Genomic DNA, 288358 nt, shown 5'->3' on the forward strand with positions numbered 1-288358 from the left:
TGAATGTTCAAAGACTGAAAACAACAAAGGAGGGAGTGAAAAAGGAAAGTGAATCAGTATTGATTGAATTTGAAGAAGAAAGAGTGCCAAGGAAGGTGTTCCTGGGTTTCATGAGTTACCCAGTAAGGGTGTATGTGCCAAAGCCACCGAGGTGCTATAATTGTCAACGGTTTGGACGCATAGCTTAAAAACTGCAAGAGGCAGAGGAGATGTGCTAGATGTGGGGGTGATCATGAATATGGAAAGTGCGGAACAGGAGTGCAACCAAAATGCTGCAATTGTGGAGGAGCTCATAATGTGGCATATAGTGGGTGTGAGGTTATGAGATGGGAGAATAAAATTCAAGAAATAAGAGTGAAAAGAGAGATCACTTATGCAGAAGCTGTAAGAATGTCAAGAGAACAGAATAATGCTCCTAATGAACAGGGAACAATAGGGATATGAGAGATGCAACGAAGGACAAATGACAGGATTTATGTAGACAAAAAGGCTATAGTAACATTCAGTGCAGGAGTGATTAATAGTACGGCTGAGGTAAAGTCAAAAAGTGACAAAATTCAGCTGGTGGTAAAAGCAGCAGTAAACCATTTAGGGTTAGTAGGACTGACATGGGAGGAAGTGAGGGAGAACCTCACTAATCAGTCAAGCCAGGAAGTGCCATGTGTTAGTTAATACTAATTATGGTGATTCTTTTACAATGGAATGCAAGGAGCTTACTGGCCAATAGCCAGGAATTCAAGCACTTTATTAAAGAAATGGTTGTAAAACCAGATGTAGTGTGTATTCAGGAAACCTGTTGAAACCAACTTTAGACTTTGTAGTATTTGGGTATACAATGATAAGGAAAGATAGAAATCTAGGGGGAGGAGGGGGTTGTGCTATGTTAATCAAGCAAGGTATACCATATAGGCGACTGGAGAAAGGAGATGATCAGGAATACATAGTGGTGGAAGTGTGGGGGAGAGGGGAGGGAGTGATTATAATTAATTACTACAATCCATGTAAAAGGTTGGATTTGGACAGCCTATTAAGGATACAAGGACAAAACAGACATTAAGTAGTGTGGTGTGCAGATTTCAATGCTCATAGCACAATATGGGGGGATCAGATTACAGATCCAAATGGAAAGGTAATTGAAGATTTGATGGAAGAAAGGGATTTGGTGTGTATGAATGATGGTAGCGGCACAAGGATAGATATAACAACAGGAACTGAGTCAGTGTTAGATATTACGTTAGTGTCTAATACCTTGGCTGGAGTTAGTAACTGGGGAGTTTGGACTGCTTCAACAGTTGGCAGTGATCACTACCCAGTTTTATGTTCAGTGGGTGAAAGAGTTGAAGTAAGACAAGGTGGCGGAATCCCAAAGTGGGTGTTTGGAAAAGCAGATTGGGGTAAGTTCCAGAAGTTGAGTGAAGAAGCATTGACAAAGATTAACATTTCTGGAAATATAGATGAATTAAACAGTCAGGTGACTTCAGCAATTATTATGGCAGCAGAAGGATCTATACCCAGGAGTAAAAATAGAATGAATAGGAAACTGGTACCATGGTGGACAGAGGAATGTTGTCAGGCTGTTAATAAATATAAAAAAAACACAACAGAAATAGAGCATTCAGGCTAGTTAAAAGAACCCACAATATGCAGCATTTGGTTCAATATAAGAAAGCACAGGCAGTGGTGAGAAGAACTATACGTCAAGCTAAAAGGGCAAGTTGAAGGAGTTTTTGCAACAAAATAGGAAGAACAACACCTGTGGGAGAGGTATGGGGAATGATTAAGAGGATGGGAGGAGATAGAAGGGAATGGGAATATCCAGTAATGATATCTGAGGAGGAAATGGCAGTCTCCAGTAGGGATAAGGCTGAGATCATGGTCAAGTCATTTGTACAGATACGCAGTTCAGAAAATTTGTCTGAAGAAGGGAGAAGGAGAAGGGAAAGAACAATGAGTCAACACCCAGGTGTGTTGAACAGGAGGGAAGGTACAGATGATATAATTGATGATCCATTTATGTTAGCAGAAATGGTGAGAGCAATAAAGAGGTCGAGACCAACCTCCCCAGGGAAAGATCTGATATGCTCTGTGATGCTAAAAAATCTAGGAGAAGGAGTGCTCTTGAAGTTGCTGCATTTTTATAACAGAGTGTGGGAGGAGGGAAGATTACCAAGTGCATGGAAAGAAGCAGTAGTAATTCCGGTAAGGAAACCTGGCAAGGATCCATCAAAACCCACTAGCTACAGACCAATAGCATTAACATCAAATATATGTAAGATAATGGAAAGCATGATAACAGAAAGGTTGTCATATGAGTTTGAGAAGAGGGGAATGCTGGCAAGCTATCAGAGTGGTTTTAGAAAGGGAAGGAATTCCATGGACTCAGTGATAATGTTAGAGACTGAAATAAGGAAGGCCCAGGCAAATAAAGAATCGGTAGTTGCAGTGTTTTTTGACATTTGAAAAGCCTATGATACGATGTGGAAGGAAGGATTGTTAATTAAACTGCACAAGATGGGGGGTGGTGGGAGAGTTTTTAATTGGATTAAAGATTTTTTGTTTGGTAGAAAAATTCAAGTTTGGATTGGATCAGAATTATCAAAACAGTACATAGTGGGAAATGGCACACCTCAAGGTAGTGTGATTAGCCCGTTACTTTTCATCATTATGATCAATGATATCTTCACAAAGGTACCAGTGGATATAGGTAGGTCACTGTTTGCGGATGTTGGGGCCTTGTGGAAAAGAGGCAGGAACATGGAGCATATAATCAGGAAACTACAAGAAGCAATTGACGAAGTGGTGGAGTGGGGTTATGATTGGGGATGTAGATTTTCAGTAGAAAAAACTCAAACTGTATTTTTTACCAGGAAAGAATTGAGGTAGGGAAGAAGTTAAGGATGTATGGGATTGAATTAGAAAGGGTTGGATCATTTAAATTTCTGGGAGTTATATTTGATTCACGATTAACATGGGCAGACCATATCAGGAAAGTTGAGGAGAAGTGTAAAAAAGTAATAAATGTGATGAGATGTTTGACTGGTAGGGAACGGGGAGCAAGTTGTTCAGCGTTGAAGAGAATGTATGTGGCTTTAGTGAGATCTGTGTTGGACTATGGAAATATAGTATATGGATCAGCAGCTCGGTCTCTTATAAGGAAACTGGATGTGATTCAGGCTCAGGCTTTGAGAGTGTGCAGTGGGGCTTTTAAAACGTCACCAGTGTCAGCCCTACAGGTAGAAATGGGAGTAATGCCTTTTGAACTAAGAAGGATGCAATTGATGGCAAACTACTGGGCTAACTTGCAGGGGCACAATGATTCCCACCCTACTAAAGGAGTGTTGCAGGAGTGCTGGGAAAATGGGAGGTTTCAGAGGGATACCTTTAGTCAGGTAGGGAATGATATTGCTAAAGAATGTGGAGTGTTTGATCTAAGGATAAGTCCTTCAGTAGCTTATCTGGTTGTAGCTCCATGGAAGCTTGTATGGCCTGACATAGACTGGCATTTGTTAGAAGTAAAAGGGAAAGGAGGATATAAAACTGATTTGGTAAATGCATTTAACTGTCATGTGATGGAAAAGTATAGTGATTATACTCACATTTATACGGATGGTGCGAAAGAACCTGAAACAGGAGTGACAGGGTTTGGGGTGGTTATACCAGCAAAAGAAATTGGAATCAGCAGAAGAACATCTAATAAGTTAGGGGTGTTTACAGTGGAGATGTTGGCAGTGTTGGTTGTGTTGCAATGGGTGCAGAAAGCTAGACAAGTCAAAGCATTGATATGCTCAGATTCATCCTCAGTTCTAGCAAGTTTAAGGTCTTTTCACACAAACAGTCGGCAAGATGTACTTTATGAAGTCCTTCAGTTAGTTGCAAGAATTGCAAATCCGGGAGGTCAGGTAAAATTTCTATGGGTTCCAGCACATGTAGGGGTGAAGGGGAATGAGAGGGTGGATGAGTTGGCAAAGAGGGTGTTAAAGAAAGAAAACATAGAAACGCACATTAGTATCAGTAAAGCAGAGGTTAAGTGTGTAATCTGGGGAAAAAAATCAACCAAATGTGGCAAGAAAGATGGGACAGGGAGGGGAAAGGGAGGCATTTATATCAAATACAAAAGAGTGTTGCAGTTACTAGGGTAGGTAATGGAAACAGAAGAGAGGAAATTGTGTGGACTAGGTTAAGGCTGGGGCACTGTGCATTAAACAAAACATTGAAAATGATAGGGAAACACCAGGCAGGATTGTGTGAGGAATGTCAGGAAGCGGAGTCAGTAGAACATGTAGTTTTGTGTTGCAGGAAGTATGGGAGACAGAGAGAGATGATGAGAATTAAACTAAGGGAATTGGGGGTGCAGGAATTCACATTAAAAGGGTTGCTGGGCATGGGTGAGAGAGCACAGGTTAGGGTATTTTTAGCTTTCTTAAGGGGTACAGGGGTTTTTTATAGGATATGACGGATAAACAGGAATAGGGTACTAGGATGGCCAAAGATGGGAGGATGAAGTATAGGTTAGTGTGTGTGTGTGTGTGTGTGTGTGTGTGTGTGTGTGTGTGTGTGTGTGTACGTACTTAGAATGTATGACTATTGCACACTCTGGAGCAGAAGGTGGCGGTAATGTACCATTAAGCTGGGTGCCAACCACCGTAAAACAAGACACAGACAGACAGCTTTGGCTGCTGGACTGTTCCCTTCCCCTTCTGCCTGAAGCTGGGTCTGCACCCCTGTCAAGTTCAACTGCTGGTGTGAGACTGGAGCCTTGCCATGCCAAGGTAAGGAACTATCTATTGTTGAGTTTGGAACTATCTCTTTGTGTCCCTGTGTTTAGTGTCTGTGTCAAAGAAGAGTCCTGGCCTGAGGTCCTGTTTCCAAGGAGGGGTCCTGACTCTGTGTTCTAGGTTTCTGTGCCTTGGTCCATGGCTGGGTGTTCCTGCGCCCCTCATTCAGTTCTGGTGCCTCTTCCAGTCCATGTTCCTTGCCCAGCCTGGTGTTGGGGAACCTCGTCCCATCCTTGCCAAGATCCATGTCTTGTCCTCGCATAGATCTGGGGTCTGAGCCTGAGTCAAGACCCAGGTTCTGGGTCCCTGTCCAGTCTTAGTTCCAAGTTCTTTGCCCTGGTCCTGCTTTCCTAGTCTTAGTCCTAGCCCAGGCCTGTTGTCCTTGTCTTGTCCAGGGCCTGTGTCCATGTCCAGTGTTTCTTCCTTACTCACCTTGGTATCTTGATAAACCTAGTCCTGTTCCTAGTACTTCAGCGTCTGTCTTGCATTTGGGTCTGCCACCAGTGCCCCCTTGCAACATTCTAAGGGATTGTATGAGGCTGAGTTTATTTTTCATTCAATATGGTTTGATTTGATTTGATTCAGAAATTTGGCTTGGAATTGTGTTCTGGTTTTTATTTTTAATTTGTCACTAAGCTGGTGATGTGAGAACTCACAAGATGCTGGAGGAACTCGGTGGCTCAGACAGCATTTATAGAGGGAAATAAATACGGCTCGACCCACTGACTTCCTCCAGCACCTGTCAGCAGTCTCTTGTGGCTCCTTGATGACGTGACGGTCATAATCAGGAAATTGAGGTGAATGGAGGAGATGATGATTGAGGAATTAGGGTGAAAGTTACTTCAAGATTCAGATTCATTTGTCACATGCAGTGAAGTGCATTTTGTTTGTCTTAACAACCAACCAACACGCCCAATGATGCACTGGGGTAGCCTGCAAGTGTCACCGTACATTCCAGAGCCAACACAGCATGCCCTCGATGCTCTGTAATAGCACTGGGATAATTGAGAGACCCAACAGAGCAGGACTCATCCATTTTTCCCTCTGGCTCCTCTTCTTTCTCTGCTACTAGCTCATTCAATGTTGTGTACCATGTCCTATGATGTAGCCGATCATGGCCTTTCCATGACCTTGATTGTTCTTGACAAATTTTTCTGCATAAACAGTTTGCCATTGCCTCCTCCTGGGAAGTGTCTTTACAAGACGGTGACCCCAGCCATTATCCATACTCTGTGGAGGTGGTCTTCCAGGTGTCAGTGTTCGCGTAGGGGGGGGGGAAACTTGTGATGTGCGCCAGCTGCTCATGTGACCACCCCCTCCCCCACCTGCTCCCATGGCTTCACATGACCTTGATCGGCACCTTAGCAGGTGCTACACCTTGCCCAAGTGGGACCTGCGGACTAGCGGAGGGAAGGAGGACCTTGCGCCTCCTTTGGTAGAGACTTATCTCCACCCCATCACCCATTCTTGATAGTAGTGCTCCCTTATAATACCAAGGATGCAATACGAATGCCCACAGACTTTACACCTATGTTACCAAGAACTACAGGGCAAGTAACATTTCAAAGTCAATGTCAAAAGTAAATTCATTATCAAAGTACATCTGTGGTACCATATACTACCTTGATTTACTTTCTTAGAGGAAAATAAAGAAATCCAATAGAATTTATGAAAAACTATACATAAACTGTAGACAAAAAACCAGTGTGCAAAAGAAGACAACTTATGCAAATAAAAAATAAATAATACTGAGAACATGAATAGTAGAGTCCTTGAAAGCTGTGGAATCAGTTCAGAGTTGGGGTGAGTGAAGTTATCCACACCAGTTCAGGAGCCTGATGTTGAGTAATAACTGTTCCTGAACCTGGTGGTGTGGGAACATTTGCACCTCAAAGTGTTAGCTAATGATAATCTGCAATGAGAGAGACCCTTATCACCTAGCATTTAATGACCCTACCATTGCAAATTCTGCAGCATCTGCTCACTGTGGTGCATACCATCTACAAAATATAATCCTTTATCTATTCCCTCAGCACCCCCCAAACTCATGGTCACTACCACAGTAAAGGAAGAGAGCAGCTGCCATCTTGGGATATCATCACCTGAGGGACTTCAGCATTTCAATGGGCTGGCTCATCACAGCCTTCAGGGCAATGCTCAGCAGCCAGTAGCCACCTTTTGTGTGACAGGACAGGACAGAATACAACAAAATGGATACGTAATGCTTATTATACCACGATGTTTTACACTCAATTATATGATGCATTGCCTATGGCGCACTGAGAGGGTGAAATCTCATTCCAATCTGCTGTTTTGGCAGAGTTGGCATGTGCCAATATTATAGACTAGGCCTGAGTTGACGTAGTAATATTATATCAGCAGCCAAACTGTAAAGAGCCGATAATCCTTCTGACCTCAGTGGTGGAGCAGACGCTCACTCTGCTTAAAGTACTTTCAGCTGCAGTCGTCTGCGCCAATTCTGCATGTCATCAAATTTCTATAGACGCACAGTGCTGATGGAAACACCAATTCCCAAGAATGGGAAAAGCCTACAAAAAGAGGTGGATACAGCCCAGTACATAAGAGAAAAAAAGTCCTCCCCTCCATAGAACACAGCTGTAAAGAGCGCAGACACAAGAAATAGCATGTATCACCAAGGAACCCACCGTCCAGGCCATGCTCTCTTCTTAGTGTTGCCATTGAGAAGGGGGTATAGAGACTTTAGGTTCTACACCACCAGGTTCAGGAACAGTTATTACCCTGCAACCATCAGGCTGCTGAACCAGTGTGGATAATTTCACTCACTCCAACTCTAAATGGATTCCACAACTTTGTACAAATCATGTTCTCAGTGTTATTTATTGTTTTTTTTTGTACTTGCACAGTTTGTCTTTTGTACAGTGGTTGCTTATCAGTCTGTTGCCATGTATAGTTTTTCACTGATTTCACTGATTGCATTTCTTTATTCAACTGTGAATGCCTGCAAGAAAATGAATCTTGAGAGTAGTTTGCTGTGACATGTACTTTGATTATTAATATACTTTGAACTTTGGAGTGTGGAGCTCAAAAAAGATGATCGGGTTGGAGGCTAAACAGCAGAGCATGACATTAAAGCCATGTGGATCTGTATGGTAATCCCAGTACTAATATGGGATTTAACCAGAGACGTTGGTTCATAACACACCTGCCATTTTGAATCTCTGAACCCATTCAAAGCAGCTGTCTGTGTGTGGAGTTTGCAAATTTGCCCTGGGTTTGCCCTCGTTTCCTCCCACACACCACATCCCTTGATTGGTTAATTAAATTTCCGCAGTAAATTACCCGCGGTGTGCAGATGAGCAGTACAACCTTGAGGTAGATGATGGAAATGTGGTACGAATAGGTTCTAGGGAAAATTATGGAAGTGCTGTGTGGCAGCATAAACTCGACGGGCTGAAAGGGACCTTCTTCGCGGTTGAGGGGAAATGTGAAGGAATGATTAATGGCCTTGGCAACATTACCCACATCCTGGAAATGAATTAAAGAAAGAAAGGAGAGACCTTTACCAGACAGCAACCTTCATGTGTTGGATGGAAATTTAAAAATCTTTACTCCAGTGAAATAAAAGTTGGAGAGAGCAGTGCAAACGTACTAGTAGCAACTCACAGATAGCGTGCCGAGTGGAACTCTACTCCAGAATGAAAGAAGGTCGATTTACTTTAGAAAGTGAACTGGAGCATATTGCTTCTGTAAATGGGTTGGTTCCTTTAGAGAATATATCTACTGATGCTGTAAAACTGCGTAACTCATACAGAGAGACATAGATGTAAATTTGAACATGATGTTACCAATAGGAGAAATTTGGAGGAGTCTTTTGAAAGACAAGAAGGTGATTGTGAAGTGTTCCAAAGCTGTTTTTGCTCTGCTATGTATGAATGTGAATTCAACAAGTGCCTACACAAGACCAGAGAAATTTGCAGTCTTCACCCAGAAAACAAAAAGGATGATTATACTGCATAAAGAGCTGCAAATTCTTTGGCAATGGACTCCTTTTTTTTTGTGGTGTTTATGTAAAATGTATGATTTTAAGATATGTCCCACACACACTGCAGCTGACTAATGGTCTGAAAACACTTTAATCTCACTACAGAGGAAATGCATCAAATGAATAAACAGCGAGGAAAAGTTTAAGGAAAAGGCACATTATCATGTTCACTAGGGCACCAAATAAGAAATGGACGGAATTCTGCAGACACAGTTATCAAAAGATACATGATCAATTATTATACCCTTTGAACAATCACGGGTTAGTTGCTCAACATTGAACACAAGTGGCATTATTTGTTTCTGAGAAATGGATGAGCCATAATCTTGGCAGGCAGTGTTCATGCTAATTGGATTCCAGTAGAATCTGGACTGGTACAGTCACAGAAAAACAGAAGTTCAGCTATTCAGCTTTACCAGCTGAGTAAGGCCACCTATTTTGCTCAAGAAATTAGAACTCTTCCAGATAAACATTTATACCAGAAACTTCTGGATAAAGAATTACTTTTGAGAATGATTCTTGACCTTGTATAATCACACAACTGAAGAGATATTTATATTCAGATTAATATTAGAGATAAATTATTAATAAAACGGGAAGCTTGCTTTCTTATTCTACAGAATCTAAACTATGGTACATTCTCATAATGCTGGAGGAACTCAGCAGGTCAGGCAGCATCTATGGAGAGGAATAAACAGTCGCCATTTCGAGCTGAGATCCTTCTCCAGGACTAAGCAGCCCTCTTGATTGGCTTCATATTGGGTACCTAAACAATTTCTTGGTTTTCCCAACACCAGTGTGAAACATTAGGTTAGAGTTACCGCAGCATTCCTATTCCTGTCCTGATGAAGAGTCTTGGCCCGAAACATCGACTGTTTCCTCTTTCCCATAGATGCTGCCTGACCTGCTGAGTTCCTCTTGCATTTTGTTTGTGCTGCTTTGGATTTCCAGCATCTGCTTGTGTTTCTCTTACAGTTAATTATCTGGGTATTAAGTTTCTCTTATCTAATTGCAGCTCTCCAATACATGTATGATAATTCTATTGAAAGATTATCAGTCCAAGGTGTTAATTGTTAATCTCTCCAGAAATGCTGCCTAACCTGTTGAGCAGTTACAGTATTTTGTATTTTATATCAGAGTTTCCAACAATACAGCTTTTTTCCCCCCTTTTAACTTGGTTTTGCCCATTAGACCAAAGAATCATCCAGAAAAATGAGGCCTACAACCTAACTCATTGATGACTTAGGTCATAGTTATTTGGCTTGGGGGGTGGGAGAAGAAAGAACATCACATAAAAGCTGTAATGGGAAATTTATTTTTAGTTAGAAACATTCTTTGAAAATTTGCCGTTACTGAGCACCTATGTCAGTACCATGGTCTTATGATGCAAATTATCCTAGTAGAAGGGGACTGAGTGATGTTAGATCTAAGAGATCACTATTACTGGACCACCAAATAGGTTCTACCAATTAGGGAAATATAAGAGAAGTAACCACAGTAAAGATCATCCTGATCTAAACCCCAGTAAGGTCTCAGTCTACTTCTGTAACAGTGCCAAACAGCCTACCGCTGCCTGTAAGGAGTTTGTACGTTCCCCCCGTGACCACATGGGTTTTCTCGGAGTGCTCCGGTTTCCTCCACAATCCAAAGATGTACCGTTGGTAGGTTAGTTGGTCATTGTAAATTGTCCCATGATTAGGCTAGGATTGAATTGGAGGATTGCTGGGCAGCGGGGCCTATTCTGCACTGTATTTCAATAAATAAAGGAGCAAACCATTGGCACATTTATCAGCTGGACTTGCTCATTAACTCATGCAATGAAAATAATAATCTCAAATTCTCAATGAGTTAAATCCTCGTCACTTTGCCCTAAGAAAAATATAATTTTGTTACTATGGTTTAATGAAGCCTGGTTGATTTAAAATGCTTCCTTCCCTGAGAATGAAATGTACTTTCATAACAAAGAACTCACATTGACAAAGGGATTGGTGAACCATTAGATTGCACAGGGTAATTCAAGAACAATACATTTGAGACTTCAATATTTCACACTTTGTGTGATCGCCTCTATGGTAAATGGTCACACACAAGGAACACAGTTTGACGCTGTACTCGGTGCTTTGCTAAACTCAATAATGTTGCCTGGTAATAATTCAGATGTTAATAGTTGGTTTTAAATGTTTCTTTGGTTCACAAATATTAATATCTCATTTATTTTATTTTCACTCAGGCTTTTTCACTGACTTTGATGAAAAAGTGGAAAAAGATTCCAAGATGTTAATGTGAAATTCAAATCTTAATTCATAGTCCTTCCAACCTACAGCTGAATTACACAGAATATAGGAACAGGCCTTTTGACCCACAAGTTCAGCACTGAACATGACAACAAATTAAACTAAATATTTTCTACCTGCATATGATCTATATCGCTCCACTCCCGGCATATTCGTACTCCATGTCTATTGGCAGTGTTTATAGATGCACTCCGGAAAGTTTTGCTCCTATAACCTGTCTCTTCTAATCATTCTATATCCTCATTTTGGCTAATGGTCTAACTATAGATTATTCTTTGTGATGAATATCTTATACTAAATATAGACTGAATCTCAATTTCCCATAAATCTAAATTTGGACAAGGTCAGGCGTTAAGTACAAAAATCTGAACTGGTAGTTCAAATACAATATGCTTCAAAGTCAGTTGTTCCAATTTTGTGGGTTTGGAAAGCAATGTATTTGCAGGTGAAACTTATAAATTGTGGAGCTTTCCACCTCCTTGAGATCTTCAGCTGCTAGCCCTAGGACCACTGTTTCCTGAGCACGGATGTCCACTAGAAGTCTGTCTCTCAGTGTGTTGGAGAAGTTTGGCACAGCTCAGTGCAGTGTAACACCAAACGTTCTCCCACAACATTATTAAATTTGCATGTCTAAAGTATCTACGTATCTTTAAAAGAACTAGCTTTTTTATTTCCTTATTGCTTGTTATGCTACTGGCATTTAGGGTAGCAATGAAGGTCCTCCATCTCTTTCTGTCCTTGGCACCAGTTTTGGTCTTGGTCTTGATAGAAGCTTCATCTCGGTTTTCACTATTGTCGGTCATGCAAGTCCCAGGTGGAGACTGCACACAGGCGTAGAAGAATTCTTCATTAATGCTTCCGTAACAATTGTTTTTGACCATTCACTGTTGTTAGCCCTGAGCTGAATCCCCAACCTGGAGGACCGGTGGATCATTCTTAGCCTGGCCTCTACCCTTTGACCTTTTTGGCACAGGTGACCCTATCAAGAGCCAAAGCACAAGGCCTTGACTCCAGCCAGGATGGCTCTCCAGGCCTTTGAGGCATACAAATCTCCAAACCACAACAAAGTTGTGGTCTTTTTGGAGGCTCCTCTCTCTCTACACTTTCAGTAATTGATCTTTCATATCAGTCCTATGTCCTTTTGATGCCATTCATTTTAATACTGTGGAGCTATGAATTTTCAGTATTTCCATCTTAAGGAAAAGACAAACTTATGGACATAAATCGCAATTTGTTCATTACTCAGGGTCACCCTGTGGCTCTGTTCCACTACACTTGACTTGAAAGTGTCCACTTCAGTGGTTTTGTCCATAATGAATTGTTCAAAGTTCAAAGTTGGAATCCATTTTCTGCACTTATCCCACAACAATGTGTTTGTGAGTTGGATTTTCCCAAACTATATGGTGATTAAAATCATCCAGAGTTAATGTATTAACCTTCATTTCTTTATAAACACGCAATTCACCGTTTGTGGGGGTGGCAGGTTAGATATTGATAAATTGGTTTATTATTGTCAAATGTACCAAGCTACAGCGAAAACCTTTGTTTTGCATGCCATCGATACAGATCATTTCAGTATGGATGTGTATCGAGGTTGTACAAGGGAAAACAATAACAACAAGCAGAGTGAAGTGTTATATTATAGAGAAAGTGAAGGGCAGCCAGATATTAAGGAGCAATGCTGCATTGAGATAGATTGTGAAGTCAAGAGGCCATCTGATCATACTAGGGGACTATTCAATAGATTTAGAACAGGTTGGCAGAAAGTGTCCTTGGGCTCAGTGGTAAGTGCTTTCAGGCTATTGTATCAATGGGACATGGGAGAAGATAGAATGCTTAGGGTGGGGTGGGGTCTTTGATTACACTTGCTGCTTTACCAAAGCAGCAAGAAAGGCAGATGGAGTCCATGGAGAAAGGCTGTTTTCTGCGACGTGTTGAGCTGTGTCCACGACTCTTTGCAGTTTCTTCCCGTCACGGGCAGAGCAGTCGCTGTACCAAATCATGCTGCGTCTTTCCATGGTGAGTATCAAAGGGGACATGCAACATTTCTTTAGCCTCCTGAGGAAGAAGAGGTGCTGTTGATCTTCATCAGCCTGATTTTTTTTTTAAATTTCCTATCTCTACTCAAACAGATTGCACATCGATTTTCTAAGCGAAGATCAGTTCTCACACGGACCCATTGATATCCTTATTAATTCTGCTGACGCCTCCACAATGTTATGTACTCTGAAAGATTTCTTTTCCAGGCATCACCGCCTTGTCCGTATAGTGACTCTTGGATCACATCCATTTACCTCTCTCTCTACAGCATTTGTGCAGTGATTTCATCCATCCTGTTATAATACTTCATGCATTTACATAACCAACACACAAAATGCCAGAGGAACTCAGCAGGCCGGGCAGTATCTATGGGGGGGAAAAGAAAGTAAACGGTCAATGTTTTCTTCATCAGAACTGGAGAAAAAAGATAAGTTCAGAAGGTGGGGGTAGGGGAAGAAGAAGTACAACGTGGTAGGTGATAGGTGAAACCGGGGGAGGGAGAGGGGTGAAGTAAAGAGCTGGGATGTCGATTGGTGAAAGAGATAAAGGGCTGGAGAAAGGGGATTCTGACAGGAGGGGACAGAAGGCCATAGAAGAAAGGGAAGGGGAAGGAGCACCAGAGGGAGGTGATGGGAAGGTAAGGAGATAAGGTGAGAGAGGGCAATGGGAATGGAGAAGAAGGGGGAGTCATTACTGGAAGTTTGAGAAATCATTGTTCGTGCCATTAGGTTGGAGGCTTCCCAGTCGGAATATAAGATGTTGCTCTTCCAACTTGAGTGTTGCCTCACCTGGAAGGACTGTTTGAGGCCCTGAATGGTAGTGACGGAGAAGGTGTAGAGGCAGGTGTAGCACTTGTTCCACTTGCAAGGGTTAAGTGCCAAAAGGGAGATGAGTGAGGAGGGATGAATGCAAGGGAGTTGCGTAGGGTGTTACCCCTGTGGAATGCAGAAAGTGCGGGGGGATGGAAAGATGTACTTGGTGGTGGGATCCTGTTGGAGATGGCAGAAGTTACAGAGAATTTTTCAACACCTCCCTCCCCTTTCTTGATTTCTTTGTCTCTATCTCTGGAGATAGCTTATCTACTGATCTTTTATAAACCCACTGATTCTCACAGCTACCTGGATCACTCACCAACTTTTCCTATACTACATTGATGACTGCATTAGAGCTGCTTTTTGGCACTCATGCAGAGCTCGTTGACTCTATCTACTTTAACTTCCACCCTGTCCTCAAATTTACCTGGTCCATTTCTGTCACCTCCTTCCCCTTTCTTGATCTTTTTGTCTCAATCTCTGGAGACAGTTTATCTACTAATATCTTTTATAAACCTACAGATTCTCACAGCAATCTGGACTATACTTTTTCCCACCCTGTTACTTGTAAAAATGCCATCCCACTCTCTCAATTTGTGAGGGACACACCTATGACGTGGTGGCATAATGACGTATGCCATTCACATACTTTTATATACGCATTACATATGCACTGTACCACACAGCTACAAATACGCTTGGTTCCAGAAGATCCAAGTGTAAATGCAAGAAACCAGCCAGGAACAGCATAGATGGTGAATTGTTAGTGGAGTGTGCTGTACTGCGACGTGCAAGAAGGACGTTAGTGAGCTCCTGATTCAGTGTTAGTGTAGTGTGTTCCACTGATATTGCTTGCAATGCATTCTTTAGAAACTGGACTAACCTTTGCACCAAGTAATTTGTAGCCAGGTGGTACAGCACAGAGATATATAATGTGTGTGAAAGTGCTTGTATTGAATTATGTAAACAAAGAATGCTTAATCAGACAATATATTTACAATATTACTCAAATTACTCAAATATTACTGAAATACTAAATACACCACACTCCTCCCTGCTTAGGTCTAAACTCCAAATCAATATAAAATGCATCTCAACTCAAATATGTAATGTATTACTCTATAGTCACCTTTGTATACACAGTATACTATATAATACAACACTACATAGACATCCACAGCATAGTAAATTTTAAATTGTCCCATTCCAGCCTAAAGATCTAATTGCTGTGGACAGTTTCTTACTCTAGAGGGATAACATCTTTCCTGACAAGGGGCGTTACTCTGCTTGGCAGGTGAGACTCGTGGCTATGAAGCAATCTCAGGTTCTGGGCCTCCTCTATGGTTGTAGGTGTTGACTCTAGGGCTGAAGGAAGTCGGTCTGACAGCTCCAACAATTTCTTCTCTAACTATTGGCTCTGCTCTCCTCAGGTGATCGAAATGCCATCTCCAGATGATATCAGATGCAATCTTCACTGTGTAAGACAGCGGTCCAGTTCTGTCCTTCACCTTTCCAAATACCCAATTTTGATCACCTCTGTAGGCCTTCATCAGGATTTCTTGTCTAGGAGAGAAACATCAAACCTCCTTGTTTGAGGGGGTCTTAATTTGTCTCAGCTGTTTGTCCTGCATATTACTTCTGAGATTGGGCTTGAGCAGATCCAAGCGTAAATGCAAGGGAGTAGCTAGAAACAACATAGCTGGTGAGCTGTTAGTTGTGGAGTGTATGAAGATACCCGTTATCTTGGAGAGGATGTGCTGAAACTGGGAAGAGTTCAAAGGAAGTTCACAAAAACGATTCCAGGATTAAAAGGCTTGTCATATGAAGAGTGTTTGATAGCTCTGGGCCTATATTCACTAGAATTCAGAAGAATGAGGGGTGATCTCATTGAAACCTGGTGAAAGGCCTTGGTAGAATATGTGCAGGGGATGTTTTCTGTGGTGGAGGAGTCTAAGACCAGAGGACACAGCCTCAGAATAGAGGGGTGTCCTTTTAGATGAGGAGGAATTTCTTTTTTTGTGGAATTCTTTGCCACAGACAGTGTGGAGGCCAAGCTTTTATGTATATTTAAGGCAGAGGTGGATAGATTCTTGATTGGTCAGGGCATGAGGGATACAGGGAGAAGGCAGAAGATTGGGGCTGAGAGGGAAATTGGATCAGCCATGATGAAATGCGAAGCAAACTCGATGGCCCAAATGGCCTATTTCAAATGGCGTTTTCTGGATGTGTCGCCATCCCAAACAGAGCATAGCAAGCTGCTCAGGCTGCTGATCTATCCCAAGCCACCAGCCAAAACTTTGAGCAAACACTTTCATTGTGACGGCACCTAGATGACCAGGATGTAGCTCCTCCAACAATGTATTGTTCAGGTTGTGTGGTACAGCATCTCCCAATTCCCGCATAATGCAACCCCCATTAAGGGCAAGTTCATCCCAGCACTGGTAAAAATGGGGGAGCTAGAATTTCTACTGCAGGTTCCAGACATTTTGAGTTGCCATGTAGACCTGAGACAGTGCAGGGTCTTTTCTCGTTTACCTTTGGATCATGTCTGCCATAACAGGAGGCGTTTGATTTCCATTGGAGAGAATACATTGAGAGGAGTGTTTGCTTTTGTAAATGTTGCAGATATTTCCATTTCCAAGGGTAAACAGGACAATCCTTCAGCAGTTCCATGATTAGTCATCCTTTTGAATTCGGTCTTGTAATGGTGTGCTCTAGGAAACCCATCTCTGCATTCCTGCTGCTGTTGGTTGTGGAACACCTTTCTGAAGATTGAAAATGAACACTGGTGGTTGACGACCGGCAATGAGGGTAAAGTCTCCCATAAAAGTATTGGTTGAAACATTTTACACCCCAAACCAGACTCTGTCAATTGGTGTGTAATTTTTCTCTGCAGTGGTAAGGGAAGGTGATGCAATATCTCTGGGGCTTTCACTTCCATCACTCATAACATGTGACATATCTGCATCTATTCCATATGGTGAGGCATTACAGGCAAGCTTCACTGGATGATGAGGATCATAAATATGCATGCAATCCTGGACATCACCATTTCCTTTGCCTTACACTACTTTGTCCATTGTCATTTCTTCCCAATCTGTAGAAATGAGTTCAAGGGGCAGAGTACAGTAGCCAGTTTGGCAGAAACTTGTTATAGTGATTAACAAATACAAAAAACAACACCACAACTGACACATCCTTTCACCATGGAGCATCCACCACAGCTTGAATTTTCTCAGCACACTTGTGTAAACTTGTGTGTCAATGGTGTGACTACAGTAAGTGATCTTTGGTTTAAAGAATTCACACTTGTTCCATCATGCTCCCACCCCATAATCTTCTAATCTTTCAAGCAGTCTTGAGATTTTGGAGATGTTCCTTGTCATCTTCGCCTATGACAATGATGTCATCCAGATAACACTGAGTGCTTGGACAACCTCGCAGCACCTGGGTCGCAGCTTTCTGCCAGAGAGCAGGTGTGGATGTTCCTCCAAAAATAAACCTCATAGCAATGAAGTCCTTTGTGAGTGATTATGGTGAGAAACACTTCTGCCTCTTCTTCCATCTCCATCTGTAGTTTGCAAGGATATCCTCCATCTTGGGCATAGGGCATTGATCTACTTTCAGTACTGCGTCGATGATCTTAAAATCTCCACAGATCCTGAATCAACAGCCATTTTTTTGGCTATTGGGAACAATGGTATTGCCTATGGGCTCTTTGTAACGTTGGAAAACATTCAATCAGTCTCCAGGCAATCTAGCTCACTGGCTGCTTTATCACGGTTGGTATGAGGAACCAGATGGGCTTTGGAGAGCTTGGGTATGGCATTTTTTAAAGGTAGTTTACCCTCGATATTTTTGAGTTTTACAATGCCACCCTTGAACACTGCTGTAGCATCAACCAGTAACTTTCTTAATTCACTTTCAGTTGACTCTATTGCAGGGGATGTGGCTTGCAAATGGTGGCTGGATCTTCAATCAAGTTGCAGTTGTCTCAGCCAATCATGGCCCGAAATACTGGCTTTCCTGTTTTGATCACATACTAGCCCAATGTGGCTTATTGGTTGTCACATTTCATTGTTACAAATGTCATTCCTGCAGGAGTTATCTTTTCTCTTGGGTAAGTTCTTAGTTGGATACCTGCAGGTTCTGCTCTGCATCTTAGAAATGCTATTCAAACACATTGTGGAATGACTGAAACAGCTGAATCAGAGCTCAATTCCATTATAATTAATTTGCTGTTCACTTTTGGTGGAAGCCATAATGCTTTTCAATTGTTAGTTTTCACATTGTAAATCTTAAGGCTCCTCAGTCCTGTATCACTCATTATTTTCAAATTTTTCTTCAACAGCATGCAGATTAGTTTTCTTTTTGAAACTGCCACTTGACTTTTTATCTTTATCTCTTCCCTGTGCAGTCCATTTATTTTTGTCTTCCCAGCTCTGTGTGTGTCCTACTTTTTTTGCAGTTTCTGTAAGTTTCACCTTTAAATCTGTGTTGGTGTGTTGTGTATGAGCCCCTGCCAAAATGGTAGCACAATTTGTTCAGCCAGGCAGGTTTCTGTTTAGACTTACAATTTTGTTCGCACTCGTTTTCCTTCCTGACCGCAGCTCAACTGTGTCTCTGTCTGTTGTTTCAATGGATACAGCAATTTCAACTGCTGTTTTAAATGTGAGCTGTGCTTTAGTTAGGAGCCATTTTTGAATGTTTTCTTTTAAGATTCCACAAAATAAACAACCTCTCATTAAGTCCATCACTGAACCGAAAATGCTCAAACAATTTCTTCAATTCAGCCATGTAAGCTGAAACGGACCCGGCCCTTCTTTTTTTTTATTCTGCTTATGGAGAAAGCTTTCTGCAATCATGGTTTTGGTTCTAAATGTTCCAACATTACTGACAGAGGTGGAAAGAAGTTATGTTTCAGGTGGTGGTTTTCAAAGCAAATTTTAATGTAAATGAAACAAGGTGACAAACCTAACCAAACACTATTAGTAAAAAGTAACATACATCAAAGTTGCTGGTGAACGCAGCAGGCCAAGCAGCATCTATAGGAAGAGGCGCAGTCGACGTTTCAGGCCGAGACCCTTCGTCCTGATGTAGGGTCTCGGCCTGAAACGTCGACTGCGCCTCTTCCTATAGATGCTGCTTGGCCTGCTGCGTTCACCAGCAACTTTGATGTATGTTGCTTGAATTTCCAGCATCTGCAGAATTCCTGTTGTTTTAGTAAAAAGTAAATTGATTTACTCTCAGTTTTCTATAAGAAGTTACTGGTCATCCTGAGTCATTGTCTGAGAACATGGCTTTGTAGAAGCAGGTCCTTGGGAAAGCAGACTAACTATTCAACTGATTTGGAATAAGGTTTATGAGGGGCGTAAGCAAAGCATTTTTAGTTGTTTCCCTGGAAACTTGAACAAAGGATAATGTTTTGTATCAGACAATAATTGCATTGGAATAATGCTATTGCCATAAGTTCTAAATATAGTTATATCTAAAAAACAATGTTAATTTTCATTCTTCTGTAAACCTTTAAGATGCCTTTAAAGCATCTAACCAAATGAGATCAAACTCAAATTGAGCTCTTGGAGCATTGTTGAAGAAACTTTGGTATTAACCCATTAACCACCACACCACCCACCTCCCCCCCCCATCACCACCACAGACACTTCTGCCACTCCACTCCACAGTCCCTCAGCAGCCTTCACCGCGCCCCCCCCCCCCATGCACTGCCATCTTACACTTACACTCCACATCTCATAGTTGGCCGATAGTGTAATGGCATCCGCCCCGGATTTCAAGGTGAGTAGTCCAGGGTTCGAATCTGGCTGGCTCCTTCCACGCTTTCCATCCGTGCTGGATTGAACATCGGGCTAGCAACTCAGCCTTGTGAAAAGCAGACAAATGCTAAGGAAATGGCAAGGTTGCCACCCGATGCGCCACAAGGCGTGGAGGGGAACAACAACAACAATTCCACACCTCAAACTTCCACTAACCCTGTCACTATCCTATTGTGCTTTTATATGCTCCAGTGCTACCTAGAAGAACTCCTCTTGCCCAGAGTCACTTTGTCACTTTATTATTTCCTGTCAGTTACCTTGTGTATGGATAATCCTGCACTAAGTGTCACTTTATGTACATAAAATCACTGGAGCGCCGCAGGAGGGGTCTGGGACAGGTGGCAGATATATAATCTATATAGTCCAATGTAGGCTAATCTTAATTTTATATACCACCACACTCAAACAGTTACTTGTACATTGTGTTTTATAGGATTTCTTTTATATTTATATATTTTTTGGGTTTTTTTGTTTTTGTTATACTTGTGTTTTCTTCTATTCTATCAAATCTGGAATAGCATTTATTTTATTCTCATTTACACTTGTGTATGCTGAAATATGTACGTGGTGTACAAAGGCTATAATAAATCTAGTCAAGAAGAAAAGAAAAGCTTACAAAAGGTTCAGAGAGCTAGGTAATGTTAGAGATCTAGAAGATTATAAGGCTAACAGGAAGGAGCTTAAGAAGGAAATTAGGAGAGCCAGAAGAGGCCATGAGAAGGCCTTGACGGACAGGATTAAGGAAAACCCCAAGGTATTCTACAAGTATGTGAAGAGCAAGAGGATAAGACGTGAAAGAATAGGACCTATCAAGTGTGGCAGTGGGGAAAGTGTGTATGGAACCGGAGGAAATAGCAGAGGTACTTAATGAATACTTTGCTTCAGTATTCACTATGGAAAAGAATCTTGGTGATTGTAGTTGTGACTTGCAGTGGACTGAAAAGCTTGAGCATGTAGATATTAAGAAAGAGGATGTGCTGGAGCTTTTGGAAAGCATAAAGTCAGATAACTCACTGGGACCAGATGAGCTGTATCCCAGCCTTACTGTGAGAAGCAAGGGAGGAGATTGCTGAGCCTCTGGCGATGATCTTTGAATCATTAATGAGGACAGGAGAGGTTCTGGAGGATTGGATGGTTGCGGATGTTGTTCAAGAAAGGGAGTAGAGATAGCCCAGGAAATTATAGACCAGTAAGTCTTACTTCAGTGGTTGGTAAATTGATGGAGAAGATCTTTATGAACATTTGGAGAGGTATAGGAATATTCAGCATAGCTTTGTCAAGGGCAGGTCGTGCCTTACGAGCCTGATTGAATTTTTTGAGGATGTGACTAAACACATTAATGAAGGAAGAGCAGTAGATGTAGTGTATATGGATTTCAGCAAGGCATTTGACAAGGTACCCCATACAAGACTTATTGAGAAAGTAAAGAGGCATGGGATCCAAGGGGATATTGCTTTGTGGATCCAGAACTGGCTTGCCCACAGAAGGCAAAGAGTGTTTGTAGACAGGTCATATTCTACATGGAGGTCGATGACCAGTGGTGTGCCTCAGGGATCTGTTCTGGGACCTTTACTCTTTGTGATTTTTATAATTGACCTGGATGAGGAAGTGGAGGGATGGGTTAGTAAGTTTGCTGATGACACAAAGGTTGAGGGTGTTGATAGTGTGGAGGGCTGTCAGAGGTTAGAGCGGGACATTGATAGGATGCAAAACTGGGCTAAGAAGTGGCAGATGGAGTTCAACCCAGATAAGTGTGAAGTAGTTCATTTTGGTAGGTCAAATATAATGGCAGAATATAGTACTAATAGTACGACTTTTGGCAGTGTGGAGGATCAGAGGGACCTTGGGGTCCGACTCTATAGGACGCTCAAAGCAGCTGCGTAGGTTGATTCTGTGGTTAAGAAGGCATATGATGCATTGGCCTACATTAATCATGGAATTGAGATTAGGAGCTGAGAGGTAATGTTGCAGCTATATAGGACCCTGGTCAGACCCCACTTGGAGTACTGTGCTCAGTTCTGGTCGCCTCACTACGGGAAGGATGTGGAAGCTGTAGAAAGCGTGTAGAGGAGATTTACAAGGATGTTGCCTGGATTGGGGAGCATGCCTTATGAAAACAGATTGCGTGAACTCGGCCTTTTCTCCTTGGAGCGACGGAGGATGAGAGGTGTATAAGCTAATGAGAGGCATTGATCGTGAGGATAGTCAGAGGCTTTTTCCCAGGGCTGAAATGGTTGCCACAAGAGGACAGAGGTTTAAGGTGCTTGGGAGTAGGTACAGAGGAGATGTCAGGGGTAAGTTTTTTACACAGAGAGTGGTGAGTGTGTGGAATGGGCTGCCAGCAACAGTGGTGGAGGCAGATACAATAGGGTCTTTTAAGAGACTTTTGGATAGGTACATGGAGCTTAGTGAAATAGAGGGCTATGGGTAAGCCTAGTAATTTCTAAGGTAGGGACATGTTCGGCACAACTTTGTGGGCCGAAGGGACTGTATTTTGCTGTAGGTTTTCTATGTTTCTATGAAATGAACCTCCCCCTTTCATTTTGAAGAGTGACAATAATCAATCTTGAAGCTCGAATCTTGAATCATTCAGATAATGATCTGGAACATTACCTTGGACCTGTGTTTGAAATGTGTCCGTGCTCTCTGCTCACTTGAAGATGAGCTACATAGGACACAAATATTCTCAGCATTCCTGCTGGAAAGCACAAGTCTTTCAATATAATGGTGAATCTATATTGGCCCTAATTCCTCTTGTGTCTGCTCTCCATTGCCCTCAATTCTGTGATCTTTCAAATAATTATCCATCTCTAGCTAATATATTTCCAGTTATCCTGCTTTCACCAGCCTCCGAGGCAGAGAATTTCACAGATATGCTTCAACCACCACCTACACCCCCACTGAGAGAAGAAATGTTTTCGCACCTCAGTTTTAAACACCTGGCCCTTATTTTGTAACTGTCTCCTTGCTCATGACTGTCAGTAAAATTGCTCTTGTCTGCTTACAACCCCTCTTCTCTCCCTTCTGCAGTCTGCACATCAACGACTGTCGACAATTTGCCAAGAGTGGTACAACCAATTGCAAAACTTTGAGCTGCAATTTGTGCATGTTTCTTTAAGCTTTTGAGAAGCGAAAGTACAAAATAAAGGATTAGTTTCCAGTACAGTTAAGCCATAGTAGGTCACACCAATCCATGGTTTTACATTAGTGGGTGAGGAAAAAGCCTGTTTTTGGTTTCACCTATGCTTTAGTGTACCACAGAGACATCAACATCCTTGAGACAGAAGATTAAAAACGCTATTCAGTTTTGAAATGTTCTGGACTATAGTATCAACTTTTAAAGCTTAGCACCTGTTTCAAAATGCATTATTAATTGACAGACACTAGCAATATCAAGTATCTTTCCAAGAATCCCTGCTTGTTTAACTGCATGGCACAAAATTCCAGTTCTGACCTTTAGCCTTTGATGTCATTTCTCCTTAGATTGTCCTTTGTTTATTTCCCAGTGGGATCCCCAGCCATAACTCACTCCATCCCTTTTCCCCAGTTATTAAACTTTGGGTCTGTCCTACTCCAGACCTATAATTTAATGACTGACGAGAAGTAATATATTAAGAGGCTGTTAATATTGAAGAAAGATGCATCTGTGGTGAGGTATTTACAAACGGTACTTCTGAGTCATGAGTGGTGGAAGGAAAAACAATCACCAGATTCAGAACATAGGGTGCAAGGTGATATAATGGTTACAGAAAAAGCTGGAGAAATGCTAAACATTTGCTGAACAAGGATGAAAATTTTCTAGTCAATGATTTAGGTTTAATGTTTTGGAAAGCTGGACTTTCTGAATTATGGAACATGCACTCAGTGGCCACTTTATTTGGTACGTCTGCTTGCTAATGCAAATGTCCAGTCAGCCAATCATGTGGCAGCAAGTCAATGCCAAAAAGCATGCCGACATGGTCAAGAGGTTCAGTTGTTGTTCAGACTAAGCATCAGAATGGGGAAGAAATGTGATCTAAGTGACTTTGGCCGTGGAATGATTGCTTGTGCCAGTTGGGATGGTTTGAGTATCTCAGAAACTGCAGATCTCCAGGGATTTTCACATACAACAATCTCTATAGTTAACAGAAGATGGCGCGAGAAACAAAAATATATTCAGTGAGCGGCAGTTCTGTGTGCAAAAGCACCTTGTCAATGAGAGAGGTCAGAGGAGAATGGCCAGACTGGTTCAAGTTGACTGGAAGGTGACAGTAACTCAAATAACAATGTATTACAGCAGTGATGTGCAGAAGAGCATCTCTGAACACACATCTCGAACCTTGAAATGGATGGGCTACAGCAGCAGAAGACCACAAACATACAGTCAGTAGCCACTTTACTAGGAAGAGGAGTTACCTAATAAAGTGGCCACTAAGAGTATAGAGACTCCAAAGGAAAGCATTGAAGAAAGTGAATAAGGTGTGGTTAAAAGATTGTGGAAGCCCTCTACATTTACTCTTTACTTTAGTTATTTGTATATCTCTTTCCTACTTTTGTAACTGCAAGCTCCAATACCACTTTTATGTAGATACTGGTCTATGTATAAAAGTGCTGTCAGAGACTACTAATCCTTTCAACTATGGTAGTGTTTCCATTGCCTCCTTCGAGCCGAGTCTGCACACAAAGGGAACAGCAAGTCTGCACTTCACAGGCATTCTCCCTGAACACAAGACCAAAGGTTTATTCACAGCTAAGCTATTAAAGGATTTTTCAATTAAAGGCACTTTTATTTATTTTAGCAAATAATACAAAGCAGCTTTTGGACTTAAGGACAGTAAGATATGAAAGCTTGCGTGGGATGTGGGCTATTCAGTATGTACTCATAATTGTGCAACAATCCACAATTGAAAAGTCCCTAGAAGATTATTGTAAGAATTCCAAAAGGCAAAACGTTTTGCAGCGTTGTATGTGATTCAGTGGGATGGAGACTCACCTCTGACTCACAAGCTTGTGAGTTCACATCCCACTCTAGATTCTTGGATGCTGATCCTTCAGTTCAAGTTATGAGTGGGTGATGTCGGAGATTATAGATGTAGATGACACTGAATATTCTCTCGGTTGATCCATCTCACCCAGGAGAGAAGCTGATTGGTGCATGGGTGAAGCACAGCTGTTGCTGGCCTGATGGCCCGGGGCAAAGTGGCGTTTAGTTTGGCTCAAATGCTCAGCTGGTTAAGGTTTGCGTGTGATAGCTGTTGAAGAGTGACTCTGGACCAAGGGAAAGGCAGCATTCCTGAGCAGCCTTACCGCAGGTGGAGAATGAGTGAGAAGGGAACAGAGGACTGCATTACAAAGTTCAAAATTCAAAGTAAAATTTATTATCAGAGTACATACAAGCTTCAAAGGTACATTTAATGTCAGAACTTTATACATCCCGAAATTCTTTTTCTTCTCAACCCTCCTTGGGTCTCTGTCACCACATACAACCCAGAGATTATTTCTCTGCAAGTATACTTAGCAAATCTATAGAACTGTAACTGTAAACAGGATCTGTAAACTGTAAGCAAACTGTGCAAATGCAGATAATAAATAGCAATAAATAACGAGCTTGAAATATCATCTCGGATCGCAAGACCCTGCAGCAGATAGTGAGGTCAGCTGAGAAGATCATCGGGGTCTCTCTTCCCGCCATCGCAGACATTTACCACCACACGCTGTATCCGTAAAGCAAACAGCATTATGAAGGACCCCACGCACCCCTCATATAAACTCTTCTCCCTCCTGCCATCTGGAAAAAGGCACCGAAGCATTCGGGCTCTCACGACCAGACTATGTAACAGCTTCTTCCCCCAAGCCATCAGACTCAATACCCAGAGCCTGGACTGACGCTAACCTACTGCCCTCTACTGTGCCTACTGTCTTGTTTATTATTTATTGCCATGCCTGTACTGTTTTGTACACCGTATGCAGTCCTGGATTGGTCTGTAGTCTAGTGTAGTTTTTGTGTTTTTCCTTACGTAGTTCAGTGTAGTTTTTGTATTGTTTCATGTAGCACCATGGTCCTGGAAAACGTTGTCTCATTTTTACTACGTTCTGCACCAGCAGTTATGGTTGAAATGACAATAAAAAGTGACTTGACTTGACTTGATCAAGATAAAAGAGTCCTTAAAGAGTGTAAGTCATCCCTTTTTGTTCAAGGGCCTGATGGTTGAGGGTTAGTAACTGTTCTTGAACCTGGTAGTGCAAGTCCTGAGGCACGTCTGCGTTCTACCTGATGGCAGCAGAGAGAAAAGAGCATGGCTAAGGGCAAGAGAACATGAGGGCAGAACCAGAAGTGTACATGCAGGACTGCCAGGAGTTGTGTTGCCTAGGACTTCCTTACCATTTGGTCAAGCTCTCTCTCTGTCAGATCCTTCCAGTACTGGTGTGCAGCTGCCACTCTACATTGAAATAAATCATGAACAAGCATTTCCAGTACGTGGAACCAAGTCAATCCCAAATCTAAAATTTATTCTTCAATTGTTCAGCAATGTGGCCACCTGTTGAAGTTTGTTCTGGCAGTGGCAGGTTGCCTACATTACTGTTTGTGTGTGTGTGTGTGTGTTTGTGTGTCATTTCTACTTACGGAATTGAAACTCCTGTAAACTCACGAGCATGAGTAGGCTCCTTAGAAAAATGGGACAAATAGTCTTTACCTTGGAATGTATCCATCTGTACCCCAAATCCACTGGATATTCGCACCCTGGGGCAAATTGCTCCCTTGATTGTGATCATTGCAGTGGGAACCTGACCACCAATATGTCACTGGGTCAAAATATGGTGTGAGCCCTTCCTCCGTACACTGGAAGGGACTGGCTAGCAGAGACATTAGTTTTGGCAAGGCTCTCCTCCACCATGGCTTGATGAGTCTTTGACATTTACAAGCATTCACAGTAACTCAGGACTCATTAAAATTTACAAATAATTTCAAAAATCACACATGAGCACCAATAAGGGCATACACACATACACACACAATACACATACATACACATGCATGTACAAATATTAGAATATTGGAGAGGATTAGAACCTCCAGAGGTGGTTCACGAGAATGATCCCAGGAACAAAAGGGTTAATGTACAACGTGTGTTTGATGGCTCTGGGCCTGTGCTCAGGGTGGGGTGGATCTTACTGAAACCTATGAATATTGAAAGACCTAGATAGAGTGAACATGGTGAGGACGTTTCCTGTAGTGAGGGAGTCCAGGACCAGAGGGTGTAGCCTCAGATTGAAAGGATGTCCCTTTAGAACATTTTTGAGGAAGAATTTCTTTAGTCAGAAGGTGGTGAATCTGTGGAATTCATTGCCACAGATGGCCGTGGAGGCCAAACCATTGTGCATATTTAAAGCAGAGGATAACAGGGTCTTAATTAGTAAAGATATCAAAGGTTACACAGGGAGAAGGCAGGAGAATGTGTTTGAGAGGGGGAATAAATATGCCAAGATGCAATGGCAGAGTAGGCCCGATTGGCTGAATGGCGTAATTCTGCTCCTATGTCTTATTGTTTTATTAGAATATAAGGAATAGGAGCAGAAATTGGCCAGAAGTTCTTTGAGCTTGCTCCATCAATTGCAAAGATGAAAAACCTGTAAGCCTGATCTCCTACCTCTGAGCCATATTCCAGCACCATCCCGCACTACTTAAATTCCATCATGCCCCGATACATACCAAACTCTGTCCTGAAGGAATATAATGACTCAGCCTTCCCCCTCCACAGCCAACTGGAGTACTGAATTCTATAGGTTCACCCTCAGAATGAAGAAATTTCTCCTCATCTCAGGCCGAAATAGCTTTCATTCTCAAAATCTGCCCCTGGTCCCAGCTCTTCAGTCAGGGGAAACAGCCTCCCTATATCTTGCCATTTAAGAATTGAGTACTATACTGTACTGAAATTCAAACAATTTAAAGGCAGTGCACAGGTGAGTTGACCAGCAATTATTATGAGTTCAATATTCACTATTTTCTGCATCTACCCATTAAATTTTCTTATGCAAAGCGACATTATGCTAGATATATTCTTTATTATGCTGATAGCCTTTTTTTACGAATGATCTTCATTCCATTCAAAGCTAGAACATTAACCTGCTTAGGTGTATGTGTGTATATATAATGCCCAAGATTTTTGCACAGTATTTTAGTAGTTTTATATATTGCACTATACTGCTGCCACAAAAGAAACAAATTTCATGATATCTGTGAGTGGTGATAAACCTGGTTCTGTTCTGATACGGGTTTCTATTGTAGACTGAGAGTGGGAAGGGGGCAGGGAGAGGGGTATCATGGTTGGGAAAAGGGGAAGGGAGAGGGGAGGGAGCAGGAAGCATCAAAGAGACATTCTGTAATGAACAAAGAACCAACTGTTTGGAATTAAATGACCTTGCCTAGTGTCTTAGGGCTGGTGTGTCTGCACCTGTGCACAGCCTACCCCCAGAACTCCCCCTCTGCCACCTGTCCTACACCCCTTCTACAGTGCTCCACGCTCACCATTGCTAATGTCCTTTGCTCCTGCCAGATTTACAAACTCGCTCTCTACTCCATGTTGAAAGATACAGTGCTGTGCAAAAGTCTTAGGCACCCTAGCTACAGTACATATTTGTGCCTGAGCACAGGATTATAAATGTTTAGTTCATCTCTCAAACCCCATATTGCTCCTCCAGGTATTAGACTGTAATGCCACTGGTAAGCTTCACAATCATTTAATGAGATCACAAAGTGAAAGAAGCTCAAATTTGAATCAAATTTCATTAGTAGTCAAAATAATTACTCCCAGGATTCAGAGACGAAGTAATATAGACAAAATTCAGTTTGCTTGTAAGAGTTTAAGCTTTCTTTCAAACACACTGAACATGGTTAATCTTTGAGTCACTATTCACTTTCAGTTGGCAGAGAGGAACAATCTTGAGATGGGAGTGATTTTAGGAATAACCAACAAATATCATGAAATGTAGTCTGATCAGTCCATCCAGGGTGGACTTCAAAGCCGCAGCCAATATGTCAGATATTTAAATTTGTTTTTATCGCATTTGGTCTTATTTTGGTTGCACTATTTTGTCATGTGAATGCTACACTCCATTATCAGAGAGACAGCTATAAAATTCCACAGTAAACGAAACTCTGTAGACTCTAAAGACTGTGCATTTCCCTGTGGGAACTGACATTCACCAATTTATGTGGCTTCACCTTCTGTCAAAACAAGGAAAAATCTTGGCTTCTCTAACTTTTGATAGATTTTTCCCAGTAGGAAATTGGAAATTCACTTCCCATGAGACGCAGCTACATGCAGAGGTAAATATTTATACAGTATTTTTTTTTTGATGACACTGAAGGACCCCTCATGTTCCATCAATTTCTCAGGGGATCCATTCTTTCACATTTTCATGTGGCCTAATTCCCATCACAAACCAATTAACACCACCCACCCCCAGCACAACATTTCTCCGACTATTCACTAATGCTAGGGGCAGTTCACTGTAGGCAATATGTCAACTTTATCGACTGAATATTGGAAGGCCTGGATAGGGTGGACGTGGAGAGGATGTTTCAGGTAGTGGGAGACCTAACATCAGAGGGCGCAGCCCCAGAATAAAAGCAAGTCCCTTTGGAACAGAGATGTGGAAGAATTTCTTTAGCTAGAGGATGGTAAAACTGTGGAATTCATTGCCACAGGAGACTCTTGAACCCAAGTGTTTGGGTATATTTAGATTGATAGTGGAGATCAATGGGTTCTTGATTACTAATGGTGTCAAAGATTATGGTGAGAAGTCACGAGATTTGGATTGAGAGGGGAAATAAATCTGCCATGATGGAGTGGTTGAACAAACCCAATGCTAAATGGCCTAATTCTGCTCCTATGTTTTATGTTCCTATGGTTCTTTCAAGACGGGGACAGTCAGGAGAATCAGCAGGAAACTCATGGTGAACATGCAAGGAGACAGCTCTGGAGATCTGCCTGAAATGCAGGAACTGTGAGGCAGCTCCACTACCTGCTGTGCCAGGTTACCTCAGTATGAACAGGATATAGTCAGATAGTTAAACTGAACTTGCATTTGCACCTGCAGGATCACCTACTGACCCCTTTTTTATTGCACTCAAGTGTACCACTGAATATATTCATTAGATTAAAATTTGCCATTTCCCAATGCTGATGAATAAATAACCAGAAAATGCACTTCTTTTCGAGAGGCTGAATATGAAGCATGCAGCCTTGAGCAGCCTCTTAAACACTTGGCCTTTCAAAGCTGCCAAACAAGAAAGGCTGTTTACTTTGGCAATGATGCTTTATACAAATAACTGCTCAAAGTTAAGCTTCAAAGGCAGCTCCCACTAACCATATCTCAAGATCATACTCTTTGTTATTGATAACTGGTGCCCCTGAAATAACTGAAATAGGTAAGTATTCCACTGCCCTTAAGAGATGAAACCAATCTAACACCACATCATATTGCATTCAGGGAAAAGGAGAAGAACATTTCCCTGATTTTTACATACACATTTATTATTTGTTTTTGCATTTGAGTTGATCCAGTTAGCATATAAAAAATATAGCTTGAGTTCCTCCATCATGTTGTGTGTGTTGCTTTGGATTTCCAGCATCTGCAGGTTTTATTGTGTTTGTGCATGCTGCTCCCCATTAATCCCAACCTCACCATCAAATCTGCAGATGTGGGGTGGTGGGGGGTGGGGGTCTGCTCTAGTAGTCTGGCCACTGACCTCTACTTATTTGAGGCCAGACGGCAACTCTTGGACACCTCCTCTTACTTACCCTTTGAGCAGGACCCCACTAGGGAGCACCAGGCCATTTCCTCCCGTACCATCTCTGACCTCGTGAGCTCTGGGGATCTCGCATCCACTGCCACCAAACTCATTACCACCAACCCTTACCCTGCACCTCCTGTTTCTACCTCCTACCCAAGATCATAAACCTGACTGTCCAGGTGGACCCATTGTTTCTGCCTTCTCTTGCCCCACTGAACTTGTGTCTGTATACCTCAACTGTTTTATACCCCTTGGTTCTGTCCCTTCCTATCCACGTACATCTGTGATACTTCACCTGCTCTTGATCTTTTCAATGTTTAAATTCCTGGTCCCAATCATCTCATTTTTACCATAGATGTCAAGTCCCTATACACTTACTATCCCCCATCAGGAGGGCCTTTAAGCTCTCCATTTCTTTCTGGACAACAGACCCAACCAGTTCCCCTCCACCACCACTCTCTTCTGTATGGCAGAACTGGTCCTCACCCTTAATTTTTCCTTTAGCTCCTCCCACTTCCTTCAAACCAAAAATGTAGCCATGGGCACTCGCATGAGTAACCAGCTATGACTACCTTTTCATTGGCTGCATAGAACAGTCCATGTTCCAACTCTAGACTAGTATTGCCCCCCAACTCTTCCTTTGCTACACCATAATGGCATTGGCACTGCTTCCTGCACCCATGCTGAGCTCATCAATTTCATCAACTTTGCCTCCAGCCTCCACCGTTCCCTCATATTTACTTGGTCCATTTCTGACACCTCTCTCCCCTTTCTCAATCTCTCTGTTTCCATCTCTGCAGACAGTCTATCTACCAATATCTTTTGTAAACCCACTGACTCTCACAGCTATCTGAACTAACCTCTTCTCACCCAGTCACTTGTAAAAGTGCCATTCCCTTCTCTCAGTTCCTCCATCTCGGCCGCATCTGCTCGTCCTTCTTCAAAGAAAGAAACTTCATTTCCTCCACCATCAACGCTACCCTCACCCGCATCTCTTCCTTTGCACACACGTCTGCACATCATCCTCCCACTGCCACACCAGGGATAGGATTTCTCTTGTCCTCACCTACCACCCGACAAGTCTCCATTTCCAGCACATAATTCTCCGTAACTTCCACCATCTCCAACGAGATCGCATCATCTTTCCCTCCCACGTGCCCACGCCCCCCCCATGTTCCACTTTCCGCAGGGATCGCTCCCTACGTGACTCCCTTGTCCACTTGTCCCTACCCACTGATCTCCCTTCTGGTCCTTATTCTTGCAAGTGGAACAAGTGCTGCACCTGCCTGAAAGCCTCCTCCCTCACTACCATTCCAGGTGAGGCACCACTTCACCTGCAAGTCCCCTGGGGTCATCTACTGTATCCAGTGCCCCCAGTGCGGCCTCCTGTATATTGATGAGGCCTGACGTAGATTGGGAAACTGCTTCATCGAGCACCTCGCTCCGTCGGGCAGAAAAAGCGAGATCTCCTGGAGGCCGCCCATTTCAATTCTACTTCCCATTCCCATTCCCATTCTGACACGCCAGTCCATGGCCTCCCCTACAGCTGCGACGAGACCACACTCAAGTTGGAGGAGCAACACCTTATACTCTGTCTGGGCAGCCTCTACCTGATGGTATGAGCATCGATTTCTCGAACTGGTAATTGCCCTTCCCCCACTTTGTCCTGTTCTGCTTTCCTTCACCATTCCCCATTCCTGTCCCCCCCCTCACACCTTCTCTTCTTATCTGCCCATCGCCTCCCTCTAAGGCTCCTTACCCTTCCCTTTCTCTATGGTCTTCGGACCTCTCCTATCAGATTCCCCCTTGTCCAGCCCTTTATCTCTTTCCAGCTCTTTACTTTACCCTCACCCTCTCCCTCTCCCTCTCCCCTGGTTTCACCTACCACCTTGCATTTCTTCCTTCCCTCCCATCTTCTTCGTCTGACTTCTTCCCCCTTCTTTTCCAGTCCTTCTCTTCTTAGCCCAAAATGTCAACTGTTTACTCTTTTCCATAGATGCTGCCTGGCCTGCTGAGTTCCTCCAGCATTTTGTGTGTTTTGCTAAAAAAAAGTCACTGATGAATTTAAAAAAGCATCAAATTAATTGGGACTCTCTGCTAGTGTTCATTTGGTTGTTGCGTTGCTTCAATTATGGCACTGGTACTCATCTGCTGCCTGAAACCACAGTGTGGGGTGGGAGAGGAGAAAGGGTGGTGGAGGGTGGGGTTGAAGAGAGGTAGTATATGAATGTGGGGAAGGGAAGAGAGTGGGAAAGGGGAGAAAGAGTGAGGGAGGAGGAGGAGATAGGGGAGTGAAACAAGTAAGGAAAGGGAATGGAATGAGTTATCTTCTCCCCTCCTTTATCATCTTAGTAAGTTCAACAAGGCAGATGATACTTCCAGTCCACTTCCATGGATTCTGGGGTGACTGATGAGCCCGTGTGGGTCCATGGACATTGCCCCAGGTAGGGGTAGCTAAGGAGTTGCTGCACCTCTTCTGCTGTATTCACTTAGCTCTGACCTGCTAATCATGTGGCATGGTAGCATGGCGGTCAGCATAACAGTATTACAGTGCTAGCGACCTGGGTTCCATTCTGCCACTGCCTGTAATGACTTTCTTTGTTCTCCCCATGACCGCGTGGGTTTCCTCCGGGTGCTCTGGTTTCCTCCCACATTCTAAAGGCATACAGGTCAGTAGCTGAACTGGTCACACAGGGTGGTTTGGGCTCCTTCAATCCAGTAATAAAGCTGAGTGGATGGAAGGAGCCCACAGTCAGGGTGGCATGTCTCCCTGTTGATAGCAATCAGTAGTGCCACCTTCTTGTTGAGTATCATGTTAATGTCCATATTTTTTACTGTTCAGCTGGTTGGTTGGTGCTTTGAACCAAACAGCTGACCTCCTTCTCTCTCATGCCAGCCTTTCCTTCTTTTTAACTCCTCAGTTTAGAACATAGGCAATCAGTCCCACATTACAAGTGTTATTTTTGGGTTAGTCTGAAATCCCACTGTAAGTGATGCAAACCTCTTTTAATAGTTTAATACTGAGAAGTGCTGATAGTCTTCCCCACCATATCTCAAGGATCCCAGTCCATTTTCTTTTTAAGAAATGGTTTCATCTTGGCGTTGCTTTTACATGCAATGTTACACTGAACATTATCTGCATGACCCTCAGCAAAACTTCAGATACACTCTAAATGTTTCCTCACTCATCTAAAACAGATAGTTGCTTTGCCTTGGACTCCAAACCTTATGCGTCATCAAAACGTTTTGATTTTTTTTTAAGAGTTGAATAGTAACGTGTTCCTTTATTTTTAGGAACAAAGTTCAGGATAGATCCATTGCTGTCTCTATCCGTTCACATTTCTGCTTCTTCTACAGTTTAGTCTCTTGAATTTTTCACTAAAAACTCCCTATCTGTACACAATATTGTGTCTACTTGTAATGTGCCAACCACAGTCCTAACCTTTAGCCTGCTCAGTCTGGATTCATGTTGCCACACTCAATTAGGCTTTCAGCTAACAAATAGACCCTCTTTTCTTAAGTTTAAAAGGCTACTCTTCTGAAGCAAACTTTCATTCATTTATCTTTGCAACTATAGAAGGCCAGTTGGAGTAAAATCAAAAGTCACTGCTCCAAAGCAACACTTGCTAATTAGCAGGTAATGCTGGGTGGATTTGGAGAAGCTGCTGGAACCTGGAGCACAACACAAACTGCTGGAGGAACTCAGTAGGTCAGCGAACATCTGTGCAAGGACAGTAACAGTCAATGCCTCAGGTTGATCCCAGATGAAGGGTCTCAATACTCAAAACTTTGACTGTCCATTTCCCTCCACAGATGCTGCCTGATCCACTGATCCAATGCTTTGAGATATACTGGGCCTGCAGCAAAGAAAATGCCACACTATCCACCTTGATATAAAGCCAAGTAAATGTACCACATGGGCCTCTGCCAACTCTGTTCAACCAACATTATCTAGGCCTCAATCATTATCCATAATTAAGTAATATTTAGATCTGTTTACGTACAACTTGGAGATGCAGGTGTATGAGGAGGTCAAATATTGAAGAAGTTCTAGCCATGCTGGTTGTTAACAGCTCAAATTTTACTGGAACCTGGTGACTGTTGCATCGACCGAAGTTAGCCTTTCATTTTGTATGACCTCAAGATTTCAGATATTTTGATTAGGATGATCTGAAAATGCTTCACCTGTTCAATAGACAGGACCCTAGAGCTTGATGTCACTGCGGTGAGATTAAGGGATCACATTTAAAGAACCATTTCCTAATACTTGTTCAAAATTAACAACATCCTAAGCAAATTGATTTTCTATTAATTTTTGAAAAAGATTATTTGAATTAAAACTTTCAATCAGCATAAATATTGACTCCTTACAGAAAATATGAAAAAAAACCTACATAAAAATCTGTAGTTCATTTATCGGTTTTGTTTCCATCGACAAAACTGGTGTTTGGCTACAAGCTAAATTAGAAATTCTTCAGATGATGGAAACTTTGAGCAACACAGACAAAATGCTGGAGGAACTCAGCAGGTCAGGCATCATTTACACAGGGGAATAAAAAGTTGACGTTTCTGGTGAAGAAATGGAAAGGAAGGGGGAAGAAGCCAGAATAAGGATGTTGGGGGACAGGAAGAAGTACAAGCTGACAGTTGATAGGTGTCAAAGTGTGAAGAAGAAATAGACAAGAAGGTAAAAAAGGTAAAATACGAATTCTAAATTGAGATTATAAGGGATGGTATTTGAAGAGAAACATTATTGTGCATCCCATGATATCAACAGAAAATGCTAGAAACACACAGCAGGTCAAGCAACATTAGTTGGGGATCTGTAGGTCTTTGACATGAATCATGAATGTCTTCTCTCTCCACGGATACTGCCTGACCTGTTGAGTATTTCCAGTATGTTCTATTTTTGTTTTGGATTTCCAGCTTCTTCAGTTTTTTCCAGTTTACTTGCAGATTATGTTAACAGAGAAATGCAAGGATGTCGTCAGTATAATAGAAGATTACTCCAGTATATTCTCAGGAATACTGGAAAATATTACCAGGAAGATGTAATTGGTGGAGCTGGGATAGTGTACAAGACTGGCAAAAAAAAAATACAGCATGATATAGATCAGTTGCAGATATGGGCAGAGAAATGGCATATGGAGATTATCCCAGATAAATGTGAGGTGTTGCATCTCGGTAGGGCAGTACACAGTTAAGGGCAAGATCCTTAACAGTGTTGCTTAGCAGAGAGATCTTGAGATTCAAGTTTATAGTTCCTTGAAAGTGGCTATACAGGTTGGTAAGATGGTTAAGAAGGCTTATGGAATGCTTGCTTTTATGAGTAGAAGCATTGAGTTCAACAGACAGGAGGTTATGTTGCTAGATTAGTATTTAAATGGTTAAAAATTGCAGCATGCTGCTGTGCAGAAGGATTTGGGAGTGCTTGTGCATGAATCGCAAAAGGTTGGTTTGCAGGTGCAGTAGGCTATCAAGAAGGCAAATGGAATGTTGGCCTTCATTGCCAGAGGGACTGAACTTAATAGCAGGGAGGTTATGCAGCAACTGTACAGGGTACTGGTGAGGCCGCACCTGGAGTACTGCATGCAGTTCTGGTCTCCTTACTTGAGGAAGGATATACTGGCCTTGGAGGCGGTACAGAGGAGGTTCACCAGGTTGATTCCAGAGATGAGGAGGTTAGACTATGAGAAGAGATTGAGTTGCCTGGGACTGTACTCACTGGAATTCAGAAGAATGAGAGGAGATCTTATAGAAACATATAAAATTATGAAAGGGACAGATAAGATAGTGGCAGGATAGTTGTTTCCACTGGTAGGTGAGACTAGAACTAGGGGACATAGCCTCAAGATTCAGGGGAGTAAATTTAGGACAGAGATGAGGAGGAACTGCTTTTCCCAGAGAGTGGAGAATCTGTGGAATTATCTGCCCAATGAAGCAGTGGAGGCTACCTCAATAAATATAACTAAGACAATAGATTTTTGCACAGTAGGAGAATCAAGGATTATGGGAAAAGGCAGATAGGTGGAGATGAATCTGTGGCCAGATCAGCCATGATTTTATTCATTGGCAGAACAGGCTCGATGGGCCAGATGGCCTACTCCTGTTCCTATTTCTTATGTTCTTATAACCTGATAAAACTCTGGTTAGGCCACATCTGGATTATTGTGTACAGTTCTGGTCACCCCACTATAAGAAGGATGTTGAAGCTTTGGAGAGGGTGCAGAAAATGTTTACTGGGACACTGCTTGGTTTAGGGGGCATGTGCTATCACGAGAGGCTGGAGAAGCTTGGGTTGTTTTGATCTTGGATGTGGAAAGGGTACAGAGGAGATTTACCAGGATGCTGCCTGGTTTAGAGAGTATGGATTACGATCAGAGATTAAGGGAGCTAGCGCTTTACTCTTTGGAGAGAAGAAGGATGAGAGGAGACATGATAGAGGTATACAAGATATTAAGAGGAATAGATAGAGGGGACAGCCAGCGCCTCTTCCCCAGGGCAGCACTGCTCAATACAAGGGGACATGGCTTTAAGGTAAGGGGTGGGAAGTTCAAGGGGGATATTAGAGGAAGGTTTTTTACTCAGAGAGTGGTTGGTGCGTGGAATACACTGCCTGAGTCAGTGGTGGAGGCAGATACACTAGTGAAGTTTAAGAGACTACTAGACAGGTATATGGAGGAATTTAAGGTGGGGGATTATATGGGAGGCAGGGTTTGAGGGTCAGCACAACAATGTGGGCCGAAGGGCCTGTACTGTGCTGTACTATTCTATGTTTCCTCTGGAGTGCCAGAGGCTGAGGGGAGATCTGATACAGGTTTACAAGATTGAGAGGCATCGATAGTGGACAGAGAGTATCTGTTTCCCAGGGTTGGAATGTCTAATACCAGAGGGCATACATTGAAGGTGAGAGGAGGTAGGTTCAAGGGGGACGTGCGGGGTAAGTTTTTACTTAGGGAGCTGTGGATGCCTGGAATGGTGATAGAGGCAACCACACTAATGGCTTTCAAGAGACGATTGGATAGGCACATGGACAACAGGAAGATGGAGGGATATGGGCATGGTGTAGGTAGAAGGGATTAGTCTTTGGGTGTTCTTAATTTGTGTTTTTAGCTGGGTCGGCACAATGGGCTGTTCCTGTGCTGCACTGTTCTATGTTACGTTCGGAGCAAATACTTGTCTCAAGCATAATCCTTAATTCCCCTTTTGGAATATGGAACCACAGTATATCGCTGACTGTTAAAAGTCTAGGCTGCCCTCTCAACAATGGACGCAAGCCTGAGTCTAGATACTGAGCGCTACGCCTGTCACTTCCACATCAGGCATGGCATGAATGAAATGTATATGACTAATCTCAAAATCAGCCTCCAACTACAGTCACTGTGCAGAAAAGGGCGCTGCTGCATATAAAGCAAATGCCAGTGTAAAGTGGTCAGAGGGACTGGTTTCGAATATTGTGCGAGTTTGTCAGCTCTGGCACTCAAAAGCATTTCTCTGGAGGATTTTTATTTCATTTTCAGAATCCAATCTCTCCCTCTCTCTTGCTCTCGGAGGCTGGGTGCGGACATGACTCGCCAGAGGGGCCAGTCCGCTTCGGTGAGTGCGAAGGTGCTGATCTCGGGGACCTTGTTGGTCACCCTGTTAAACTGCGCGGGGCTGGTGTACCTCTTCTTGCAATCCAGCAACCTGAGGTCCCAGATGGAAACTTTGGCGAACCGCTTGGACGTACTATCGGGGACACGGCCCCTGGGGATTATCGCCGAGGACGCCAGTTACCTGGTTGAGCAGAAAAACCGGAACAGGCGAAGCCATCACGAGCCCCTCGTTCGGGAAGAGCCCGAAGACTCCTTCGTGATGATGACGTACTCGATGATCCCGGTAAGTGCCTGGAGTTTCAACTCACGGGACCAAATACCAAATATCTGCAAAGGAATCACATCCTTCAAAGTGAGTATCTCGTAGTTTAACCGAGGGATAGAAGACTGAACTCTGACTGTCATTTGAACTGAATAGGGTATGAAATACCTGTTGTGATACTCTATTTGGAATCCTAGATGCGACGCAGGATTTGAAGAGTCAAGTTAGGAGATAAGAAGGTTTTACTTCCGCTATGAAATGTGGGTCTTACTGACAAACACAGCGTGAAATGCCCATCCCTGATAGTCCTTCAATGGAATGGCTTGCTTGATCATTTCAAAGGGCAGTTACTGTGGATAGAGGCACCAACCAGACTCGGGAAACAGATAAGATTTCCTTCCATGAAGTGCAATAGTGAGCTAGATGGGGATTTGCAAGAGAGTTTCATGGCAATACCACAGGCTTTTATTCCATTATTTAGTTAATGAACTGAATTGAATAATTGACTATTGGTGTGAAAGTTTCTCTGATAAAATGCCCATGTTATTTAAATGGCCTGGGTGGGTTGGGAGATTACAAGATTACAGTACTGTGCAAACGTTTTGGGCACCCTAGATTTTGATATGGTTTCTGTGGTATAGCCTCCACAGAGCCCTGATTCAAACATCAAGGCTGTCTGGGATTACCTGGAGAGACAGAAGCAAGTTCTCCAAGATGCTTAGAACAACCTACCAGCCGATTTTTCTAATAAAACTGCATGACAGTATGGTAATTGATACAATTATAAAGGGGGTTACACCAAATATTGATTTAATTTAGTTTTTTCCTGTTTACTGCTCTTTATAGTAATTTTTGATATTTAGAAACTTTTCATTTCTATTATTTTTGAAAGCATTCCTGCTTTACAGAATCTCTTGCACCTAAGACTTTCACACAGTACTGTAGAAAAAGATAAAAACATAGAAATGGCTTGCATTATGACTGATTCAGATTTAAATATGTTAGTCCACACTTGATTGTTAATCAACCAAGTGATCTCCTGGATGGCATGTCAGAATGGTGTGCCAGGTACCATGGAAAGTCAGGTCTCACGCAGGCAGTGCAGATTGCAAGTTCAGCCTGCGGCAAGCGGAATATGAATTCTTGTCCTCTGTGTGGCAGCGTACCCCTCAGGGACAGTCCGGTCAATGCTGACAAAAAGTTTCTCAGTAGGTACTTGCCAAGGTTCATGAGGCACTTGCATTAGAGATTAATAGATGTCAGCACCATCAAGGAAGGGTGCAGGTGTTGGTACCCAGACAAATATGAAGATGCAACAAAGAAGAAAGCCTCACATAGAGCATTGGATGACTTCCACGAGAGCATCAAAGAGCTGCAATTTTATTTATTTAAAGATGGCAAAGCAGCAGAGAAGAAAAAAGAAAAATTCACCTCGAAAACGGTGACGTCAAAGAAGGGAGCCAAAACCACGGCACTGACTAGGTCGCTGAGAAAGCTTTCCCAACAAACCTTAAACACCCATGCCCATGTTATTTAAACAAAATTGGCAAGTTGGTTTGTTATTGTCACGTGTGCCAAGGTACAGTGAAAAACTTTGTTTAACATGCCATCCATACCAATAATTTCAACGCAAGACTGTACTGAGGTAGTACAAGGGAGGACAATAACAAAAAGCAGAATGGAGTGTTAAATCCAAATAACATTCGAATGCAGTGACAGAGAGAACCAGGAACTCTCTGGAATTGGACAACTGAAGTAGGGAAAGCTTCGTTCCAGGGGATGCTGCCACTTGCTGTCCATACTTTATCGTCCTTGAGGAGGTGGTGGGAGGTGCATTCATGAATCACAGCCGTACCACGGTAGCATAGTGGTTAGCCTGACGCTATTACCACTCAGGGCAGTTTGGGGTTCAATTATGACATCCTCTGTAGGCAAGGTTGCATATTCCTTCCCCTTGCACGTGGGTTTTCTTCACGTGCTCTGGTTTCCTTCGGCGGTCCAAAGATATACCTGATAGTAGGTTAATTGCTCGTTGTAAATTGACCCATGATTAGGCTAGGGTTAAACTGGTGTATTGCAGGGCAGCGCGACTCAAAGGGCTGGAAAATCTTGCTCCGCGCTATATTTCCAAATAAATAAGATATTAACACAGTATTGTCGAGAAGGCGTTCCAGGACTTAGAACCATGACGGTGAAGGACTGGCAATGTTATTGTGCCAGTCAGAATCTGCAGGTGATAGTATTTGATTTGTCTGACTCCCCTTATAGGTGGGATAGACCACAGATTTGCTGTCAGACAGCCTTGGGAGAATTGCTGCAACGCTTTTGCATGCAGGTGGTAAAGCCACGGGTATTTAGGCAGGTGGGTGGGCTGCTTTGCCCCGGATGGTGCTGGTGTCGACGTTCTTGACTGTTGGAGCCACACTCATCCAGCACTATGGAGGAAGAATTCTCCTTGGGCGGGAAAGGCTTTGGGGTGTCACTTCTGACATCTCAACTGAGTATCAGAGGAGCGGCCTGAAGGTGCAGCAGGTAGTGGGGCTACTGCTTGTCCCCAGCCGCCCAGTTCAATTGTGACCTCAGGCACTGTCTGTGAGGAGGTTTCACATTCTCCCTGTGACTTTCTGGGTGTTCTGGTTTCAGCACGGTACACACCTTTCGGCCCACAATGTTGTGCTGACCTTTTAACCTGCTCCACAGTTAGTCTCCCCGCTTCCTGCTACATAACCCATAGCCCTCCATTTTTCTATCCATGTGCCAATCTAAGATCCTCTTAAAGTCTTTAATGTGTCTACCTCTAACACCACCTCCAGCAGTGCATTCCAGACACTCACTACTCTGTGTATATATAAAAAAAATCTACATCTGAGGTCTCCCCTAAGCCTTCCCACACTTACCTGAAAAGGATATCCTCTGGTACTAGTCCTGAGAAAAAGGGACTTGCTGTCCACTCATAGTCTTATACAAAAGGCTCTCATCCTCCTTCCTCTCACATTGCAAGGACAAGAAGGTAGGTCGGTAGGCAGCTGTAAGTTACCCCTAGTGTAGGTGAATTGTGCGATGTTAAGGTGGAGTTCAAAGGCATGCGAGAGGGAATAGATAACAGGGAAATCCAGGGGATTGGGCTGATGAGAATGCTTTGAGATCTGTCATGGACTTCACGAGCTAAACGGCTCCCTTCCGTGTCGTGATGAAAATCCTACAGAATACGAAAGGGGAAAAGTTGAAGGGGAACATGAGGGGAATCTTCTTCACTCAGAGGGTGGTGAGAGTGTGGAATGAGCTGCCAGTTCAAGTGGTGCAGGAAAACTCGATCTTTAAGTTTGGATAGCTACGTGGGTGGTAGGGGTATGGAGGGCTATAGTCTCAGTGCAAGTTGATGGGAGTTGGTAACTTAAATGGTTTCAGCATGAACTAGATGGGCCAAAGGGCCTGTTTCTCTGCTGTACTTCTCTATGACTCTAATAGAGCTGCCCTTGTTATCTGAATGGTCTTGTTAGGTTTCTGGTCAATGGTGACACCCCCTCCCCTGACTGTTATCCATCATCAAGATCAGTGTTAGAATTGATTGTCTAGGGGAGGTGGTAAGTTTTCTCTTTTTGCAGGTGAGCCAAAGAGAAGAGATAAAAGGAGAGCCAGAATGGGGAATGGAAAAGGAGAGTGTGTGTGTTGGGGGGGGGGGCGGAGGGGAGGGGAAGGGGGGTGATGAGAAATTACCAGAAGTCAGAGAAAATCAATGTTCATACCGTCGGGTGGGAGGCTACCCAGATGGAAGAAAAACAAAATGGGAATTATCTTGTTACTCATGAAGGCCAGGAGCTGGCAGGATAAAGTGATAGCTGTGGGGGTGATGCAAGCGAACTCACCTTTCAGTCACAAGGATTTTGTTCAAATGTCCTGGCGCCTTCCTTGGCACCTAATCAATTCCTCCAAACACTGTGTTGGTCATTGATGCAAATGACACATTTCACAGTATGTTTCGATGTACGGGTGGCAAGTAAAGCTAATGTAAACTAATCGAGGCACAGTGCTGAGTGAGGGCCACATCGTCAGCGGTACGGTAACGTAACAGTATTACAGTGCCAGTGACCTACGTTCAAATCCGCTACTGTCTGTAAGGAGTTTGTACGTTCTCCCTGTGACTGTGTGTGTTTCCTCCGGGTGCTCTGGTTTCCTCTCACATTCCAAAGAATGTATGTGTAGGGCTAGTAAGTTGTGGGCACGCTACGTTGGCAGTGGAAACGTGGCAAGACATGCAGACTGCCCCCAGCACACTGTATGAGTAATGGACACAATTATTACGCTTCACTGTATGTTTTGATGTGCGTGTGAGAAATGAAACTTATCCAGGGATCCCAGCCTTTTCTAAGCCGTTAAACAAGGGGTTAGTGGGTCCCAGGTTGGGAACCCCTGAGCTAATTTAATCTGTGCAGTGTTGAGAGGGAGCGACATTGTCAGCGATATCACCTTTTAGGTGCGATGTTAACCATGGGTCCTGTGTGCTCTCAGGTGAAAATTAAAAGCCCCAATACACAACTTTGAAGAAGTAAAAGATTCATATGCAGTATGTTCTGGCCATTGTGTATCCCTCACCTGGTGTTATCCAGTCATTATCTCATTACAGTTTGCTCACACATTTCCTGCACAAGTGGCAGCACTTAAAAATTACCTCGCTGGCTGTCAAGCACTTTGGAACATTCTAGAAGGGATATGAAAGATCCTATGTAAATGAAGCTTATGCAGATGTTAATTACCTTTCATTTTCTTATTAAATGACAAACAATACACTTATTATTTAACAACATGCATAGTTTATCAGTGAGAATCTTAAGCTTTATAAAGTGGGTAGTCTAATTGGATGTTGAGATGAAAATAGATCCTTGAAAACATTTGAACACTATCAACAAACAGCAGCAATTGTAACAGCCAAGCACAACTAAAAGAAAATGCTTTTTATGTCTACCTGCTTGATTAAAGATTAATTATTTTTCATCTCATTTTATTAACAAGTCATAACCAAATTATCACGTGTCTTAAACAAGATGCCCAAGGAGAAATGACATAAATTTTATCATTTTGATTTTAGAGTTTTAAACACAAATGTTGAAACTGTTCAAAGTTGAAAGTTACCATATACTACCCTGAGATTCATTTTCCATCGCAGAAGAACAAAGAAAGATAACCGAATCAATGAAAAACTACATACAAAGACTGACAATCAATGTGCAAAAGAAGACAAACTGTGCAAATACAAAACAAATCAATAAATAAATAACGCTGCAAACATGCTTTGTAGAGTTCTTGAAAGTAAGTCAGTAGGGTGTGGAAGTAGTTTAGATTTGAGGTGTGGTTCAGGAGCCTGTTGGTTGAAGGGTCATGAATGTTCCTGAACATGGAGGTGTGGGACCTAAGACGACTCTACCTGTGGAAATTTTGTTAAACAAAACAGATTTTTTTAAAATTGTAGTATCAAGAAAAATTTGCATCTGGAGAAGGCAGCCATGAACAATTAGTTGTGACATTGGTGTAAGTGTCCATCACACAGTTCCCACAACAGACAGATTGACAATCAGAAACATTAATTCTTCTTAAATTATTGATAATATATGAACTAGGAATTTCCATGTGACAATGATTTATGGACTTTTAATTCAACTGGGAATACTTTGAAGTGCAGTGTGGTTTATAAAGAATGAATTATTCATAAGAATACTTTAAATTCATGTAAATCACTGTAGGATAAGACCCAAAAAGAATAATTTTATTGGGTTGCATTTCATCATACATTTTAAGGAAATATCTTGCATACATTTGAAGAATACACTTTATTTATAATATTTAAAGCATTACGATTCACATATCTGAAATGTTGCAATTGAAAACAAAATGTAAATCAGAATAATGCATCAAACAGTTGGTAATTATTAAAGAAAACTTGTCTGACTAAAACAAAAGGTTCATTAAAAGAGCAGCTGTGATGGCTTACATGAATTGTATTATTTAAGGTAGAAAGCAAATTTAACTGGATAAGGTACAGGTCAAACAAAAGCTACAAAGTGAGGGATCTTCAACTTTGTGTATTATCCTCCATCCAAGGCAAGGCATCACAATTTAGGAAAAATATCAAGACCTGAAAGAGAAGGTTTAGGTTCATAGGTCAGAGAAGCCCATGTTGTTCATTAAGGAGCAAGGAGATTTAGGGCCCTGAGGGACAGTAACAGGGTAGAAGAGGAGAGACTCTTCCTAATGGGTGAAGTTCCATGCAAGCAGGATATGAAGATATCATGCAATTGGCTAGAAGTCATATAAAGGAAAATATTTTTAAAGTAGTGAAATATTATGATTTGGCATATGTTAATTGAAAGGCTGGTTGAAACACATTCAATAATTATGTTCAGAACAAATTGGGTAAGTAATGCCGGGAGCAATATTATGGTCATTAAATTATCAATTAGGGGATACAGATTCATACTTAGATTCTTGGTCTGAAGATTGAAAGCAGAAAGTTCACAAGCCTAACAAGCAGCTGGAGAATTTAAAATTAGTTAATTAATCTGGAATGGGAAACAATTATTTTGAGTAATTGTGACTATGAAACTATTAAAATATCATTTAAAATCTGGTTTATTAATATTCCTCAGGGAGAAAATTTGTAATCTTCCAGTAGCCTGACCTATATCTGAATTCAGATCCTCAATGTGGCTGAGATGGACTGAAGTTATATCAGAACTATTACATCAAAAATGGATCCACATGTTGCTTATTCATAAAGGAAGATTGCACTAACTTTGTGCAGATCTCTATATCAAAGCATTCTGCTTGGAAAAAGAAATCTGCATGGGGTGAGGAATCTTGAAGCTGGAAGCTGGGGAAGGGTTCAAAGTAAGTCCTACCCAGACATAATAAAGAAATTGAAACCTGGCTAAACCACTCCCATTTTAGCTGACTCTCAGTGCTACCATAACATAAATGTTTCTGACATTCAGAAGCATTCTGGTTTTTAAAACTAATAAAACCAACAGCATAACACAAACAGTAAAAATAAATTATAAACTATCAAGAAGTTTAATTGATGAGTTTGTTTGAAGTTTAAAATAAATTCTAAATGTACCCTAATTGTTCACAGTCATTCTTCCCTATTGAATCCTGCCTGGTCTAACCCGGTATAAGCTCTTTGGGCAGGTGGAAGAACAGGGTAAATGATGCAATTCCGCACTCCCTTCCCTGCAAAATCTATTAATAATGGGACAGGTCATCTTCTTGGCAGAGTGCTGATCCCAGGACACCTGACTTTATCAGAGCAGCACCAACCTTCACGTGGCCCAGACACCTACACCCACATCTCATGGAAGGCTAAAGGCTGGTAACTGGGAAGTTCAATGCTATGCTGATGTAGGGGAATCACACCAAGAAAACCAAGAGGAATCTCCTATCCTATTTACATTTGAATGCCTTTGATACTGTAAGGAAGTGACAAATTGATTCACAAGCAAATCATTTCTTTTTTATTTGACAAAGAAGTGCTGCAGTAAAATTTCTATTTGAAGAAAGATCCCAAAGATATGTGCAAAATACACGATCAGTTGATCTGCTTTATTGATGTGGAAAAGTTATTCTACATTTACTGTGCATATATGCAAATTGTGCTCGGCAACTAGATTCTTCCCCTGAGATTTTCATTGTTTGGTGTCTGAAATTCGTTACTGTGTGGGATAATGTAAACCTTACATGTGGAAATGCTTGTGGACTTTAACCTTTCTAAATGTAAACTTTTCTTCAGCCCAGGGTTATTTTTTTTTAACAGCTGCAATAGGCAATAATTTCTCAGATCAAAATATATTAAATTTATACCACATTTAATATTTAAATATGATGATTTTGGAAATAGAATTTGTTCTTCATTCTGCATGAGATTGAATAACCATATGTGAATAATATTATTTAAGCTCTTTATACTGAGTAAAGCCAATCCATCAAATATTATTAAACTCACTGCCTGTTACGCCACTGGCAATTAGGGCAGCAGTGAAGGTACTCCATCTCTGGTGATGTTCATCATTCCTTCATCGTGTCAGTAGCTTCCTCTCAGTTTTCACTACTGTCCGTCATGCAAGTCCCGGGTGGAGATTCAGGATTACTGTTACACTCAGATGTAGGAAAAAATCTTCATTGTTGTTTCCGTAACAATTTTGTTATACCAGTCAGGGTTGTTAGCCCAGAGCTGAACCCCCGAACCTGGAGGATCGGTGGACCACTCTTAGTCTGGCTTCTACCCTTTGACCTGTTTGGCATGGGTGACCCTTCCGAAAGACAAAGCATAAAGCTCTGACCCCAGCCAGCATAGCTCTCCAGGTCATTGAAGCACACAAGCCTCCAAACCCAATAACAAGGTTGTGGTCCTCTTGGAGAAAATACTAGTAAAAGGCAGCACAATATCATTATATTGTCATAGAGTATCATAGATCTGTATCACTAGTAAACAGATGCTTCGGCCCATCGAGTTAATGCTGAGCCATTTACACTATTCACATATATACCTATCACCTTCTTCCATATCTTACCACCTACGTACATACTAGGGTGATTTGTAGTGGTCCAATTAATCTAGAAACCAGCATGTCTTTGGATTGTAAACCCATGCAGTGACAAGGAAAACATGCAAATTCCATACAGATAGCACCTGAGGTCAGAATTGAACTGGGGTTGCTGGAGCTGAGACCCAGCAGCTGTACCACTTGTGCTACTCCTTTAGTAGAGGGTTCAGTGTAGTTTTAAGGAGTAGTAAGGGTCAAGAAACATGGGCTTGTTTCCACTGAACTTGAATAGTTGTTTTGTCCATTACCTCTAGTGGTTCACTCAGACAAAGAACTAAATTGTCTTTGAAGTCAAATATTAAATGCGAGAAGGGTTCAAAATAGTGACCTCACTACACCATTGTTCAGTTTACTTTGAATCTGAATATTGACACTATCAAGTGAAATAAAAGGGGTGTTAACACGTCATATTCGAGGGGACATAAGATTAGAGCCACAGCCTTCAACACCAAATGTATTATCATATAAATTTTAATGTTTGTATGGGTTAGAGGACCGTGCATTAGCAATGTAGATGTAAATGTCAGTAATGTACTTGGATGGTGGGGTGGAGATAATGATAATGATGAATGTACTTAAAGTAACATGCTGTAGGGGTTCATTTATTTTATAAACCATTTAAATAATTAAGGAGCAAAAGGTACCAATATAACTACCTCTAGAACATTTGATAAGATTGTAGAAATGTCTGGAGAAACATTGTGTCATTTCTTAATGCATGTATGCATTTCTAAATGACAATAAAAGAGGACTGAGTGTTCTCATAATCTAAGATTATCTTGGAACCAGAATCTTAAATTTTAATGATTGTTATCCGAAACCTTCTCCAAGTTCCCTTCTTGTACCAATTAGTAGCTGTGCAGTCTTATTTTACCTTAATTTTTGCGTGTAGCTATCTAACTGAGATAGCTACTACAATTATATTCTGAAGAATAGCAGGTGTTCCTTGCAACCAAACCTTAGTTAATTTCCAACAATGGAAATAGAACATAGAACAGTACTGCACAGAACAGGGCTCTTTAGTCTACAATGGTATGCCAAACATTTAACCTAGTCCAAGGTCCCTCTGACATAGCCCTCTAGTTTTCTTTCATCCATGTACGTAATGAAGAGTTTCTTAAATCTTCCTAATGCAGCTGCCTCTAGCACCACACCCAGAAGCTCTTCCATGCACCCACCTCTCTGTGTGTTAAAAAACACCTCTGACATCCCTCTATACTTCCCTCCAAACACCTTAAAATTATGTCCTCTCATGATAGTCATTTCCACCCTGGGAAAAAGGTGCTGGCTGTCCACTCTCTCTTTGTCTCTTATTATCTTATGCACCTCTATCAGAGATGCCGACTATCTTTAATGCCACATGGAAAGTTTTGCAAAATTGTGTCTTCTTCCAGGCTGCAGCAGATGCCTTCCACTGCTGAAATCATAGAAAGTCATGTTCTTGTATTAATGGATTTATTCTGCATTCTGATCTATTCCTTCCACCCCAAGTTCTTCCCTCTGAACCATCAGATCTGATCAGGTTAAGCACTCATTAATTTTAATCTATTACTCTTTCTGCTTACTTTGATGACTGTCAGTCTTTCTATTAATCAACGCCGGTCCACAATTTTTGAACGTCACTTGTAACTCTGGTAACTTTGCAGAAATAAAATTTCCTTCTCTGTCAAGTTTGGCCAATAAAAAAAGATAATCAGATCATTACAGAGAGAGGAGGTCCTGGAGGTTGCCCACACATCTCAGCAAGTCTGTAGTTATGTGGTCCCCATGAATTTAAAGAAGTGCTTAGTGTGGTTCATCCCAGATGTCCACTGACAGAGGGCTGTTGGCCTGCTGTAGCTCCCGCTAGTTTCACTCCCTCCCACCCAATTGTGGTGCCTGTTGTATTCTGAGCCATTTTGATGTCTCAGGTAAATCTCAGCTGCTGAAATGAGAGCAATTCCAAAGGGACATGGCAGTGCAGCCATTACTGTTAATGTCTTCCAGCTCCAGTGACCGGGGTTCAATCCCCCCTCAGGTGCTGTCTGGGCAGAGCTCTCTCCGTGACTGCGTAGGTTTCAGCCGTGTGCTTTGCTGTCCTCTCATCCTAAAGGGGAGGTGGTTGGTCACTGTAAATTAACCCCTTGATGTAAATGGGTGGCAAAATAATTGAGGGAGCATTGCAGTGCAAGAAAGGGGAAGATCTAGGGTGACAGGGAGCAAGAGAATGGGATTGATAGGATCGCTCTGATGAGAGCTGGCTTGGACATGATGAGCCGAATGCCTTCCTTCCATGTCATAGTAAGTAAGTTGCATCAGTTTTTTGAAGGACATTTTAAATATAACCATGATTACATTTTTCTACAGGTTCGGATACTAGTGGACCTATGCAACAGCACTAAAGGGATATGCTTGACAGGTATGTTTTCGGAGAAGTTTCCCACTTCTTCTGGAATCTTGGAACAGAAATCCAAATTATATTAAATAGCTCTTATCTATAAATGCTCTTCATTGTTATGAATATAGTGTGTCATTCTTAGAAAAAGTTTAGAAAATTTGCTGATGTTAATTAGATTTTGTGAGTTGTGTGTGAGGCTTCTTGTAGAACTAAGTATAAATTGGCTGCTCAGTGACCGAGTATTAAAAGGAGTACTGTGTATGGGTGCCATAACAACCTGCAAGATTGCATGTTTGTGTTGCCATGTCTTGGCTGATGTGAACTTGGAGAGATCGCTAACTGTTAACGATACCGAGGCATGGAAGTTCTGATATGCCCTGCATGGCTCATGATGCTTATTTCAATCATTCACTTGCTATGTAGTAATCATCATGGAAATCCTTATATCAGTTTCAGTTTTGCTTCTGTGGAGATGGACACGTTTAGAGGTAATGCAAGCAGAAATAGACATCCATCCAGTTGCAACAAGGATAGTTGTGGGTGGTTTTCTAAAGGGATCTTCCCAGGTGGTTTTATGAGTAAGTCCTGCTTTGTAAGTCACACAAAGGATGGTTTTTGGAACAATCCTTTTGCTGATTTTGAAAATCCATTATCTTTGGTTGGACGTGCTCCTACTGAGGGTGTCACGGTAGTGTAGCAGTTGGTGCGACGCTGTTGCAGCTCATGGTGTTCTGGAGTTCAGAGTTCAACTCTGGCGCTGTTCTGGAAGGAGTCTCTGTATGTCCTCCACTTGGAATGTATGGATTTTCACCCAGTGCTCCGGTTGGTTAACTTGTCATTAAACATTGTCCCATGATTAGGTGAGGGTTTATCGGGGTTCTGGCATTGCTGGGGCAGCATTGCTCAGAGGACTGGAATGGCTTACTCCACGCTGTATCACTAAATAAATTCTTCTAATGGTACTTCCATTGTGGGGGGTGTATTATACTTAATCCTGCATTCATGACTTCAGTGTTGTGAGATTTCCCAGACATCATCTTATAACCATATAACCATATAACAATTACAGCATGGAAACAGGCCATCTCAACCCTTCTAGTCCATGCCGAACTCTTACTCTCACCTAGTCCTACCGACCTGCACTCAGCCCATAACCCTCCATTCCTTTCCTGTCCATATATCTATCCAATTTAACTTTAAACAACAACATCGAACCTGCCTCAACCACTTCTGCTGGAAGCTCATTCCACACAGCTACCACTCTCTGAGTAAAGAAGTTCCCCCTCATGTTACCCCTAAACTTTTGCCCTTTAACTCTCAACTCATGTCCTCTTGTTTGAATCTCCCCTATTCTCAATGGAAAAAAAAGTCTTGGTCCTAGTCAGGAGATGAGGAGTGAAAAAAGCCAGTAACTAGTACAAACACGAGGAATTCTGCAGATGCTGAAATTCAAGCAACACATATCAAAGTTGCTGGTGAACGCAGCAGGCCAGGCAGCATCTCTAGGAAGAGGTACAGTTGACGTTTCGGGCCGAGACCCTTCGTCAGGACTTCGTCTGAAAGACCATAAGACCATAAGACCATAAGATATAGGAGCAGAAGTAGGCCATTTGGCCCATCAAGTCTGCTCCGCCATTCAATCATGGCTGATCCAATTCTTCCAGTCATCCCCACTCTCCTGCCCTCTCCCCATACCCTTTGATGCCCTGGCTAATTAAGAACCTATCTATCTCTGCTTTAAATGCACCCAGTCATTTGGCCTCCACAGCTGCTCGTGGCAACAAATTCCACAGATTTACCACTCTCTGACTAAAGTAATTTCTCTGCCTCTGTTCTAAATGGATGTCCTTTAATCCTCAAGTTGTGCCCTCTTGTCCTAGACTTCCCTACCATGGGAAATGGGAAATAACTTTGCCATATCTAATTTGTTCAGGCCTTTTAACATTTGGAATGTTTCTATGAGAACCCCCCCCACCCCCATTTTCCTGAATTCCAGGGAATACAGCCCAAGAGCTGCCACACGTTCCTCATACGGAAACCCTTTCGTTCCTGGTATCATTCTTGTGAATCTTCTCTGAACCCTCTCCAATGTCAGTATATCCTTTCTAAAATAAGGAACCCAAAACTGCACACAATACTCCAAGCGTGGTCTCACAAATGTGTTATAGAGCCTCAACATCACATCCCTGCTCTTATATTCTATACCTCTAGAAATGAATGCCAACATTGCATTTGCCTTCTGCACCACCGACTCAACCTGCAGGTTAACCTTTAGGGTATCTTGCACAAGGACTCCCAAGTCCCTTTGCATCTGTGTTTTGAATTCTCTCCTCATCTAAATAATAGTCTGCCCATTTATTTCTTACACCAAAGTGCATGACCATACACTTTCCAACATTGGATTTCATTTGTCATTTCTTTGCCCATTCCCCTAAACTATCTAAGTCTCTCTGCAGGCTCTCTGTTTCCACAACACTACCCGCTCCTCTACCTATCTTTGTATCATCAGCAAATTTAGCCACAAATCCATTAATCCCATAGTCCAAATCATGGACCTGCGTCGTAAAAAGCCGCAGTCCCAACACCGACCCCTGTAGAACTCCACTGGTAACCGGCAACCAGCCAGAATAGGATCCCTTTATTCCCACTCTCTGTTTTCTGCCGATCAGCCAATGCTCCACCAATGCTAGTAACTCCCCTGTAATTCCATGGGCTCTTATCTTGCTAAGCAGCCTCGTGCAGCACCTTATCAAAGGCCTTCCGAAAATCCAAGTACATCACATCCACTGCATCTCCTTTGTCTACCCTGCTTGTAATTTCCTCAAAAAATTGCAGTAGGTTAGTCAGGCAGGATTTTCCTTTCAGGAAACCATACTGGCTTTGGCCTATCTTGTCATGTGCCTCCAGGTACTCTGTAATGTCATCCCTAACAAACGGTTCCAACAACTTCCCAACCACTGATGTCAGGCTAACAGGTCTATAGTTTCCTTTCTGCTGCCTCCCACCCTTCTTAAATAGCAGGGTAACATTTGCAATTTTCCAGTCATCCGGTACAATACCAGAATCTATCGATTCTTGAAAGATCATTGTTAGTGCCTCTGCAATCTCTCCAGCGACTTCCCTCAGAACCCAAGGGTGCATTCCATCAGGTCCAGGAGATTTATCCACCCTCAGACCATTAAGGTTCCTGAGCACCTTCTCAGTCGTAATTTTCACTGAACATACTTCACTCCCCGGCGCTCTTGAATGTCCGGTTTACTGCAGATGTCTTCCACTGTGAAAACTGATGCAAAATATGCATTCAGTTCCTCTGCCATCTCTGCGTCTCTCATTACGAGCAGACAGACAAACAAGGCAGAGGAGGAAGGGCAGCCTTACTTAATCCAGATGTATTGAAAAAGTCTTCTGCTTCCCACCCTATTGATCAGCTGATCGCGGACAGGTTCTCCTGTTCCATAATTAGCAGTGAAATGGCTGAACAATTTTCAATTTCCTCCTTTGGAAATGCCTGTCCCAATGAGGATTTCGTCAGGAAATGTGTGTAAATGCTGCCAAACATGCACAGAAATGCATGCAATTAATGCAAAGAAAAATGGTGCAAATAGATCTTATTTGTTTGGAAATAGTTCAGAAGCGATGCAGCAGACACTGCACTTTGAGGGAGAAGTAATGTGCAGAATGAATCTCAGTAAACCTTGCATGCATACTTGCAAACTATCCTAAAATTCATCAGAATCATCCTCCAACCTGTAAACAATTAATCTTAATGTTACCTTCTATCATATTTAGAATTTGATAGAAGGACATTTGGAAGTGGGGAGTGAAGATAGCATGACAGTTACCATGACGCTTGGAGCGCTGGAGTTTAAAGTTCAATTCCGACACCACCTGTAAGAAGTTGGTACATCCTACCTGCGAAATGAGTGGGTTTCCGCCGGGTGCTCTGGTTTCCTCCCACGTTCCAAAAATATACCAGTTAGTAGGTTAATTAGTCATTGTAAATTGCCCTGAGATTAGGCAAGGGTTAAATAGGTGGGTTGCCGCGGGGTGCAGCCCCTTGGGGCGGAAGGGCCTGTTGTATGCATTTACCTCTCAACAAACAAATAAAATAAATAAGTATTTGCAAGCCTTTAATTTGTTGAACATGTATTGAAATGTGTTTGTTTTAAAAATTAATTTTATATTGCTCATGGGGAAAAGGGAATGGGTGCTTGAGAGGTTTTATTTAGTGACTGGCCTTTGAAGTATTGGCTGCACCCACAATCTGAAAAAAAAAAGCAATCTAAAAATATTCTGAAAAATTGTTGTGTGCATGAAAAAGTGGTTGTGTGAGAGAGAAACTGTGAATGTACGAGGGAGCGTGTGAGATTGAATTTGAGTTTCGACAATGCTGTCTGATTGTTTCAATTGTCATTTGACATTTTACTGAATTTGAGAGGTCAGGTCATCAAAGATCAGTGTCGCAGAATCTATATTTGAAAGCTGTTCTGTCAAATCAGGAGCGGCATGGGGGAGGCGCTGTTAGAAAATCTCACAGGAGATCGCTGGAAATCACAATACAGTCGGTAACACCTGATGCAGTGCTCTATTGGAAAAGGAAAAACACTTGAATCCTTTTAAATTGCTGCTGTTTATTCGTGCCTCAGTAGAATGTTGTCATAGAGTTGTGTGACACAGAAACAGATTCACCATTTGGTGGCTGGGTCACAAACAAGAGAAAATCTGCAGATGCTGGAAATCCAAGCAACACACACACAAAATGCTGGAGGAACTCAACAGGCCAGGCAGTATCCATGGAAAAAAGAAGTACAGTACAGTTGACGTTTCGGGCTGAGACCATTCGGCAGGACTGGAGAAAAAAAAAACTGAGGAGGAAATTTAAAAGGTGGGGGTAGGGGAGAGAGAAACACAAGGTGATAGATGAAACCGGGAGGGGAAGGATGAAGTAAAGAACTGGGAAGTTGATTGGTGAAAGAGACAGAAGGCCATGGAAGAAAGAAAAGGGAGGTGGGGGAGGAGCACCAGAGGGAGGCGATGGGTGGGCAAGGAGATGAAGTGAAAGAGGGAAAAGGGATGGGAAATGGTGAAGGAGAGGTGGGAGGCATTAACAGAACTTTGAGAAATCGATGTTCATGCCATTAGATTGGAGGCTACCCAAATGGAATATAAGGTGTTGTTCCTCCAACCTGAGTGTGGCCTCATCACAACAGCGGAGGAGGCCATGGCTGCACATATCGGGATGGGAACGGGGACTGGAATCAAAATGGGTGGCCACTAGGAGATCCCGCTCTTACAGGCGGACGGAGCGTAGATGCTCGGCAAAGTGGTCTCCCAGTCTACGTCGGGTCTCACCGATGTACAGGAGGCCACACCGGGAGCACCAAACACAGTAGCTGACTCCCAGCAGACTCACAGGTGCAGGTCAGCTGTTTTTGTTGTCGGTGTAAAGTTACCGCTGCAGGCTGGTCATCCCGTGCCTGAGCTAAAGGAGCGGATGTCTGTTAGTGGGCATGCTACTTTGGAACTGGAATGTGTGTGACACTTGCAAGCTGGCCCCAGCACGTCCTTGGGTGTGTTGCTCATTAATGCAAAAGATACGTTTTACTGTATGTTTCAATGTGCACATGATAAATAAACCTGATATCCTCACACGAATAGATCACGTACTGTCCCACTACCAGGACCACATGGTCACTTTACACCTACAAATCAAGGTATTCTGATGTGATTAAGATATGACTGCATTTTAGTGATGTGAATGTTCTATTAGAGTGGCCAGTAACCTACTGAATCTGGTCGGAGCCACTTTGAAGCCCTGCCCCCACATTTCCACCACCAGCAGCCTGAGCAAGCATTCCAAAAAAGCCTTCTGCCTGTCAGCTGATCCTTGTGCGTGGTTTTGTCTCGAAAGGTCAGTAGTTACTTTCCATCCACAGATGCTGCTTCAGTCCCTGAGATCTACCAGCAGGTTATCTGCTGTTCAAGATTACAGCATCTGTAATCACTTGTGTATCCATGTGGGGAGAGTATAGTTTACAGTTGGCTTTGTGGTATTACTAAAAGACAAGGTTAGCTACTTCTGCAGGGCCAGGAACAAGATCTGGGAATTTTTTTTTTGAAAGGGCATTATCTATCATTCCATCTGGCACGTGCACTTTTCTGAAGGTCTATAGCACAATACCAATTAACATTTTTAATCAGGGTCCTCTGCTACCTTAAATAAGTAGATTTATTGGATATGTTGGACTGGATATGTTAACTGTCCTTAAGCAATCCATGCCTCTGAAGGGTACATTAACTTTATACAGAATTGTGGCCTCTGGGTGATTATGCACAAGTAGTGCAGAACTAATTAATTTAAATGAATGACTCTAATGAGGTTTCACTGTGTGTTTGAACTCACTAAATTACCTCAATAATAGAATATCTTTCGCACCTTCCCAAACCACTTTGCAATTACCATCAGTTTTAATAAGATTCCACCATTGGGCGTATCTTCCCTCCCCTCCCTTTTTAATGTTTTGAAAGGGGCACCCTGTTTGTGACTTGCAGACTCCCTGGACCACTCTACTGTCCTCACCAACCACCTCCCTTCAGAAACCCAAGAGATGCTGCAGATGCTGGAAATCCAGAGCAACACACACCCACACACACACACACACACACACACACACACACACACGGCCTGAAACATCGACTCTTTATTTCTCTCTATAGAGTGTTCCTCGAGCATTTCGTGGGCGTGCCTTCCATCATATAGTATTTTCCCCGTACAACTGCAGGACCTGACACCTTGTCCTTTTACCGCTTCCCTTCCCACCACCAACGAACCCAAGCAATGTTTCCAGGTGAGGCAGAGATTCGCTTTCACGTGTTCTTCTGTGGTGTACCGACTGCACTCCCTGCTCACTGGTGTTCTTTACACAGAAGAAATTACACACAGATCTGGGGATGTTTTGTGCAGTGCCTGTATTCAATCTGGAGTTAGCACTGACCTGCCGTTTTAATTCCCTACCCCTCTGCCACTCTGAGCTGTCTGTTGCCTCCCACACTGTAACAATGAGACCCAATTTAGGTTTGAGGAACAAGCATATGTTGTCTGGGCAAATTGCAGTTTGCAACACTCAGTACTTCAGGCAGTCAGAAATGGGCCAGGACACCCACCTGTGATATTGTCTGAGTTTTTCTCTCATAAACTGGGTACATCCTGTGCCCCTGTATTTTGCAACTCTTATATTTTATAGCTTTTATCCAGAAAAAAAAGCCTCCCTCCCTCCCTCCCTAACTGCCACCCGCCCTCTACTGACCAGATGACATCATTTACACGTCCCCAGGGCAATCCTGGCCTCACCCCATTAAAGACTCTCCCTATCAATCTATTCTTCCCCAACCTCAACGCAGCTTGTGGTGTTCTCACGTTTTATCTGGTAACTAAGGTACATTTTAATCTCTTTTTTTCCCCTAATTTTTGCAAAATAGGGCCACCAGGACCAGTTGGACCTTCAGGTAGGAAAAATAATTTATACTAACAGTGTTCTTTAAAACTTAAAAGAATTCTGACAAACTTTGGTTCACAGTTTAATTTGGGCTAATAGATTGGCTTATTTCTGTAGGCCCTCCCGGTCTGGATGGGTTACCTGGACTAAATGGTTCAGATGGACTCATGGGGCTTCCTGGACCACCTGGAAAGGAAGGCAAGCGAGCTCGAAAAGGTAGTAAATCTTCTAAGCCTCAGCAGTTTTCCACAGAAACTTCTTCCTTTTCATTTATAATGGATTAATATCGCTAAGGAAAGGGCAGGCAGATGAGTACTGTGGTACATTTTCTCAAACTATTATTAGGGTACCTGTTAGTACAAAAAGTACCTTTTTTTTACAGAATTTCTCTTCAAAACTCAAGTTGAAAATAACCTTCAGCCTCATGCCTACTTAAGGTTGTCATAGCCGGGGGAGATACTGGGGATAAGCTCGCACTACCTATTAATTGCTGCCAATAGCGTGCATCTCAAATGACCTCTTGACAACTGAGTCCAGCTCCTGGTTTTCATACTTGGCTTAGCTACTAAGCCCAGCAGAACTGTTTCTACTGTCAGGAGAAGGGGCAAAGGCGTGTTACTGGCACCCTAAAACCAGTCGCTCCTGGAAGATGGGGCTCGTCAGTCATGGCTGGCAGCTTGTCTAGGAGAAGGGAAACTCTAATCTCAAACCTCCGCTGCCTTGTGGCTGCACCCATTCTTGGGGAAGGCTTCAGGAGTAAACCATAAAGAAAAATCCAGAGCTGGGGACCCAAAGTAAGACCTACATTGCGTTCAATGCTGACTGGCAACTCGGGCGACGTTGCTGGTGCCAGACTGTATTGGTCTCTGCTGTTAGTTTGGAATCATCAGCTGCATGGGGAGGGGGAGCCTGCTCCCTAGCAACAGTTTGGTCTCCATATCGTACTGACCTAGCTTGTGTAACACATAGACAGGTAGGATGCAACATCCATACTTGACCCCAACCAATGGAGGGCCTCTCATGCCTACTAAAGGACACTTTCAGAATCCAGTACAAGTCTGTAACTGTGCAACTAAGATAGTTATGGGTGACTTGTGACATAATGTCCCTCAAATGGTTCAGAATGCCAATGTTTGGAAACAGTGGGCAGAATATTTTCTTTGAAAAGCCAAGCAGAAAAACACAGCAGTTGCTGGAAATCTAAAATGGAAGCAGAGAGGACTGGAAACTCTCAGCAAGTCAAGCAGCATCCATGGGACGAGAAACAGAGTTAATATTTCAAGCCCATCTTCTGACTAAGTCTCATGGACCCGAAAGGTTAACTTTGCTTCTCTGCATGCAAACACTGCCTGGTCTGCTGAGTGTTCCTAGTTCTTTTCTTGGTTAATTTGGCTGGGAAAAATTTAGCATGAAATAAATTTCAAAAATTATATCGTATCAAGAGTTGGACAGCTTTGAATACTAAAGCATCGGTTGGCAAATGTGGATTTTATAAGCATACTATCTTATTTTATATATCCATAAATATTGTGTTTTCACAACAAAGTAATCAACTGATTAGCATTTGAATTAAAGCAAAACTACTTTTTCAAATCACAGCTCCCCCTGGCCCAAAAGGGGATCCTGGAGAGCCAGGGCCAAAAGGTGACAAAGGAGAACCAGGTCCACCTGGATTAGATGGATTACCAGGTCCAAGAGGTGCACCAGGACCAAAAGGTGATAAAGGAGAGCCTCACAACGAGATCATTTTAGAAGGTAATCCAGAAAGTTTAAAGTTTGCTACTCAATGTGAAGTATCCATTATTCCCTTGGATTTAATAATGATAGTTACAATTTTGCTAGCTCCACTTACAGAATATACTCCTTTCTGGATATGGCAGGAGTTTGGGGAAATTGATGTCAATGTAACAAAAAGTGCCTTTGACTGGTTGTACCTTTCAATTGCTGGGCATCCACTTTGGCCACTGCAAAAGCACCGGAGATCCAGCCTGAGGGTTGTCATTCTTGGGTGCAAATGGACAAATGTTTGCCCCATTCTTCATCCTACCAGTTGACTGTAGTCCAGAAAGGGAAGCCCTATAGAAAGGACTCAAGGTTCAAAAACTTCAAAGTAAATTTATTATCAAAGTACATATGTCACCATTTACTACTTTTGGATACAGTTTCTAGAAGGTGTTAACAGTAGAGCAAAGAAATACAACAGAATTAGTTTAGATTAGATTATGAGGACACTCAGTCCTCGTTGATTGTCATTTAGAAATGCATGCATTAAAAAATGATACAATGTTCCTCCAGAAAGATATCACAGAAACACAGGACAAACCAAGACTAAAACTGACAAAACCACATAATTATAACATATAGTTACAACAGTGCAAAGCAATACCATAATTTGATAAAGAGCAGACCATGGGCATGATTAAAAAAAGCCTCAAGTCCCGATAGCCCCATCATCTCACGCAGACGGTAGAAGGGAGAAACTCTCCCTGCCACGATCCCCCAAGCGCTGCAAACTTGCCAATGCATTGGAAGCACCCGACTGCAGTCGACTCTGAGTCCGTCCGAAAACTTCGAGCCTCCGACCAGCCCGCCAACACCGAGCACTGAGCACCATCTCTGCCGAGCGCTTCGACCCCGGCCCCAGCAACAGGCAACAGGCAACAGGCAAAGCCGAGGATTTTGGGCCTTCCCCTCCAGGGATTCTGGATCACACAGTAGTAGCGGCAGCGAAACAGGCATTTCAGAAGTTTCACCAGATGTTCCTCCGTGCTCTCACGTCTGTCTCCATCAAATCAGGATTGTGCACGGCACCCTACTTGACAGATAAAAGATATCATCATCGGAGTGGCCGCTGCAGGCTGCATCATGCTGTCATCTTCTCCCGCCTACCGAGCTTCACACAAAGACTGACAAATAGCCAATGTGCCAAAGGAGATATATATCGCAAATATAAAAAATAATGATAATAATAAACAAGTAAATGATTCTGAAAACATGAGTTGTAGAGTCCATGAATGTGAGTCCATAGGTTGTGGAATCAGTTTAGAGTAGAGGTGAGTAAAGTTATCTAACTCCACCAACTGATTTTTTTTTTGAGTGGGCCGACAAGAAGGTAGTACATGGTAACATGCACATAGAACATAGAACCATAGAACATTTCAGCACAGAAACAGGCCTTTTGGCCCTTCTTGGCTGTGCTGAACCATTTTTCTGCCTAGTCCCACTGACTTGCACCTGGACCATACCCCTCCATACACTTCTCATCCATGTACCTGTCCAAGTTTTTCTTAAATGTTAAAAGTGAGCCTGTATTTACCACTTCATCTGGCAGCTCATTCCACACTCCCACCACTCTCTGTGTGAAGCTGCCCCCCCCCAATGTTCCCTTTAAACTTTTCCCCCTTCACCCTTAACCCATGTCCTCTGGTTTTTTTTCTCCCCTTGCCTCAGAGGAAAAAACCTGCTTGCATTCACTCTATCTGTACCCATCATAATTTTATATACCTTGATCTAATCTCCCCTCATTCTTTTACGCTCCAGGGAATAAAGTCCTAACTTATTCAATCTTTCTCTGTAACTGAGTTTCTCAAGTCCTGGCAACATCCTTGTAAACTTTCTCTGCACTCTTTCAACCTCATTAATATCCTTCCTGTAACTTGGTGACCAAAACTGCACATAATCCTCCAAATTCGGCCTCACCAATGCCTTATACAACCTCACCATAACATTCCAACTCTTATACTCAGTACTCTGATTTATAAAGGCTAATGTACCAAAAGCTCTCTTTACGACCCTATCTACTTGTGACGCCACTTTTGGGGAATTTTGTATCTGTATTCCCAGATCCCTCTGTTCTACTGCACTCCTCAGTGCCCTACCATTGACCTTGTATGTTCTACCTTGTTTTTCCTTCCAAAGTGCAATACCTCACACTTGGCTGTATTAAACTCCATCTGCCATTTTTCAGCCCATTTTTCCAGCTGGTCCAAATCCCTCTGCAAGCTTTGAAAACCTTCCTCACTGTCCACTACACCTCCAATCTTTGTATCATCAGCAAATTTGCTGATCCAATTTACCACATTTTCATCCAGATCATTGATATAGATGACAAATAACAATGGACCCAGCACTGATCCCTGTGGCACACCACTAGTCACAGGCCTCCACTCAGAGAAGCAATCCTCCCCTACCAGTCTGGCTTCTTCCATTGAGCCAATGCCTGATCCAATTTACCACCTCTCCATGTATACCTAGCGACTGAATCTTCCTAACTAACCTCCCATGCGGGACCTGGTCAAAGGCCTTACTGAAGTCCATGTAGACAACATCCACTGCCTTTCCTTCATCCAATTTCCTGGTAAACTCCTCAAAAAACTCTAATAGATTGGTTAAACGTGACCTACCACACACAAAGCCATGTTGACTCTCCCTAATAAGTCCCTGTCTATCCAAATACTTGTAGATCCTATCTCTTAATACTCCTTCCAATAATTTACCTACTACCGACATCAAACTTACTGGCCTGTAATTTTCCAGATAACTTTTAGAGCCTTTTTTAAACAACGGAATAACATGAGCTATCCTCCAATCCTCCGGTATCTCACTCGTAGATACCGACATTTTAAATACATCTGCCAGGGCCCTTGCAATTTCAAAACTAGTCTCCTTCAAGGTCCGAGGGAGTACCCTGTCAGGTCAGGTACTTTGATAATAAATTTACTTTAATTTTGCAATGGGTCACTACTCAGTATCTATTGATACTCAGCATCATGTCAATGAGTCCTGATTTTCATAGTCTTTTTGACTCCCATCTTTCCCTTGTTTTAGTAACAGCCTTTGTGGGTGCTATGGAAAGAGCTGTCTAATAGTAATCTCATGAACAGTGTGGATGTTATTTGAAAATCTTTTTTAGTGCATCATAGAGAATGACGCCTCTCACAAGTTCATGATGAGGTATACTCTATTCTGTAGTGTTCTGCTTGTTGGGCTATGTAGGAGAGGAGTATATCCTAGTGCATGCATGGAAAAGTTTTGTTCAAGTTTAGTGTCATTCAACTGTGCCCATGTACACTGCTAAACCAAACAATGTCCCTCGAACCAAGTTACATAACACAGTACATACATCTCACACACAACACATCAAATCCTGATTAAGGGTCTCAGCCTGAAATGTCAACTGTTGATTTGTTTCCATGGATGCTGACTGGCCTGCTGAGTTCTTTCAGCATTTTGTGTGTTGCATAAAATATTACCATATTAATATTTGTGTTGACTTTGCACGTGTTTACAGTAAGTATTGAATAAAACTACTTGAGGAGCCATATTTTATATTTCTCAGGCATTCTGCTGTAAACATTATACTGCCCTTTACAAATTTTTTTAGACCTTATCAGAATTGAGAAATGTTATCTGTCATTTCAAAAACCAAGAGCTAGTATAATAAAAGATGAATGATGCAGGGGTGAGACACTATGGGTTATTATGATAAAGGCAACAAAAGTTAGTTTTTTTTGAGAAAATAGTAGATTCAAAGTCAAGCAATGTAATAACATAATTGCTACTTCAAATATTCAATGGGTTTTTACAGTATATCCATCACATTCTCAGTTCCCAAAGCATTTCAGTAAAATCCATTTTGAAGTGTCATCACTATTACGATTTGGGCAAGTTTGGTGGCAAGGGTATACCGGGAATTTCTTTGTGATTTTCCACTAGAATATTACAGAAACCTTGAGCAAGAAAAAAGTCTTCAACCAGTTTTGTCATGGTTCCCATTGACTGAAGATTAGGAAAGCACCCATTGATTTTCTCTTTTTTTTGTGTAGGTAGATCTGTTACAGTCTGTAGAAATGTTGTGTAATAGAAAGTCATGTATAGAAGACACTGTGGTTGCCTTCAAAGCACAGATTTGAACAGAATTTCCTGATCACATTTTCAATGTGGCCCATGAAATGCCAAGTATTCCCTAATCCATCAATTGTGTTATAACCAATTTGCATTGTCAAAAAAGGCATTATAGTAGAACTACCTGCATGAGATTTATGTTAATACTCACAACACGCTGGAGGAACTCAGCAGGTTGGGCAGCATCCGTGGAAAAGATCGGTCGACGTTTCGGGCCGGAACCCTTGGTCATGTTTTAGCTTCTGTTATCCAGTGGTTCACATGATATGGTGTTAATCTTAACTTGGCTACACTGATATCATAAAGATTTCAATTAGCTCTAAATGGTATCATTAACACTAGAAATACAGACTTTGAGCTGCTATAATATAAAAACTAAGTGGTGCTCAAACAGTATGGGCAGAACGAGAAGGACTGTATCCTCCGTTCAGGTCACCTGATGGTTTAGTTAAAGAGTGCTATGGAAGGTTACAAATGATAAACGTGAGAAATGCTGTGGATGCTGGAAGTGCAAAACAATAACCACACACAAAATGCTGGAGGAACTCAGGAGGTTGGGCAGCATCCATGGAAGTGAACACACAGTTGACGTTTCAGGCTGAGACCCTGCTTCAGGACTGAGAAGGATGGAGGCAGGTGCAAGAATAAAAGTAGGGAGAGGGGAAGGAGGTTAGCTGTAAGGTGATAGATGAAGTCAGGTGTGTGGGAAAGGTCAAGGGCTGGAGAAGAAGGAATCTGATAGGAAAGGAGAGTGGACCATAGGAGAAAGGGAGGGAAAAGTTAGCTTTTATTTCTGGTAACATGTTACATGGGACTCTTCATTAATCACATCACTACTCGTCTCTACTACATGATTGCCTAGAATTTCACAGGCTTGAATCTGCTGAACTGGGGGAGTTCAACTTGTCAGTTCGGTCTAATTGAAGTTTGTGCCTTGAAATTACTGCAACCTCATGACCTGCAGTTGTTGTGGACTTTCACTTCTGAGTCACAAATGTAATGGCTGATGACTCCAGCATTGAGGGCATCTGCTCTCTCAGAGGTGCTGCCAAAGAATCAGGTGTGAACTGAGACCCCAGTTTACTCTCCCAGATCAAGGTGAGAGATCCCACAGTGTCATTTTGATAAAGGCCAGGGAGGATTTTACTTATCCTTCAATGAACACTAGATGGTATGGTCATCATCATATTGCTGATTGTAGGAGCTAGTTGCACATAAATTAGCGACTGTTTCTGATACTCAGAGTAGCAACACTTTTATTTAGTTAGAGATAGTGTATCTTTCTAACCCTTCAAGCAATATCACCCAGCAATCCCTGACAACCACAATTCAACTGTAACCTAATACTGTAATGAGACCATTTACAATGATCAATTAACCTACCCAGTATTTCTGTGGACTGTGGGAGGAAACTGGAGGACCTGGAGAAAACCCACACGTTCCACAGAGAGGACATATGGAGACTCCTTATAAAGGCCACCAGGATTGAACTTGAAAATCTGATACCCCGAGCAGTAATAGTGTCGCACTAACCGCTATGCTACCGTGGTGCCCAATGACACTTTAAGACATTTCAGTCGAATTTTAACTACAGTGAGATATCTTTAACTTGTTAAGGGTGCTGTATAAATATGACACCTTCCTTTTGTTAATATCAGTCTCTTTTTGGGGAGCGAGTCCAATGAAAAGTCCTACAGATTTAATAAGCGAGTTTCATCACTTATGCAGAAAACTGCTTCAGGTCGTAGGTTGCCTAAATGATCACATTTCTAGGTACTGTTTCTTTGTAGTTCGTACCCGTGCTCAGTGAACTGTTACTAACAGATTTACATTTCAATATTCAATTCCTCCTCCCTCAGGTCAGAGAGGTCCTTCAGGTCCACCGGGCCCAGCCGGACCACCGGGATCTCCAGGACCACCAGGTCCCCCTGGTCCACCAGGTTCCAGAGGAAAGTCCAGGAAACAACAGAACTTGGTTAGCTATGGTAATGGGCCTTTACATTTGAACCTTCCATGGAAATGTGGCAGTCCTGGTTGAGAAGGTCTTGTCTCACTATTGTGTTCAAACTTAGGTGAAGTCCATGCTGAACCTAATGACGACACTTTAATCAGAAGGATGTCCGCACAGAAAATACAGACCTCATTTTCAAAGAAAGCCGGTATTATTTCATCTCATTTTGGCCTTAATTATGGTATTGGAGTAATCGCTTTCACATTAACTTTTAAGCAATCTCTCTCAACAGGACGCATCATAAAGTCAGTGGATGACCCTGATAACGTGACAAAGATAGATAACACATTTGGAGCATGGATGGAAGACCCTGCACTGAAGCATAATGAACAGATTTGGATTGTTGAACACTTCTCAGGTTTGCTATTAATATGCTTGGCTGCAAACTTATCAAATATCTAAACATAATCAAATTTTCTTATTATCAAAACACTGAAAAGCAAATTATATACACACTACTATGGTAATGCTACCCTAATGCTACTATGGTAATACTGGTTAGCACTCTTTATTATAATCTCTATTAGCAGTGAACAACAGAGCATGGATTAATCCTTCAAGGACTAATCACAGCCACCACGTGCACTTGCATTACTCATGTGGTCATTGAGCACGGTCCATTTGCAAATATATCATTAACTATTTCACTGAAAACAAAGGACGAGTTTTGGTTAAGGACTTGGCTACTTCTAGTTCTAGATACTTTGAGTGAAGGAATGCTTCTGCAGGCCACCATCCTCAAGTTCTAGGTCCCAGGGATATCCAAGTCCTAGGTCCCGGGTCCCAGGGATATCCAAGTCCTAGGTCCCGGGTCCCAGGGATATCCAAGTCCTAGGTCCCGGGTCCCAGGGATATCCAAGTCCTAGGTCCCGGGTCCCGGGTCCCAGGGATATCCAAGTCCTAGGTCCTGGGTCCCAGGGATATCCAAGTCCTAGGTCCTAGGTCCCAGCGATATCCAAGGCACCGATTCAGAAGGTTCTTGGGCCCAAGGACTTGGTCTAATGCTCAGTCCTCTTCCCCACTTCCACCTCAACTTGACCCACCTCCAGGACAATCTGATTTGCAAAGAAAGATGCAATGGATAGCCGGCCAGGCCCACTTAGGTGTGACTGAGTTTTCCTGTGGCAGGCTCCAACTATAGTTTGGCCTGTTATTCTTCAACTGTTCATTATACCTCGCCATGTGTTGATGTATTTCTGTGTTAATTTTGTCTTCATTCTTTTGGAACCTCACTGCCCTGCTTTCTTCAGTTTGGTTTACAAGTTGTACACGTCAGATACCATTTAGGCTATCACATTGAGGCAAACCATGAAGAAATTAGGGTTTGTGTGTTCAGTTTACTTTGAACATTATCATTCAGGCAGTTTGACCATAGTATGTTTATGAAGGACTATTATTTAACTCTGCATTTTGTTGATAGGACTCACAGTTAAAGAATATGAAAATTTGGAAGCACTTAGGAATGGAACTAACTTCAAAACTATAACATTGCCATACTTTTTCCATGGCTGTGGTCATGCAATATATAATGGTTCGATTTATTACCACAAAGGAGGATCTGACAATATTATAAAGTGAGTACATTTAATTGTATTTTGTAGAACAATGAGTACAAAATGATCAATAAATATTTTTATTGACGTCTGGATTCCTATAGTCTACTGCAGATTATTTTATTTCAAAAGGAATACTTTCCAGATTACCTTTGTGGGCTCTATATTCTGATGATGTTAACAAATCCAAAATTTTAGTCATCATAAATTTAAATATATTGTTTAGATATAGATGAGTAAGTTATTTAAATTGCTTTAGTCCCACTTTTAATTTTAAATACAAGATATTTCACTGATTGCTTAAAATAATTTATTTAAAATTATAGCTTCAATTAAAAGGCACTACTTCGGCAAGTATTTTTAAATATAGTTTTATACATTGAACTACATCTAGGATCTATGTTTGATAATAGGCATGCAGAACACAAGGCAGAATGCATCTGCTAAACTTCCTTCTGATGCAATCACAGAGAGAAAAAAAAACCACTTTATGATTATGTCTATCATCTCAAATTTGAACTGTAATGTTCTAAAAATACAATAGCCTTGTCTTTTATAGGAGATATTTGAACCAAGGTCACAAGTGCTCCAATGCTATGACTACTATTTCTCAAAGTTCAAAATAAATTTATTATTAAAGAACATATGTCACCATATACTACCCAGAGATTCATTTTTTTGCAGGCATTCACAGTAAGTATAAAGAAAGACAATAAATCAATGAAAAAGGTCACACAACAATATGGTTAACCAACCAATGTGCAAAAGACAACACATTGTGCAAATACAAAAAAAAAAGTAATAGATATAGAAAACGTAAGTAGAGGCCTTGAGAGCAAGTCTATAGCTTGTGGAATCAGTTCAGTGTTGAGGTGAGTGAAGTTATCAGGGCTGGTTCAGGAGCCTGATGTTTGAGGGGTGATAACTGTTTCTGAACCTGGTCGTGTGGTAACCAAGGCTCCTGTGCCTCCTTCCTCATGACAGTAGCAAGAGCATGGTCTGGATGGGGGCGGGGTTGGTCCTTGATGATGGAACAAGTGTGGGTGAATTACCCAATCTATCCTCCCCAGTTGCTGCCAATGTAATTTCTCAATTCACAAACAAAATAGACATTGGCCTTAATATACAGAAGTTGGCTTTATCATCACATCAATTTTATACAAAGTTAACCACAGACTACAATCTCTATATCATTAAGGATATACAAACTGATACATTTCCTGCAATTTGATGCACATAGGAACTGCATTAATCCAGAAAATGAAATGGAATCTTGATTTGAGAGGACTGTTCATCGGATCACAATATGAAACTAATTAAATTTATTATTGGAATTTTCAATATCTGTTTTCCCTCTTAAAATGAGCTGTTTCACTTGGTACAGGTGACTGCAGTGTTATTTTGGTTTTTATCCTGTGTGGATGTGCAAAATTGACCCTATCCCCTTCTTTTTGTGCATGGAGCATTTCACAGACAAACACTTTAGGACACTTAAATTTAGCCTCAGCCTCGACTAACAGTGAACTTACTAAAAAAAAACTCACAAGTTTCTCATTCGCTGCTGTACGTTAACTGTTGATTAATACCATTATATTAGCATTTACAATGATTGTTTTAAAATAGATGGTTAATCTTTGTTCACTAGAATTGATGAAAACTGGGACAGAAAATAATTGTTGTGAAGTACCAAACTATATTAACTTTTTTTGGTGTTTGGTTTAGATTTCCACTTGATGGGAAACAGCTCCAACGTATGAAAATGGAAACTGCTTTGCACAACAATCGTAATTATCTTTTTCAAAATGCAAAGACATATTTTGATTTAACTGCAGACAAAAATGGACTTTGGATAATCTATGCTTCTAGTAATGATGAAAACATCATTGTTGGCCAAATTGAAATTAGTGAAAAATCATTTGAGATTGTTCATACTATTAACACCACTTATCCCAAATCAAAGGCTGGGAATGCATTCATTGCACGTGGGATCCTCTACCTCACTGATACCAAGGACTCCAAAATAGCTTTTGCATATGATTTGTTGAAAGAGAAGCAAATTGATTTAAGTTTTGATTTAAGATCATCAAATGAAATGCTTACAATGATATCCTATGACCCACATGATCATCATTTACATACATGGGAAAATGGCTGTTTAAAGAAATATGGTTTACAATTTTTACCAGATGAATAAATGCGGAGGACAGCAATATCTCATGAACGTGCAGCTGGTGCAGCTACTAATTTGCGATGCTCACAAGACAATCTTCTCTAATGCCATGTAGATAAAACTTTAATATTTTGACACTTGCAAAAATTATCTAATATTTTAAATATGTCATGCAACTTCTATGATGGATTGCTAAATGCTTTCTTTTCCACAAGATGTTAGAGGTTTACTTGGTATCAAACTGGTTCACATGTAACGTCAAAATAGATAGAGGTTACATTTCTACTGTAGTTTAAGTGCCACATTTGTCAAGGTAGCTGCCCCTTATCAGTGGCACCAGCATTGCAGACCATTACCCACCATGTAATACATCCTATGGAGATTGCCATCACTTACGTCAAATCTGCTATTTTAAAACAGTTTAGGGATCCTTCATTTCTAATTTGGAGAATTCAAAAAAAAAGTGACATGAATACAGACATTCTTGGATTGGTAGCTACAATAACTGAATATACATACTTTGTGTAGCTCAGTAATTTTTCCTCTATATTTATTCATCAGGTATTTCATTGCCGATGAGGTTAAGTCTGATTCTGAATATAAACAATCTAAATCTTAAAAAAAACTGTGCCCCAGTTTGAGTAAGTGGTTGCTGTGTAATTATTCTTGAACATTCTGCAAATATGTAAAAGGTACACGTATCTATGGCAATTATAATTAAATGTGCAGTACAACACAGCATTTAAATTTGAGACTTGCAATAATTTAGATATTGCACAATAATACAAATTGCCATTAGTTCTTAATATTGACCATTCAAGCAGAGTACTGAAAATGCATTATTTTAAGAATTTCAGCAATGTGGACATTGTTAAGTGTGCTTTTTACACCTTGTTAAAATGTTTTGTAATGCAACATTGTGGTAAATGCCGTTTATATTAGTGGCTAATAAAAAGTAAAGCAGAACAAATTTCAGTTAATATAATTTAACATTCCAGCTGCATGACGCTGTTCGGCGAGTAGTAATGCTTTTTAATTCTACATATTTTTCTTAAAACGATCTTTAAAATGGTAATTATGTTGATGTACAGTACTGTAGATATATACACACATTCTTAATTATGATAAATAATTACAATAAACTACAATCATTCCTTTAGGTTTTTTGTAACATGGGGAATGCAAGACTAAAATTTCAGTACTATAGATGTGCAGGATTGCTATTTCATACAACGCTTCCACGGTGTGCAGAACAGTTGGGCTATCTCTGTCTATCACTTCTCAAATCCAAGAAAGATCTTTGAACTGTTTTATTTTTTTTTAAAAAAAGAGTTGGGTTTTAATGAATTATAACAGGGTCCAACTACCAAGTGAAACTGATCTTAGTTTTGGTCAAGAACAGAGGGCCCGGAGCAGCCATGCTGTGACTTACAGCAAGTGCTTTGGTAATTATGCAGCTCTTGGTAATTATGATGTAACAGGAGAAACGTTAATGACAGATGGCTTTTGACTTTATATCTGAAAGTTGTGAATAGGAAGGAGATTAGCGCTGATAATCCCACAGTTGGGAAGTTTTTGTTTTTCTGTGCTTTCACTATTCACAGTACTTAAAAAAAATAAGGTGGGACAATGGTCACAACTTCATAAGTTACAATTCTGGTGCCATTTTTCAGAGATAATATATTAACCACAGATTCACAAATACTGGTTACTTTCTACTAATACAACAAAGATGATATACCAGACAGTTAGCTACACACATTAAAAATTTATTCAACTTACAAAGACTGGGACGCACAACTATTTTAGGTATAGTTCAAAGCGCTAGATGTAAAGTCCATATCTTGCTCAGTCCACAAAGAAATGCAATGAATTTGTTCCAGAATGCAGACAAAATATGAGAAGACACTGTGTCAAAATACTGTCTCATGGTCCTCAGTATTTACTTATCATGTTTAGCAAGATGTACATACAAGGAAACGAACATACAATAAATTAAAAAGTATATTACAGGCAAAATAGAAGACCTTACACAGCTCTTGATTGCATGTTACCTTAATTCACAGAATAAGTTAAATGTTCAGAATATTACGTAAAGTGTTGGGCCAATTAAGCCAGACATTCATCCAAGGAAATCCAATCTTTTACACATTATAGGATTCTTCCATTTTAAATACAAATGTTTTCATATCATAATTTATATTATAGTGCAATGTTCAGATTTAATGTATAAACTAACAATAACGCTAATTTAAAATGAACAAAAATACCATCTGGTTTCTTTGCTTTTCAAGTATAGATATATAATGCCATTAGACTACACTACACAATAATATGATGAATAGTTTGTAATAAGTACAACAGTCTCAGTAGATTTAAGTGTGCAATAAGGGCATTAAGTGAGTCATTCAATACATTTAACTTGAGTGTTTAAATTAAAAAGAAATCTCTAAACTGTCAAATTAACCTGTACATCCAAATGATGGTGGTCCCATTTTTGCATTGCATCCTATAGTTAAGACCATTAATCTGCTACTGCGTTAATATTGAAAATACTTTCAAAAGAGAAAATGATGAATTTAAATTCTAGAAATCAACTCACACCATCATCACATGTGGGATTTCCCAATTCATTATTACATAGTTTTCCTCAGTGCTGATGGATTTTAGCTATGGGCACATACTTTTAATGTCCATTCACTTACAATACACCAAAAGATTCTGCATTGTGTTCACAGTGCATTATCAACAACCTGCAACTGCATTGCTTTTAAAAGTAATAATACAGTACATGCATGTCTGTACTATGGGTTTATAATATGGATTCTTAAGCCTTTACATCACAAAGCCACACTATACTTCTTCAAATTACTTTCTTCATACATGTTTCAAGTCTTCCATGATCCAATGCTACTACAACTGTTCTGCAGAGAGCTGAAACTAGGATCTCTTTTCCATTCATAACAAAGCACGCTCTAATAGCTTGTGTATTCCCACACTATATGGGAGTTGCCCATGTTTTATAGTAGCCAAACAGAAGAAGCCCAGTAAACTACAAGTTGTCAAATATTCCACTTGGGATATTTAAATAATCTGGCAAAACTCGTGTCTTCAAAGTTCCATCTGCTCCACACGAAAAGATACGATTGTCTGGCCGGATTTCCAGCTGTACAATTCCTGCACCAATATTGCGAAAGATTGACTGTTTGGCATGTTCGTTAGTAAATGAATGAATTAATCCATGACTTGTTAACCTCCATACCTGAAAACGAATATGTAAATATCAGAGCATTAATAATATTCTGAAATTTATGTCAATTATTGTTACTTCAATATCTATTGAATATGTCCATTTAGTCAGTTTCCTTGATATTTAAAATTAGGCCAAAATATTACCTAAAATACTGTACACCAAGATTAGTAGTAGTAGTAGTCATACTTTTACTAGATTGCTGCTTAGACTAACAACACACATAAAAGTTGCTGGTGAACGCAGCAGACCAAGCAGCATCTGTAGGAAGGTGCAGTCGACGTTTCAGGCCGAGACCCTTCGTCAGGACTAACTGAAGGAAGAGTGAGTAAGGGATTTGAAAGTTGGAGGGGGAGGGGGAGATCCAAAATGATAGGAGAAGACAGGAGGGGGAGGGATGGAGCCAAGAGCTGGACAGGTGATAGGCAAAAGGGATACGAGAGGATCATGGGACAGGAGGTCCGGGAAGAAAGACAAGGGGGGGGGACCCAGAGGATGGGCAATGGGTATATTCAGAGGGACAGAGGGAGAAAAAGGAGAGTGAGAGAAAGAATGTGTGCATAAAAATAAGTAACAGATGGGGTACGAGGGGGGGTTGGGGCATTAGCGGAAGTTAGAGAAGTCAATGTTCATGCCATCAGGTTGGAGGCTACCCAGACGGAATATAAGGTGTTGTTCCTCCAACCTGAGTGTGGCTTCATCTTTACAGTAGAGGAGGCCGTGGATAGACATGTCAGAATGGGAATGGGATGTGGAATTAAAATGTATGGCCACTGGGAGATCCTGCTTTCTCTAACATACAGAGCGTAGATGTTCAGCAAAGTGGTCTCCCAGTCTGCGTCGGGTCTCGCCAATATATAAAAGGCCACATCGGGAGCACCGGACGCAGTATATCACCCCAGTCGACTCACAGGTGAAGTGTTGCCTCACCTGGAAGGACTGTTTGGGGCCCTGAATGGTGGTAAGGGAGGAAGTGTAAGGGCATGTGTAGCACTTGTTCCACTTACACGGATAAGTGCCAGGAGGGAGATCAGTGGGGAGGGATGGGGGGGAAGAATGGACAAGGGAGTTGCGTAGGGAGCGATCCCTGCGGAATGCGGGGGGGGGGAGGGAAAGATGTGCTTAGTGGTGGGATCCCGTTGGAGGTGGCGGAAGTTATGGAGAATAATATGTCGGACCCGGAGGCTGGTGGGGTGGTAGGTGAGGACCAGGGGAACCCTATTCCTAGTGGGGTGGCGGGAGGATGGAGTGAGAGCAGATGTGCGTGAAATGGGGAAGATGCGTTTAAGAGCAGAGTTGATAGTGGAGGAAGGGAAGCCCCTTTCTTTAAAAAAGGAAGACATCTCCCTCGTCCTAGAATGAAAAGCCTCATCCTGAGAGCAGATGCGGCGGAGACGGAGGAATTGCGAGAAGGGGATGGCGTTTTTGCAAGAGACAGGGTGAGAAGAGGAATAGTCCAGATAGCTGTGAGAGTCAGTAGGCTTATAGTAGACATCAGTGGATAAGCTGTCTCCAGAGACAGAAAGATCTAGAAAGGGGAGGGAAGTGTCGGAAATGGACCAAGTAAACTTGAGGGCAGGGTGAAAGTTGGAGGCAAAGTTAATAAAGTCAACGAGTTCTGCATGCGTGCAGGAAGCAGCGCCAATGCAGTCGTCGATGCAGCGAAGGAAAAGTGGGGGACAGATACCAGAATAGGCACGGAACATAGATTGTTCCACAAAGCCAACAAAAAGGCAGGCATAGCTAGGACCCATACGGGTGCCCATAGCTACACCTTTAGTTTGGAGGAAGTGGGAGGAGCCAAAGGAGAAATTATTAGGAATAAGTGTGTTGCTTGAATTTCTAGCATCTGCAGAATTCCTGTTGTTTGCTGCTTAGTCTGATTTTTTTTTTAAAGTTTAGTCAAAGTGTTTTCTAAAACTTCATTATATTTCTACAGAAGTGCCATGCACCAATAGCAAACGAGCCTTTCTCTGTTGAGGGGCATTAGGTGTGCTAACAGTGACATCTCAGGAGATGGACAGAGACTGAAGCAAAATAAACAGTGAAATGGAACAGAGTGCTAATTAAAGTGCAAGGGACATGGTCAGTTATCAACCTCACTGCTCTGGATAAAAAAAATAATTGGGAGCAGGCAGAATTTGAGAAAGGAAATTGGTAAAGGCATCAGCATCAAAGAACAAGTTTCACTGCAGGGCCTCAAGGAGAGTGCCATTAGCAGCCAACTTCAGGATGTCCTAATTTTATTTTCTTTCATAATCATTTTGTAGCTACACAGGACCTTTAACCAAAACAAAACTTCATCCCGGAACAGTCTCAGATCTAAACTATTAATTGTGTCTTAAAACACGAGTGGTGTACATTCCTTTGTACTGTCAATATCTATTCTCAAGTCCTTGGCAATAAATGAAAGCTAAACAAAATTTGAGGTGCAAATCAAGAACACAAGCTTGCTAGTTTTCAAACATGATTTAAAAAAAAACTCCTGGATAGGTACATGGAGCTCAGAAAAATAGAGGGCTATGGGTAACCCTAAGTAATTTCTAAGGTAAGGACATGTTTGGCACAGCTTTGTGGGCTTAAGGGCCTGTATTGTGCTGTAGGTTTTCTATGTTTCTATAATTAATTGGCACCTTTAAAATAACTTGTTAGTACAGTATAGTTATTAAGTATATGAATATATTAAAATGAACTAAGTATAGGATGTTAAATTATTATGACACAATGTGAACAATATGCAAGAGCCTTCTATTTTTCTAATTTTGTAGCTACAACATTGAAATTACAGGCAGCTGTAATAAATAAAAAGGCAGTGACAGCAGAGGAAAATCCAGAGGCTGAAATTCTAGTAGTAATGCTCAGAATACATGCTTTCCTTTGCTGACATCATCTAATACATGAGTAAATTTGGACTTATTTATTAATGGAGTGTTCATTCGTTCATTATGTGCCATGCCATATGATGTGGGCAACCACGATCTTTTGACCAAGATTGTTCTTTGTTTGCCATTGATTTCTTCTGGGCAGTGCCTTTACAAAAGGGGTGACCCCAACCCTTATCAGTACTCTTCAGAGATTGTCTGCCTGGGGTCAGTGGCTGCATAACTGGGACTTGTGATATGCACCAGCTGCTTGCATGGCTTCACGTGACCCTGATTGGGAAGCCCAAGCAGATGCTATGCCTTGCCCAAGGGTGACTGAAGGCTAGTGGAAAGAAATAGCGCCTTACACCTCCTTTGGTAGATACATTTCTCTACCCTGCTAACCGTGTAGTGGGCCATATCAGTTGATTGCTTTATTATATTCAAAATCCAGATCAAAACTTAAAATCTCCCTGATGGTGGATTTCAGTAAGTACTTTATACTTTGTCGCCAAACAATTGACAAGTAACGCATTTAATTAGGGATTGAAGCAAAGGTCTTTGTCAAGACAGCCTTTAATGGAAGTTTCTGCAGAAAGAGCCTTACCTTCATATTCCCCTCTGCTGATCCTGTAATGAAATAATCTTCTGAGAAGTCCAAAGCAAGTGCCTTAATAGCAGAATCATGTGCCTGAAATGTGTGTAACAACTGTCTCTGCCTTATGTCAAAAATGCAGACAAAGCCCTTCCTGCCCCCAGAGATAAGAAGTTGCTGCTTTGGTGCATACTGAAGCACTGTGGCACCATTTTCATGGCAGACAAAGCCTAAGAGGAATTGAAGGAAAATATTGAAAAAAAACTTTAGTCTTCAGAATTATGGTTAACATACTAAGTTACTCATGTATGAATATACAAGAACTATATTAAGTTTTATTTTGATAACATTGTGCTGACTTCCTACCTATTAATATACAGATTGTCAATCTAGTTCACCATATAAAAATACAGGACCAAGTGAATGAACTTCGTGCAATATTTTTATACATTTATAGTGCATGCTCCTTGTGCATCTGCAGAAATCTGTGTCCCTTTGATGCACATAAAACTGGTCAATAGGTGCTGCATTACCACATTTGGGAACAGAAATGCCAAGCGCCTTCTGAGAACCTAAAAAGGCTTTGTAACTCACCAATAATTACAAACACTAAAAAAAACAAGGGACAGGCCCAAAGTGAATGCAAGGGAAGCCCATGCCTGCAGTATATCTGCAGACAAGTGATGGTTCAGTAATGACTCCAAGGGTAGATCTGCCAAAGTACTATTCCTTTCATTACAGCAGCACATGTATGCTCAGTGGTAGTTGATGTGGCAGTCCCTTTCAATAGCTGATGTCATTATTAAGTATGTGTTGCGTCAGGTAATACACAACAGTACAACACAAGAACAGGCCCCTTAGTCCATCATGTCTGTACCGACTACGATGCCAATCTAACTAATCCTACCTGTCTGTGCATGGTCTGTTTCCCTCAATCCTCTGTCTGCCCAAATGCCTCTCAAATGTTGCAACAGTTTCTGTTTTGTATATCTCCTTGAGACTTTCCACCTCTCACCTTAAACCTATGCTTTCTATTATTTGACATTTCCATGCTGGAAATAAAAAGATTCTGACCATCTATCCTATTTATACTTCTTATAGCTTTACAAACTTCCATCATGTCATCCCTCAGCCTCTGATGGTCCACAGAAAATAATCCAACCTCTCCTTGTAACCAATACACTCCAATCCAGACAACATCTAGGTTCTCCAAAGCCTTTACATCACAAAATAAATGCTAACATCGCATTTGCCTTCCTCACCACAGACCCAACCTGCAAATTAACCTTTAGGGAATCCTGCACAAGGACACCCAAATCCCTTTACACCTCAGACTTTTGAATTTTCTCTCCATTTAGAAAATATTCTATGCTTTTATTTCTTCTACCAAATGCATGCCCATACACTTTCTGACACCGTATTCAATTTGCCACTTCTTGGCATATTCTCTTGATCTGTCCAAGTCTGTAGCCTTCCTACTTCCTCAAAACTACCTGCTCCTCTACCTATTTTCCTATCATCCGCAAACATGGCCACTAATTCATCAATTCTGCTATCTAAATCACTGACGTATAACATAAAAAGCAGTCCCAACACAGACCCCTGTGGAACACCACTAGTTTCTGGCAGCTAACCAGAAAAGGTTCTGTTTTTTCCCCACTCTTTGTCTCCTGCCAATCAGGCATTGCTTCATCCATGTTGGTATCTTTCCTGTAATAACCTGGGCTCTTGTTAAGCAGACTCATGCGTGGCAAAGGCCTCTTGAAAAATCCAAGTACACAACATCCACCAATGTTCCTTTATTTATCCTGCTTGTTATTTCTTCAAAAAAATTCCAACAGGCAAGATTTTCCTTTAAGCAAACCATGCTGACTTGTATCATGTGTCTCCAAGTACCCCGAAACCACATCCTTAACAATCAACTCCAACATCTTCCCAACCATCATCCAGCCTGTTTTCAACGCTCAGGGTATGTGAATATTATCACAGGTTTCCCTTCATTGTAACCATCGTATACTATGTACATCAGAATTATACATTGTGATTTCTGTGTCATAGTATACTAAAACAGAGTAAAGTTCAGTTTCTTCTAATAAACTTACAACATAACTATAGCAGATTTCTATGAAATTAATTCTATAAAAAGTGTTCTTATAGAATTAATTTTTAAAATCACCAACAAGCATTATAAAGGTTACAAACAATGATCGTACCATGCACAAGGCTGTTATGTGGCGAAATTAGTGTATCCCAAAGGCAAACATTTCTGTAAAGAGAAATAGAAATATCACTTAATAACTTTTCTAACATTCATTTTATGTTAATATTCAGCAGTTCTATCCTTGTGGAAAATACGGATGTTGGCGATTAATATACCCAAATAAAGGGTATACTGTTTCCATTCTTGGTCTCTCCTACTAACTGTACCAAGCTGTAAGATTTGTTTGTGAAATTTATGCCAGTATAGTTGCTGAAGGTCCCTCATTTCACAACACCCTTTTGTTGTGTCTTATAGAATAAGAGGGGGCAGAAAATGCTCATCTCATACACTCTGCAGAAGATCTTTCTTCACAAGGCACCATGAAGGATTCAATAAAGAGTAAATACATTTAGATCAGAGGTGAATTGCAGTTGTGCTCTTAAAGAATAGTTTTACGATTTGCAACATTTGGTTAAGGGACAAATAAATAATATTGATTATATAAACAAAATATGCCAACACTTAAACTGAGGAGGAAAAGCATTCTAGAGAAACTTTAGAAAATGACCTCTTACTACTGCTTAGAAAACTCACTCTTATTATTGTAATAGAGTTCATTGTACCTGTTGTCATTGGACTGGCCTGCAGTGGTTATGAGGCTCGAAGAAGTAACGAATGCAAAGTCACCAGCAGCTTTACTATGGCACTGCCAGCTCTGCAATTAAACAAAAAGCATTATAATATCACAAGATTCAAAATGTTTTTGTTCTTGATTACTCATAATTTCTTATGTACAAATTATACATACTTAATAATTAATAAAATTTCTTAAATACGACATTTACTATTTGACTGAAAAAAGACTACTCTATAATTCCCCTGAAGGGATTAAGAAATACCAAACCCATCTTTAGCAAGCCTATAATACCCAACAGGAAATTATTTATTCAACAAACAAAACAGGTGAATATTCTAACAAGTCTCAAATTCACTTTTGCAACTTACAAGGTAAGGTTTGGGATTAGATCCAGTTTGGTTGACTTGCCAAAGGCTGAGAAACCCTTCACCATCTGCCACCCCCAACTGCAGATATAAAAAGACACACATTCATTAAAAAAACATTTTAGTCAAACTTTTACAAGAGTGTTTTTAGAGTAAAGAATAATGGGGCAAATCTTTCACTGCCAGCTTGTCCTTAGGCTACAGTTTGCTTGGTCTTGGATGTGGTCTTCCATTGGGAGCCTGGGTTTCACCACATCAGTGTGGTGCAGACAGCTACAGATTACCTCAATGCCAGCAGTAGCCTGCAATCACACAGTAGTTGAGAGAAAAGGTGAAACTCAATTCTCAGGCTCACCAGCTGTCAACGCTGTCCTGTCACTGAACTTTCAAGTACACCTTTACATCTAATAAACATTCAAATCCACTCATGGCCTCTTTGAAAATTAGTATCATTAACTTGTTTTTACAAGTTAAAGATCAACAAATAATTAAAATAGATAATGAGTTTATAATTAACCAAATTTAAAAATCTACTTCTTCGCAGCCAATTCTTCTCACTCATTTTAAAGAAACTACTGCAAGTACACTATATAATATGTCGGCTTTATGGACATAGTGTACATTTCGAGTCTCAGAATTGGGCAATTTACAGAGATCTGTGCTGCCTCACAGGATTATGAGAAACTGGCATTTGTCTGAGTGGAAGATTCTGCTGTTCGTTTAAGCACATGCCTGGGGTGGATTTTGGGACTTTGCTGTAACATGGGCAAGTCCTGGTGTAAGCAATGGTGCTGAGATGGAAGATCTGCACCACTGAGTAGAATATGGAACAATGAAATAAATTAAAATGCACACTATTGTTTCAACGTATAGAAACACTTCATCTAATAGGCTAGCCAAAATAACACGTTATTCAGAGTTTGTTGTGGAAGCATAATAGTTTTATATTTCAAGCAGCCCCTTTCCAACTAACGTTGGAAATTGCAACTAATGTGGTATTAATGTGTTTACAAAAAAAACTGGTTACAATATTGAATTTCCTTACCTCTAATTTCAAGATTTACAGCTGGATTAGTATGCACTCCCAGGACACCAAATGAAATTCTGTTCATTAATTTAATTACATTAATAATCATCATCTGGTCCTCTATAAAGATTCACTCCTGCCAGCTGATTTTCCTACAATTGCTGCATCAAGATTTGTAATTAGGATATCAATCTTCTAAAATTTGAAATTTTCTCAAGGGCGGTTCAGTATCACATATTGCCTCTGAACCAAAAACTTCTGTACTATTCCAGGAATGAGGACACAATTTGGCCAAAATAAAAAAATCATCACTATTAAAATCAATAGCAGTTTATAAATGAGATGGTGAACAGAAGCACCACTTGTACCCTCTCAGGAAGGTATAAAAGACTTAAGTATTTTTGAGACATCTTATTTAAGGAAATTGACTGCTATTCATCTTTCCTTTTCCCAATGACTACTGAACTTTTGATATCCTAATATTTCAAATACAACGGATTCCAGTTAATTGGGCCATTGGTTAATTGGAACAGCTACTTATTTGGGACAACTCTTTAAAAAAACAAAACCAAAATTGAGCAGGTAGCCAAGATTCTCTTCATTATTTGGGACAGTATGCTGTTTAATTAGGGTAGACAACTGTTTCTGAACATTTTCTAACTACTGTCAGTCGCTTCCATGTCGTGTGGCCATTATATACTATACTGCTTAGAGCAAGATTTTTAAATAGCGTCACTTGCGTGTTGTGTTCAAATTACAGTGATTTTTGTTACTGATAATTGGCGAGTAATAAACAGGAAGGGAATTCAGAACTATTTTACTCACCGTAGTTTTAAGCATCCCAAAATGGCCAGGAGTGAAAATGAATCTATTGCACTACTTCAACAATTCGAAGGTACTGACAATCATCTTGAAGGTTGCAATTAAAATGAACATTTAGAGAATGCAGTTGTCGAAAGCACTATTTGAAGGCAATCCACTATCTGTACTTGGTGTATTATAGTAGTTTTGGTAGTATTCTGATTTATTCTGCATTTTATTTAAATGCATAATTTGTTACTCAGTTAAATGGTAGTTTGTCTTTTTTAATGCCTTTTTAAATATTTTCATGAAACTTCAGCTAGTTGGGGCAACTGCTTAATTGAGCCAAAGTGTACTGGTCCTGACGCGTTCCAATTAACCAAATCCACTATACTCAGAATTATACAAGACACAGACAAGCACTTTATACCTACTATAGGATTTTGAAATGCAAGTCAAATTCATGTCACATCATCCACTCAAATCTTTCTCCACAGTCGTCAGGGCATTATATAACTGGCAGCACAGTAGCACAGCAGTTAGTGCAGTGCTTTACAGCACCAGTGACTGCATTTCAGTTCCCACCAGTCTGTAAGAAGCTTCTACGTTCTCCCCCTTAACTGCATGAGTTTCCTCCCAGTGCTCCGATTTCCTCCTGCATTCCAAAGATGTATAGGTTACAATTCCTACGTTGTGGATGCTAAGCAGGTGCCAGAAGCACATCCCTGGACTGTGTTGGGCATTGAAGCAAACAACACGTTCCACTATATATTTTGATATACACGTAACAAATAAAGCCAAATGTTTGTTTCTTTCTTTCTAAACCTTTTTAAAAATTTAAATTTACTGTTTCTTTCTTTCTTTGTAAAGAAGCATACCTACAGAAACCGTCTAATACTTTTGCTAACATACTAGGTGAAAAATTCAACTTTGGTCACTAGCACCAAATGCATGAATATACTGGCTGTGATTGAGGCCCTCTGTTAGTTGGTGTCAACCATGGATACTGTGTCCCAGCCATCTACGTGATACGCAAGCCAGAGCAGTATGATATGCAGATCAAGCTGTTGTTCATGTAGCAGGTTTTCCCTCTCCACACAGCTGATGAATCTACAGGAACAGCAGAGACTGATACAGTTTGGCACCAATGGCATTGCAGAAGTTACCACTCAGCGATGAACTCAATGTAGGACTGTCTTAGGGACTCCAGCTCTGGACTCTCTCCCCCCTCCCCCCGGGGTTTGCTCCCAAAGCCTTCCCCATGAGTGGGTATAGCCATAAGGCAGCAGACGTTTGAGATCAGAGTTTTCCTTCTCCTAGATGAGCTGCCAACCACGGCTGTTGAATCCCATCTATCCGAAGCAACTGGTTTTAAGGCGCCAGTAACCCGCATTTTGCCCCTTTTCCTGTCAGTGGAAACTGTTCCCTGTTCCACCAGGCTTAGTAGCTAAGCCACATAAGGCGGCCAGGAGCTGGACATGGTTGGCAGAGGCCATTTGAGATGTACCCCTTTAGGCAGTAGGAGTTTATTCCTACTACCACACCTGACTATAACCACCTTAAGCTGCCTCTAATGTTAGTTTATTAGCTCTTCCACCACAATAATTATGAAACATACAGTTTGAAAAGCAACTCATTACGTTTGGATAAAATGTAAAAGTAATAAATATTCTACACTTGCATTCTAGTAACTGGGGAAACCTTCTTCACAATTAAATTGGGTGGAATGGTTGAGAAAATGCCATTATTTCTGGAAAGACAACTCCTTAGTGCTTTATATTATAATCCAAAATAAATGTTAGGATGGTTACATTAAATACTGACCTTATTGCCTTGGGTATTAAAATAAAGTCGGGTAACCCTGGCATTGCCAGCTTGCCGGAAACATATAACCTGCTGCGGCCGATTCCATTCAAACATTCGCACACTTCCATCTTGTGCACCTGTAAGATCTGAATGGTACAAATTGAAAGTTGTCATCAATTCAGAGTAATTCATTTAAATGCATGTGAAAAAATCCTTTCTGCTTATCGTAATTTATTATTTGGTAAATTGGTTTTCTATTCATCTGTAATCAAAAAAAACTGCATCCCCTTAAGCCCTAAAAATGATGATTTGCTCTACATCTTGTTTCAGATTGAGTAATCATCAACATTTAATGAGATTACTGTTAAACAAAACAGTACAATACAGAATAGTATAGCACAGGTCTTTCAGCCCACAATGTTGCGCCAAACCTTTAGCCTACTCCACAATCAATCTAACTCTCCCCTCCTATACAGTTTATAAAACCCTCCATTTTTTTCATCCATGTTCCTATATAATACTCTCTTCAATGTCTCTAGTCAATGTGACTTTACCACCAGCCCCGGCATTATAGCCCAGGCACTTAGTACTCCATAAACAACCACCCTCTTTCATTGTCCCTAAATTTTCCTCCACTCAATTTAAAAGGATGTCCTCTGGTATTAGCCATCGCCACCCTGTGTTAAAGGTGCTGGCTGTCCATTCTAATACTGCCTCTTTTAAGCTAAAACACCTCCATCAGATCGCCTTTCACCCTCCTTCTCGCCATAGAAAAAAAGCCCTAGCTCATTCAATGTTTCCTCATAAGACACGTTCTCTAATCCAGGCAGCATCCTGGTAAGTGTCATCTGCACTCTCTCCAATGCTTCCACATCTTTTCTATAAAGAAGCCACCAGAACTGAACACAATACTCTGACACACAAAGTGTTGGAAGAACTCAATGGGTCAGATAGCATCTACGCAGAAGTGTGGTCAACATTTCAGGACTGGAAAAGATGGAGGCAGAAGCCAGAATGAGGGGGGAGTGGAGGGAGTACACACTGGCAGGTAACGAGTGAAAGCAGGTGAGAGAGTAGGTGAGTGAATGGAGGAGGGAGTGATAAAGTAAGAAGCTGGGAGGTCACTGTCCAAGTATGGTCTAACTAGAGCTGCAACATTACCATATGGCTCTTGAACTCAATCTCCTGACTAATGAAGGCCAATAACATATTGCAGCTTCTTTATCACCCCATCACCTTGTGCGGCAACACTGAGGGATCTATAGCACCAGCAGGCACAGGAGGAGCTTCTTCCCTGAGGCTGTGACCCCGCTGAACCTCACATCACAGCGATAAGCAGTACTGCACCCATATTGGACTGTCTCAGTACTTTTATATTTGTGTGCTGTAGTACTTACTTTTTACTTGCACTTATTTTGTAAATAATACTATTCTTTGCATTTCTGGTTAGATGCTAACTGCATTTCATTGGCTTTGTATCTGTACTCGGCACAATGACAATAAAGTTGAATCGAATCTAATCTAATCTTATCTATAGACTTGAACCCCAAGATCTGTCTATTCCTCTACACTGCTAAGAATCCTGCCATTAACCCTGTACTCTACCTTCAAATTTGATCTTCCAAAGTGTGTCAATTCACATTTTGCTGGAATGAACTCCATCTATGACTTCTCAGCCCAGTTGTTTGTATCCCATTGTAATCTACATCAACCTTCTACATTACCCACAATGTCACCAACCTTCGTGTTACCTGCAAACTTACTAACGCATCCTTCCATTTCCTCTCAAGAGTCATTTATAAAATTCACTAAGAGCAGGGGTCCCAGAACAGATTCCTGCAGAACACCACTAGTCATCTACCTCCAAAGTTAAATTTAAATTTATTCAATAATAAATTTATTATCGAAGTATATAAACATCACCATATACAACCCTAAGATTCATTTTCATACGAGCATTCACCGTAAATACAAAAAACACAATAGAATCAATGAAAGACCACATCCAACAGGGTGGATAAAATTCAATACGTAAAATGCAACAAACTGGAAATACAAGAAGAAAAAAGAAGAAAAAAAATAATAATATATAAATAAGCAATAAATATTGAGAACATGAGATGAAAAGTCCTTGACAGGGAGTCCACAGGTTGTGGGAACAGTTCAAGGATGCAGCGAGTGAAGTTATTCACTTTGATTCAAGAGCCTGATATTTGACAGACATAATGTTCCTGAACCTGGTGATTTCAGTACTGAGCTAATGTATACATTAGCCAGTTTCATACCCAAACCAATTAGTAATGACCAAGAGCACTGGAGGCTTTGGAATTCTCTACATCAGAGGTTGGTGGCAATAGAATCTTCGAATATTTTTGAAGTAGGTTTTGATAAGCACATGTGCAAAAGGTAACTCTGGGTAATAGGCAGAGTTGTGGTTATAAATAGGAGCTAAGTGCCCCCAAGGCCCTAATTAGTATGTTTGTGTATGAAACTGGCTAGTGAGTATGTGTGAGAGTGTCTATGGACAGTTTTACAGCTACAATGTCCTCACTGCTACCTAATTTATTACATCTATGCGATAAAATAGATCTTAAAAAACAGGATCTTCAAAATCAAAACTGCTGATTCTGGAAATCTGATACAAAAACAGGAAGTGCTGGAACCACTCATTGCACAAGGCAGCATACAGTATGTGGAATGAGAAAGAATTAACATTCATGGTCAAAGACCCTTCATTGCGTTTTTGACTTGTTCCACACATACGGCAGGAAAATCTTAACAGTATCTTCCGTTTTTAAGTTAAAAACAGGACGCTGCACACCTATTAGTTTTTATACTTTGCAAATGAGAGAGTGAGCATTTGCACAAATATGGGTAGATACAGAGAAGAGAAAGAAAGAGTGAAGAAAAAAAATGAATTGTGACGAGAAAATCCTCATGTTGCTCAGGAACATAATCTCAATCAACCAGACTTGCTTTCTTTGAGTAAAAGTTGGGTGGCTCATTAATTTTTACTTATTCATTAGGTCTTTGGGCAGATGGCAGGCAAGATATTCTGTTAGGTCTGAGGAACAGAACTCGTGTAATCTCATTTAAACACTCACAGTATCGGTGAGCTGGATGAGAAGTCATCCTCTTCACGTTATTCAAGTTTCTCTTTATGATCTACAATGATGAAAAATACATCAATAAATCAATAAATGCACATATTGTTTCAATGCAGTACATCAACTACAGCTGCTACTGCAGACAAATATCTTCGTATCAGCATTTCCAATTTACCACAATTTCTTGAAAATGGATTATTCCAATCTGTGAGTGCTGAACATAATTACAAACCCCATTTCCAGAAAAGTTGGGATATTTTCCAAAATGCAATAAAAACAAAAATCTGTGATATGTTAGTTCATGTGAACCTTTATTTAACTGACAAAAGTACAAAGAAAAGATTTTCAATAGTTTTACTGACCAACTTAATTGTATTTTGTAAATATACACAAATTTAGAATTTGATGGGTGCAACACACTCAACAAAAGTTGGGACAGGGTTAAAATAAGATTGAAAAGTGCACAGAATATTCAAGTAACACCGGTTTGGAAGACTCCTCATTATGCAGGCTAATTGGTAGCAGGTGAGGTATCATGACTGGATATAAAAGTAGCGTCCATCAAAGGCTCAGTCTTTGCAAGCAAGGTTGGGTCGTGGCTCACCCCTTTGTGCCAAACTTCGTGAGAGAATTTTTAGTCAGTTCAAAAGGAACATTTCTCAACGCAAGATTGCAGAGAATTTAGGTCTTTTAACATCTACAGTACATAATATTGTGAAAAGATTCAGAGAATTCAGAGACATCTCAGTGGGTAAAGGGCAAGGTTGGAAACCACTGTTGAATGCGCGTGATCTTCGAGCCCTCAGGCGGCACTGCCTAAGAAACTGTCATGCTACTGTAACAATTATAGCCACCTGGGCTCAGGGAGTACTTCGGAAAACCATTGTCACTCAACACAATCCGTCGCGGCATCCAGAAATGCAACTTGAAACTGTATTACGCAAGGAGGAAGCCATACATCAACTCTATGCAGAAACGCCGGCGAGTTCTCTGGGCCTGAGCTCATCTCAGATGGACTGAAAGACTGTGGAACCATGTGCTGTGGTCAGATGAGTCCACATTTCAGCTAGTTTTTGGAAAAAACGGGCGTCACGTTCTCCGTGCCAAAGATGAAAACGACCATCCAGATTGTTAGCAGCGAAAGGTGCAAAAGCCAGCATCTGTGATGGTATGGGGGTGCCCACAGCATGGGTGAGTTGCATGTATGTGAAGGTACCATTGACTCTGAGGCGTATATTAGGATCTTAGAGAGACATATGTTGCCATCAAGGCGACGTCTCTTCCCGGGACGTCCATGCTTATTTCAGCAGGACAATGCCAGATCACATTCTGCAGGGCTACAACAGCATGGCTTTGTAGACCGAGTGCGTGTGCTTGACTGGCCTGCTGCCAGTCCAGATCTATCTCCTATTGAAAATGTATGGCGCATCATGAAGAGGAGAATCAGACAACAGAGACCACGGACTGTTGAGCAGCTGAAGTCTTATACCAAGCAAGAATGGACAAAATTTCCAATTGCAAATCTACTACAATTAGTATCCTCAGTTTCAAAATGAATAAAAATTGTTATTAGAAGGAAAGGTGATGTAACACAATGGTAAACACGCCTCTGTCCCAATTGTTGAGTGTGTTGCAGCCATCAAATTCTAAATTTGTGTATATTTACAAAATATAATTAAGTTGGTCAGTAAAACTATTGAAAATCTTTTCTTTGTACTTTTGTTAGTTAAATAAAGGTTCACGTGAATTAACATATCACAGATTTTTGTCTTCATTGCATTTTGGAAAATATCCCAACTTTTCTGGAAATGGGGTTTTGTATAATTAACATCAAGATGTCAGGCCTTGATGGTGTACCTGGCAGTGTTCTGAAGGCCTGTGCCAGCCAACTGGCAATGGTGTTCAAGGATACCTTCAATCTCTCACTGCTGCAGTCAGAGGTTCCCAACTGCTTCAAAAGGGTGACAATCATTCCAGAGCCCAAGAAGAGCAGCGTGAACTGCTTCAACGACTATTGCCCAGTGGCACCCATACTGACTGTGATGATTTTTTTTTTTTTTTTTTAAAAAAGGTTGGTCCTGGCTAGAATCAACTCCTGCCCAAGCAGGGACCTGGATCCACTGCAATTTGCCCATCACCACAATAGATTTACAACAGATGCAATCTCATTGGCTCTCCTCTCGGTCTTGGATCACCTGGGACAAAAGAAACACCTACAACAGGCTTTGTGGAACAATCTATGTTCCGTGCCTATTCTGGTATCTGTCCCCCACTTTTCTTTCGCTACATCGACGACTGCATTGGCGCTGCTTCCTGCACGCATGCAGAGCTCGTTGACTTTATTAACTTTGCCTCCAACTTTCACCCTGCCCTCAAGTTTACCTGGTCCATTTCTGACACCCCCCTCCCCTTTCTAGATCTTTCTCTGTCTCTGGAGACAGCTTATCCACTGATGTCTACTATAAACCTACTGACTCTCACAGCTATCTGGACTATTCCTCTTCTCACCCTGTCTCTTGCAAAAACGCCATCCCCTTCTCGCAATTCCTCCGTCTCCGCCACATCTGCTCTCAGGATGAGGCTTTTCATTCTAGGACGAGGGAGATGTCTTCCTTTTTTAAAGAAAGGGGCTTTCCTTCCTCCACTATCAACTCTGCTCTTAAACGCATCTCCCCCATTTCACGTACATCTGCTCTCACTCCATCCTCCCGCCACCCCACTAGGAATAGGGTTCCCCTGGTCCTCACCTACCACCCCACAAGCCTCCAGGTCCAACATATTATTCTCCGTAACTTCCGCCACTTCCAACGGGATCCCACCACTAAGCACATCTTCCCCCCCCCCCCCTGCGTTCCGCAGGGATTGCTCCCTACGCGACTCCCTTGTCCACTCGTCCCCCCCATCCCTCCCCACTGATCTCCCTCCTGGCACTTACCCATGTAAGCGGAACAAGTGCTACACATGCCCTCACACTTCCTCCCTTACCACCATTCAGGGCCCCAAACAGTCCTTCCAGGTGAGGCAACACTTCACCTGTGAGTCGGCTGGGGTGATATACTGCGTCCGGTGCTCCCAATGTGGCCTTTTATATATTGGCGACACCCGACGCAGACTGGGAGACCACTTTGTTGAACACCTACACTCTGTCCGCCAGAGAAAGCAGGATCTCCCAGTGGCCACACATTTTAATTCCACATCCCATTCCCATTCTGACATGTCTATCCATGGCCTCCTCTACTGTAAAGATGAAGCCACACTCAAGTTGGAGGAACAACACCTTATATTCCGTCTGGGTAGCCTCCAACCTGATGGCATGAACATTGACTTCTCTAACTTCCGCTAATGCCCCACCTCTCCCTCGTACCCCATCTGTTACTTATTTTTATACACACATTCTTTCTCTCACTCTCCTTTTTCTCCCTCTGTCCCTCTGAATATACCCCTTGCCCATCCTTTGGGTCCCCACCCCACCTTGCCTTTCTTCCCGAACCTCCTGTCCCATGATCCTCTCGTATCCCTTTTGCCTATCACCAGTCCAGCTCTTGGCTCCATCCCTCCCGCTCCTGTCTTCTCCTATCATTTTGGATCTCCCTCTCCCCCTCCAACTTTCAAATCCCTTACTCACTCTTCCTTCAGTTAGTCCTGACGAAGGGTCTCGGCCTGAAACGTCGACTACACCTCTTCCCCGAGATGCTGCCTGGCCTGCTGCGTTCACCAGCAACTTTTATGTGTGTTACCTACAACAGGCTATTGTTTATTGACTACAGCTTAGCATTCAACACAATCATACCCTCAGTTCTAATCAACAAGGTCCAAAATCTGGGTCTCTGCAACTGGATCCTCGACTTCCTCACCGGGAGACTACTGTCAGTGTGGATCAGAAATAAAATATCTTCCTTGCTGACAATCAACACTGGCGCACCTCAGGTATGTGTGCTTAGCCCACTGCTCTACTCTCTCTACACCCATGATCGTGTGGCTCAGCACAGTTCAAATGCAATCTATAAATTTGCTGACTATCGTCGGCAGAATTTGAAGTGGTGATGAGGCGGTGTACAGGAGCCAGATAGATCAGCTGGTTGAGTAGTATTGCAGCAACAACATCGGACTCACTGTCAGTTAGACCAAGGAATAGATTGGGGACTTCAGGAAGGGGGAAGTTGAGGGAACACACATAGTCCTCATTGTGGAAATGGTGAGCAGTTTCAAGCCCTTGGGTGTCAACATCTTGGAGGATCTATCCTAGGCCTAACATATTGATTTAATTACAAAAGGAGGTACGACAACAGCTATATTTCATTATGAGTTATTGAACTGGTATGTCACCAAAGACACTTACAAATTTCTACAGATGTACCGTGGAGAGCATTCTAACTGGATACTTCACGGTCTGTTATGGAGGGGAAAAAGGTGCAGGAAGTTGGAAACTCAGCCAGCCCTCCATCATGGGCACTAGCCTCCCCAGCATTGACGACACCTTTAAAAGGAGATGTCTCAAAAAGATGGCAACCACCAAGAACCACCATCACCCAGGACATACCCTCTTCTCATTGCTACCATCAAGGAGGAGGTATAGGAGCTTAAAGACAAACATTCAACATTTCAGCTTCTTCCTCTCCATCATCAGATTTTTGAATGGACAGTGAACCGAAGAACACTACCTCCGTTTTTTCTTCCCCCTCCCCTCTCTTTTTGCACATTTTCCTTGCTTCATTTCATGACCTATGCCAGTGATTTTAAATGTGATGATGATACTGATTACTGAATCCTGTGGATAACACTGGCCCAAAAATCAAATCAGAGTCTTTCCTTGCATATGTAAGGTTCAGATATTCATTGGATGTAATATGAATTCTTGAGAGGCACTTGATTTCTCCTATACGACTTTGTGTATTTCACATTATGACCATATTTCATAAAAGACCATGTTCTATGCAATTAAGAAAACAAAAACAGTTTAAATGTAATTCATGCAACACACACAAAATGCTGGAGGAACTCAGCAAGCCAGGCAGCATCTATGGGAAAAAAAGATAAGTCAGAGAAAGAAGGTGGAGGGAGGGGAGGAAGTACAAGGTGGTAGGTGATAGGTGAAACTGGGGTGGTGGGGGAAGGAGAGGTGAAGTAAAGAACTGGGAAGTAGATTGATGGAAGAGATAAAGAGCTGGACAAGAAGGAATCTGACAGGAGAGGACAGGAGGCCATTGAAGAAGGAAAAGGGGAGGAGCACCAGAGACAGCTGATGGGCAGGCAAGGAGAAAAGGTGAGAGGGGGAAATGGCAATGGGGAAATGGTGAAGGGAGTCAATACCGGAAGTTTGAAAAATTGATGTTCATGCCATCAGATTGGAGGCTACCCAGATGGAATACAAAGTGTGGTCTCATCGTGGCAGTAGAGAAGGCCATAGATTAACATATCGGAATGGGAATGGGAAGTGGAATTAAAATGTGTGGCCACTGGAAGATCCTACTTCTTCTGGTGGATGGACCGTAGGTGCTTGGCGAAGCGGTGACCCAATCTACGTCGGGTCTCACCGATATACTGGAGGCCACGCTGGAAACACCAAATACAGTAGATGACCCAAACAGACTCACAGGTGAAGTATCACCTCACCTGGAAGGACTGTTTGGGGCCCTGAAGGGTAGTGAGGGAGGTGGTGTAGGGGTAGGTGTAGCACTTGTTCCACCTGCAAAGCTAAGTGCCAGGAGGGAGGTCTGTGGGGAGGGATGAATGGACAAGGGAGTCGTGTAGGGAGCGATCCCTGAGGAAAGCAGGGGAGGCAGGGGGAGAGTAAAAGACGTACCTGGCGGTGGGATCCTGTTGGAGATGGTGGAAGTTACAGAGAATTATGTGCTGGATGCGGAAGCCGGTGGGGTGGTAGGAGGAACCCTACCCCTGGTGGGGTGGCATAAGGATGGGATGAGGGCAGACATGTGCGAAATGGAAAAGATGTGGTTGAGGGCAATGTCGATAGTGAAGGAAGGGAAGCCGTTTTCTTAGAAGGAGGACATCTCCTTAGTTCTTTAAAGTAACTGGGTGGGAAGAGGTATTGTCCAGGTAGCTGTGAGAGTCAGTAGGTTTATAAAAGACATCGGTAGATAAGCAGTCTCCAGAGATGGGAGACAGCGAAATCAAGAAAGGGGTAGGGAGTTTTGGAAACAAACCAGGTAAGTTTGAGGGCAAAGTGAAAGTTGGAGGCAAAATTGATAAAGTCGACAAGTAAGTTTACAAATGAATGCTCAATAAACTCTCAAGTATTCTTGTGTGCTTTTAAAATCATGGAGTTCACTCTGCAAATGTTTAGAAGCAATTTATAGTTGCAGAGGAAAAGACAAAATACAAGAAGAAATTACAAGCATAGGATTAAAAGGGAAACAATGGGGTGGTATTCTGAAAGAAATATGTTATAAATATATTAGGCAAAAAGAGCAGTGTTAAATATATGGGTTACAAGAGAGGTCAGTGTGCAAGTAACAAATAAAAATTCAAGTTTACCTCCTCAAATATCCTTTACATTTGGAAACAGTTATGGAAGAGGCAAGTCCTAAACTGGTTATAGTCATAATGAGTAACCTTATAAAGAAAACTAACAATATTAGAAAGGTTATGTGGCTCTTGACATACCACGGTGGCTCCTGTGCTGGTTTGTCCACTTCCTAGCCAAGGCATCGAAGATGAACTAGAAAGCTGGCTGGATGCAAAATGAGTTGTACTTGTTTGGCTGCTGCTTCCCGCTGAGCGATGCTCAAGATCGTCAGAACTATAAGAGATAGTAATGATTTAGACATTATAATATTTTCTACTTTTAAGGGTGATGCTTATTTCAGAGGGGGAAACAGACAATCTACACCCAGAGCTTGAGAGAATAAAATTAGAATTTACATTGGCTGGAGTTGAGGGAGGAAAGACAAAGTGCCTCAAATAAAGCATAAACAAACGATATCTGGACTACTTCTGTGTTGTACATTCTATTATGATCAGTAATTTATTACAACTTTAGATAAATTGAAATGAAAATTTACATTAAGTGCAAAGGAATCAGGATATACATTATGCAGTGAATGGTAAAAGTCTGGAAAGTGTTGCGGAATGGAGACACTGAGGAATACAAGTACATAGCTCTCCGAAAACGATGACCTAAGTAACCAGGGTAGTAAAGGCAGCATATGGCAAGTCTTGCCTTCAGTTAGGGCAAAAGTTGGGATACCATGTTACAACTGTTAGTAAAACTGCACTTGGAATATTGTGCACAGTTCTGGTTGCTATACTATATGAAGGATGTGATTTAAGTTATAGAGGGTGCAGAATGACAGGATGCTGCCCAGACTGGAGGGCATGAGCTTCAAGGAGAAACTGGACAGGATGAGACTGTTTTCTCTGGAGTGAAGGAGGATGAAGGGTGACTTTATAGAGGTTTATAAAATCACGATAAATGATCATTCTCCAGGGTAGGGAAGTCCAAAATTAGAGGGCACAGGTGAGTGAATTGAGGGGACAATGCTTTCCACACAGAAGGCAGTGGGTATATGGGACAAGCTGCCAGGGGAAGTGGTAGTGGCAGGAACAATCATTAAGTGAGAAAATGGTCGGAGGAGGGTTATGAGGCGCTCCAGGGTTGTTTTGAGGTGACAGACTGGCAGGCACTCTGTGAGCCACATGGAGAGGATATTGATGGGTTCACAGAGTGCATCACTGATTACATCAACTTTTGTGTGGACAGCTATGTTCCGACAATAACTGTCCTTTGTTATTCAAACAACAAGCCATGGGTGACAAAGGACATTAAGGACATCCTGAACGCTAAAAAGAGGGCGTTTAGAGATGGAAAAAGGGAGGAGCTGAGGGCAATACAGAGGGACCTGAAAGCCAGGATCAGGGAGGCTAAAGACAGGTACAGGAGGAAGCTTGAGTGGAAACTCCAGCAGAACAACATGAGAGAGGTCTGGAGGGGGATGAGGACCATCACTGGGTTCCGGCAAACTTTAACAGATTTGACATTGTGGCCCTTGCCCATCCCCCACATGAGCCATCTGATGTCGGCCCCCAACCAACACATATTCCATTCTCCCCTCCTACCCCTCCTCACAGTTCCCCACCCTGCTCTCATGACTATACTCCTTCCCCACACAAAACCACCACGGTGGGCTTCACAGCTGAACAGGTGAGAAGACAGCTGAAACGTTTCAACCCAAACAAGGCTGCAGGACCGGAAGGTGTCAGTACCAGGGTGCTCAAAGCCTGTGCCCCTCAGCTACGTGGAGTACTTCGCCATGTATTCAACCTGAGCCTGAGGCTCCGGAGTGTTCCTGTACTGTGGAAGACGCCCTGCCTCGTCCCTCGTCGCCGTGCCCCAGCGGCCTCAGTGACTACAGACCGGTGGCATTGACCTCCCACTTCATGAAGACCCTGGACAGACTTATTCTGGAGCTGCTCCAGCCTATGGTCAGGCCACACTTAGATCCCTTCCAGTTCGCCTACCAGCCCCAACTAGGAGTTGAGGATGCCATCGTCTACCTGCTGAACCATGTCTACGCCCACCTGGACAAGCCAGTGAGCACTGTGAGGGTCATGGTTTTTTGACTTCTCCAGTACGTTCAACACCATCCGCCCTGCTCTTTTGGGGGAGAAGCTGACAGCGATGCAGGTGGATGCTTCCCTGGTATCATGGATTCTTGATTACCTGACTGGCAGACCACAGTACGTGTGCTTGCAACACTGTGTGTCCGACAGAGTGATCAGCAGCACTGGGGCTCCACAGGGGACTGTCTTGTCTCCCGTTCTCTTCACCATTTACACCTCGGACTTCAACTACTGCACAGAGTCTTGTCATCTTCAGAAGTTTTCAGATGACTCTGCCATAGTTGGATGCATCAGCAAGGGAGATGAGGCTGAGTTCAGGGCTACGCTAGGAAACTTTGTCACATGGTGTGAGCAGAATTATCTGCAGCTTAATGTGAAAAAGACTAAGGAACTGGTGATAGACCTGAGGAGAGCTAAGGTACCGGTGACCCGTTTCCATCCAGGGGGTCAGTGTGGACATGGTGGAGGATTACAAATACCTGAGGATACGAATTAACAATAAACTGGACTGGTCAAAGAACACTGAGGCTGTCTACAAGAAGGGTCAGAGCCGTCTCTATTTCCTGAGGAGACTGAGGTCCTTTAACATCTGCCAGACGATGCTGAGGATGTTCTACGAGCCTGTGGTGGCCAGTGCTACCATGTTTGCTGCTGTGTGCTGAGGCAGCAGGCTGAGGGTAACAGACACCAACAGAATCAACAAACTCATCTGTAAGGCCAGTGATGTTGTGGGGATGGAACTGGACTCTCTCTCGGTGGTTGTCTGAAAAGAGGATGCTGTCTAAGTTGCATGCCATCTTGGTCAATGTCTCCCATCCACTACACAATGTACTGGGTGGACACAGGAGTACATTCAGCCAGAGACTCATTCCTCCGAGATGCAGCACAGAGCGTCATAGGAAGTCGTTCCTGCCTGTGGCCATCAAACTTTACAATTCCTCCCTTGGAGGGTCAGACACCCTGAGCCGATAGGCTGGTCTTGGACTTATTTCATAATTTACTGGCATGATTTACATATTAATATTTAACTTATGGTTCTATTACTATTTATTATTTATGGTGCAACTGTAACAAAAACCAATTTCCCCCGGGATCAATAAAGCATGACTATGACTATAATGTTTAAAAAAACATTTGTACAGATATAGGGATAATAAAGGCAATACGGGCCTAATTAGGGCAAATGGGACAAATTCAGGAAGACACCTGAATGCAAGTCTGATTCACTGGTTCATTGCCGAGATAAATAGAGGGGGGGAGCTGTGTGGCCTCGGTTGTTGCGTGAACCAGGCCCTCATGCCGCAAGTTTGCCAGGGGAGGAGACATGAGGGTGTGGGAGAGAGCAGGGATCCAGCAGACGTGCAGGAGTCCTAGCTGGGTTGGGCGCTGGTCCCTCCCATTGGTGCTGCGCTCTAGTGTTCGCTCTGGATTGCGTTCGTTTGCAGCTGCACTAGTGCATCATAAGAACTGCTGCACTCCTGCTCTTGCAGAAACATGGTTCCAGGACAACATACCATGCACTATTAATCTACATGCCAAGACAATCAGGGATCTGGGCATTTTTTTGTGTGACTGTATGTTTTTTTTGTTATTGTAATTATATATGCTATATGTACCTTGTGCTGTGTATGACTGTTGGTAATGTGTTTTGCAACTTGGCCTCGGAGGAACACTATTTCGTTTGGCTGCATTCATGTGTATGGTTGACAATTAAACTTGAACGTGAAATTTAACACCTTGGTTGGCATAGACAAGTTGAGCCGAGGGGTCTGTTTCAATGCCATACGAATTCATGGCTATAAAAAACATTCTAAAACTTTAAGTTTAGAACCTTCTAGAATCTCTGTCTGAATCTTCACCAATCCATGTAAAAGGCTGAGCAGCTAGAATTGCAGATATATCAAGTTCTTGCACATCATGTGTTGAAGCCAGGACTATCTCATTGGAATTTGCCTTTTGAGGGAAGAGAAAAAGAAAACAAAATTCACACCAAGGAAACTAAACTAAGAGCTCAGAAGAAAATTTTCTCAATAAATTAAGTAGTAATGATATTTAGGCAGATAGGCAAATCAATATAGATATGAAAAATGCTATTAACCTGAAAGTTACTGAAAATATTGACCCAAGTATTAATGCAAAAGTAGAAGGACTGTAGAGTATCTACACCAGGAAAACCAGAAGTACATCTTCCCCAAACAACTTGTAATTATTTTCCTTCTGCAAGTTTCCCATCTGAAGTTGCATAATTGACAGGTTGATCCTTGGTCCGGTCGGACTTGCTGAATAGTGCAAAAGGTACTAAGTCAGGAGAAGAGCATGGTAGATGTACTGGAGGGAAGAGTGCACAAGCAGTGCTACAAAGTGACTTGCAACTTCAGTCACTTTGGGCTCATTCCACCTTGCCAGGATTCAAAGGCCTGGGAAGCCTGACCAACTGTGCTTTATAATAGAATTAGTGTTACATGTCTTTCCCTTTCCCTGCTTATCACCCATAGCACCAAGAGGCTGCTCAGGCTAGAATGAGTTTCTCTTTCAGATTTCTGATTTTAAAAAAACTCTCCTACCCAAGGCAACTTCAAAAGTGTTAAGGGCAACAGTGCCCCTTGAAGAAAGTGAACATGTGCAAAGAGAAACTGCAGTTTAATACTTCTGTGTCTAAATGTTTTTTTTAAACCAGGAATTAAAATCCTAAAAGTTTAAATGCCATTTTCCCAGAGGTTGAAGACTGAATGGTCTACAAACTACCTACACAAAAGAAGTTAAAAGGGCCATGGTGTTAAAGGAACAAAAGAAAACTAAAATAAAAGAATATCCAAGTCAGGAGTTCACAACCCTTTTAATACTATGGATCCTTACCATTAAAAATGAGGGATTCCTGGACCCCAGGTTGGGAACCCCTGACCTAAGTAATCAGTGTTTGAAAACATATGTGGGAATGCCACTGCAGAAAAGGGAACACAAGACAGATTGAAAGTATAAAAAGAAATACAATAGTTCTGTTGAAAACAAAGTCCTACAAAAATAAATGCGTTATGCCAAAAGCAGGATATTGCCTCTTTTGGAAAACAAGTCCTGAAAAAGAATCTAAAATCAACTAGTTTTTAACTTCCTCAGACAGACAGCACATCTAACTGAAACAATGGATGTTAAAATGTTCATCATTTATATCTATTACCACAAAACTGATACCACCTCCTTGGGTGATCCAAGGGAAGAGGATGTATTCTAGCATTTTGAGGATGATAGATGCATTTTCTATTTTTTTAAAATTATGAAGCAGCCACTGCATACCAACTATCACATAGGATGGACAGAGGGAAGTTCTGGTCAAAGGTCAAGTCCTTAAATAAATGGAGATCAATGTGTGGACTAATGTAAACAAATGTGTGGACTACCAAGTCACATGCTCTAGCCCATAACTCTTTCATACACTTACCTCACTATCCCATTCTAGTCTCCTCCCTTGTCCAGATGCCCTTCCATGAATTTCCCATCCTTTCCCTAAAAGCCTCCCTCATCCACAAATCCCTTCCTGCAAGACTAATGCCAGTACTCATTTCAAGAATTTATTGCAGCTCAGATGTATATAAAAGGAGCTAAGTGATACCAGAATTAGATTAGATGCTCAGCACAAGTAGTTCGCAATAGCTAAACGATCTCATAACACATACCACAGATTAAATGCCTGCAATCCTGACACCCTAAGTATTGCCAAACTCGGAGGCTATGCTCAAATATACTGCATTTTGTTAACTGGAGAGACAAAACACACATTATCAAAAGCCAACACTACCGCCTTATTATCTTTCAACTTCCTTTCTCATTGACTTCTGTACCTTTTGCTTCCATGTCATAATTATGCTTGAGAATGGTGGAGCAGCCTTAAGATGTTTTCAAGACAATTTTTCACCTGGTTGTTTCAGCAACTTAGCTAATCTTACCAAACAGTTAAAAGGCACTTGGAAGATTCAAATCCAGTACACATATGTGAGCACATCATGTAATATGTGCAATATAAAAATATTTGGGTACCTGTCATAACCTAGAACCAATGGCTTCCACAGGAAGATGTGGATGTCATTTAGACATGGCCATGCGAAGAGGAAGGAAAACATAGAAAAACATCCAAGTGTAAAGGTTATATCATTTGTTTGTAAAGTTTTATGTTTTTGGAGATAGAGAAAATTATAAAACACTCTGTTTTCTTACCTTATTAATTGCAAATGCCATGATGGCATCAGAATCTTTATGAATAATCTTTGATTTTCCACCAGGGTATCCCATATCTGCTTCAACCTAAAGACAAATACTCCATATAATAGTGTCAGATCAAGATATCAACGATATTAATGCACAAATCCTGTACCAATGATGTTGCTTGCCTTTTTAAATTTGGAAATAAAATATTCAGCAATAAGTTAAAAGAATCACCAGCCTTGCCAACTGTTTAATGGTTTTAGCGAAGCAGCAACTAGCTGTGCATAGATCCATGTAACCCTTTTGAAATCACATAGAATGAATAACATGTTTGCATTGCATTTTCCACCGTCACAATGAGATAGAGCTTTGCATGTGCACAATAGTTTACTCCACAACCATTAAACAAGATGTTGAAGCTAGCGCAATTACAACAGCTGCTAAGTGCAAAGGGGGTGGGAAAGGAATACTACCTTGTTGCTTCCACGATGTTCCCTGATGTAGTTTTGTTTGACTTGCTCCACATGGTCTTCTACTGACTACACAACACAGCACACAGTCACAGCACAATACACATGCACAGAAATAAAAAAAATGAAAATGAATAAAATGTTCTTACTGAATTAAAAAAAAATGAAAACCTGGTAGTATTGCATCACCAACGGCAGCAATAGTGTATTGACATTACTGATTGGTGACTTGACATTTCACAAAAACGGCTAATCAATCTTTTAAATTTGCCATTAGATGAAATTTGCAAAGCTTTAAATGAATACAAATTTTAAAAGTAAAATGCAATCAACAGTCTGCATACACTGAAGTTATGAAAAGAAATTTCATGAAGAACTTTATGACCAAAAAACATTATAGTTTTTCAACCTTTTTATAGGAGATAGCAGTTTGCAAATAAGATGAATGAGAGAGATTGAGAATTATTTGAGGTCTCTGTAAAAATTAAAATTGTAACCAGATTTGGGTACAATAGAATTTTCTTTTATTTCTGAAGAGATTTCTTACAGACTTTAGATATAAAGAAGCCTAAATGAACAATACTGCCAGGACAATAAAACAAGAAAGCAAGCAATACACTGATGATGTGCCTAACTTATTTAAGGGTTGGAAAATCACTCCAACTTAATGTGCATTTCCTTTCACTAATAATAAACCAAACAGAAAACTAACTTTAGCAAAAAAATATTACTGACTTGGTTTCTTGCCAATGCTTTTTTTTTATATAAAAATGGAAAATGATAATTCTGATGGCACAAGATATTAACTTTGCATTTGTTTCAACAACTATGGTTACCCAATAATAATTTTAATTTCTGGCACACTCAACCCTAGTTTGTCCATGTTACTTTTCTTTCCTAATGGCAGAACTCTACTAACACTAACATTTCTCTGGTGCCTCATTCACTCTTAATACATAACTCTTTAGACACACACATAAAATGTTGGAGGAACTCAGCCTGTCAGACAGCATCTATGGAAAAAAAATAAACAGCTGACATTTCAGGCCAAGATCCTTCACCAGTGCTGATGAAGGATCTCGGCCCGAAATGTCAACTGTTTACCCTTTTCCACAGATGCTGCCTGCTCTGCTAAGTTCCTCCAACATTTTGTGTGTGTGTGTTGCTTTGGATTTCCACATCTGCAAGATTTTCTCCTGTTTGAGATGTTACTGGCAGAACTGTGGCCATGAAGGAACAGAAATGCACAATTTCTGTTCCCATCAAATATAATCACACATATTCAACTCTTTAAGGTTTAAAGGAATATTTATAATTGGATGAAATAGATAACAATTTTTCTTTTGAAGACAGAAGGGACTGCAATTGCTGGAACCTGCAGCAACAATCTGCTGGCAGAACTTTGCAGTACGAGCAGCATCTATGGGGATAAAGGAATTGTCCATATTTTGGGCTGAAACCCTGCAATGCGAATTTTCCTATGCCTCCATTTGAGAGTGGAGCCCATTTTCAAGTGCTTCCAATACTGGTATAGCTAAAATTTGTAACCATAACATTGATCAAGGATAACAATTGATCTTAGTAAGGGTCTGCTTCACAGCATAGAGCACAATTACCCAACTCCTACTACAGGTTGTTTTTCAGTAATGAAGTCACACTGCTCAATTCTTTTTACTTAAAAGGGATTACTAACATTTAATTTAGGGCTAGTAGCAGATACCATTATGAATGCAGAATTGCTAGGTTTAAGTAAATATATGATGATAAAAAAGGAGTATATTTGCACAACTTACCCGCCCCCCCCAACACACATATTAACAATGCAGTTTCCAAGCTTTTATGATTTTCAAGTGTAAATTACCTACATCCTGACTATATCATCAGGAAGAAATCCACGGACTTTTACTAAATACACATGGAAGTTTCTGAGGTTGAACACTGCCAGGAGCCTCAAAATTTTGTTGGAAACTTCAAGAAGCATTGAGTCCCACAAACTAAACAAAAAATTCCTGGGTTGCTCAAATGCGTCAAATGCTTTACTACAATTATGAAGAATAAAAACTGCATTAGAATATTCATATTCTGTCTAGGTAGCCTTCAACCTGGTGGAATGAACATCAATTTCTCCTTCAGGTATTATTTTTCACTTCACCCTTCCCTCTTCTCTTATTCCCCACTCTGATCTCCTATCTCTTTTCCTCACCTACCAATTACCACCTCCTCCTTCCCTTTCTCCCATGGTCCACTCTCCTCTATCAGATTCCTTCTTCTCTAGCCTTTTACCTTTCCCATCCACTTGGCTTCACCTATCACCTTCTAGCTAGTCCTCCTTCCCCTCCTCCCACCTTTTTATTCTGGTATTTTTCCTCTTCCTTTCCAATCCTGAAGAAGGGTCTCGACCCAAAATATCAATTATTTATTCATCTCCATAGATGCTGACTGACTTACTGAGTTCCTCCAGCATTTTGTGTTTGTTGCTCTGTATTTCCAGCATCTGCAGAATCTCTCATTTTAGAGTACTAATTATATCCTTGGGGTCCAACATTTCATTAGAAATGATATTTTGCTTGCCTACAATGAATTTGATCATGTTGCCAAAATATCCAATAACTACAATGGTACGAAGTGGGAGTAGGTCAAAACAAGTTGGGAAATGTTTGTCCTTCATTTTAACTAATCATCCCATAAGAGGAAGAATATACAAATATAACTATAACTAAGCTGACTTTTATAACTGAATTGTTATAAGCTGGCACATCATCATAAGCATCCTATAGTTTATATTATGCCAAATCTGTGATTGGTCCTTAAACCTACAATACTACTTACAGCTACAAAGTTTAAGGCAACAACTTTTAGCCTTATGCCCACTTACCTCACTTTGCTTTCTTTTCTTTGTGAATATAAATCTTATAAATGTGTCTTGCAGAACTTCTTGTTTGACCAGGAAGTACCACAGCCTTTTAACAGGGAATGTAGAATAATGCCTTGACCTGAAGTAAAATAAATAGTTAGCAACTTCTGTCCACATAAGCTTAACTATAAAATTATAGGTCTATTATTTTTACCAGGCCACCAGTAATGTTAAGCTTAACTGGAACTTCACAGTAACAGATGAAGCACCAAGTACTTCATTAAACAGATTTTCAGACAACAGCAATACTTCAGACTGACTGTAACATTGAAATAGCGACTGTTTGTCTCCCATCTCGCTGCAGAAAGAATGATATTTGTCTCTCCCTCGTTAATGAGGGAGAACCTGAGGGATGTTGAAATGTTGGAATGAATAGCTATTTGTTGACGTCTCTTTTTGAGGGCTTCGCTGTTACTTGCATGATGGGTGATGGGAATGCTAGAATAAGTGGGGGGGGTGGGAGGGAAAGGTGATGCTGCTTGCGCGTTGGGAGCTTTAGGGTTCTAACGTTTTTTTCTGTCATTCAAATGGGTTTCTTTTCCTTCTGTTTCGAGGATGTCTGCCGAAAGTGAAATTTCAGGTTGTATATTGTGTGTGTGTGTATATATAATATTCTCTGATATTAAATGGAACCATTGAACATCACCACTAACACCAAAGTTAAACTTCAAACAACCAAAGGCTAGCAGTCCCCTAGGTTCAGGAGTGCATAAAACTGAGGATGTGGAGACATTTAGTAATCATTATAGCACTGACATCTTTATATGCGTGCACAGCTCTCTGGTGAAAATGATATCGTATCCGTTAAATAGGGGCCGTGAACAATTCTGATTTGATGGAGAATGGATGTAAAAGCTCACAGGAACATCTGGAGAAATTTCTGAAATGCCCCTTCACTGCTGTCGTTACTGTGTGGTCGTGAATCTTTCAGAGGGTAGGCCTCAAAATCCCTGGCCTTGCCTGCTTTTGGCGACCGAGAAGGAGGTCAAATTGTTCGGACAGAGATGGCGTGCAGTACTCGGTGCCGGAGAGCTGATCAGAGCTCCAAGTTTTCGGATGACTCAGAGTCGGATTGTGGTCGTCATGGCAGGGACAGTTTTTCTTCCCTCTCCCGTCTGCATGAGATGTGGGACATTTGAGAAACATTGAACTTTACTGTGCTCACGGACTTCTTCATCAAGTTATGGTATTGTTACACTGCTTGTGACTATATGTTATAATTATGTAGTTTTGTCAGTTTTTTCAGTCTTGGTTTGTCCTGTGTTTTGTGATATCACACCGGAGGAAATAACGTAAACGCGAGGAATTCTGCAGATGCTGGAAGTTCAAGCAACACACATCAAAGTTGCTGGTGAACGCAGCAGGCCAGGTAGCATCTCTAGGAAGAGGTACAGTCGACGTTTTGGGCCGAGACCCTTCGTCAGGACTAACTGAAGGAACAGCTAGTAAGAGATTTGAAAGTGGGAGGGGGAGGGGGAGATCCAAAATGATAGGAGAAGACAGGAGGGGGAGGGATGGAGCCAAGAGCTGGACAGGTGATTGGCAAAAGGGATACGAGAGGATCATGGGACAGGAGGCCCAGGGAGAAGGAAAAGGGGGAGGGGGGGGGACCCAGAGGATGGGCAAGGGATATAGTGAGGGGGATAGAGGGAGAAAAAGGAGAGAGAGAGAAAGAATGTGTGTGTATAATAACGGATGGGGTACGAGGGGGAGGTGGGGCATTAGCGGAAGTCAATGTTCATGCCATCAGGTTGGAGGCTACCCAGCAGAATATAAGGTTTTGTTCCTCCAACCTGAGTGTAAGTAATATCATTTCTTAATGCATGCATTACTAAATGACAATAAAAGAGGAAGACGTGTCTTCACAATCATATAATCTTACTCTAGTGTTATTGATATTGTTGTGTTCACCTTGTACTTGTGTTATATGCAAAAGAAAAGTAATGGGAAATACAATATTCACCTCTTTGGGTGTCTGCATCATTTTAAAAACATTTTCTGCTGTGTGCTTATGAGTTACAAATTCCGATGATTAACCATGGCATAGCTGTCATTAAGACAGTGCTAACTGAAGTTAACTGATAAAAATCATACCCCACCAAGCCTACACTTAAGTTATTCCCTTACTTGAATGGAGTGTTTTCCGGTTCAAGCATTGCTTTGTGTCGCAGAATAGCTGGTCCACCAACATTAGAGAAATCATTGGGATACGTGTTGATGTAGTTTGGAGGTGGGCCTTCAAACTGTTCCATTTTTGCCTGAAGTATCTGCTGCCAGTTTTCCAAAGTTTTCATAACAGCATTACCCAAAGGAGAAGTCACTGGAAGATCTATAGGAAAAATAGATTTGAGAAAAATAACATTAATAATATTAATGGACTGTCAGTCAACTTTTAAACACAATTAGTAATCTATACACAGAACATTGTTTTCAAAATCATTGTGAATGATGTAACGGCAGAAGAAGGTTTCATCCTAATTTTTGCAGGAATCTTGACTTAATGTGAAGCATAAGCTCGAAGAAATTTTATTTTTAAAAATTAATAATATAAATCCCCAAAATTTCAGACCTCATACATTTCATGACAAAATGCTTAAAACTCTTAGCACAACTATTTTGTTAAATAAATTATTTCAAGCCAGTTCAATCCTTGAGATCATGTACAATTATTGCTTACATCAAATGCATGCACACATTCCAATAAGCAAGAAGATCAAAACAAGTCAGGAGCAATTTGTTGGACTGGTGGGATGAGAGGCAGATGAAATTAAATGTGGAGAATTGAAAGGTGAAATATTTTGTTAAGGATTTTCATCTCATCATGTTGGTTGATGTTCACCTCTAGAATCATATATGTGAACTAATGCTCTTGGCAAAGCATGGTGTAGGGAATGATACCATTACATGCATGCCTTAAGAACAAATATCAACTAGACAAGCACGATCTGTGACCGTAAGAGCAGGGTTTAATTCACAGAGTGGAAACTATTTCATCTAGGACTACGAGTCATTGGGTTCCACTGTGGAAAAGAGGAAATTGATGTTCATGTGTGTAGTGCTAAATGCTGTGTCTGAATTTGTAGCGTACTGTTTCCAAAGTTTAAGTACCAGAAAAATCAGAGTATGGAATGATTTTGAATACGATGCTTGATAGGACAGCAGTTACTGTTCAAATAGTAGCTTCCAAAATGCAATTTAATAAGTATTAAGGAGAACAGGTGGGATATATAGTGAAAGTGCTGAAGTGAATTGTCCTGGATTGATATGATGGGTCTCACCCCCACTGAAGAAAGGAGATTAAAGAAATGATAGTTAGATGAGTCACATTTTGACTAGAACCAAAGACTGTGTATTTCCGAATGTTTTGGTGACAATCAAGAAATAAAAGTGATTTAACAAAATCTCTGCTGATGACTTCACAGCTCCTCCAGAGTGGTCTGGGCAGCAAGTGTTTCAGCATAGTTGACCACCTCTGCACAGGTACACAACAGAATCATTAATCATGTTGACAGCAAACAGTCTCATTACCCAGCATTGAGATGGCATCAGTGTTGATTTAAATTTCCAGTAACCACCCCTGCTTTTTGTTTTTCCTTATCCCCTGCCCTCTTTACTCCTCTCCCTCCCCCATTCTCATAACTGGCACATCACCTACACCTTTTTCCCTCTGATTCCCCACTTCCTTCTTATTATTGCAAGGCCTACTGTCCTCTCTTACCAGATTCCATCTTGTCAGCCCTTAGAATCTTCCTCCTATCATCTCCCAGTTCATACATCCTTCTCACTCCTCAACCCACTCTTCCAATCTACCTACCTTCCATCTTTCTCCTTGATTCACCTATCAGCTGCCAGGTCAATTTCCTCCCTTCTCCTCCTACCCTTATTCTGGGTTCTGCCTCCTTTCTTTCCAATCCTTAGGAAGGGTCTCTGCCCAAAACATTGACTGTTCATTTCCCTCCACAGATGCTGCCTGACTTGCTGTGTTCCTCCAGAATTGTGTGCATGTTGGTCCAATGGCTACTCTTTACCTTGTAGTTATAGTTTACTTGGCAAAGGGTACTGCCTCAGAATAAAGGGCATCATAATTGCAGCCAGGAAGCTATGCAATGATGTGCTTGATTTACTGCCTATGTTCCCATACCATCTGATCTTTAAGAGAGCACAAAACGATTCTGGATCTAGTCTAGGGCAGATCTGATACTCAGCAGCCATAAAAGTAGTGCACATGCACACAGTAATATCCTGCACCACAGACACGTTGTAATCCTCTCAAAACCACATATTCACTCTTCCATTGTTATCTAGCATTAGAGAACAATATATACCAGACTCTTAATGGAAAGCATAAAAGACACTTTTAAAAATTGTAGACGGCAAGCCAAAATAAACTGCAAATATCTCCAGCCAGAAAGGCGAGATCTAAATGTCACCTTGACAGTCTTTAACAACATGAACCTTAATTTGCTCCATTGGAGCAGTTTGAGATACATCAGGTGGGAAAAATCAATGAAAAATGATTTACTGAGGCACAAACTTATGATGCATTGATCTTGACCACGATTCAGGTGTGTGAATAGCTCCTAATATATCCTAATTGATTATTGCACCTTACTGAGAGTCCAGTCAGTCAGTGGGTGCCGTCCCGAATCCGGGGTTGGCGGCTATGCACCTCCACCTTCTTCGATCTTGCGACAGCACTGAGTGCAGCCTCTCCTCCAGTTTGTTCTCCCTGGCCACCTTGGCACTGCCTGCCGCTGCCCCCGCCGAACTCGAGCCCGAAGCTGTGTCGGCCTCCAGCCTCGGCCGCTTCTTCGAGCTCGGCCCTTTCTTAGGCGGAGGCCTTGGGCAGGTCCAGGCACATGGTGCAGCACCCAAGTTCATCATGTCTCTTCTAACTAAGTGCATAGCATACGATTCATAGATACGTGGTGAGGCTTTAATCTCTTCCACGGAAGATGGCTGTTGGCTCACAAGGAGCTCATCCGCCCTTTGTCAGGACCTGTTTTTTTTTAGTCCTGCTGAGTGTCCTCACACCCTCCTCACCAGACTAAGTCCGGTGGGGGAGCCGGCCCAAGTCGTTGACCATTCGACCATGGCCCTCGTCGAATCTCTCTGAGCGTCTGGCGACCAAACCGGAAGGTTGGGATACTTTGTTTTAAAACTGAGAGTCCATCTCCTTCTTATTTTTAGCAGCTTCTCCTGAACTGTACACCCTACATTTTACCAATGGACTCAATCCTAGGAACAACTGGCTTGGTCAGAAGGTAGAAGTCAGCAGAAAAGCCTTCAGCATTTGAAATACATTTCCTTAAAAACTAAAAACTTTGTACCTACTCTGTGAAGTACCAAGCGCCTGATAAACAAATCAATAGCTGGAACAAACTAATCAGTAATTAACATACAAGTAACAGATGATCCATTCGAATAGCACTAATAGGTATCCGTTCCATTATAGAACAGGTGTGCAGCCAGGTGGTTTAAGAGTAATGCATTAGTTGGGGTGATGGTCTCCAAAATGGCAAAATTGGTATCAAATCATTGCTCACTAACGTTATATGCCAACTGCTTGCATCCAGCAACATTACTTGTACCTGCACCATCATTTACACCAAATCAATGTTTGGCTATTCATGCCAAGAGTTGTAATGTCAATGATGCTTTTTTGCCACGATAAAACAGTCTATTAAATAAAAATGTAAAATCATTAACTATTCAGAAATAATGGCCCCCATGAAGAGCTATTTTTATGAAGGATGCAGAAGTTAAATATTCATTGCTTAACAATAACAAAGGGAAAACCATGAAAGCCTTTTTAAACTTCAAATGATTTTCTTTCAAATACAGTATTTTTCTAATCGTGGAACAATTTAAAAAAAACCTTAAACAGGAAATATCATACCTCCAAAATCCAATCCTGCAACAGGAAAGAAGTTTTTCACATTGTTCAGTGCAAGCTTAACCATTCCTAGACGTATCAGAGCCCAACTGAAAAATAAATATAGATGTAAATACCAGATGAACTTCAACTTTATTTTTGAAAACATCAATTACAAATACTGTACTTAATTTTATTTATATTTTGGATGGAGAATGGCCTCCAATTAAGAGCAACTGACAACAAGAGGATACAACTATATCTTTGCACCAAGAACTTAACTACTGATACTCTAGGCCTCAAAGGAAGGTAAAAAAGTATTTAATTTACTGGAATAGCTTCCAGAAGCTCAACCTAATGATTCAGAGACACAAGCTTGAATCCCACCAAGGCATGGGGAACTTACACTGTTAAGTAAACTTGGAATTACAATTCTGGTATCAGCAGTGATGACCATGAAACAACCACTTGTCAGGAAAAAAAACATCAGGTCCACTAAAGTCCTTTAAAGCAGGAAACCTGCCATGATTCATAACTGCTCTCTAGAGGACCTAGCAAGCCACTTGGTTTAGATAGATTTGAGATGGGCAACAAATGTGACTTCCACATCTCAAGAATGAATAAATTTAGTAAACCCAGTCAATACCATCAGACTATCAGCTTTTTTTCTTTTGCAACTTTTCACATTCTTCTTTGCCAATGGCCAGATTCCTGTGTATCAGCTGAAGTTCTATCTGCCTTCCTGTTTGCTTGAAGTCGGTCATATTTCTGTCTACTAGAAAGTATAGACATTGTCTACTTTCACCCCTAATTTGCCCCCTGTATGCTGATAAACCTCACTTGCTATATTTGAATACACCCAATGAAATAACAAAACTACCCTTTATTAAAAGAATTGTCAGGTGATTCCACTCTTCTGCAGAAGGTAGAAACATTGTTAATATAAAGACACTCCCGTTTTCCCTCAAAACGAATTCATATGCTATCAACATTATGAAATATTATAGTATTTTAAAATAACTATGTTTAAACAAAAATTCTGCAAGTGACTTCTTTAACTTTTGGTATTTAAATTAAATAAAATGATGAAGCAAATTTCTTTGAACAAAGTTCCTTGTAACCAACCTGTACGAATTAGGATCAGAATGTTCTTGCAACTGAAGGTCAGAAATAAAAGCATCATCATCATCATCATCGTCGTCACTAGGGATACTTTCATCTGAATCATACACAAATCCACTCTCAGATGGAGGCATGAATGGCTTTAAAAGGAAAAATACACCAATTAAAAGAAGATTAGGCAAAGAACTTTGACAAGAATATGATTTCTTGCCTTAATACTACAGGAAAGACAGCCTGTGTTATCTTTATGAGAAACCCTTTGAAGGGAAATTTTGTTATGCATGAGGGAAAAGCCATCAGCAATGGTAGAACTAGCAGATGAAATCAGGTAGTATCTAGATGAGGGAATAGCCTGGAAGCTTTTGAGAGAATCGGTATATAGGGAAGAGAAGGCCAAGATGGGTTTTGGAGATCAAAGAAGTACTTCAACAAGTGGAAGGATGGCAGGGTTGTTTTGATGACAAAATCAATATGAAACATGAAAGATAGCCACAGCAAATCATAAAATTGTACAAGAAAGAAAGAAATCTTTTAGACCCCCCTCATGCATGCCACTATGGTGCCTCACATATTAATCATATTTGCTTGCAATAGGCCCCAAGTATTACTTCAATCGCCTTTTAAATGTCATAATTGCATTTGGCAACTGGTGCCAGTTAATGATCAAAATGTGTAGAAAACTTACCTCTCAGATCTTTAAATTTTCCCTCTCACATTATATACCTTTTAGTTCTAGAGTGCCCAATCCTATGAAAAAGACTCTGATCATCAACCTTGCCTATGCCCCTCAATTTTATAAACCCAAAGCCAATCAGCTTCCTAAATGTCAGTGAGAATAAACAGTCTATACAATGTCTCCTAATGCCCTCTGTTTCAGGCAACATACTGGTGAATCTCTTCTATACTCTCAATTGCAACCATATCCTTTCTGTAATATGGCGACCAGAACTATCCACAATACACTTAAGGCTGATTTATACTTCTGCGTAGGCTCTACGCTGTAGTCTACGCCATTGTGAGCATTTATACTTGTGCGTTGGTGTGTCTGCATCACTCTGCAATTCACTGCCAAAACGCTAGTTGGCGGTAGGGTTTTATGCCACTGTATTGAGTTTCTTTGTGTACTTCAAACAATGGCAACTGAAACTGAGCGCATCATGTTGGAGTTGGAGCTAATAAATGTTGAACAAGAGTTACTTTTATTGAAATTACTGCAACTCAGAAAAGAGAGAAGACGTTGGAGGAGATGGTGTGTACAACCATTGAACGGATTGTGGCAGAAGGAGGGTGAATTTTCTGTGCTTGTCCGGCCACTGAGAGACATGGACGAGGAAATGCATTTCAAATATTTTCGGATGTCGGCAGGTAGATTTGACGATCTGACGAGAAGAAGCAACCGGAAATGCGATGCAACCAAGCAGACCAATCACAGTTGTTGTGGTCTGCGTCGCCGTAACGCGTAGTTACATTTTTGGGGAGGTGTGCGTCAGGCTACGATGTAGGGTACGGCGTAGGGTATGTGGCTATGCCGTACTTACGGCCTAGATTCAACGCAGAAGTATAAAGTGGCCTTCAGTGTGGTCAAGCAATGTTTTCTGCACTATGACATGATAACTAAATTCTCATACTCAATGTCTCTGCCTATGAGGTAAGCCTATGAAGGTACCCTCCTTACTACCATAACCATTTGTATCTCTATTTTCAGAGATCTATGGACTTGCCCTCAATAATCTCTCTATACTGCAACACTACTAATGTACCTGCCATTTACTTTACATGTTCTACCTGAATCTGACTTCTTAAAGAAACATTATTGATACAAAACATGACTTTTATTGGCTCTCCTCCATTATGCCCTGTTTAAGTTTAGAGAAAATAAGAAGTCGGACATTTGATACATCCTTTAAATTTGAGCAAATCTGGCGACCTTTTATCCAATATTTTCATTTAATTTGATTTATTACTCTTTCAATCTTTTTTTTTCAAAGTTTTAGATTTGATCAGAAAGTCTTTCTTTCTTTTTGTTTTGGATGTATCCTCAAAATAGACTGCCCAGTCCCTTTTTTTTGTTTATAAAAAAATAAATAAAATTAACATAAACTGGGAATGCCTATCGGATGTCGATGATAGCAGTGAGTTGACATGGATGGAACAATGGTAGCGACATGCAGATGAATGGCGAGACGAAAATGAAGTCGATCACAACAGTGAAAATTGCGTTAACAAGTATTCAGATTGGAATCTGAATGTCAGTCAGGGTAGAGCTGGTGCTTGGCAATCTACCTTTATGCTAGTCCCTGCTTGTTATAGACTTGCAGTCAGAAAAGCATCCTTCCACCATTACCTTCTGCTTTCCATCACCAAGCCAATTCTGGATTCTGTTTGCCAATATGTCTTGGATACCCTAGCCTACCATGCAGGACATTGTGAAAATAATGGATGAGAATTAACACTTGACAAGATACTTAGCATGCGCAGTAATCTATCATGGATTAAATGATTATCTTTAACCAATTCCAAGGCAGGCCTGGTTTCCCCTTAAGTAATCTGCACTTTTCAATATGGCATATGGCCTTAAGATGTGCATTTCATGTCATTTGATATCACTATATCCTCTGAAAATATGTATTATTTATAAAAATAAATATAAAATATGTATCTGGTAACAAGGGAACCAGAGTTGAATTTCCAGGGGTTCATGACTGTGCAATGACATTAACAATCAGGTTTCAGATTAAATACATTTGCAAAGATATTGTGCAAAGCAGAAGAATTTCTTGTCTGAAGTACTCAATCAGTACTTCGCCCCACAATTTTGAAACCAGTCTTTGTACAAAATTTATTTTTCCTACATTGACAAATATAAGCATAACACAAATGGATAGGCTTATTGGTCACGATGTACATAATATACAAAGTCTGAAAGAAATTAAAAGTTTCAACATAGATTAAATCACGCATAAAACTACAAACAGTCATATTCCATTTGACTGAATTGTTAAAATAATTACATAATAAATATTGTTCTCACCTTGGCTACAAAATAATCCCACATACTAAGTTCAGGTGGAATGAATTTTTCTTTGTATGAAGGTCGATCTACAGGTACAGGTGGTGGTGTTGAAGTCTCCTTTACAGGTCTACCAGGAACTAACATCTTCATGTTAAATCTCCGGCGATATCGATCAATGTCTTCTGGAGGAACTGTCCAAAGCAAACGTGATAAACAGGTGGTGAGACATATTTGTGCTGCTGGTTATGTAGCTTATAACGGTTGACTGAAACTAAACAGATTATTTTAGCTTCAGCTTCCATGATCTTTAGATTAACATGTCTAGAATGGCCTAGCACCAGACCATTCAAGATGTATCTGCTAAAACTTAACCAACATTATTTCAAATACAACTCAAATCTTCTGTAGCTCTAAAATTGTTAATACTTTTTATTCATAACAGGAAACAGAATACATTGAAAAGTAACACAAAACTTTATGCATTCAAATTAAATACTTGTAAGTTAATGTAAAAGAAATATCATCAGTGAAAGCTCAAATAAAATGATTTGCACATTCAAAATATTATTCAAATACATGCAATTTCTTTCTAATATCCAAGCATATTCTTTGCATTTATTTCAGCAATTATAATCAAACTCAGAAGTTCTATCACCACTCAGTTTTAATCATTAATAACGCAGAAACAGAAAATATATTAGGAAGGGCTGATTCAGTGAAGTTTACTCTGATCAAATAGGGTAAAGTGAGTTTCCCTGAATTAAATTCCAGATTACGACAGAACATTACTTTTGATGAAACAGAATTTAATAATTCTATTAAATACTAGGCTTGTCATAATATATTCTCAATTACATCAGCCTTGCACTACACTTAATAAAGTTTACTACACTTAATCTCAGTGTTAATAAATCAAAAATAAATTTAAAATAAATTTAAAAATTTGAATTCCTTGAACATTAAAACAGTGAATCCCAATGGGGGTGGTTACATGTCCTAGGGTGGTGTTAGGAGAAACAGAAGTCGTCAGGGGGCCTTCAAGGTTCTTGGCGGGGAAGGGTGTGAAGCAGCACCCTAACTTGAGGCACAAGACCTGGCCGACCATTAGCAGAGCAGGAACTTCCAAAAAAAAAGGATAAGACACTGGAACATAGGAGGAATAGTAGCTCTGCAGGCCATGAGCACTCGTCATCACCACACATCTGAAACATGGTAATCTTATCCGACCTGACCAACTAAACAGATATTATTGGGTATGCATAAATTAGTAACCAGGATGCCCAACAGCTCCCCTCGACTCACGGCACGGAACAAGTTCATGCAATTCAACAGTTGGTAAGTCTAGTACACCTTCTCAATTTTCTCTACAGCGCAGGCCCGAACCAAACGGTGAAATAGAGCCAATCAGTGAATCTGTTGACTTTGAGGATTCCTCTTGAGGTATTCAAAGTGACCTGGGCTTCATATATGCAGTCAAGAACCATTTTTGGGGATTATGAGACCTTACATGATTGGTCAGCCATGCTAACTGGAATAGCATAAAGGTAGATTGCCAAACACCAGCTCTACCCTGACTGACATTCAGATTCCAATCTGAATACTTGTTAAAGCAATTTTCACTGTTGTGATCGACTTCATTTTCGTCTCGCCGTTCATCTGCATGTCACCACCATTGTTCCATCCATGTCAACTCACTGCCATCAGCAACATCCGATAGGCATTCCTAGTTTATGTTAATTTTGTATTCTAATTTAGCCCCATTAACGATGGATAAATACATACTGTGCGATCTCTAGTATCTGAAGGTGGTGAAGCCTTGAATTCTAATTCTGCTAAGAAACAGAAACTACAGAAAGTGCGTCAATACAATGTTACATACATGGAGTATGGCTTTATTCCGTTCCTGTCAGATCAGTGACGCCCCGTATGTCCTATTTGTAATACTGTACTGTATAATGAAGCCATGAAACCATCAAGATTGCAGGAACACTTCTGTAAAAGGCACCCTAAAAAGACTCATCATCATCATTATGTGCTGTGCCCAGTTTGAGCTTTGACTGCCATGGCCCACACACTCCTGTTTCGAGTCAAGTGGATCAATTCATTGGTATTCATTTCCAGTTCTCTGGCTGCTGTCTCCATCATCATTTGTCTTTGTCCTCCTCTTGCTTTCTTCCCTTCAATCTTTCCCATAATTACTGTGCATTCTAACTCCTCTTTCCTAATCACGTCTAATGAAATTACGTTGCCTTTTCATGATCTCATACATTATTCCTCTTTGTGTTTGCTCTGTTCATGACATCCTCGTTAGATATTCGTTTCATCCATGATATTCTTTGCATCCTCCTCAAAAACTACATCTCTGCCGCTACAATTTGTTTCCTCATGTTACTAGATATTGTCCAACATTCTGAGCCATATAACATAACTGGATAAAAGTAACATTTCAGTACTCTGGGGTGGGTTGTCATGTCTAGTTTAGTATTGGTCAGTATACTCTCCATTCTCATAAAGGTGTCTTTTGCCATCCCTATTCTTTTGATGTCTGTGTCGCATCTGCCACCTGATGTCATCCAGCTTCCTAAGTAGCGAAAGTTCTGTAACTTGTCAAAAGACTACTTATGGTATTATTTAGTTACAGAAGATGAAAGCAGCATTTGAAAAGTATTGCACTCTCGAATCATTTGCCAAGAAAGCTAAAAATGACCTTGATAGTGGTTTCATTGCTTCTTATAGCATTTCCAAAATGATGGCGATGTGTGGAAAATCTCATGCAATTGGTGAAAGATTAATAATGCCTGTTGTATTAGAAGTGGTCACCACTGTTCTCAAAATGGATACCAGTATTTTAAAATCAATTTCTGAGTAATAATTCTGTAGTTCGTCGCATTGACGAAATGAGTGAAGACATTGAGTATCCACTATGCAGAGACCTATAAAAAACAGAATTTGGGATACAACCGGACGAGTCAACTATGCGAGACAACAAGGCATTGCTAACGGCATATGCATGGTTTATCAAAAATGGAAAAGTTTAGGAAGAAATTCTCTTCTGTAAAAAGAGAAAAACAAATATCAACAGAGAATCAATCTACAACAAGGTCAAAATGTATACCAAGGATGAAAGTATTCTGATTAGGAACATGATTTCTTATGCAACAGATGGAGCACCATATATGAGAGGTCACCATGCTGGTTTAGTGGCATTTATGAAAAAAGAAATTCCAATCTGTTTGCAATCCATTGTGCAATTCATCATCAAATTCTCGCAGCCAAAATTTTCAGCCAGCAGCTTTTCTCAAGCATGACACTTGTAATATTTGCTATCAACAAAATTAAAGCTCATCCATTAAATAGCAGAATATTTAGCCAGTTATGCCAAGGTAATGATGAAGAGTTTGAGCACATGCTTCTTCACACTGAAGTGTGTTGGCTGTCAGAAGGCTGCTGCTTAAAACATTTTTCTGATCTTTTTGACACTGGATGAATTTTTGCTCAAAGTCGACAAGAGCTTGGAAAACAAGACTGAACTTCTACATGGAGATGTGCATACCTAGCTGTTCTGTATGATGAAATGAACATTCTAAATATGAAACTGCAGGACAAGAATTGCAATTTAATCCAGGCAAAAAATACGGTGTCCACTTTTATCAGAAAATTGGAAATATACAAGCAAAATATGATATTGTATCTGTTAAATAGGGGCCGTGGACAATTCTGATGTGATGGAGAATGGACGTGAAAGCACAGAGAAACATCTGGAGAAATTTCTGAAACACCCATTCGCTGCTGTCGTTACTGTGTGGTCGGGAATCTTTCAGAGGGTAGGCCTCAAAATCCCCGGCCTTGCCTGCTTTTGGCGACCGAGAAGGAGGTTGAAATGTTCGGACAGAGATGGCGTGCAGTACTCAGTGTCGGAGAGCTAATCAGAGCTTGAAGTTTTCGGATGACTCAGAGTCGGATTGTGGTCGGCATGGCAGGGACAGTTCTTCTTCCTTCTCCCATCTGCATGAGATGTGGGACATTTGAGAAACTTTTAACTTTACTGTGCTCATGGACTTCTTCATCAAGTTATGGTATTGTTGCACTGTTGTAACTATATGTTATAATTATGTGGTTTTGTCAGTTTTTTCAGTCTTGGTCTGTCCTGTGTTTTGTGATACCACACCAGAGGAAATAATGTATCATTTCTTAATGCATGCATTACTAAATGACAATAAAAGAGGACTACGTGTCTTCATAATCATCAAATATTCGGAGAAGAATGCTCTCTCAGTTTCCCTGCATGGGAAGTATGGCACTTTCTTTGCAAGAGTACTGCTTACACCTGCAGTTACTGAAGGAGGATTTCCAGTATTGATTCAAGGATTTGGACGACTTGGAAACTCTGGAATAGGTAATTAACTCATTTCTTTGCTGGGTGGAAAAACAGGAAGAAAGCTTGCAAGAAGAAATTTTGAAATTCAGAATGATGGAAGAAACAAAAATGCTTTTCCAAAATGTTGGCTTTTGTGGTACGTGGCTACACTGTCATAAAGTTTCCTGGTCTTTGGAGAAGAGATAAACTGCTCTTCATTGCATTTCCATCCTCCTACTTTGTTGAAAGAGGTTTCAGTTCAAGTGAACCACATACTCACAAGAAACAGAAACCGCTTGGACATTGTTACGTGTGGGGACTTAAGGCTTTTGCTATCACAACTTGAACCAGATATTTCAACTCTTGCTACTAACCATCAAGCTCAAGGATCACATTGATATTGAAGCTGCCTTACAGTGCACAAGTACTATGTAACCTAGGTTTAAAGACAAATAAAAATTTAAAGCAGAATTATTTTCATGTTAGCATATGGTAGCCATGTTTTTATACCATAGGGGCGCCAGAAGGTATATTGTGCCTAAGAGGGGCATTGGCAAGTATGACGGTGCTTTGAGGGGGAGGGGGGTGTTGAGCTAGAAGTAGCTGGGGAAGTAAGAAACCCTTTGGAATGGAAATCAGCTTTTGGGAAGAATAACTATATTTTTAAATAAAGGTTTGCCTATAGATCCATAGAAATTTTGGGGTGGAAAGTTGCATACAGAGGAAGAGTTCAGAACTGAGCAAAGCACCCAAAACTTCACAGCAACCAATGCCGTCACTCACCATCCAGTTCTGATGTGTGTCGTGTTCCAGTCTCACAGCTGGGAGACACAGACACATCTAGAATTTCTGTCTTCAAGGCAGTATTTTGCTCCAAATTTAATACAGCTGAAACATTTGGTATACCTGCACCATAAATTTTTTTCATTGTTTAAAAATGCCCTCTGTCAAATTTAAATGGTAACCATTTTTATACTAGCCAATGCTAGAAAAATTCAAACATTTTGTTACTAAGAATAATAGTTTTAAAATTACTTGTATCCAGTAATACTGCACTGAATTAAGTACCAAGTTCTTTTAACTCGATGGTCAACAGAGAAAATTACCTTCTAAATGTGATCAGGAAAAATACAATTATAGAACATGCAGCACCATTAGAAATGCAACAAATGAAACATATTAAAGTCATAATATAATGCAAAGCAAGTAATAATCATGGACCCATTATAAGTTCAAGGGAGGCCATCAATAGATCAATGTTGCAGTGCTGTTTATTGATTTAGCTCAGAACCCCCAGCACACTCATCTACACCTTTCTATTGTCCTTTGGCTTTCTTTTTGGAATGATAAATAATAGTAACATTATTCCAAACCTGAAGGCAGGCAACTGGACAATGGCATTCATGATGAGCTTCAGTCCAGATAAAAGCTTCATTACCCCACAAAGTCACTGTTACTAAATTGTATACCAACTAAACAATTTTGCAAAAGAAAGTCCCACTAAAGCAAATCAAAATTTAAAAACACTGATAGAATAATTTATTGTGATTGTGCCACTTATAGATAAAATGACAAGTGCAAAAGTTTACTTTTATACATAAAAAGATCTTAAAGGGGATCACAAAAGTTAAAACTGAGCATTGTAAAGTACCAGATTAAGTAAGCAAAGGTCTGGCAGGTTGTTGTGACAGTATTTTGAAGAGCATGCCTTCACCTTCCTAGAGTAAGCTCTCCATTTCCTTCCCTAAACCTCTTACTTCTGTGAAAACCTATTTCTTTCATTAAGCTTTTGATAACCTGTCTTAATATCCAACTGTCAAGTCATGGAGCTTCTTGGAATACTTTATAAGATTAAATATTCTGGAAAGATGCAAGCTGTTGCTGCTGTTTTGAAGGAAACTGACCTACCTGGTGCAATTTCTGGCCGCTTTTTAGGTTTTATTATAGTTTTTGCACCTCCTCCAAATACTGCAGCCCAGGTTCGATTATTGAGTGGATGAGCAACTAAACGAAAGAGCTCATTACTATCCTGAGTAGCAAGACCATGAATCAAAAGACTCAGGTAAACACCAATCACTGCCTCACAAAGCAACACATTCAGTCTGGGTTGATCATCTTCCTGAACAGATCCGAGAAGATTAATCAGTGATGAAACACCTGAAACAAGCAAATCAGATAAATTATTAACCAGTCAAATAGGAAGATGACAACTTCTTACATCATCTTATCTATAACTATCTAATCACTAAGTAAAAAGAAATCAAAATTTGTAGTTGAGTTTAAAAAAAAAGATTTGCCATCTTACCAGGCCATTGTGAAGGTGAAGAGTTTGGAGTTACATGCTCTTCAATGCTTTCCGTCCGTAGTCTACGTCTTTCTCCCAATAGAAGCCCTTGATAAACCATCCCTGTAAACAGGTTTGTGGCTGTTTGACTGTTGAAACAAATTCATAATTTTAAAAGCTTATCTATAAACAAATTAATTTTGTTGTTTTAAGAGGAGACAACATAACCACTCTAGATCACTGTACTGCACAAACCAATGTGGAGATATTCATTGAAAGTCAAGTCACCAGTTAATTTCTCTGCTCTGAAAGTGTCCAGATGAGTCAATAAATATTTTGATCCATATAATCTTGCAGAAAAAAAAATCGAACTCTTTTTCCTGTCATTTCTTAATTTGAAGAAAATGATCACATTTACCTGTAGCTGTGGCTGTCACAAAGAGATTGGTAAATGCAGGCCGACAGTGAAGCTGCTGAAGTGTGCAGAATAAAAACCTAATAAGAAATGCAATACAGTACGAGTTACAAGGATAGCTTGGAGAAACATCTCATATTAGTACAAATATTATTCGGTATCACTGCTTCTCTTCAACAACAATCACTTTAATTCGAAATACTTTGAAACAATTAGAATAGTTAAGAATTAATGACTCTAATGTATGCACAGGGTTGCCACAAAAAATTCAACCAGCTAAAACTGTGTAGTATATCTGCCCACAGCAAATTTAAAGAGATTAACTACAGCCAAGTAATGAATGACCACTTTAATTTTCCCAGTATCATTAAGGAGCCAAACTAGACATCAGCTGTATACTTGAAGTACCACAGATGTCTCTGGCTCAGTTTGGATAACTAGCAAAATTTTTCTTAACGTGACAGCTTGAAACAAAGTGAACTCTTCTCCTTTACTCAAAGAAAATCTCATTGGTAGATTTCCCTTTTCTTAAACAGAACTAAGAATTGAAACCGATACAAATTAGTATTTTAAAAGATAGCAAGCTCTAATAAAATTGTTACCGTATCATCCTTAAGTCCTGGGAGAGGTGGACAATTCATCTGTACCACTGTGTACAAGATATCATGGATGTGATTACTCAAATGCATGATGGGATTGGCTATCACAGTTTTCGTTGAAGCAATGGCTGCAGAAAGGAGGGGCAAAGTCGTAGGTAAAGGAAGAGGGGACTGAAGCTGTTTCACAGTGGTTTCCTAACACATGACAATAAAATCAGTATTAGAATAATCACGCATATTGCCTTACAATAGATTAACATTGTACAAGAATAATGTAAAACTTCTAGATCAGCAATTCATTCACAGTGAAGTAAAAACTCTGGTGAAATAACAATTCCTTATTAATAGAAACATGGATTGAGAGGTTTAGATAAACACCAATGGCTGCCTCACATTCTATTTAGGTTGATCATCTTCTTGAACTGCTCCAAGAAGATTAATCACTGATAATACACCTGGAACAAACAAATGAGAGAATTTATTAACTGGTCAAGTAGGTTGCTTAAATTCTTCATTAAATCACTAAGACATAAAATATTAGTATTTGATATTTTTAGTGCTACAAGTAACTTTCCATCCTACCAGGCCAGTGTGAAGGTGAAGAAATAAGGAATTCTTTGCTACACAACTATGTCTAAAATTACTTTGAAAATACTAAATACGCAAAATAAAGCCCTAGAAAACTGGAAGCCTCAAAAATGTATATTTCACAAACAGTCTAGATAAAAGTCCAAAGCAACAAATTTAATTTCTTATTACAATATATTTCATGATTTTTTAATTTACATCTTCAGTTTACCTTTTTTCTATTTACACTGCAGGGAAAGGTCCTCCCTGCAGTGCCTGTGCATCTCATACCCGTGTGCACAAATCTGTGATCACCATGTTTGTGCAGCAGACCCTGTTCTCTACTACCTTGGATATCCTTGCCATTGAATCAAGACCTCTTCATCAACACTTTCAAATAAAAATGCAGACCACAGTAAACTGCAATTGCTCTCATTGTAACACGAGCATTAATATGACACAAACTACAGTAAAACTCATCACTATGGTGTCTGATGGACACATTTTTTGGACTATTGGATGTATTTCCAATTAATATTTCAGTATGTACAATTTATTTTTAATGCTACACAGCACAGCAGCATAATAAAGTTCCAGCAAAGCTGATAGATTTCAAAGAGGGGTCCATGGTGCCTGAGGGAGCATGGGAATCAGTATTTGGTAAACCAAATATTTTTTTCCCAACACCTATTTGACTGGTTGGGAATTCTCTTGGCTGTAAACAAAGTAGTGATACAACCATATATTGCATGTAGTGTCAATGCTACCCACCAGAAATCTTTAGGCAACTCTGTGCAAAAAAAGGGGAGTGAATCTTGATATGACCTCTATTGGCAAAGAAAGGAAGTGGATAGCAAAAATGTATTGGTTTACATTACATTGCTCCTTTCATGACCCAACAAACCCTGAAAGGCTTTACAACCAAAAGTGTACTTGTCCTTTCCTTTCTTTTGAATGTGGAACATCAAAGCATGGAAACATGGAATATAAAAACAACATCAGCTGGCACCCTTGTACAGTATAACTTGCTCTTTTCAGAGACAATGAATGTTACTAAAAAACTCTAGTCCAATTTTTCAGAGATACTTGCACATATTCAGGAAGGTGTAACATCAACTCAAGCAGCACCAATAGCACTCTTCCAACCACAGATCACTGTTTTATTCATTTGGCTGTGCCTGAGATTCAAAGGGCAGGGAATGGCCACTTGGGTTTACTGGCCAAGATCTTGAAAGGCTATTAAGACACCTCGCACAGGATTGTGCATTAAGGTATCACAAGACTGCATGTTGGCAACACTGACAGAAGCTCCCAGAGTGGCCTCAACTTGGTGCAACATTCCTTGTAAAATCACTATTGAAGAAAATGTCTTGACAAGACAGTTTCAAGGAAGTTTGTTGCAGAATTCTAGACTTCATGTACATTTGATATTCTGCTAATAGTTCTATTTATAATAAATTCAAACCTCAGCTCTCACACAAAAATACTTGTGTCTTTTACCACCTTCACTTGCATTTCTCTGACACTCCCTCTTTTATTATCACTGCTACGTTTTCTGCTCATCTCTCCTGTACACATCAGTAGAACAGAAAATTGGTATATTAACCAGTGAAAATAATAGCTCTTGGGTTGCACATCACCGAGGCGTACTTAAACAGTGGACACCCAACATTAAATGCATATATCAGTACTTTCTTCATAACTCAAATTCATTTCAATGAAACAGCTCACATCCTTGATTGGCATCAACTTATCACTTCATACATATAGTGATGTGGGAAAGGTCCTCTCTACAGTGCTTGTGCATCCCATACCCACGTGCACAAATCTGTGATCACCACATTTGTGCAGCAGACCCTGTTCTCTAATTACCTTGAATATCCTTGCCATTGAATCAAGACCTCTTTATCAAAAATTTCAAATAAAAATGCACACCATAGTAAACTGCAATTGCTCTCATTGTAACTATGGCATTAATATGCAATCTTTGTGACTGACTGATTTGTTATACTGGCGACAAATGATGCTTCTGAATGTGTGTATGTACTTTGAGGAAGTCTGCAAATGACCACCAATGCCTTTGCTTAGTCAGCCATTCTCCTAAAGGTCAATTGAGAAGCAGATAAGATACTTTGAAGAGCATTTCTCTAATACCGAAGTGAGCAGCAAACTGTAGTATGCAAGATAAAAATAGCTGTGACCTGGAATAAACACGTCTAACCAGTGGCTCCATGTAAACCCGAGATGGATAGTGTCTTCTGTGAGGACCCTTCAATGAAACCTGTAAATGTTTTCCTTACCGGTTTAGAGCCTGTTACCTAGGAAGTGTCTTCTGCACACATCAGTAGAACATAAAATCAGTACATTAACCCGTGAAAATAATGGCAGTTATACACATCAGTGAAGTGTACTTGGACAGTGAACACCCAATAATAAGTGCATGTATCAGTATATCAAGGAAGAGGTATAGTCGACGTTTCGGGCCGAGACCCTTCGTCAGGACTAACTGAAAGAAGAGCTAGTAAGAGATCTAGCTCTTCTTTCAGTTAGTCCTGATGAAGGGTCTCGGCCCGAAACGTCGACTGTACCTCTTCCTAGAGATGCTACCTGGCCTGCTGCGTTCACCAGCAACTTTTATGTGTGTTGCTTGAAATTCCAGCATCTGCAGATTTCCTCATGTTTGCATGTATCAGTACTTCCTTCACAATTCAGCATATCTTTTCAATGGAACAGCTTAGACCCATAGTCTTTCATCAAATTAACACTTCACGCATACAGTGATATGTGAAAGATTGTTCCCTATATCTGTGGTCCCTATCAGGAGGAGGAGTTGTGTTGCCTCTGGACAAATTCACATTCCGAGTCAATTTGGTCAGCAGCAAGGTGGTTCAAGATGTAAAACAGCATCATTCTTCAGCATTAACTGTGTGCAAAGTAAGCTATTTACTACGTAGCACATCTCTATAGCACTCTGCACATTGCCCAGCAATAAATATTGTTTTTTCATTACAGGCCTTCTAACCAACTACTGTCAGCAAAAGCTAGTGAATACTGACTGATATTTCTCAGTCCAATGTGTTTGAAAAATCCCCCTGATGTAGGCAATAATACAATGTACGAAGTACATTTTTCATCATTTGAATTGATGGGGGGGGGGGGTGAAGAAAAAAAAATGTATATTTTAAATTTTCATCCAAAAATGAGCACAAAACATCAGAGGCTGCCAAAAAGTTAACCAGAGCATGAGCAAAATTACTTGAGCTCCATATTGATGTGATTTTCCAACTTGTGTTATGCATACAAATTTCTAGGTCACTCTGCTTTACCTACTGATTAGATAACATGCAAGATGCCAAAATTTATCCTTATCATTAGTAATTAATGAGTAAATACATCTTCTAGATTCTCACAGTTAAAACCATACTATTTCATGGAGTTCTACCATTAAAAGACCACTTAAGAATTTTACCTGCTGAGATTCTTGTAAAAGGAAGACAAGTTCCATTCTGACTGAGGCTAAGCCACCACCCTGAGCTCCATGCAAGCTGCAGTAGCTAAGAAAGACTCTCAGCAGAGCTTGATTTCTCCTCAACCACCATTTCCTCCTTTCTGCATGTTCTTGTTTTGCTTGGAGCCTCCTCCGATCAATCTGATGCCTTTCATATGAAGCCGCTTCTGTACTCTCAGTTACATCATCTTGGTCAAATGAATCACTGATCTTTTTATTTATTTCAACAATCAAATCTTTCACTTCAGTTTTATAATTGCAGATTTGATGCATTGCATGAATTTCTTTTTCTAACCAGTTGTAGAGTTGAAATCGAAGCTTTCCTCCATCTACTTCATATCCTGTAGCTAATGTCCTAAGTTCAGTCATTAGAATTTTCAAACAGGCTCTGAATTTTAACTGTTCTGCTATTACATCAACTCGAGAGTCATAAGACGTGGAATCTTCTCTTGGAACTGAGTGGAACTCTTGAGGAAGTCCTTTCTCAATGTTAGCTTCTTTCACCATTTCTGTATCTTTCATATTCAAACCACCTGCCTCTTCCTCTTCATAGTCATCTTCTAAATCATTATCCCATTCAAGCTTTAGTGGCTCATCAGAAAATGTCACTATTGGTGCACTCCAGTCAATGCCAGCAGAATTACTGGTTTCCCATTCCAAGCCTGGCGCGCCTATCACAGTCTGTGGCCAGTTTGTACCAATAGTGCTTCTTTTGTTTTCTACTACACCATTTTGGTCTTGGACACTCGTACTAGAGCTTTCAGTTGTCAAGGATGGCTTTGATTTTTTCATGACTTTGGGGATTTTAGACAGTACCTCAAGAGCCAAGACTGGGCAACCAACTTTAAAATGAGCATTTGCCGTGGTGAAAAATAATTTCCTCTCAATGAGGTTAATTTCATCTTCACTGATTTTCTCTGTCGCAAGTCCTAAAGTAGCCAATGACCCTTCAGGAGGAGCAAAATGTCTTCTCATTAGTAGTGGATGAGCACGGAGATAATTGTAAAAACTGAAGACTGCTGGATTGCAAGATTTTATGAGAATTCCTGAAACATAATAGACACTACAATAAATATTTTTTCCAATTTACTAGGTTAGGTACAACCAAGTCAAAATTCATAAATTACGCCCATATGGGGCAATTACACTACATGAATAGTGAAGTTGCTAGAGCCCCAGATATTGAGATTCAGGACCTTTTTCCAACGAGGTAATGCATAGGAACTACAACAATCAGAAGTGACCATTGGCAACATAATGGTAAATGATGGTTTCTGTGATAAGAGAGCAAGCTTAGGTGGAGTAGGCGATGTAAAATGAGTGCCAATGGGGAAGGTTTGTGTGAACTAACAAAGTGGCCTCTGAGAACAAGTAGTGGAACACAAAACCAACAACTGGCAGTAGCTAAGGTCAGAGGACAGGGTTCATTTGGCTGGGGGCAGAGCATGTGTTTCAATAAGTGAGGCAATATTAGTTTTGCTTTCAATATTAGTGTCAATTTCTGTAACTATAATCAGAGTCACTAGAACCCAATTGATCATTGTAATCACTTCATCTGCAGATCTGTGAAAGCCTTTTGCTTAAAGATGCCACTGGTTATCTTTACCAAGTAAGACTGGTGGCATTTTTTCCAAAAATTATCATTTTGGTACACAGGAGAATGCATGGTACCTAAACTTAAAGAAAAATATACCTTGTAACATAACACTTTGGCCAATATGATTTAAAAGAAACTTTATATGCACATATTATTCCTACAAGTAACACACAGAGGAAATAGAGGAATCAGTAGGTTAGGTAGCATCTATAGAGGCAACTGGGCACTTGACATTTGGGGTCATACTGTCCTGAAGAAATGTCCCAACCAAAAATGCTGACTGTCCTTTACATGTTGCTCTAGATTTCTCACATCCACAGTCTCTTATGTCTCCATTTTCCCAATTAATTTAATTGCATATTTCATTTAAACAAGAAGTGCAGAGTGGGCATTCATACCTGGATGTTCTTCGGTACCTTTTGTAGGCTGTTCTAGCAATGTGTCCAATGCATTGGAATAATCTTTCATTGTCCAATATGCAATACTCCGCAGGAATGGATCTGGGTGCAGCTTACTTGGTGCAAACTCAGACCCACCTGGCTTACAGCCAAGAACCTTCTCATAGAGGATAGATTTACAAGTAGAGGAAGTTTCGTAATCAGATTCATACAATCTTGCAATAATCATGGCCAACTGGATATCATCCATTTTTTCCAAGATCACCTGTCAAAGCATAATCTTTGCATTTCAGTATGACAGTAAAAGTCAGACAAACATTCATGCAAGTCTGAATAACTGAATTGTATTGTACATTGAAATATGTGGATATCTGAATGTTAAAAATAGAAGAAAAACATTCTCCTCCTTCCACCATCAAGTGTATTACAGCAGTACATGAAATGTGGTTTACTTTAAACACTCAATTTCTAGACATCTAATGCTGTATTGTTTGGCTGTATTCATGTGTATGGTTGAATGACAATTAAAACTAAAGTTGAAATGATATTTCAGCATTAAGTGGCATTAAACTTAAATGAACTGATAAAACTGTTTATTTTAAACAATCTTGGTCCTATAAAGATAACATTTTCTAATGATATCTGTTACAGCAGATAGCAAATAATAAAATACTGTTTTGGCTAGGTTACTTTGGAAAAAAATTAATTAAGCTTTGAAGGAAAATCAACGATACCTCAATGGCATCCTTTAAAGAACCAGCCAAAAGGAAAAATGCAGCAGCCTGCTCAAAGCGCTGTTTACCCAGCAAAGCAAATGCATTCTTCAAAGCTGCTTTACGCCATCTATCTTCACTAAAATTGTGTTTGAAAAACTCAGTCATCTTCTTATCCTGCTGAGATCTGAGGAAACAAAAATAACTTTTGAATTATATTTCCACTGCATGTGCTAAATGTGTAACTGTGCTTTAGTATCATTCCACTAATCAGGGAAACAAACCACAGTTTATTATTTTGAAGATGTTATGAACAATATAATGGAATTTTATTTGAACCAATTCATCAAGTATAATTGGGTACCTCTTACACACAACACATGCATGTATACTGTAAATGGTTGCATGATCTTCCCTGTGTATAATGCATTACACATAGACCTAAGCCAGGATAGTGCCATCAATTAATGAACCTAGCACAACTGACATCACTTAAGCAATTTTTTTGGTCAAGTGTGGTACTTGACCAAACAATTACAGTCTATCCCCGTGTTATTTAAAAGAGTCAAGGATATTGTCAGACCATCAGAGTCAAATTCTTCCATCTTAGGTCATTCTCAGATAAGTTTCTTTGTTCCTGCCTAAACCTTCCAGGTTTGTGATGGATTTCATTTTCTTCAAGTTTCCTTCATGGCAAGTGTGATCCCTGAGCCCTCAACAAACTTCAATTCTCCTATTCAATGAATCATCTTCCCCAACACTGCCCCTCCCCATCCTTAACCTCTGCTTCTCTCTCAGTATCCTATCTTTTATGCACCCTCTCATTCCAAATTTCTCCTTGGATCCTTTTCAATCATCTTCTAGCTCATTTCCAACCAGCTTCCCTAACTACTTCCTCAATTGTTCTCTCTCCACTCTTCTGCCAATTCCCTAACAGTCCCCATCCACATAATCTTTTTCAGCAATCTGATAGTTTTCCTCTCCTTAACTATCTTCAGCTGGAATACTCTCCTCATGACTTCTTCGCTCTCTTTCACCATAGTGGGAAATTACAAAGTCAAAATTTCTTATAAAGTTTACACATATTGAATAATTTCTATCCCAAGTTACCTAACATGCATTCTTTTCATTCTTCAAAAGTTGCGCATCTCTCAAGCCGATGATTTACTGTAGAAACCACATTTGAAAATATATTCAATGGTACAATATGTGACTTTCTACACCATATAGCATGCATTATTCCACCAATGTATTTCTGGTCACTAACACCTGCTAACTAATAACATACTGCAACAAATTTGTGTCTTAGCCTTTATTTACTGTATTTTTAGTTTCAGATACAGCATGGTTACAAGCCCTTCTGGCCCAACAAGCCTGTGCTGCCCAATTACATCCATGTGAGCTATTAACCTACTAACCGTACGTCTTTGGAATGTGGGAGGAAACAGAAGCACCCAGAGGAAACTCACAGTCACAGGGAAAACATACAAACTTCTTACAGACAGTAACAGGAAGTTTAGTGATGGACTTAAAACCAATTTTTATAATGAACAACTTCTTTTAAAGTGGGGCTCATCCTATAAAAATTTGACCCCTTATATTCTTGTAACTTAGTATTCATTTCCAAAGATGTAATCTACAAGGTAAATAATAAATTAATCAATTCATATTGCTAATTTTAATTCCTTGTATGCTGTATCTAGGTGAGACAGTATGAAACACTATGCCTAGAAATTGAATTGCTATCACTCCATACAGCATCAAGCCAATATAAAAAAAAAAATCACCTTGGGTCAAAATGTGAAGACAAATATTTATACATTACAGGCATATGCAATTGATGTCATTCCCCAAAGATTACACGTTTGGGAACTTGCACCATATTGTTCTGAATTTGTCATCACTGGATATTTAGTGCAGCACTGGAATGCGAAACAGTGGTGAAATTAGTAGAGTTTCTGCCTCATTGCTCCTATGATGTGGCTTCAGTTCTGACCCTCCATGCTGTCTATACAAGTTCTTCACGTGACTTTATAGGTTTTCTCTTTTTACTCCAGTTCCCTGCAACATCACCAAGATGCACAGCTGATAGGTTAAATGGCCATTAAAAATGTTCCTAGTAAATAAATGTAGAATTTGAAAGCAGTTGAATAGAAAGTGGAGTAAATAAAATGGGATTAGTGAAAGTGGGCACCTAATGGCCATCATAGGCTTGGCATGACTCTATGACACGAGTTAAATAAATTATTTGCTTTCATTCATGGCTTCTCCCTCAATGTAGTAAACCTTCAATTATATCAGTAGTAAATGTCCAGCCCACTTTTTAAGATAAGATTAGATCTACTTGTCACATGTACATCGAAACATCATTTGCGTCAATGGTCAACACAGCTGATGATGTGCTGAGAGCAGTCTGCAAGTGTCCTCATGCTTCCAGCACCAACACAGTATGCCCACAACTTATTAACCCTAACCTGTACGCCATTGGAATTTAGAGGAAACGGGTGCTTATCTGTCCTTGTAGAGAAGCAAAACACAAAAGTTAGTTAATAAAGGCGTTCAGCCTGACAATATCCTGACCCTCTGAACTCTACTTGGAGGTTTCCAAAAATGCTAGTTATTGTCCAAAACTTCAAAGTGTTCTTATTCATCCTTTTTAAAGGAAGCATGCCATCAATTCAGTCTGCACCAATAATATCTTGTGGATAAGAAGGAGAAATGATAGGATGTTAGAGAATGCAACCTCCCGTGCTTCCTGTAGACTTGACACTGAATTGCAGAGAGAAAAAAAATACAAATGTCCTACTGTGTCAATGCTGGCCAAAGAAAAGCTTACCATCCTAACCTCACTTTCCAGCTTTAGTTTGGCTGTCAGTTTCAACATTTCAAGTGCACAACCAAGTACTGTTTAATTACCAAAAATTGTGCACAATTCCTTCAAGCAGGCAGTTCCAGACCACATCAACTTATGTAGAACATTTTCATATTTCTATCAATTATTTTAAATCTGCATCTCCTGGTTGCTGGCCTCTCTGCAATGCAAGGCATGATCCTTTTGATTTGTCCTTTTTTAAAAAAAAGATAACCAAACATGCAGCAGTTTCCCTAATTCCAAATAAAACAACCAAGACCCAACCATTTCCAAGTGATGACTAAAATTTCTTCAGTTCTGGCAGTTTTTACTTTTTCTGTACTTTCTAGTATGAGTGCATCATTCTGATATGTGATGAATAGAATTGTATGCCGTAATCTAGCTGTGGTTAGCCACTGCTTTCTAGCACAACTTTCCTATTCTTGTATCCTACATTTGGAGGTAAAAACCAGTCACTGGAAAAATATCAGAGTTTCCTTTGGATACTTCCTTGATATTATTGACTTGAAACAAAATATTAGTAAGCAAAAAATTTATTTTCTGTGATTTGCCCGTATTTTCACAAGTGCTCTTGCCAGAACTAAATAAATTCTGCTTGTCACAACAGACATATTTACAATGAAGTGCAATAGATGACAATTGTTGCTGAAAAAAAAACATAAACCTATTCAAGATAGCCTAATGACAACAATGTCTAAAAGTTTTATGAAAAATTATCAGATATACGAAGGGTGATTGATAAGTTCGTGGCCTAAGGTAGGAGTCAATTTTAGAAAACCTAGCACATTTTTCAACATAGTCCCCTCCTACATCTACACACTTAGTCCAGCGGTCGTGGAGCATACGGATTCCTTCTTTGCAGAAGTCGGCGTCTTGGACCTCCAGAAAGTGGTCCACAGCAGAGGTGATTGATAAGTTCTTGGCCTAAGGTAGAAGGAGATGAGTTATACAGCTCTCATTACATGCATGTTCAGTTCAACTCTGAGTGATTATGCTGAAAGTTTGAAGTTAATAACTCATATCCTTCTACCCTAGGCCACAAACTTATCAATCACCCCCGCTGTGGGCCACTTTCCAGAGGTCCAAGATGCCGACATCTACAAAGAAGGGATCCGTATGCTCCATGACCACTGGACTAAGTGTGTACATGTAGGAGAGGCCTATGTTGAAAAATAAATGTGCTAGGTTTTCTAAAATTGACTCCTTCTACCTTAGGCCACGAACTTCTCAATCACCCCTTGTATGTGCACACTCAACACCACAGGAATGCATTACTGCAGATTTAGGCTCACCCGTGTTAAAAAATCATGCAGATAACAAAACACTTATCAAATGAAAAGACTGGTTATAGCACAATCAATACCAAATATCCTTTAGTTTCAAAGAGCATTGAAAGAACAGGATATCAATATTTGAGCAGAAGATAGAAAAACTGAAATATTCTTTCAGACTTAAAGAGAAAGTGCATCAAGACTAAAAACAGGATGCCATTAAACATCAACAATTTGTCAGACCAACCTAGTCAAATCAGTAACAGAAGAAATACAAATAAAAAATCTTATCACTGAGATTTACGTAAGGGAGATGTTTATTTCCCCAAGAGGCATCTTGAATCTGAGTCTGAATTTTCAGGGTTAGCTCTAATCATTTATAGGAAAGACACAACTTGAAAGAATAGATAAGTGAAATGACTTCATAATTTTCCATTTATAATTGTCCTTTGCATACACTTTACAACTGAACTGACCTGAATAAACCCCAGAGTACAGCCTTCTTCTTTATAGCAAGATAAAATAACGCAGCATCCAATGCATCATTGTTTCGTTGAAAAGCAGCTTTAGCAACCTGTATGGGAAAGAGGAAAGAAGTATTCCCATTTCTATACCAGTAACACTGAAGAGATTGGTTAAAGTGGACAATTGTTGTGCTGGGGCATCGTAGTTATGAATATAGCAACGGTGCTCATCATCAGCATCAAATTTAGCTACAACAATATTTTCTGCTTGACACCAGCTCCAAGACAGTGTCAGCATTCAGTAATGACAACACATCATGCTTAATGTGAATCTCATTTAAGAATTCACAACCTTGCCCAATTGCATTCAAAATATTTGCTTAAAATTGCAATTTCAACATATGCGCAAGCGAAAGTTTGGAGCAAAATTTAACATTTACAATATTATACAGATATGGAATTGTGAAACATTTATGTGAAGGAAATCCACAGATTTAAAGTTAAAGTTTCATGCTAGGCTATTATGCTAAGGGTTAAACATTGCATTTAGTATGCCATTAGAAGTAATTTAATAGGGTAGACTGTGCTGAACCTAACTTTTACCCAAGTTCCCTAACCACCAGCATTTGACTAGGCTGGATCCTGATCTCACCTATTGTCTTTAACATAGTCGGTGCCAAACTTTTGTCCTGTCCCCATGTACGCTAGAAACCAGGAGATAGAGCTCTGCCTTTTGTCAAAAGTTCATAATTTATTTTCAGTCAGTTGTGGAGGCAGATACATTAGGTTAGGGACATTTAAGAAACCCTTAGATAGCCTTTTCTATCAGTCATGTGCCTATGTAGGAAGGAAGGGTTAGAATGATCTTAAGAGTACATTAAAAGGTCAGCACAACATCATTAGTCAAAGGGCCTGTACTGTTCTATGTTCTAAATGCTAATCAAAATATGTAAATATAACCTACAGTAAACACTTAGATTGACAAATGTGAAGTGAAATATGCAAAAAAAAACTTGCGCTCCAAATTCTTCCAACTGCAAATGCCCATTCAAATGTACTGATTTTCAACACTACCCCAAGTCTGTCTACAGCAGCACAGGTAGTAGGTTGCCCAGTGCAATACTACAGAATCTAGCAAGACTGGGCTCTACCATTTGATACCCTTTGGAATCCAGGTTAATTAAAATTACTTCAGCAAAGGAGACAAAGAAATGATATACTCCAGTGCATATGTTGCACAACAATGAAGTTTTTCCTAAATTTACTTACTTTCTATAATATTTTTAAAGAATAAATTAATTTTACAGATAGTTAATAAAACTAAAAGCCAGGACAAAATGCACAAGACAATTTCAAAATATACATATTGACAGCAATAGGTTACAATCACATAATGGCATTATTATAGAGAAAAGTTGCAAAACTCTTCAGAGTGCAAAAAGAACAGATCCAGATTATAAAAAGAAACAATATTAAAATTGACTAAAGTGCTTTTAGAGGAGATAAAGACGAGGAAGCAAATGAGTCTGGATAGGATAAACTGTGAACTAGAGGCAAGAATCAGAGAAACAGTGTTTGTGGGAGGTGGCCAGACCACAGGCCATGGTGATGGGGAAGGGATGGTTGAGGGCAATAACAAGTTTAAATTGGAAATATAGGATCCAACTTAAAGTGGCTGTGATGGACATTTGTGATTTGAGGACTGCTCCATTGTTGCTAGACTTCTACATCAAAATTACCACTCTACCACCATGGTTAATAGTGATTTTCATTGATAGCTCTGTCCCTACAATTTATGAGCAAATATAGAAATATTTTCTTCCAAACCTGCAGCCATTTTAATGTTGTTATTGTAATACTGTACACTTTGTCAATGTTTCGTTAGCAGTGCCATAAAAATAATGTAATAAACATTATTATTAAAACTCATAAAAGCAAGGAGAAACACTCTTCACTCAGTGAGGGTAATAAACCAGGGATGAATCAATACAGGATTTGATTTAACTCTAGACCCTAGGCGGATTAATTGAGTTGGGGGATCAGGTACGAGAGTGCCCAAGTACAATTCCAGCACAGACTACTTTCAGAATGATTTCTTTTTCAATTTTCTCTTCTAAATACATATCCGCCCATCATCAAAGGACAATGGACATTGACAGCATATGATACCTCAGCAAATTGTTATTATAATCTACAAGTCCAGACAGTGAGGCTCCAGGAAGGTTCCCCCCCCCACCCCATCATAATTAAACTGAACTTAGCATTTACCTAAAAAGTAACCTTTCACCTCCTGACTTCATTTATTCTGGTTCTAATGACACGAGCCAAGTCTAGATAACTGAACATTCAGACTAAAATTAAATATAGTGTTACTCTTATCTGCTTAATTCTGTACTAAATTAAGAAATATGCATACCTAATAATCACTTAAAGACTATACCAAAGCTGTTTAAGATAATCCAGTCAGTAGTTTAATTATGTAACTCTATTTTTACTGGCAATTAATATGTGACTTTTCCCACACATAAAATGTAAATTAGCCATAATTTTACCAAAATAAAAATATTAGCTACTTAGCAACTTCAAAAAAGAGAGATCTACAATAAATATAGGCAGCTTGAAGTAAATGAGGTGCTAAAGGAATATAAAGGATGTAAAAAGAATCTTAAGAAAGAAATTAGAAAAGCTAAAAGATATGAGGTTGCTTTGGCAAGTAAGGTGAAAATAAATCCAAAGGGTTTCTAAAGATATATTAATAGCAAAAGAATAGCGAGGGATAAAATTGGTCCCTTAGAGAATCAGAGTGGACGGCTATGTGTGGAGCCAAAAGAGATGGGGGAGATTCTGAACAATTTCTTTTCTTCGGTATTCACTAAGGAGAAGGATACTTAATTGTGTAAGGTAAGGGAAACAAGTAAGGTAGTTATGGAAACTATGATGATTAAAGAAGAGGAAGTACTGGCGCTTTTAAGGAATATAAAAGTGGATAAGTCTCCGGGTCCTGACAGGATATTCCGTAGGACCTTGAGGGAAGTTAGTGCAGAAATAGCAGGGGCTCCGACAGAAATATTTTAAATGTCATTAGAAACGGGGATGGTGCTGGAGGATTGGCCTATTGCTCATGTTGTTCCATTGTTTAAAAAGGGTTCTAAGAGTAAACCTAGAATTATCGGTCTGTGAGTTTGACGTCAGTGGTGGGTAAACTGATGGAAAATATTCTTAGAGATGGTATATATAATTATGTGGATAGACAAGGTCTGATTAGGAATAGTCAACATGGATTTGTGCGTAGAAAGTCATGTTTGACAAACCTTACTGAATTCTTTGAAGAGGTTACTAGGAAAGTTGACGAGGGTAAAGCGGTGGATGTTGTCTATATGGACTTCAGTAAGGCCTTTGACAAGGTTCCACACGGAAGGTTAGTGAGGAAGGTTCGATGGTTAAGTATTAATATTGAAGTAGTAAAATGGATTCAGCAGTGGCTGGATGGGAGATGCCAGACCGTCGTGGTGGATAACTGTTTGTCAGATTGGAGGCCAGTGACTAGTGGTGTGCCTCAGTGATCTGTACTGGGTCCAATGTTGTTTGTTACGTATATTAATGATCTGGATAATGCGGTGGTAAATTGGATTAGTAAGTATGCAGATGATACTAAGACAGGCGGAGTTGTGGATAATGAAGTAGGTTTTCAAAGCTTGCAGAGAGATTTAGGTCAGTTAGAAGAATGGGCTGAAAGATGGCAGATGGAGTTTAATGCTGATAAATGTGAGGTGCTACATTTTGGTAGGACTAACCAAAATAGGACATACATGGTAGAAGGTAGGGCATTGAAGAATGCAGTAGAACAGAGGGATCTAGGAATAATGGCGTATAGTTCCCTGAAAGTGGAATCTCATGTGGATAGGGTGGTGAAGAAAGCTTTTGGTATGTTGGCCTTTATAAATCACAGCATTGAGTATAGGAGTTGAGATGTAATGTTGAAATTGTACAAGGCATTGGTAAGGCCAAATTTGGAGTATCGTGTGCAGTTCTGGTCACCGAATTATAGGAAAGATGTCAACAAAATTGAGAGAGTACAGAGAAGATTTACGAGAATGTTACCTGGGTTTCATCTCCTAAGTTACAGAGAAAGGTTGGACAAGTTGGGTCTTTATTCTTTGGAGTGTAGAAGGTTGAGGGGGGACTTGATAGAGGTATTTAAAATTATGAGGGGGATAGATAGAGTTGACGTGGATAGGCTTTTTCCATTGAGAGTGGGGGAAGATTCAAACAAGAGGACATGAGTTGAGAGCTAAAGGGCAAAAGTTTAGGGGTAACATGAGGGGGAACTTCTTTACTGAGAGAGTTGTAGCTGTGTGGAACGAGCTTCCAGCAGAAGTGGTTGAGGCAGGCTTGATGTTGTCATTTAAAGTTAAATTGGATAGCTATATGGACAGGAAAGGAATGGAGGGTTATGGGCTGAGTGCAGGTCAGTGGGACTGGGTGAGAGTAAGACTTCGGCACGGACTAGAAGGGCCGAGATGGCCCGTTTCTGTGCTGTAATTGTTATATGGTTATAAAAAAACCAGACTATATAAAAACAGAAAGCACTACATAACCACAACTTACTCATGTTGTGGAGATAATAAGGGAATAAGCATGAAATGTTCCATCTTAAACTGAGAATTATCAGTTTGCATTGCAAATACATAAAACATTTCTTAATTACGTAAAACATTCGAGGCAGATTAAAAACAAAATCCATTTTCACCTACATTGTGTGACACATTTTTAATTGCTTCCCCAACCAAAACAGCGGCATAACAGGCAGTAACTAACTAACCAAAACATCACACTCCCATCACAAATTATGTAAGCTCCATTTTACCTTAATGCATTTATGTACTTCTTTCATGACTATTGTTTGGAGTTGATAAGATGTTGGAAGCACAATACCTTCTCAATGCATTTGCGGAGTGTATTAATGTTTCGAATCCACCACCCCACTCCCATGGCTTTCAGATCAGACCACTGAGGATCCCCTTTCTGTATGGCAGGGATCATATTGAGCAACTCTTCCTCAGCTTCAGAATGAAAGGCCCAGGCAAAGTGGCATGTAGATAAACCTGCAAAATGCAAGAACAATGTTTTCATCCAAAGAGTTTTGGCTCAAGTAGTTGTATTAAAAATACGCAAAAATACCAGTCCAGTTTCATGGTATAAAGTTAGCAGCTGAAAACTACAATCATGATTGATCTATGCTAGAAAAATCTTAACAGAATATGAATGAGTCTTATTTGCAATAGAAGTTAAAGCTAATAATCATAAATATTTATAACCAAGAGAAACAAAGTCAATGCTCTGCTTCATTACTTCTTACAAATCAAATCTTCCCTTAATTTTTTTGCATGATTTCCCAGCCATATTGATATTGATCTCCCTTTAATTCTGCCCGTAGGATGAAGATACGCAACTACAATAATCAATATCTGTGACTGAAGCTTTGATACACGAGACCACCCATTCTCAGTTTGCCCGTGGTGCTCAGCATGGCCGACCATTCCATTCATCTGCTTTGCTCTTTACATATGATCTTACTCCATATAATAGTCATCAGATAAGATGAAGATTAGCTTTATTTGTCACATTAACATCAAAATATAGAAAAATACTGTGAACTGCACCGTTTGTGTCAATGGTCAACACAGTCTGAGAATGTGCTGGGGGCAGCCCACAAATTTCGTCATGCTTCCGGCACTAACGTAGCATGCCTACAACTTACTAACTGGTATGTCTTTGGAATGTGGAAGGAAACCTGATCACCCGGAAGAAACCCACACAGTCATGGGGAGAACAAACAAACTCATTACAGATAGCAATGGGAATTGAATTCTGATTGCTGGCACTAGAAAGCTAACCACTACGCTGCTGTGCCCCCTTTTCCAAAGGCAGCCTTTCTTCTAACTCATGACTACAGTGTTATTCCCAGTGTACTCCAAAGTTTCCTCCTTACCTTCTCTCATTATTTATATCCCAACATCTATATGTTATCATGGAAACACACGAGGCTACAGATGTTGGGAGGTAAGATGTATGTTATTCAAACAGCAGCTCAATTTCCTCACTTTACAAGTTCTATCATTCAATGCTACGACTAATTGTTTTAAGCTTATTGTGGTTCAATGAGAACTACTTCACCCACACAATGAAAAGACCAAAGCCAGTTTATTCTGCCTTGGCCCCAACTACTTCCATTCAATACTAATTATTCTGCAATCATTACCTTCTGTTCCTGGTTGAAACTACTGTCATTTAGACAACTATAACTTCGTGACTCTATTTACTAAGTTCTGAGCTCCTGGAGAAGAGGTGCTAAAGCAGTGAGTTTTCATATTAAGTTGCATACTATAAACTTAGAATTCACTTGGAATAGGACTGTTCAGTGTTCTGATAAAAAGCAAAAATTGAATAGAAGTTAATAGATTAATTCTTAGCTGAATTCTGCCAACTCAAAATAAATTATGGAATAAGCCTCCAGGCAAGGAAAGTGGACAGTTCCAATAGCAGCGCACATTTTAACAGGGATAAGAATAGTTAACCTTTGCTAACGATGCCCTTGTTATTTTGCATCACAAAGGAGATCAGTTTGGTAAATTACCGGATTTTTGTAATGTGGATACAAAGCAATCAGCCAACATACCTGCTAAAATGGAGAAAGTTGTAAAGAAAAATATGAATGAAGTTTGTTATTAAACCAATAGTGATGTTCTCCATTATTACCATTTCAGAATAAGTTAATGGTTGATGGTTAATACTGCCTAAGCCTAAACAAACTTAAAACACTTTTACCATGGACCTGGCACGTTAGCTTTTTTTGAAAGAAACAAAGATCTTTACATTATCACTTCCTTTTTTCCCCTAGATTAATTGTATTTCAAAGAACAGTGAGAACTTAACGTACTTTATTACAGACAAAACATTTTCAAACACTCATTATCTTTCACATTGTAGCTTCCCAATTAGTTCCTTCTCCCAGACAACAGCGAGGGATGGAGGCAAAAGGTTAGGAGATAAATGGTAACAACAGGCTAGCAAAGAGGAGGTTCACTTTGCCTTTGTCCCTCTCTTTGGTCAGCTTGCTTCAGAACATGCTAAAGTGTTCCGTTTGCATTTCAGTCAAATCTAGTATTTTCAAATTTTTGATAGCAAGCATGATGGGGAAAATATGAGAAGGGGCACCAGAGCAAAGAGTCTTGAGGGCTTAAGGCAAAGAGGAAGATGCAGTTAGAGATAGCGAGGGACATCTATAGTACAAGAGGACAGGCAAAGAAATAGCTGCTACTTGTAACTGAAAATGAGTGAAGAGAGAATAAGTGGCTGCACATACAGTTAGAGATAATGGAACCCGGGAGCTATAAGTGACAGAATCTTGAAGTTGGTTCACTGTGACGTAGGAAATTTAATGAGTTCAGTAACGATAAGGGCTAACGGAGACATCAGTATATGACAGACAATTAGTTACCTCAGTAGAACTACAATTTCATGTATAGTACTACAGGTTAGAATGTGATGGTTCCATATAATGGTTCCAGGTTCCTTTCACCCCACTAAGAGGAAATATTTACAAATTACTTGAATGTAGTTAATTTTGAGACTTGCACAAGTAGAACAACAGTAACAATTACCCTTTAAGTAATTAAATTACACTTTGATACTTTACCCAAATCTCATACCTTGATGTAAAAGCTGAAGTCTATATACTGGAGGCAGTGACGTCAAGAGACAAATATGCAAGCGCATGGCAAGCAAATAACGTAAACCGCATTCATCCAAAGTTTCACCTCAAATTTTAAAAAAAACATATTTTACTTTACAATATACAGGGCCATCATGGATATGCTTACATTTACTATATGTATACTTATTACTATATTAGTTTTCCTAAATAAGTTGCAACAGAATACAGGAGCCCCTCAGGTCTGTGTACTGAATCCCCTCCTTTACTCCTTGTACACCAGTGGTCTCCAACCTCCGGTCCGCGGACCGATACCAGGCCACAAAGCATGCAGTAGTGCAGTGGTAGCTGGGACATACCCAGCACATCTTTAAGAAAAAAGCCGAAATAAACAAGCTTAGATCTGGGCTGACATTTACGTGCCGGGCGGCACTTAATTAATTAGCTTGTTTATTTCCGCTTTTTTCTTAAAGATGTGCTGGGTGCATCCCGGCTACCGCTGCACCTCTGCATGCATCGCAGCCTGGAGGTTGGGGACCACTGCTGTACACCTATGACAGTATCGCCACCCACAGCTCCAATCTGTTAATTAAATTTGCCAACGACACTACATTGATTGGCCTCATCTCAAAGGATAACAAGGTGGCCTACAGGAAAGAAGTCATTTCTCTGACACAGTGGTGTCAGGAAAACAACCTCTCCCTCAATGTTTCAAAAACAAAGGAGCTGGTTGTGGATTACAGGAGGAATGGAGACAGACTAACCCCTGTTGACATCAATGGATCTGGGGGTCGAGAGGGTAAACAGCTTCAAGTTCCTCGGCATTCACATCACTGAGGACCTCATGTGGTCTGTACACACCAGCTGTGTGGTGAAAAAGGCACAACAGCGTCTCTTTCACCTCAGACGGTTGAGGAAGTTTGGTGTGGGCTCCCAGATCCCAAGAACTTTCTACAGGGGCACAATTGAGAGGATCTTGACTGACTGGCATAGGAACTGTACCTCCCTTAATTGAAGGGACTTTGCAAAGAGAGGTGTGGACAGCCCAGCACATCTGTAGTTGTGAACTTCCCATGATTCAGGACATTTACAAGGACAGGTATATAAAAAGAGCCTGTAGGATCACTGTGGACCCAAACCATCCCAACCACAATCTATTCCAGCTGCTATCATCTGGGAAGTGGCATTGCAGCATAAAAGCCAGGACCAACAGGCTCCAGGTCAGCTTCTTCCACCAGACCATCAGACTGACGAACTCACGCTGATTTGAGTGCACATTGACTGTTCTACTTATTATAAATTACTATGATTGCACATTTAGATGGAGGCGTAACGTAAAGATTTTTACTCCTCATGTATGTGAAGGATGTAAGAAATAAAGTCAAGAATATTAATAAATTTTAAAACAGTGCAATAACATCTAAAATTAAATGTTTTATTGTAACTCACATTTTGATTTTTTTTTGGGTAATATATTTAAAAGTTAATTCCATTCACTTGAACATTTGCACTATTTAAAAATAATTCCATTCCTGACATGCACATCAACTGTTAAATACATTGAATCCAGTACAAAAGAGTTATACACTTCATTCTGAAGTGTGCCAAATTGGAGAGAAAAAGCATTCAAATACCAAGGCCTACCATACAAATAATTTATGTCAATTAAAAATTTTTAAAAGGCTTATTAATATCCTTATAGTTCATATCAATGTGCTTTATTTTATGTAGAGTATACACAAAAATAGTTCTTCAGTAATATGGAAGTAGTATATTAATCATTACTAGATAACTAGAAAATATTAACCACTTGACCCACCATGTTTTCTCCCTGGCATGACTCATGGTTCACTCTTTTTAAATAATTATTTTCAAAGACTCAGTTGTCTTTCCGTAACTTTAAGAGACAGCAATAGACTGAATTTAGGAAGGAATTCTTATCTTGATAAATTTAAACCAAAGATAATGAGCTAATCAATGGAAGTGAACCCACAGCCATATAGAACTCCCTTGTTTTTGAAACAGGAGCTTGTGGATTTTTTTTTAAATATACAGGTCCACCTGACAGAACAGATGATAAAATTTCTTTGACCTCAAATGTTGAGCCCATTTCTCTTACCATAGATGTTACCTAATGTCCCAAATGTTTCTCGTATTTTCTGGTTTTTATTTACTCTTAATACCAGTTTTTTTTTAAATGTCGAAACAGATGAAATTGGAGATTAATGTCTCATCATTAAAAATGGCCCTTCCAAACAATAGAGCATTCACTGCATTCAAGGTAGGTTTTTCACTCAAGCTCTGAAAGGAATTTGAATCCAAAGTCATCTTCTTCAAAGTACATTTATTATCAAACTGTGTATGCTATGTAAAACTTTGAGATTCGTGTCCTTACAGGCAACCACAAGGAGTTAATTAGGACTTGTTATTAACCAAGTCCCAATCTGGTCCTTTGGCCCAATAGTATTTTTCAAAGACATCTATAGAAAATACATTCAGCCTGTGGGTAAAGAGGGCAGCAGACCTGATCCAGTCAGATCTGCAGTGAATAAACTAGGTAATAAAATGGGAACCTTTTTCTTTACCCTCAAATTCAAAATAACAATATTAATTGCATGTTTGATAAGAAATATTTATAAAACTAAACAATGAACTAAATAATCCTACATACCACAATCTATTCTTGTTGCTCTGTTTCAGCAAATAAATACATTGCTTACAAAATATTACTGGTTAAATCCAAAGCTATTGTACAAATATACAAGATTGTGCTATCACTAAAATAGTCGACTTGGCAAATAAGCCAAAAGTTATTATATACATACCAGAATAATCCTTGTCCCTGTTTTCATTAACTTCTGTGCTTGTGGTGGCCACTGTGTCAGCTAAAGCTACAAGAAACATCTGTTCCAATCGTGTAAGTCCGGGCAAACTTGAGTGCATCAAATGACTGGAAAGCACACGAGCATGTTCAGGCCCGAAGTACGTTGGTCCATACTGGGATAAATTAATGACTTTGGACTTGGATTCCTTCTTTTCAATTACAAAATCAACGAAGTCATCTGTGCTTAAACTTGGAGACTGGAACAAATCAGCATACTGATCCTCCATTTTTTTACTCTGAGGTTGTGAACCTTTGTCTACTTTCGCAGTTTCTTCTGCAATTTTATACGTTGTGTCCTGATCGGCTGATAGCAATGCATAAAGAGGTAGTGGTGGAATTGAGTCTATTTCTGTATAATCACGAGTACCTTCTCTTCCAGCTATAACTGTGTCTTTCCCTGTACTTCCACTTACGCTGATGGTTCGAGAAAGGTGGCGTCGAGGACCTCCTCCTTCACCTGGGTCTTTGTCCCTAAAGATGGCAACTTCTCCAGCAATACATTTAACCAAATGTGAAAGGATTGCCTTAGCTCTGCGCACTTTGCCTAAATCCATAAGTTCCAGTAGCTGAGTGGGGTGATATTGAGGAAGAGTAGGAGAGAGAATGTGAGCAGCTTCAAATAATCCACCATCTTGAATCATTCCTGGGACTCCAAACACATCATCTCCAATAGTAGTTCCATCAACCACACTCTGCCGCTTTGGAAGCACTTTAGACTCAAATACATCAGCATCAACTAGTTCATCAAAAGATGATACGCTCCCATTTTCAGTATTGCTTAATGGCTTTGTAGAATGCTTCCACTGTGCATACACGTGCATTTCACAGTCCATCCCAATTACTAGAATGCCATCTCTCACCCAGGATAAAGAAACCGGAAGTGAAGGTGTTCCATCTACAGAAGATATCAAATCCACACATCTCAGCAATACCCATTTTGACTTTGTGCCTTGTTTAATGCTTCCACCTAGTGGCAAAGTAATTACAGCTAATCCATCTTTACTTGTGGCTTGTTCAGTTACAATCCCTGATAGTCTCCCGTACATGAGAATTTTGGAACCCACTCCAACTGTAAGAATATGAGAACCGTCTTCTTTTGATACCCAGTCCAAATGTACCAAATGTTTTATACTGGACATCATATTTTTGCCTTTAAGATAAAGGTCTGATTTATTATACACAAATAAATTGCTATCGACGCTGACTCTTGAATCCAGGACACCTCCAACCTTGCCTAAGTCATCCAAATGAATTGTCTGCTCCAGCACCCACTCTGATCCTCCAGTAGATTCACATTCAAAAATGGAGACGTGCATTGAAAATTCTTTTGAAGTAATGCCATTAGGCTGTAGAGACTCTTTGTAAGCCACAGCCAAACGGCCTGTGTATGAACAGCTTACTGCCACAGGGCGCCCAGCTACACTTACTGCACTGTTATTGTGTTCTCCTTCTTCATTCATCAAAGGCCAAGTTTCCCAGCGATATGCACGTACTTCCTCAGAGTCTGAGTTTTTATCCACAGTACATCGCCAGAATCTTACTTTACCATCTGAGCATGACGTCACTATTAGATAAGGTGCAAGGCAGACTGGATAAATGGAAGATGAGCTCAAGTGACCTAAAAGAAAGAAAACCTATTATACAGTGAGACATTCTTAGTTGAAACTGCAGTATACAAGAAAACCAGGACAAGAGAAGGCCATAAGGCCCTTCAAACCTACCCCACCATTTACTATGATCATGGTTGTCCTATGCTGGTCTTCACTGCTGTGTCATTTCTCCAGAACCCTCTATGCCTTGAGCTATCAATATTTATCCAGCTCCACCTTAAGCACTTCTAATGATTCACCTTCCATCACCAGGGCAGAGAATTTCACATATTTGCCATCCTTTGTGAGAAGAAATTTCTACGCATCACAATTTTAAATAACCATCCTCTTATCTTCTAATTATGTCCCTTTGTTCAAGTCTCTTCCCCTAACAAAAACAACCTAATCATGCCCCCTTGTGATCTTGTGGGTCTCAATAAATTCACCATTCATTCCTCTAAACACCAAAGGATATGGTCTCAATCTGCTTAGCTTTTCTTGATAGTGCTACTCTCCCATCACAGGTATCAGCCTCGTGAATCACCTCTCAACTGCCTCCAATGCTACATGATTGTTTTATTTAAGGCAAGAGGACCAAAAATGTCAAGCACTCTTCAAAAATTATGTTTGAATAAGGTCGCTCATCATTCTTGTAAAGTCCAAGGAATACCGGTCCAAACTATTTAGTCTCACTTGGTAGGACAACCCTCTCAATCCAAAGATTAACGTGGTGAATCTCCTTTATACTGCTTCAAATGTTATTCTATCATTTTTTGTTTAATGTAAGGTGATCAAAACTGCACATAATATTTCAGGTGAAGTCTCATCAAACTCTGTACAATTGGAACAATTCCTTATTTTTAAAAAGGCCAAACCATTTTAAGAAGGTCAAAATACTGTTTTCATTAACCACTTGTTGGACTGTCAGCTTTTTGTGATTCATGCACTATGACAGGTAGATCTCTCTGTACTTCACTCACTTGCAGACTTTTTGCAGTTACATGATGATTAGCTTTTTGATTTGTTACCAAATCTCACACTTCCACATATTAAACTGCATTTTCTAGTCTTTAGTCCATTCACCCTATCTGCAGTATCTTTCAGAATCACAGTAGCCTATCACAACATGAACTTTTCTTATTTTCTTACCATCAGCACATCAGGAAGCCTTACATTCCGTTCCTTCCTTCAGTTCATTAATGTAATTAGTGAACAATTGCCAGCCCAAATTTTATCCCTGTGGTACTCCACTAATTATCTCTTTCTGGATATTTATTCCAACTGTTTTCTGTGAGACAGCCAGTTTCCAAAGCATTTTAAATACATTTCATCCGATACCATGGGTTTTTAAATTTATGCACCAACCTCCTATGTGGCATCTTATCTAATGTCTTTTGGAAATCTAAATACATTGCTCTGTACATCTCATGTGGACACAGTATATGGTGCCCAATATTAGAACAATTACATGGCACTCCCATTATTATTCACTTCAGTCATCACCCTTATCACTCTCTTGTCCTGATCTGCAATTGTTTACCTTAGAGGCCTTATAGTCATAGACTCAAACAATAGGAAAACAGATTCTTCAGTACAACTAGCCCAGTTGACCAAGTCATCTCCTGAATTAGTCCCATTGCCCTACATTTGGCCCATATGCCCATCTGTACCTGTAAACATGTCTTCTAAATGTTATATTTGTACCTGCCTCTGCCACTTTTTCTGATGGCTCCTTCCATATACTCACCAACACTGCACGGAAAACTTGGTCCTCAGATTCTTTCTTAAATCTTTGCCCTCTCACCTTAAACCTATCCCCTTCTAGATGTTAGTCTACCTTATCCTGGGAAAAAGACTAACTATTCACCTAATCTATAACCTTCATGATTTTATAAAGCTCTAAGGTCATCTCCTGAGCCTCCCACATTCCAGAGAAAAATACAGTTCCCCCAGTTGAACATGATGTTTTGGGTTTTGTGCACTATTTTTTTTTTAAATAGTGGCATAGCATCAAAACAAGTGTGGTGGCCTGCCATGCACCATCGTATTAATACTACTAGCAAGCATCATTTGTTTTGCTGCTTACTTTTCTTCAGCATGCTTAATATATTGTACTTCACAATACTCACCCAACTTCAAGTTTCACCATAGTCCAGATCATTCTGCAAAAACATCAACTTAGCAAAAGCAATACCAAACTTCAAAACTGCCCCTGTAGATTGTTAATAGTTGCTTCTACAGCCAGTGCAAGGATTGTAGCTGATGTGGATGTGCATAAAGTCAGAGATTAAATAGGAAAAATAAAATCTACGTAAAATAAATTCAATGAAATTACCTGCAGAAGGAGTTGCTCGGATTACTTCCACTCCCTCAGGCAGATCTAATTGTTGACTATAGACCAATTTGGAGTTAAGTATCAATTTGCTAGCAGTCTGAAGATTTGCAACTGATGCAGAGCGTGGCAGCGAATTTGGCGATAAGCCAAAGCTCTTTTCCTCTGATACAGTCAGCAGCTTATCTGATGTACTCATTTCTGCTGCAAGTTCCATGGAGGGAAAAAAAACACAAAAATTAAAAAGAAATTTAATTTATGTTTAATAACAACTAGATCACTCAGTTTTAGTATGGTAAATGCATCATACTCTGAGAAAGAAAAACCAGATTAAGATGTTTCCAACCTAATTGTAAGTTTGCATTGTGTGGTCAAACGTCTGCCCAGATATTGCTTCAAAGTCCATAGGTTGTGGGAATATTTCAATGATGGAGCAAGTCAAGTTATCCCCTTTGGTTCAGGAGCCAGATTGTTGAGGTGTAACAACTCCTCCTGAACTTGGTGGTGTGAGTTATGAGACTCCTAGAACACATTCCTGGTAGCAGAAGCGAGAAGAGAGCATGACCAGCATAATGTGGATTCTTGATGACAGATGCTGCTTTTGTGCGAAAGCACTCTGTGTAGACGTGCTCAACAGCAGGGAGAGGTTTACCCCCGATGGAATGGGTTACTATTTTTTGTAGGATTTTCCATTTAAGAGCATTGGTGATTCCATACCAAATTGTGATGCAACCAGTCAATATATTCTCCACCACAGATCTATGGATGTTTGTCAAAGGATTAGATGCCATGCCGAATCTTCGCAAACCTCTAAGGAAGTAGAGGAACTGCTGTGCTTTCTTTGTAATTGCACTTAAGCACTAGGTCCAGGACAGGTCCGCTGAAATATGGTAACACCAAGGAATTTAAAGTTGCTGACCATCTCCATGTTTGATTCCCCCAATGCTCATGGACCTCTGGTTTCCACCTCCTGAAATCAATTACCAGCTACTTGGTCTTGCTGACATTGAGTAAGAAGTTGTTGTAGTGGCACTAATCAGCCAGGTTTTCAATCTCCCTCTTATATACTGATTTGTCACCACTTTTGATTCGGCCAACAACAGTGGTGTCATCCACAAACTGAAATATGGCATTGGAGCTGTGCTTAGCCACACTGTCATAAGTGTAAAGTTAGTAGAGCTGGGGGCTAAGCACTCAGCCTTGTGGTGCACCTGCGCTAATGGAAACTGTGGAGGAGTTATTGTTGCCAATCTGAACTAACTTGGGTCTGCAAGTGAGGAAATCAAGGATCCAATTGCATAAGGATGTATTGAGGCCAAGGTCAAGGCTTATTGATCAATTCTGAGGGGATGATAACATTGAATGTTAAGCTGTAGATGATAAAGGGGATCCTGATGTATGCATCTTTGCTGTCCAGATGGTCCAGTGTTAAGGGAAAAGCCAATGAAATGGCATCTGCTGTGGACCTGTTGTGCCAGTAGGTTAATTGAAGCAGACCCAAGTTGCTTCTCAGGCAGGAGTTAATGTGTTTCATCACTAACTTCTCAAAACACTTCATCAGTGAATGCAAGTGCTACTGGACGAAAGTCATTGAGGTAGCTAACAGCTATTTTCTTAGGTGCTGGTATGATTGAAGCCTGCTTGAAGTAGGTGTGTACCACAGACTGCCAAAGTGAGAGATTAAAGATATTGGTGTGCACTCCAGTCAGTTGATCTGCACAGGTCTTTAGTATTCAGCCAGGTACCCTGTCTGGGCCTGCTGCTTTCTGTGGTTTCACCCTCCTGAAGGACACTCTCGCATCAGCCTCAGAGACTGAAATCATAGGGTTATCAGGGGCTGTGGGAGTTTGTGAATTTTTCTCCGTGTTTTGATGGTCAAAGAGAGTGTAGTTGACATTACTCATCTGAAAGTGATGCCTTGTTGTCACTTAGGTCGCTTGATTTCATTTTGTAAGAGGTAGTTGTTGTCGGGCATCCTTCATTGATTCAAGTTTAGTCTGGAAATGCCATTTCACCCATGAGATGGCTTTCTAGAAATTGTAGCTGGACCTCTTGTATCTTACTTGGTTGTCAGTACTGAATGTCCCTGATCGGGCCCCTAGCAGATTGTAGAACTCCTGGTTTATCCAGGGCTTCTGGTTGGTGAAGACTCTGAATTAATTTGTAGTAGTGAGTTCGAAATTAACAATTTAAAAATATCGTTTTTTTTATCTCATTGATTTTTAGTGTTTGAAAAAGTTTTGAGAGCTCTTGAAATGTACCTTCTAAAATTCTTTATAATATTTGGAAAAATAAACAGCATGATTTGGGGGCAAAAAGACCCCAAATTCTCTCAATTTTAATTGTAACTTGACAATCTAACATGCTAAAATACTCAAGCAAAAATGACACAGTCTATTATGATTTGAACCACATGTAGATCCATAATATGAATTTGCACCATTCAAATAGAATAGTAATGTTTTGGGAGAAAACACATGACAAATTTGTTCAGAGCAAATAGGAATGGACAATAAATAATCGACATTGCTTGCAATGGGCATATCTTGAGAACATGCGGATGTAAAAAGAAAATGTATTATGTTTATTTGTTCATAATATCAATACCTCTCTCTTACTATTACAGTGCTAAATTATTTCTAAAAGGTTAAGCATCCCAGAATCAACCACCCTAGTGTACAGAGCAATACTTCCTCGATGTTTCCTCTTGATTCACTGAAATTGTACAACCAAACATCAGGAATTATGTAAAATGTCTTACCTAAATTGTAATAATATGGAAAACTTTGGCAATTTAACAAGTCTTCTATTGCCACAGGTCAGATCACCACTATCGAGTGGCCTTCTAAGGTTACTTATTTAGCAATACAGTGCAGAGTAGGCCCTTCCAGCCTTTGAGCCTCACCACCCAGCAAGCCCACAACCCCCATCAACTCTAAACTAATCAGTGGACATTTTGCAATGATCAATTAACCTATCCAATACATCTTTGGACCGTGGAAGGAAAGCGGAACGTCCAAGGACAACCGACACATTCTACGGGAGAACGTAGAGAGGTTCCTTACAGAATGACGCCGGCAATGAACTCTGAAATCCAGAATGCCTCAGCTGTAAAGGCATTGCGCTAACTGCAAAGCTACTATGGCGTCCATGGTATGGAGCCGTTCAGCTGCTCCCTCGATATCCCGTCTTTCCACCCAATTACCAGTTTCTCTAGCAAACCCCAGGACCAAATCAATCCCATCCCTGGATTGGATCAGGTATGTGTATTTAAAACTAAGAGTACGTAGGTAATAAGATTCATTGGCATGATTTGACTGCATGAGCCAAATCATTTAAGTATAAAATATGTAGCTTAAGCTATTTCTCCCTTCTCCCCCACCCCACTACAGAAAGGAGCATGGCTACCCCTAATAAGTTTGCAAATGACCATAATTAATAAAAGCAATGATTACTCTTCCACAATTCTTTATCTTACCCACAACAAGCTCATCAAGCAATTTTGGTATGTCTTTAGTTAAGCAGCCTCAATGGGATAGTAGGAATTTCATACTATTTTCATATACATTTAAAGTAATTTATATGCAATGTTTTCATATACCTACCCATATGGGGCTGCACAGACTTCAAATGGAGATGCCACATGTGAAGAATAGATTGCCTCTTCTCACGTTCTATTACCACAAGGTAAAACTTTTCGGAGAATGATGGTGCATGATATCCTTAAATCATAGAAGTGTATATTATTCAAAAATTAATCAGGATTCCCATTGTAATAAGAAAAAGTATAATAAATTATATACAAACCCCATTTCCAGAAAAGTTGGGATATTTTCCAAAATGCAATAAAAACAAAAATCTGTGATATGTTAATTCACGTGAACCTTTACTTAACTGACAAAAGTATAAAGAAAAGATTTTCAATAGCTTTACTGACCAACTTAATTGTATTTTGTAAACATACACTAACTTAGAATTTGATGGCTGCAACACACTTAACAAAAGTTGGGACAGAGGCATGTGTTACATCACCTTTCCTTTTAATAACAATTTTTAATCGTTTTGGAACTGAGGATACTAATTGTAGTAGATTTGCAATTGGAAATTTTGTCCATTCTTGCTTGGTACAAGACTTCAGCTGCTCAACAGTCCGTGGTCTCTGTTGTCTGATTCTCCTCTTCATGATGCGCCATACATTTTCAATAGGAGATAGATCTGGACTGGCAGCAGGCCAGTCAAGCACACACACTCTGTCTACAAAGCCATGCTGTTGTAGCCCGTGCAGAATGTGGTCTGGCATTGTCCTGCTGAAATAAGCATGGACATCCTGGGAAGAAACGTCGCCTTGATGGCAACACATGTCTCTCTAAGATCCTAATATACGCCTCAGAGTCAATGGTACCTTCACATACATGCAACTCAGCCTTGCCGTGGGCACTGATGCACCCCCATACCATCACAGATGCTGGCTTTTGCACCTTTCGCTGATAACAATCTGGATGGTCGTTTTCATCTTTGGCACGGACAACGTGACGCCCGTTTTTTCCAAAAACTAGCTGAAATGTGGACTCATCTGACCACAGCACATGGTTCCACAGTCTTTCGGGCCATCTGAGATGAGCTCGGGCCCAGAGAACTTGCCAGCGTTTCTGCATAGAGTTGATGTATGGCTTCCTCCTTGCGTAATAGTTTCAAGTTGCATTTCTGGATGCAGCGACTGATTGTGTTGAGTAACAATGGTTTTCCGAAGTACTCCCGAGCCCAGGTGGCTATAGTTGTTACAGTAGCATGACAGTTTCTTAGGCAGTGCCGCCTGAGGGCTCGAAGATCATGCGCATTCAACAGTGGTTTCCGACCTTGCCCTTTACGCACTGAGATGTCTCTGAATTCTCTGAATTTTTTCACAATATTATGTACTGTAGATGTTGAAAGACCTAAATTCTCTGCAATCTTGCGTTGAGAATTGTTCCTTTTGAAATGACTAACAATTCTCTCACGAATTTTGGCATAAAGGGGTGAGCCACGACCCAACCTTGCTTGCAAAGATGGAGCCTTTGATGGACGCTACTTTTATACCCAGTCACAATACCTCACCTGCTACCAATTAGCCTGCTTAATGTGGAGTCTTCCAAACCGGTGTTACTTGAATATTCTGTGCACTTTTCAATCTTATTTTAACTCTGTCCCAACTTTTGTTGAGTGTGTTGCAGCCAAATTCTAAATTTGTGTATATTTACAGGTAAGGGGGTTTCGATTTTTATGTTACTGCGGAGGCTAATTAAAATGGCGTCTTTGTTATGTTAATCTGGGGAATGCGGCTTTGTTGTCTTAAACGCTGAGAAAGTTTGCGCTAGCAGCTTGTTGTGGTTTAGAGGGCGATAAGAAATACGTTATTAACCAATTGGGATAGTTGTTATGGTTTTGGTGTATTTGAAGATACTGTTTGCGAGGGGGTTTTGGGGGCAGAAGGCGGGAGAGTGAGACAGAGGATGGACCAGGTGCTGTGAGTCCGCTAACAGGGTCGGACCCCGAGCGGGACGTTCAGCAAGGAGACGGAGACGGATTCGTGTGGAGCGTCTGGTCGACCACCGTTGTTGGTCCCAGGCGGCCGGTTGAGGTGGTCCGAGGGGGTCGCAGGGTGAAGAAGAAGGTCCTTGAGCTCCAACGGGTTTTTTTTTGTGCACGAAGAGATTGAACTTTGAAGAGTGTAGCGCCTTTTATTTTCCTTTTATATTTTATTCTCTTTTAATTATATAGTTCCAGTAATATCTATAAACTGTATATCATTTAATTGCATCTGGTGTATTGTCTGTTATTTGGGCGGGGTGGGGTACCTCACACAGCATCCACACAAACTAATTACCCAGTTTGGCGGGGCCGAGGCTGTTTCCCTAGACGACAGCGAGCCGAGCGACCCTGAAGGTGGCCGGGGGGGCTACATTGTGGGGGCTTTGTCCGGGATGCTTGAGTCTGTTGGTATGCTGTGTGGGTGCCCTGTTTAAATCTGTAATGTGTGTCTCTGTGCGTTATTTGCTGGTTATTGCTGTGTGCGTGATGGGCGAGGTCTTTGTTCGAGTTCAGACTAGCATTGACGAGTTGGAGGTGGCACTAGGGGTTGTCCATGCGGTTGGGAGAGAGAGGAAAGAGTGGTCTGATTTGGAGGTAGAGTCTGCAAATAAATGTTCTAGCTCTGGCAGGCTCCGCCTGGCACTTGGGATAGTGTCGACCCCAAGAGGGGCGGAGGCGTGCGAGACGTGGGCGGAGCGGATCTCTCAGTTGTTAGATGAGTGGCAGTGCTCGGTTGAGGGAGAGCGACAGGGATTGGCTGTAAGTTTCAGTAGGCGGGCTGGTGACGGTGTTAGAGCTGTCAGGTTCACTTACACCATAGTGACAGCTGTCAGTTATTTGAAAGAGGGGGGAAAGTTTTCAGTGTGTCTTCTCTGGCTAGGAGGGTGGCTAAATTGCTTGTAGTGCCAGGGGGATCATTTCAGGGGATCAGCCCCTCCCTCAGTTGTTCAGCTGATCAGAGAGGGATCGAGAAACTTAGTGGAGGCCCAGTGGGGGAAAGGCTTGGGGTCTCTGGGGAAGCACGTTCCCAGTAATGTACCACTGAACTTCCACAAGGAAAAGACCCTATTCCTGAAGGCTTAGAGGGACCACGCCCCAGGGTGTCGTTATGAATAGAGGGAAGCGATGCTAAAGCTATCCTCGACCCCGGGGCACAGATCAAGTTGTTGTACAGTTCGTTTTACAACCGGTGTCTGAAGCATTTATCCTTGACAACCGCAAGGGCACCAGAGACTTTGGGTACTAGTAGCAGTAGTTATCCAGAAGACGATGATTGGTTAATGACCCTGGAGTTCATGGAGGCATTTTCTGGGCACCCAGCGTGTCGAGTTGCTTCTCAGGACGTGTGTAGCAGCCTTGAGCCGGTACCGAATTTAAACGAGACCCAGCGGTGGTACGGCTTGGGGAAAGTAGCTGAGGGCGAGACCCTCTTAGTAGATGCTCCGAACTACCACGAGGGAGGGGAGTTGACCGCTGAAGACACCTCAGTGAGAGAGAGGTCGCGGCAACTGGACCCTGGCGGCGTGGGAGATGAAGGCAGCGTGTGTGTGGATTATGCGATGTGGTTTAATGTGCTGCATCTGAGGAGTGGATGTTGCCAGATCCTGAGGAGTGCAGCTGTTGAGCTGAAGATGGCCTTTACTAGTTCCCTAGGATTCTTCCGATCCGAAAAGATGCCCAAGGGCATATCCGGAGCCCCTGCATCCTTCCCACGGGGCATGAGGAAGACCATGGGGGAAGTGAAGGTGTGTGGAGTTTTGACGTGTGTGGAGTTTTGACGTATGTGGATGACCGCCTAGAGCTTGGATTCGCCTGGGGGGACTATGAGGCGAGGCGAGTGGCTGAGCCCGGGCGACCAAAGCGAAGTGTCAAACGTGGAGGAGTTTGGTGCAATGTGAGGAAAATGACCTGACATACCAGTTGAACTTCCTGGTGTTGGGACAGACGGTGGTGGACCGGGGGATGGAAACCCAGGTCGTCAATCTGAATGAGACACAGGGAAGAGAGGGGATTTGCACCGCACTGAGGTCATATACTGACGAATTGATCCAGCGAGAAGAAACAATGACCCACCTTCCAAGGGATCAGCAGAAACTCAAGACGTCGATTCAGACCAGATTGGAAGACTTGCAAGTTGGGGAAGATCATGGAAGTGTTCTGACTAAGGTCAACAGAAAACCGAGAGCCCAGGGAGGGGAGTTTGACTACACTCCCGAGGAGGTAAAGAAATGGAGGACAGATCTCGGAAAGGGGAGGCGGACGCTTGAAAGGAACCTGAAGATGACTATCGCGAGTTTAAATGAAGTGGAAAAACTGAACTTTGACCTGGAGGACGCCCTCAGGAAGAAACAACCGGAGGCTGAACATCCTTTAACTGCTGCTTTTCAGGTCAGGGTGGAAGAAGCTGGTGGGGTAACTGCGTCCCAGATTGAGATGGCCAGGAACCCTGAGTCAGAACTGCTGAGGCTGTGGCAAGAGTTGAAGGAGTCCCCGAAGAAGCTGACGTCTCGACTGCAGGAGGCTAAATGTTTCAGTTTGGAGAAACATAACCAGCAGCTATCGATCGAGGGAATGAGGAAGGATATGGATTCGAAGGATGATGTGCTGCACATGTGGAACATGCTGCCTTTCGCTAACTTCCCCGTGATTGAGGAAGAGACCTTTGGCCCTTCTCCCACTGAGTCAGGTGTAGTGGGGAGGGCTAGCTGTGGGCAGTCTGAGTTGCGGCAGGATTGGGAAGGAGTAGAGGCGGGGCCCTGGACACGGGACTGGGGGCTCCAAGCTGTAGTGGTGGTCTGAGTGAGAGAGGAGTTGGCAAGCAGGCCCGAGGTATCCCTAGTAGTGTCTGAGCCTTTTGGGTTTAGGTGAGGGGGTACGGAGGTCTCAGAGGGTTAAGAAACTCCCAGATAGGTTGGCCTATTTAGCGCCCGTGGGACGGGAGTAAGGTCCACTGTTTGGGGAGCACTGTCACTGTGTGTATCTGTGTATGTGTGTGTTGTGTGTATGTGTGTGTTGTGTGTCTGTAGAACTGGGTGGCGAGTTATTTAGAAGTTATGAGGACATGACTTTATTTGGTGGGGGGGAGAGTGTAAGGGGGTTTCGATTTTTATGTTACTGCGGAGGCTAATTAAAATGGCGTCTTTGTTATGTTAATCTGGGGAATGCGGCTTTGTTGTCTTAAACGCTGAGAAAGTTTGCGCTAGCAGCTTGTTGTGGTTTAGAGGGTGATAAGAAATACGTTATTAACCAATTGGGATAGTTGTTATGGTTTTGGTGTAGTTGAAGATACTGTTTGCGAGGGGGTTTTGGGGGCAGAAGGCGGGAGAGCGAGACAGAGGATGGACCAGGTGCTGTGAGTCCGCTAACGGGGTCAGACCCCGAGCGGGACGTTCAGCAAGGAGATGGAGACGGATTCGTGTGGAGCGTCTGGTCGACCACCGTTGTTGGTCCCAGGCGGCCGGTCGAGGTAGTCCGAGGGGGTCACAGGGTGAAGAAGGTGGTCCTTGAGCTCCAACGGGTTTTTTTTTTGTGCACGAAGAGATTGAACTTTGATAAGTGTGGCGCCTTTTATTTTCCTTTTATATTTTATTCTCTTTTAATTATATAGTTCCAGTAATATCTATAAACTGTATATCATTTGATTGCATCTGGTGTATTGCCTGTTATTTGGGCAGGGTGGGGTACCTCACATAGCATCCACACAAACTAATTACCCAGTTTGGCGGGGCCGAGGCTGTTTCCCTAGACGACAGCGAGCCGAGCGACCCTGAGGGTGGCCAGGGGGGGCTACATACAAAATACAATTAAGTTGGTCAGTAAAACTATTGAAAATCTTTTCTTTGTACTTTTGTCAGTTAAATAAAGGTTCACGTGAATTAACATATCACAGATTTTTGTTTTTATTGCATTTTGGAAAATATCCCAACTTTTCTGGAAATGGGGTTTGTATATATCATACAAACCCCTTACAGGCAGTGGAGGGAATTGAACCCGGGTCACCTACACTGTAAAGTGTTATACTAGCCACTTTGCCACTGTGCTACCCCTATAGAGTTCCATACTGGAACAGGAAAACAGCTGAAATAGCAAGTAAAATAAACAACTACTTAATGAAGCATTCTTAGGAGTTCACTGGTATTCTGAGAAACACCAAGAATTTTTAAGTCCAGTTAACAGGAGTGCCTTTCATCCAAATATCAGCAGCTCAACAATGCAACATTGCCATTTTACTGATGTGTCAATTTAAGTTTCATGATTAGATCCTGCAAAGTGATCAGAGTTAAGAAAACTCCAAAGTGAGACGAACTGATATTAAGAGTAGGTTGAAGCTAATGGTGCACTTAATTAAAGCATACCAAAATAAAAGCCCTTACAGCATACCTTGTACGGGTTGAGTAAAAGGCAGTCCCTGATCCTTATTTTTTTCTTCCTGTGGCTTATATCCCAGGATAAAATCTTCTTGAAATACATGAAGCAGCTGTGTGTTTGAGCCACACTGAAACAGGAATATAGCAGGGAGTTAGTCATTAAATAATAGCAGATTATTTGTCCTTTTTGAGCTTGGTTTAGGGAAGAAGTTATTTTCATATCCACTGTGAAACATAGATAATGGGATTATTACCTGGAGAAGGTCCCAATTTTAATAATTCCATTCTTGACTAGAAACCTCATTAAAGAATTTTAATTAACACTAATTTACTTATTAAAAAGTACGTGTCTGGCTACACATGCATGCAATAGAGGACAGAGGGTAAAGGGTATGGAGAGAGGGGCATCAAGTCAGTTTTGTGCAAGGCTGTGAAGCTTCAGCAATGAAATATGTGAAGCGGAAGGCACTGCATACGATACAAAAAAAGGCCTTGAATAGTTCATAAACACAAAGCTTTCCCCTGTGAGCCAAAATGCTCAGTGGGCATTTGTATTTCATGTTCAGTTATGAGGAGAGTTTATGGAACATGAAAGCATCTGTCCTTTTAGGGAAAGGATGAGAATATTCAATTCACAAAATACAAAAGTAAAAAAAAACACAATGGAGGAAAAGTATTGCCTCTCGGCAATAGTAAGGTTAATGAATATCTAAGATGCACTTTGCCAAAACCAAAATCATATTTTCTCCATTTCTGAATGTGCCCTTACAAGTAGAGATAAAAAGAAATGTAGAAATTCCAACTTTTCATACAGCTAATGGCTAAGAAACAATAGATAGATCAATAGGTAGGAAACTAAGCTGCGAGGCGTAAACAAGGTTACAAAAAGATTATAGATAAGTGAATTGCAAAATTTGGCAAAAATTATTAAAAAAAGTTCTGACGGACAGGATCAATCTACACTCAGAAAGGCAGGGATCATCAGGGATAAATAAGCATGACATTTTGGTGGGAGATCATGTCTGACTAATTGAATTGACAGTTTCCAAAGTATAAGGGCAATATGATTGATGTAGGAACTCTACTGACAAGGTCCCACATGGAAGGCTGGTTTAAAAGCTTAAAATCCATGGATCAAAGGTAAATTGAATCTAAAACAAGCTTGGTAATAGTAAACTGGAGGGGCAGTTCTATGACCTTCAACTCAAGACAGGAAAATGAGGAGGAGGTGATAAGATAGGAGCTAGAGGGAGGTGGTCACCCTTAGGCTGCAGGAGATAGGCACCTGGTTGACTGTAGGACAGGGAACAAAAAAACAAGGGTAGCCAGTGCCGAGTACCCCTGTGGCCTCAAATATGATACAGAAAATTGTGATACAGACCATTTTCTAGGAAAACAATACCCCATAATCTGGGTTATCCATATGTAATGTTAACTCACATCATTGTAATTAACATTAGTTTATGTCTTAAATTAAAACTGTATAAAACACTATCCCACAAATTCTGTTTTGAATTTCAGGAAAATGAGCAATGTTGTAACTTTTGTGTCAAAATGCTAAGACTTCCTAAATGGATAACTAATTACCAATGGATGAAAGATTATTTTTCCTAGCTTTGATTCCCAAAATAGTAAATTTGAAGTCATAACACAGACAAAAGGAAAGTAAAATACTTGTCAAATTCCAAACTAATCCAAAGTCCATCTAACCTGAGCTGTTATTACATCCAGTTCAATAATGCAACCTGGACGAGCTGTTGATTGCTGGCTTACTATGTTGAACACTTCTCCAACAAGTTTCTGCAAAAATGAAGAAATAAAATATTAAATGGAAGAGTTGGAAACAGTTTATCACTGACATCATTTACAGTTAGCCCAAATCTTAGGTCATCCACCTTAAAATAGAAGAATCATGCTCTGTTATCCATGGTCTTCTACAAATATCCAAATGGATCAAAATAAGGATCAGGCATTCATCTTCTCATGATAGTTCATCATTCTCTGACATGTAGAATGAAGTCCAAATACAGGCACACTTAAATATTATGGATGCACCAATGAAATAGCAATGTACCAATTCTGTGAACTACTGAGTTTCAAGCAGCAGGTTAATGTAATAGGAAACAACAGGAATTCTGCAGATGCTGGAAATTCAAGCAACACACATAAAAGTTGCTGGTGAACGCAGCAGGCCAGGCAGCATCTCTAGGAAGAGGTGCAGTCGACGTTTCAGGCCGAGACCCTTTGTCAGGACTAACTGAAGGAAGCGTGAGTAAGGGATTTGAAAGTTGGAGGGGGAGGGGGAGATCCAAAATGATAGGAGAAGACAGGAGGGGGAGGGATGGAGCCAAGAGCTGGACAGGTGATAGGCAAAAGGGATACGAGAGGATCATGGGACAGGAGGTCCGGGAAGAAAGACAGGGGGGGACAGGGACCCAGAGGATGGGCAAGGGGTATATTCAGAGGGACAGAGGGAGAAAAAGGAGAGTGAGAGAAAGAATGTGTGTATAAAAATAAGTAACAGATGGGGTACGAGGGGGAGATGGGGCATTAGCGGAAGTTAGAGAAGTCGATGTTCATGCCATCAGGTTGGAGGCTACCCAGACGGGATATAAGGTGTTGTTCCTCCAACCTGAGTGTGGCAATTCTCGCAATTCCTCCATCTCCGCCGCATCTGCTCTCAGGATGAAGCTTTTCATTCTAGGACGAGGGAGATGTCTTCCTATTTTAAAGAAGGGGGCTTCCCTTCCTCCACTATCAACTCTGCTCTTAAACACATCTCCCCCATTTCACGTACACCTGCTCTCACTCCATCCTCCCGCCACCCCACTAGGAATAGGGTTCCCCTGGTCCTCACCTACCACCCCACCAGCCTCCGGGTCCAACATATTATTCTCCGTAACTTCCGCCACCTCCAACGGGATCCCACCACTAAGCACATCTTTCCCTCCCCCACTCTCTCTGCATTCCGCAGGGATCTCTCCCTACGTGACTCCCTTGTCCATTCGTCCCCCCCATCCCTCCCCACTGATCTCCCTCCTGGCACTTATCCGTGTAAGTGGAACAAGTGCTACACATGCCCTTACACTTTCTCCCTTACCACCATTCAGGGCCCCAGACAGTTCTTCCAGGTGAGGCAACACTTTACCTGTGAGTCGGCTGGGGTGATACACTGCGTCCGGTGCTCCCGATGTGGCCTTTTATATATTGGCGAGACCCGACGCAGACTGGGAGACCGCTTTGCTGAACACCTACGCTCTGTCCGCCAGAGAAAGCAGGATCTCCCAGTGGCCACACATTTTAATTCCACATCCCATTCCCATTCTGACATGTCTATCCACGGCCTCCTCTACTGTAAAGATGAAGCCACACTCAGGTTGGAGGAACAACGCCTTACATTCCGTCTGGGTAGCCTCCAACCTGATGGCATGAACATCGACTTCTCTAACTTCCGCTAATGCCCCACCTCCCCCTTGTACCCCATCTGTTACTTAAAATTTTTATACACACATTCTTTCTCTCACTCTCCTTTTTCTCCCTCTGTCCCTCTGAATATACCCCTTTGCCCATCCTCTGGGCTCCCCACCCCCCCTGTCTTTCTTCCCGGACCTCCTGTCCCATGATCCTCTCGTATCCCTTTTGCCAATCACCTGTCCAGCTCTTGGCTCTATCCCTCCCCCTCCTGTCTTCTCCTATCCCCCTCCAACTTTCAAATCCCTTACTCATTCTTCCTTCAGTTAGTCCTGACGAAGGGTCTCGGCCTGAAACGTCGACTGCACTTCTTCCTAGAGATGCTGCCTGGCCTGCTGCGTTCACCAGCAACTTTTATGTGTGTTGCTTTAATGTAATAGGAAATGGATGCAAGAGATCCAGTAAAACCAGATGAAGAGAAAATTTAAGTGGCTGATCAAAAGTAAAAGTAAATCATTACTATACAAGACAAACTAACTCGTATTAGGGAAAGGGTGTACATTGAACAAGTGCAGAACTTTATCCAAAATCCATTATCAATTGAAACTGAAACACGTATATTTTACAGAACCAGAAAATTAAAACACTCATATTCACTGGCCCAATCCAAAGAATAAGCCATTGAGATTCTTGATCATTGTTTAGTGGTGTTTCTACTTTATAATACCAAGAACCATACCCCCAGCCCCTTCCTGGCCACCTCTTCGTCAGCTCATCCAAAACTCCGTATTCTACTATCCAACAAATCCCACTTACCTGTTACCACTACGCTTCATGGACTCCCAAGTCCAACAAAATCATCCCACATTTAAAATTCTTATAAGAATGATTAAATTCGAACATCTCCACATTGCCACCCTAATTCCATCAACCTTGCCAAACCATTGATGACTATTTCTTCAGACACCTACACTCTTTGCTGCAATTCTTTTCATAAACAACTGTCATCCCAGATTTCTCATCTTCTGTCCTAAACAACTTCTCCAGCCCTTCCAATACCCATTTCTTTACATTTAAAGCCAGAATTTAAAACCAATTATTATAGGTTTAAAATTACTTAAGAATATTTTACAATCCCATTATAATTGTACTAATTCTGTTTTTTTTTTGCTAATTTCATAGCCATTAATTTACCGATATTTCTGGATCAGACAATTCATCCAGAAGTTTTCTTGCATCAACAACAGCCTGGTAAAGCCTGAGATCCTGACCATCAGAAGCAACAAAACATGCACTGGCAGAGTTGCAGTATGTGCCTGAAAATACAAATGGGATACAATTATAATTATTTCTTTACTACACATTTTATTGATTTTTGAAGATTTAAGTTATACAATGCAGTATTTACACTGTTAATAATGAACTTTTTTCTACATTAACAGAATAAATCGATGAATATAGTTCATTGATGTTGTGCTTTAACATTTAAATATATTTTCCAAAAACAAGTAAAGGTGGTAAAGTAATTGCCGATTTCGCACAGCCAAAACAGAACCTATTATTTGCTATGATATTGAAAGTTCCTTTAAATTTGTTTCAATAAGACTTAAAAATAAATTTATTCAGGTGAAAACTGATAAGTACGACCAAATCCTAATTTATAATCCTTCTATACTACCCACTCTGTATTGTAACAAAACCTTACTATTCTTGTGTCTTAGAAGGCAACCCTGATGCTGGGGTTGTACTGTCATTAAAATCAGTTCTGACATAACACACTAATATACCCTCAGAGGCCTTTTTATTAAGTACAGGAATAGACCCTGACATGGTATTCTACTGCTACAGCCCATTCATTTCATGGTCTGATACACTGTGCATTCATAGATGCCCTTTTGCACATCAGAATGCTGACTTTGACTTCCCTTGTCAGCTGTGGTCATTTCACCCTCCCTTTGGAATATTTCATCTTTCCTGTGCCTTCCAAATTTCTCCCAGAAACACCAGCCATTGCCATTCTGCCATCATCCCTGCTAGTATCTCCTTCCAATCAACTTCATCCAGATCCACTCTCATGCCTCTGTATTTCTCTTTACTATCTTCTCCCTCTCAAACTGCAAGGTGAATTCTATCATATTATGAGCACTGTCTCCTGAGGATTCCTTTTCCTTTGATTAAGCTCCCTAATCAAATCTGATTCATTACACAATACCCAATTCAGAATTGCCTTTCTGCTGGTAAGCTCAACCACAAGCCGCTCTAAAAGGCTATCGCTTAGGCATTCTACAAATTTCATCTTTTGGAAATCAGCACCAACTTGACTTTCCCAATCTACCTTCATATTGAATTCCCCATGTTTATCGCAACATTGCCCATTTTACATGCCCTTTACATCTCGTTGTAATTTGTAGGCCACATCCTGGCTACTGTTTGGAGACCTGTATACAACTCCTATCAGGGTCCTTTTTACATTTGCAGCTTAACTCTACCCACAACGATTCTCCATCATCCAATCCTATGTCACTTCTTTCTACAGATATGATTTCATTTTTTAAGCAATACAGCCATCCCAACCCCTCTGCCTACCTGCCTGTCCTTTCAATGCAATGTGTATCCTTGGATGTTAAGCTGACAATTATAATCTTCTTTCAGCCATGACTCAAGAGATACCCACATCAAACCTGCCAATCTGTAACTGTGCTACAGGTTCATCCATCTTATTCAATATACTGTGTGCATTCAAATATACCACCTTCAGTCTTGTATTAATCACCCTTTTCGATTCTGCTCCCATGTCACAATTCATCTCTTCTGACAATTTTACCCTGTTACTCCAATTCCCATCCCCCTGCCCAGTTAGCTTAAACACTCCCCAAAAGCTCTAGCAAACCTGACTGCAATGATATTGGTCTCCCTTGGGTTCAGGATTAACCCATCACTTTTTGTACAGGTCATCCCTTCCCCAGAAGAGATCCCAATGGTCCAGAAATCTGAAACCCTGCCCCCCACACCAATTTTTCAGCTACACATTAATCTGCCAAATCATCCTATTTTATCCTCAATGGCACACAGTACAGGCAGCAACCCAGAATCCGGGTACTCCCCTTCTACCCAGTTTCTCCTCTTCCTCTGACCTCTCTCATTAACAAGGCACTTTTGCCCTCATGACTGCTGCACTCTAGATGCATTTTGTTTTTCACACCATTCCTTGTAAGCCCTAGAGACAGTTGTGCATTAAACTCCCAGGAGACAAGCAGTCTCTGAGAAATTCAAAACACCCCATCCCATCTGGCACCAAACATTCTGCAGTCACTTAGATCATATTTCTTCCCCCAATTCTATTTGGTCTGAACAACTGGACCTCTTAACCATGCCTGCATGCTTTTATGCATGAAGTTGGTGCCACACAATTCGCTGATTAGATATTTGCATCATTAACAAGTGTACAGGTGTACCTATAAAGTGGCCACTGAGTGTATGTTTGCTACAAAATCGTGATTTCAATATTATTAAAGAATTGTTGCATTTACAGGACTAAATGGCCTACCACCAAGAAACATTGAATACAATAATTCTGTAGGCTATGTACATTTCAGAACCTTTCTTTCAAAATGAAATTAACATTAACAAAATTCACATTGGCATCAATATCTAAGATCAGATAATGCCTACACTGCTGCTTAGCCCTTTGGATCCAGATAGAATGCTAATCTTAATTAGTGGAACACAGTTTTACTTAATAACCCATTTCCTTTGCATAGAAGTCCACAAGATAAAACCTGCCACATAACTGTTACAAATATGCATGGCTTGGAAACATTTCCCAAGGGGATATTCTCAACATTTTGGTTACATAGGTGAAGAAAAAAATCTGGATTTTATTCTTTGTGTTTTTGGTAGCTACACCATTTGCTTGTTTTCAGTTAATAGGTTCCTACTGTGTCTTAAAGAAAGTTATTCTCACAATATTCAAATGTTTATAAAGTAATAATTGCATTTTCCTTAAGTAGAATATGTAAATGCCAAGTATCAACTGATGTTATCCTGCTGGATGCAACCGATGAGGATAAAAGTATTATATCAAAAGAGACTACATGTAAAAATCTAAGAATTCTTAGCTCCTAATTTTACAACAGATTTTCTATTTTACCAAGGGTGAAGGAACTATGAACACACTCTGAAATTATGACATACTAAAAGATTAAACTTACCAAGGCAATAGCTTGGGATCAATGTTGGAAGCCAGGCTACATTTGAAAAGGCTGAAGTGTGCAGGGAATTGATACGTGCCAACTCTGATACACCCCCAGAATATGACAGTGGTCCAATTGGGTCCATACGCCATAGGATCAGTTCACTGTAGATGGCATTAGGGTCGTGAAATGTTCGTGTGGCAGCATTTTTAACCTGCTGTGTTCTTGGCCCTTTTAAGGATTTCACAGGTTCTATGATTTCTTTTTCAACATCAGACTCAGGTGTCATGAGAGCATTGTGATGTGAAGAAGTCAACAGCAAGGGCAGCACTGAATGACAAGCCAAATCATTGAGATGAAAACGATGTCCGCAATATCTGAATTTATGTGATACAATCAGAACTGTGCTAAAGGCAGATTCTTCAGCAAAAGTCACTGCCCACTGGTTTAATGATCCATCTATATGCTTTGAAATCATCATAACAGATGGTGTGACAATATTTATTTTTGAACCATTCACACTATGGGCCACTCCATTGATTTTTGGATCATTATCAGGTAGATGCTTAACATTTTTAACAGTGCATGCATACATCATTATATTTCTGCTGAGTGAGTTCGCATCACCAATAGGAAAAGCAACAGGAATCCGAGATGAAAATGCAACCTAGAATACAAAAAGAATTGGATATATTTTAAGATAGCATACACTGCAGGATTTGAAGGTAATCTTCTGTCTAGAAGCAACAACTTACAACAAATCTCTTATTCAATAAAAGTACACAGATGAATACAGGAATCAAAAGAGAACCAAAGTGACTAGAGAGTTAGCGGTTCAGGTCAAAGGATAATTAAAGAAGTGGCTTGAAGATGACTTCTAAACTATCAAATTTTATGCTTTATTTGACATTGGAATGTGTATAGGTATGCTCATCAAAAGGTTCATTGGAGCATTGATATATTTACACTGTCTTAGTTGGAAAATCTTTATGAACAAATAGAAGATTGCCAAAATATAAAAAAGATATATACCATACAATTACAACTATATTTTTTCTTATATTATAGAATCAAATAACTTCCCCAAGACTGCACTACCCTTCTCTCAAAGGGTGCCCCAATGGGTCACCCCATTGTCTAGCATATCATAAAATTTACAATTTCTCAGCACATAACGTAATGGCTCCGTCTGTCCAAGTAGACAACGGATGCGCCCGTAGGAGTGACCTCTCTGGGGCACAGACCTGGGCGATGAATATGGAGATCCTGGGCTGCCCAGACATTAAGATCCCCCTCTCGGTCTCGCGGATGTGGCACAAAGGAATGTGAAGCAGTACATTTGGGAACAAAAGAGGTAGCTACCCTGATCTAACAAACTCAGAGAAGCACTAAATGTTGTTTAAAACATCTCTTGGAACTATTCTGTGCAGGTTGCTCAAGGTTTCCAACATCTGCAAAATCCCTTGTGTTTATCTTTTGGAACCAGACTGATTCACTGAAAATATTGTATTTTAACTACATTGATCACTGAAGATCTTAAACTTTGATGCAAGTTTTAAAAAAATGTTCATTCTTTGAGGGGGGGGGGCTGAAAAAGGAAATGGAAAGATAAAAACATGAAGACAATAGACAAAACTTCCTGACATATCCAATCAAGGCAGTAATAGTGACAATGCTCAAATATTATTGTCCAGAACTTTCTAGCACGAGGCATCTTTTGCAAGATCTTTTTAATCAGAATGTCAATTACTACAGTGCAATGAGGAAGTTATATCTTTCTCATATTTTTATATACGAGATACAGTCTAAAGGAATATGACCTCAAATTGTTTTACAATTTCTCATCTTAGATCCTGTTTCCACAGGTTTTAAAGTAAACAAAACATTTTGGAGTATTCTATAATATGCTAAATCAATTTATGTTTTAATACGTTCAGATGCCAAACTGACTACCCATATTTGACTACAATTTTGAAGTAACTTCATCTGAACACAATTGTTTCCTTTTAAAGTCTAGATCTAAACCTCTTTCATTTATATATAAAAATAACTAAGGTCCTTCATCTGTACCTGGACTTGTCTAAATATTCCTGGATGGTACTCATCTAAATACTTCACATGCCACACTAAAAATGAACCATCTATAGGATGGATTGTAAACAGCATATCAGCATTCTTGTTCCACTCAGTTTGCAGTGCTTCAATTTTTCGATCTAACAAAATGGTTGGTAGTGGAACTCCAGCATAGGACGATGAATATATTTTGGTTCTCCCATCTTGTTCAGCTTCTTCAATGTCATATTCTGATCCCTTCTCTGAAGTCTCTTCTTGTTCTATAACAAAATTAAAATTAATCAGTCTTACTCAAAAGAAAGTTATGCAGTGCTCCAAATTAAATTAGGAGTACTCTTTATTAAGCATTTGCTTGTTGTTTTAATCTTCAGTATGTTCTGGAACCGGCAGCATAGGTAAGAAGTAATTGTTCCAAAATATAAAATTTCTGTTGTAAAGGAACAGAATTTTAATAAGATAAAAACTTCATCCAATATGATACACAAAACAATTGATCGTTAGTTCAGAATCAAAATCATTTCATGCACACTTGTGCTGTGAATTGCTTAACTGCTATAATGATGTAGGCATCCAGAAGTTAGGCAGAGCAAGCAGATATAACAATATACAACATTGATTTTACATCATATGTAATGCCAAAGTTCAATTTCAACCTAATGCACCTTTTTTCATCTGCATTGCTAAACACGTTAAGCAGCAAGAATCGCCGCACAATGCTGCTGTCTAATAGAATGATTAGTTACTCATTAATAGCAACTTGAATTCTGATTGATGCTTTAGATCTACAAGTATATGGTTCTTTCCATGTTTATTTGAAGATGCATATATCTCCAGGAAGTAACATGCAAAAATAAAGAAAGACTTTATTCTGATTCAAAACTGTCTTGGCTATATTAATTTCTATTCCCATTGGAATATCTCAAACCTTGTGTAATTAGATGATACACAAAGAACAATTCTACTTGACGAGGAAGAGGACAGGAAAAGAACGGCATTCCAAGCCATAACTGCCTAGTGTAATCACAGAGCAATTCTCTTACCCAACCCCCCCCCCGTCCCCAATGAAGAACCACGTATGGAACGTCAGAATTTTAACAAGGAGTTTAGCAGAAATCTGAAGCATTGGTGTACCCACAATTACAACATTAGATTAGGAAAAGCCATATGCCACTTGTTCCCTCTTTAATCCCTTTGATGGACAAGGGTATGGTCAGGTAGTCTAAACCAAACAGATCAATTGTTTTTCTTAAGGCATTGAACTGTGGATTAAATTATGCTTACCTATACTGTACAACACAAACCTTTTACTTGCTATGCTCACCAGTGTCTAATTTCATTTTCAATCCATTCATACTGGCAATGTCAACCTCATTCTCCATCTGCTGATCTGAGAGTTTCCTCAAATGCTCCATGAATATTTCCATAGATGATGTAAAATGCAGCTCTTTGTTGTTCAGCCAATGAACCACAAAATTTCCACCACCTTCTTCAATGTTAAAAGCTGTTCCAGCTAGTGCTGGTGGAATATCTGTATAGAACAATGAACAAATTAGCTCCCTCATACGCAACATTAAATGGAGAAATACATTAGAGTAATTTCCATCCAATGTGTATTTTGCATTAAATCAAATTGAAACCCAATACAGCTACATTAAAAACATTCTCAAATTAGTACTGTGTGTATTGGAGTACTGTGCTCACCTCACTACAGGAAGGATGTGGAAACTATATAAAGGGTGCAGAGGAGATTTATAAGGATGTTGCCTGGATTGGGGAGCATACCTTATGAGAATAGGTTGAGTAAACTTGCCCTGTGTTCCTTGGAGCAACGGAGGATAAGAGGTGACCTGATTGAGATGTTTAAGGTGATGAGAGGCAACGATCGCATGGATAGTCAGAGGCTTTTTCCCAGGGCTGAAATGGCCAACACAAGAGGGCATAGTTTTAAGGTGCTTGGAAGTAGGTACAGAGGAGATGTCAGAGGTAAGTTGTTTTTTTTAAAAAAACAGAGTGGTGAGTGCATGAAATGGGCTGCCGGGGACAGTGGTGGAGGTGCACACAATAGGGTCTTTTAAGAGACTCCTGGATAGGTACATGGAGCTTAGAAAAATAGAGGGCTATGGGTAACCCTGGCCGGCTGGTGGCGTAGTGGCATCAGCGCTGGACTTAGGAGCGAAAGCTCTCAAGTTCAAATTCAGCCGGCTCCCTGGCATGCTTTCCATCTGTGCTGGGTTGAGCGTCGAGATAACAACTCCGCCTCGTAAAAATAAGAAAGCCTGCTTAAAAAAAAACGCTGTCAAAGACAGCATCCTGATGTCTCCACTTGAAGTTAAGGGCTTTCTTCTTCTATGGGTAACCCTAGGTAATCTCTAAATTAAGTACATGTTCAGCACAGCATTGTGGTCCGAAGGACCTGCATTGTGCTCTAGGTTTTCTATGTTTCTAAATGAAAAAAATATTTTTAGTCAAGGTTGGAAGATTAAACAGCATTTTTAAGGTTACATTTTTTTAAATTAACATCAGAATTCCCATCTTGAACTTATTTTAATTTGTCATAGCCAAGTACAACATGTGCAATACATTGCATAAACTCTTTGCAATTTTCTGATAAGAATTGAATCCAGGAATTTTGCCACAGTAACATTAACACCATACACTTCCCCATTAAATTTGAATCAGCATGGTTAAAAAAGAGCAGTGGATAATGGTTGTGTGGCTCATTCCTATAATAAGGTTTTTGGCTCCATTTCCACAAACTTGAACTCCAGCCTCAAATTACAGGTAAGCTGAAGTCTGATTCTTTTAATGAAGCATATCATATGAAACCTTAAGTACTTGTATCACTTTTATGCTGGCTTTTTGCCTGAAGCAGAAAGTGCTTATCTTGAAGAATTTCTCCCTCCCACCTGATCAGTATTCCAAGATAGTGTGTGGACACAAACTCATAAAAAACATTACATAAATGCAAAACTCAACTGAATTTAGAGCTATTTAGCAGTTCCCCACCAAATTTACAGAATTCTATACCAGATACCCAAAAGAATCTATTATTAAGATATTATTTAGCTTGGCCTTTTCTGACAAATCCACTACATCACAAGGGGATACAATAGTGTAGGTGTTAATGCAATGTTATACAGTACTAGTTGTATAACATTGAGGTTCACTTCCCACCACTGCCTATGTAGGAGTTCGTGCATCCTCCCTGTGATCACATGGGTTTTCTCTGGGTGCTCCAGTACCCTCCCACATCCCCATTCCAAAGACTTACGGTTAAGATTAGTAAGTTGTGGGTATGTTATGTTGGTGCCAGAAACTTGGCAACTCCTGGACAGCTCAATCTTTGCTGATTTAATTTGATGCAAAATGACACATTTTACTACAAGTTTCTATGTACATGTGACAAATTAAGCTAATCTTTCTCCATCTTTCACATTAAATTTTACTGTCAGATTTCATAGAGGAATGACATTTTTCCAAATCACATTGCTGAATGAATCACTAGATTACAGCTTTTGGGTTTAAATTGAGCTCCCACCTGAATGGTAACAAGCCTCTTAGCCTTCTCATAGAGATTGAAGAGAAAATATCACCAGGGGAAAATTGTGCGTCTTTGGGCCAAAAAAAAAATCTGACTTGCAGGACGTTTAGTCAACCCCATGAGTGAATTTTTGAAAATAGCCTCATGGAATTTTAAAAGTTAATTTTATCTTTGAACTGTCAATTTGTATTTAAATGAGACAGATTTCCTTAACTTGGAAAAAAGTTATTATTTCTATTGATTCCAACCTGTGTTTGGATTAATGCTTGCTGCAATATGGAAGTGACAAAGTGCATTAGCGTAGTGTGAAATTTGTCTGTGGACTTCATGTGATCCAAGCTGACTTGGCAAAACTTCCTTATGGGCAATCAGAACTGAAGATCTGCGGCGCCCACTTAAATGCTTCAAATGATGAATTGTCTGCAAAAGATATTATTAATACAGTTAACCAATGTATTTGTATGATAGTATTTAGGTATTAATAATTTAGCAACCACGTAGTATAGATCAATACAGTGTAACTAAACTTATTGTTTTCAGCACCAACACTTTAGCAATTTATACTAGCAACTTCTGTCAAAAGGAAATACATGTAACCCTTTACTAAAAAGTGAGCCGGCTGGTGGCGTAGTGGCATCAGCGCCGGACTTTGGAGCAAAGGCCCCCCGAGTTCAAATCCAGCCGACTCCCTTGCAAGCTTTTCATCCGTGCTGGGTTGAGTGTCAAGCTAGCAACTCAGCCTCGTAAAAATAAGAAAGCCTGCTAAAAAAAAAACAAAAAAAAACGCTCTTTTCTCAGCAATACATGGAAGATTCCTTGGTGTAGGGTTCAGAGACTTTGAGAGAAGCAATACAACATACCTCATGGAAGATACACAAATCAAAATTTGCCAAGTCTCCAAATAACTGAGCTGCAACACCTGACCATGAAGATAGCACTTGCCATGATCTTACTGGGTCTCAAACATCTTTGTATGTATCCTCCTGCCAGCATTCCCAAACTGCATCTGATACTGGTGGGACAGAGCATTCTGAAGCTAACCTTTGCAGGATAATAACTATTTACAGATATGAAACTTTCCTCTCTGATGCTGCAGAAGGAGAAATGAATCAGCCTTCCATGAGCCTATTAAGCAGCTATAGAAAAACTGATAATCTGCTGAAGACACAAGATAGTGCTTAACCCGCTAACTACCTCCAGCAGATAGTTTATTAATCTGGTAATCTGCAATCTGATTGTTCTGAAATCCCAGTGGTTCTGTACCTACTCACGGGATCCCTGGTCTCATGCTCCCTTTACACACATTTAGGCCCTGTTTCTCATGTTTCGTTAAATATGTTCATTGGAAAAATTATACTACTCCCTAATGTCTAAGAAAAAGGCAAAATAAAAGTGCCTTGGGGTATTAAATAGGAATAAAGGTTAAGGAATGCATAATGGCACAGTGCATTTATTTGCTTTTGTGGAAGAGCCCTATTACTTTCCACAATACAAACAATTTTGTTGATTTGTTTCAAACAAGCTCTTAAGATGTCTCAGCATCAGAAAGAGACAACAAATGGGTATACTGTATTTGCATGGACAGTCTGTCAACTAAGTAGAGCTTTAACTGTTGAGTGAATCATTTGGAAAAAACACAAGGAAGAAGGTAATTACACTTTCCATGGATCCGAAATCACATAGCTACATTTCACTCGTAATCCTTGAGGGAACCAGCAAGAATGCTATCAGATTCCATGGTCCTAATCGCATTCTTACTCAATTCTGTGAGCGATACTTTTAACTCATTTTATCTACGCCATATCACATTGTTTGACAAAGTTAATAATACAATGCTGAATGCTCTCCCACAGCCATTTCACAGTAGAGCGTCATGACTCCCAATTATCGGTAGCACAGATTTTGAATCTGATATTCTTGCCTTAAAATACCTGTTACTGCAACAAATTTAAATAATTGGTGATATAGGAGGTGAAGTTAAAGGATATATATCTACTCAGTGCATTCCAACAGAAGGTAGTGATTGTATGTTCTCAAAGATTTAAATAGTATTTGCCAATATTACAGCACAGTTTATTTTGCATCTCAGTGCAAGTCCTTGGCATTGTGACTGAGAATTTATAGAAAGGACTTAAGTTTTAGGGCTGAGAGAACGTTTAAACTTTGCAGAATATGCTTGCAATCAAACAAGTCTAAAAGTCTGGTTTTGCTAGTTATACCAATGTTTGCTTAAGGTGAGTTTTAATATGAAACTTTGTGTTAATGTCTGTTGACAAAGGGATCAATATTGAGACCACAACTTTTCACTTTATACTTTAATAATATAGGAACTGATGACAGTGTGGCTGAGGTTGCAGACAATACTAAAGTGGGTAGTGAGACAGATAGTGTGGTGGATTCTCTTATGGTTAACTTGCAGATCAAGTCAGTAGCAAAGGGGGCAAATGCAATGCTAGCATTCATTTTGAGAGGACTAGAACATAAAAGCAAGGATGTATTGCTGAGATTTTATAAGCCATTGGCGAAGTTGCATTGGGATCATTGTGAGCAATTTTGGGATGCTATAGGAAGAGCAGTCCAGAGAGCAGAGTCCAAAAGTCTTCACACAGGAGGTCAAAAATCTGTATGATAGTTGCTTTGGTGGACTTAACCTGCACATGCAACTCTGCAAGGAGAAATATAGCAGGAACATGCTAGTTTGAAATTTCCTATTGTGCAAAGTCTCGGGACTTAGACATTGATGACTCCTCCATGAGGTCTACTTGCATGCTTTTGACACCGGCAGAGCCTCACCTCTACAATCATGTTGTCAAAAGCTGTGTAAGGGGAGAGAGTTGTCTTGAAGATAAGGTTTACTGCACAAGTCATCAGATAAAAGTTTGATATCAAGATTTTTTAAAATCAATTTGAGCAGCAGTCTGCAAAAGTTGTAAGTAGCCCTAAAAAAAACCACATTATAGGGCAATCATAAATAAAGTATAATCACAGTGGGAATGATGAACCTTGCTGTTCAAAAAGCACAGGATGTTCCAATATTGCCTACTTGTAAGTTGATGTAGTGCAAAATAGAATAATTCCATCCAATTCACAATCAATATCATTTAAACCTTAAGTGTAAGCATTGGAAATCTCTAGGTTAAATATCCCAGTGTAACCATAATTTTGTCAGAAAATATCACAACAACTATTTTGTAATTTAATAATGCTAAATGGAATCAGCTATGTTCAGAAAGGCAGAATGCTGAGATCCAAAATCCATGCCTCGTTTGTATTTTCTTTAAAAAAATTCAAACTGTGGCCGTCTGAAGCATAGACCAAATAGAATACAAAATGATACAAATGAAATATCCATAAAATTACTGAATATTTTAGGCAAATACATCACTAACCTGACTCAACCTATTTAAGTAATATATTCAAGATAAACCATAAAGCTGGCCTCTTCTCTGGGTCACTGGAATCTCAGTTCCCTGGATTTTTAGTCTGGATTAAGAACTCAAACTCCAACCTAATGGATAAAACTGCGAGCCATGCTGTGCAAAAAATATACATAAATTAAAATTCCAGCAGTTCAGCAGTGTCACTATCCACAACACTCTGATTATAATTCTCAGAATCTGATTATGATCCTAAATCTGCCAAAACCTAAAGCACTCCAGAAGCACAGAGCAGCAAGACTGACAAGGTCACTGACGGAGCAGCTTTGATTCTTTGAATACCTCACTGAATAAACTGAAACCTAGATTTGGTCTTCAGTTGCATATCAGATGTAGGGACAAGACTGCTCACAAAAAAAAGTCAACAACATTCTTAGCTCTTACCTCACTCAATTCCAGTAAATGGTCCCTGTCTAATTTGAAGATTCGGTATTTTGTGCTTCAGCACTATACCCTCTGTGAACCTCTTCCCAAATAGGGTTTCAGCTACATGAAATATCATAATAGCACTTCATTTACATCTAGCCATAAATGTATCCAATCATACGAAAGATCAGGAAATTCCAAGAAAATAGTATTCGGCTATTATCCTATGAAAATGCAAGCTTTCAATATATTAAATAAGTACACTTGCTGGTTCTGATGCTGAAACTGGCACATCTGTAATACTGTGTAAATGAAACTTGCATGTTAAGATGGAAGCAACACACACAAAATGCTGGAGGAACTCAGCGGGCCAGGCAGCATCTATGGAAAAAAGTACATAGATGCAGCCTGGCCCACTCAGTTCCTCCAGAATTTTGAGTGTGTTGCTTGACTTTCCAGCATCTGCAGACTTCCTCTTGTACATAAAGATGGAATTTCCATGTAAACATGCACAGTTAGTTGACAGCATCCTAACATGCTGCATCACTGTGTAGTATGGAAACTGCACTATGTTGGACAGAAGGGCAGAAAAAGACCAGCAATATCATGAAGGATCTGACCCACCCTGCTTATGTACTATTTGTCCCACTCCCATCAGGGAAGAGGCTACTTAGCGTCCATGCCAGGACCACTAGACTCAAAACAGTTACTTCCCCCAAGCTGTCAGTGTGATCCAACACCTCCAACCACTAGCCCACCCCACCACCTTTACATACACATCAACCACTCCACTCCACAGCCCCTCAGCACTCTTGACACTCCATGCATTGCCACTTTATGCTTATGCTCCATGCCTCAAACCTCCACTGATACAGTAACAGTTCTGTGTTTTCATATACCCTGATGTTACCTAGAAGAGTTCCTCTTACCAAATCACTTTGTCACTATCATTTCCCGACAGAGTCACTTTATGCACAGATTCTCCTGCATTTGGCTTCACTTTATGTACTGTACATACAATCAGTCTATGTACAGTACATCAGTTAAACTTATGTACACATAGCCACACTTCAAGTTACTTTCACAGTGTGTTTTATAGGATTGCTTTGATGTTTATTGTTTTCTTTTTGTTTTTTTGTGCTTATTATGATATTCTATGCTGCACTGGGTCCAGAGTAACCGTGATTTCATTCTCTTTTATACTTCTGCGCCAGCTGGGGGCACAATGGCATCAGCACCCGACTCCGGAGCGAAGGTTCCAGAGTTCAAATCCAAGTCGGGCCACCCCCCGAGCACACTTTCTATCCATGCCGGGTTATGCGTCGAGCTAGCCACTCGGCCTCATTAAAAAAGGGTCAAGTCAAAAACATTCATATCGTGACCCGGTTAATCCGAAAGGAGACCAATCCTGACACCATGCACCAGACAAGAATGGCTGACTGTCTGGTGCGACACGCTAAATAAAACTGAAGAATAACAATAAGCAATATTGAATGTAATATACTTCTTAAGAAGAAAAACAAACTTATTGAAATCACATGCCATCAATATGTGCAATTCACTCATTTTCAAGATATCATGGTATCTACAAAATATTTATTTTGGAATTTCAATATCTCTACATGATTTGTTAACAACATACAACTCAGGCTTCAATATTTCATTCCATATTTTCAAATTAATACACATTTTCTGAAGGCATAGTACTTTTGAAAGTGAAGCAAGTTTTATGTGTAAATAGGAGTTACAGAGGAAGGTTGCAGTTCAACATTTGGATTAATATCTAATTTAAATTGAGATGCACTAATAAAAACAAAAGAAACATTTGTACGTACATACACACAAAACTATATTTTGTTGATGCCAACAAGGTATCAAAAGAATGAGTAAGCTTGGCACATACTGATGGCATGGGACTTCAGTTTTGCCTTGATTCTTAAAAGTACACCATGCTAGATTCATATTCCTATACATCAAAATTTTAGATTTCTTTAAAATCATTTCTATTAGTCATCTGGTCTGTGAAGCAACATGAAACCAACCTGGAATAAACAAACTAAGTATATAGTTGATGCAAATTAAATTATCCACATCAATATTTTTGGATTTTACTCTGAACTCTCTTCCTGAAGATTTAGAAATAATTACCTCCAGAGCATGCTGGATTTTGTCTTTCTGACTTCCACTATGAGACAGATTGGTGGTTGATGTACTGATGGGAGTCTCTGCCATTTGTCCTCCAAAAAGATTGTCTTCTGGCAATAATGTTTCAGCCCACAGCCGGCAGATACCATCCTGACATGAAGTCAGAAGCACATTGCACACAGAGCTCCTGCAGTGAGAACATCATGAAATCATATGCACTCCAAATACAAAGTAGAAAGTACTCCTCTGCTTAAAAGCATTTTTCAACAACAGATTAAAAGGCCAGATCTTGTTAGATCCTGAAACTGAAAATCTAAAAAAAACACCATAAAACTTTTCAGTGAAATAAACAGATACTTTTCTTTGTCATGTCTAACCTGGAGTGGTTTTAGCAGGCAAGCTTCCAGCTTTTTTTGGTGAATTACAACAAATTTTCAATTCACTGCTGAATTTCATGACAAGCTCAAAATCAGAATTTGGTGGGACTTAAGATCAGTAGTTTTGAACATCAAATTTAATCCAAAAAAACAACTTTGCAACACAGTGTGATGAATTATAGTGGATGCAGAATGTTATTTGTAAATATTTTTAAATGAAGTTCTATCTAGAGATCAATTGCATCTCTTATATGGATGAATTCCCAAAGAACAAAAGCATAAAGCTTCACACGTCATATTCCACCCCCCCCCATTTAAGATAATGTTTCACCACTTCAATATCCAATGACCTTTCCCAAGCATGAAACCAGGTGTGAAATACTTTAACATTCATGAGTATTGTAATGTAATTTCCAAGCAAGATTCAATGATAAGAGACATTTTTCTCACTGTAATCTTTGCTGTCCTATTCATTTATGCTTTTATTCTTTGCAATATGAAATTTTGGTCCTCCTAAATCTTTCACTGATGCTGTTATGGACATTATTCTATAGATTTATTACACAAACACACAGTGCCTATAAGAACTATTTACCCCCCTTTAGAAGTTTTCATGTTTTATTATTTTACAATATTGAATTAGTGGATTTAATTGGGCTTTTTTGACACTGATCAGCATAAAAAGACTTTTGTGTCAAAGTGAAAACAAATCTCTGTAAAGTGATCTAAATGAATTACAAATATAAACATTTCAAAATAATTGATTGCATAGGCATTCACTCCCTTTAATCGGACACACCAAATTATCACTGGTACAGCCCATTGGCTTTAGAAGTCACATAATTAGTTAAGTAGACATCTGTTTTCGGAGACTGGTGTGGAGTCAAGGTGTATCAATTGATCGTAATAAAAAATACACTTGTATTTGGAAGGTCCAACTGCTGGTGAGTCAGTATCCTGGCAAAGACTACACCATGAAGACAAAAGAACACTCCAAGCAACTACACGAAAAATTATTGAAAAGAAGATGGATACAAGAAAATTTCCAAAGGATGCTCTGTGACTTGGAGTACAGTTAAGTCAATCATCAAGAAATGGAAAGGATATTGCACAGCTGAAAATCTGCCTACAGCAGACAGTCCTCAAAAACTGGGAAAAAGGGACTAGTGAGGGAGGCCTTCAAGAGACCTATAACAACTCTGGAGGAGTTACAAACTTCAGTGGCTGAGATGGGTGAGACTGTGCATACAATTGCTGTCCAGGTACTTCACCAGTCGCAGCTTTATGGGAGAGTGGCAAAGGGAAAGCTACTGTTGAAAAAAAAACTCACATGAAATCCCGGCTGGAGTTTGCCAGAAGGCAGGCAAGAGACTCTGATGCCAGCTGGAAGGTGGTTCTATGGTCTGATGAAACCAAAATTGAGCTTTTTGGCCATCAGACTAAACACTATACTTGGCGCAAGCCAAACTCTGCACATCATCAAAAACACACCATTCCTACCATGAAGCATCGTGGTGGCTGCATCATGCTGTGGGGATGCTTCACTGCAGCAAGCCCTGGAAGGCTTTAAGGTAGAGCTCAAAGTGAATGCAGCACAACACAAGGAAATCCTAGAGGAAATCTTGATGCAGTCTGCAAGAGAACTGCGACTTGAGAGAAGATTTGTTTTCCAGCAAGACAATGACCCCAACCATAAAGCCAAAGATACACAGAAGTGGCTTAAAAACAACAAAGTTAATGTCCTGGAGTGGGCAAGTCAGAGTCCAGACCTCAATCCAAGTGAGAATTTGTGACTGGACTTGAAAAGGGCTGTTTACTTACAAACCCTATGCAATCTGGCAGAGCTTGAGCAGTTTTGTAAAGAAGAATGGGGAAAAATTGCAGTATCCAGGTGTCTAAAGCTGACAGAGTTCTATCCACACAGACCCAAGGCTGTAGTTGCTGTCAGAGGTGCACTGACTAAATACTGACTTGAAGGGGGTGAGTAATTATGCAATCAATTATTGTGTTTAATAATTGTAATACATTTGGACCAATTTGTGGAAATTTGTTTTCACTTTGACACGAAAGAGTATTTTGATCAGTGTCAAAAAAGCCAAATTATATCCACTGTGATTCAATCTGTAAAATAAAAAAAAACATGAAAACTTCCAGGGGAGATAAATACTTTTTATAGGACTGTCAGATGGCAAACTTGTTGGTCATCTGCTGTATATTTCAGTCTTGCATGCCTCTGATTGAGCATTACACATTCTCTTGTTTGCAAATCTGTCAGTTGGCACCAAGGCTAATTTTTGCTGGAGGGGAATTCTTGAACAGTCAGAGCCCGTAGTTGAAATCAGAGTGTGGGAGAAAGGTGGAAGAGGGTGGGAAGGTCATAAGTGACATTTTGGATGGTGATGTGAAGGTAACAAAGGGAGAAGAATAAAAAGATAACCTTAGTGCATATCATTCTGAAATGACAATAGTATGGTGAATACTCAGTTGTTATAGTAGTGCCCAAAGGTAATTTCTAGCAGAACTTGATCTAATTTCCACCCATCCTCCTTATGTGCAGTCCTCCAAAAGTAACACTACAGAGGAAATGGTGCAACACAATCATCAAATCCTCTCAAATATGCAAAGGTAACTCATGTCAGAAAACACCTGGTCAATTTCCTAGAATGCTGTGAAATTCCAATGGTAATTTTCTTATTTCCATACCAAAAGCAAAACTAAACTGATTAACAGTGAAAAGTTTTTGTAATTTTAAATACCTTTATATGAAAGTCAGTTCCATTCCTATCATCTGCAATATTAACTCTTGAGATACAATTCCACATAACAGTCTCCCACTAATAACTGAACCAAATATCTGTTGATACAATGCAAGTCTTCACAATAATAAGTAATTAAACCAGGTGGGCAGTCATGAACAAGTACTCTTCTCCTTCTGAAGCTCTCGTGATGAAGGATGAATTATTTCATCACTGGATTTGTGGGATTTGAGGAGGGTAATAAGCCCATTGAGGAAACTGTTCCAGGTGCTGCCTAACAGGTCAGGGAAGTGGATATATTTTGTTCTGGTATGCTGCTTCTACTGCTTAAACAGAGCTTCTTTGTATTTCTGATATGTGACAACTGTTGTCAATAACAGCCCAAATAGTGGTTTTCCCTTTCTAAGCGGCCTTGGGCCACCAATTCCCAGGAATCAGTGGAAATGCTACAGTTATTCTAGCAGCATCCTTAAATTTAATCCCCTGTCCACCTGGTAATCTCCTGCCAAGACAAGTTCAGAACTGAGTAAGCGCTTCCAGAGCTTAGTGCTGGCTTGTGCAAACCTGGAGATGGAGCTCCAAACAGTCTTCAATTTGTTCACTTAAGCATAGATAATATGGGTCTTACATACAGAAAATGCAAAACTATAGGTCCTCCTTTCAGCACTTTCCCCACCATCACTACTCTCTTCAGCATCACTCTGCCCTCCAACAATAAAGGGTCACAGCAATACCCTGCAAAAATGCAAACCACTTCCCATATCTCAGGAGCCACATTTCAGTGAAAGCAGATGTTAATGAGAGAAAGGAATTTGAAGATCAAATCGAGGCACAGGGGTCATAGTCTTCCAGGCGGCAGTGACCCTTGCTTTCCTACATGGTTCTGAGACGAGAACTACCTACAGCAGGCGCATGCATCCTCTCTGCAGATTCTCCAAATGTATCACATGGATAACATATAAACAACAATGTTTTGTTTCAGACCAACATGTCCAGAACTGAGGCCATAATTATACTCAGCAAGGGTATATTATTTACATGCCTCATAATAGAACCGACAACCAGAGAAAGCCCCCATTAATTAGGATTCAACCCCATCACTGAGCTCCCCTAGAATAAACTCAAGACACTGAGGGCAATTCCAAAGCCCTCAATCACTGTTCCAAATAAGAATGCTAATTCAACAAACTTAATATACATATCTTAACCCAAACTCAGAAAATAGCTTCTGTTTTAAATGTAAAATCTCCATTACCTTCCTATTTTCTTTAAAAATAACACCTAATAACAGCCATTCCATTAAATGGCTAATTGTACTTCAAATTTTGGAATGATCAACTTGTTGAAACGGTAATATAAAACCATTTACACTAATGAATCTAACCTTGGCATATATTTACTAGTCTTCCGCCATGAAAATCCTGTTACTGCACGAGGATGTGCCAGATATACAAAGGAAAAGTCTACAGCTGTAGAAGTACTTCTTTCCCCAAGAATTTCTCCACCTAGAAATGCAGATTTCCAGCCATGGGTCAGATACCATACTTTGAGAAGGGAGTCATCCTGCATGGAAAAACAGAATGTATTCACACGTTATAAAATTTGCAAAAACAAAACATTCCTTCCACAAAGTAGAGCTTACTTTTGCCATTTAATTTTGCTTCAGTATTTATGTACTAGAACACAAAACCAATGGGAATCAATAAGTAAGGAACATTACCTTTCCCGCTGTTGCAAAGTATTCTCCATCAGGTGACCACTTCATCAGATATATTGGAATAGCAGTCCTAGGTAGCAGAGTAAATACTTTAATTTTGGACTTTCAAACAGATAGCCAGTTTAATTGACTTCAGCTTTTAAAAAAATATATTTTGCTATTTTATGCCTGGCCCAGTAGTCAGCAATCCTCCAAGAGGGCCACAAGCTTGTCGCAGTTTGGATGTCTGTGTGCCTAAATGATCCAGACAGCTACGTTAGCCGGAGTTAGGGCCTTACGTTTTGGCTTTTGGTAGGGTCACCCATGTCAAACAGGTCAAAGGGTAGAGGTCAGACTAAGAGTGGTCCACCAATCCTCCCTGTTCGGGGGGGAGGGGGGAGGAGGAGGGGTCAGCTCAGAACTAACAACCTTGAGTGCTGAAACAAAATAGTTACAGAAACAGCAATGAAGATGATGAAGATGCAGATCTTCCTACATCTGAGTGCAATGGTATTCCTGAGTCTCCACCCGGGACTTGCATGACTGACAGAAGTAAAACCAAAAGAAAGCTTCTGAGATGATGAAGGAAACCCTGGAGGACCTTCATTGCTGCCCTAAACACCAGTGGCATTACAGGCAGTAAGTACCAGTCAACTGCGACAGATAGTGGTGAAGGCTATTCTTTTTAAAATCTTTGTTTAATTGAATTAATGTTTTCAAAAGTTGCCAGCCTTGACATAATGGTGGCAAGTTCAGCTCCCAGTCAGTACATTGCAGATTCACGGACCATTCTGAAGCATTAAGCATATAATTTAGATTGGCAAACACAAAGAAATCTGCAGACGCTGGAATTTCAACAACACACATAAAAGTTGCTGATGAACGCAGCAAGCCAGGCAGCATCTATAGGAAGAGGTACCGTCGACGTATCGGGCCGAGACCCTTCGTCAGGACTGCCTGGCCTGCTGAGTTCACCAGCAATTTTTATGTGTGTTGCTTATAATTTAGATTGACATGTTAGAACTAAGGCAATGCTGTGCTGTCAAGAATTACCACCTTGTACATGAGAATTTTTACTAAGGTCCTAAATGTCATCCAAGGTAAATACAAAAAGATAACCAATTGCACTGTTCACAAACAAAGTATCTAAGCTAATACTTATCACTAGATCATTATCTCATATCTATTATTGGGAAGTTGCTGTAACCAATTTGACTACTTTTGCTTCCAATAGTACAACACTTAAAAACACTTCAAAACTATGTTATTAGCCACCAGATCATTAAAGTATAATAAAAAAGCACATTTTTTAATTTATTCATTGCTATACTGATAAGACTTTTTTTTTACACCACATTAAAAATATTGAATGAACCTTCATGACTTTTTACTTTTACTTGTTATCCATCAAACTTAAAAGAGGTACATTTGCAAATTATTCTCCTAAAGGAAATACAGATCTACAATAAATAAACCCTGCAGTTGCAGATAGCTTCTAAATGACAATAATCTCCCATAATGACAATTTAAATATTCACTATCCACATGTTCTAGTCCAATACAGAAGCTGTGCACAAGAAGGACCAGAGTTGCCTCCACTTTCTGAGGAGACTGAGGTTCTTTGGAGTATACAGGCCTCTCCTTCACATGTTCCACCAGTCTGTTGTTGCCAGTACAATTTTCTATGCGGTGGTGTGCTGGGCTAATGCCAACAGGCTCAATAAACTGATTAGAAAGGCTGGCTCTGTTATAGGAGTCAAAATGGACACACTGGAGGCTGTGGTAGAGCAAAGAACCCTATGGAAAATCCTGGCCATTCTGGACAATGTTTCTCACCCTCTGCATGCCACTTTGACTGAACAGAGGAGCATTTTTAGTAATAGATTAAGACAACTGCGCAGCTCCAAAGAGTGCTACATGATGTCATTCTTACCCTTGGCCATTTGGTTCTATAATGAGTCAGCTGGGGAAGTGATGACCTCCTCCTGTTAGACTGTTTGAGGCAACATTTTTTTAAAGAATTCTTTCTTACTTCTCTTCTAATATTTGTTTATTTGTCTATCTGTGCACTTGCAATGTTACTGTGACAGTGTAATTTCCTTTGGGATCAATAAAGTATTTACCTAATTGTGACTTTTCTTTGTCTTGCCCAGGAATGACACAGTCAACTTTACTAAATTAAGTGTGTGACATTAACAGTAGCAATATTAAATATTAAATGTTAGTCTGAAATACACCAGTTGATTGTAGTAATCTTGCCAACTGAAAGTATTTACATAAGTATTACAAAAATCTTTATTTGATTAGCATAAACTAAACTACAACTATTGTGCATCATATTAATCGGGTTCAAATTATTGATGACAAGGTGGTGTACAGAAGATCAGATGACATTATTTTAAAAACTACAATTGTTTACCCAGTGCCTTAGCCAATATTTACCAGCAGAAAAAAAACACACAGCTAAAGCAACACACACAAAATGCTGGTGGAAAGCAGCAGGCCAGACAGCATCCATAGGAAGAAGCACAGTCGATGTTTTGGGCCGAGACCCTTCGTCAGGACAGCCTGAAATGTCGACTGTACTTCTTCCTATGGATGCTGTCTGGCCTGCTGCATTCCACCAGCATTTTGAGTGTGCGGCTTGAATTTCCAGCATCTGCAGATTTCCTCCTGTTTGTGTTTTTAAACACAGCTAAAGCAGATGATTAATAATTGTCATGACTTATGGGTCCTTACCATGTCCAAATTTCCTATTACTGTTTCTATACTGCCGAAGTGATTACATTTCAAAAGTATTTTATTGACTGTAAAACTTCAAGACTTCTAGAGATTCTAAAAAGGTATTATATAAAATCCTGTATTCTTTAAGGAAGTGCTGGGGTGGGAAAAAAATCAACTCACATGATAAATACAATAATCTGTCTAGACATTTTATTCTAGATAAATATATGCCATCCTCTTCCAGGAGAATTTTTTTAGAACCATCTGAAACCATGCAAGCAGTTTTTTTTTTGAAAATCATACATTCTGTCCACCCAGAGGGCTAGTTAATTTAAAAATTATTTATTTTTTTAAAAACTGCAGATGTTAATAGTTCTGAAGGGTCTTCAACCAGGCATATTAACACTAGGTGCTGCTAGACAGCTGAGTGTTTGCAGCGTTTAGACTCAAGCCTATCCTGATGAAGGGGCTTGCTCTGAATTATCAACTGTATATTTTCCTTCATAAATACTGTCTGACTTGCTATGTTCCTCCAGCATTTTGTGTGTTTTCCCAACATTTTCTGTTTTAGTTTCACTCTCATGGTTTCTTGCACTTCCCTTTAAGCCACTACCAAGACTGACCTCTTCAAAATGGGCACAAAACTTGTGGAAGTAGACTGTGAATGCAACAAAAGCCAGGATTCAATTTCCAGTTTTCACTCTCTTTTATTTACATTGTATTCAAAAGCCTCAATTAAAGGAGTGCCAAAATTCTGGATGGCAACAGCAACAGCAACTGGTTTTTGAAACTAGTAATAACCTTGACCTGGTGATCTCCAAGTTTATAATATAAACTTCATGAAATAGAATTCTTTAGTCAAGAACTGAGAAGAGAGTCTTCATACCACAATCAAAAGAAAACACTGAAAACTAAAGGGTGACTGCCAGGTTTGGTGCCATTCATAACTGTGCTGGAAGGCAGCAAATGAAGAATCCAACAAAAAAGTTTGCAGGTTAGTTCCACACTTACTTGCACTGCCAGTTGCATTTCCAGTCATTTAAATCTGGTTGCAACTTGCACTCCTCAGCAAGACTACTTTCTTCCTCGAGAATGTCATCAGAGGGATGGGTCCATAACTGTAAATGATCTGTAGCTGTCAATAATTGATTACCTACACAAAGGAATAAAATTTAATTTAACATTATTTAAAATGATAAGTGGATTGGTCACAATATTGTTGAGTAGAATTAAGCAGAATTTATTTTGGAGTTAAAGTTTAGAATGGAGTCTTAGATTCATGACAACCCTGTGGGCAAACTCAGTTTGATATCTGGAACACTGCACACCTGCCTAGTAAAACCAGGTGAATCAAATGCTTTAATACCTTAGAATTCTTTAAACTTGACTTCAAAAGAAAGTAAAAGCATGACAAGAAGATGTTTCTAATTGGTGCTATGATGATAAATTTCCAGTTAATCGTAAAAAAAATGAGCATGGCACTTAAACAATCATTCATATTCAAGACAAAAGCTATGCCATTTATATACAAGTTTTCTGGATGTAGATGTGTACTCTGTTTAGAAAAACAAAAAAATTTACAGATAGGCAAGTCTAAAAATAGCATAATGCCAATAATCCAGTATCCAACTGTTTTGCAAATTCCAATAGCTCAGTATCTGGTTCACTCATCAGTACATAATGTGAGCAAAGATTGATTGCACCTGGAGCCACGGTTCCAATATGTGGAACGGTGGTACGGATGGACCTGGAATTGGGAACGTGAGTAGACTTGCAGCCAGAGCCAAGATCCAAAGAACATGCACGCTTCAGCTTGTTTTGACAAGTCAAATTTCACCAAGTTCTATTTCCCACTCCCTTTACACTCAACAAGGCACAGCTTCCCATCCACTTGAAATTCACAGATTTCATTTAAAAATGATTAACTATTGTACAGTTAAAAGGTATTTAGGCATTAAAGGAATAACATCCAATAGTACAGAACATCTATTAGTCTGGCAAAGTACTGAGGGATTGTTTATCTGAGTTTTACTGTGCCTTCAATTTGAGACTAAGATCTACAAACCAAATATACTCTCCATTACAAAAAAAACAATGTGTTCTGGCTTCATCATGTGTGCAGTTGCATTTGTTTATAATGTACTGTTTATGCACACAAAGCACAAAAAGATATTTCTGGTTTTCCATTATTATATGAAAAATACTTATTACTAAAACTGAAGGATTTATAAGTCATAAGTTTAATGGTATTTTAATAAATCATTGAACTTAACATGAAAATATTTTTAAAGATTTTCGTGTTGAGTTAAAAATAGACAAGATTGTTTTCAAATCAATAATAAAAATTACAGTACATCATTATGAACACTTAGTTACACCATACAGATAAGGTTACCTTGCGGATCCCAAGCCAAGTTGTATGCCATGGACTGAAGGAAAAACTGCCCCATTTTCTGCCATTGATAGTTTAGGACCTGTAGTTTTGGATAATGTTTTAAAACAGAATAGAATATTTTAGCACACTGAATGATATTTTATAGTATGTGCTTTATTAATACTGTTACAGTGGGTCAGTAGGCATAAAATATTTGGCAAATAAGCGATGGTAGCCAGTTAAGTAAGCCAGGACAATCACACACAATGAAAAAATGATTTTTTTTTAAATATAAAAGTCTTTGACATGCAGAAATAAAAAATATTTGATCATTAAACATTAAAAATTTTAAAACACCATCTAGAAATATTAAAACTAGTAAGTTTTAATAAGTCAGAGTCATACAGCACTTAACAGACTCCCTGGTCCACCAAGTCCATGCTGAACATCAAGTATTCATTTACACTCTTACTATCACGACAAAGATACAACTCACCTACACACTAGGTGCAATTTAGTCAACAATTAACCTGTGAAACTGCATGTCTTCAGAATGTGGAGAGCAATTAGAACATTCAAAGGAAACCCATGCAGTCATAAGAACAACATGCAAACTCCAGAGATAGCACCAGAGGTCAGGATTGAACCTAGATCCTTAGAGCCATGAGATAAAAGACCTTATACTGCTGCCTTACCAAACAATATAAACTACTTGATACTTACCAATGACCCTCACAACTATTCTTCGTTTAAATGAATGGATTTGTAGTTCTTAGGGCATTGTGACAACTTTATTCTCTGCTGCTGGATTCCAGGAGTTTGTCTACCTTCAGAGTTAAGTCAGGGAAAAGCTATCAAAGAGTGGCAGCAGGTTGGGGATATCTGTATTCACATACAGAATACACATATGGGAACCACAAACCTGGCGGCATTTTCCTGCATTGCCATCTATTTTCATAAACCAGTTTCAGGCATTTATTAAGAAGGCTGGCAACTTTAGCAATAGTACAGGTTGGGTCAGGTTGATGATTAAAACAACATCCACCTGCAGTTATTGACAACCCATTTCAACCTGAATACTTACAAATTTGCCAATGATCGTTAATTAAATTGCTGTTAATACAACAATCTAAAATGCACTATAGATCGGTTCAAAAATAAAATGTGAAATATTGATCAAGAACAGAGGACACAAGTGGTAATGCTACGCGAATCATTCTGATCTGTTTAAAGCACTAAGCTGGGTCAGTGATGCACGGTTCCACATGATCAGAATATGCATCCAACACTAACAAACAAAATCAGATCCTACTGGGCTTACTAGCAGCACCCAAGGTATGTTGGTTGTTAACACCAACGACACATTTCACTGTATCTTTCAATGTACATGTGACAAATAAATTTGAATCTTGATTTAGCTCTTGGCAGAAGTGCCAATACTGATATAAAGAATCACACAATACAGCATGAATAAAAAGGTACTAATGGGAGATCGGTAAACAACTTTATACATCACTTTGCCAAAATCCTACAAAAAGTTGACAAATATTCCAGGTGAAAAGCTATTAGCTGTTTTTCCCCCAAAATTATATCAATCTTTCTAAAGTAGTTTAAGCAACAGAAGCTAATGCAAGATTAACCTGCAGCTGTACCAATTTTGTGATATCTGATATTTATAATTTGTCTTGCTTGCTAGGAATAACTGATTGCTCCAGTACACTACGCTGGATTGTCATTTGCTACACTTGAGCCCGTTCTGCATTCTTGAAATGGAGGCAACTGTGGCCCAAGCAGGAGATAGGAAACTTTGAGTAACTGAAGCTGACTTTCAAAGGGAAGATCGTTTAAGGGAAAAAGCAGGTGCCCAGATTCTTGGACATGGCACAAGAGATGCAGAGAAGGACTTCTCTAGAGAATAAGAAACCCTTCAAACACAATGAAAAGATAGTGTTAATTGGCAGATGTGTAGGTCAATGCCAGCTTAATCCTAATGATCCCAGAAGGTGTTTAGGATCGGTGATGTATTTTCCCACAATTCTTTTGGAAAAATGGTTTATTATCACAGTTGCAGTGAAAAATTTAGTTTTGCATGCCATCATTACAGATCATTTCACTGTAGTAGTGCATCGAGGTAATACAAGGGAAAACAGAATGTAAAAAAAAGTGTTATAGTAACAAGGAAGTGTAGAACAGGCAGGCAATAAGGGACAAGGACATAACGAGGCAGGTTGTGAGATAAGGAGTGCATCATATTGTGCCAGGGAACTGCTCAATAGTCTTGAAACAATGAGAGAGAAACTGTTCTTGGCCTCAGTGGTATGTGCTTTTAGGCTTTGTAAGACTTGCCTAACAGGTGGGGGGGCTGGTTAGGTGCATTCTTTGATTATGTTGGCTGCATTAAGAAGGCAGAGTATAGTTAAGAGTCCATCAAGGGGAGACTCGTTTCCCTGATGTAGTGGGCTGTGTCCACAACTCTCTACAGTTTCTAGCTGTTTTGGTTGAGAGCGACTGCCATACCAAGCCATGATACACCTAGACAGGATGCTTTCTATGCATTGGTACATTGAAAAAAAATTGGTGCAGGTGAAATGGCACATTCCAATTTCTTTATCTTTCTAGTGCACTTTCTTGGCTGTGGTACCAACACCTATAGATCAGGCCAAGCCAGGATACTGGTGATAGCAGTGGGAGAGTAGGAACAGAATAATGATATACTGTCACTAGAATTCATTCATAGCCACCAATTCACATATTTGCACTGTGCACAATTTAGCAGTTACCACTGTGCCGGGATCTGCTTGCAGCTGAAACCAAGGCATCAGGAAACAACAGTGCAGGTGCCAATTATGAGACACTGATGTCATGCATAGATTCTACATTAGACTCTGTTTACAATGTGATGTCACATATTTGGGTCAGTCTCAATCATTCACCATATTGGAATTGCACAAACCACATCTGACCTTTGCTAAAATAAGCATAGGTTTAAGATTTAAACATCTAACTGTAGTATACTTTCCACAGTACAAATCTGGTATATTTCAAAGAGCACAGGTATAGCATGACAAGCCAATAACTTTAGGTACCTTTCTCCACAGGTTTCTACGGTATGAAGTAGAGACCTATCAAAAGGTGGCAATGGTACAATGTACAGCAAGGCTGTATCACCACCTGGTGGCCATAAACTAAAAGTACTACCTTTTTTTTTGTAAGCCATACCTAGAAAGCACACCACACTAAAATAAATGTCAGATCAGAGAATATTCACTTTCAAAAGGCCTCAGAACACCAAGATACCTAGTCGGGCATATCTTTGGCTGATGAAGGAAAATATCCAATTCAACAATACATTAAACATCAGATATTAAATTAAATTTTGAAGATGGACAAAGGTATTAAGAAAGTGGGAGGTTAGGATTTTTCAAAACAACATTAAATTAGGGAGTTTTTGATCAATTCACCCTTTTGGTAAATTAAATGCATGCTGCATTCTAAATGGCTTGGTTTCCTGAAAGTTTAACTTAAAATGATTTTAGAACGTTCCAACTGACTGAACTATAAATATTGATTATAAAGTGTTGGTCAGTAAACTGCCAACCCTCCACTGTAATTCCACACCTGTACTGACATTGACAATGATATTATTGTACAGGACTATACAGTCCTGGAACGGAGAGTACAACTGTCACATCAAATTATCATGATGGTTATCTTGTCTTTATTTATAAGAAATTGGCAGAAATTTTAAATTGGTAGGATGTGGTGTCAGGTAGGACAACACAGGAAATCTTTTAATAGTTGGAGATCAAAATGGAAAGCTAGTCTCTCAGTGCATTTTGGGAGTTAATTTTTATTAGATTTGCAATGGAGAATGTATTTTCAGTATAGGTAACAAAGATGCTGAACAATACATTTCAAGTTCAGTCATTATAGGTAGACTAGAAAAAGTATTTAAAAGTTTTCTTTATTCTTTTCTCTAATACTATAACAAACTTGTTAGGAAATAAAACTGAAGCAGGAGTTGACCATTTGATAATTGAATAAGATTGTGGCTGATCTGCTACTTTCCTGTACAAACATCCTTTTTCTAGATATCCATAAGATTACTGTTGAATAGAGGTTGCATGCTTTGAAGCAAGGGTGAAATACAGTATTCCACTGAGAAATATGTCATCAAACTTAGTCAGGCTCATCTACAAAAAAAAAGAGCACCAAAGCAGTAGATCTTAATTCAGAATGAACAAACTTCAGTAGAGCATTCATCAAGGTCCTTCATGGTAGGCTGACCCTGAACATTAAGGCACATGTGATCCAAGGATTCTTGGGAGATGGAATCAAAATTGAAATGTCCGTGGAAGACAGAGGTACTATGAGCAGTGGTATCTGCAGGATCAGTGCTGGGACGATGGTTGTTCTTTATGATACGTATGATTTGGTTGAAAACATAGCAGGACTAATAAGCAAACCTGAAGACAAAATAAAAATTGGCAGAGTTGTAGATGGTGAGGAAGGATTTTCAGAAGATACAACAGGATAGAAAGTTACAGACAAAGCTCAAAGTTCAAAGCAAATTTATTATCAAAGTATGTACATGTCACCATATACTATCCTGAGATTCATTTTTTGTGGGCAAAAGAAACACAACAGAAGCAAAGAAAAACTACACACAAAGATGGACAAATAATCAATATGCACAAGACAAACTGTCAATTACAAATCAAAACAAATAATAATAAATAATATTGAGACAAGTGTGAGGTTTTGCACTTTGAAAGGTCAACTGTAAGAGGAAAACATACAGTAAATGGCAGGGCCCTTAGGAGCATTGATGCATAGAGGGTTCTTGGGATGCAAGTCCATAGCTCACTGAAAGTGGTAACAAAAGTTGATAGGGTGGTAAAGGCGGCAGAGAGCATATTTGCATTGATCAGGCTATTGAGTGTAAAAGTCTGGACGTCACGTTGCAGCTGTATTAAAACTTTAGTTAGGCTACATTTGGAGCATTGTGTTCAGTTGTAATTATAGGAAAGGAGGATAGAAAAAGGGGTTCACCAGGACGTTGCCTGGATGAGTGAGTATTAGCAATAAGGAAAGATGAGGCAAACGTTGTCATCTCCGGAATATCACAGAGTAAAAGGCAATCTGATAGAAATATAAAAAAGTTACAAGTTGTCTAGATAAGGTCAAATACTAAAGGGCATGGGTTTAAGAGGAGAGGAGGAAAGCTTATGGTAGATTTGAAAACGCAAACACGAGGAGTTCTACAGACGCTGGAAATTCAAGCAACACACATCAAAGTTGCTGGTGAACGCAGCAGGCCAGGCAGCATCTCTAGGAAGAGGTACAATTGACGTTTCAGGCTGAGACCCTTCATCAGGACTAACTGAAGGAAGAGCTAGTAAGAGATTTGAAAGTGGGAGGGGGAGGGGGAGATCCAAAATGATAGGAGAAGACAGGAGGGGGAGGGATGGAGCCAAGAGCTGGCCAGGTGATCGGCAAAAGGGATATGAGAGGATCATGGGACAGGAGGCCCAGGGAGAAGGAAGTGGGGGGGAACTCAGGGGATAGGTAAGGGGTATAGTCAGAGGGAGAGTGAGAGAAAGAATGTGTGTATATAAATAAATAACGGATGGGGTACGAGGGGGAGGTGGAGCATTAGTGGAAGTTAGAGAAGTCAATGTTCATGCCATCAGGTTGGAGGCTACCCAGATGGAATATAAGGTGTTGTTCCTCCAACCTGAGTATGGCTTCATCTTTACAGTAGAGGAGGCCGTGGATAGACATGTCAGAATGGGAATGGGATGTGGAATTAAAATGTGTGGCCACTGGGAGATCCTGCTTTCTCTGGCGGACAGAGCGTAGGTGTTCAGCAAAACGGTCTCCCAGTCTGTGTCGGGTCTTGCCAATATATAGAAGGCCACATCGGGAGCACCGGACGCAGTATATCACCCCAGCCGACTCACAGGTGAAGTGTCGCCTCCCCTGGAAGGACTGGCTGGGGCCCTCCTGTCTTCTCCTATCATTTCGGATCTCCCCCTCCGCCTCCCACTTTCAAATCTCTTACTAGCTCTTCCTTCAGTTAGTCCTGACGAAGGGTCTCGGCCTGAAACGTCGACTGTACCTCTTCCTAGAGATGCTGCCTGGCCTGCTGTGTTCACCAGCAACTTTGATGTGTGTTGGGAGATTTGAAAGGCTAGATTATGCTTTTTAAAAAGTAGTAGGTGCATGGGAATGCATTGCCAGGGAAGTAGTGAAAATAGATACAGTAACAAACTTTAAGGGGCATTTAGACAAGCCCATGGACAGGCAGGGGAAGGGAAGACAGACCATATACAAACAGATGGGATTAGTTTAAATTATTAATACAGACATAACGGCCAAAGAGCCTGCTCTATTCTACACTGTACTGTTCTATGTTATAAATTCAACAAGGCATTCCCTATTATCAACCCCCTCCCCCAAAATGTTTCTGGGAAATATCCTCTTCTGGCAGTTTTGACAAAGAGTTGTGGGTGTGGCCTTAACATGCTTCTCACTTATCAAATGATGGAAGTATGGATTTTCCCCATAGGGGAAAATCTTCTGCTGTATGGGATCTCTGTTTTCAGGTATATCATTGCATCTTGCAGAGGAATCTCAATGGTTGAGTTAACTATGTGTTGCCCTTAGTTGGCCAAAGGTTTCATTTAAATATAATGTCAGGCACTCACATTTGCAAATTGGGCTATGATCAGTTGTCAGGAACAGAACCCTAATGTAGCATGGGGAGAAACTGTACGTTTTGAGATGACAGAAAACCTGATACTACCTCAAAGAAAATTAAAAACTATATTGCATTATTTTCAAAGAATAGTTGGAATGATTGATAATACTCACAAGCTTTCTTTTGTGATGACGTAATGGTATTGGCTCAAAAATGCAAACAGTGTTCCCATATGAAGCAGCAATCTAGGAATGACAATTAGAATTATTTACTCAATGTCTGGACATTACTTCACTTAAATAGTTGAGAAACATCACAGAAAGTCCTGGAAATATGATTTAATTTCAAAACAATGGACTCCAATTTATGCATTAACACTGTAGATTAATTTGCAATATAGTTATACATTTATGTTGATTTGAAATTACAGAGCTGATTCACTTTACTGGATATCATTAAGATATAAAAAGAATCAAACACAGGATGCTCTCTGAAAATTCTTCTGTCACATTGAAGGCTGTTATATAACTGGTCAGAAGACACCAGCTGGTGAAAGAATTATCTGAAAAATAAGTATAAAACAGCATGCTCACGTCTATGGGGGTTGGATAAACAGCAGCTTCACTGGATTTCAATAACATAAGCTTCTATTGAAACTGCTCAGCATGTCCAAGTCTTGGAACAAGCTTTCAATATAATCAAGCACTATTTCATGCACCAAGCAACAAGAACATGGCAAGGCATCCAAGATTTATGACAGGTTTTGGTGCTCACCACTTAGCTCACAAGGAGCACTTTATAACTGCTGTATGTTTAAGTGCATACATCAACTCAACAACTAGTAAGTACCCCCAGCAGGCTGGGGGCAAAGATATGTTTCCTCCGGATATTCCATTTTCCTCCCACATCCTAAAGACTTGCAAGTTGGTTAGTTGGCTCTTGTAAATTATACCTTCATGTAAATTTTAATGGCAAAAAGAATCAATGAAGAGTTAATAAGCATTGTGGAGAAAAAAAGCTGCAGAGAAGGAAATGAGATTAATCCGATTCCCCTCCTGGAAATCACCTATAATATAACATGCCTCTAAGTTGACAGAACTCAGATGGATTCACATTGCTACCACCAAGGAGGTACGGGAGCCTGAAGACACATACTCAACATTTCAGGAACAGTTTCTTCCCCTCTGCCATCAGATTTCTGAACAGCCTACCTTACTATTTTTGCAATGCTTATTTAATTTCCTTTTTTTAAAAAAAAACGATATACTTCTTATTGTAATTTAGAGTTTTTATTATTACGCATTTGCAATGTACTTCTGCCACAGAACAAATTCATGACATATACCCAGGCCTGATTCTGACCTAGCTAAACCCACCATGGAAGAATTGGTACACAGACATACAGAGTTCCCTGAGACTGCGCATCATGAATTAGCCAACTTGGCTGGAATTCTTACAGCCTGGATAACCCAGAGAATCAAGTCTAATTGGTCGGGTTAGGACTAACTGGTAGACCACCCTCAATCTGACCCATTATCATTTTACAAAAAAACTGCAATTTTATTTAGGTGAATTTCACCAATATCCTCCAGGACTTGGACAAGTAATACAAGTTAAGCTACCTGAACCTGAGATACATCTCCCCCTAGATTTCAATGCTTACTAATTCATATCTCTCAGATATACACAAATCAGAAAGCAAACTAATTTGAACAAAATCAACAGTAAATAACTGCTGTTAAAAATGAGCCTAGGTGTGCGAAATCTAGTATAGAACACAAACACAAGATAAAGCAGAATAATAAAACTTAAAATTATGATATAAACCTCACCAGTTAGTTACTGGGAAAAATCATATAAAGATATTTTACCCGGCCTTGCTGAAGGGAACATTCCACACAGCCCACTTGGATATTTCCATGTTTAGCACCAGGGATGATTTGAACACATTCAAAGTCACTTCCAAGAATGACTATGTCACATCCTGAAGCATACGCCTGTCAAAGCAGAAATCATAAGGAACAATTTATTAACCCAAAACATTTTCCAACTAAATGTTTCACAAAATCAAGTGAGGAACTAAATGAAAAAAGTATACAACATCGCAATAAAACTAATATAAAGTCTCATGTTCTTCCATTCTACCACAGCAAATCACATCAGCTATAAAAAGTGAAAAAAATTAAAATGTTATTAATATATTCAATGTTTTCTCAAATACCACAGGCACTGTTGAATCACCAATAATGTTGCTACATTTCTCTCAAGCTTCAAAATTGAACTTATACTTTTTTTCTCCTAGTTGTTTAATTCTACTTTTCACAATTCCTGGATTCCACTGTTTCCAATAATCTTTCTGGATAATCAATAATCTTTCTGGATTGTGACTCCTGCTTTTACTTAATTTCAATTTTGCTATTTGTTTTTCAAACAGTTCTTATAACTACTTTTTCCTCTTTCAAATATGACTCTGCTACTACTGGAACCTGTGATTTACATTTCGATGCTATGTTTCGGGCTGATTAAGCCAGCGGTTCCCAACCATGTGCTACTGGGCCGCGAGGAAACGATATGAGTCAGCTGCACCTTTCCTCATTCCCTGTCACGGCCACTGTTGAGCTTGAACGCACGCGAGGTCATTACCCGCGCGTCACCCATGTCAGCGCGGGAAGGAGATCAACTCTTCGAGCTTGCAAATGACGGCAGACTGAAAAGTATGTTTGACATAACATCTCTGCCGGCATTCTGGATCAAAGTCAAGGCTAAATATCCTGAGATAGCCACGAAAGCACTGAAAACGTTGCTTCCATTTCCAACATATTTCTGCAATGAATGCAACGAAAACAAAATTGCAGAATAGACTGGACAAGGAACCGCCTTCGAGCATCGCTGTCTCCCGTCACCCCTCGATAGGACTGTCTCGTTGCAGCGAACAAGTATTCAGCCCAGGGCTCCCACTGATTCAGCGATATTGGTGTGTTGCAATGATTTTATATGTTCATATGGGGAAAATATGTGCTGTGTGTTTGATATCCAAACATTACTTAAAATGTTATGATGCTATTGACTTATAAGTGACTTATATAATCATATAACAATTACAGCACGGAAACAGGCGATCTCGGCCCTTCTAGTCTGTGCCGAACTCTTATTCTCACCTAGTCCCACCGACCTGCACTCAGCCTATAACTCTCCATTCCTTTCCTGTCCATATACCTATTCAATTTTTCTTTAAGTGATAATATCGAACCTGCCTCAACCACTTCTACTGAAGTTTGTTCAACACTTACTTCAAGCTCCCTGTCCTCCCCTGATAATTGACTTATCACTATATTCATGCAAGGAAAATATGCGCTGTGTGTTTAATATTAAATTCGTTAGATAAACCCTTTTAGAAAGGAAATTGAGTGTATTAGCCACTTATCACCTATACTGTATTCCGGTCGTGATTAACACCCCCCCCCCCCGCCCCCGAACAGAATCGTCAAAAATGAATTGTAGGGAAAAAAAAATCGGCACGTACACACATGCGCACTGGTGCCCGCGCAAGGCTTCATGGTTATTGTAGTCTTTCTCGGGGTTAACACAACGTATTTGACTGCTACTCTTGTCCGTTGACAACCCTACCCCCCCCACCCGGGTCAGCCGGTCCGCAATGCAAAAAAGGTTGGGGACCCATGGTAGCATTTTGCTGTCTCTGAGGGAGTTTGGTGAAGTTCCAAACAGAGTGTGTAGCCTGGAGGATAAGAAGCCTGGAGATGGGGCATGAGCAGTGCTTGACTCAATTTCTCACCAACTAAAGCAAGATTGAAATCAATGAGGACGAGAGTAGAAGGCGAGCAGGTGTTCAGCACTGTCTGCCTGCATTTGACTGGTCTCTCTCTACCTCTTGTTCACTGCTGCCAGAAGAGGATGCCTGCATTTGCGTGCTCTCTCCCGCTTGCTGCTGCTAGAGAAAAGTGCCTGCGTTTGATTAGTCGCTTTCTTTCTCTTAATCGATACTGCTGGAGGATGGTGCCAGTCTTGGGCAAGGTTTTATGGACGTGGTTTGGGGTTTGGACTCTGTAGTTTATGTTATGATGTGTTTCTGGTTACTCCTTTTTTATTGCTATTTTGAGAGATTTTGATTGGGGCAGGCTGGGGTGCGGCAAGCAGTCAATGAACGACACAGCACTAAATTAAACTACACTCAACTAACCTGTGTATATCTAATAACATGTTGCAACTACATTTATATATTTAAAATATGAAAAGAAATTCTCAAGCTGGTTTAACATTTAAGGTTGAATAATAATATTCATCTGGTTCAAGTGTTTACTTCCAGATACAACAATCTTCTATGGTGCAGAGGGTGACAAAAGATGAAGCTGGAACCCAAAAGATTTTAACAAGTCTGGAAGTGCCAGATGCAAGACGATTAGGATCCATTTGGCACCTGCTCCCTGGAAATGGCAAAGGTAATTAACTAAAACTTGCTTGGGAACATTGGCAGTTTCATAGACAAATGCCAGCATCCCACAGTTCCTGACCGTGTATGCAATCCCTGCACAAACTGGAAGTCCCAAACTTACTGGTTAAGCTTAACAGGTAGTTCCTGCTGTATATTCCATCAGTGGCAATAGCACAGATTTTCTGCAGTTTTCTAATATAACAGCTCTTTGGATCACATATTTCAATAGCAAGGAATGGCTGGAAAGGACTACGACCAGTACATGAGGTTTTTTTTTAAAGCAAGTAAACTTTAGTTGTCTATGTACAAGTTATATTTAAATAATTTTTGTTTTGGCATGTTTTGAATGCCATGACACTTAAAATTCTTGGCATGCTTGATAGTTGACAATAATAGGGCAATAGCTTGGCCATCTGTTTTTTCCCCCAGTAGTTTCCTAGCTACAGTTTGTCCTGGCATATCAATGTCACACAAGGCCCTGATGTTACACAGGGCCTTACCATTTTAGATCAGGCTGGTTTTAGGCAGCATGTTGTTGCTAGCAGAAAGGGAAATATATATAAAGCTAGCACATCAACTTTATACAGTATAGTGTGATCCCATTCATTTGAATGAAGTTACCCATCTTCATTAAATATAGTGAGTTCTTTTGTTAGTTTTTCCCCTTTATTTCAATGGATATTTATTCCGAAACAATCATCAGCAGCTTCAGTTGCTTCGAAAAGTTTCCGGCTTTGAAATTTATCTTTTTTAAAAAACCTGTACAAATTTTCTTAACAAATTTCTCTTAAAGAATTTAAAGATGTGACAAAGAACTTTGTTACACTTTCAAATTCTTCCTCAACCTTGTTGCAAGATGAAGTTCAGAAGCACACAGTTTTCTAACTATGGACCAACCATAAATGTTTTGCAAATCTATCTTCCAGGAAATTAAACACTTTACCAGGTTTTCTTTTTCAAAAAGGGAAAAAGCTTCATTTATTTTTCATCCTAATTGCTCTGATATAACTGAGATAGTTACAAGGGCACAAGATAATTAAGAGTCAAAAGTTACAAAAAAAATTGTTTAAAACCTGCAGATACTGGAGATAAATAGTAAGATGCTGGAAATGCTCAGCAAGTCAGGCAGATTCTTATAATATTGATAATAGACAATCACAGATAGGCAGACTATACACGGATAAGCACTTAAATTTTCAGTCACATTGGCACCCTGAATACAAGAGTTGCAGCATCATACCACAGCTGTACTACATGTTGGTCATAGAAAAGTACAGGACAGAAACAGGCCTGTCAGCCCAACTGGTCAATTTAAACTCCTAGTCCCATCAACCTGCACTCAGACCATAGCCGTCTATACACCTATCCGAACTATTAAACATTGAAATCGAACTCGCATGCACGACTTGCACTGGCAGCTCGTGCACAATCTCATTACCCTCTGACTGAAGTTCCCCTCATGTACTTTTCACCTTTCACCCTTAATCCATGACTTCTAGTTGTAGTCCCACCCAACCTCAGTGGGGAAAAAAGATTCCGATTTAGAATCTCAACTGAAGACCAGACCTATCCTTTTCCAAAGTTACTCTGAAACTAATGGCATTACGATCACAAAATGCAAAGCGTTCCCCCTACACAAACTTTTGTCACCTGCCCGGTCTCATTCCCTAATAGCAGATTAAGCTTCGCACACTCTCTCACTGGTACTTCTATGTACTGATTAAAGGAACTTTCCTGAATACATTTGACAACTCTATCCCATCTAGTCCTTTTACAGTATGGGAGTCCCAGTCAATAGGTGGAAAGTTAAAATCACCTACCATGACAATTTTATGTTTCTTGCAACAGTCTGTTATCCCTCTACAAATTTGTTCCTCTAAATCTCGCGGACTGTTGGGTAGCCTACAATATTGTCCTATTAACATGATCATACCTTTCTTATTCCTCAGTTCCACCCATAAAATCTCACTGACTGAGCACTACTGTGACATTTTCCCTGACTAGCAACAACATCCCTCCCACTGTCGCATCTAATACAACTGAACCCCGGAATACCGAGCTGCCAGTCCTGTCCCTTCTGCAACCATGTCTCACTAATGGCTAAATATATCATAATTCCATGTGTTGATCCATGCCCTGAGCTCATCTGCCTATCCTACAATACTTCCTACATTGAAATACAAGCAGCTCAGAACATTAGTTGCATCATGCTCAACCTTTTGATTCCTGACTTAACATCTGTCTCCACAACCTCTCCACTATATGTTGAGACAGAGAGCATTGTGACATGGTGTCATGAAAACAATTCTGATTGAGGTTAGAAACAGAATCAGATGCATATCAGCTCCAGCAGGGTTTGCAGACCATTACTTCCTACAAAGTGAAATCTAACATCATGAATGGCTGTGATCCTTCACTCCCAGATAAGCTCAACACCTTTTGTGCATGCTTTGAAAGGGAAAATAAAACTACACCTGTGCAAATCCCTGTAGCATCTGGTGACCCTGTGATCTTTGTCTCGGAGGCTGATGTCGGAACACCTTTCAAGAGGTGAACCCTCATAAGGCTTCAGACTCTGATTGTGCACCTGGTAGGGCTCTGAACACCTCTGCTACCAACTGGTGGAAATGTCCAAGGACATCTTCAATCTCTCACTGCTGCAGTCGGAGTTTCCCGTCTGCTTCAAAAGGGTGATCATCAAACCGGTGCCTAAGAAGAGCAGGGTGAGCTACTTCAACAACTATTGCCCAGTGGCACTCATATCACTCTGATGAAGTGCTTTGAGGTTGGTTATAGCTATAATCAATTCCTGCCTAAGCAAGCACCTGGACCCAGAGCAATTTTCCTATCACCATAACAGGTCTACAGCAGAAGCAATCTCACTGGCTTTCCACTTAGCTTTGGATCACCTGAACAATAGTAATACCTTCATCAGGTGGCTGTTTAGTGATTACAGCTCAGTGTTCAACATAATCATACCCTCAGTTCTAATCAACAAGCTCTAAAACCTAGGCATCTGTGCCTCCCTCTGCAAATGGATCCTTGACTTCCTCACAAGGAGTCCACAGTCAGTGTGGACTGGAAATAACCTCTTCTCCTCACTGACAATTAACACTGGCGCACCTCAAGAATGTGTGCTTAGCCCACTGCTCTGTTCTCTCTACACTCATAACCTTGCGGCTAGACACAGCTCAAATGTCATCTATAAATTTGCCAATGACACAACTATTGTTGGCAGAATTTCAGATCGTAATGAGGAAGTGTACAGTCGTGAGACAGATCAGCTGGTTGAGTGGTATAATAACAACAACAACTCTGCACTCAGCATCAGTAAGACCAAGGAACTGATTGTGGATTTCAGGAAGGGGAAGTCGAGGGAACACACACCAGTCCTCAACAAGGGATGAGCAGTGGAAAGGGTGAGCAGTCTCAAGCTCCTGGGTGTCAATATCTCTGAAGATTTACCCTGGACCCAACATATTGATGCAACTACAAAGAAGACACAACAGCAGCTATATTTCATTAGGAGTTTGAGGAGAATTAGTATGCCATCAAAGACGTTAATAAATTTCTACAGGGGTACCATAAAGAGCATTCTAGCTGATTGCATCACTGTCTGGTATAGAGGGACCACTGCACAAGATCGGAAAAAGCAGCCAAAAATTATAAACTCAGTCAGTTCCATCATGGGTGTTAGCCTCCCCAGCATTCAAGACACCTTCAAAAGGCGAAGCCTCAAACAAAGTGGCATCCATAATGAAAGGATGACCAACACCCAGAACATGTCCTCTTCTCATTGCTACCATCAAGGAGATGGTACAGAAACCTGAAGATACATGCTCAATGTTTCAGGAACAGCTTCTTCCCTTCCACCATCAGATTTTTGAATGGACAATGAACCCATGAATACTATCTCATTATTCCTCTCTTTTTCCACTAATGCTGCCAAACCTGCTGAGTTCTTTCAGCATTTTATGTGTCCCCCTTATAGGTAAAGCAAGACTTACTGCAATATTATACATTTCACAGGATATTGAGAATGCTACAAATCAAAAATTAATGATTAGCTTATACTTTCGGCCCTCAGATTTGTGCTTCATTGGGATCTCTTCTGGGGGAAGGTATGACATATACAAAGGGGACCTGAACTCAAGGGGGACTAATTTCCTTTTGGATAGGTTTGCAAGAACTATTGGGGATGGTTTAACGTGGCTTGGCATGGGGAGAGGAAGCAGAGTGATAGGTAAGACGATGGAAAAGCTGATGTAAAGGTAGATGCAGCGTGTAGAGAGACTGGAAGGACAAGCATTGGATAGGGCATAAATGCAGTCAGTTGGATGGGTTGAAATGTGTCTAATGTAATGGAAGAAGTTTCAGGAACAAGGGTGATGAAAAGCATGGATCAGTACATGGAACTACAACATTGTGGCCATTATAAAGCTGTCATAAGGGCAGGAATGGCAGCTGGATGTTAAGGGCTTTAGATGTTTCAAAAGGGACATGGAGGGAGATAGAGGTGGAGGAATGTTCCACAGGGGTTGATGCTGAGACTTACTTTTCACGTTTATGTCAATGATTTGGACGATAGATTTGAAGGCTTTGTGGTTACATTGGCAGACAATAGAAAGATAGATGGAGGGACAGGTAGTGCTGTGGAAGCAGGGAGTCTGCATAAGAACTTCAACAGATTAGGAGAATACGCAAAAAGTGGCAGATAGAATATAGTGTAGGGAAGTGTACAGTCATGCACTTTGGTAGAAGGAATAAAGGGCAAAGACTTTTTTCTAAACAGGGAGAAAATTCAGAAATCAGAGATGCAAAGAGACTTTGAAGTCCTCATGCAGACTTCCATAAAGTCTCCTTGCAAGTTGTTTCAGAGGTGAGGAAGGCAAATGCAATGTTAGCATTCATTTTGAAAGGACTAGAATTTAAAAGCAAAGATATATTGCTGAGGCTTTATAAGGCATTGGTCCATCACACTTTGAGCAGTTTTGGGCCCCTTAGAGGGTCCAGAGGAAGTTCATGAGAATGATCTGTGAATGAAAAGGTTAATGTACAAGGAACATTTGTTGGCTCTGGGTCTGTACTTGCTGAAGTACCCCAAGAACAAGGGAGGATCTTACTGAAACCTATCAAATATTGAAAGGACTTGATAGAATGGACATGGATAGGATGGTTTCCTATAGTGGAGAAATCTAGGACCAGAATAGAAGGTCATCCCTTTCAAACAGAGATGAGAAGGAATGTCTTTAGCCAGAGGGAGATGAACCTGTGGAATTAATTGCCACAGACAGCTGTAGAGGCAATGTCATTGGGTATATTTAAAGTGGGGGTAGATGGCTTCTTCATTAGTAAGGGAACATAGAAATTCAGAGCACATTACAGGCTCTTCGGCCCACAATATTATGCCAACCATGTAACCTACTCTAGAAACTGCCGAGAATTAGCCTACCAGATAGCCCTCTATTTTTCTAAGCTCCACGTGATGAAGTTTTTAAGGATATTGGGGATGCAGGGGTTAATGACCTTCAAGGACTTTGTACTCTGTTAGCATAAGTTGCATCCTTTGTTTTTGCTTCATGCAGCTGTGAGGTTGTGAAATAGCTAAACTACTTCTTTGTTTCAATCAAGGACAGAATTGTCTGATTCTGTAGAGTAATACTGTAGATGTGTGTGTCTGACAAACACTCCGAGGCTAACTACTTCTTTGTCAGGCCCTCTGTATCTTGTAGTTTGATAATCTTGTACTAAGAATTGGAAAACAACTCCATATATGAATAATGATGGCCTCTTTGAACTGTATAAACATTGCTGTATGTAACCTGCTGATAGAGGTTCATTACGAGCTCCTAGAGGGAGAGGAACACTGTCCCTCTGGTAGGCAGCTCCAGAGCCTCTCGCCGGCTGAGTTCGAACAAATAAACTGGTGAAACGGATAACGTAAAGAACTGTTTGTGGTGTGGTTATTGGTCCGGCGAATTTATGTTTACACATGTACCTATCTAAGAGTCTCTTAAAAGACCCTATTGCATCCACCTCCACCACCGTCGCTGGCAGTGCATTCCACGTGCATACCACTCTGTGTAAAAAAACGTACTCCTGTACTTCCAAAAACCTTAAAACTATGTCCCCTCGTGTCAGCCGTTTCTGCCCTAGAAAAAAGCCTCTGGCTATCCACACAATCAATGCCTCTCATCATCTTATACACCTCTATCAGGTCACCCTTCATCCTCCGTCACTCCAAGGAGAAAAGGCCAAGTTCACGCAACCTGTTCTCCCAAGGCACGCTCACCAATCCAGGCAACATCTTTGTAAATCCTCTCTGCACACTTTCTATAGTATCCACATCCTTCCCGTAGTGAAGAGACCAGAAATGAACACAGTACTCCAACTGGGGTCTGACCAAGGTTTTGTATAGCTATAGTATTACCTTATGGCTCTTGAACCCAATCCCATGGTTGATGAATGCGATATGCCTTCTTAACAACACTGTCAACCTGCACAGCAGCTTTGAGTGACCTACAGACATGGACCCCAAGATCTCTCTGATCGTCCACACCACCAAGAGCCTTACCATTAAGAATATATTGTCTTCAAATTTGACCAACCAAAAATGAATTCATCTGGGTCGAACTCCATCTGCCACTTCTTAGCCCAGTTCTACAGCATACCGATGTCCCACTGTAACCTCAAACAACCCTCCAGACTAGCCACAACTTCCCCAACCTTTGTATCATCAGCAAACTTACTAACCCACCCTTCTTCTTCATCCAGGTTATTTATATTAAAAAAAAATCACAAAGAGGAGGGATCCCAGAACAGAGCCTTGTGGACACCACTGGTCACCAACCTCCATGCAGAATACGGACCATCTACAACCACCCTTTGCCTTCTGTGGGCAAGCCAATTCTGGATCTAAGTCAAAGGTTACAGGGAGAAGGCTGGAAAATGGGTTTGAGAGAGAGATAATAAATTAGCAATAATGGAATGGTGTAACAGACTCGATGGGCTGAATAGCCTAATTCTGCTCCTACTTTGTGCCTTACGGTCTTATGGAGATTTACCAGGATGCTGCCTTGGTTAGAGAACATATCTTATGAAGATGGTTGAGTAAGCTAGTGCGTTTCTCATTGGAGTAAAGGAGGATAAGAGTTGAACTAAATAGGTAGCCAGAAATATTTTCCCCCCAGTATGGAAAAGGCTAATATGAGCAGATACAATTTTAAGGTGATTGGAGGAAATTATAGTGGGATGTTATACACAGATGCTGACAGGAGTGGTAGTACAGGCAGATACAGTGGCATCATTTGAGAAGAAAAATGGAGGGCTATGTGGGAGGGAAAGGTTGGATTGATCTTAATAGGTGGTTACAAAGTCAGCACAGTATTGTGGGCCTATACTGTGGTCCTATACTGTGCTCCACTGTTCTGCATTCTAGTAATTATACTCAAAGGTTGCAAACTCTGTCACATTAAACAATTTCAAAATGCTTGCTGATGGAAGTTACAGATTATCAAATAATTTGAACTATGCACTAAGACACAACTGTACATTTAACAACATGGGCTGATAATCACAACAGATGATGCTGTGGTTAATATCCCCTGAGTAACTACAGCTGGAGTGCAGAAACAAGCTGCAGATTAAATAGTAAGGGGGTTATAAATATAGATATCCAAGATTTCAGAAAAATATCAATGTGGTAATTTTCACACCAACACCAAACTAGAGAAAAAGAAAAACGAGATCGTCTTAAAATTATGATATGAATTTTATATCTAATTACTTCCCATGAGTTACTCCTGCATTCAAAATAACCTTTGGTTCCCGCTACATCAATAAACATGACAAACCAAATGGGTCTCATGTCAGAGAAAAAAAGAACCTTATTTTAACAAGAGTAAAAATAAAATTCTAATATGCTTGTAAATCACTCTGCTTCTCTAATGAGTACCAATTCCACCCTGCTGTTCAGAACCATCTGTCAATTAACCCTACATGACTGTACTTGTGCTGGTTTAAATACTGTAGTATGCCTTCGATTTTTGCTTGCATTCACAATGAAAAATGTTGGCAGAAATAGATTTTCAAAATAATATTCGTCTAAGTCAAACTGAGTAAGCCCAACAATTATGAAGAGAACCACCAGTATTCAGTTGGTGGTACAAGATAAGTAAATCCTGGACACAGACTCACTGCAAGACCTAGGAATGCAGATAGCAGAGGCCACTAAAAAGAGCCCATAGGATTCCACAGCATTGTTAAGATATCAGACATTTCCATTCTAGCCAAATTTTGCCGTAGGACTAGCAATGTCTTTGATTTGAATTGAGATGAAGGCTTATAACTTATAAAGAAATTAATTTATTCATTTTTTTATAAAAGTATTTAAATTGTGTCTTGGTTTAATTTGCTTTAATTATTCCACTAAAGAATTTAAATAAACTAGCAAAACTTAGTGTGGCCAAAAGGCAAGGTTTTGGCCCTTCCTGTCACCAGCTGCCAAGTGACTGAGTCAGAACCTCAACAGTGCACCTACACAGCCCACTGGTGCTCCTAGGCAACTGGTTATAGGCTGTACAACTATGCACATCCTGGCTAATACAACACAGGTCAGGAAGTTCTTCCAAGCCTCTTTGAATACGAAAAGCAAATGATCATATGGAACATGGCATCCAATAACTTGCAATGCAGCTCTGAATAGCATTTCCATTGCTTCATCCCTGCACATTGGCCTGTCTAGTCCATGGACCACTCATGCAGAAGAATTTCTCAATGCCTGACAAGTTTTCATTTATATTCTTAATTGGCTCTCCCTCTCTCTGAGCTCCTACCCCACTCCTCTCAAGATATTCAAGTTGCACACTCCCAGGTCACATTCCTCACTCTACACACCCTTGACCAGTCAACTGCTATCAAAAAAAAACAACTCAGTCTCTCACCAACAACCTCCAACCCGGTTCCCCAACTCATCCACTCTTACATGCCCTGACCCGACAACAATAACAAGCCAACTGCCTCTATTTAACTGCATTAATCCCAAGTGAAAATATCAACCTAGTGCGTATTCATGTCAACCCTGACCCTGGCCCTTCTATTTCAAGGGCGTTGCCCAACATTCATTCCTACTTTCAGCAGCCAGCCTCCCTCCCTTAATCACTCCCAAGGTTTGTTCAATTTCTTTATCCTACCCCACACTGCCAAAGGAAAGCCTTTCCTCAGTAAAAATCCAGTTCACTTAGTGCCCCAACCCCTGAACATTTCATAGCTGTTGATTTATAAACAGTGCCATTGCAGGAACCAATTAAATCCTCGGCTCTTAAATATTGTACTCTGTACAAGACAAGCACTTCAAAATAGAATCATCTTAAATTTCCAGTGTCAAATACATAGCAAACTTTCTGGACCTCCTAACTAAGCCTAACAAAACATTTTTGGACATTCATCACAAGGACTGCAAAAATCCATTCTAAAATAGCCTTGTTCTTTCAAATTACAATGAGCTCAATACCATCCGCAATAAACAATGGGCAACTGATAAATCAGTCATTTCAAATTATTCAGATTAATACTACCCCAGGTTACAAGTGAAACACTGACTGAATTACCCAACAATCCTTACAAAACATTCAGACACTTAGACTGGGAATTAGTTCACACGTACAATTGTCACACATTTAGTGTAACTCTTAGATCCTGTTTTTTTAACAGGTACAGATTAAGATAATATGCCAAGATTTCAAATAGTTTCTAATTCATGAGGAAAATTACAGTAATATTCACTAAAATTGTACTAATTCCAGTTTCTGATAAAGAATGAATGAGTAACAAAATAACAGCAGGAACAAAATTTAAGCCTTGGACTTTTAAATGGTATACACAATTTTAGTACTTAAGCTTTTCTTAGTTTCCAGTGGTACCATCAATTTATCACATTATAGATAACAGTTGGGAGAAAGTACTTACCGAAGTGACAAAAATGAATAAAAGCTTAAATGGACATATAATTATATTGCAAAAAATATTTTAAAAAGTTAGTTTTCAAAAGGTATTACACATCACAAAGCACTTCACAGTCAAAGAACTGCCTTGGTGCTGAGATACATTCTAGGATGCGCTAGGATACCTCAGTAACGTAATTTGGGGTCATCGGGTGTTTCAGGTCTCTCAATATCAGACACTTGCCCAGCCGACCCGGCCAGCATTGATCAGGCCTTCATTTGTGTCCCAGCAGCATTGGTCCATGGGTCATACCTCTTGATCTATAGCAATCTGGAGGCTCACTCAGCAGCCTCTGCAACAGTCCTGTTGGCTCTTTTCTTTGCAGCCCCTGTAATGCCAAGGAGAGAGTAGGTTCTGCACAGCAAGCAGAGAGCAAAACCTCCATACCCTGCCTATATAGGCTTGAATTGTGCCCCCCACCCGTCTCTGGCACTGCTCTACCAGCTCCTGATATTTGGCTTTCTTACACTCAAATGCCTCCTTAATCTGGTCTTCCCAAGCAACTGTCAGTTCTAACATGACCACCTGCTTTGAGGTTTTATGGCAGAATGACCACATCAGGCCTCAGGGATTATGATGCAATGAAGTTAGGGAATATTAACTGCTTGCCAAGATCGATTTTCAGTTGCCAGTCATACGCCGTGTTGAGCAAGCCTGCTGGTGATCTAGGCTGAGGCTGTGGTTGGTCTTCAGCTTTCTGGGTTGGCAGAGGTGCCTAGACCAAGGAGATACTTTCTACCGCTACCTTCAGCACCTGGTCCTGGCCCCAGCAATAGCGGCCTTCTCCCAGGGCTTTTGAGCGATTGCGGACAATATGTTCCACTTCCAGGGCAATAAAACATGACAGTGTCTCACTTTGAAGTACATTATGCTGTTATGTATACACCACGAAAATGCATCTCCTCTTTAAATTAACACACATCAAAGCTGCTGGTGAATGCAGCAGGCCAGGCAGCATCTATAGGAAGAGGCGCAGTCGACGTTTCAGGCCAAGACCCTTGCGAAGGGTCTCGGCCTGAAACGTCGACTGCGCCTCTTCCTATACATGCTGCCTGGCCTGCTGCATTCACCAGCAACTTTGATGTGTGTTGCTTAAATTTCCAGCATCTGCAGAATTCCTGTTGTTTCCTCTTTAAATTAAGTGTCTTTCACATTCATCCAAAAAGGCTATTAGGATCTCATTTTAAAATTCCATCTCAAAGACATCAGTGCAATGAAGTGTCAGCCTAAATTATGTGCTTAAATCTCTTAAGGGAGGCTTGAAAGAAGATCTTGCTGAGCCAGAAGCAAATGTGGGAGACCAAGCCAAGACTGACCTCTCTAATTACACTATCCTAATATGCATCAATTTAAATTTGTTTGCATTTCCCCAAAAATTCTGCATATGCCAGGCAGCAAATCAAATTACCACCGCTTGAAATGCAAATAGCACCACCTACATTTCTGAGAATTCCGCTTTATACATGCAAGACATGCTGATAAAATGCAAGAATGAACTCCAAAGTAAATTTACTATCAAAGTACATATATATCATCATATACAACCCTGAGATTCATTGCCTTGCAGGCATACTCAATAAATCCATACTAGAATAATAACAACAACAAAATCAATGAAAGACCGCACCAACTGGGCATTCAGTCGGGGTACAAAAGACAACAAACTGTGCAAATACAAAAGAAAGTAATAATAATATTGAATAAATAAACAAACAAACAAAAAATTGAGAACGAGATGAAGAGTCCTTGAAAGTGAGTCCATAGGTTCTGTGAACATTTCAGTGATGGGGCAAGTGAAGTTGAGTGAAGTTATGCTCTTTGGTTCAAGAACTTGATGGTTGAGGGGTAATAACTGCTCCTCAACCTGGTGTTGTGAGTCCTGAGGCTCCTGTACCTTCTTCCTGACAGCAGCACAGAGAAGAGAGCATGATCTGGGTGGTTGGGGTCCCTGGTGATGGATGCTAGTTTCCTGTGATAATGCTCCGTGTAGACGTACTCAGTGGTGGAGAGAGCTTTACCTGTGATGGACTGGCCCTTGTCCACTACTTCTTGTAAGATTTTCTGTTCAAGAGCATCGGTGTTTCCATACCAGGCTGTGATACTCTCCACTACACATCTACACAAGTTTGTCAAAATTTTAGATGTCATGTCAAACCTTCACAAACTCCTAAGGAAGTTGAGACAATGTGATATTTTCTTCGTAATTACACTGGGAAATTTAAAGTTGCTGACCCTCCTCCAGGGTAGTTGTAGAATGCAGATGTGAAAAGGGATACTCGGGTAACAGTCGTGAAACAGCAATTATTGCCTTCTTAGACCAGCATCACAGTTTGTTATCATTATACTTCCAATTCTGCTTCTCACATTCCCCCCACCTCCACAACTTGTGGCATTTCATGCTAAGGACTTGGTATTATAAGTCACTAATTTCTTAGCTCCATCCATCCCCCTCCTGTCTTCTCCTATCATTTCGGATCTCCCCCTCCCACTTTCAAATCTCTTACTATCTCTTCTTTCAGTTAGTCCTGACGAAGGGTCTCGGCCCGAAACGTTGACTGTACCTCTTCCTATAGATGCTGCCTGGCCTGCTGCGTTCACCAGCAATTTTTATGTGTGTTGCCTGAAGTTCCAGCATCTGCAGATTTTTGTGTTTGCGTGTCACTAATTTAACGTCAAATTTTTGAAAAAATCCCTAAAGGAGCATCTCGGCCAGGAAAACTGTTCACGAGGCTTGGCTCATTGCACCAGGAAGTGCGATGACTGCGCTGGTGGAGAAAGTAATAGTTCCACTCTAATTTGTTCTGCTGTACTGCTCTGATCTTGGAAAAATAGTTTTAAAAAAACATAGGTATTATTATTGACATTGTAGATTTGAATATGGAATGCTCTCTAAAAGAATGCACACTGTTGAAGGCCATTAGCTCCTCAAAAATGGAAACAGTACTGAATAAATTTCAATTGTTCCATCCAAAGTTTTAAATACATGTTTTATTACAATTATCCTCAAAGATCAGGAAAGATTATTTATCCCTAGAAACACTGAGTCGGTTACAATTACATACAGCAGCCAGATTGCTTTCAAAGGATGCGAGAGATTTTAATAAAGACCTCAACTTCAATTCAGTGTAATCCATGTGAAATCTGCATGCATATTCATCCACAATAAATTAATTTTATTTTACCAAGTACAGTACAAGAACAAGAAATAGGACAAGGATTGGAGTTCCGCAATTCGGAAATAAACAACAAATTTGGACTGTTTTAAATAGTTAAGTCTATTGAGCTACTTAACAAAGAAATTTCTGTAAAGTAAAATTCACACTTCACCACTGTATAGGAATAAGCTCAAGCAGCAGCATGACCTGTATTCACTTTTAAAAATACGCCAAGTCAACTAATCACCATTAATATACTTCATATTGTTTGGTGCAAGATTAATAAGAACAGAAAAATTAATATATACTAAAAGGGAAGCTACATAACTAAAAAGCTGGCAAGTACAACCAGAATTATTTTCAAAACAGAAAGCTTGGTTACCCTAAATTATTTACTAGCAAAACGGCTGTTTTTATTTTCTCAAATAAGCATTGTTAGTACTATCACAACAGTGAAAGCCTTCTGAGTCTTGCAAACAATGTGTTCTATGTAAATAAAGTCAAATATTATGCTCCTTCTTTAACCATTTCCCCTCCACAGGTTATGATTCAGGCAAGCATGCTGTTCCATACTACAGCTACCTTCTCATGCCTCTTTCAAAATAACCCTTTGCAGCTTATGCAGTGTGGTGTAGCCCAAAAGCCAAAACCACTCTTTAAACTAGTTGCTATCTCTATCTTGGGCAGTGAACTCCAAAGCCAATTCTTGCACGTCTTCTCCATCCTCACTCAAATTGACCACTTCCTCTCATCCTTGTATGCAAATTTCCTGTTTTCTATTCCTCAGTAGCCACTTACATTCATACAGCACCTCACAGAAACTTTCTGGAGAGTTTCAGGATCAGATGTGTCATAAAAAGGGCATCAGTGACAGAGATAGGGGTGGGAAAAGATGATTAACAAGAATCAAGGAATTTTAATTTTAAAGAGGTTTGGTTTGGAATCAGAGGATAACATAATAAAGTGTATTACATATGAATTAATGTATTTAAATATTTTCTATTGTTTTGATGTGTTATGAAGAAAATCTGATTCATGTGGAAAAAAGAGTATATTGCAAATAGATGCTCTTCTTCAAAGAATTTAGAAGAAAAGGTGGATCCCAAGCAAAATAATAGTACTGTTCCTCATTTGGTGAACTTGATGACTCTGGGCACTACAAATGGTTTACCACAGCAGTCCCCAACCACCGGGCGCGGATCAGTACCGGGCCACAAATCATGTGCTACCGGGCCGCGGAGCATGTGCTACCGGGCCGGGAGGAAGCCATATGAGTCAGCTGCACCTTTCCTCATTCCCTGTCACGTCCACTGTTGAACCTGAATGCACGCGAGGTCATTACCCGCGCGAGGACATCAGTCGGTCATTAACCTACAACTACTCAATGAGTAAAAAACAAACATCGCTTGAGAGTTTATTTGGAAGAGATGGTAGGGGACATAAAAGGCCTAACGATGATGATAACGCAGAGACAGCTCAGGATGAGACTGCCAATAAAAAAAGAAAGCTTCCTTCAACAGAAAATACGACGTTCTACATAAAATATGGCTTAACTGCGACCGGTGACTCGCACGCTCCAAGCCCCCTGTGTGTGATATGTGGAGCCAAGCTGTCTAATGAGGCAATGAAGCCCTCAAAACTGCTTCGGCACCTTGAGTCCAAGCACTCTGCACGTAAAGACAAACCCGTTGAGTTTCTTGAGCGGAATAAAGATGAGCGAGCGGGACAGAAGCAAGTGCTGAGAGCCACCACCTCCACAAATGCTGCTGCTCTGAGAGAGTCGTACTCAGAGGCTAGCCATATTGCTAAGGCTAAGAAGCCTTTTACTGTTGGTGAAGAATGGATTCTGGCTGCTGCCAAGGACATGTGCCGTGAACTGTTGGGAGAAGCTAACAAGATGGCACAGGTTTCTCTTTCAGCTACCACAGATTCCAGGAGAATCGATGACGTGATGGAGGTGGTGTCTGCCTACTGATCAACACTGCGTGGTGCTTGGACACAGTGGCACTAACAAGCTCCTGCAGCCCGGACCTGGAACACCTGTCGGTGAAGTGTCGTCCCTACTATCTGCCAGAAGAATTCACCTCGGTCATACTGACAGCGGTCTACATTCCCCCCCAGGCGGACGTGGAGTGTGCTCTGAACATACTGTATGCCAACATCAGTGAACTTGAGACCAGGTATCCAGAGGCTTTGCTCATTACAGCCGGGGACTTTAACCAGGCCAACCTCAGAGGGGCGCTGCCAAAGTTATACCAACATGTCTCCTGCCCCACTAGAGGCCCGAATATACTTGATCACTGCTACACAGCAGTCAAGGATGCCTACCGTTCCGTCCCACCACCTCACTTCGGAAAATCGGACCATCAGGCCATACTCCTTGTCCCGGCTTACAAACAGAAACTGAAGCGGGAGGTCACGGTGTCAAAAGTGGTGTCGCATTAGACGGAGGAGACGGATGAGGTCCTCCGTGACTGCTTTGAATCGGTGGACTGGCTAGAATTCAAGGACTCAGCAGCTAACCTCGATCAGTACGCCTCAGCTGTCACAGACTTTATCTGGAAATGCACGGAGTACTGTGTGCCTCGCAAGATGATCCGAGTATTACCTGACTGGAAACCTTGAATGAATTATGAGGTCAAGTCACTTTTAAAGGCTAGAGCTGCAGCTTTTAGGTCCGGGGATACCAGTCGCTACACGGAATCCAGGTGTGAACTCCGGAAAGCCATTAAGGGTGCCAAGAGGCAATATCGAGCCAAGTTGGAAGCCCAGGCTAACCAGAGGGATGGTAGTAGACTATGGCAGGGTCTAAATGAGATCACTGGGTGCAAAGAAAAGCCTGTGAATATCAATAACTATGGCGCTTCTCTTCCTGACGAACTTAACGTATTCTACGCAAGATTCGAACAGAAGAGGAGTGTCCTGCTCCCTCTGGATGAACCAGACATGGTGGCATCGAGATTCATCGTCACCGAGGAGGACATTAGAAGGGCCTTCTTGAAGACAAATCCAAGGAAGGCGACGGGCCCAGATGGCATCCCTGGACAGGTTCTCCTGGCCTGTGCAAGTGAGCTAGCTGGAGTGTTTGCTGACATCTTCAACTGCTCCTTGCTTCAGTCTAGGATCCCCTCGTGTTTTAAGAAGGCAACGATAATCCCAGTGCCGAAGAAGAGCAAGTGACTATCGACCTGTGGCTCTGACATCAATTGCTATGAAGTGCTTCGAGCAATTGGTTATGGCACACATCAACCACAGCCTACCAGTCAAACTCGACGCTTTGCAATTCGCCTACTGGAGCAACAGGTCAACGGCAGATGCCATCTCTCTGGCTCTACATTCCTCCTTAGAACACCTGAAGAATAAAGACGCATACGTAAGGCTCCTTTTCATTGACTACAGCTCTTCTTTTAATACCATCATTCCAAATAAGCTCTAGAACCTGGGCCTTGGCACACAAATCTGTAGCTGGATCTTCAACTTCCTCACAGACAGGACCCAGGCTGTAAAAATAGGTGACAAGCTCTCCTCTACAATCACTCTGAGCACTGGTGCTCCACAAGGCTGTGTACTCAGCCCCCTGCTGTACTCACTGTACACCCATAATTGTGTAGCCATGTTTCCATCGAAGTCAATATACAAGTTTGCTGATGACACAACAATTGCAGGCCACATCTCGGGTAATGATGAGTTTGAGTACAGAGAGGAAATTAAGAACCTGGTGGCATGGTGCGAAAACAATAACCTATCCCTCAAAGTCAGCAAGACAAAGGAATTGGTTGTTGACTTCAGAAGGAGTAGCGGACCACACGACCCAATTTACATTGGTGGTGCGCAAGTGGAACAGGTCAAAAGCTTTAAGTTCCTCAGGGTCAATATCACAAATGACCTGACTTCGTCCAACCAAGCAGAGTCCACTGCCAAGAAGGCCCACCAGCGCCTCTACTTCCTGAGAAAGCTAAAGAAATTTGGCCTGTCCCCTAAAACCCTCACTAATTTTTATAGATGCACCGTAGAAAGCATTCTTCTAGGGTGCATCACAACCTGGTATGGAAGTTGTCCTGTCCAAGACCGGAAGATGCTGCAGAAGATCGTGCTGCCAGGATAATCAAGGACACGACCCACCCAGCCAACACACTTTTTCTCTCTCTTCCCTCCGGGAGAGCTTGAAGACTCATACGGCCAGATTTGGGAACAGCTTCTTTCCAACTGTGATAAGACTGCTGAACGGATCCTGACCCGGATCTGGGCCATACCCTCCAAATATCCCGACCTGCCTCTCGGTTATTTTGCTCTACCTTACTTTCCATTTTTCTATTTTCTATTTATGAGTTATAATTTAGTTTTTTTTAATATTCACTATCGATTTGTAATCCAGGGAGCGGGAGGCGCAGAATCAAATATCGCTGTGATGATTGCACATTCTAGTATCAATTGTTTGGCGACAATAAAGTATAAGGTAAAATATAATAGAGTATAAAGTACATAGCGGAGGACATTGAAACACAGCTGTTGGAATGGCTTAACGAGTCTGGTTTCACTACCCGAGTCAAAGAGGTTGCTCCTGAATGCCAGTCTACACACTGTGTCACACACCGGGAAATGCTTGCTAGCTGAAAAATGTCACCTGATCTTAACAGCGTATTGAGTGACGCTGTTGAAGTTATCAATCACATCAAAGCAATAACTCTTAACTCATGTCTGCTTGAGCAGCTTTGTGAGGAAATGGATGCAGAGCAAGAACGCCCTCTCTTACACACTGAAGTCAGATGGCTATCAAGGGGGAGAGCCCTGGCCAGGGTTTTTGAGTTAAGAGAGCAGCTACAGAGATTTCTTTCAGGAAAAAAGTCACCACTGGCAGCACACTTCAGTGACGAGGAGTGGATAGCAAAACTGCTTATCTGTGTGACATCTTCAACCTGCTCAATGAACTCAATTTGTCACTTCGGGGGAGAATGACAACTGTCTTCAAGTTGGCAGATAAAGTGTCTGCTTTCAAAGCCAAACTGGAACTGTGGGGATGGCGAGTGAACAGTGGCATATTTCACATGTTCCGAACATTAGCTGGGAATTTGGGAGAAACTGAGGCTCACAGCTGGTGCGCGAATACCCATCTTCGCTGTCGACAGAATTCGATTGTTACTTCCCAACCGCAAATGACTCAAGACGTGCAAAGGAATGGGTCCATGAGACCCATTTGCAAATGTCTCCGGCGAATCATCCAGATCAACCTCTCAAGCTTATAAATGACGGTGGGCTGAAAAGTATGGTTGACATGACATATCTCTGCCAGTATTCTGATCAAAATCAAGGCTCAATATCCTGAGATGGCCACAAAAGCACTGAAAACTTTGCTTCCATTTCCAACATCATATCTCTGCGAAGCGGAGTTTTCTTCAATGAATGCAACAAAAACTAAATTGTGGAATAGACTGGACACAAGGAACCCCTTTATGACTTATAATTGACATCACTAAATTCATGCGAGGAAAACATGCATTGTGTGTTTAATATTAAATTCGTTAGATAAACCCTTTTAGAAGCAAAATTGAGTGTATTAGCCACTGGTAAGTGACTTATAGCCTATACTCCGGTCGTGATTAACACCACTCCTGTACCACCTCCCCCCACCCCCCCCAGTCTGCAAGAATACTGTCAATATTAAACTGGTCCACAGTGCAAAAAAGGTTGGGGACCCCTGGTTTACTATGATTTTCCCACAACACTTTTAGGAGCTGCTAGATGTACTGATCTCTGGCTCCATTGATTCATTCCTCTCCTTGACTATACCTGATCTGTTCAGGCCTTTTAACATTCAGAATGTTTCTATGAGATCCCCCCTCATTCTCCTGAACTCCAGGGAATACAGCCCAAGAGCTGCCAGACGTTCCTCATACGGTAACCCTTTCATTTCTGGAATCATTCTCGTGAATCTTCTCTGAACTCTCTCCAATGTCAGTATATCCTTTCTAAAATAAGGAGACCAAAACTGTACACAATACTCCAAGTGTGGTCTCACGAGTGCTTTATAGAGCCTCAACATCACATCCCTGTTCTTATAATCTATACCTCTAGAAATGAATGCCAACATTGCATTCGCCTTCTTCACCACATAATCAACCTGGAAGTTAAACTTTAGGGTATCCTGCACAAAGACTCCCAAGTCCCTCTTATCAAATTCTGCAAGATTATTCAACTTATCATACTTTCACTAAGATGAACACAATTCCTGATAACATTAAATAAACTAGGATATAATATACTACCCTCAACTGCTCAGACTAGGAACACAAAATGCGCCAAATCTTTTCTAAAATTGTTTTATTTGCACTATTGGACTACATTCACTAAATGAGAAATCAAAGTCACATTGGTCTTAGATGGATGCAAAAGATCCTAGTACTTTTCAAACAAGTGCAACATGTTCTCCATTGCACCATAGTCCATATTTATCTCTTGGCTGCCATCACCGAAATAGATTACCTCATCTTTACAACAATTCATTACTGTTTGTAGGAGTTGGCTATACACAAATTGATGTTTAATATAAAAATAAAAACACCAACCAAGTACACTTCTGCAGTTAAACTGATAGTAATCTTCACTGAAGCAGAAGATTCTGGGTCAAGCACTCTGAATTTTCAAGCACAAATATTTAGACTGGTAGTGGAGTACTATCAGAATGCAACACTGTTAAGAGTTGTCAACTTTCCAATGAAACATTGAATTGAATCAAGCCAACCCTCACATGTGGATGTAAATAATCCTATGTCACTATTTCAAAGTACTTATTTTTGGTGGCCTCACCAGTACTTATCCTTCAATCAACACTTCTACATCACATTTTCTTGTCATTTTCACTTTACTATTGCAAGAGCTTGCTCTGCCCAAGTCGGTTGCCATGTTTTTAAACAAGAGTGAATTAAGCTTCACTATGTATTTTACTGGTTGTGAAATGCTTTAAAATGTCTTGAAAGGCATTATATAAATACACACCTTTGTTTTTAAATAAACATTATGGTATATTTTGGTATACCTGGAACTCTAGTTAAGTAAAATACTGTAATGCAATCCTACTTTTTATTTGTGCATAGACCCATAATAAAAAAAGATGGTTTCAGAAATATTTCATAACTTTAATTTACTTAGCAAAGCAAACTATCTAAATTTGATCCAAAAAATGTGCATTCTATGATAAGAAGTGAGTGGTTCTTTTGATGGCCACATTTGCATCAAATTACTAAAAATATCAGAAAATCCCTAGTAATGTTGGAGCATGTTTATTATGTTATCTAATCATTTAACTTCTGTATTATTTCAGACATGAACATCTAATATAGCTGGACTTTTTGTATTTTCTTTGTTTTGTAGTTTCTTTTGTTTTTATAATTTCTTGGAGTAAGCTTCAAGTTATCAAGGACTCTGCTGTTATGTCCATCTTTTTTCCAGATGGTTTCACTACCACCCATATCTTGCCTTCCACACCTCTTTCTGCAGGGATCTCTCTCTCTCTTTCCGTAACCCCTGGTCCACTCATCTTTTCCCATTCATACCCCTCCTTCCCCAAGCACTCCCTCTTAACCACAGGAGATGTAGGAACAGGTGTTACATCTCTTCCTTCACCACCATCCAGGGCCCTAATCAGTTCTTCCGGTGAGGCAGCTTTTTACACCTGGCATTAATGCAAATCCCTGGCATTATTTATTACATTAAGGGGCATTATACATGTGGCCCACTCTACATCACTGAGACCAGATGCAGACTGGTCAACTGTTTTGCCAAGCACTTGTACTCTTTCTGCAGTGTTGTCTCACAACTGCCAGCCATTTTAATTCCCACACCAACATGATTGTCCTCTGCCTCCTCCACTGCCAAGATGAGACTAGAGGAACAGCACCTAACGTTCCATCTGGGTAGTCTACAACCCAGCGACTTGAATGCTGAAATCTCTAACTCCTTCTCTGACCCTTTTCTCTCTTCTCCTGAACTACTCATCCATTTTCACCCCATCTCTTTCCCCTCCTCTACCCACACATTTCTACTGGTTCCCCTCCATCCCTGCCCTCCCCCCACTGTTTTCATCTGCCCTCATCTTACTTTCTTTATTCTATGTTCCATCTTCCTTTCCTATCAGTTCCATCATCTTCACCCCTTTGTCACTACCATCCATCATCCCCCAGCTTCTGGCGCTATTCCCACTCTCCCCTCCCCTATTGTCTTATCAGCCCCTCATATGGATCTGATCTGCAAGCATCTGCTCCACCTCTTCCCCCTAGCTTTTTATTTTGGTTTTCCTCAAATTTTTATCTTTCAGTCCAGATGGCAGGTTGCAATCCAAAACATTGATGGCCACATTCCTCCATAGGCGCTGCTGAACTTCTGAGTTCCTTCAACATTTTGAGTGTCCGCACCAAATCAATTTATCTTATGGAGAAAATATTCTCAGGAGTTATTTGTTCTTGGCATTCATTGCCCAGCTCCAGTTGCTGTTGAGAAGGTAGCATAGGACTGTCACCTTCAAATTGTTGTTCGTATCATAAAGGTCCCGTTAGCAGACAGCACCACATTTTTAACCCAAATTAAGGGATCAAGGCAATAAATATCCTAATCAAAGGGGAATATCATTCATACAAAGGTGGAATTGATGGATTTTTGCATACATCTGTTGCCCTTTGTTTCTAAATATAGAAGCTCTGAATAGTTGCTGCTAAAAGAAGTTTTGGCAAGTCATTCCAGTGGACCATGTAAATATTGCATGATGTAGCCACAGTGAGTTAATAGTCGAGGGAATGGATACGCAAACTGAAGGATCGAATAGATTCCTTTGGCTTGAATTACATCAAGCTTCCTGAATGTTACATCTACATGCAGGCAGACAATTATTATAACTGATTTGAGCCATGGTAGCATTAGAGAGTATTTTACGGAGTCAGAAGGACAGCACTCACCACAGAATATCTAATTTCTGATGTGTTCTACTAGGCAGAGGATTCAACCATTAGCAGCAGACCAGTAATGGGATTCTTACAAATGCAGTATGTCATCATAACATTGTTGATCATCATTCAACATCAACAAAAGGAGGGAGGCTTACTCTGAAACTGCCTCAGAGTGCGGCACATTCGAGGAGGAGAGTTCAGAATGAGGTCAAGGCATGTTCGAGACGGTGTCAGAGTGAGTGAATTGGAGAGGCGTCAGTGTGGAGGAGTTTTGGAGCCCACCCACCTAAACCGCGAGTGAGGTTGGATCAATGCAAGCGCTGAGCTGATTTGGAAAGGTCGAGAAAGGCCTCAGGCTGGGCAGCAGGGTACAGGCCCAGAACATATCACTGCGGTGGGGCCTGGGTCCTAGTACAGGCCACAACCTGATGTTTGGACGATTTAAACACCAGCCCAGATAGACTGAAAAAGCAGGATGTCGAGATCGGAGACAAGGATCCGGCTGTTTCCACTCACTTTTCTGCGATGTTTACTCCTCTCTCTAAGATACTGTGGCTGAGACTGCTCCAGCTGTTCTGCACTTCATGTCTGCGAGCTTCCTGGTGATTTGCCCCGCTGTGTGATGAACTGAAGCTATGGGCCTACTCAGGCCGCTCTGGGCCTATGGACTCATCGGAATGCTGTTGCTTGCTTTTATTGTTGGCATGATTTGTGTTTTTCCCCTCTTTCTCTGCACATTGGGTGTTGGTCTTTTTTTAAAAAATTAGGTTATTTCAAGTTTCTTGCTTCATGGCTGCCTGTAGGCAGACAAATCTCAAGGTTGTACAACTTGTACATTCCTTGACAATAAATGTACTTTGAGTCTTTTGTCTGTACTTGGCATGTCAATTACTTCAGCCGGGGAGAGCTCCTCAGTGAGGAAATTCCATGAATAATGTTTTCTATTTACCAGACAAGCCCTCTTGTCATCTAAAGTTTACGGCATTGGAAAGTAAGGGCTTCAATATATGCAGAATTTGAAGACTACAACAAAGGAGCAGGAGTAGGATAACAGCTGATTTACTCAGGCCACAACTTCTCTAAGTCTGGTTCTGCACATTATTTAATTCCTCCTTTTTTTAGAAACGTATTTACTTACACTTTAATTTCCTCCAATAATTTATCCTCCACAACCCTCTGGGATAAAAAAAAAATCCAGAGATTAGCTACCTTTTGCGTGAAGAAATATCCATACATCTTTGTCTAAAATGACCACTTCCCTCGCCTCATACATCACCTTGTTAGAGACCCTTCCACAACTGGAAACATTCCAACATCTAAAGTCCTCTTTGCATTCTGTAGGTTTCAACAGGATCACACCTAATTCTTCTGGACCCCAAAGAATATACATCCATCTTCTTTGGCATCTGATTATAAACAATCCTATGAGCCTTGTAATCAGCCTGGTGAATCTCTTTTGATTTCCTCCAATGCTACTACGTCTTTTCTTAAACAAGGCAGTCGCCAAAACTGTACACACACATCAGATGTGGCGTCACCAACACATTATATAAATATAACAATACTTCCTCATTTCTACTCTCCTGCATTTTTGTAATAAAATCAATAAGCTATTTGGCTTCTGAATAATTTGCTGCACCTGCTTGTTAACTTGTTATGATTCATGCACGTTAATACAGGCCCTCTGCAGATTACAGCAGGATTCTGTTTCTGTGACCCATTTACAACCAGGGCAGTTTATGTCGGTAATGTGGTCCTGAGTCCTAAAGTGGTAGAAAATGCCCATAATGCCCCACAGTAGCTGGCTAAATCCAATTTGCTGGTCTCTCAAACATTCATTCAGATGTATGAACTGTCTTTGTAACCTGAAAAGTTCAAAGTAAATCTATCATTTATTTAGATACAGTGCGGAGTAGGCCCTTCTGGCCCTTCAAGCCATGCTGCCCAGCGAGGCCCTAATTTAATCCTAGCCTTATCATGGGACAACTTTACAATGACCAATTAACTTACCAACTGGAGTTTGAACTGCAGGAGGAGGAAACCACAGTACCTGGAGGAAACCCACGTGACATGCTTGTTCAGGAGTCTGATGGTTGAAGGGTAATAACTATTCCTGAATCTGGTATTGTAGGATCCAAGGCTCCTTCCCAATGACAGCAGTGAGAAGAGAGCACAGCCTGGACAGTGGGTATCTTTGATGATGGATGCTGCTTTCTTGTAGCAGCACTGCTTGTAGATGTGCTCAAAGGTGGGGAGGGCTGGCTGGTTCCTTGCTTGCGAAGATCAGAAGGGAAGAGGAGTCCTTCCCTCCCACCTGTGCTGCACAGGTTTATAGTGAGAATCAGTGCACGTAGACAGATTCCACTCTTTAGGCTAGGAGACATTCCACAATCGCACAGCAAGCTGCGACAACTATGGCAACTGCAAGGCTGTAGGTTGAGTATCAAAGTTTTCCTTCTAGACAGAATGCCTGACAAGTCACATCTACCCAGGTTTGGAATTGGAGTTGTCCTTCTCCTAGGCTGGCTGCCAAACAAGGCTGACGAGCCCAGCCTGCTCACTCAGTTATACCGCTGGACACAGTCGCGCCATGACATAGTAAACTCAGTAAGAACAGGTACAACATGTGAAGGTGTTGCTATGGCCACAGTAGTGTGTACAGAGGCTATATGTTAGTGACCTCCTGCATGGCAAGCCAAACAGTGGTTCTGCAGCGTCATTACACCTGGAAAGCAGAGGCTATGAGAGATGCTTCACCTTTCTTAAGTGAGCAGGACATCCAGCCCAGGACTCAGCCGTCCCCCTCTTCTGATAGACTGAACTGCATTCACTACTCTTTGTAGACTTTTTCATTCATGGGCAATGGTGTTTCTATACTAGGATACTCAGCAATATCCATCTCTACAAGTTTGTTAAAGTTTCCAATGATATGCAAAATCTGCATAAACTTCTTAGAAAGTAGAGGCACTGCCATGTCTTCTTTGTAATGGTAGTCACGTGCTGGCCCCAGGAGAGATCCTCTAAACTAATAACACCAAGAAATTTAAAGTGACTGAGCCTCTCCATATCCAATCCCCTCATGACAGCTAGCTCAGAGACCTCCGGTTTCCTCATTCTGTAGTCAATAATCAGCTCTTTGGTTTTGCTGACATTGTGTCAGAGGTTGTTGTTGAGGCACCAAACAGATTTTAAATCTCCTTCCTATATAACCTGGGGAAGATCTGCACCAATGTGCCACTGTACTTAACGCATTTGCAATCCTTCTCCATTAATACACCACATCACACTTTCCTACATTAAACTTAGTCTGCCAAGCTTTCATCCATGTACGTAACTGGTACATTTCCAGTCATCATACTATGGGAAAGATGTGACTAGGCTGGAGTAAGTGCAGGAGATTCACCCAGAAAGTTATTTGGATTGGATGATGTTAGTCATGGGGAAGAGATTAGATTTGCTGTGTTTGTTTTCCCAGATGCGAAGGAGGATGAGTGATGACCTAGTACATGTAATGAAATTAGGAAAGGCATAGATAGAATAGATTTTTCTCAAGGTAGGGATATCAAAACAGGAAGGAACAGGCTTAAGGTGAGAGGTTGGAACTTCAAAGGGGATCTGTAGGTTTTTAAATTTACTTATTTACCGAGAGAGTAGTTAACATCTGCACTAGAGTGCAAGAGGAGGTGGGGAAATCAGTGTTCAGAGTACACTTATTATCAAAAGTGTACCATATACAACCCTGAGGTTCATTTTTTTTGCGGTCAATCCCAGTAAATAGAATCAATGAAAGACCATACCCAACAGGACAAACCTGTGTAGAAAAAAAACCAAACTGTGCAAATACAGTAAGAAAAAAATAATAATAAATAAGCAATAAATATCAAGAACATGAAACAAAGAGTTCTTGAAAGTAAGTCCAGAAGTGGGAACAGTTCAGTGATGGGGCAAGTGAAGTTATCCCCTCTGGTTCAAGAGTCTGATGGGTGAAGGGTAATAACTGTTCCTAAACCTGATGGTGTAAGCCCTGAGGGCTTCTTGCTTTTGTATCAGGAAGAAGAGAGCATGGCCTGGATGGTGGGGGTCCTTGTATATGAGATATGCTCAGTGGTTGGTTGGGGGGAGGAGCTTGCCAGTGATATGCATCATAACCCCCTACTTTTTGTACTCTTTTCCATACAAGGGCATTGGTGTTTCCATACCAGGCCATGATGCAACCAGTCAATATACTCTCCACCACACTTCTATAAAAGTTTGTCAAAGTTTTAGATGTCATGCCAAATCTTCGCAAACTCCTAAGGAAGTAGGGGTGCTGTCATGCTATCTTTGTAATTGCACTTATGTGCTGAGCCCAGGACAGAGCCTCTGAAACAATAACACAGAGGACTTAAAGTTGCTGACCCTGGACTTCTGGTTTCCTTCTCCTGAAGTCAACAATCATCTCCTTGGTCTTGCTGACATTGAGCAAGAGGTTGCTGTGGTACCACTCAGTCAAAGGTATGTAGAGAACCATTTAAAAAGGCAAGGCATAGAACGACAATGCCTTAATGGGGACAAATAGAATTATGTCTTAACCTGGGCAAATTGGATTAGTGTTGCTAAGAGGTCCTCAACCTGGTGTCCACAGACTCTTTGCTTAATGATATTGGCCAATGGCATAAAAATGGTTGGGAACCACTGGTGTAGGTTGACAGAAAGTCAGGATGGATGTGGTGGGTTCAACACTGACTCCATCTACATCCTGGTGAATTGTATTGAATAGTCTGCAAATGCCTGCTTTGTGATTTCAAATTAGGCACAAGGAGATTAAGCACAAGTTGGTTAAACCTAATTGACAAACTCCCAACCTGACTACCTAAGTAATTTCCTTCAGCATCCCAAAGACATGTGCACTGATAGGTTCAACGGGTACGGTAAATTTTCTTAGTGTATAAGATGGCATCCGTTAGTCTTGCGGGACCATGGATCTGCGCCTGAAAAGTCTTCACTCTCCAGGGCGCAGGCCGGGGCAAGGTTGTATGGAAGACCAGCGGTTGCCCATGTTGCAAGTCTCCCCTCTCCACGCCACCAATGTTGTCCAAGGGAAGGGCATTAGGACCCATACAGCTTGGCACCGGTGTCGCAGAGCAATGTGTGAATGGTAAAACTAGGGCTGGGGGGGGGGTGGGGGGAGGGTTGTTGGAAGACAGGGATCTGTGCGTTGGGAGAATACAAATTGAGTTTAATACAGAATTGATGCAAACTGTTGATAGTCAATGCAGATTCAGTGGGCTGTAGGATTTGCTATGGTGCTGCCTGTCTCCATGACTATGTGCTTTCTACCAATTTTACTCAAATTTCTTTATGCCATATTAGTTTGAACACAAGCATGCAACCTGTGAAATAGAACTCATTTCCAAAATAGTGTCCAAGGCTGTACTGAGGTCTGATGCTTACAGGGAATATTTAAAACACAAACCAAGCACCGGTGGGAGATTATTGGTTAACTTAAAACTACCTAATCAATACAGTTGATGCCTTTGCCTGTCACTTTGCTAATAAACGACTGCAAAGTGATACATGCAGTAATTGATTTTTCCACTCTATTTTCTACACAGAACACTAATGCTGGATACATGGGATATGTACATGGGATATTGTATGTCTATGCCAAAATATAAGACATGGGAAACTCCCTGCATTTCTTCAAATAGCTTATTTGACTGTCAATATAATGGCTTAATAGTTGTTCCAAAGCAAATGCAACTTCATCAGTGCTCCTGCAGCATTTACCAAGTACTGCACTAAAACTATGGCCTAGAAGGTTCTTAAACTGAGCACAAGAGCATAAAAGTTCAAAGTTCAAAGTAAATTTATCAAAGTGCATATACCGTATTCAACCCTGAGATTAATTTTCTTGTAGTCATACTCAATAAATCCATGATAGAATAACTATAACAGAATCAAAGAAAGAATGCATTAATAGAAGTAGCCTATGAATCTCCATTCGGGAAAATCATGATTATTCTTTTGCCTTAGTGCTACTTTCCAGCTCTTAACCCATATCCCTTAATTTCAAAGTCTTATCTTCAGATCCGTGTATCCACAGCCCTGAACTCAAATCAAGTGTTGTGTCAACTCATAAACAGACAGTTGTAAAATACAAACATGATTTTCAATCAAAGTCAGAACTAAATTTAGTTTTGAAAAGCATTTACTGCTAGGAAAGTTCAATATAACTTAACATTCTGGCATATTTATCTTCTAAGACAATTTTCACCAAGAGTGTGTTACTTATGCATTTATTCAAACATTTATTTAGCCCGCGAAGAAAATAGATTTCTGTTGTTTTTTTATATAAACGGTAAGACCTTGGTTTCAATTATTTCATTACACGATCTAATCCCTCCGCCCTACCGCTCTCATCCAAAATAAATACTGCAGTTACCGACAGTGTTATGCAGTATCCGAAATTGCATTTATGCGTAGTTTGGTGCTGGTAAAATTGCAGTACCACAACAGACAAGTTATGGAAACCTGTTGGAAATTCTGAAGGATGTCACAGGCAGCCTTTTTCAGCACCATGATTTATTAATGCAATCAAAATCAGCAAGCAGCACAAAACAGATTACAACATCAGCCAATCCCTACTGTCGCAGTAATAATAATGACAATACCTTCCTTCGCGAAACGGAACTGGGAGATATCTAATTGTGCTGATATTCACGATTTATAAAGTAAATCATGTGAGACATGCAGAGCTGCGTGTAAAGGGTGGGCGGAAAGAGAACAGCTGAACTGCACACTCGCATTTCTTCGATCTGCTTACCGCGAGAAGCCCGTAAAGAATTCATGCAAACAGCAGGTAGGCGTGCAGGCAACGACCCATGCAAACTACAGCATATTTCAAAAGGAAGTTAATTCGGGCTTCAGCGCGCACCCACGGAATCAAAAGACCTGCTGCATCACTGCTGTCTGCATTAACCATGCACTGAAAGATAGTGGGGGTGGGGAAATGTGGTTGTTGGGGTGGGAGGGGGGAAATCTGGGAGCAGCACCTTTGTATTTTACACTCCCCACCACACAGGACACAAAGTCCCGCTCCTAGCCGAGTAGGAACCGAGCAAGCCCCTTACCGTGAACGGAATGTCATCGATGCCCCCGACCGAATAGCAGTTGTCGCCGGGGTTGACAGCTCCGGTCAGCACCTGATGGAGATGCATAGTGACGGCCGGGCGCCAGCAGCTTCCCTCACAACATTCCTGGGCAGGTCGCTGCCGCGCCCTCCCTCAACGACGGCTCTGTTTTTGTGTTATCTGTGTGTAAATGTGCGCACTTCTCCTCCACGCCCGCTTTCCTCCGCCAACCAGCACCTCCTGATGCCTCGGCACAGGACTTCCCTTCCCCTCAGCCGCTCCGAGGCGCCAGCACTGCCGCTGCGCTCACCCGGTTCATTTTAAAATACCCGGATAATTCCCGTGCCCGGCGCTGCGGGGGGACACGCGCGCTGGCGGGCTCGTCCGTCCGTGGCCGCGCCCGCGCCCGCCCCCGCCCCCGCCCTCTGGGCAGGACAGCGCGTGACGAAGGCAGGCGGAGGGACTAGTGACGTAATCGGACAGCCTTTGCCGCAGCCGCCGCCGCTGCTGTTCTTGCGGTGTCACTTCCCAGTGCTTCGCAGCGGGTCTCCTGTGGCTCGACCAATGGAGATTGAAAGGGGACATTGCCATGGTAGCATAAGGGAAATCCTAATTCACACAGTGCAAAATGCATCAAAAAAGACCTGCAGGAGTATTTCCTGAACATTATTTATTTGACATTTACTTCCTGCTTAAAATTTCCTTTAAGATTCCTTATTTGTGGAGCAGTAATGCCTTATCTTATACTGATTGATGCATTTTATAGACGATCTTTATAGTGATGTAGCTGGTCTGATCCTTTTATCTGCATGGGCCTCTGCTTCTGGTTTCCAGAGGGTTGAATCAAGTAGAATGGGCTATGTGATGCGCAGGAGCCTAAATTTTGTCTTGCCTTAGCATAACAAGAAGGACATATGGGTCATGGTATCCTAATTATGTCCCTCAATTCAACAAGGTCAAAGCTGACGTTCTGCTTTCTGTTTCCAACACTTATCAGCCCATCACTGCAAATTCCAGAAAATTATCAATCACAGCCTTTAATTTATTGAGCCGCAATCCTACAGAATTCCAAGGAATCATAATCATGTTGGCAGAATCTCCTCATGATCACAGCCGGAAGTATTCAACCATTTACCCCAAGAAGATGTCCCAGTTTGTAACTTTTTGTAATATATTATGTTATATATTTCAATGTTCTCTCTTATTCTTGTAAGTTTCAGAGAATAAACGCCTGTTCCACTTAATCTTCTATCATAGGTCCTCCCACTCATTCCAGGAGTAACACAAATAAACTTATGTTGTACTGCCTGCAAGAATATCCAACCTCAGATAAGGAGGGAAAACTATACTTAAGTCCAGCTGCGGATTCAACTTTACTTTACTTTTATACTTTATTGTCGCCAAACAATTGATACTAGAACGTACAATCATCATAGCAATATTTGATTCTGTGCTTCCTGCTCCCTGGATTACAAATTGATAGTAAATATTAAAAATTTAAATTATAAATCATAAATAGAAAATAGAAAATTGGAAAGTAAGGTAGTGCAAAAAAAAACCGAGATGCAGGTTCAGATATTTGGAGGGTACGGCCCAGATCCGGGTCAGGATCTGTTCAGCGGTCTTATCACAGTTGGAAAGAAGCTGTTCCCAAATCTGGCCATATGAGTCTTCAAGCTCCTGAACCTTCTCCCGGAGGGAAGAGGGACGAAAAGTGTGTTGGCTGGGTGGGTCATGTCCTTGATTATCCTGACAGCACTGCTCCGACAGCGTGCGGTGTAAAGTGAGTCCAAGGACGGAAGATTGGTTTATATGATGTGCTGCGCCGTGTTCACGATCTTCTGCAGCTTCTTCCGGTCTCGAACAGGACAACTTCCATACCAGGTTGTGATGCATCCTAGAAGAATGCTTTCTACAGTGCACCTATAAAAAATCGTGAGGGTTTTAGGGGACAGGCCAAATTTCTTTAGTTTTCTCAGGAAGTAAAGGTGCTGGTGGGCCTTCTTGGCAGTGGATTCCGCTTGGTTGGACCAAGTCAGGTCATCTGTGATATTGACCCCGAGGAACTTAAAGCTTTAGACCTGTTCCACTTGCACACCACCGATGTAAACTGGGTCGTGCAGTCTACTACTCCTTCTGAAGTCAACAACCAATTCCTTCATCTTGCTGACATTGAGGGATAGGTTATTGTCCTCACACCATGCCACCAGGTTCTTAATTTCCTCTCTGCACTCAAACTCATCATTACCCGAGATACAGCCTACAATTATTGTGTCATCAGCAAACTTATATATTGAGTTTGATGGAAACTTGGCTACACAATCATGGGTGTACAGTGAGTACAGCAGGGGGCTGAGTACACAGCCTTGTGGGGCACCGGTGCTCAGAGTGATTGTAGGGGAGAGCTTGTCCCCTATTTTTACAGCCTGGGTCCTGTCTGTGAGGAAGTTGAAGATCTAGCTGCAGATCTGAGTGCTAAGGCCCAGGTTCTGCAGCTTAGGAATCATTTTATTTGGAATGATGGTATTAAAGGAAGAGGTGTAGTCAATGAAAAGGAGACTTACGTATACGTTCTAAGGAGGAATGTTGGGCCAGAGAGATGGCATCTGCCGTTGACCTGTTGCTCCGGTAGGCGAATTGCAAAGCGTCGAGGTTGACCGGTAGGCTGTGGTTGATGTGTGCCATAACCAATTGCTCGAAGCACTTCATAGCAATTGATGTCAGAGCCACAGGTCGATAGTCATTCAGGCATGCCACCTTGCTCTTCTTCGGCACTGGGATTATCATTGCCTTCTTAAAACACGAGAGGATTTTAGACTGAAACAAGGAGCAGTGGAAGATGTCAGCAAACACTCCAGCTAGCTCGCTTGCACAGGCCCAGAGAACCTGTCCCGGGACGCCATCTGGGCCCGTCGCCTTCCTTGGATTTATCTTCAGGAAGGCCCTTCTAACGTCCTCCTCGGTGACGATGAATCTCGATGCCACCAGGTCCGATTTATCCGGAGGGAGCGGGACGCTCCTCTTCTGTTCGAATCTTGCATAGAATACGTTAAGTTCATCAGGAAGAGAAGCGCCACAGCTGTTGATATTCCCAGCCTTTTCTTTGCGCCCAGTGATCTCATTTAGACCCTGCCATAGTCTATTGGCATCCCTCTGGTTAGCCTGGGCTTCCAACTTGGCTCGATATTGCCTCTCGGCGTCCTTAATGGCTTTCCAGAGTTCACGCCTGGATTTCGTGTAGTGACTGGTATCCCCAGACCTAAAAGCCGCAGCTCTAGCCTTCAAAAGGGACTTGACCTCATAATTCATCCAAGGTTTACGGTTAGGGAATGCCCGGATCGTCTTGCGATCTATAACATTTCTCACAACTTTTGCAGGTGGCAGTTACTTACAAGTCTGGCAGGATTTGTACCCAGCCTGATCAATAGAAAGAATTGACACCAAAAAGGTCTAAATTGCAGACTGCAAAGTATGTAAAAAATTATGAGGGTAGAACACATTTCAACTATTGAAGAACAATGTAGGCATGCCCTAAGTCATTCACTTTAGCAAGAAGCATTAAAATGATCTTTCTCCTATAACATTTCCGTAAGACGTCCTTACTCAATTGCAAAAAAAGGAGCACAGCTGGAAGAATCTGGCTGAAACTGTGGTGTCAATGTCAGTCCTATACAGAGTCACGACTCAAAATGTCAACTATCCATTGCTTCTGAAGATGTTGCCTGATCCACTGAGTTCCTCCAGCAGTTTATTTTTTTTGTTTCAGACCCCAGCATCTGCAGTCTATTCTGTCTCTTTCTTCCTTACTCATTTTTAATTATATTTCCCTACAACCTAGCCTTTTGGCCTGTGCTACCTCAGAAAAATCCTCCTCCCCCCCCCACCCCCTGCTATTTCTTACTCACACATGCATTAATTCCCCCTGATTATCGCATGCAACCAACATACTTTTGTGATTTGGGAGGAATCCAGAGCTCCAGGGGAGATCCATATGATCACAGGGAGAATGTGTCAACACAACATGGAGAGCCACAGGGTATGATGGAGACTGTTCAATAGAAATACAAACCCAATCTTACATCTAAAACTGTAAAGTATTGTGCTAAACACTACACTACTCTGCCACTCATCCCCTTGTGGAAAAGGTAATCTTGTCATTTGCGTTCTTATGAGCTTGTAGTATTTGCATATTAACCTCCATTATAGTAGAAAACTAAATCTCACAGTGGACCAGCATTTAGTAGTTAATCTTCATTCTAAGAACCATTTTAATGCTCCTTGCTAAAGTGAATGACTTAGGACATGTCCACATTGTTCTTCAATAGTTGAAATATGTTCCACCCCCATAATTTTTACATACTTTGTAGTTTGCAAATTAGACCTTTTAGGTGTCAATCCTTTCTACTGGTCAGGCTGGGTACAAATCCTGCCACACTTGTAAGTAACTGCCGTCTGCAAAAGCTGGGAGACACCTCTCTTCAACCATCGCAGAACAATGTAGGTAGGTGCTCGGCAATTCACTTTGGCAAGAAAATGGAAACATCCTCTCTCATTTTCATTTTTAAATCTTTTTATTAATTATTATTGAAAATCAACAAAAAATATGTTAAAGTAACCAAGTCAACATATCAATATGTACAATAAGAGTTAAACTATCAAATAACTAATTAACCAAGCTAAATAATATATCAATAATAATAAGAAAAAACAAAATGTTAGAACGATTTTTTCAGAAAAAACAAAGAAGGAAAAAAGAACCCTTACTAACTAAAACAAAAAAACCCTATTAACAAAAAAAAAACAAAAAAACCATTGGGAGCACAACCCCAGAGCTATACGTCATACACGCTTCCATAAAAGAAAAACATCAATCCACCAACCAAACCCATTTACACAAGAATCAGAAGGGGACAACATCCTCTCTACATCCATCTTGACAAGACCTTCAGGATACAATGGTTCAATTAAGTTCAGTAAGTGCAAACCAAACCTGTTCAACTTATCCATTCACTTAACCTTTAGTCGCCTCTCATTGTCCTTTTTACAATTTACTTTCTGACCACTCTTTGTTCATCAGCAAATTTAGCAGACATATCTGCAGATTCCTCATTCATACGTTCAGTGTCACATAAATTTGAAAAGGTCAAGGTCCCAGTATCAACCCCTGTTGCCCACTACTCATTTGAACTTGCCTCTCCATATATGCTGCTTGACTTGCCGAGTTCCTCCCGCATTTTGTGTGCCTTGCTCAAGATTTCCAGCATCTGTAGAATTGCTTGTATTTATCATTCCCTGCTCTCCCTTTAAATTCACTAACCAGAACTCTGCAAGGCTGTCCAACATGTACCTGCAACATTTCATTGATCTTCTATAGCTTTTTGTGGCTCAATATTTAAGGGATATTCCAATCTGTCTTTACTAAATGCAAGTGGATGACTGTAACATGATCAGTTTCCCTTCACTCTGTCAAAACACTCCAAGAAGCATGACAAATATTCAAAATAAGCCACCTTTTAAAATTACCTAATGTTGTACAGGTTTCAATTTATTGCAGTAATTTCAATCTGAAGTATTCTCAAATTGTACGCAGAAAGACCATAACTACTGTGCATTCATATAATTACAATATTGGTTGGAAGTTAGACAGTTAGATCCTATTGCTTGTAGTTTCCTTTGAGATCCAGCACATCAGTATGGCATCCCTACTTGCAGAATTTTTAAGGTGGAATAGAAACCATATTTGGTATCAAATTCATTTTGGAAAGATTATATGTTGGTCATTCTAAGGCCAGAGAATATAAAGGACTGAGTCTGAAGAATTCAATTTATTGCTTATTTCTTGCTGCGTTTCTTTTCAGCAACTACTTTTCTTTGTACTGTAATTATGTTTAGCTTCCCACCTGACCATATGATAGGTTCAATCTATAGTGGGTATGTCATGACAAAAGGGTGATTGGTAAACTGTTGGCATGAAATTCTATATTGAGATGAACAAGAATATCGTTAGGGGAAGCTGGAGACATTCTGACAAATGACATTGGTAGAACATTTATATCAAGCTTATTGGGCTGCCAAATAATATGGAAACAATCTAATCAAATAATTTTCACTCTCATTACCTTTCTATTTATAGAGTAATATTTTAGAGAAGAGAAAAAAATGAAGAGTTGAAAAACAAAATGAGAAGTTGAGGAGCAGAGCTATTGTAGAGGATAAGGATTTTGAAACAGATTTTGAAGCTAGCAAGAGATGTGGCAAAAAAAAGGAAAGAAATACTCACATTTATATAGTGCCTTTTATATCCTATGCAGGAAAACTTAATGTATTATCCAGCCTAAGAAGTAAGTTTTTGAAGTATAGAAAATAGTGTAATGAGGATATATGGCTGCCAATTAATCGAAAGCAAGGTTTTTCAGATGGCAATGTATTTATAAACTGTTATGTGATGGAGTAATAGATCTTAAATAGAAATAATGATCTTCTTAAAAACCTGGACAACATCCCATGCACCATCAATCTTTAGACCATGCCACTGAGGGACTTGTGCTAATATTATTTTGTAATTGTGTTGTGCTTTATTGTAAATAGATGTGCTGTATCATAACTATATGTTCTTTCTTTTGCTTGTTACGCCACTGGTGTTTAGGACAGCAATGAATGTCCTTCATCTCTGGCTGTGTTCATGGCTTCCTTCATTACGTCAGTAGCTTCCTCTTGTTTTACTGTCAGTCATGCAAGTCCTGGGTGGAGACTCAGGAATACCGTTGCACCCAGATATAGTAGGATTCTGCATTGCTGCTTCTGTAACAGTTTTGTTTGACCAGTCAGGGTTGTTAGCCCTGAGCTGAACCCCCGAACCTGGAGGACCGATGAACCACTCTTAGTCTGGCCTCTACCCTTTGACCCGTTTGACATGGGTGACCCTACTAAGAGCCAAAGCATAAAGTCCTGACTCCAGCCAACATAGCCCCACTGGGTCATTGAGGCACACAAACCTCCAAACCACAACAAGGTTGTGGTCCTCTTGGAGGATAACTATATGTGCCGTGTCGTAACTATATGTACTGTGTTTTGCACCTTGAACCCAGAGGAAGGATGTACAACTTAGCTGTTCAGATGTGTATGGTTGAACTGGAACTTGAACTTGAAAATAGTCCTAATTCCCAATGTATTGCATTGATTTTCAAAACCCAGTAATAAATTAACTACAAGTAATGATCACCAGCATACAGAAAACGAATCACAGAGCGATGATAGCCCACTGTAATGAGTAAATGGAGCAAAATATAGCTGAAATTTTACAATGGTGCCATTTGACCTTGGGCATGGGCCGCTAAATGCCATAGGATACAGTATATGAAGTCTAGAGACAGGAAGTAGCACTGTCAGTGTACTTACTTTACATACTTACTTGGACCCTTAACTCCTGAGTGGAGCAAAGGCCATTGTGGACCTCCCATCTCCATCGTTCTCTGAAGCCAATGCTATGGTTGGAGTTCATCGCTATTCAATCCATTGCATCTACTGTACAAGGGACTGGCCTGTACAGTTTCACCAGAGCCCTGTCGTCCGGCCTGACCTGTTTCCACCTTGGACTTTGAGAGGCACCATCAATGTGGCATGTTCCAAAGAAGAACACGGGCATTGACATTCTGGACAAATATTTAGGTATCAAGAAAAGGGCTTTATTACTTTATCTCCATATCCAAGCTCATCATCCCCCAACCTAATACGAGAAGCTAATAAACAGAATGATGAGAGATGAATATACAGCCACATTCTTGCACATGCATAGCACTGGTGATCAAAATCACATTTCTTCTCAGGAGGTATAACTTTTAAAAATGGAGTTCTGAAAAATTTTCTATTATTGGACGCAGTGAAGTTCTCTGAAAACATTGTATTAGCAAGCTGAAGGATTGAAATATGTCCTATGCAAAACATTCAATAGAAATTATGCAGTTTCTTCAGATCTTGCTCAACATTCTTTTCCTTTTAAATCATTCTCTGACATCATCTCATATCAGTTTCTATCTTACAGTTTCATGCCACACATAACTGAGCGCAAACCGGATGAATGATTCCTTAACTACCGTACACAATACCTCACCCCAGTTATGGGGTAATACAAACGTGATTAAAATGTAACATTGTTTTCTGTAGTCATGTGAACAGGAACTTAGTTAGACAGTAGCAATAATCAATTATTGCACAACTTTATCTTCAGATTTAGAAATAATGACCTAGATCGAAGAGGTATGACTAGATGTAACAGGAAATACAACCAGGTATAATATACACAGTGCATGAAATAAAAGACAAATTGAATAATATTGTCTTCTCAGAATCTCATTTTTTTAGGTTAGCATGATAAATACTGTTATATAATTTGTACCTATTTTTGAGCTTGGTTTGGAAAGCTGAATTAAATAGGGATATTAGCTTGGTCATGTTTGGTTCTTTATACAAATAACAACCACAGCTCACCCGACTTGCAGCTCTCCTAATCTGATCCTAACACAATGGCTTTCTGTATCCTATTTATTTTTCTTGTAATGCAATTAATTGATAACAGAATTATCAGGAATGACAATCTTGTTAGTAAATTAATGCTAACCAAACTACTTCTATTCTAAATGATTACACATTCTAAACTAGAGCAATTTTTAATTCAAAAATTGATACCACTCTCTGGTTTCTATATAATTGTTGAGTTCACATACTATTTAACGCTTTATGGGCACTTCAGATTTCCAGAACATCCCCAAATTGAAATAGAAAATAAGCCCAAAAAATTATTGAGAAGTGCTCTATGGCTGTAAACTAAAATTGGCTCACACTGGCTAATATAATTACAATTAAGGATTGAATGAGTATCGAATTATAAACATGAGAAGGTCTACAGATTCTGGAAATCCAAAGCTACACACACGCAAAATGCTGGAGGAACTCAGCAGATCAGACAGCATCAATGGAAATGAGTACTTAGTCGACATTTCGGACCAAGACCATTCCTCAGGAGTGGAAAGGAAAGAGGAAGATGCCAGAATAAAAAGGTGAGAGGAGGGAAAGGAAGATAGCTAGAAGGTGAAAAGTGACACTAGGTGGGTAGGAAAGACAAAGGGTAGGGGAGGAAGGGATCTGATGGGAGAGGAGAATGAACCATAGGAGAAAGGGAAGGAGGAGGAGATCCAGGGGGAGGTGTTAGGCAGGTAAGAAGAGGTAAGAGGCCTGAGTGGGGAATAGAAGAAGAGAGGAGGCAGAGGGAATCTTTTTGACCGGAAGGAGAAATCGATATTCAGGCCATTAGGTTGGAGGCTACCCAAATGGAATATAGGGTGTTGGTTCCCCACGCTGACGGTGGCATCATCTTAGTGGAAGAGATCAACCTTTGTGGCACAAATATCGAATGAGTTATGACCAATGCCCTCAGCATATGGAGCAGCACACAGATTGCTGGAGGAACTCGGTTGCTCAGGCAGCAACTCTGGAGGGAAATGGACAGCCCACGTTTTGGGTGCTGTATTGCAAATGGTTCATCTTTACGTTTATTGAGTGTCTCACCACCACTGTGGCCCTGAACGTAGCAGAACTGGCTGCAGGAGCGCTGATTAATACTATGGGAACACACAATGAGATGCAATACTGTGGGAACAGCATGAAAGGTAGTTGAACACAGGGGTGGGACTCGCGAAGAGTGGTGACAAGTAACGATTGTTTCTGATTTGGTAGAGATGAATCTCAGGGTTGTATACTCTATCCATACTCTGATAAATGTACTTTGAGACTTTGAATCTTTGCTATATATCAGTCCACTCTGCAGCATTTCATATCAATGGAAAAAAAGGTATAAAAAAGAGCATTCAAGGGCATGGGGTAGTTCCTTGAGGCCTCACCAATCGGCTGATCATGAACAGTGCCGAGGATTGGCAGAATGGAAGTTGTGTTGTAGTAAGAGGGGCCCGTGTATGTCAGATAAGTATTTTACTGCTTGCTCTATTCTGTCCTAATAAACATAGTTTTGTAGTTCTAAATAGATAATTGGTGTTGGTATTTTTCTGTCTCATTAAGTTAGATCCAAGAACCTACTGTTTTAATGAAACATTTGCATCCCATGAACAGAAAAGTCTACAATAAGTGGTGGATACAGTCTATCAAAGGAAAAGCCCTCCCCATCATTGAGAACATCTACAAGGAGCGCTGCCAAAAGAAAGCAGCATCCGTTATTAAGGACCCCCACTATCCAGGCCTTGTTCTTTTCTCACTGCTATCATCAGGAAGGAAGTTAGGGAAGCTTAGGCCCCATACCACCAAGTTCAGGAACATTTATTACTCTTTAACCATCAGGCTGTTGAACCAACATGGATAACTTCACTCACCTCAAAGTTAAACTGATTCCACAACCTATAGGCTCATTTTTGAGGACTCTACAACTCATATTCTCAGTATTACTTACCAACTGATTTTTAATTTTTTTTCTTGCTCAAGCTGGTAAAACTTGAAATATGGGCATAGCCAAACACACACATTTCTCAATTGCTTGGAACTTTCAGACTATTCTATTGGTGTTTAGTATTGTGGCTTTCTGGAGATTTACATAAAGATTGCTGTGTAGGCCTAATCGTTTAATATTAATGTGTAGTGACTTTGGGATGATATCAGTTGTAGGTATTACTGTTGGAACAATGTACACCCTGTTCATGTTTCAAAGTCTTTCAATTTCCTCTTTTAATTCAGCATTTTTCAGGTGTTTTTCACTTATTGATTTCTGTATGTTGTGTGTGTTTGGAATGTCAATATCTATTAAGTGTATGTTCTTACTTGTTTATCCTGTAATATTATATCTGGATGATTATTATGAATTCTCCTATCTGTAATAATGGATTGGTTGGAATATCATTTGTAGGACTCTGACTTTAAAACTGGATCAGGCTTGTATTTATAGTAAGGTATGGTATCTTTCATGGGTTTGTATTTTAAAGCAAGATTTTGATGAATGATGTTTGCCACTTGATTGTGCCTGTGTAAGTCATCAGACTGAGTTAAACTGTTGCAGGATCTTGTAATGTGTTGAACTGCTTCTGGATTTTCTAAGCATTTTTTACATTTATCATCTTAAATTTGTTGGTCTTTTTATTATGTGTTTTTAATATTTGTTTTGTATTAACCACCTGGTCCTGTATTGCCACAAGGAAGCCCTCTGTTTCCGGGAAGAGATCTCCAACTGTGTGCCAGATGTTCGACGCTTCCTTGTCGACAACCAGTCTGCTCAGATCATGGGGATGCCCTCCATGGAGGGTCATGCTCTTCCTTAGGTTAACCTTTTCTTCAATAGTGATAATTTCTTCATTTTTTTGGGTTGTGCTTTCATTTAAATTTAATGGTGTGTACTTCTTATCAGAACTGAATATGCTTGCATGGAATGCTGAATACTGTTTTTGTCATCGAAAATATATCCTTAGAAGTTTAATCTGATAGTTGCGTTATTCCTCTTCCTCCTTTTGTCCTAGGTAGTGTTAATCTAAATGTATTTGAATATCCAAAGTGTTTTCCACAATTTGTCATTTCATGGCTTATTTTTCTTTGTAAATTTTCTAGATCTGTTTCGGACCAAAATATTATGCCAAAAGGATATGTTGATGTAGGTATGGCGAAAATATCCACAACAAGTGGGACTTCCTGGTGGCCAAAGATTTCTATTCCCGTTCCTACTCCTGTCCTGATGTGTTGATTCATGGCCTCTCCTTGTGGAGGAGCAACACCTTATATTCCATCTGAGTACCCTCCAACCCGATGGTATGAATATCGATTTCTCCTTCCAGTAATCAAATTCCACCCCCCCCGGCCCTTTCCCACTCTGACCTTTTACATCTTCTCACCTGCCTATTACTTATCCCCGGGTCCCCTCCCCCTTACTCTTCTCCTATTGACCACTCTCCTCTCCTATAGGATCCTGTCTTCTCCAGCTCTTGACCTTTCCCACCCACCTGGCTTCACCAATCACCTTCCAGCTAGCCTCTTTCCCCTCCCCCATTTTTTTTTAATTCAAGTATCTGCTCTCCCCTCCCGGTCCTGAAGAAGGGTTTCAGCCTAAAACGGACTGTTTGCTCTCTTCTGTAGATGCTGCCTGACCTGCTGATTTCTTCCAGCATTTTGTGTGTGTTGACCTAGTGAAAGTGTTTATTGCCTTTGATATATTTTACTCTTGAGCTCTGTTTGGCAGCTTGTCTTAAGCCTGGAAATAAATTCTGCCAAAAGTTATCCCTTTATCACGGTATGATCTATTTCTTTGCTTGTTGAGATTCCAAATACTTATGTTTCATATTCATCCATCGGTTGTATTGTATCCTGCTGCTCTGTTTTATATTCTACTTGCTCTATTGCACCTTTCTTTATGTTTAATGCTCTGCACTTATCTAGTCCAAGCTTCATGCTTATATCTTTCGAAAATAGTTCTACCATTTGAATTAATTGCTTTAGCTTTACTGATGAAGGAGAGTATAATTTGAAATCGCCTATGTATAGAAGGTTGTTTCTGATTTGATACCCTGTTTTTGTCCAGTTTAGTAAATTAGAGAGAGGGCTTAAAGCTAGCTAAAGCCATAATGGGCTTAGAGAGTCACCCTGAAAAATGCCTTGGTTTATTTTGAAAACAGTGGTTGATCTTTTTTGGTTGTTAATAGATATGGTGACTATAGCATGACAATGGTTCATGAGGAGTTGTAGAAATTCCACAAGTATTGGGTGTAGTTTAAGTGCTTCTATTAACTATGCGTGTAGGACAGAATCAAATGCTTTTTGGTAGTCAAAACAACATGGAATATTTCCGCTTTCCCTCCGGGCTTGATTTACAATTGTAGAATCTATTACCAGTTGTTCTTTACATCATTTTGTACCCTAAGGCATTGTTTCTGCTCTTCTGTAAGTATACGGCTAGCCAGCCACGGACTTCAAGGCGAGCGGTCCCGAGTTCGAACCCGGCCGACTCCTTGTACTCTTTCCATCTGAACTGGGTTGAGCATCAAGCTAGCACACTCGGCCTCGTTAAAAAAAACAGTCAAATGCAATGGAAATGGAAAAAATTCCACCCAGTGTACCACAAGTCACGAAAAGGAACAACGAAACAAACACAAAGTAAGGATATTGTGGTTATCTTAGTGAGTGGTGATTAGTTGTGAGATACACAATGTTACAATTTTATATATAGTTTGTAAACAAGTAATAGAATGATACTTTGATGAGTCATTTGTGATTTCTCCTTTCGGTAAGAGATATCTTCTGTCAAAAATTTGGGCACTTTTTCAGGACTTTTAAGAAGATTTTTGATATGTATTAATAGTTACGGATGAAAGCACATAAGTTTTTTATACCTTTTCCTTTTTTTATAATGTAACTTATTATTATTCAATAAAGGCATCCGTTAGTCTTGAGAGACCATGGATCTGCACCTGGAAAGTCTTCACTCTCCAGGGCACAGGCCTGGGCAAGGTTGTATGGAAGACCAGCAGTTGCCCATGCTGCAAGTCTCCCCTCTCCAAGACACCAGTCTTGTCCAAGGGAAGGGCATTAGGACCCATACAGCTTGGCACCAGTGTCATTGCAGAGCAATGTGTGATTAAGTGCCTTGCTCAAGGACACAACACGCTGCCTCGGTTGGGGCTCGAACTCACGATTCAGATCGCTAGTCGAATGCCTTAACCACTTGGCCACGTGCCCACACAGATTATTATTATTATTATTTTGCTGTAATTGCACGGTTTGTCTTCTTTTGCTCATTAGTTGCTTATCAGTCTTTGTATATAGTTTTTCATTAATTCTATTGTATTTCTTTGTTATACCATGAATGCCTGCAAGAAAACAAATCTCAGGGTAGTATACGGTGATGTATATGTGCTTTGATAATAAAGTTACTTTGACCTTCATCCTGATGAAAAGTATTGATCTGAAATATCAGCAGTCTATTTCCCTCTATAGATGCTGCCTGACCCACTAAGTTCCTCCAGCATACCTCCTAATGCACTGTTCCAGATTTCCAGCATCTGTGTCTTTATTGTGTCCTCACTTTAGTATTCAATCCTATTTTATAATAAAGATTGCTTAAGAAAGAAGACAAACTACCAGAGAAACCTAGTCACTACATCACATCTCCTGTACTGGCTTGTTCATACTTAACCCACTTACAGAGAGTCTGACCTACCGGACCGACACATCTCTGGAAGCTGGTAGGTCCTAATGGATTGAACAGCTTCTGTGGAGGCAAAGGTGTAGTCACTGTTTCATATTGTGAACCTGCATCAGGACTAAGAGTGTAGAGGGAAGATAGCCAGCATTTCTTTGCCTCTGCACATACTGCCTGATCTGCTGAGTTCCCCTAGCAGTTTGTTTTTGCTTCAGGTTCCATCAAATATGTCCTCAAAGATTACCTAAGCCTACAAATATATTTAATTAGGAATTAACGAACAAAATAACATTTTAAATCTGTAATGAAAATAGCAGTGTACTATAAATATTACAATAATCAAATTATTTCAGCTGGGCCGAAATCTGGTTTAACTTGATAAATTATAATTTGCTATGTAACGAACTTTCTTTGGTTTGTTCATTTTAATCAGTTTTTTAAAAAATTTTCAGCATCAAAGCACAATGGTTTTAATTGAAAATATTTGTAAAAGATTCAGTAGTATGGTATTTTGATCAGAATCCTAGTTTCAGATCTACAATGTAACAGCTGCTAAAACGCATTAAAGAAACTAAAAGGTTGTAGTGCTAGGAGTATATAACATTGAGGGCCCCTTGTTTCTGATTATATTAACATAAGGGGAACACTATATGTTCCTAATGCAACAACAGAAAGGATTGATTGAATAGAACTATCTGGCCATCTCCTGTACTGGCTACCCGCAGTTGTCACTTGTCCTTACTTAATCCACTTACAGAGAGCCTGACCTGCTGGGCTGAACATCCCAGGAAGATGCCGTGTCAAAAGCTTAAATGGCAATGTCATGGAGGAAACCTCTCCCTGAAATTCCACTACAATAGTGGTTACCAACCTTTTTAAGCCCAGGATCCCCTACCTCGACCTTAGTGAAAGGCAAGATCTACCTACTAAATTGTTTAGAGAAAAAAACAGCTCAGATTGTACTGCCAATTTGAGGCTTTTTAGTTGGGCTAGTTGTATTTGAATTACACAAAATATTTTTGTCAAACTTTCAAATTAATTCAAGCAAGAAAACACTGTAACTAGCATATCTTTCTTTAAGGATATTACAATACTTCACACCTTTAATTCTAAGTTTCATTATTTAATTTTATTTCAACACGAAAAATAAATGAATAAAAATTGACTGTTGCACTCAGGGTGATGACTGGGGCTGAATACTTATTGCTAGTTCCCTGAAATTTGGCTCATAACTACAGACAGCCAGTCTGTGAGGTGGCTGTCAATAAGACAGCTCCTGTACTTAGATTTAATAATTTTTTATCTGTGACAATGCAATTTCACAGAGATAAGTTGACCCGAAGTAGGCACTGACTATTAGTGCTATAAAACCAACGTGCACACTGCGCATTGCTGGGGCCCCATCAGTAGTAACTGCCACCAGTTTATGAATGGGGATGTCATTTTCACTGAAATTTTTTAAACTCATTGTAAATATCCTCACCTCTCGTTCTCCCCTTTAATTGCAAAAGAGTGAGGAAGTCCTCCTTTGTTGTAAAATCCTGGAAAGCCATTCTGACAAATACAACAAGCTGAGCTGTTTGCATTACATCCAGGGATTCATCAAGTTGTAGTGAAAAATATCCATGTCCTCTGACAGTGACTCTACCCTCCTTGTCACTGTTGCAGGGCCAAGCGGTATATTATGCATTGTGGTTGTGATGTCGTTTTTGTTTTTAATATCATTAAAAACAGTCTCTGCGGTAATGGCCATTGCTTCCTTGAATAAATTGCCATCTGTAAAAGGCTTCTTGTGTTTAGCCAAAAGGTGACTTACATGAAATGATGCTTCAATAGCAGCCTTATTTTGAGCAGCATGTTTTGTGAAAAACCATTGCTGGGCCTTCAACCCTGATTTCAGCTCCTCAACTTTCCTGGCATGAATTGCGCTCTTTGGGGGGTAGGTGTCTTTAAATTTCTGGTGGTCGGTGTTGTGGTGCCACACAAGATTCCCTCTTTTAGTCAGTGCTTGTGTTTGGTGGCACAACATACATACGTACTTGCCTTTCACCAAGGTAAATAGAAATTCCTCTTCCCATTCTGGATGGAATTTGTACCTTTTTGCCTTCTTTCGTGGAGCCTCCACCATGCTATCAGGATATCATGAGCCAGTGCCGTATATTAATGTTTGTAACTTCCTGTACTCTTATCCAGTGGTCCCCAACCTCCGGGCCACCAAGAATGCAGCAGTACAGTGGTGGCCGGAATGCACCCAGCACATCTTTAAGAAAAGAGCCGAAATAAACAAGCTAATTAATTAGGTGCCGCCCAGCACCTAAATGTTGGCCCAGATCAGAGGCGACGAAATTGGCAATTTCCTATCATCCCTGCGGATATCAATGGATCCTGCAAGAGATCGAACATGGATCGGGACTTAGAACTAATCGCCAAGCGTACTGTTGTGGAATCTCAATAATATTCCTCCCTGTACTAGACTGTATGAGGCATCCAGTGGTACATGAGTTGGAAGATACACCAGCAAATGGCAGCACATTACGAGGGAACTGGACAAATGGGACTAACTCAGCAGACAACTTGGTCAGTGTGGATGAGTTTGCTGAAGGGCCAGTATAAAGGCTGATTAAATATATGAATCGGAGAAATTTAGGACCTCTCTGTTTGACTACACAAGCACTGAAATTCCAGATTTAACAGTACTTTGATAGGTAAGTACAGGGAATAGGTTCAGGGACCTGCTACTATTTAGCAGTAAAATCCACGCCAATGCCCTTCACTTGCTCATGACTTGGGCACAAAGTGAACTAAAATGGTGTTGGGATGCCTGCATGATCTGAAATCATAGGGAAATTCTAAGCAAGTACCCAGACATAGTACTTGGTCCCTTAATTATGTGAAGTTACAGCCCCTTTGGGGAAGTTCATGCAGACAAGTAAGCGCCTGCTCAGGATGATTCGGTAACTACTCCAGCTCCCAAAAGCAACGAAGTGTTGGGAATGGAGTTAACGAGTGCTGAGTATTCTACTCACTTATTGGTAGTAAAATTTCCCATCCATTCGCCCACTGGCTAGCCTAATCCCCCTGCTAGAAATTACCTGAGGGTGATTGTGGTCATTGTATTTTTATGTACTTATTGAGATACAGTGCAGAATATGCCTTTCTGGCCCTTTGAACAATGCCACACAGAAACCCCCAATTTAATCCTAGCCTAATCATGGGACAAGCTACAACTAACTGGTAGGTTGGCTGTGGGAGACAACCGGAGCACCCGAAGGAAACCCACGCAGTCACAGGGAGAAGTTGCAAACTCCTTACGGACAGTAGAAGGAATTGAACCCAGGTCACTGGTACTGTAAAGCGTCGTGCTAGCCACTATGTTACCGTGCCGTTGATATTTTATGCGGAACTTAACTTTATTCAGCATGGAATATTTCAAGACATTGTAAAAATGTGAAAGGTTTTCTTGCTTTTTTTTTTGTTCCCTCCCTGTTGTTTTTGAGATCAAGGCCAGGGAGAGACCTTCCCGCACATTTCATGCTTTCAAACAAAACTACTCAGGGCTGCAGGAAAACAAGTGCATTGTATCAAGGAGCAGCTGCTACAATGACCATCATTTTTATTTCTGTGAACAATTTAATTCATCAGAATTTCTTCCTCATTGACTTTGCACCCCGACCTCATCACTGTGGTTCAGCGTATGCAATACTTCCAATTCCTCTTTATTGCATAATCCCAAAATGGAGAACACATATATGGAAACATAGAAGCCAAAAAAAGAGAAGGTGGTGTTTTTGTAAGTGCCAAGTCACGTTGAAGTCTATCTATGAAAGTAATGACGTGAAAGTCTCATTTTCTGCTTGACAACACCGAGCTACTCCAGCAGGATCCAAGTAGTTCTTTTTCTTAGTGGCAATATTATCTACTATTCATCAACTGATATTCTGAAAAAAATATGTTTGGAAAAGATCTAACACTGTCGTAGGGACAAGGAGTCGTACAGCACAGGTTTGTTTTGCTTTTTCACCCGTTGTATCCATGCTGACTATTTAGTACTCAGCTGATGCCTGAGTCATTTTGGCAATTCAAATGCTCTTCAGATATTTCTTAAATGTTGCAAGAGTAGTTGCTTCAATCACCTGCTCAGGCAATGCTTCCCACGTTTCAATTACTCTCCATGTGTAGCACCTGCCTCAGATCCTCCCTAAACAAATTTTTAAAGCTGCAGCACAATAACAGGCCCTTTGGGCCCAATGGGCCTACTCTGCCCAATTAAACCATGTGAGTCATGAACCCACTATGACTTTGGAGTGTGGGGTGAAAGCAGGGAATCTGGAGGAAAGCCACACAGTCATAGAGAAAACATACAAACTCCTTATAGACAGCAGCAGAACTCAACCTGGGTCACAGGCACTCTACTAGCATTACGCTAAAAGCGTGCCACCCCACCTTATTCCTCCTTTTAATCATCTCCATTGTTGGGAAAATCATCTGCCTCATCAATGCCTTCATAATTTTATATACCCCTATCGGGACCCCTTCAGCCCTCACTAAGGAAAACAAACCTCTTGAGCCAGCACCAATATTCAGCTGATCAATACTGATCTGATCCTGGCCTCAACTCCTCTTTGATACTGTTCCCCATTATCCTCAACTTCCTTAATATCCAAATGTCTGTCCAGCTTGCTCATACTTGAATATATTCAGTGAATTGCCAGTCTCTGAGGTAGAGAATTCTGAATGTTGGCAACCGTCTGAAAGGCAGAATTGCATCTTACAGACAAAATGAAATGCAACTGACAAAAAGCCAGATATAGCAAAGCCACAATGGTGCATAACTTTCTCAACCTCCTCCTCACTGTCCAATGGTTCTGTAAACGTTACCCATCCTATTCAGACCATTGTCACCGGAACGGCCTCCGGATTGAACTACCTTATCAAAAGGTGTTCACAGAAATAACCTTCTACACTTAAAGTTTGCCTCCCCTGCTGCATTGCTCCAAACCACTGTGTTTAAACTAGCACTTCTAAATCTGAGATCCCCTTCAAATAAGACTTTTATCTTAAATGATTTTATTACCTCTACAGACCTTGATTTTATGTTCTTAACTGAGACCTGGTTAAAGCCAAATGAATACAACTAGTTATCTGAACTGTGATCCCCTGACTCTGACAGTTTCAGTGTACCAAGGCCTAGTGGATCAGGTGAACACATTGTGTTCAATAAGAATTTTAGGTACAATCTACTGTCTGTCAAAACTTTTTCGAATTTTGAGGTGCATATGTTTAAAGTTTGTGGTATGGGTTCTGTCCGCTGCATTATCATTTCAGTCAGTCAATCAGTGGGTGCCGTCCCAAATCCAGGGTTGGCGGCTATGCACCCCCATCTTCTTCGATCTTGCGACAGCACCAAGTACAGCCTCTCCTCCAGTTTGTTCTTGCTGGCCACCTTAGCACCACCCCCGCCGAACTCAAGCCCGAGGCTGTGTCGGCCTCCAGCCGCAGCTGCTTCTTCGAGCCCAGCCCTTCCTTAGGCGGAGGCCTTGGGCAGGTCCAGGCACACGGTGCAGCGCCCAAGTTCATCATGTCTCTTCTAACTAAGTGCATAGCATATGATTTGTAAATATGTGGTGAAACTTTAATCTCTTCCACGGAAGATGGCTGTTGGCTCACAAGGAGCTCATCTGCCCTTTGTCAGGTCTTGTTTTTTTTAGTCCTGCTGGGTGTCCTCACACCCTCCTCACCAGACTAAGTCCGGTGGGGGAGCCAGCCCAAGTCGCCAATCACTCGACCATGGCCCCCGGCCGAGCGCTGGGCACCCGCCCCCACCGAATCTCTCTGAGCACCCAGCGCCCAACCAAAAAACCATGGTCGAGCGGCCGGTGACCAAACCGGAAGTTCATATCATTTATCAACCTCCTAAATCCAATGCCTGCTTTCTCTCAGAGTTCTAAGAATTCTTATTCTCTATTGTATCGAACCATATTACATTGAATTATGACAGGATTTTCATACCTGATGATTTTAATATTCATATTAACAATCTCTCAAATGTGAAGTCAATGGCAGCTGAATTCATGAACTTACTAGATAGCCTCGATCTTACCCAGCATGTCACTGAGCCCACCCATCGACTTGGAAATGCACTTGATTTAGTAATGACTAAAGGGTTAAATATTAATGTCTATTTGTCTGATACCACCATCTCTGATCATTCTTGTGCACTTTTTGATGCCCTCCTGCCTGGAATCAAGACCATGAAAGAAATTACATTTTAAAAAAATGGTTTCTTGATGTTGCAACACAACTTAAATTCTCTGATCTGGCTAGTTTATCTGACTCATGTAACTTAAATTGCTCAGTAAATGAAATGGTTCAAAAATAACTTCTTTAGACAAAATTAAGAACCTCTGGGAACAAGACTTACAGACATCAATATCTGAGGAAATTTGGAATGAAATTTTTAAACTGGTTAATACGTCATCGCTATGTGCTCGCCATTCCTTCATAGAATTTAAGGTGGTACATAGAGTCCATATGACTAAGGATAAGCTATCTTGTTTTTATTTGGATATATCTCCCTACTGTGACAGATGCAATAATGGAGAAGCTTCATTAATTCATATGTTTTGGACTTGTCCATGTCTTGAAAAATATTGGAAGGAAGTTTTTCAAACTTTTCCTTTAATTTTCAAAGTCAATTTTAAGCCTAATCCTCTGATGGCCCTATTTGGTATTGTTGCAGGACAAGATATCAAGCTGAAGACATCTGACTTACATATTTTGGCCTTTAGCTCTCTTATAGCTAGGAGGGCACTTTTGTTTAAATGGGAAGATGTTTCTCCTCCTACTCATGCTCAATGGTTATGTGATGTTATGTCATGCTTACATTTAGAGAAGATTCGTTGTTCAATTTCTGAATCTCATCAAGACTTTCAAACATTGTGGGGACCCTTTCTGAATTATTTTCAAAACTTTCAAAACCCTCAATTCGTTGTTTAAATTTAGATGTCGGCTATTATTCATTTTTATTATACAAGAAGGTATTTTACCTTTTTTTCTCCTTAATAAACAGCTTTGGTCTTGGTAGAGGTTAGATTTTATTTTGTAATAAATTAGTATATTTCAATATAACTTTGACTAACCTACATGGATACAGGGTAATGAGATTGTTATTATGAATAGATACAATGTAATTGGTAGTTGTTTTTTTCGACCTTTATATATACTTTCTTGTACTCTGTATTCTTTTATGTAGAAACTAATAAAAATATTGAAAAGAAAAATAACTTGACAACTATATTAAACACAATGGCCCCATTTAGGGGTGAAAAGGAAATCATCTAGTAAAATGCCACCATGGCGAAACAGTTCTGTCCACGAACTCAAGAGATCATGCAGAGTAGCTGAGAAAATATGAGGAAACTGGACTAGAAGTCCACCATAATATTTTCAAGAAAAAACTAGACTCTCTTAAAGCCACTATACCCTCTGCAAGAAGAGCTCATTTTTCCAAGATGATTACAGAGAATAGTGATGATTCAAGCATATTGTTCTCAACTATAAATCTCCTACTGATTCTGCCCCAACATATGTTCACAGTCAAGTATCTGCCACAAAAAGGGGGAGTTCACAATATTTTTTATCAGCGAAATTACTTCCTTTAGGGAGAGTATAGCCACAGATACTGGTAGCCTCTACAGCCAACCTTGTAAAAAGATGGCAGCTATGTCAAAATTTACAAGTATTTCCAACTGAGAACTCTATAAGAATGTAACAAAGAGTAAACTGTCTTCGTGCTGCCTTGACCCTGTCCCTACCACACTTTTTAAGGACTCTTAATGGTGTTTTCAATTCTGTTAGGAAATTTATTAACACTTCCCTTGAAACTGGAGATTTTCTAGATGCCTCCAGACTGTGGCTGCCATACCCCTGCTTAAAAACAAAACCTGAAAGTGAGGTCCTTGCTAACTACAGATCGATATCAAATCTTCCCTTTGTGGGCAAAAGTCTTGAGGAAGTAATTTTCAACCAACTCAACAACTTTCTGAATGGGAACAGTATTCTAGACAGGTTTCAGTCAAGTTTTCGAGCAAGGGTGACAACCCTTACCAAAATTGTCAGCGGCCTTAGTCTGTGCACTAAAGCCAACGGAGTCTCAGTTCTAATTCTTCCAGATCTAAGTGCTACCTTCGACACAATTGACCACAACATTTCCCTAGATTGCTTTGAAAACTGGGTTGGCCTCTCTGGTAGGACCCTTAATTGGTTTCGTTCATATACATATCTCAGAAAATTTTTTGTCTGTCTTGGAGTCCAGTTTTCAAAGAGATAAAATGCACCTTTGTTGTTGCTAAGGGAGGCTGTCCTGGTCCCCTGCCCTTTTCTTATACATGCTCCCCTTAGGGGGCATCATTAAGGAGCATAAACTTGATTTCCACAATTATGCAGATGACACACTGTTGTACATCTCGGTTGAGCCTGATGATGATGATTATTTTCTCTGACTTCTGGTATGGCTCCAATAAGCAAATGGATGAGCAATAACTTCCTGAAACTAAATGAAGTTAAAACTGAAATACTTTTTTGGTCTCAAAGCAAAAAGAGATAAACTTTTCAATAAACTTGGGATCTTGGCCCCCTTTGTAAATTCTGAAGTGGCTAGACTGGGTGTTATCCTTGCTTTGGATTTGAATTTTAAATCTCACAAAGGGAAAGAGACCAGTGCAGCATCTCAACACTTAAGAAATAATGCTAAGGTACATTTGTTTCTGTCACGTAATGATGCTGAAAAGCTAATTCATGCTTTTATATTGAATAGACTGGATTACTGAAATGCACTTTTTACTGGCCCTCCAAATCAATCTTTTGACTAACGTCAACTCATTCAGAAGGCCACTGCTAGACCTTTAACCAAAACCAGGAAGAGTGAACATGTCACTCCCATACTAACTATTCTGCATTGGCTTCCTGTATCTTTTAAAATCGATTTTAAAGTTCTCTTACTTAGTTTAAAAGCTCGTATTGGTCTGGAACCGGAGTAACTCACTATCGTTTTTGTTTTATAATCCTGCTCAAGCTCAGGTCTTCTTCCACCGGCCTCTTAAATTTAAACAATCTCCTGCAAAAGATAATTGGGAGGTCAGCTTTTTTGAACGACACTCTTAAACTGTGGAATTCAATATCTAAAACTATAAGGGATGCAGACACAGTTGGCATTTTTAAACATCAGCTCAAAACCTATTTATTTAGCATTGCTCTTAACTAACATCTTTTTGTCTTTGATTTTCATGTTTATTTTTATTTTTTATTTTATTTTCATATTTGTACCTTTATTCCATTGTAAAGGACTTTGAAGTACATCATCTCTATAAAATATGCTCTCTATATAAAGTTACAATTATTCTATAATGAGGCGAATTTACACCAGATGTTGGTATCTCGATATTCCAGAGCATAATATGAATGGTAGATAAATAAAGATGCACTGTGGGTGCTACTGTTCACCAATGAATGTACAATGCAGGAATTGCTGATTCTACCACTATGTAAAAATACACAATGGCTTATGTGGTTATGCAAATGCACCATGATTCATTCAGTTCCTATACTGCATCATAAGTAGGTGATCTCACACTAATATTCTTCTGATTCTAGATTTCGCTACTTGGAGAACATCTCATTCACACTAACACTATGTCCAAGATTTTAGATTTCCCCACATGGAGAACACCTCAATGGGTAGAAGCAAGAGCCTGCAGATGGTGGAATATAGAATAACAATTTCTCGACTTCAGTAAATGGACCAACCTTGAAGGGAAAAAAGATCCTGTTGCAGAGATTCAATCCAAATCATCCACAACTCTTTTCACCTCACAGACACTGCTTGACCTGTTGAGTTATTCTAGAAGATCGTTGCTCTCTGTGTATATCCTACAACCTCAGCAAACCACCTCCCCAGCACCCCCTGTCAAAATCTTCTGTTCCAATCTGATGATAATTTCCACTTTACCATCACATCTGTGGAATTCACTGCCACAGGCAGCTGTGGAGGCCAAGTCATTGGGTAGATTTAAGGCAGAGGCTGATAAATTCTTGATTAGTCCAGGATTCTGGATCAGCCATGATGAAATGGTGGGGCTGACTCGATGAGCCAAGTGGTCTAATTCTGCTCCTATATCTTATGGTCTTATATCATAATTGATAGCTTTTCAAGAAGAATGATAGTTTAACCTCCAAATTCTTCAGGTTTTGAAAGCTAAGGCTATTAAAGATGTGTGAAAGCAGTGCTTCAGATCCCTTTGATATAACGATCTTACATTCTAGTAATCTTCTTTGATGACCTTTTGTTTCTAAAGACGACAAGAAGCTTAATGTTAACTCCAGTGATTACCATGATTTTAGAAAGAAGGATAAGAGAATAGAAAGTGGTTCATCCTCTGAAAATGTTAATGTTAGGTAATTTTCTTTGATATTTGTTTTATAAAGCTACTAAGATATCAGAATGATGTTAAAATATTGATAGTTATACGGAAGACAATCCAAGAATATAAGGATAAATTTACAAATGATTAATATTTTGCAATGCAACATGAGCTTTTATGTTGAATTTTCTCTACCTAGGGGCTTCCTCTACATCAGTAAGACCCAACACAGATTGGGGACTGTTTTGTCGAGCCACTTCACTCTGTCTGCCATAAAAGGCAGGATCTCCCTGTGGCCACACATTTTAATTCCACGTCCCATTCCCATTCTGATATGTCTATCCACGACCTCCTCTACTGTAAAGATGAAGCCACACTCAGGTTGGAGGGACAACACCTTATATTCAGTCTGGGTAGCCTCCAACCTGATGGCATGAACATTGACTTCTCAAACTTGTGCTAATGCCCCACCTCCCCCTTGTACCCCATCCGTTATTTATTTATATACACACATTCTTTTTCTCTCTCTCCTTTTTCTCCCTCTGTCCCCCTCACTATACCCCTTGCCCATCCTCTGGGTTTTCCCCCCCTCCCCCTTTTCTTTCTTCCTGGGCCTCCTATCCCATGATCCTCTCATATGCCTTTTGCCAATCAACTGTCCAGCTCTTGGCTCCATCCCTCCCCCTCCTGTCTTCTCCTGTCATTTTGGATCTTCCCTCCCCCTCCCACTTTCAAATCTCTTACTAGCTCTTCTTTCAGTTAGTCCTGACGAAGGGTCTCGGCCCGAAACGTCGACTGTACGTCTTCCTAGAGATGCTGCCTAGCCTGCTGCATTCACCAGCAACTTTGATGTGTGTTGCTTTAATTTCCAGCATCTGCAGAATTCCTCGTGTTTGCATCTCCCAGTGGCTACCCATTTCAATCTGACTCCTCATTCCCATTCTGACATGTCAGCCCATGACCTCCTCTACTGCCATGATGAAGTCAAACTCAGGTTGGAGGAGCAATACCTCAGATTCCACCTGGGTAGCCTTCAACTTGATGGCATGAACATAGGTTTCTCAAACTCTCCTTCTCTCAGTTTCCATTCCTCTTTCTGGTTACCCTCTCATCCCTCTTCTCCTCACTTATCCATTACCTCCCTCAGGTTCCCCTCCTCTTTCCCTCTCTTCCATGGTCCATGTCCTCTCCTATTAATATTCCTTTCTCAACAGCCCTTTACTTCTTCCACTTATCATCCCCTAGCTACTTAATTCATCCCCTCCATCCCCACCCACCCAAACACTTTAACCCTCACCTGATCTCACGTATCACCAGCTAGCTTGTGCTCCTCCCCATCCCCCATCATTTTATTCTGGCTTCTGCCCCTTTCTTCCAGTCCTAATTGAGGATCTCACCCCGAAAAGTAGCCTGTTTATTCCCCTCCGTACAAGCTGCTGGATGTGTTCAGTTCCTCCAGTATTTTGTGTGTGTTGCTCTAGATTTTTCAGCATCTGCACAACCTCCTGTTATGATCTCTTCTTATGATTCCTGTGCCTATGGTGTTGTTGTGATACTTCGTTTTCAATTCCAAAAGTAAAGTTGCTTGGTTACATTACTGTTTCCATTAAATGCCAGGGACACATAATGGAAAATCCACTACATTTTCAGAATGATATCTCCGAGGTGAGTGCTTGTGATCTTTTACCAATAGTTACAAGATCTGAAAATTATGAAATTTAGAAGCCAACTGTCTAAGAAAGTATCAGGATATTTGAACTGTAGAATACTGGAAATAATGAAACCAATTAATTTTTATGAACAGAAATAGTTTCAAACGACCTAAGATGTGGGACAGATTAGCCATTTTGATCTTCTGCTATTTTGCATGGAAGTGGTATCATGCATATAGAATTGGACATGAAGTGACATTGTTAGTCATAGTAAGCATGAAAGGAGAACCATTAATTTTTTCTATAATTTACTCTAATTTATTAGAATTATAATGTTTATAATCAGATATGTTAATGTCTGATGCTGGTAGTGCAATTATATATATATATTTTAAAATTTTGATCACTTTTTTGATGATTGTTGCATCCCATGTCTCTCATTCTGACTGCTTGAACACTTTATTGTTGGTTTTCATGCATAAATCAATATTGCACGGCAGAGCATCAGCTGTCAATATTCTTAAGTCTACATTTTACCCTTAAAGTTCACTGAAAACTTGCATAATTTTCTATTCTTGTTCATATTTTGTTTTATTAATCAATGCAAGGTATATCCATAAAATGCATTTATTAAATTGCATTCATTGCATTAATTTACCCTGCATTGTAATAAACTAAGTGCAACAACAAGACCATAAGAGCAAAATTAGGCCATTCAGTCCAATGAGTTTGATCTGCTACTCTATCACAGCTGATTTATTATTCCACTCAACCCCATTTTCCTGCCATCTCCTCATAACTTTTGATGCCCCTACCAATCAATAATCCATCAAATCTCTGCTTTAAATACACACAGTTCGAAGATCCTGCAACTTTTTTAGATAGTTGGCCTCTACATTTCATAATTTTCAGATCTTGTAGCTGTTGGCAAAAGATCACAAGCACTCACATCAGAGGCATCATTCTAAAAATGTAATGGATTTTCTACTATGTGTCCCTGGTATTTAATAGAAACAGTAATGTAACCAGCCATCTTTACTTTTGGACTTGAAAACAGAGTATTACAATACTATAGGCACAAATTTAGAATATATGGTGGAACTGTGGTACAAAATTATTAAATTGCATTCATTATGACATAAATCAAATTAATTTATGTCACAGAGGAACATCTGGAGAAATTTCTGAAATGCCCGTTCGCTGCTGTCATTACCGTGTGGTCAGGAATCTTTTGGAGGGTAGGCCTCAAAATCCCCGGCTTTGCCCGCTTTTGGCGACCGAGAAGGAGGTTGAATCGTTCGGACAGAGATGGCGCTCAGTACTCGGTGTTGGAGAGCGGATCAGAACTTGAAGTTTTTGGATGACTCAGAGTCGGATTGTGGTCGGCATGGCAGGGACAGTTTTTCTTCCTTCTCCCATCTGCATGAGATGTGGGACATTTGAGAAACTTTGAACTTTACTGTGCTCATGGACTTCTTCATCAAGTTACGGTATTGTTGCACTGTTACAACTATATGTTATAATTATGTGGATTTGTCAGTTTTTTCAGTCTTGGTCTGTCCTGTGTTTTGTGATATCACACCAGAGGAAATAATGTATCATTTCTTAATGCATGCATTACTAAATGACAATAAAAGAGGACTACATGTCTTCATAATCTTCATAATGTTACGTACCCCGTAACTGGGTTGCCAAACCAGCAGAAATGGACCACTTAGTTGGAGCCTGGATTACTGGAACTAAGAAAGTTTTAATAAAGAAATAACCAACACAGTACTCTAATCATAAGGATATAAATGCAACAGGTTAGCAATGATAAAACACACATTTACACAGAACTAGGATAATAGGATCAATCAAGCTCTATCGCAGTCTAGGGGTAAAATGATCAGTCTCAAGTGACACAGAGTTCAGTTCAATTTAGTTCAGTTCGCAGTAATCGCTGTTGTGCCGTTGGGGAGGGAGAGAGAGAGTGAATGAATATGCAAATCAGATTCCAAACAGACCTTCGATATTCCTTGCAGTTAGCTTTCAGGCGAGCCCTTTGTAATGTCTTCTGAGGTCACCGACTGTGACCCCTCCGTTCCAGATACGATCGTTCTTCTGCGGTGAACCCGGCACCCAGGCAGGGGCAGACACACACACCGGGTTCCCGCCCAACCGTACCTTTCCACCCTGTGCGTCTGTGGCTGGTCCCGCGACCAGACCTCCAAAACTCCCACCAACTTGTGGGGGGGCACACCGCTTCCAGGGTCTCGTTACCTCGTGGTGTCGTGTGTCCCTTGCCTTAGCGAACCTGTTCCTTTTATCCCCCTGCTGGGGTATTGCCTGTCCATCAAACTTCAAACAGTTCAGGTTCAAAGCAACCGGTCTCTGACAATACTCGGAACTGTGTCTCCTTTTCGTTAATCCCTCTCGTCTCTCATTAACATTTCTGAATGTTCCCCCATTGTCCTCTTATCAGCATCAATCTTCTGATAATTTGGTCTGTTGTCACAATAACTGCAGTATAATTTTAATTCACAGATATATGCTGCCCCGTGGGTAGTGTCTCACAAACTGTGTATTCCATAGTTAAACTTGTTAACAAATACACATTTCAAATATCAATAAAAGATGTCCAAACTAGAATGAACAATAATCATCCAGTTAAATAAGGGGAGCCTTGGTTGCAATCAATGTTCTCAATGTAAACAGGCCAACAATTGAACATGTTATCCAAGTTCTTGAAAAATCTTAATTTACTGATTACTGAATTCCAGGCAAATGATCCAGAATGAGGTCTGGGCTACGCTAAGTGTCAGGAGAGTCAAGGACTACTCTAAGTTCTGTTGGTCATGATTTTATTTCTCAGTTCTCCATGTAGCCAACATAAACTAGGCAACACAGTAGTTTGAAGCTGATTACAATGCAATTGGTGATGTATCATGAGGATGCAAAAGAAGAGGTTTTAAAATAAACCACTTGAAAACTAGAATGAATTGAACATTAATCCCCAATTAATAATAAAAGACAGACAGGTTGATGTTTAGAGAATTATGATTACATGACACATATTTTAAGATGCACTGCCTAATCTTGTGAACACTTTCTAAATGTAAAATGTATTCCCTATGCATGCATCTACATTATAGTACCTGGTAACACTGCCATGTTTTAAACATTAAAAAGAAGAGACAGAATAATTGAAAGGTTAACTGAGGTATTGAACAGAACAAGGATGAATGTCATCAGCAACAGCAACTCTTCAATTAAGTAGCGATTGTTGAATTCTCTAGTGCAGAGGCAGACATTGCCTCAACATACACCTATATGGCTTTATGAGAAATCCAGTCTAAGTCAGGCTGGACTTGCTGGTAATAACAGAATGAAAAATGTATTATTTCCAGTAATGTCACCCAAACAGTTTTAGGTAACCTCTCATATCCCACAATGTCTTTATTATAAAAACAATGTAATATCAACCAGTTAGTGAAACTTATTAAAGTTTATCAATATTTCTGTACAGGAGATAGAGTGACCCTGAACTTGAGCAGTGTACTGGCCCTAATGAGACATGCCAGACGGCAAGTATCGGTCAAAATAGATGATAGGGCATGCTTTGCCGTTGTTGTTGTTGTTGCTGCTTGTGTTGTTCTGTCAACACAGTGGGCGTGCTATGTTTACACTACAATATGGCCGACACTTGCAGTCTGCCCCCAGAATATCTTAGGCTGTGTTGGTTGTTGACACAAATAACACTTTTCACTGTTTGTTTTAACTTACATGTGATAAATATATCTATATTCCCTATCTAACAATGATCTTGGAAGTATGATCAAGAAGAAGATATCATTCTAGAAAATAATTTCATTTATCAGTGGCAACAATAGAAAAGCTATCAGTCACAATTTAACTGTAGTAGGACTTGGGCATTTAAACTGCCTCTTGCAATGAACACCACTTATGGCTGACCATTCAATAGTATTGGTGGAAGGGAGGTTGAGAATTCTTCACTGCATACAACAGGATCTGTTGTAAACTTTGTAACAACCCTGTAGGAGCCTTCAAATTACCGCAAGTAACTGCAAGTCAAGTGACAAGTCACAAGTGACATTTATTGTCATTGAAGTACATATATGTATGTAACATGCATATACAAATGAGACAACATTTCTTCAAACCAGGGTGTAAAACACATAACACATGATAACTTATGAAGGTAGGGATAAAATTGACAGATGAATCACATATAGATAATAAACTAAAGTGCATTATTATTAAATATCGTAAGGTATGGAACAGATTAACTAGTGAACCTTCAAATAAAATGTGGCCAGGTGTTCAGAAGCCTAATGGCCTGGAGGACTTAAGGTCCGATGCTCGACTGCTCCCATACCAGATGGAGATGCAACGTCAGGATGCTCCTGTAAGACGCTGTTAAGGTGCACTGAACTCTCTCTACAGAGGAGCCTTGTATTCACAGAGGGGGATGGTTTGGCTGCACCTTCCTGAAGTCCACAGTGATTTCCTTTGTCTTCCCCAAGTTCAAGTTTAGGTTGTTCTTCTCACACCAATCCACCACCCTCTCCACTCCATCCCTATACTCTGTCTCAACGTCATTGTTAAAATTCTTTCATTCATTGTGTAGCATTTAATGTGGAACATTTAAATATTTTCATGCCTCATTTTCAGGTGTACAATGTTGTTCACATTGGCAGGTTTGGTAGGCAGCAAGGCAAGGGGTGTTGAGATGAAATTAAACCATAATGTTGACTAGAAGAATTGATAGCTGATTAACCACTCTTTTTTAAAAATTTCCTGATTGTGTAGAATATTTGTGAGTGATTGCAATGGGTGGCAAGCCCTGCTTATTCCCAGTCCTTTTATGAACTTCTGTCTTTCACTGCTAGATAAACTAGATTTCCTTCATCTGGCGCTGCTCCAGCACAAGATGAGGAACTGCTGTGTACTTGTTCTTGCAGAAACATGGCTCTAGGATACCATCCCATCCACCATCAATCTTCAGGCCAATCTTTTTGTGACTGTATGTGCCATCATCACTGTATATGCTGTGTACTGTGTTTTGCACCTGGGCCCCGAGGAACTCTCTTTTGTTTAGCCGTGTACGTGAGTACGGTAGAATGACAAATCAACTTGAACTTGAACTCACCCTGAAAAAGAAGGAACATTTGGTTGAATATATTATGTATCTGGCAGATCATCAGCAGGCCTCATTTTGGTGGACATGTGGGAGGAAATGGAACAGCAGTGGAGGATCAGTAAGGTCAGAAGGTAGTAATCATGCAGGGCCCACTGAAGTTTCAGACAGTCAACAAAGTAGTGTGTAAAGTGGACATGGACCATGGAAGTTATCAGCAACAGACATGTAGTTCCGTCTAAAAGACAGCAAACATGCCGATATTTACAAGCTCAGAGACCTGAAATAACTGGAAATGTAGCAGATTATTAGAATGGACAAGTAACCACTAAGCGATCAACTTCAATTACTTCCATAATTTAACTGTTGTTTCAATTTGTTCTGAAGTGATTGAGAGTGTCTAAGGAATTAAACAAACTTAATGAAGGACAAGCATAGAAATAAATATGGGAATCCCCCTTGTGTATCAAATCCCATTCGGAGAAGTTGTTATGGATTGAATTACACGTTGGGACTCAGACCAACACAGAGGCTGTCTTGGCTCCGTCTCAGAGTCAGAGAAATGTCGATCTGGGGCTGTTCCAGAAATTGTAAATTGCTAATTAATTTCCATACGAAGGGATTAGTGCATTGGCAGATTTCCATTTTTTCTGGATGATACTTTAAACCAAGGACAGATTATGAGCTCAGGTGGACAAAGTGAACTTTTCTAGAAAAATGAGGCTTGTAGAGCATTCTCTTTCAGGAATGGTTAGCAGACTGCATTCAGTGCTCTGCCTCTGAAATTTATTTCATTCAGAGACAGAGAACAAACATCATTGACAGTGAATGAATTTCTCCGAAAATTTTCCCCAGGGTGCAAGCTACCGTTTATTTTTAAAACAGAATCATCAAAATAGATTAGTGTGTTGGTGATCTGGGACTGCATGCAAATAAATTACTGCATTTGCTTGCAAAAATAGTAACTACAGTTCAAGAAATAATTAATTGGTTGTGAAATAACTTTAGAAGACAAGAGGATATGGAAGTTCTCATGAAAATACAAGTAGTCTTTCAAAGAGCAAAACAGCTGTTCTATTTACATAAAATACACACACACACACACACACACACACACACACACACACACACACAGAGCTAGATTCACTCATAGATTTGTATGAACATAAATTATCCAGAATTTTCTTTAGGTTAAGAATAGAACAAACTTTTTCCTTGCATGCATCTCTGCCATTGGAAGGACCTCAAATCTGTTACCACTGGAGTCCCATCATTTCGGAAAGGTGTGGTTCAAGCTGTATCGAGGTGGTGGGGTCCAGGCCCCAGAGCACGTTGAAGTAACTGAACCTGATGTTTGGACAATGAATTAAGTGCCGTTCCAAATCCGAAAGGTCAGGTACAGGCTGAATTGAGCCTTTGAGGTTCAGGCCCCAGAGTGGATTGAGGTGACCAAATCCTATCTTGAGATGACAATTTAGGCCTTGGGTCAGATTGGAAAGATCAGGGTTTCGGGTCCCGAGACAAGGAAAGGCCTGGTTCAGCTCCCTGTTCCATGACATTCACCTGGCTCTGCACTGAACTAAGGATATGGGGCTGGACTGTCTGTGAACTTCCATTCGGAACACTATTCACCTGCGTTTATTGTTTGCAAGATTTGTTAACTTTTCTGCACATTGTGTGCTCAATGGTTTTTTTATATGGGTTCTCTCGGGTTTCTTTATTTTGTGACTGCCTGCTAGGAGATAAATCTCAAGGATGTAGAATGTATCCATGCTTTGATAATAAATATACTTAGAACTTGGAACTTTTAACACATTCGATCTGCAAATTAATTTGTCTGAGGTAGAAGCACAGATTTACCGTTACAGTATCAGGGCTAGGCAGGTTAGTTTAAAATGAAAATTAGTTTGGAATGGCATAAACTATGATAGCTTTCCCTGGTGGCAAGAAAGTAGGCAGATGATGTAATTAAAATTATATATATATGTGAATTCAGAAGGGTAGGTAAATATTACTTCCTCTAGTTGACAATCCAAAACAATAAAATGAGCCCATTCAGGAGGAAAACTGGTAAATAATTTCCATGCAAATGCCAGTAGAAATATGGAATTTCTTACCTAAATTCTATGGATACTGGGTTGATAGAATTCCTTTATGTGACTTTTATAGATTTTCAAGGTAAACAAGAGGGATGGATCAAAGGCAAGTACATTGCATTGAGGTACACAGTCACCATAAATGCCATAATCTAACTAAATAGTGGAAGAGTCCCAAGCTCCTAGATTTTAATTCATATTCACATCTCGACATTGGTAATAACAAAATGAGAGAGTCTTATACAACCCTTCCAGTGGTCCTTCGATAGACGCTAGAATCGGCAGCTGCTCACTTTCTAGCTCTGCAAACGTTACTGTCTCCAGAGCCACTAGCATTGAACTAAGTGCAGCAGTGGAGAGGGTCAGTTCATCTGGGATGGGCCAAATGGCCTTCACCTTCCCAAAATATTTGGTGACCTTGTGAAATTTTGATTTTACTTATCTGCACTTCCATTAATCAGCTTTTGCAATGTACAGTTTACGTGCAATAAAGTCACAGAATGGAGTGAATCCAAATGTCCCTTCATTAGCACCACATTGCATAAGTATTGTTGCTTGTAAGATCTTGTTATGCAGAATTTAGAGCTGAATTTGCTTACAAAGAATACAGAAGGAAAACAGCCAGTTAAAATTAGAGCCTGGAAAAGAGGAAACTTAGCTGACGTGACATCTGGGAGATGGAGGGACCTCGGCTAAGTTTTGTCATCAAAGCCACTTATGACCTCCTACCCACACCCCAGAACCTGAACCAGTGGTGGCTTGCTTTCTTAGTTAACCACCTGCATCACTAAGGCACATTTTAACAGGATGCACCACGAGCCTCACCCAGGGGCCGTACACTTGGTGGCATAACCAAGTTCTCAGACAGCTGGCATCAGTCTTGGAACAGAGATGAATCACCACAAATGCTCTCCCACAAACATCAGCAGGAAATGTCCACATCACATGATCTGTACCAACAGGCCATCCTCCAGAGCACCATATAACATCAAAAGATGTAAGCATTCTGCAGGTTGCGCGGGATTGGAAAATGGACATGGACTTGGAAAAAAAGCTTGTGTTTCCCCCAGACATTGCGGCTACAACACTCCAGCCAGACATGGATCCTGTGGTCCACAACAGCCAAGCTGGCATATGTTGTGGAATTGAAAGTACCATGGGAAGATGGTGTCGAAGAAGCTTATGAGAGGAAAAAGATCAAGTACTCTGAACTGGCAACAGAGGCTGCCCAGAATGGGCTGGAAGACCAAGATTTTCCCTGTAGAAGTGAGATGCAGGGGATTCGTTGCTACATCTACGACCAGTGTATTGAACAAGATGGGGGTGAGGGGTCACTCCCTCCAACAAGCAATCAAGTCCTTGTCAAACGCAGCAGAAGAAAGCAGCAATTGGATTTGGATTAAAAGGAAAGACAACAACTGGGCTGCAAGATAAAGACAGGAGGGTATGGAACTGAGGGGGGTGTATCTGGGATGCCAGGTAGCACCGTTGAGCCCTCTGGAGACGTCGTGGGCTTATCAATGAAACATCAAAGAAGGAGGGTGCCCACCTGATGACCCCGATGACAGACCTACCCTCCCTCCTTGTCACCACTCCAAGCCCACTGCCAACATCGAGAGTGCCAACTTACCATAGGGATTGAAACATCAAGTCCTAGTAGCTCTACTCTACTCTGCAGTCAAATAGACAACTTCATCAATCCAGAATTTTCAAGTACCTCCCTACCAGCCCAACAATTACAACAGTGTCAAGGTAATTAATAACCTGTAACTTGTTTTCAGGTGAGATGAGAAAAGAATTTAAATATGAATGCAAACCTCAAGTGCTTTTGGTTACCCTGAAAAATGTGATAAATGCCATACTGTATAATAGCAAAATCATAAACACGAGAATGTCTACAGATGCTGGAAATCCAAAGCAACACACACAAAATGCTGAAGGAGCTCAGCCGGTCAGGCAGCATCCATGGAAATGAGTAAGCAGTTGACATTTTGTGTCAAGGCCCTTCTTCAGGATTGGGGAGGAAAGGGGAAGATGCCAGAATAGAAAGGTGGGGGGAGGGGGGAAGGAGGATAGCTGGAAGAGAATTGACGAGGCCAAGTGGGTGGGAAAAGTAAAGGGCAGGAGAAGGGATCTGGTAAGAGAGGGGAGTGGACTATAGAAGAGGAGGAGGAGTCCTGGGGGAGGTGAGAAGAAGTAAAATGCCGGAGTGGGGAATAGAAGAAGACATGGGGGGGGGAGGGGGGAGGGAAAACATTTTTTTACTGGAAGGAGAAATTGATATTCATACTATGATGTTGAAGGGTACCCAGACAGAATATAAGGTGTTGTTCCTCCACCTTGAGGCATCACCTTGGCACAAGAGGAGGCCATGGACTGACGTGTTGAAACAGGAATGGGAATCAGGGTTAAAATGTTTGGCCACCGGGGTGTTCCACTTCTGGCGGATGGAGCAGAGGCACCCGATGAAGCGATCCCCCGATTTACGGTGGGTCTCACCAATTAGGGGAGGCCACATTGGAAGCTCCAGATATAATAGTCGACCCATAGCAGATGCACAGGTGAAGTGTTGCCTCACCTTGAAAGACAGTTTGGGACCCTGAGTAGAGGTGAGGGAGGAGGTGAATGGGCAGGTGTAGCATTTAGGCTGCTTGCAAGGATAACTGCCAGAAGGGAGATTAAATTATAAAAGCAAGCTATTTCTTCTGTTTATATGTCTAACTGCTTCCCTTCTATTAAATACCCTTCTGAGAACATTTATTTAATATCAATTAATAAATTATTTAAATTGCTGTCACTTACATGCTACTTTAAAGCTGAAGCAAATTCTCACAACTTCTAAATCTAATTCATTTGACAAGTTACATGAATTCCACTTATGATCAATGTCAAGAAGTAAACATGATTCTGTTTGAAGTTTTCACTTCACATACAATTACAAGCAGTGTTAGAAGTTCGGTAGTATGAATATTGTTAATGACACATCTTGGATGTGAAATGTTATTGCAAAGATGACTGTGTAATTAAACACGTCATAATCCAGTTGGATATTCCCAATTGACCAACCAACTTTATTCACCTTCTCTGAATCTTGTACAAATAAATACAGTGAAGTGCACCCAGATTTTGATAGTACAGATATTGCAAGTTAAATGTTAAGCCCGTTGTCTATTTTAGCTTAATTGTTGGAACTCTAGTCTTGGATTCAGAGGATTTAAGGGTGGCTCATCCAACTTCAGAGACATGTGTGGAAGATCCAAGCTGATATATTACTATAATGTTTGATGTTTGACTTCTTCCTTCAGGTGATAGTCTGGCAACCAACACCCACTACAAGATGATTGTTAGATTATGAGGACACTCAGTCCTCTTTTATTGTCATTTAGTAATGCATGCATTAAGAAATGATACAATGTTTCTCCAGAATGATATCACAGAAACACAAGACAAACCGACTGAAAAACTGACAAAAACCACATAATTATAACATATAGTTACAACAGTGCAAAGCAATACTGTAATTTGATAGAGAACAGACTGTGGGCACGGTAAAAAAAAGTCTCAAAGTCTCTCAAAAGTCCTATCATCTCACACAGATGGTAGAAGGAAGAAACTCCCCCTGCCATGAACCTCCAGCACTGTAAACTTGCCGATGCAGCACCCTGGAAGCACCCGACCACAGATGACTCTTGAGTCCGTCCGAAAACTTCGAGCCTCCGACCAGCCCTCCGACACCGAGCACCGAGCACAGTCTCTGCTGAGTGCTTCAACCCCAGCCCCAGCAACAGGCAATAGGCAAAGCCGAGGATTTGGGGCCTTCCCCTCCGGAGATTCTCGATCGCACAGTAGCAGCGGCAGTGAACCGGGCATTTCAGAGATTTCTCCAGGTGTTCCTCCGTGCTTCTCACGTCCGTCTCCATCAAATCAGGATTGTGCACGGCCCCTAGTTAACACGTACGATATCATTTTGGAGCGGCCACGCACACTGCGTCGCACCGCCGTCTTCTCCTCCCCCTACACTAATAAAGTGACCTTAAACACAGAAGATTCTGCAGATGCTGGAAATCCAGAGTATCACACACAAAATGCTGGAGGAACTCAGCGGATCAGGTGGCACCTATAACAGAGGAATAAACAATTGATACTTTGACCCTAGAGCCTTCATAAGGACCTTCATTGGGACATACCTACCCTGACTACCCTTGAATTTTATGAAGACTTTATCTATTCCCTTAGTTTTTCTGTCTTTGTGGTAATATAGTCATAGTCATACTTTATTGATCCCGGGGGAAATTGGTTTTCGTTACAGTTGCATCATAAATAATAAATAGTAATAGAAATAGTATTAGTAATAGTACTATTAGTAAATAGTAAATAGTAATAGTCATAGAAATAATAAATAGTAATAGAATAGTAATAGAAAATAGTAATAAATATTCAATCTTTGCCACCTTCTTTATTAATGATTACTCTTCCAGTCATTGGGAGCATGGACACTGGGCAGGATAACATGAGGAGGGGAGAGTATAAAAATGCCCTTAAGGTTATGGGGTAGAGGATTGGAAGGAATAAGATCATGACCTGGGGGATTAGAGAAGCAGGAGGTCAGGAGATCAAGGAGTATGAAGAGGACAGGGCTGAGAGGAAGGGGGAACAGAAGGACATTTCCTGTGGACAGAACAAGTGGACTTTTAGTAGTTGGTGAGAAAGAGATGTGATTGACAGATGCACATTAGGGAGGAGGGGAATGTAACTGATTGAGAGGGTCAGGAGGCTGTGCAGTGAGGAGATGAGGGTGAAAAGGATTGAGAAATGCATTTAAGTTGGAGATTTATTCCAGGACAAAGTACCCAGGACATCTTAAAGAAGCTGTGTCTCAGAAAGGCAGCGTCCATTATTAAAGACCCCCAGCACCCTGGGCATGCCCTTTTCTCATTGTTACCATCAAGTAGGAGGTGCAGAAGCCTGAAGGCACACACTCAGCAATTCAGGAACAGCTTCTTCCCCTCTACTATCCTATTCCTAAATGGACATTGAACCTGTCAACACTACCCCACTTTTGAAATATATATTATTTCTGCTTTTGCACAATTTTTAATCTATTCAATATACATGTACTATAATTTATTTATTTCTTCTATATTATGTTATTGCATTGAACTGCTGCTGCTAAGTTAACAAATTTCACGATATATGCCAGTGATAATAAACCTGATTCTGACTAGCATCCTCAAGATGATGTAACCCAATTTCTGTCTACGGTGCTCCAAATGGAATGTTGAGCAGGGAATTATGTCATCGGGCCAATCGCACTCAAATTACATCAAGTTTGTAAGAAAGGGTCACAACAGGAAATACACAATTTAATTTTATAATTGAAATAATGAAATTTGGAAAATGCTGCAGAATGATAACCTTCACACTAAACAGATTTTTAATCAAAAGAGAAAAACAATAGATGATATCTAACGTAAACACGAGGAATTCTGCAGATGCTGGAAATTCAAGCAACACACATCAATGTTGCTGGTGAACGCAGCAGGCCAGGCAGCATCTCTAGGAAGAGGTACAGTCGACGTTTCGGGCCAAGACCCCTCGTCAGGACTGGATGATATCTAGCTATTTTTCTATATAGCTTTTCCTATTTATCATTTGAAGAAGTATCTCCATTTCTCTCTCCACAAATGTTGCATGACAATTGAGAACTTCTAGCATTTTTCATTTTTTTTTCAGATCACCAGAATCTTACTTTTGGATTCTATCTCTTTATGGCTTTCAAGATTAAATCCCAGGCAAGTGCACTTACCAATAGACGGGTTAGGTTAAGCAGCCTTGAAGTGATCTGCAATATAAGCTGATACAGGATTACTGAAAAACCTTACATAGGATGAAAATTGTTAGAGCAGATAGTAGACTAGGTTCAAGCTAAGGAATAAGTATTTTTAAAAAAGCTAAAAATAAAATGGTTATGGGTATTCCATGATTTATCAATGTTTGATTTTTGAATATTTACTGGATTTTCCCTGTTTGTCAGTTCTGTTTGGTGCGGTCTTTCGTTGACTCTATTACGTTTCTTGGATTTATTGAGTACACCCACAAGAAGATGAATCTCAGAACTGTATATCATGAAATATATGTGCTTTGATAATAACTTTACTTTGAACTTTGATCTTTGATTTACAAACCTGTCTTTCAGTCTTATGAATCATACTCTATACATCAGAAACTGGTGTACCATGTAACCCTTTTAGCGTACTAAATTTTCCTCGATGAAATATTTTCCAGAAATCCATCCAAGTCATCAATTGAGGAATGAGTGGAGAGCATTTGAGTTGTCAGGGCACAGTAGGCTATGGAGCAAGTGCTAGAAAATAGGATGTAGACATATGAAGATGTTGTAGTCTGCACCAAAAAAAGAACTGCTGGAGGAGCTCATCCTGTCAGGTAGCATCCCTCGTCTCCTCAAACACTGCCTGACTCACTCAGCTCCTTCAGCAGTTTGCTGCTGCTTCAGTGCAGATATGTACTTTATGGTCAGATAGACATTATTGACTGAAGGCCCAGCTTATGTGTTGCATGACTCTGTGAGTGGTTACACTTGAATTTTCAACGAGCTACCAATATCTGCAAATGGACAGGGTCAAAGTACATTTACTATCAAAGTATGTCTACACTATACAAGCTTGAGATTTGCCTGCTTACAGGCAGCCACAGAGCAAGGAACCTGAAAGGATCCAATTAAAACAGAAGACCAGCATCCAATGTGCAGAGAAAGAGAAAAAAATGGGAAAACACAAACAAAAAGATCCTAGACCTGCTGCAATGTGCCTACTGCCACAACAGATCTACAGCTGGTAAAATCTCACTGGCTTTCCACTCGGTCTTGGACTATGCAGACAACAGCAATATCTACGTCAGTTTATTGATTATGGCTTTTCATTCAACACCACCGTCCCCTCAGTATTAATCAACAAGCTCCAAAACCTGAGCCACGGTACCTCCCACTTAGCTTCCTTTTCAGGGGTCCACATTCAGTGCGGATCAGTCATAACACCCCCTTCTTGCTGACAGTCACCACAATTGCACTGCAGAGATGTGTATTTAGCCCACTGCTCTACCCACTGTACACTCAGAACTATAGACCAGACACAGCTCAAACACCAGCTATAAAGCTCAGACGGTGAGGAGGAGGTTTGCAGGAGTGAGATAGATTGGCTGGTTAAGTGGTGTTGTAACAACAACCTTGTTGTCACAAAGGTAAAGCAGTTGGGAGTTTGAACTGCACCCAATCAGTGAACTGGAACGCGGGAAGAAGAGGCAACTTCACACTGGTCCGTGATTGGAGATTAAAAAGCAATGCTTTGCAGCAGGTTTTGGTGGTTCAACTGGGCCCAATCAGTGAACTGAATCCATTAGCAAAGGCGAATAAAAATAAGGCAAGTGCATGCGGAGTGGGTCCTGTTGGAGTGGGCCAGTGTTAGAGTGGCTTTGGCTCACCAGGCTTGAGCGAAGTAAGTATCTGGTAAGTATCTTCTAATTTATTCTTTATTCCCCATCTTTAGATGACAGTTAACGCAGTGAGAATTGCTCCAGGATCCCTGTTGTGTTCCTTGTGTGAGATGTGGGAATTCTGGGAGACCTTCAGCCTCCCGATAACCACATCTTCACCAGTTGCACCGAGCTGCAGCTCCTCAGAGAACGTGTTAAGGAACTGGAGCTGCAGCTCGATGACCTTTGGTTCATACTGGAGACGGAGGAAGTGATAGATAGGAGTTACAGGGAGGTAGTCACCCCTAGGCTGCAGGAGGCAGGTAACTGGGTGACTGTCAGGAGAAGGAAGGGAAATGAGCAGCCAGAACAGAGCACCCCTGTGGATGTCCCCCGAATAATATGTATACTGTTTTGGACACTTTAAGGGAGGAGCCACAGTGACCCAGTCTCTGCCACTGAGTCGAGTGCTGTGGCTCAGAAGAGGAGAGGTGAAGAGGGCTACAGCAGTGATAGGAGATTCCATAGTTAGAGGAATAAAGATGAGATCTTGTGGACATGATAGAGACACCTGGTTGGCATGTTGCCTCTCAGCTGCCAGGGTCAGAGATGTCTCGGTTTGAGTCCACGGCATTCTACAGGGGGAAGGTGAGCACCCAGTAGTCTTGGTACATATTGGCACCAATGATAAAGGTAGAGGAGGTTCCAAAGAGAGATTTTAGGGAGCTAGGTAGAAAGCAGAAAAGCAGGACTGCCTGGGTAGTAATCTCTGAACTACCGCCTATGCCACGCACCAGTGAGGGTAAGAACAGGAGCATTTGGCAGATAAGTGTGTGGCTGAGGAACTGGTGCAGGGGCAGGGGTTCAGATTTCTGGATCATTGGGATCTTTTTTGGGAAGGCATGACCTGTACAGAAGGAACAGATTACATCTGAACCCGAGGGGGTCCAATATCCTTGTGGGCAGGTTTTCTGGAGCTTTTGGGAGGGTTTAAACTAATCTGGCAGGGGGTGAAAAGTGGGTGATAGGGCTGAGGACGGGGCAGTTGGTTTACAAATGGAGGTAGTGTGTAGCAAGACAGCTAGCAGGGACAGGCTGAAGATAGGGCAAAATTGCAGTCAATGGGATGAGTTGCAATGTAAAAGGGGGCCAAAATTGAAAAGGGCGATGAATACAGGACTGAAAGTGTTATATTTGAATGCATGCAGTATCTAGAAGGTAGATGAACTTATAGCACAGCTAGAGATCGGTATGTATGATGTTGTGAGCGTCACTGAATGGTAGCTAAAAGAAGATTATAGCTGGGAGCTTAACGTCCAAAGATACACAGTGTATTGAAAGGACAGACAGATAGGTAGAGGGGGAGGGGTGGCTCTGTTGATAAAAAATAAAGTCAATCTCTGAGAAGGATGTGACATAGGTTCAGAAGGTGTAGAATCATTGCAGGTAGAGCAAAGAAACTGTAAGAGTAAAAGAAAACCTGATGGGAGTTATATACAGTTCTCTGAACAGTAGGAAAGATGAGGGCTACAAATTACAATGGGAGATAGAAAAGGCATGTCATAAGGGCAATGTTAGGATAGTCATGAGGGATTTCAATATTCAGGTAGAATGGGAAATTCAGGTTGGTCCTGGATCTTAAGAGAAGGAATTTGTAGATTGCCTACAAGCTGATTTTTTAGAGCAGCTTGTGGTTGAACCCAGTAAGGGATCAACTTTTCTGGACTGGGTGTTATGCAATGAACCAGAATTGATTAGCGAGCTTAAGGTAAAGGAACCCTTCAGGGTAAGTGATCATAATATGACAGAATTCACCCTGCAATTTGGGAGGAAGAACCTAAAGTCAGATGTATCAGTATTACAGTGGGGCAAAGGGAATTACAGAGGCATGAGAGAGGAGTTCTCCTAAATTGATCGGAAAAGAGCACTAGCAAGAATGATGGAAGAACAGCAATATTTAGAGTTTCCGGGAGCAATTCTAAAAGTGCAGGATAGATAGATCCCTAAGAAGAAGATGTATTCTAAAGGCAGGATGACACACCCGTGGCTGAAAAAGGAAGTCAAAGCCAACATTAATGCCAAAGAGAGAACACATAATAGAGCAAAAATTAGTGGGAAGTTACAGGATTGGGACGCCTTTAAAAACTAACAAAAGGCGGGTAAAAAAGTCATAAAGAAGAAAAAGATGGGATATGAAGGCAAGCTAGCTAATAATATTAAAGTGATTATCAAAAGTTTCTTCAGATATATGGAGTATAAAAGAAACGAGAGTAGATATTGGACTGCTGAAAAAGGATGCTAGACAGGTATTAATGGAGGACAAGGAAACTGAACAAGTATTTTGTGTCAGTCTTCACTGTGGAACACACTAATAGAGAAGTTCAAGAATATCAGAGGGAAGAAGTGCGTACAGTTGCCATTACTAGGGAGAATGTGCTTGGGAAACTAAAAGGTCTGAAGGTAGATAAATCACATGGACCAAATTTTGTAGAGCATTCAGAATGAGGAGGGATCTCATTGAAACCTATCGGATGTTGAAAGCCCTCAATGCAGTGGCTGTGGAGAGGATGTTTCCTATAGTGAGGAAGTCTAGGACCAGGGGGCATAGTTTCAGAATAGAGGGACGTCCATTTAGAACAGAGGTGAGGAGGAATTTCTTTAGCTAGGGAGTGATGAATCTGTGGAATTCATTGCCATTGGCAGCTGTGGAGGACAAGTCATTGGGTACATTTAAGGAAGATGTTGATAGATTCTTCATAGTCAGGGCATGAAGGGTTACAGGGAGCTGGCAGGTCATAGGGGCTAAGAGGAGTATGTATCAGACTTGATGAAATGGCAGAGCAGACTTGATGGGCCAAATAGTCTAATTCTGCTCCTATATCTTATGGTTATTGTTGAGTGATTCTCTAACTGATATGTTCTTTGGAACAGGGAAAATGGGTAGATTTAGTTCAACTGAATAAGACTATGACTAGTCTGGACAGGGTTAAAGGGAATGACCTCTTAGCCATGAGGATAATAGTGATGCATTATCCATTTAAGTTAATTAGTAGGCTTTTTGGCAATTGAGAAAAAAAATCATGTAATGAATTGCTGTGGAGTGGTGACGGATGGAATACAAAATCCATTGCCATAAAGTTGGAATTGGAGGCAGAAATTGCCACAGCATTTAAAAAAAAATGCCTTGGTTAGTATTCATCAATGCTTTGGATCAAGAGCTGAGATGTGAGATTTTGGCCAGTGTGGACAAGATGGGCTGAAATACTTTGTTCTATATTTTAAATTTCAATGATTCAATTTGAATTAGATACATATTTTGGAGGTTTAATGTTGATATATAAATCTTTCTAGCAAAGGCAGAGTGATTAGCATATGTCTCAGTGACCTCCAGCTGTTCCCTTAGAACTGACAATCACAAGAGAGGCAGTCTTTGACTGAACATTTATGGTTGAATAACTCAATTATGCTCAGGGGATGTTCTATAGAGTTGTTCAATTTTGCGAGTGTGGCATTGGCTGAAGAGAACACAGAATATTGATTATTTTGGGGGTTTATGAAATGGGTCCAGAATAAAATCAGTCTTTGGAGAAGCATTGCACAAAGAAAAGACAAAATTGAGATTTTAATGTTGTAGAAAGTGCTGCATATTTCAGTAATGAAGCTAGTTAATCATAATGAATATTATTGTTGTTGTCTTGAGAGCAGATGTACTGTATCTTTCCTCAATTGTTTAGTGGCTATCTCACAGTCAGGTTTTATGATAGATAATGATTTAAAGTGACCTTGAAAAAAAACACAAAGTAGCTTATGCATTTGCTTACATTTTCGTGTATCTGTTTCTAAAATACAGCTATTTTAAAAAAAAATGTTAATCATTTGCAAAGGAATAGTTAATTACTTCTATCAAGGCTTTTTGTTGTAATGAGAAAGCATAAATATTTTGTCTACTAAACCATCCAAGATCAATACTGCAGTATTTACAAAGAAGGTTTCCTTGACTTTGTTCAGGAAGATTTGAATATCCTGTGATGTCATTTCCTCTGCCAATGGATTATTTGCAGCTTATGCATAATATTATCTTTATGTGTTATTTAACACAATCCTTAGCAGAATTTCTTTGATGTAACGGACAAATTAATTTGTACAATCTGGTCCTTACCAGGGATGTAAAATCTGTAGGGAGAAATTGTATAAAAACCAAAAACAGTTATCTTAAAATTGCTTTTGTGGCATCCTGCCAGTTCAAGGGGGACATTTTCTGTGCTGGAACTAAGAGGCCCAAACGCTCACCCAATGACTTGCACTTTGTGCGCATCATATCAGAGTGTTGTTGGAGGTTTCTAGAGTGTATCCTTGAAAAATATGAGGCTTGATGTAGTGGGGAGGGAAGGCCCAAAGCTTATTTACAACACAACCATGTGTTTTGATAGGTGCACTATCACAGCAGAAAGTGTATGTCCAGCTCTAGTAGTATGTGTGCACAGCTCCACTGTACTGAAACTCTGCAAGAGGCGGCTAAATCTTCATTGGACTTCTAGCTCAAGCTATTTTTATCTATTTATTTATAAGGATTTGAATCTTGATACTGAGTCTGTCATTTATTGTCCGTCCCTATTTTGCCCTTGAGAAGATGATAGTGAGCCACCTTCTTGGACTGCCGAAGATATTCCCACAAATACTGTTAAGTAGGATGGCCATTAAAGTGGAGATCTGCCCCCAGGCTTTCATCCACATGGTGCTGCCCGCTGCTCAGTTCTTCTCTCATTGGTTTGTCCAACGGCCTCTGATCAAAATGCCGCTCCAGTGTCTCGATGGGGCAAGTTTGACTTGCGCCAAGTAAGGCTCCAGTCAGCCGTACCATTGTATGTGGGGAGCTTCAGAGTGGACCGCGTGGTGTTAATTGCTGTGGCCCGTTGGCCTTCCTCTTTCACTGATAGCGTTGGTGGTCTTCCCATGGCTGATGCGTCTTGGCTTCCTTGGCGCAAGCCCTTCCGCCACGTACCTTGGGTTGGAGAGCCCGGGTATACTCACCCCATCGGGATTCCCTGGGAAGGCGCAATGCTCGATTCCCAGGTCGGCGACCCGTCTTCGGAAGCCTGGCCCGGGTGTACAGGGGAGGCATACCACGCAGTCCCTTGACTTATTCCCCCGGCCTTAAGGTGCTCCTTCCGCCGTCATAGCTCTTCAATTTCACCCTCAGTTTCTGGTCCCACTCCTGACACTAATGTGGCGCTGGCTGCTAGGAATGCTGGGGCAAGTTGTCAACCATGTCCCCAGGGCGCCACAATAAAACTCCTTACAAGTGGCGGTGGGAACTGAACCCAGGTCACCGGTACTGTAAAGTGCTGTGCTAACCACTACACTAACGTGCCGCTCCATGGTTTTCGATGAAACAAGTGATGAATAATTTCCTAAGCAAATTTGAAAGGGGGGCAAACTGTTTTAAGAAACTCCTCCACAAAAATACTAAAAAAAAATGGAAATTTCTGTCAGAGAAAACAAATTGTGCAAAAATACTCTTGTAATTGGTAATTGGATTATTATTGCCTTGTGTACCGAGGTAAATGAAAAATTTTGCCACCTACACAGATTTCACCACATCAGTACATTAAGGTAGTACAAGGGTAAAGGAATAATAGAGTACAAAATACAAATTATAGTATTTAGCAATAACAGAAGGTAGAACATAATGTTACTGCAGAATATAGTGCTTTACAAAAGAGGGACTGAGGGGATGTGTGCAGTGTGTCATGTTATGTCTTCATTTAAATACTTCATAGATTGCAGAGAAGATGTGAGAACAGCTGAGATGATCGTAAAGCTCTCCTTACCATCTATTGGGACATTTATCAGGAGTGCTACATACAGGTCCCTTAGTATTATTAAGGATCCCTCCCATCTATCCAGCATCCTCTTTGACTTTCTACCATCAGGCAGGAGACTATGATGCATAAGAGCAAGAACGGTCAGGATGAGAAACAGTTCTTCCCCCAGGCCATTAGGCTTCTGAACTTCCTGCTGCATCGCATTCAAAGTGTCTCTGGTTAATCGGTTTTGTACCTTGCAATATTTAAGTTATACACTTTAGTTTGTTTATTTTTGTGCAATCCATCTGTAGATTTCATCCTTAATTTCATTAGTTGTTATGCGTTATGTGTACTACAGTGCTTTATACCCTGGTTTGGAGAAATGTTGTCTTGTTTGATGGTATACATATATATATAGCTAAATGACAATAAACCTGACGACTTGAAAATAGTTGTTTCCCAGCCAGGCCGGTACGTAGATCATCTAAAGCTATTTAAGAGCCAGTGATGAGACTGAGCATAGACTGAAATGAGACTTCTATACCTTGGAATGATAACCATTTTAATTTTCTATAAATCATACTTTGGATGGCTGGAGTGCTGACCAAGACATCATCAATCTTTATAAGCGAGTGTAAACGATTTACATCCTCCTTAGGCCATGTTTTGTTGATAGATGAATAGTTTGGTATTTCACACATTCAAGAAAATCTTACTCTCACCTGGAGGCACAAGGCTCAGGTGAATTCATGTATTCATGTACATATATTTCATTACATATTGAAACTTATCTAGTTGATGCATATTTCAATAATGTTCAATTTTTATTTCAAATTTTCAATTTTCACAGTGTTTTTATCTTTGTATTTTCAAAGGATGGCTAGTCTTTCCTGATATATACAATTGATATATTGATACACAACCAAACACAATATTAATAAAATGCTCCAGGAGAAAGATGAGATATATTCTCTGAGCTGGCATTGAGAATGTAAATATCGGAACTCCAATAGTGTGCAATGTATGCTGAACATTATTAACAATATGAGAAGAAAATGAAAATATTTTAGAAGATTCTTAATCATTAATAGCAAAAGTATTAGTCGTGGCAAGAAAATGGATAAGAGTTTGAGGTGGAAAAGTGGATGTGGGATTTATGCAAGAAGCTCATCAGAAATATATGAAAGTACAAATTAAATACCTTGTGGGGGTTGCCTGCAGCATAAATATCAGTTGTCATATTGTAATAATTAACATTTAAGATTAGTACAACTGCATTTTTCATCCATGTCTTTGCTTCTTTCGTTGTTTTATTGGCAAGAACTGTCGTTTATTCTCTGGAGAGTCATTCTCAAGCATCCTCTACTTCAATTAATAATTGCTGCGTTTCGTGCCAATGAAGTACTTAGTAAATTATCCTGGTAGACCAGATATAACCAATGACCTGGTTGCATTTGAAAGTTTCACAATTAGTAGTCTATTGACTGCCTGAGTTACGAACTTGGCATGCTGCATTGCATAACTGCCTACAGTGCAATACGCATGAGGAAATAAAGATTTTGAGCCTTTGCTAAGGTTCCCTTTTAAATGCTTTAGGTAAATCTTATATTTCCAAAAGGCAGTAGTATAGTCGTTAGTGTAATGTTATGACGGCACCAGCAGCCCGGTTTCTATTCAGACACGGCTTGTAAGGTGTTTGCACGTTTTCCCTGTGACCGTATGGGTTTTCCCCAAGTGCTCTGGTTCTTCCCACATTCCAAAACGTACGGGTTAGTAGGTTATTTGGTCACATGGGTATAAATGGATGGCACAGGCTCATCTTGGGTATAAATGGCGCCGTTCTGTAAGGAATATCTGTACGTTCTCCCCGTGACTGCGTGGGTTCTCTGGTTTCCTCCCACAGTCTAAAGACATACTGGGTAGGTTAATGAAATAAATATAAGTAGACCATTCTGTCCACCAAGTTTACACCTGTTCTTACAGTGATCCCGTTCCCTACTTGTAACCTTATAACCTCAGGAAAGCAGCCAGCATAATCAAGGACTGCACCCACCAAGGACATTCTCTCTTCTCCTCACTCCCATTGGGCAGGAGATAATAAAAAACCTGCAAATGTGTTTCACCTGGTTCAAAGGCAGCTTCCACCTCACAGTTATAAGACTATTGAATGGTTCCCAAATATGATAGTTTGGCTCTTGCCATCGCAAACTACCTCGTTATGATCTTGCACCTTATTGTCTACCTGCGTTGCACCTTTCTCTATTCTGTGTTCTGCTATTGCTTCACCTTGTACTACCTCAATACGCTGTGTAACAATTTGCAAGTCAGGCTTTTTACTGTGCCTTAGTACATGTGACAATAATAAATTATTTCCATCAATTCCAATTCTAACCTCATTATTTTCTACAAGGTCACCTCCCAACCTCCTCTACTCTGAGGAGCAAACCACAAGCCTACCCAGCCTCAAGACCACTAGTCCTGTCAGCAATTTCGTGAATCTTTTCCGCATTTTTTCCAACTTAGTGACATCATCCCCAATGCTGGGCGATTAGTCAAAGACAGGTTGCTTATGCCTCTTGACAAGATCACTTCCAGACACAGAGGAGAAAAAAAGATGTATTAATGTAGAATCAGTATAAATGGGTAGCTAACGGGCTGCATGGACTTGCTGGCCTGAAGACCATGTTTCCATGCTTTGTCTCTCTATGACTTTAGGGAGCAGAGGAGATTCACCAGGAGGTTGCCTAGAAAGGAACAGTTCCGTTATTAAGAGAGACTGGAGAAGATAGGTCTGTTCTCCCTGGTGGAGAAGGTTAAGAAAGGGACATGTTTGAGGTGTGTAAATTTATGAGGGATACAGGTAGGGCAAACTGCAGGAAACTTACCCATGTGTCAGCGGTAAATGAAACTAGAGGATATACAGTCAGCAGCCACTTTATTAGACACATCTGTAGGCCTGCTTGTTAACACAAATATCTAATCAGCCAATCATGTGGCAGCAACTCAATGCATAAGAGCATGCCGACATGGCCAAGAGGTTCCGTTATTATTCAGACCAAACATCAGAATCTGGAAGGAATGTGATCTAAGTGACTTTGACCATGGAATGATTGTTGGTGCTAGATGGGGTGGTCTGAGTATCTCAGAAACTGCTGATCTCCTGGGATTTTCACACAGAGCAGCCTCTAGAGTTTAGAGAGAATGGGATAAACGCTTTTCCCTACAAACTGTGCAGGTGCATGGCCACACGGTAACGGAAATGGTCCCGCACACATTGTCTTTGTTGCCACACAGCTAGGATTGGATGCAGTTAGAATAAGTTTATGAAACATGAAAGATTTTCTTCATTTTTCTGTATTTCATTATACCCTTAAATTAATAAATAAAATCAAAAGAATGCGATTTTTCAATTTTCATTCTAAATATTCAGAGTACGCACATTACAAAAAAAACATTTAAAGTGCCGTGTAGTTTTCAGGCCATGTAAAAATTTCCTGCTCAGAACAATGGTTGGTCCACACAGCTGTTTAAAAAATTAAGAGGGAACGCTGGGTGTGACAAACAGAAAAACATCCAGTGAGCAGCAGTTCTGTAGGTGAAAATGCCTTGTTAATGAGAGAGGTCAGAGGAGAATGGCCAGACTGGTTCAAGCTGACAGGAAGGTGACAGCAACTCAAATAATCACAGTTTATGGCAGTGGTGTGCAGATGGACATCTCTGATCGCACAACACACTGCACCTTGAAGGTGGGGGTGTGGGGGGGGGAGCTACAGAAGCAAAAGACCATCAATGTACTCTCTGTGGCCACTTTATTGGTACAGGATGCACCTATTAAAGTGGCCACTGGGTGTTGATTTAGGATAAGATCAAAGAGACATGAGGGGAACCTTGTTCATGCAGAGAATGGTAAGTACTTGGAATACACTGCCCTAGGATTGGTTGAAGCTATGTCTCCAACAGCATTTACTTATTTTTATTTATTTAGCGATACAGTGCGGCGTACGACCTCCTGGCCCTTCCGGCCCAGCAACTCCACAATCCTGCTTAACCCAAAGTTAATCACGGGACAGTTTACAATGACCAACGTAAACACGAGGAAATCTGCAGATGCTGGAAATTCAAGCAACACACATCAATGTTGTTGGTGAACGCAGCAGGCCAGGCAGCATCTCTAGGAAGAGTTACAGTCGACGTTTCGGGCCAAGACCCTTCATCAGGACTAACTGAAGGAAAAGTTAGTAAGAGATTTGGGAGTGGGAGGGGGAGGGGGAGATCCAAAATGATAGGAGAAGACAGGAGGGGGAGGGATGGAGCCAAGAGCTGGACAGGTGATTGGCAAAAGAGATAGGAGAGGATCATGGGACAGGAGGCCTAGGGAGAAAGGAAGGGGGAGGGGGGAAGCCCAGAGGATGGGCAAGGATTATAGTGAGAGGGACAGAGGGAAAAAAAAGGAGAGAGAGAGAGAGAGAGAGAGAGAGAAATATATAAAATAAATAAGTAACGGATGGGGTATGAGGGGGAGATGGGGCATTAACGGAAGTTAGAGAAGTCAATGTTCATGCCATCAGGTTGGAGGCTACCCAGACGGAATATAAGGTGTTGTTTCTCCAACCTGAGTGGCTTCATCTTGACAGTAGAGGAGGCCGTGGAGGACTAACTGAAAGAAGAGCTAGTGAGTCCGGTGCTCCCGATGCGGCCTTCTATATATTGGCGAGACCCGAAGCAGACTGGGAGATTGTTTCGCTGAACACCTACGCTCTGTCCGCCAGAGAAAGCAGGATCTCCCAGTGGCCACACATTTTAATTCTACGTCCCATTCCCATTCTGATATGTCTATCCTCGTACCCAATCCGTTATTTATTTATTTATTATATATATATTTTTTCTCTCTCTCTCCTTTTTCTCCCTCTGTCCCTCTCACTATACTCCTTTCCCATCCTCTGGGTTCCCTCCTCCTCCTTTCTTTCTCCCTGGGCCTCCCGTCCCATGATCCTCTCATATCCCTTTTGCCTATCAACTTTTTAGCTCTTGGCTCCATCCCTCCCCTTCCTGTCTTCTCCTATCATTTCGGATCTCCCTCTCCCACTCCCACTTGCAAATCTCTTACCAGCTCTTCTTTCAGTTAGTCCTGACGAAGGGTCTTGGCCCGAAACGTCGACTGTACCTCTTCCTAGAGGTGATGCCTGGCCTGCTGCGTTCACCAGCAACTCTTATGTGTGTTGCTTACAATGACCAATTAACCTGTCTTTGGACTGTGGGAGGAAACCAGAGCACCCGGAGAGAACCCACGCAGTCACGGTGAGAATGTACGGATACTCCTTACAGAACGGCGCCGGAACTGAACTCCAAACTCGGGAATGCCTCGAGCTGTAATGGTGTAGAGATGAGCACTTGAATCACCTAGGCAGAAATGCTGGAGTGACCAAATGCTGGGAGATGGAGTTAATATGGCTGGACAGCCAGTGGTTAGTGTGGATGAAGGACCTGTCTCCAGTCTGTGTGATTCCATGACATCATGTCTCTATGATTTCCTCTCAATAAATTGCTTATTTGATCTGGCAGATCTCATCTTGATTGTCCTTTTAGTGGAACTAAGGTGAATGTGAACTAAGGCAAATTATGCATTCAGTAATAGAGCTCAACATGTCCAAGTTGTTCAAATTAATTGCTTTCTAAAAATATATTCTAGTTTTAATGTTTCTGCAGCATTTTCAGCTGTAATACATGGACACATTACTTCCCTCAGGCAAAACAATAACACTTAGTTCTTCAAAGGTCGGGGGACGACAGCTACTTGTATGTGTGACAGATAGCCAGGTCAGTGAACAAAGGTATCAATTGGCTTAGGAAATGGCTTTAACATTCAAGCTTAGAGCAAGTAAAAGGGTCGTTGACATAGGAATGGAAGACATTATTACATCATGTAAGTCAATGGAGCCAAATTTCAGAAGCCGTGCCCAAAACCTTCAAAATTTCACGTTTAGCGCATGCAACAAAGGAAAAATTTTAATCCTGGGGCTTTAAGGGATGATAAGCTGACTGAACCCATCCAGATCCACTGCTGCACTGATTCAGAAGACAATCAAACATCTTGTCACCTTCGTCTTCCTTTCCAGTCCTGAAAGACTTGAAATATCAACTGTTTGTTTATTCCGTAGATGCTGCCTGACTTGCTGAGCTCCTCCAGCATTTTGTGTGCTGTCCTGGATTTCCAGCATCTGCAGAATCTCTTGTGCTTATGATGAAAATTTGTTTGCCCTAGTTGAAGTTGAGACAAGCCATCCAGATGACCTGGGCCATCTCAACCCAATGGTTATGATATGCTGGTGTAATGATACATGATAGGGGATCAATTCATTCGTCATTCTCTGAGGCTAAATGTGATTATATGAGGAAATTCAGCCCAAAGCATCTTTAGCTATCTAGCATATACAGTCTAGGGAGCAACTAAAAGCAAGGGATATCGTTTGAGATACAACTTGAAGATCAATTGCTGAAAGGTAGCATAGAAAAATGTAGAAATAAATCCCAATCTCCCTTAAAATAAAACCTTTTAGCTCCCTTAAATAATCCGACACTCATTTGATTCACATCAACCAAATCTGAAGGAAAGCGGGAAAGTATATCGAGTCCTAATGAAGGGTCTTGGCCTAAAACATCGATTACTTACTCCTTCCCATAGATGCTGCCTGGCCTGCTGCGTTCCTCCGGCATAATGTGTGTTTTCTTGAATCACCAAGGATAGAGTATAAAGGTCCTGCTGTTTTATATAGATGTGGGGTTTGAGTAAATGCAAGGAATTACCTCCAGCAAAATCTCAACTTTCAATCACTTTTCCCTGCAAGTTAACTTAAATGCTCAACAGTACTGAGGCTGCACTGGTCAGCAATCAGTGACCTTTGAATGTTCTTGCTTCTAAATGTCCTTCACTGGTCTATATTTTTCTGCTTGGTTAACTCTTTCAGTCTTCTCTGTTGTCTCTTCCCTGCATTCCTTCTACATAGTACTAGCCTGGTTTCTACTTATCACATGAAAGCAGGCATACTTCTTGAACTTGCTTCTGCTCTGGCATGTCGAATTAATGCTTTTCCTGCCTTGTTGCTTCTTTTCTCCCTTGCTCCTTTGGGACCTGAAGGTTTTTGGGTAGTTGTCTACTTCTCCCCTTGTCATTGTGAATGATTACTATTGAAGAAAATAAAACACATAATTAAGAAACTATTTTAAATTCTTAGGGACACTTTGTATAAAGCATTGGTTTTAATTAACAGTTTGCAAAAAACTGAAGATTACAAGTGTCACCATAGTTTTCTAAAGGCTCTGCAGAAAGAAGTGTCAACAGAGCAAGAGGCAGATGATATGTCACAAGTTAGTGATGAAGATATGAACAAACTTCACAGTCAAGTAGACGTAAAAGAATATTGGAGATTAACTTTATTTGTCACATGTACATCGAAGCATATATTGGAATGTGTTGTTTGGTTCAATGCTCTACAAATTCTTTCTTTTCTTTCTTTTTAAATCTTTTTATTGAGTAAGTATACAAAAAAGGTAAGCCATATAAACATTAATACAATGTTAAAGTATAATAAAATTCCAAAAGGTATCAATACCAAAAAAAATACTACAAACAATGTAATTTAAACATAAGAAACCAAGATAACATAATAGTATACTAAATTTTATATATATCAATGGAAAAAAAAGAAAAAAAAAACCCCAAAAAAAAACCCCACCGTGCAACTAACTAAAAGCAAGGCAAAGCAATGGGCTAACTTGAAACCAAACAGAGTTAAACTTAAAATCACGTCCTCAATCCCGACCTCCATTAAAAACAGTGAAAAAAAAAACAAGAAGGGTAAATATTACATTAAATGAAAATATCGAATAAAAGGTCCCCAAATCTGTTCAAATTTAAATGAAGAATCATAAAGGTTACTTCTAATTTTCTCCAAATTCAAACATAAAATCGTCTGAGAAAACCAAAAAAAGGTAGTTGGAGCATTAAGCTCTTTCCAATGTTGTAAAATACATCTTTTCGCCATTAAAGTAAGAAATGCAATCATTCTACGGGCTGAAGGGGAAAGATTACTAGAAATTTTAGGTAGTCCAAAGATAGCAGTAATAGGGTGAGGAGAGATATCTATATTTAATACCTTAGAAATAATATTGAAAATATCTCTCCAAAAAGTTTCCAAAGTAGGGCAAGACCAAAACATATGAGTTAAAGAGGCTATCTGCCCCGAACGTCTATCACAGAAAGGATTAATATGCGAGTAAAAACGCGCTAACTTATCTTTGGACATATGTGCTCTATGAACCACTTTAAATTGAATTAGGGAATGTTTAGCACAAATAGAGGAAGTATTAACTAATTGTAAAATCTGCCCCCAATCATCCACAGAAATGGTAAGCCCCAATTCCTGTTCCCAATCTACCCTAATCTTATCAAATGGAGCTTTCCTAAGTTTCATAATAATATTATAAATCATAGCCGATGCACCTTTCTGACATGGATTGAGGTTAATTATCGAATCTAAAATATATGTAGGAGGAAGCATTGGAAAGGAAGAAAGAATAGTACTTAGGAAATTTCTAACTTGTAAATATCTAAAAAAATGTATTCTTGATAAGTTATATTTATTAGATAATTGTTCAAAAGACATAAGGGAACCATCTAAAAATAAATCCAAAAACCGTAAAATACCCTTAGTCTTCCAAGTTTGAAAAGCGCGATCCGTAAAAGAGGGAGGAAAAAATATGTTACCTAAAATAGGAATCGCTAACCCGAATTGATTAAGATCAAAAAATTTTCTGAATTGAAACCAAATGCGCAAAGCATATTTAACTATCGGGTTAGAGACCTGCTTAAGGCGTTTCGAATCAAAAGGGAGAGAGGAGCCTAAAATAGAGCCAAGTGTATAACCCTGAACAGATTGTAATTCCAATGCTACCCATTTAGGAATAGATAGTATATCCTGGTCAAGTAACCAAAATTTCATATGTCGAATATTAATAGCCCAATAATAGAATCTAAAGTTAGGTGATGCTAAACCTCCATCTCTCTTAGCTTTCTGTAAATGTATTTTACCCAGTCTCGGATTCTTATTCTGCCAAATAAATGAAGAAATTTTAGAGTCAACTTTATCAAAGAAAGATTTTGGAACGAAAATTGGTAATGCCTGAAACACATATAAAAATTTTGGCAAAAAAAACATCTTAACTGCATTAATACGACCAATCAAAGTTAAATATAAGGGAAACCATTTAGATGAAAGTTGAGTAATATGGTCTATTAATGGTAAAAAGTTAGTCTTAAATAAATCTTTGTATTTACAAGTAATTTTAATCCCAAGATATGAAAAATAATTATTAATCAATTTAAATGGAAATTTATAATATAAGGGAAGATGTTTATTAATCGGAAAAAGTTCACTCTTACTAAGATTTAATTTATAACCTGAGAAAAAACCAAATTGTGCTAATAACTCTAAAACAGCAGGAATGGATTTCTCAGGATTAGAAATATATAAAAGTAAATCATCAGCATAGAGTGATAATTTATGGGACTTTAATCCCCGAGTTATCCCAGTAATATTTGAAGATTCTCGAATAGCAATTGCAAGAGGTTCTAATGCAATATCAAATAATAGGGAACTAAGAGGACAGCCTTGTCGAGTACCACGAAAGAGAGGAAAAAAAGGTGAGTTTAAAGAGTTAGTACGAACCGAGGCTACAGGGGAATGATATAACAGTTTAATCCAGGATATAAATTTCAAGCTAAAATTAAACATTTCAAGCACCTTAAATAAATAAGGCCATTCTACTCTATCAAAAGCTTTCTCGGCATCTAAAGAAATAACACACTCAGGAACATTTTGTGAGGGAGTATAAACGATATTTAACAATGTACGAATATTATAAAAAGAGTAACGACCTTTAATAAAACCCGTTTGGTCTTCCGAAATAATAGAAGGAAGTACTTTTTCTAGTCTATTTGCTAATAACTTAGAAAAAACTTTAGAATCAACATTTAATAAAGATATTGGTCTATAAGATGCACATTGAGCAGGGTCTTTATCCTTCTTTAGTATTAGAGAAATTGATGCTCTATTAAAAGATTCAGGAAGTTTACCAAGTTTCAAAGAAGCCTCAAAAACCCTACAGAGCCAAGGAATCAATAAAGAAGCAAAACATTTATAAAATTCAACGGTAAACCCATCCGGGCCAGAAGCTTTCCCCAGATCCATAGAAAAAATAACATTCTTAATCTCATCCATTGTAATGGAAGTATCTAATAAAAAAGACATATCCTGTGAAATCTGAGGAAAGTCTAACTTATCTAAAAAATCATTCATATATTTAGAATCTCGAGGAGACTCTGATTGATATAAAGAAGAATAAAAATCACAAAAGGTTTGATTAATCCCCACATGATCCAGTATCAATCGATCATTTTGGTTATAAATCTGATTGATTTGAGATTTAACATAATTAGATTTCAATTGATTAGCCAGCAGCTTGCCAATTTTGTCACTGTGAACATAAAAGTCACTTCTTGTTTTCTTTAATTGGTTCACAATCGAGGACGAGAGTAATAAACTGTGTTCCATTTGAAGTTCAGTTCTTTGTTTGTATAACTCCTCAGAAGGAGCCATAACATATTTCTTATCAATTTCTTTAATCTTGTCCACAATTGCCATCTCCTCCTGCTTCTGTTTCTTCCTCAAAGCAGCAGAATACGAAATAATCTGACCCCGAATATAGGCTTTAAAAGTGTCCCAAAGAGTGTTAACCGAAATATCTTCTATATGGTTAATTGTAAAAAAAAGCTCAATCTGTTCATTCATAAAATTAACAAAGTCCGAGTCCTGAAGCAACAGCGAATTAAAACGCCATTGTCTATTATTTGGTATATTGGCCATAATTTTAATAGAAAGTTTAAGTGGAGCATGATCCGAAATGGTTATAGAATCATAATCACATTTAATCACTGAAGGAATAAGACGAGAATCAATGAAAAAATAATCAATTCTTGAATAGGAATGATGAACATGTGAAAAGAAGGAAAAATCTTTTTCCTGAGGATGCAGAAAACGCCAAATGTCCGTCGACCCAGAATCAGAAAGGAAAAAATTAATCAAATTTGCAGATTTATGAGGTAAAGTCCGTAAAGGAGCCGAACGGTCCAAAGCTGGAGACAAACAGGTATTAAGATCTCCGCCCCAGATCAATGAAAACTCGTTCAAATTCGGAAACTGATCAAACAATGATTTATAAAATTCCGGACAATCCATATTAGGAGCATAAACATTAACCAAAACTACTTTTTTATTAAATAGTAGACCACTAACCAATAAAAATCTACCATTCGGATCAGAAATAATATCCTGTTGTATAAAAGTAACTGAGGAATCTATAAAAATAGAGACGCCTCGAATCTTAGCATTGGAGTTCGAATGAAATTGTTGTCCCTTCCAGAATTTGAAAAAACGTAGTCTGTCCCCCCTCCGTACATGGGTCTCTTGTAAAAATAAAATTTGTGCTTTAAGTCTCCGGAACACTTTAAAAACTTTTTTCCTTTTAATAGGATGACTAATGCTCTACAAATTCTGAGGATGTGCTGGAGGCAGCCTGCAAGTGTCACCATGCATCCAGCACCAACATGGCCACAACTTACTAACCCTAACATACTCACAACTTACTAATCCTAACCTTGTACATCTTTGGGAATGTGGGATGAAACCAGAGAAGCCCGAGGAAGCCCTCGTGGTCATGGGGAAAATGTACAAACTCCTTACAGAGAGCAGTGGGAATTGAACCCCAATGGCGATCACTGATGCTGTAAGGCATTACGCTAACCGATATACTACAGTGCCACCTTCACGGCTTTCGGGGAATGAGCGATCAGGCATTGTGACCAAATTAGCACCTTTGTATGGAAGAAAGCAGCTGTTAACCAGAGTAAGCCATGTCAGTAGCAAAATGGACTCATTGTGACCTAATCATTTTTGCCATTAGCTGAAATTTTTAAAACTTAAGTTTCTTTATGTTGCTCCTCTCTTGATTGAGGATAAAGTACTCCCACTCCGGTTTTGTTGGTTCAGCGGTGGCTTCTAAGATGAACATGGGAATCGCCAGCTCTTCCACAGATGGGGCAAAATTTTGCCTGACTGAGTGCATGGGCAGTTGTGAGGTGGCCCACTTCTTCTGCCACTTACGTAAGATCATAAGATATAGGAGCAGAATTAGACAATTTGGCTGATATATTTTCCCCTTTAGCTTCAGTCTCCTGCCTTCTCCCCATATCCCTTCATGCCCTGACTAAGAAAGAATCTATCAACGCCTCCCTTACATATACTCAACAACTTGGCCTCCACAGCCACCTGTAGCAATGAATTCCACAGGTTCACCACTCTTTGGCTAAAGAAATTCTTCCTTACCTCCATTCTAAAGGGACACCCCTTTATTCTGAGGCTCTGTCCTCTGGTCTTAGACTCCCCCACCATAGAAAACATCCTCTCCACGTCCACTCTGTCAAGGCCTTTCAGCATTCAATAGATTTCAATGAGGTAACCTCTCATTCAGTGTTGTTCTCAATACCATCCATACCTCTTTCTGCACTACTTATGTGTGAGGGCCCACGTCGGTCAGAGTTGACCGTGAATATTACACTAGCTGTCTAGATACACAAGCCTGGGCAGTGTGATACAGAGGGCAAGCTGTTGCTCATGTAGCAAGCTCTCCCTCTCCATGCAGCTGATGAAGCCAAAGGAACAGCAGAGATTGGTAAAGTTTGGTACCAGCAGCATTGTAGGAGTTGCCAGTCAGCATTGAACTCAGTGCAGAACTGCCTTAGGGACTCCAGCTCCGGATTTTTCCTTCGGGGTTTATTCTTGAAGCCTAGCTGCAAGGCAGCGGATGTTTGAGATTTGAGTTTTCCTTCTCCTAGATGAGCTGCCAACCATGGCTGATGAGCCCCAACTGCCCGAAAGTGACTGGTTTTAAGGCGCCAGTATCCTGCCTTTGCACCTTCTCCTGTCAGTAGAAACAGATCCACCAGGCATGGTAGCTAAGCCACACGTGAAGGCCAGGAGCCAGACTTGGTTGTCAGAGGCTATTTGAAGCACACGCCTTTGAGAGCATTCAATAGGTGGTGGGAGCTTGTCCCCATTATCACCCCCAGCTATAACAATCTTAAGGAACCACTATAAAGGTACTTATTTACCTTTATACTATATATATATAAATATATTTCATGATATAGGTTAGTGATAATAAACCTGATTCTGATCAATATATATTAGACAGATTAGGAGAATAAACAAAGAAGTGGCAGATGGAATATGATGTTGGGAACTGCACTTTGGTAGAAAGGACAGAAGTATAGACTCTTTTCTAAACGGGCAGAAAATTCAAAAATCCAGGTACAAAGGGACTTGGGAGTCCTCGTGCCAGATTCCCTAAAGGTTAACTTGCAGGCTGAGTCGGTGGTGAGGAAGGCAAATGTTAGCATTCATTTCGAGAGGACTAGAATATAAAAGCAAGGATATAATCTTGAGGCTTTATAAGGCACTGGTGAGGCCTCACGGAGTATTCTGAGCAGTTTTGGGCCCCTTTTCTAAAAAAAAAGATGTGCTGACATTAGGGGACGTTCATGAGAATATTGTGGGAATGACAGGGTTACCATATCAGAAGCGTTTGATGGCTCTGGATCTATACTTGCCGGAGTTTAGAAGAATGAGGGGTGATATCACTGAAACCCATCGAATATTGAAAAGCCTAGATGGTTTAGACGTGGAGAGGATGTTTCCTATAGTGGGGAAGTCTAGGACCAGAGGCCACAGCCTCAGAATAGAAGGAAGTCCCTCTAGAACAGAGATGGGGAGGATTTTTATTTTGCCAGAGGGTGATGAATACGTGTGGAATTCACGGCCACATACATGTGTGAAGGCCAAGTCAATGGGTATATTTAAAGTGGAGGTTTATAGTTTAAACCATATAACAATTACAGCATGGAAACAGGCCATCTCGGCCCTTCTAGTCCATGCCGAACGCTTACTCTCACCTAGTCCCACCGATCTATTAAGATTATTAAGGGATTGGATACGCTAGAGGCAGGAAATATGTTCCCGATGTTGAGGGAGTCCAGAACCAGTTTCTTGATTAATAAGGGCATCGAAGGTTATAGTGAGAAGGCAGGAGAATTGGGTTGCGAGGGGTGATAAATCAGCCATGATTGACTGGTGTTAAGGTCTCGATGGACCGAATGTCTAATTCTGCTCCTATGTCTAATGGTCTACAGTTATGAACATGGCTGTGCTATGCACACCTTGGCTTGTCAGATTGATAACTATTCATAACTCTGCAAAGTCCTCAAAAGGAAGACTGGAAAGATAGGAAAATAACAACCTTGCATATTAAATTTCTAAACTGTTGACATCTAAGATTAAATGTAATAAAATATAGTTAAGTGTATTCTTCCCCAGTTACCTGCCCAACAGAAATGAAAGAAAGGATGGAAGTTACAGGTTCCAGGTCATGTACCTGCATCTTTGCTGGCAGCAGATAATGTTTCAACCTTTTCAAGTAAGCTGCAGTTAGATCACCTGTTCAAACCCGGTAGGGGCCCATAACAATAATACTCAGGTCACGTCACAAAAGAGAAGTGAGTTTCTGTCATGAGTATCATGATAGAGGGTTCCCTTTTGTTTATGTGGAATTACAAATTGTGTATGGTTTTGAAAAGAGGCCCCAAAATAGTACAACACTCATTGTGCACAAAATGTGTTTTGTGGATTAGTTCTGTAATTCATGAAACAATAATGGGAAATGGAGACAATTGATATCCGATTCCAGGTATCAGGTATCTGGTTTCTAACTGGTACAGTACTGACTTCAACCTATGAACTATCAGCTTGTAAACCCTCTCTTCATGTTCCAGTAAGCTCAGGTTCTGCAGTCAATACTAAAGGAGAATCTCCTGCTTTTCACTACACTTACAGCTTTTTCACATACGTTACTTGGGCTTTGCACAGCAAGATGTAACAGATATCCATTTTAGTGCAGGTTTCTCGACTGTGTAACTTGTCAAGGTATGAAAGAAGCAAGCAAAAGTGATTTTACCTAAGACAATTTCATTCTACAGGACTCATAAATTCACATGTCTGTACATTGTAACAGAATCATAACACAAAGGTGTTTACTCCCTCACATTGTAAGATTTAAATAAATTCAGTACTATTCACGGAGAAATGCAGAGCCTGAAACAGGAAATATTAATTATTAATCTTATAGAAGTTGCATGGTCATTACTAAGGCTTCTAGCTCTCTCTCAAACACACTTCATTAGGTACTTCCTGTATGTATTAAAGTAGGTACTGAGTGTTCATTGGAGTCTTCTGCTGCAGCCCGTTCACTTCAGGGTTTGACATACTGTTGTAACGTGTGGTTATTTCAGTTACCGTCACCTTCCTGTCAGTTTGAATTAGTCTAGACCTTGTCCTCTGACATCTCTCACCAGCAGGGCATTTTTGCCCACTCACTGCTGCTCGCTGGATGCTTTTCTGTTCATCGCACCATCCTCTGTACACTCTAGAGAGTCCTGTGTGTATAAATCCCAGGGGATCAGCAGTTTCTGAGATACATCAAAGCACCGTAACTGGCACAAAGAATCACTCCATGGTCAGAGTCACTGAGATCACATTTCTTCCCCATTCTGATGTTTGGTCTGAACCGCTTGATCATATCTGCACGCTGTTATGCATTGAAATGCTGCCTCGTGATTGGCTAATTAGATATTTGCATTAATGAGCAAATAAAGAGGCCGCAGAGTGGAAGTAATATAGAAAATTGCTTACATTGAAGGCCTAAACCCAAGCCCTAACTATTTCAGTCATAATTTCAAGCCCTCTATTTACTTAGTTGATGAAGATCTGTCGAGGTTTTGGTGTGCCAGTGTAGCTTGTGGAGGAGCAGGGCAAATCAAACAGCAACTTACTGATGTTGGGATCCACAGAGCTGCACATGTCAACACAGCCAATTTACTCCACAGTATCAGAGTGCTGAAAGGCTCTGCACCCTCGGACTGCAAAATTAGGCCCACTGGCCTGCACTGTACCCCACCTGGTTTGTGCCTAGCACTCACATCCCACACCCTTCTCCTCCACCCTTGTCTGTTTGATTGCCATCGTTGCCATAACTATGTGGGCCTCTGAGGTACAATATTACTGGAGGCCTTGTTACTATGGTTACCTCATGAGGTAATGCAGCCCGCACACAGTAGCTGGGCCATCGGATGTTGGCTCTGAAGTCCCGCCCCAGCCTTCTAATGGATATTTGCACTAAGCAGCACCTCTTTAACAGATTCCAAACATCTTTGAAAATCAAACATTTTAAAAACCAGTAGATACAAATAATTTCTATAAAGTTATTCAGAAACATATCCCACTAATATGAGAATATAAAACATTAGCATTAATTAATAAGAACAGTTATCTTTATTAACTTCTAATGAATTAAAAAATGCAAACCCGATGAAATCTGCAGATGCTGGAAATTTAAGCAACACGCACAAAATGCTGGTGAATTGTGAATCGCAGCATTTTGTGTGGAGTGAATTGACTTTATTACTTACATCTTTCTTATACATCAGGAGTAAAAAATCTTTACGTTACGTCTCCGTCTAAATGTGTAATTATAGTCATTTATAATAAATATTATGTACAACAGGATAGTCAATATAACATAGAGATACAGTAGTGTCAACATGAGTTCATCAGTCTGATGAAGCTGTCCCGGAGACTGTTGGTCCTGGTTATTATGCTGCGGTACCATTTCCCAGATGGTAGCAGCTGGAACAGTTTGTGGTTGGGGTGAATCAGGTCCCCGATGATCCTTCAGGCCCTTTTTACACACCTGTCTTTGTAAATGTCCTGAATAGTGGGATGTTCACATCTACAGATGCACTGGGCTGTCTGCACCACTCTCTGCAGAGTCCTGTGATTGAGGGAGGTACAGTTCCCATACCAGGCAGTGATGCAGCCAGTCAAGATTCTCTCAATTGTGCCCCTGCAAAAAGTTCTTAGGAATTGGGGGCCCATACCAAACTTCTTCAACCGTCTGAGGTGAAAGAGGTGTTGTTGTGCCTTTTTCACCACACAGCCAGTAGGTTCAGACCACGTGAGATCCTCGGTGATGTTTATGCTGAGGAACTTAAAGCTGTTCACCCTCTCAACCCCAGATCCATTGATGTCAATAGGGCTTAGCCTGTCTCCATTCCTCCTGTCGTCCA

The 288358-nt window shown here is 40.5% G+C and overlaps 2 protein-coding genes and 1 long non-coding RNA gene across 4 annotated transcripts; 1 reads left to right on the plus strand and 2 right to left on the minus strand.

Annotated features, from left to right (window-relative positions):
* Positions 1–13082: 13082 nt before the first annotated feature.
* Positions 13083–38649, minus strand: LOC134355701 (uncharacterized). Its single transcript, XR_010020160.1, has 4 exons — positions 38582–38649; positions 38333–38478; positions 19687–19825; positions 13083–13499 (listed from the first exon to the last, which is right to left on the minus strand). It is a non-coding gene; the product is annotated as an uncharacterized LOC134355701 (long non-coding RNA).
* Positions 37832–69526, plus strand: gldn (gliomedin). Its single transcript, XM_063065996.1, has 10 exons — positions 37832–38434; positions 49354–49405; positions 56864–56890; positions 56998–57096; positions 58480–58635; positions 64644–64769; positions 64857–64943; positions 65028–65153; positions 66216–66369; positions 68071–69526. Exons 1-10 carry the CDS (start codon positions 38123–38125, stop codon positions 68540–68542), a joined length of 1611 nt encoding a protein of 536 aa, XP_062922066.1. The 5' UTR covers positions 37832–38122; the 3' UTR covers positions 68543–69526.
* A 724-nt stretch (positions 69527–70250) lies between these two features.
* Positions 70251–224651, minus strand: dmxl2 (Dmx-like 2). 2 transcript variants are annotated; one of them, XM_063065994.1, is made up of 44 exons: positions 224289–224651; positions 192505–192630; positions 190807–190878; positions 183952–184030; positions 182568–182709; positions 178857–178923; positions 178521–178699; positions 174007–174190; positions 168304–168475; positions 165836–166042; positions 164512–164774; positions 162460–163108; positions 159443–159564; positions 156548–156637; positions 154851–154965; positions 148508–148624; positions 144906–145106; positions 140923–142599; positions 138096–138203; positions 135319–135488; positions 130396–130493; positions 125798–125963; positions 125064–125328; positions 123030–124114; positions 118997–119188; positions 118398–118474; positions 118001–118128; positions 117604–117852; positions 111357–111529; positions 108329–108465; positions 107228–107313; positions 103456–103657; positions 101290–101407; positions 98418–98483; positions 97957–98043; positions 95579–95700; positions 91792–91927; positions 85165–85225; positions 82079–82206; positions 78430–78507; positions 78048–78139; positions 77438–77490; positions 75237–75454; positions 70251–71780 (listed from the first exon to the last, which is right to left on the minus strand). In XM_063065994.1, exons 1-44 carry the CDS (start codon positions 224373–224375, stop codon positions 71571–71573), a joined length of 9054 nt encoding a protein of 3017 aa, XP_062922064.1. In that variant the 5' UTR covers positions 224376–224651; the 3' UTR covers positions 70251–71570. The 2 variants fall into 2 exon arrangements, with proteins under 2 accessions (XP_062922064.1, XP_062922065.1); XM_063065995.1 differs by lacking the exon at positions 98418–98483.
* Positions 224652–288358: the final 63707 nt, after the last annotated feature.

The sequence above is a fragment of the Mobula hypostoma genome, chromosome 13, assembly GCF_963921235.1.
Source record: "Mobula hypostoma chromosome 13, sMobHyp1.1, whole genome shotgun sequence".
NCBI classification, from domain to species: Eukaryota; Metazoa; Chordata; class Chondrichthyes; order Myliobatiformes; family Myliobatidae; genus Mobula; species Mobula hypostoma.

Bases quoted from the DNA above. Each gene is read 5' to 3' on its own strand.
- gldn (XM_063065996.1), top strand. From the start codon at position 38,123: ATGACTCGCCAGAGGGGCCAGTCCGCTTCGGTGAGTGCGAAGGTGCTG. The intron at 49,406-56,863 runs GTATGTTTTCGG...TTTGCAAAATAG, and splicing joins TAAAGGGATATGCTTGACAG to GGCCACCAGGACCAGTTGGA. The intron at 66,370-68,070 runs GTGAGTACATTT...TGTTTGGTTTAG, and splicing joins GGATCTGACAATATTATAAA to ATTTCCACTTGATGGGAAAC.
- dmxl2 (XM_063065994.1), bottom strand. From the start codon at position 224,375: ATGCATCTCCATCAGGTGCTGACCGGAGCTGTCAACCCCGGCGACAAC. The intron at 154,966-156,547 runs GTTAGATGGACT...TTCCTGTTTCAG, and splicing joins TGGATGTAATAACAGCTCAG to TGTGGCTCAAACACACAGCT. The intron at 130,494-135,318 runs GTATTGTGCTTC...TTTCCCATACAG, and splicing joins TCCGCAAATGCATTGAGAAG to GTTGCTAAAGCTGCTTTTCA.